The sequence below is a fragment of the Sturnira hondurensis genome, unplaced genomic scaffold (assembly GCF_014824575.4).
Source record: "Sturnira hondurensis isolate 20B ecotype Veracruz unplaced genomic scaffold, ASM1482457v3 Scaffold0016284, whole genome shotgun sequence".
Classification (NCBI taxonomy): domain Eukaryota; kingdom Metazoa; phylum Chordata; class Mammalia; order Chiroptera; family Phyllostomidae; genus Sturnira; species Sturnira hondurensis.
This window is the reverse complement of record NW_028088915.1, coordinates 5,117,964-5,406,321: the sequence shown is the minus strand read 5'-3', so window position 1 is coordinate 5,406,321 and position 288,358 is coordinate 5,117,964. Positions and strand designations below refer to the sequence as shown.

Here is a 288,358-nt window from a genome sequence, read left to right as displayed (position 1 = left end):
GCGATGAGTACTATGAAGAAAAATCAAGCAGGATAAGAGAGAAAGAGGGAGAAGATCATTTTAGATGGGAGGAGGGCAGAGTAAGCTCTGAGCAGAGACATGAATGAACCAAAGGGAAAGCCCAGTGTTCATCTAAAATTAAAATAAAATATGCAGTGGCTATGGCAAGTGCAAAGGCTGTGAGGCAAGAATATGCCCAGGCATCTGAGGACTGGGGAAATGGACATAGTGGCCAGAGCCGAGGGGGCTGGTCAAGTCCAAGGCAGATTTTTCTCAGGCAAAATGACAGCATCTGTTGGCAGATCAAAAATAACAAATCAATAAAATGTCAGAGACTCCGTACTAGAGATAGGAAGAAGCGTAGAATGATATTGTTTATGTCCGGTTACAATTCAGAATACAGAAGGAGATAGCTGTACTTTTTAGAGTCCCATCAATATGCGAATGGAGGAATTCTGTTTCTAAAATGCAAACCTATGTAACTGCTCTACTGAGGCTTTCCTGCATTAACAAGACCCATTGACAAGATTTTGTTGTAAGTGGTTAGAAGGGATAACTACATTTATTCAAAGCCTGCATTCTCCCATAGTCAAGTCAGTCCCAGGGAGTGGGCTCTATGCCAGGCTTCAACACCAAACTGGAACAGAAGAATGGGGAGCTTGGAAGACCCCCCATGGGAAGGAGTACATCAGGTGGAAGAGGTGAATGGCAGAATGGAACTGATGGATTGTTTGGAGCTGTGCTTGAATAATTGGCAAGATTATCATTAGGCGTGCACCAGATGTGTTAGAGCATCTGGAAAGAGTTAGTGATAAGTACACTAAAAAAAAAAAACCCAAGCAAATGGAAAAATGAGACAATAATTCCAAAAATAACAAAAAAGTAGTGTAAGATAGAAATGTAATCAAATCATGCTGCTTGAGTCATTAGTGAAAACCCTTACATTTAATTTGATATGATTTAATGTGTTATTTAATAGATTGACATAGCCAAAATTTGACATACACCACTAATGAGAAGATAGAGAAAAAGGAAGGAAAGTGGGGCTGGTAATGGTTACTAGCTAAATCCTCAAGTATTAAAAAAGTCAATAGATGTTGTCTAAAATTATAAATTAATAAATAGGGGTATAGGTGTGTAACTTAGAAATATAGAGGCATATAGCAGAAACACTGAAACATGGAAAGTGGCTTCCCCTGGAGGGGAAATGAGGTAAGGAAGATGAGGGAAGGATAGAGCTGTGTCGCAGATGACTTCAGTGCCCACCCATCATCCCCTTGACCTTCACCTTTCCTGCACACGCTGGCGGCTTGCTTTTGCAAGTTCCTGCAAACTCATCTCCCGAGAGCTCCCTCCAGTTAGAAGGCAAGAGGGCGCCCCTCTTCCCCTGAACCTCAGAAAAACGATCGGTGGGAATTGGAACACAAATATTTCAACTCCTTTGTCCTTCGGGAGGGTCAACTCTGAGGTGCGCCCTACATCATCCCCCAGGGCTGCCTGGTAAGATTAAACCCCACTCAGTTGCAATATTATCCCACTCATTAATGCTGCCTCAGCTCACTCCCTTCCTTTCCCTTTCTTTTCCTGGAATCACCTCCCAGTGAAACCACTTGCACTCCACTCTGTATTTTAGGCTCTGCTGCTTGTGCAGCCTAACACAAGCTATTTTTCAACATGAGCCTTTCAGAACTGTAAGCGTGTGGTTCCTGCAACAGTGTACATGTATTACCTAGGGAAAAAATGGAATTTAGTGTAAGCACAGATTGTCTTCTGCAATCTTGCCAAGTTGTGTCTCCTATAATATTAGTAACTAATTAATTTATAACCCAAGTCAATTTGCAATAGATCTATTATACCATTAACAGGTTCAGTTAATAAGTCAAGTATGAGAATCTACTACTGGAATTAAGAATAATCCCAAATGCACATGCCTTGGCAGTGCTGCCTTCTGAACAAGTATCTGGGAGGCACAGGCATCAGGCCGGTGTTCCCTTGCAGTCTCCAGCTGTGTTGAGCAACACATTTCCCATGATTTCTGTGTCCCCACACTTGTTCCTCTGCTAGCACTAGTATTTGTTGATTTGCTTATTTGTTTGTCCTCCATAGCTTTTGGTAAGTGTCAGCTAAATTTGACAGCATATTGATTTCACTGCTTATAGAAGAGTTACTGTTTTGGGAGTTTTACCAGGGGCTGAATGACTATCAGCTGATAAAGATTTATTATCCCCTCTGACTTCCTTCTTTCTACATGGTGGTACTGTAGTCACTTTCTAAAAATCTCTTAAGTTTTATAGTCGGGTATGTTTAAATTTTCACCAACTCACTATCAGAATATCATCATGTATTTAGTTTCCCAATTCTAGAGCTTAGCAGCTCCTGACCCACCTTGCTAATAGTTTAATCACTCAGAATATAATGGAAGTGGTATTAGCTCACACATAACCACTACACAGAGAATACACTACATACATCAAAGTTTAAGAGTAGTGTCCAAGAGGCTGTGGGCCAGGAGAAACTCAGGTTCATGAAAAATGCAAAGAATAAAAAATAAAAAAGCATATTTAAAAAATGAACACTGAGGAATAAAACTGACCAGAAATAATAGGCCCAGTGCTTAGGAAAATTAATACAATGTCAAAAACTGGCAAAGAGAAGGAAGAACTACTCTACTCCTAATTTCTTGGTTTTCACATCAAAAAATGGGCAACCATTGTTATGAAGGAAAGGAAGGGCAGTATGGGAGACGGACATGCTATGTTCTTTCGATGAATTGCAATCACCCAGCTCCTATAGTAAAGAGCTAAAGTTAGTAAATAAGATTTGATTTCAGGAGTCTTGCCATAATTGAAAGGGAATGGGAGAGGACAGAAGACAGCTGGCAGACAAATGTTATCCCAGCATTTCCTGAAGAAGCCAAGTTGAACTTCAGAAAATGGGTCAATTTGATGTGCTCTAGAGAACTTCCAGAACAGAACTTCCGACAAATGATTTGGAATACCACTAATTAATACAAGTTTGTTAGGAATCAGCGCTGTCAGGGAAATGTTAGAAGCCTGAAGTATCTTTATTTTTTTTGAGGCATTCAGGAAGTCTCTTGTTATATCTTTAGTAATGAATGTTGTCTGATAGCAGGATAGATGACCCTGGAGCTGTTGAACAAATGGGTGTGCACAAGGGGCGTGATTAATCAAAGTTAACCTTTCAAGATTCAGTTCATGGTGCAGTAAATAATCATGATGAAGAACTTAGGTTTTGGATGTGGGCCTGCAGTCATGAAAAAAAGAAAAAGGAAAAGGTAGCAATGCTCTTTCCCTAACCTCTTTATTCCCCTACTCTTTAAACCATTAAAGTAAATGGGAAATAGTGAAGCTAAAGAAACACACCTGTATCATCAGAGAAAGGCAAATTAAAACTACAATGAGCTATCATCTCACACCTGTCAGAATGGCTATATATCTCACACCTGTCAGAATGGCTATCATCAATAAATCAAGAAACAAGTGCTGGCAAGGATGTGGAGAAAGGGGAACCCTTTTGCACTGTTGGTAGGAATGTAGACTCATGCAGTCACTGTGGAAAGCAGTATGGAGATACCTCAAGAAATCAAAAATGGATGTGCCTTTAGATCCAGTGATCCTACTGCTGGGACTACAACCCAAAACACTAATTCGAAAGAACATAAGCAACCCTATGTTCATTGCAGTGTTATTTATAATTGCCAAGATGTGGAAGCAGCCCAACTGTCCAAACGGTAGATAAATAAAATAACTATGAGGCATTTGCACAATGGAATTCTACTCAGCTATTAAAAAAAAGAAAGTTTTCACCTTTTGCAACAGTATGGATTGACATAGAGAACATTACGCTAAGTGAAGTGAACCAGTCAGAGAAAAACAAATACCATACGATTTCACTCACATGTGGAATTTAATCAACAAACTGAACTAACACACAAAATAGAGACAGACTCATATAGAGAGAGCAGGATGACAGCTAAGGGGGAGGGAGAATAAGGGATGAGGGATCCAGCAAAAAGGACAAAGGACTCACGGACACAGACAACAGTGTGGTAATTATGGGGAGGGGGATTATAAGGGGATTAAATGGTAATGGAATAAAATGCAATAAAATCTTTTTTTAAAGAAGCACACTAGTTAAAAGAATATTTCCAGCTCCTTCTGGGGAGGACATCTAGGATGCATCTGGCACTATTCACAACGTAGAGACTTCAGGTTTCAGTAAATGTCAGGATTTATCTTCCCTTAAGATAAGCTTGACCTCCTCATTGCCACAGTCAATTTTTACCATGTTTCTCACTTCAATAAATCTTGCTATCCACCCAAATGAGAATTCAGTACCTGCTATGACTAAACGAGCTATAAGGAAAGACAAGTTGGGAAGGAGAGAGCACAGGAACTGAATAACACCACTTTGCCTTTTATAGAAAGAGGGCTGGCTAGCACGCAAATCCAGGACAAACTTGTTCAGTGAGTATGGTTTGTATTGGCCATTGCCCCATCTGCTTTTTCTAGTTCTTGCTTCTTCTAGGGATTGTCCATTTAACTGAATTCCTATCAAAAGAATCATCTCTGCTGTGGACCTCCCCAGGCCCCTGATCACCAATGACTAAGAATCTGCTGGCTTGGTACACTGAAAAGCACTCTGGTTGCTTAATTACAGTTGATGGTTGACTCTTGACATAACTTACTGCCAAACAAGAGCATTTGTAACTGTGGGATTTTGTATAGATGGGCACTTTTCCCAAGGAGCTGTTTTTGAGAATATATAGGCCATACTCCATTCTAAAGGCTGAGCTCCAAAGAGTACCAGGTAGTTCTTACTAAACTCTAGCTCATCCTCTAAATTCTGCTTAAGAGAAAGGAAATTTCTCACTCTTGAATAATTTCACTCTTGAATAATTTCTAAGGATCCTATAGATCCTTAAGATTCTACATGCATCTTCCCTTAGGGTGCTAAGGACACTCCTTCACAGTTGGTCCTCATCTCCCGTGTTCAGAATTACAAAACGAGGACAGAAGAGGTAGACAAAGTAAGGGAAGGACAATGAGCACCACCCCAGAGAACAGTGCGTGGGACATGGAACTTGTTTTTAAGTGCTTGTGAAATGAATAAAATACACAAGCCATTGTGGGCTTAGGCACTAGCTGCACTTTTCTGTATAGATACTGCTGTCATGTTGGTGTAGTGGTCTTCTGCACTGGTCTTCTCCCACTGGGAGGTAGATAGAGTTCTCCCAGCCATACTTGATGGTGCTCCCATCCTGGCTATGAGAATTAATTTATGTCCCAGAAATTTTGCTTGAGAGGTTTTCTAAAATTAGGTTCATTTGAAGTTCGATTTTCAGTCTGTATATTTACACTTGTCTGTCAAGGAAGTCCCTAGACCTCATTTTTTTCCTCTTAATTATTGCTTTCTCTTATATTGACTTCTCTTCCCTAAAACTACATATACATTATGAAAATTTTCCAGAGCTCAGTGACCTGCTAAATTATAGACTGCTGCAGAAAAATCACTATCATGATCCATTCATTTTGGTCATTGTACAGATAAAATTTAAAGCTGACAAGTATGAATGCATTTATGTTCTCCTACCTACACCTTCAGCTGGATAGTAAGGGGTCCGGCAAGTCATAGGATGCTGGAATTTCAGCAGATAACCTGCTAGCGTAACATTCCAAAGTGGCTAATGCAAAAGATAATCGAGTTTTAAATTTGGGGTTTAGTTTGACATTGCCAACTCTCCTAAGCACACACTAAATTTTTCTCTCTCTCTTCACACATTTTCCCTCATCCTTAACTTAAAAATACTTAATTTTTAGAAAAGAGAGTCAAATAAATGATTTTGGAAGGTCAATAGTATTGATCTATGTTGCACTCATTTTATGCCGCCTTAAAAGGAACCATGTAGTTGATCATAAATCTGCCTTAGATGGTGAGTCCTGGGAAGGAAGGAAACACGTCTCTCCGCCCAGTCTCCCAGCATCAGGGCTTGGTGTTGGAAGCTTACATGGTTTAAAGAGCATTTAAAACTATGCTTCAGTAGCCTCAGACACTGTGGGTAAAGGAAATCTGTAACTGAGTTTTGAATCCTATTGTCCATATCTCAAAACACCTCAGAACGACCCAGCGCCTGCAGAGAATGAGAACTGCGTGTTTGTGTTTACTGTCATAAAAGACGAGACATGGCAAATGTGTGTTGTTTCTCCAGTCACCTACCACAATTTAAAGAGGGAGCTAGGAAACAGAGGTGTGCTTTTTTTCTTTTTCTAACCTAAAAAATTACTAAGAAACACAAAGACATTGGCAAAATAGAATAGCTCACTGGCTTTCTTTGAAAACCTGACAAAATGCATTTATCTGACTCATCTTGATGCCTTCAATGGACTCTCACGTTGGAAAACCAACAGGGAGAACATCAATTCATCCTTTTATTTTCAACTGTGCTTTCTTGGTAAACGGCTGTCCATTATGTAAAGCTGAGAAGTAGCTCTTTGATGTGTTCAAATTTGATTAAGAAACTCTGCTTAGCAGACCCAAATACCCCAAACTGTTAATTGCTTTTTAAAGGAGAATTATGACACTTTTAACAAGCCATGTATCTCACCAGGCATTGTTAGGGTAGATGCTCTCATTCAGCTGAACTGTCTTATTTTGAGATTTGGGTCCCTAATTGCTTATAAACCATACTGTTTATTGAGTATTAACTCTGGCATGGCTGTTTATTATGGGGGCTTACTGCTTATGCCTATAAAACACGGCATAAATGAGCCACTCTGTGCCTGTGGTGTGTCCCCTCCCCAAACACGCAGGCATGCGTGCACACACATGCCTGCACACAAGCTCACAGCCACACTTAAGTTCGTCAGCTGAAAGAAGCAGTATTGGCAGAATTATGCAGAGGTAAAGCTTAAGTAGCACGTTGCTTAGTAACCAGAAAACCCTCTGTTGATTCTCTAGGGTGTCGACCATACATTTCCCTGTGCACATTACCTACAATGAAAAGGTCGGTGACCCAATGAAATATCAGATTAAGTCAAACTATTAACTGGACAAATGCATTTAAAGTGCTCTTGTACCCTGGTTCCGTGTGATTAGTATACATTATGTTCTGCCAAGGCAAGCATGAATCATTAATATATTCAGAGTCGGCTGCTCTCTGCAAGGAAACGTAATAACTCAGCGCTGAGTAATGCAGTGCCTGTGTTTATAAGATGTGGAGCCTTCCGTTAGTGTGATCTACAATGTTGTTATTTTGTGGTGAGGACACAAGCTCCTTTTTTTTCTTTAGTAAATAGTATTTGTCATTCCCTTAAAGAGACAGAAAAAAAAAAATCTGTCCCCAGGAAAACTGGTTACTGCATACTGTGCTTGCATGGGGGAAGGGAGAGTAATTCGGCCCATGAAGAGATGCATTGTTTTGCGCTCACTCTGAAATTTTTTCACCTCCTACAGTTTCACCTCCTAAAAGACCATGCTGAGAGAATCTGAATATTTAAAATTGAACAAAGGCAAACAACCTCAAGGCAAAATTCCAGTGATTTAGTTTGAACTCTGACCTCTCCCTGTTCCCCTGTGTTCTGGGGCTGCGCTGCTATGAGAACGTGCAGACCGTGAGTGCGCTCAGCTCTGTTTCCCAGCTCTGTTTCCACCCCGGTGTCTAGAACCGGAGATCCAGGACCCAGGAGCATGGTCGTTTATAATTTGACTTCTCTGAGGTCAGGTTTGGAACAGTTGAGCTCATGAGGCTAACGCGATTTTGTGGAGGAACCGGGGTTGGGATGCTGCCTCTGCCCCTAACCAGCGTATTTAATCTATCTGAAAAGCCCTGTGTGGTAGGAAGAGAAGGCAAAGAGGAGACAGCACAGCACGGTCCCCAGCGGCTCCTCCACCCCAACCACCACCTGGGAATGAGCTGTGCTTCCACCCAGCACTGTTGCTGAACTGAAGTAGATCCAATGTCTGTTCACCAGATGTGCGGTGAACACCTACTGTGTGCCCGGCACAGTGCCGAGATGACAATGACTGCAGCCCTCTCCACTTGCACTTCAAAGTCACAGCAGCCACGGGAACGTGAGGATTCTTTACTTTATTGAGTAGAGCAATCTGGCTAAGACCATGCTTCTATCAATTTCCGAGGAGTGAATTCTACCCATAGTTCTTTTTAAAAATCTATTTTTCTATTGATGTTAGGAAAGTAAAACCCCAACGCCATCAAATGGAACCAAGTCATTTGTACAGAAAGATGCTGGTTAATCCAAGAAAATGTTGGGCAGGTTTCTATAACTCAGAAGCCTGCAGCCCCTGTTCCTCATTTGTTTGTTTGTTCGGTCTTCATTTTTCTTGCTCACCTCTACGCTCTCCCACAGTTTGGGGGACCTCAGAGACTGCCTGCCTCTCAGGGCAGTCACTAGGAAGCTCCCACAACCCAGCTCGCTTCTCCTTTTCTCTGGTGGACAGTACTCAACAGCTGCCAGATGGAGGTACCAGTGAAGAAAGTATATACACAAGATCCCAAATTGCCTAAATTCTAAATTTTATACCATGTACGTCTAATATATTTCCTATGAGCTGGCTAGGAAATTTAAAAATCTAGGTTGAATTCACCTCTGTGAAAGCTACCTTTATTTCTAAGACTATGGCAGCTATAGGTAGTTACTTCACATCTCTAGCAAAGCTTCCCAGACTTTGTAAGCACCAAATCCATTTTTAGGGGCTGAATTGTGTCCCCCTTAAAATTCATATGTTGAAGTCTTACCCCCCTGTACCTCAGAATGTAACTGTTTGGAGGAAGATAATTTAAAAGGTAACTAAGCTAAAATGAAGCAAAGTGGTGGACCCTACCCTAATCTGCTAGGACTGGTGTCCTTACAAAGAGAAGTGATGAGGACACAGATGTGAAGAGGGCCAAGGAGAAAGGCTTCAGAAAAAATTAACCCTGCCGACACCTTCATTTAGCCTCCAGAAGCATAAGACAAGCCACTCAGTCCGGGGCGTTTTGTTTTGGCAGCCAAGCCAATACATGCATGTAATAAAACAATATCAGATTGCAGAGAAAGCAAAATCTAAATATTAAATTAGGTGTTAGCCTAAACCTCACTGTGCTTCAGGGTAAGTCTCACCTATGGACAAGTTTCTGTGCTGATAGATATGATTACTGTCCAGACTAAGCTACCGGTTTTTAGTTTTCATCTTGACTACAAATGATGTAAATAAGGGACCTTGCTTTGCCATTTTGTCTTATTCCCTTACGTTGACATGAAGGACACCCATTTGGAAGAGAATGTTGACTTGCCAGTTCGGGGCATAAACACATGAACATGGGACTGATTCTGAGCATAAAAGGAAATTGAGAGTGCCAAAGAAAGGGATTTGGGCTGAGAAAAAGAGAAAGTACTGGCTTTAATCTACCTAAAAGACCTACACAATGATAGGGGAGTGTGATCTTCAGCAAGTCCATAATCGGGATCATAATAACTCTCTTCTTATATTAACACTCAGAAAGAGAGGTCCTAAAACAATGCAGCATATTTATTAGGGAAAAAGATGGAAGGCAGGTGGATAAATGTACTGGGGAAGAACCATTAGCAAAGTGATGAATTGAAGTTCTGTTTGCATTTCCATGGTGATGGATCATTACTTGTTAGCTTAAGAAATCCCCATGCTTTGATACAGCAATCAGCATATGAAAATATCCTCTGAACCTCAAAGGTGTAGATCTAAATTTGTTTATAGAAACTCAAGCACATTGTCAGTCACCGAAGTACTGGGGACTCCAAAAGAATGAAGAAGACAGTTTAAATGAATAATCAGAGTTCTCAAGAAAGATAAAAATTTATGAATAGGTCTCTTTCCATGCTCTACTCATATAGATCTGCTTGTCTCCTTCAAGTTTATAAAATAAAATAGCATTTTAAAATGGCGAGCTTCCCTCTACCAGTTTTAAAAATCTAGAAAGAAGTACAGAGAGTTGAGTTAAGCATAAATGATGACAATGATGCTGACCGTAATAACCACCACAGGTCTGTGTGATGGTTAACCCTAGAATCATCTGGACTGGCTACAGGATGCCCAGATATAACATACAACATTATGCTGGGTGTGCCTGCCAGGGTGTTCATGGATGAGATTAGCATTTGAATCGTTGGACTCTCAGTAGAGCACTCTCACCAATGTGGGTGGGCCTCATCCAATCAGTTGAGGGCCTGACTAAAAGGAAAAACAGAGAGAGGAGGAATTTGTTCATTTTTTTTCTACTTCACCACTTGAGCTGGGACAGCTCATCTCATCTTGTCTGGCTCTGGCCATTGGATCTTTTGAACTCAGACTGAACGCACCACCTGCTCTCCTAGGTCTCCATTTGCAGGCATTGGGACTTCTCAGTCTCCATAGTTATAATAAATCTCCTGTTAGCAGCCCAAAATGGTGGGCAAGGCTGGGTCCTGCAGACATGAGCAAGCTGCTGATCCAAACTGAGAACTTCCTGCGTGGAATTCATGTCATGTTAGAAAATCAGTATCCTCATCGTTAAGGCCATTTTAGAACGTTTTTCTTTACTTACATTAGAAAAGATCCTAACACACATATATAAGATGGATGTGGCTTTTGTAAAACTCAGGATTTAGATCGGAGCAAATTGTGTGACAGTTTTTCTAACTAGAGTTGGATATCATAGAATCACTAGAGCATGAACGTTTAGAGCTGAATGGACCTTAGAACTCATTTTATACTTGAGAAAGCCAAGGATGCGAGGATAAATGACTTATTAATTCTAGTTTTTGCATTTTGTCTCACTGACCCAGGTGGTGGAAGCTCACACTTCAGGCTGTCAGGGCTATTCCGGGGAGACTGCAAATGCTGAAACGAAACAGGCTGGACAGTTTCACAATTTGCTAAATGTCATTGAGCAAACTTCCCTAGTTCCGTGATGCTCTTTCCTCCCTCTTTTTCGCCCCTCAACAAGTGTGTACACAAACACATTTTCTAGAAATATCCACATCTGTAATATCTGTAATTCAGGTCATTCTTCAAGCTCTTGGAGGAGGTGGGGAAATAAGAATAACAGCAATTATCCTTTTTACTGGCCTACAAATGTACATATGGACAGTTATTTGGCCTAATTCTCTGCTACATGAACTAAAAGGAGTCATGGGCTAGAAACTGCAGGAATAACTATAGTAATCACACATTGATGAGATATTTATAAGTTACAAATTATATAAAAATTTTTAATTTTTTAATGTTTCCCCTCAGAATTACCTTGTAAAGCAAGCAAAAAATATTACCTCGCTAATTTAGACATTTGAAAAGAAACAAGGCTCAAACTGCTGAGAACTCAGGTGATCTGACACCAAGCCTAGTTTTCCAGTTTGCATAGTGGCTGCCTCTTCCCTCCCTAACAAGAGGATAACTACTTTTATTTTAGAAAAAGCTTAACAACACGCTTTAGCTGGAACCAAAAAGTGTTGGAAGCAATTTCCTCTTTATCCCTGGAAGCCAAGAGAAACTCAAGTCCCTTCCCATGCCCGAAAGGCGATGTTGTGTAGGCTCTGTCCATCAAGAGTGGGCAATAAGGCTGTGCAGGAGTCAGTATAATTTGTCTCCCTTTAACCTAAGTGCTCTCATAAACAATACAAATTAATGTCCTACTCCATAAGCCAGATGCCTGTGAAGGGGCTTGTTATCATGGAAATGCGTCATGCGTTACAATCAGCAACAATCAGCAACATGAAAACTCGAATGATGAGGCTCCGGAGAAGGGATCTTGGGTACAGGAAGAAGATGGAATGGATTCTTTAGGAAAGGAATGTTGTTATTAGTTTGAGTTTAATTTTGTTTTTAGGCAAGTACATTTAAAGCACAAGAGACGTGTTTATTGCCAGTAACAATAATAAAGGTCACATATTGTATTATTACACTCACATTAAGTGTCTCGAATAGACAAATCCAAAGAGATAGAAAGTAGATCAGTGGTTGCCAGGGCTTGGGAGAAGGCAAGAACTGGACATGACTGCTAATTGGCGTGACACCCTGGCAGGCACACCCAGCATAATGTTGCATGTTATATCTGGGCATCCTGTAGTCAGTCCAGATGATTCTAGGGTTAACCATCACACAGACCTGTGGTGGTTATCACGGTCATCATCATTGTCATCATTTATGCTTAACTCAACTCTCTGTACTTCTTTCTAGACTTTTAAAACTGGTAGAGGGAAGCTTGCCATTTTAAAATACTGCTAATTCCCTAATGGGTACGGGGCTTCTTTTTCGAAGATGGAAATTTTCTGGAATTAGATAGCAGTGATGATTGTGCAACATGATAAACGCACATGATAAAAACACTTTAGTGTACACTTACAAGTGTGAAAAGTTTAAAAACTACTTTATGATAGTGAATTTTATACTATGTAATTTCATGTCAATAAAGAGGATGGGAAAAAAATGAAGGATCTGCCTCATTATCACCAAATCCTCTTCATATCCATCTCAGCTAAGCCACAAAGGGACTCAGCCTTAAGGAGATAGCTATTCAAATACTTCTGGCGTTAGCCTCTTGTCTTTCTGGAATAAGAATTGCCCAGCAGGGGTCCAGACCCTTCTCATTTATTTACTTTGTCATTTCTGCAATGCTGCCCCATGCATTGCTATGGGTAAAATGATACTATCACCTTGGTCCCATTTTTTCCTGAGTATAATTCTTATATTAAAAGCCTTGAAGAGAGCACTTTGAATGGGTATTCAATAAATGTCACCTATCAGGAATAAATGTCACCAGTCAAGAATAACTGTGAAGAAAAAACAAGAGAACAGAAACCTTGGCTTGTCTCTGGACAAGAAAGGAGAAAACAGATGTTTGCTTCTTTTTATTATGTGTTGATATCTTTTAAATGTGCAAAATTTCTTTGCAAGGATGCAAACAAACCATCACCTGTTTGTTAAGGGTCTTGTATTCATGCTCAAAACTGTCCTCAAGAGTTGTCTAATGGGTGTAGATGGTCAGTTTTACAAGATGAAAAGGTTGTTAAGATGGATGGTGGTTTGGTTCCACAACATTCAAACTTTTTTATACCACTAAACTCTACGATTAAAATGGTTGGGGTGCTATATTTTATACTATGTGTATTTTGCCACAAAAAATTGAGAAGAAAAACTGCTATCCAGAGTTTCAGTTACACGAGACAAATAAGCTCTAGAGATCTGATACCCAACAATGTACTATGCAGTTGAAATCTGTCAAGAGAGTAGACCCTAAGTGTTCTCATCACATACACACACAAACAGTAACTGTGTGAGGTGATGGGTACATTAATTAACTTGACAGTGGTAGATGTTTTATCATGTGTACTTGTATCAAAACATCACTCAGTATACCTTAAATATGCACAATTTTTAATTGTCAACTAAAGCTCAATTGGGTTGGAAAATACCAATAATTTTGTAAAAAAATATTACCTTAGACCAAAGCTGATGCTGAGACAGTGTCATTGCCTCCTCATCCTGCAGTTCCTGACGGCAAACAGTCCCTCTTTGGTCGTGGCCATTGTCCTGCGAGTGGACCTGAAGAGTGTGAGGGTCGGATCAGTCAGGAAAGGAGCTTGGGGTCCCTGCTCCTAAAGAGAGCTGCGGCATAAGGTGCTTGGTCTGCTGCCCAGGAGTTCAGAAGACAGAGTTATGCAGCCCACTGTTTAACTCAGACTGGCTCTGTCTGTCATCTCTGAAAAAGGAGGAAATACAAGGTTCTGGGTGGCATATTTCTGCCACTCCCTGCTCCCAACACTCCATTCCTGCCACAGGAAACTCTGTCTCTATTTCCCACCCATGCAACATGATTCTTCTGGCATCTGCATATTCACATGGCCTAAAAGAAATCATTTTAAATTTCTTAACCTCAGGTTCTTCTAAGGGAGCATATCCATACTATCTCAGAAGGCCACGTATCAGATAAATTACATACAGTCTCCTATGCACTGCCTGCAAAAGGCAGTGTCTTTCTGAAAAATAAACACAGCTCCTAGTCCAAAGCTGAGTTGAAGATGTGAGTCTAACATGAAGCAGGGCTTGTGGAGTATTTAAGCTTGCTCCCATGCAATATGCACCTTAAGAGTACGCTTTCTCTCCTTAGCATTCAAGAAGTTGGTAAATATTTACTTAATGTTCATATTCCCCAGTGGACTGTAAAATTCATTTGGTGCCATAGTATTCCTTGTCACTGCACCATTCCTGGGGCCTAGCATAGGTAGAAGGTGTTCAATAAGTATTTCCTAGTTGATGGGCAATTCATGAAATCTAGTACATTTCCATAGTTCTCAGTGGGCTCCTGTATAGACTCAATCAGCACTTCGTATAGAAACTACTAAAGAGGAAGTCAGACCATCCAAGTTCCACTTCTCTGGGAAGCTGAATTATCTTCCCAGTCTCAGTTTCCTAATTTGTAAAATAAAGGAGTTAAATTGAGACACCTCTTTCAGTTCTGCCATTGAAAGCCAATGGCTTTGCTGGCTTCTGCAATTGTTTCAAAACTGCTCATTTCTCCTCAATTAACCCGTAGCAATTTCATAGGCTGTACGTACCCAACTGCAGGTAAGCCCCAGAACAACAGAGCAGAGTTACAGTAAAGAGAGGATGATTCAGATGTTCCCATGAAAAACCAAACCAAGCTAGCAAATTTACTGGAATTGTCTGTTGGCAGAAAGGGGAGAAATCAAGGTCATTCCCCATCTTCCAAAAAAAAGAGATGAGGGAATGTGGAAATCTGTTGAAGGTGTCTCAAAGAATCTATCTTCTTAAAGAGGCATTCCTCACACTATCCTTTCAGACACTAACAGAGACAGTACAATTTGGCCAGTTGACCCAGATGCCCTCCTCGTTTGGTACTCAGAAATTTCCCACCAAGCTGTAGAGACAGAAATCTACACTCTTCACCATCTTTTCTCAATTAAGACACACGCATGTGTGCATGCAAACTGATGTTGTATGTAGACTTGCCAAATGTACTTTTGGCTTTTCAAGGGACAGTAAGTTATGAACTTACTCGCTGCTTGCACTCAACACCTAATTCCATCACAGGGCTTCTTTCCCCAGTGCCACCAGGGTCATATTTACAATGGACCGAGGATAGGTGCTAGGCCCCATTAAGAAGAAACTCTTTTCTTCATCTCAGCCTCGTCAAGCCCCAAGGTAACAAAGGAGGTACGTACTCAGTAAGTTGCCAATAGAAATATCTTAGCTCACATCAGCTTTGTTAAACCTCTGTGCATATATAAAATGGTAGCCATCATAAAATCTTCACAAGAATGTGTGGAATGTTTCAAAATCACTAAAGTTGAAGCTGAACAATCGTAAATTCCAAGCTAAACACAAAAAGCAAAGGTTTTAAGAGGAAAACACACAAAAAGAAGTTAGAACAAAATGGCATCTAGGTTAGAGACTTAGCATGAGCAAAAATGTAAAATGGTCACATTTTATTTCAGTCTTTCACTGTCCTTTTAAGTGCCATCTCTCCCTCTCCCTGCCTCCCCATTTGTTCCTCTCCAGTGTTTCAGGGCTACCCATGGCGCTTTCCCACGACTCCAGGCAGGGGCTGGCCCTTCCTACCTTCTAATGTCTTTCTCCAACTTCTTGCTAGGTGACTTGCATGCACCCTGGCTCAAGAGATCAACTACCAGTATATTCTACCCAGTCAATGAGCTGGCCATAAGTCTGTCACAGTGGTGCATGGAGGGCAGAGACCATACTGGTCCCTGTCACCACCGAATTATCAGTAAGCACTCAATATATATTTCTATTGAAAGTTATTTGAAAGTTATTTCAATTTTATGAGTGTTTTTGATATACACCATTGCATACTTGTCTATTTTTACTTAGGGTTAAATTCCTCCAACATTTCTATATTCCTGGGTCAAGGGTTTGCAAGTTTTACATTTTGAAGCATATTGCTCATAGGTCTGCAAACCAATGCACACTCCCACCCACAGCATATCAACTGATTCACCTTTTGCTTAGCAGCCCTGGGTGGAATGTGGCTAAGAAGGAAATGTAGAACAAAACGGAAGTCTGACCTTTGTCCAGCTCACACTTTTAGAATCTCCTTGACAAAGAGAAAACAAAACAAAAACGAATATTCCAGAGTTTTGAACTCTACTGAAGTCTTTAGAAATTACAAATCACGGCAATAATTAAGGCTGTCGTTCTCGCATAGAAGCCTCTTTGCTCCCGAGAGGAGATGCAGAAACACTCAACATAATAAGATCTTTTAGTTGTTGCGCCTTGGGACACTCTAAAGCACCCTCACATCTAATCAGTGGCAGCCCCGTGTCGAGCCACCCGTTTCTTCTATGGCTTGCTGGGTGATCGGTCGTCCTCATAACCTACCCATAGCTGCCACGGAGGTACCCAGGGGAGTAGCACACTAATATTATTATTTGTTCCCGCAATTCTCTAAACTGAACAGTAAATCCTCATCATTTAAAATGCAAGAGATTGAGAACAAGATGAAAGTAACCGAGTTCATACTAATCAGAGGTTGTATCAAAAACCACAAGGCACTCAGTTGACTGGGCAAAGACAGCAGCTTTGGACGATAAGTACAATGATGTTTGATGGTATTTGCATTTTTGAGGTATTTTTAGTCACTTATGTTGATAATGATGATGGTTAAAATAACATCCTGTAGCTCATAAGGAAAAGCATGCAGAAAAAAATTTGTTATTGTGAAGGGACACGCAGACAACCTTGGCTGAAGGCTGCTGTTCAACAGGAGCTAGATAAAGTGATTTATCTAGCACCAGACACACTGCCTGATCTTAGGCAGGTACTCTACAAGCATACAGAGCAGCTGCGCAAGAGAAAAAGGCAAATTATTAGTGCTTGGGTTTGCTATCAGCTACTGCCGTCTGGACCTTGCCAAATGTCTGAAGGGCAAATTGAACCAGGGCAGCACTTCACAGGTAGTTCAGTCTTTCAATCTGGAGACAGTAATTGTTTCAGCCTGAAAGTAACCACTGCCCTTAAATCGTGTCCCTTTAGCCTCAAAGGGACCTTTTCACTACCAGCCCCTAAGTTCCAACTGTACCTTTATCTCTCCTAGAGAACCTAGGAACTCTGTTAACAGTTGGTGAATGGGTCACTGGTGGTCTGTGGTGGTATGTCTGTGAAATGTTCTGCCCTTCAAGTTCTTTTGTTTCCCTTTGAAAGCACCTGGGTGGGTTTTTTTCCTAGGGTACAAGTGAGCAGATCTTGGCTGTTACTCTCTGGACAAAGAAGGCTGGGCTCATGGGGCATATGTTCCCAGTCAAAGGTCACAGAATCATTTGGCATAACTTTAAAATGACTGCTGAGTTTCTGGAAGAGTCTCTTTACTAATCCAGCAATAAAGCAATGAGAAATATTGTGTATGGTTGATGTGGTATCTTCTGTTAAATATGGAAAGGTATCTCAGTGGAGAAAGAATAAATTTTTGGAGGTTGAAAAGTCAAAACAATGTCAAAAGTCAAAGTCAAACAAAGTCAAAACAAAAGTCAAAACAACCTGACGGTCCACCACCATGGATTGGAGTGGTGGAAGGCAGCTTTGAGCTCAATGCGAGCATTATGGACCATCAGGTTTCTCTAGAGAAACAGAACCATTAGGAGACATACATATATATTATAATAGGAATTGGCTCACATGGTTATGGAGGCTGAGAAGTCCCACCATCTACATTCTGGAGAACCAAGAAAGCCAGTGGTTTAATTCAGTCCCCGTCTGAAGGCCTCAGAACCGGGGGCTGACTGTGTCACTCCCAGAGCCTGAGGGCTTAAGAACAAGGCACTCCAATGTTCAAGTGCAGGACCCGATGGATGTCTCAGCTCTAAAAGAAAAGGGGAATATGCCCTCAAGGAATTGCCTGAGGTCCACCCACACTGATGAGGGTGGATTTCTCTATTCAGTCTACTGATTCAAATGTTAATCTCTTCTGGAAAAGTCCTCAAAGGCACACCCAGAAATAGTGTCTTACCAGCTATATATATGGCAGTCAAGCTGACATATAAAATTGTTACAGATTGTATATTTGTGTCTTCCCATGGGGCCTGTAGGAGGTGATCAGGCTATGAGGGTGAAGCCTTCACGGTGGGGTTAGTGCCCTTATAAGAAAAGTCTGAACAAAGCTGGCTTCTTGCTCTGCTCTCTACCATACGAGGACATGAAGATAGCCATTTGCAAATGAGGAAGAAAGCCTTCACTAAGAACCTGAGACCACTGGCACTTTGGTCTCAGACTTCTCAGCCTCTAGAACCGTAAGAAATACGTGTTCTTTAAGCCAGCCAGTCTCTAGTACTTGTTACAGCACCTGGCTTGACTAAGACAGTAAGTTTTTCATAACAATTAGAGTTGGAACAGTAAACTGGAGAGTAATCAAACAGAGCAATTAATAAAGTTAAGATAATGCTATTGCTTCAACAAATAACCCCCTACATTTCAATGGCTTGGCACAAAGGAAGTTTGTTGCTGACCTCACAGCCTGATACCGGCGTGGCTCGTCAGCTAGTCCTTTCTTCTGCATGGTGACTTGGGACGCCAGGCTTCTGCATCTTGTTGCACCATCCTCTAGAGCTCTGGTCCTCTGCTTCCATCCAATGGAGAGGAAAGAAAAAGTGGAGAAAATGCAAATGCTTTTTAAAGACCCTGGCCCATATTAGTTCTGTGTTCATTGGCTCACTAGAGCTAATGACATGCTACCTATGCCTGGATGTACAAGAGGCCCAAAAATGTGTGAAGCACAGTCCTGGCTGGGACACCTCCTGCCAAAGGCAACTCCATAAGGTGGAGAAGAACATCTCACTGTCTCCGCCTCCTCAGAGATGCTACAGGGGTCACTTCCACATGGAGTAGGAAGCTGAGCTACACGAATGCTATGTTCCCTTCCAACGCTGAGATTTAATTTCACTAATTCACAGATAGATGTTCAGTATCAAATGCAAACACTGTTTTTCTCTACCCACAGAACACTTCTGACAACAAATGTCACACGAGCCAGTTCGCCAGCTCTCCAGACACCAACTGGCTGTCTACCATTCCATTAGGACACTAACTACCCAGCATTAGTACAGCCCCCCAGGGTAAGGGCTCAGTCCCACAAGACTACCCTCCTCTTCAGGTGCCAATTATAAATCTTGGCCTCTCATACTTAGGATCAAATAAGTTGGAGGTTCCCTTAACTCCTTTCTTGTGCTTGATAATTTGATAGAAGGGCTCACAGAGCTCAGGGAAACACTAATGTCTTCTGGTTTATTATGAAAGATACAACTCAGGACAAGCCAAATGGAAGAGAGGCTTAGGGCAAAGTATGAGGGGAGGGGCGTGGGCTTTCCATGCCATCTCAGGAGTGCCAGCACCTCCGTGTGTTCACCAGCCTGGAAGCTCTGTGGGCTCATCATCCATCGATTTTTATGGAGGCTCCACCCCATAGGCACGATGGATTACTAACTCAGTCTGCAGCCCCTTTACCCTCCTGGAGGATAGGAGTGGGTCTGAACTGTCCAGCCTTCTAGCCTTTCTGGTGACCTGTGCCTGTTCTATACTGTCCAGGAGCCCATCCAGAGTCTTCTCATTAAAATAAAAGGCACTCCTATTACCTAGAAAATTCCAAGGGATATGAGAGCTCTCTGTCAGAAACCAGGGCCAAAGGCCAAATATGTATTTCTTACTATGTCACAAGTACTTTATCTATGACTCCTGTGTCAAGAAATATATATATATATATAATCTATTATAATAACAATATATGTATTATTATTACCTGGAAGCTTATGTTCTAGAAGGAAAAGCAAGACAAACACAAACAATGATATTACACAGCACAGTGTGATATGACAGGTATAAAATGCAATGGGAATTCTGGGAAGAATGAGGTCATTTGAAAAGTTTTCACTGGAGCAAATGGCCTTGAAAGAAGGGTGATATCTCAACAGATAGAGATGAGGGGCAGGTCTTCATGGCAAAATAACCAGCAAACATAAGACACCAAAGATTATTGGAATCCCATTTGGTGTTACTTTGTTTTTCATAATAGTATATTTGTTTAGTTTGAAGGGATAAAATGCCTTAATCAATATTATCATAGAAAACAGCAAATGGTAGTTACTAGTAGCTATAGGTGTAGAAGTATTTAAAACAAAAGGTGTTGTGTGTCCACTTGTTCATTTTCCAATGTAATTGTAGTCGGGGGCCCTCAACCTCCCTTAAATTCCCTTGATATTCAGGGAGACCACATTCAAAGAACTGCCACCAGCTCATAGTTTTGGTTTGTTAATAGGAAAAGGAGAAAGTAAAATAGCAAATTATATATATTTAAATAATAACAACATAAATAGAGCCCTTGGGTAACCTGAATTACTGCCCAACCACCTCAGTTCTAGGGCTAGTTTTGTTACTGAGGCCTGGACAGCAATGTCTCAGGACAAGTCACTCGGCCTCCATATACCTCATTCAGCCCCTTGATAAATGTAAATAATATCCAACGTTGCCCATGACAGAGTGAGATAATGTCTGGAGAGTATACTGCACTCCATGCCAAAGCCAGCCCAGACCCAGCCCCAGACGATTACAAATATTTCAATCCTGCCCAAGTTCATTGGTATAGGTTATATCTGAAAGGAGCTTCTCAGAGATTTTCTCACTGAATTTGCCTGGTGTGAAGCCAAAGTTTCCACCTGAGTTTTATAAATAGATTCATTCTATAGAGTGGTAGAAAGTCCTGAGTCCTTGGTCCGTAATTAGCTCATTTTGGTCTTCCATAACAGCTCAGGGAATTTAAGTCATTAACTGATCTTGACAAGTAATGATGAGCAACAAATTTCAAAATGTCAGAAAATCTACTCCAAAAGATGCCACTAGGAATTACAATTAATGTTCATTTTCAGGTGAGACCAAGATATTCAGTGTCACCCAAAGAATTGACAAGAAATCAATCAGAAAGAATTGAAACACAATATTTGCAAAGGAATTTTAATGTGATGATGTTGGGTGGATACTTGCGAATTAAATTGGAAACTGAAAGGTTCAGTGTTCCTCCAATTTCTAGGAAAAAATATGAAACATAGGCTCTTACTTTCTGTTTCAATCCATGATTATTTGAAATACAGAATGAATTAAAAAGATATGAGGTCTAAACAGTAAAGGAGAAAAGGAAGTAGAAACAGACTCTATTTCATAATTAAGTAGAAAAAAGGTAAACAAGCTGTTGGACCCAAGGTCAAAATTAGGAGACCGAGGTACTCTCTGAAGAATTAGTGAAAGAGAATGTGTAATCACAAGACCTGCTCCACAGGTCTGTCTGTGACGATCGCAGGAGAGCCCGTGTGTGAAGCTCTAAGCACAGTACAGAGTTAGCCCTCAGTCAGTGGCAGGCTTTTTGAAACTGCCAACACCCAGGGAAAAGTGCTGACTCTTACTTTTCCATCTGCCCATGAAACCTCACATGTGGGTGATGTGAGAAAGGTGAGGGAGTAGGGAGGGGCATATTGGAAAAATAAATTAATTACATATGTACATATACACAACTATGTATGTACATACACATCCATATCCATGTGTGTGTGTTTAAAAGGAAAATAACTGCACCACAAGAGGCATGTGAAGCCTCCTTTAGTGACCGGTGTAGAGAAATAGTGCATGCCCCGCATCAGATCTCTTCTATCCAGGCTAATGCACAATCGCAGCTCATTCCACTCCCCTGAACTTCCTTTGGACTTCCAACTGTGTGGAATGATCTTTCATCCCTAGTCCCCCAAACTGCCCGTGATGCTGCCCAGCTGCTTACTTCTAAATCAGGTCTGGGGTCACGTTACTTGGTACAGAGTGTCATTGGTCCCAGTGACCCTGTGAGACTAACAACTGGTCCATAAACGGGTCTTTTCTAGCAATTTCATTCAAGGCCAGGGGGAGTTTGGGGAGAGTTCCTCAAGCTCTAAATGAGGAGCAGAGAGAAGAGTTCATTCATCTGTGTACTGATTTGTCATACATATGGGCCTCTGTGGTTAGAATAAGACAGTAAATGCAGATTGTTAGTGGAAACCCCAGGAAGCAGTACAGATAAGTCCACACAGCTTCCACTTGGTGGACCCAGGGGTCCTCCCTGCTCATGTCTCCATTAGAAAGGCCTCTACCTGAGCACCAGTACGCTAACTTACATTCCCAGGGATTGGAAACCCTCGTTCTAAGGAGGGAAATAAAAGGCTCAGCCTCTGGAGGCCTGGCCTCTTTCACGCCACTATGATCTTCTCACCAGCCATCTTTCCAGGTTACCGTGGGCAGCCTGAGAGGTCCAGCAACGCTTCAGCCAGTTGCTCACCTCCAACGTGTAGGTAGAATAAGACAATGTGTGCACTGGCAAGAGACGGACTGACCAAAATAAATGAATGAAGTAAATAAAAACATCTTTCCAACCATCTGCCTTCTTGGGAGGGTACGGCTAGGACACAGTGCCCAGATATTTGGTCAACCATTATTTTGGATATTTCTGTGTGTTTTAAATACTTAGCAAATTTCAACTATGCAATACAGTGTTATCAGCTATGGAAGACTTTGTTTTAAATGCTAGTGGATTAAAATATTAAAATATTAATCATTGTTTTCAATAAAACTTAAAAATAAAAACTTTGTTGTGATTCTGTTTGAGGGAGTAAAGAAGCTCTGGTTTAGACATTGGCTTCTGTCATAAGAGTAGTTAATTCTTTCCTACTAAGAAATTAGGAAGGATTCTCCTTTCCTTTGTGCAGGGGTGTCAAACTTGTTTTCACTGGGGGCCACATCAGCCTCACGGTTGCCTTCAAAGGGCCAAATGTCATTTTAGGACTGTGTATAAATGTAATTAGTCCTTAACAGTTAAGCGAGAGCTCAGCACTACCTCTGGGTAGAAACAAGGTGCTGGGCGGGATAAAACAAGGTGGAGAGCTGGACTCAGCCTGCGGGCCTTGTGTTTGCCACCTGTGCCTTAGTGGATGCCTTAAGATACCTTTAGATGAGAGACAACCCCTGCTTCCTTTTCCAGGTTCATTCTTGGCTCCTTCTGTCCACACCCCACACTTTTTCCTACATAAGGGTGTCCAACCTGCAGCCCTGAGCCTCATGCAGCTTGGGATGGGTATGAAGGCAGCCCAACACAAAACTGTAAATCTACTTCAAACAATATGAGATTTTTTTTGTAATTATGTGTCTCAGTGTATTTAATGTGGGGCCCAAGACAAGTCTTCTTCCAGTGTGGCTCAGAGATGCCAAAAGTTTGGACACCGCTCTCACAGTGTTACGTGCCATTTTCTCTCCACCTTTCTGGCCATCTTGCAGGCTGTTTCTCTCCTCTGGAACAAACTTCACACCCATCCTTGTCCCCATCTTGTTAAGGAACATTCGTCATACACATCTCAGCTGTCCCCTTTTCCATGGAGACCGCTGTGACCACCCAAGACTCGGTCAGGTCTTCCATTTACGTACACCCATGGCATCCTCTGGTTGGTTCCAAAGAGCTTCTTAACCCTCTGGAGGCCATGAATCCTGCTCCTTATGGGTCCCCAATGCTTAGCACCTGCCCAGCACAGAGAAGCCCCCCAATGCATTTTGTTGCGTAATTAAAGAATGTCATTTTAGAGTAGATTATGGCTAGTCTTTTTAGAAGGTAAATAGGGCCTGAAATATAATAGCAGAGATGATGGTCAGGGATCGATTTGAAAGATGTTTAGGATATAGAATTGTCAATGTTTAGTGGCAGAAAATATATACTGATGGACTGGGATTAGCATGTGGATAATAAAATTGAATGAATGAATGAATGAATTCTCATAGTAAGGCTTAGTTCTGTGGTGGGGGGAGGATGGTAGAAAGGTTGCTACTGGCCTACAGTTAGAATATCTAGGTTCTAGACCTCTCTCTGATATAGACAATGCATTTCCTAGCCATGCACAACTCAATTATGAGATCTAGGCTCAATTCCTTTATATGGAAAAGATAGGGGTTAGATGAGTTGCTATTCCTTTGAGCTCCATCGTTTTTATCTCCCTCTCGTCCATGCAGAATGATTTGGGTTCTCACTTAACAACAGTACAATGGGAACAGCTCTTCTTTAAGGGTACTTGGGAGCTTTTCAGGATACAAGCATTCTCAAACATAGTTTGGGTGTCCCATAAATGCAGGAGGTCACCTCCATTCTTGCAAAAAGATACTTAGAGGAAACTGCCTCTGAAGGCAAAGGTGCATTAAAACCCCTTACCCATCAACCTTAAAGGGAGAAGAGCCTATAATGAACGACACCATGTACAGATTTCACACCTGCTCTTCCTAATGGACCCTCTGGCATGTGGACTCAGAGGATGGCACCCCCCACCTAGCCAGCAGGACTCCTTCTCAGCAGCAGCACAGTGGGGGAGAAAAGTCCACAAAGGCTTCTCCATGAAATTCTTTTTCTGAGTACATTCCCAGAGAAAATTCCTAAGATCTACCAGTGGAGCGTATTGGTCCAAAGTTCACCACCTCTTAATTCTTTCTGAGGGTTGAGTGAAGACCTGCATGGTGAGGCCAGGTTGGGGCTGAATTACTCTTTGAGCACAAATCTGCCACCTTAAGTGCTTTACTCTCTGCATGTGTCAAGCCCAGAGTGGGAAGGTGTCCTCTAGATGAATGAAAATGGGGCAAAACGTGGAGACACAAAGTAACAGGCAAGAGGTTCAAGTAGGCATTGATGGTGTTGCCATGTTAACAAGACAGTAGTTTCTAGAAAGAGAAAGATGTGATTTGCAAGGGAGAGGAAGAAAAGAATCTCTTAAATGCAGGAACTGAAAACACTTAAAGAGATGTTAAACTACCCAAGTTCCTATAGAAATGAAGTTTGGTGCAGTGGTTAACATTCAGGGCTCTGAAGTTCATCTCACTGTTTAGCTACCTGGCCTTGGGTGAGAAACTTACCATCTCCAGGCTGCATTTTCTTATCTGTAAAGCAAGGGAAATAATGGTGCCAATCTCATAGGAATGTCCCAAAGATCAAATGAGATAAAGATGGTCAAAGAGTTTAGCACAATTACTGACCCTCATAAATCCTTAATCAATGTAAGGGATTATATTTTATATAAATCAGTCAAGGGGTATAGTACAGAACCATTGTTTCTTTGTGTGGGAAACTGTATATACTTTCTTGGTTATTGACCGTGATTACTGAATTTTCAGAACCCAGTACATGACAACTGGCTTGTGAAGTTTGGAGTGCTTTGGGGACAATGGAACAGAGTGTTTAAATTAACACTACTCAAAAAATCAGAACATATGGCACCATAATGTTTATTCTTATTGAACTCTCCCTGTAAAGAACATTGAGCACTAAGGATTTGGCAGCAAATGAATTATTTTCAATCACATGAAAATATATAGACTGAGAACTGTCTTGCATTGAACACCATTAAAGCCTTAAATTTAACCAGCAGGGTCAACCTCTTTTGACCAGACAGATTTGCGTTTTATTTGTGTTACCTGCTCAGTACAGGGCAAGGATCCCAGGGCTGTAATTTCAGCCAGGAGTTTATTGTGATGCAAGCAATAATGAAAATTGCTTGCATAATTGCTCCAGAATGGGTGGACCATGACAAGGCAATTCCCAGAATTCCAGGCCACAGCAGAAGTTGGAGAGGTGGCAGACCCCTGCTGTACCTTGCCCATGACCTCTGATGACGATGGCTCTGACCCTCACACACTCAAATTATGTGGGGACAGTCTGTTAAGAGGAAAATAACCACCCAGAGCACATAAGTGTATAGACAAAGTTTCCATTGGGATTTAATGTTATTCTAATAATATTCTAAGTTTTCAAAAATGTATGTTTGAGGGATTTCTTTGCAATGACATGTAGGGAGACTGAGCTCCTTGCCCATATACAGGAAAAGTACATTTTGCAGATTTCTGAATGCAATAATTGAGTGTCAAGGCTAAGTAAATATTGAAACTAATCACGACACAGGGAAATCTACTTGCAATAAGTAACCAGGATGGAAAAGGGAGTGAAAGGGCCCCATTTCTCAATGTCAGCACAATGCGTACAAATCCTCAGGCTTACCATACGGATCTGTGTGGACCTCGTGGCTTGCTTGTTAACATTGTGACGACAGAAAAAGCTATCTCCAAAGAACAGGTACAGCTTCTGTAGCCTAAATCAAGTGGAATAAAATCTGAATAAAAGCAAATAATAGCAAAGACTAGCCACTGAAGCCTACTTAATGGAGAACCAAGTGGTAGATAGGAAGAACATTTTATCATGTTTAATCCTATAAATTGAGTTCCAGTCATGAGCTGTGGAATTTGATTCAAAATTAAAGTACGTCAGAAACCTGTTACTAGAACACAGGAACCTCAGAGTTGTAGAGGTCTGTGCTTGGGTGTCCTCCTCTGGGAGATGAGAACGCTCATTAGCACCTACCTCAGAGGTAACCTGTTGGAGTCAAGCGAGCTGATCTCTGTGCCACACTCAGAACAGCACCACACACTCAATGAGTGCCCTCGGCGTTGTAGCTGGTGTTTGTTTATCACCGTGTGGCCTCCATCCTCACTGCTGCTCTCTACCCCTCCAGACCTGGGTGTACAGAAAGCTTGTGAGATCACAGCCAGAGAGGTTCCCAAACTTTAGGATTTCACTGAGGAGTAAAAGCTTACATTTGGAATATTGTCATAGGGTGACCACTTCATATTCTGGTCAAAGGAAGACATCAAAAACAAAACCTCTCTATCTAACAGAACAGGAGAACTTAATCTGGGTATAAAGATCAATGCCTCAGATTGAATGAATTTAGGTTTATAGAATACTCATATTTCCTTTTCTCATTTTGCTACAGACCAGCAAAATTTTTTTGTAAACTGACAGAGACTCACAGTCCAATGCTTTGGAACCATGGTCCTATAGACTAGAATCCAACACCAATGAGCTCTGAGAAGGCACAGATGAGGCAGGTTTGAAAACACGCATAGATTAAGCCTAATGTTGCCTATTTGTGTTTCATATTATAAAGAGATGCTGTATTCTAGGATTATTAACTTCAGAATTTTTGCTATTTGATAAGGCTGAGAAGTAGGCTCAAAGTAATCCAGAAAGATAAGAAGAGATAGGAACAAGGAATGAACCTGCAGCACATAATCTAAGCAATCTGCAGTTTCCATCTTTCCCATAACTGCACATTTAAGATTATTTTGTTGTTTTTCTTCCATGAGTAAAGTTGTGTAGGGCTTCAGAGGACATTCCCGGGCCACCTCATCAGTGCAGCTGCCAGTCCCTCTGGCCAATGTAAGGCCTGTGCAGCCCATGAGGTGCCTGTGCCCACAGCCAAGCCACCACAATTACGACGAAGGAAAATATGCACAGGGCAAAAAAGAAAAAAAAAGGTTGGGGGGAGGAAACAGAAGGAAATGCTGCTGATACATGCCAGGACTGGGAGTAATCTTTCTTCTCCTTAAAACAAACGAACTCCAAAATTGTCTCTAAGGGCACAGGGCATTCAGCGCACGCACACACACATGACAGCGTTTGCGTTCTGCGGTCAGGCAGATTGGGTTCGTCCCTTCTGGCTGCCCAGCCTTGCAGAGGGAATTCAGCCTTTCTGAGTCTCAGACTCCTTATGTGAAATATTGAGAAGAATAATGGCTGCATTGCCAAGTATGTATGTAAAGTGTTTAGACCAGCCTCTAGCACCTAGTGTCTATTTAACAAATTATACCTCTCATAGAACACACAATTTCATTTTGTATAATAGCCAGGGCTCTTTTTATTTCTTCAAGGCCAACTTGATGTAGACTGTACTGGCGCATTTAAGTAAATTAAAAACCACATTGACAAATTAGGGGTAGCGTGGTCATAAATTACAAGGTGGCACAGGAGTGCCTCATACGAACTGTCTCCCTGACAGGATACGTGCCACGCACACAGGCTGATGAAGACGCCCTGCTTTTATCAGGGAGGCACGACGTTTTCGTGAGGATTTCCCAGCAATTTAGCTGGACTCTGGTCTTGGTAGCCTCTCCAAAATAGCTTTGACATTCCCCTTGTTTTACTCTTGGGGTCTGCAGTGTGAAAATTACTGCTTTGCACCATTATTGTAATACCTGGATTGTCAGATCCTATCTTTTCTGAAATGAGCCTACATTTATCTCAGTTGAGTTTGAAATTTTTCCGGGTTGGAACCTTATCATAGTTGTCACCACTATCCTGTATTGCCTTCAAGCAAGGTGTAGGCTGAAAGGGTGGGGTGTGTCACCAAGGGTTCCTAGCGTGCAGTGTTGGAGGAGAATGGCCAGGAGTCCTGCTCCATTCTCCATTCTTCATTCTCATCACACACATTCTTCATTGCAAGAAATCGGCCGTTGAAATGTTACAATAACTCATGGCTCACCTCAGTAGCCTCATTCAGACTTAGAGATAAACTTTCACAAAGTGCTGGAAGGAATTCTGAATTCTTCTCTGGCTGCACCTACTTCTTGTTCATATACTCCACAAATCTTTTCCAACTGTGGGTTTGTATCTGTAGTGGAGCAAAAGGTGCCTTTGTCCATCAAGTTTCCATAGGCAAATAGGGCCTATACAGCCTTGCCACAGAGATCTAGGAAAAGGCAGCAGAAATGGTATCATTGGAAGCAACACTTCCAGAACCAACACCGTCCAGCTGCCTCTCCTCGAGAACACCATTGAGGCCATGAGCCAAACAAGAATTCTTTCTCTCTGGTCACTGCAACTGCTAGGGTAGAAGACCCTGACGTGTGTATACTCCCTTGAAAACACTTCAGAGTTTGTGCAGTTAAGGAGCCCACTTTTTAAATTTGTAAGGTATCTGCCCCCAGCTAAACCACTTCCTCTCACAATATTTTTATGGTTTCACATAACCTTCCCCTGTTGCAAAGGAATTGCTGGAATTTCAGCACAGGGACCAGTGGGTATAAAGTGCACAAAACGGGTTACCAATATCCCTTCCCACTCTAGGCGTCCCGCCTCGAGAAAAGAGCTCATTAGCCAGAAGAGAGGAAAATCCAATTTCCAACTTGCAGTCTTTCTGCCACGAATGTTGATAGCAATTTCAGTCATTAGCTGCTTCCATACATGCTAAAATCATTATGGTAACAAAACGGCCACGGGGCCCTCCACCCCAAGCTCATTCTGAGCTCCTAAAGCTGCTACATGAGTATTGACCTTTGAAAGTAGCTGCAGGAGCAGCCACGTTGGCCATGAGAGGAGATGGTGTCTAATAAACAGTCTTTACTCTGTACCAGTGGAGAGTCTAGTTTTTGTTATTTTTTTTCTGTTAAGGCAAAGGAATGTGGCTTTTTATTGTTTCTGTAACATAAAACCCCCTTTCATTTTTAGGAGAATTATTTGTTCACAAAGAGAAAGAACAGGTTGGAAGTAAACAATTTTTTTTTTCATTTTCGGTTGACAGTATCTTTCTAGGGGGTTTGCAAGCATAAGGAGCATGCAACAGCTGATACAGCGTGGTGGTGAAGGCAGGGGTTTTATGGAACCAGTCAGCCCTAGATTTGAATGAAGACTCCACCTCAATAGTTGCATCTCCCAGGGCAAATGATTGGACTATGCAGTACCTCCCTTTTCAGAACCGTAAAATTTGTGTGCAGTAGAATCTGGTTCATTAAGTTGTTGTGAAGAGTCAATGAGTTATATTCAGCACCTGATATGGGACAAATGCTTAATAAATAGTAGCTTTTATTACTGTTATATTTAAAATACCTTCCGTTTTTCATGATGCGACAATGGCTTCTTGCAGAAATCTGTGGCTCCTCTGAGCTCTGTGGTGGGTCTTCTCATCCCACACCTCTAAGAGAACAGTGACCTGCAGTGCCCTGTGGGGCTTCCTAATAGGAGCTGCAAGTTGAGAGTGGTCTTAAGGCAGCACTTTTGGGGAAATTTGGGGGGGGACTTGTGATTTGTTTTATTTGAGATACCTAAAGAAACAGATCTTTGTGACACAATTAATGCGAAATAGTTGGGATTCCAACAAACAATGTAGCATTAACAATAATGATAATTGTTAGTAATTGAAGTCCTTCTCTACAAAGTGTTCTTCCCTACAGCAGGTATTGTACCAATGCTATCACTAGTCCCCACGATAACCTTGCAAAGTTGATATGCTAATCCTCATTTTACAAGTGTGGAAAATTTTTCAGAGGTTAAATGATTTTTTTATAAGAGCATTATGGATCCCAACAAGATTTGAATGCAGGTGTGTCTGATTTGAAAGTCGTGTTCTTTCTGTTCCATCACATCGGTGGGAGTCCGTCAATCATCTCTTGTTACATCGCACTGCAGTAACAAACAACCTTCACATCTCAGTGGCTTGCGATTGATCACAAAGGCTCATTCCTCACTCTGGTTAAGTGTCAGCTGTGGGTTGGCTGTGGCTCTGCTCTGTGTTCTCTCCATGCCAGGACCCTGTTGGAAAGGTAGTTACTGTCTGAAACACGCCACTCTCATGGCAGAGAGAAAAATACCATCCGGGAAATCCCATATTGGCTTTTAAAGCTCCCGTTCTGTCATGCTCATAGATTATTAGCCAAAGCAAGTCACACGGACAACCTGATGTCAATGGATGAGAGACATATCACGGAAGGACTTGCAGGGATGGGCCTAGAAGAGAGAGCAGTGAGGATTTTTAACAAATAATATCATCTACCATGAAGGGTCTTCAGGAGGCAATATCTGTGTACACAACTTCAGGATGGTGCAGAGAGTTTCAGGAACCTAATCAACAAAGCAAACCAGTAAGCAAAATATAACCAGAAGCATTGAAGTAAAGAACAAGAGGGGAGAAGGAAGGAGATTAACGGGGGAAAGAAGGGGAAAGGTCATCAAGGAACATGCAGGAAAGACATGTGGACAAAGCCAAGCTGGGACAAGGACTGGGCGGGGGGTGGGGGGTGGTGGGGCGGAACTGGTGGCAGCAAAATGGAGACAACTATACTTGAAAATTTTTTTAACTTTTTAAGTTTACTGTTGGAGACAACAGTAAAAAAAGTTTTTTAAGGTTTCAGGAACAATGAGAAGCCCAATCTAATGTTTAAAATATGCATGCTAGAGTTAGATAAAGTTTGAAACTTTGTGCGGAACTCCTGTTGTAAAGAGCTCTCAATGCTAAGCCATGGAGAGTATACTTTATTCAACAGGCAGTGAGAAACAGCTAAGTAGTGATTCAAAATAAAGGTAATTTCAGATAGCAAGGGCACAGCAAGGACACAGTGTGACATATTTCAAGGAACTATGTTTCATTAGAGCAGGTTGCAAACACAAGGCCCACGGCTGAATCCGTCCCTCCACCTTGCCTTATCTGGCCTGGCACTTTGTTTCTACCTGGCGGCAGGACCAAGCTCCTTGCCCCTAGTTAAGGAGTAGTTATATTTATACAGTCCTAAAATTACATTTGGCCTTTTGAAGGCAACCGTGAGGCCGACGTGGCCTCCAGTGAGACTAAGTTTGACATCCCTGACTTAAAGGAAATACAAGTGTAGGTGTTAGGCACAATAGCAATAAAACACATATTTGAACCCATTCACAGGCTACCTATTTGATCCTCCCACACACGAGTAGAGTTCTGTGATAGATTAGATTATTTTCAGTTCCTCACTTCCTCCCTGTTAAATGTATGTGGCCCTTTTCCTGTCACTCTATAGCAACTACCATTGCAGGAGGTGTGAATTTCCCTCCTTTGATGTTGGCCTTGGCTCTGAGACTTGCTTCGACCAATGGACTGTGGGCATAAAGGGTCATGTGCCATTTCCAGGCGGAGGCCATAAGAAGCAGTACATATTTCCTCTGCTCTCTTATAGTCCTGTTACCCATCAGGAGGAATACATGCCAAATAGCTCCTGCTACTCAACCACAGCCCCAGTGGGAGACACATGTGAAAGCTCTGGACTCAACATGCAGCCAAGGCCCAGGCCCGGCTGAGATTTGCCCAACCCCAGCCCACCCACAACCATGAGGGAGAAAAATATTTGTGTGGGTTGTTTGCTACGGAGCATTGTCGCACCAGTAGGGATCTGATAGAGGTCTGTTTCACAAGTGAAGATGAGCGATACAGAGAACAACAGACCTGTGTGCCTAAGCGTAACAAAGCTCAGCATCCAAACCAAGGTTTCCTTTTCTCGAGGCTGTGTTTTTCTTAATAGACCAGTGTATTCTCAGATAGGTAGGTGGAAAGAGAGTTGAAGATAGGAGGTACGTTATTCATGTAGAATGAGAGGCCCAAAGACTAAAGAAGAAATGAAGTAGGCCTGGGAAGAAGTGGGGTTAATCTGGATCAGATGAACAAGAGCCACAAACACGATGATGGAGGAGGTGTCATCATGGAGCCGTAATGATTAAGAACAGACATTTGAAGGTCAGGGGGTAAGCTGTTTCCAACATCTTTGTGCTCTAAATTATCTGTTCACTGAATCTAAATTGTATCTTTCCTTTACCCTTGTGTTCAGCCTCCTTAGAAAAAGTTTCACTTGGTCAAGTCACATTTATCCTTTCTTCATTCATTCAGTTATTCTTTTTAACAAGTATTTATGAAGCAATTGTGTGTACTAGTCAAGCCCCTTCTCTCATATAACTTAGAGTCCAGTGCAAATATTCAATCAAGGCACAATTACAAATGAAGCATTTTAAAAGAAAGTAACACTGAACCATGAGACGGCACCACAGAGGAATCTGCTCGAGTCTTGGTGGGCTGGGAAGCGGCCTGGAGGAAGGCCTCTCTGGGGAAGGCCCTGTGAGCCAAGGTCTGAAGGATGCATAGAGACTGACTATAGCAAAGAGCTGAAAGTAAATGTTCCACATGGAGAGAATAGCATGTGCAAAGATCCTGTGGCAGCCAGAGCTTGGTGCCTTCCGGGGAGTGAAAATAGAGGCAGCATGACTGGAGTGAGACAAATAGCATGGGAAATGGGGCTGGGGTGACCTTATTGGCTTTCATTCACTGGAAGCCTTTGAAAATGTTTAAGTAGGGCAAGAAGTTACTTGCCAATAATTTATTTTCCACATGGAAGAAAGTTTTAAAGTCTAAGTCAGCCAACTTTGCAAGAAATAATGAATTAAAAATGAGCTGTAATGATGATGTCTGATGGAAACATTTGATCAGGTAGTAGTGACACTTGCTCAACATGGCCATCACCACTGTGAGGCAATAAATTGAGGAGGTAAGCCTGCATCCTCCTATAGCTTTGTAAACAAGCAAGGATTCAAAAGATCTTTTTGAATGAGGCCCCAATTCAGATGGCTTCACCAGTTACCTAATGGAACTCCAGTACTTCCTTTTCCCAATCGGGTGGCACAGTGTATAAAAGAGAGCCCCTGTGGGGAGCTGACTTTTGTAATGGAATCTCACACCTGCTGTCCTTTCTAGGCATCCATTTAGTTCCACCCGTGTATAGGAGAAAATCCCCGCTACCAGTTTGATATTGGAAATTCAGTGAAGTCTAATCTAAAATTAGACTTCCAATTCTCCCTCACTCCGAACACTCCCCTGCTCTGATCCGTGATTCCATCTAAAAAAGGTTGGATAGTTACAGAGGAAGATAATCTCATTCTCTCTTCCAAATACTAACAACTGGACCTTTCCAAGAACGTATTTATAGAGTAAGTTAATCCCTTAATCTTCAAAGTAGCTATTCCAGGATGTTAATGGCTCTGTCATTTATATGCCTCAGAATGGCACCGCTTGACGGTAGCATGCATTAATTTTATTTGCTGGGTCAGATTTTATTCCACTTGATACTATGCAGCAGTCTTTACATATGACTATCATGTGTCTGTAATACGTGAGCACCATCAAAAATTCCCTTTAAGAGCATCTGTGTCGTCATTCCCAATGCCATCCCTACCAAACATAGTGTCCTCGGCGTGTAGAGAAGATGAGACTTGACACTAACTTGAAGCCTCTGCTCCCAAGGCTCAGTCTTGCCATGAGTAGAGAAGCAAATGCACACACACACATGATTTTTCAATTAATAAGGAAATGACTAATAATCATGAGGATACTTTTGAGATTAACTTTCTTCCTGCTCAAACCAGCCTGTTTTCACTCAGTTTTGTTAGCTGATGACAGAGCAGTTTTGAGGGGTTATGCTATTGGCTGACAGTCCCCCAGACGGACCACACAGTCACGCAAAGTTTACGAATAATCTGGGGGGCCCTCCTCTACGTGGATTTCTCACAACTGTTTCTTTCTTTGGATCTGGGCTGCTTTGAGGGTGGCTGCTCTTAGGCTTGCTCTGGGTTACAATAGTCCGTTCACTCCTGTGAAGTGCCTCACACCTAAACTTCAGTGGGAGGGTGAGGGACAGAGGGGAAACTTGGTTGACTAATAAGTCAAGTTTAGATCTGTGTCAGGGGAACAGGTGCTATCGCCACAGTCAGAACCTCCGCTCTCTGATCACCCGTCTGTGTAAATATACAGAAATTGGTGGCAGACAGTCACGCACAGTTTGCAGGTGGGGAAACTCAAGGAGAAAGTTCAGTAGTTCACTCCTTACTTGTTTAAATTCTCTGAACTTTATTTTTTTATCTCTAATACAAAAGCAGCAACATTGAACCTAATATTTACAAGAACTAATGCTGTGATTCAATTAAGAGACCTGGCACAGTGTCTGGTACCCGGAAAGCAATGAGGAAATGTTAAATCCCGCCCCCCCCCATTAGTGATAGATAACGTTCCATACCATGCATCTCTCAGAACAGGTACACTCTGAAGTGATGTTGTTTGCTCCAATTAAGACTTTGAAAAAGAAGTCAAACTGCCACATTTCAAGAGAGAAACACTTTTAAATAGTCATGATCCAGATTGCGGAGAGGAGGAATAAAGTAGTAACAATGTTTATGTGAGCACCACCTATTTACTTTCAGAAACCCTTGGAGAGGTGTTGGTGGGATTACCCAATCCAAGCAGAAAATAAGAACATGAATGTAATTAAAACACATTTGATTTTGCACCAAGTGTTCCAAATGAATTAAAGGAGAGAGAGGTAGAGATGTGCAATGCTGAATTTTCCGCACAAAGTGTCAGAGCTACAACGCCAAGCATCAGTGGGAAGGCTCCAGGGACTGCACGGTTTCCTGGAATCCGTGTAAAATGTCCTATGCGCATTCATAAATGCATTATCTAGAGACAGGACCCGTATCCATATACTTCTTCAGTTTCTCAGAAGGACAAAGACACCCAGAAGTTCAGACTCACCAGTTTAGACCAATCCTATCCTTCAGCCCTGGTTTCTTCCAATTAGTAACTCACCTATCACTCTCTTTCCAGCTACTAATATGCTCTAGAGCCTGACAAAACTCTGGGGGCCCTACCTTTTTTCTGGTCCATCTAGAATGCTCCTAACATGGAGAATCAAAGGCAGTGGAAAAAATATATGTAAAATGAAGGCATGTCAGCCTGGTGGTACTTTAACATGAAAATCGCTGAGACTGAAGCCATTTGTAGTGATAGCTTGCACACGATTTCATAGCCCTGCTCGGTAACACCCTAGAAGGCGACCCTTGAAGCAAATGTTACTCAAAGAAGCTGATCATCAGCCCTGACTGGTGTGGCTCAGTTGGCTGGAGCATCATCCTCACCGGATGATTGTGGGTTCAATTCCGGTCAGGGCACACGCCTGGGTTTCTTGTTATGTCCTCTGTCGGGGCATGTGAAAGAGGCACCCCTCACATTGGTGCTTTTCTCCCTCTCTCTCTCTCCCTTCCTTCCGCTCTCTCTAAAATTAATAAGCATATCTTCAGGTGAGGATTAAAAAAGTTTTTTTTAGAGAAAATAATCATCAGAAATTGTCAAAATCAATGAGATCTCAAAAGAATTCGAAAGTAGAATTCAGCAGTGACTCTTCCATCGCTCACCTTAAGGGATGGACCAGTTTTATCTCATTCTCTTCCCTCTATTTCCTCTCCTAGAAAGTGAGGTGATGGGCCACGTGGTCTCTGGTGGCAGTACTAACTGCCACCATGAGTTATCGAGGGTCTCTTCGCTATATGCCAGGCAATCAACACACATAATCATATTTCCCCCAGTTCTCAGAGAAACTTTGCAAGAAGGCATTGCTCTTCCACCCTTCACTCTGGAATTCTATTATCTGACTTGCATAAGGTACCATGTCTTAAATGTAGAACTTGGACTAGGATTTGAATCTGACCCCACTATAAATATTTTTTCCTCTATAAGCACTGTATTTAAATGTAAAAAAATGTATTGAACAAGTACTCTGAAAGTGTGTATACATTTTATTTGTACATTACACATGCACACATATAAAAGTAACATGTAAAATATATGTATATACATGCAGCATTATTCTCACATATATACATATGTAGTACCATGCAAATACATGTATTGGCATGTAAATATCTCACATATATTCTAAAATATATACTGATAGAAATTTGAAAGAGACAAACTAAAATTCTAATAATGAGTTCTTTATCAAAGGCAGAAAATTGTGCTCCTACTAAAAGCAATTATTACTAATATCCTAGGGAGCATAACATGATTGAATGGATATCCTCTTTTGGAAAAATTTGATGAAACACTATGGGACTTAGGTCCGCATGTAAGTCCAGCCACTTCCTCGATGTGGCTTTACCACAGCGGTGGCCCTGCCAAGGGAAGTCACTCGCTGGTGTGCCAGAAATGTTCGGTTTTCAGTCCCTTTCTGCAAGCACACAAGTGTTTGCCAAAATTCAGCTAATAAATTCCTCTCATTCCAGATGTTTTCATGTACTAATTGCATTTTTGTATTTTTAACAAATGAATTCAAAATGTCCTGAAATTCTTCTGTTTAACATTTTGAACTCGCTAAAAATTTTTCTAAATTTTTTAAGTAGAAGCTATAAAAGTCTCTATAAGTGATTCATCTAAACCATTTTCCTCAAAAAAGTCACATAATGATAGAAACATTTCCCAAGATCCATTTTCAAAATGCTCTCTCCATGGCATGCGATTCTTTCAAAAAGTCATTATTTTTCTACTTTTAAGTTATATCTAGCACAAAAGGACAGATTAAGTGCATTCATTACTGCTAGGTAGCACACTCTGACAGCTACTTTTCTTCATAGGAAAGGTCAACAATTTGGAGCTCTCGTTATTTTGCCGAAGGAAAAGATGTACATTTCATCTTTCCATTCACAGCTATTTCACGCTTTGCCACCAAATATGCAGCAAATCTCTGCATAGTAGAAAAAATATTCAGGGCCACTCTTTATCTTTTCACGAAGTATGTCAAATATTCCAGTACTTAAAACGATGAAAGGCATTAAAACCACTTACTCGGGCACAAATAAGCTAATTAAATATGGAATACAAGCAAAGGAGGGACTGGGCCCATAGAACTCTGAATTCAGAAGCCGTAACTCAGAAACCATCACATCATGACCGTCTAACTTACAGATCAAGTATACACTTGAACATAAAATATTATTTGAAGGTTAATATATTTCATATCTAGTTAGTATATATTGCATTAGAAACATTTCCTTCCCATGTGCTAACTTCTTACGCACCGGTTCTGCCCACTGCCCTGGGAGCATGCTCCTCTTCACATCTGCCTTCCTGAGACAGTAAGCCGAGACCTGCGGGCAGCTGCTGGCTCACGGATGAAATTTCAGAGGCAAATCTAAGTTAAGGAGCCTAACAAAATGGCACATAATGGCGTCTTTTAGGTGAGGAGCACTGTGGGTACTATGGGTTCCCATTAGCCTGGGCTGCCCACGGGAAAGACAATAGTGTTGCTTGGGTCACTCTCTCCACCTCCGGTCCCTCCTTTACCTGGTCTTCAATGTGGCCGTAAGTTCCCTGCCCCCACCTCAAGCATTCCTCTCAGCAGTGACACCATCCTTTCTCTCGGCATGGCATCTGTACCCTACATTTGGCATTTGATGATAATATTCTTTCCATCACACCCTCTCTGGGATCCAAGGATCACGACCCCTGTGCTTAAAAGCACAGCCAAAGCACCCTGTACAGGGGGCTCACTCGGGCTTGCCGCTTACTCTAATACTGTCCCCCCACGAATAAAGACCCTCTGGGTCCTTCTGTAGGCACTTGCTTGGCATGATGCCATCACCGAAGGTCTCAAGTGTGCAGTGTTTATTTACACCTAATCTCTTTTAAAAATGTATCATAGCAGCACTATTGACAATAGCCAAGAGCTGAAAACAGCCTAAGTGCCCATCAGTAGATGAGTAGATTAAAAAGCTGGTACATTTACACAATGGAAAACAATGTATTACGCAGCAGAAAGAAAGAAGGAATTCCTGCCTTTGGGGGCAGCGTGGATGGAACTGAAGACTATTATACTAAGTGAAATAAGCCAGTCGGTGAAAGGCAAATGCCATATGATCTCTCTTATAAAAGGAATCATCTAATGAACCAAATAAACTGATGAGAAAAATAGAACCAGAGGCATAGAAACATCAGACTGACAGCAGTTAAGAGGGGGTGGGAGGAGGTAGGGACTAGCTGAAAGAAGGCGAAGGTGATTAGTCCAAGAACATATAACAAGGACCCATGGACATGGACAATGGTGTGGGGATTGACTGTGGAAGTGGCGGGCAAGCAGGCAGGGGCAAGCAAAGAGGGGAAAATAGGGACAATTGTAACAGCATAAACAATAATTTAAATTTTTTGAGTAAATAAAAAATGAAAATGTTCAAACTTATATAAAAAATAAAAAGGTATCTACATACTGTAATGAAGACCACTTTATAAATCAAGAAGCAAAAACACAGTAACAGCTTTTCAGAGAATGTCCAATAAAACTTTCGAAATTTCTGTCCCATTTTCAAAAGGTCAGAGAATAACTTACAGGAAGAACAGAAGTGTTCCAATAAAGCACCAGCTGTGTAGAATGAATACCTCTTTCTATATCCACTAAACTGTGATTCATATAAAAGCAAAGGTCTCTTGAGCTAATGAGTCGCTGTAAAAGTTAAAGATCTGTGCAAGAATAATATGTAGGTGCACTTCAGAGGGTTCTGGAATTAAAGCTACACTACCCTGAACTTGGGGCTTGCAAAAAGAGCTTTGAAGACTGATTATCTCTGTTTACCCACAGAACGAAGTTTGTAAAAACTTATTTTCAATCATTCGCTTTTCCCACTAAACTAAAAACCCTCCCAGTACAGCATCCCAGGACCCGCATCGCAGAGCGCTTCTCAGTCCCATACACCAACCACAGTGCAACCAGCCCAGAGGAGGAGGGGTTTGCTGCTTTAGGGCCACAGACCAGACTGCAGGGAAATAAACCCTAACCCTCCCCCAACCTGATTAATTCTCTTTTATAATCAAACACAAGTCCTTTCTATCCATCTGCTCATCTATAAAACACAGGGGTGTGCTGCCCCCACTTCTCCTCTCTCATTCTTTCGATATTGACAGATAAACCTTATTGCTTCTTACTGACTGTTACCACTTTCACCGTGGTTACAAATTTGTCCCAACACATGAAAGACAGCAGAAACACAAGGACTTCACACTGCCCATGTCTTCACCGATTGCCAGGACCACAGAGCCCTGTTTAAGAAAAAAACAAACAAGCCCTGGCTGGTGTAGCTCAGTGGATTGAACACGGGCCTGCGAACCAGAGGATCATGGTTCGATTCCCAGTCAGGGCACATACCTAGGTTGCAGGCCAGTTCCCGGCAGGGGACACACGATACATTGTGTCTCCTCTGCAGGGCCAACCATACATTGATATTTCTCTCCCTCTCTCCTTCCCTTCCCCTCTAAAGATAAATAAATAAAATAAAAATAAAAAACAAACAAACAAAAACCGAGAACCGTTTTGTATAGCAATGGTATTCTGTTTACAGCGTTTGAAAGTAAGTAGGGCGGGCGTGGTTCCAGTTCCCTAAAGACTGCACTTCCTGAAAGTTCCCTAGTGAAGGTTTTGCTCCGGGTGAAGATTTATTCCTTGTGCTAAACCATCGTTTTTAAAGTCACAGAGGATGCAGCACAGTGAGCCCTGGGCATTCCTCCTGTAATGTCCACTCTCCTTCCATTATCTCTTTATTGAACAAATTTCTTGTAAATACACCTAGGGTAGAAATCTCACTTCCTAAAACATAGAGTGAAAAGTTAGTAACTTACTGTTTATCACATGACTGCACTTTTATAATATACAATGGAATTCTTCAGGTAAAAACCAAATGCTCTAACAGTGGCAAGGGCACTAAAATTAGTCACCGTCTTGCAGGATTTTAGAGCTGGAAGTCGTCATCTAGTTTAAACTCCTCATTCTTCAGGTGAGAGAACTGAAGTCCAGAGAGGTAAAGAGTCATTTCCAAGGTCAACCACTAATGGTCTCAAACCTGGGAGGGGTCCAATGTGACTGTGGTGCCCTGCTCCCCTCACTCACAAGCTTTCTGTAGGCTGTAGGCATATGCTTAAGTGATCTGAATTATGTTCCTCAGGTTTTCTTTCTCTAAGGGAATTCGAAAAAATGATGCCAGGACTTTAGAAAAACTATTTTGCTGAACTCCTACACACACACACACACACACACACACACACACACACACACTATAGAGAAGCAAATAGCATGTCCTGCTGTATTATACTCAGGAGTTTACTCTTCTATTTCATGATCCCTCAGAACAATTTCTGGCTCCAGGCACATCTGACATAAATCCTGGAGCATGTAATTGACTCAGTGTGCTACAGGGATCAGAGAACTCACGAGATAATGGACAACCAGCCCACTAGGGGCACGTGACTTGTGCATTTAATCTGCCAGGAGGCCTGTAGCATCACACAGTCTGCCCTGTTAAATGAGGTTTTTTTCCTCCTCTTTCAAAGTCTCTGCTCAGTGACAGTCCTTCCTGGGCAGTGACTTTTCCAACCACATTAGTATTTCACCGTTAGCCATTTCATGTCACAGTAACATACTGGGGAATGGAGATGGGTCTGTCTTAGTCACACCCAGTTTCTCCTTATTTTACCTTCTGGAAGACAGAGTATCTCAGGTCACCATCCCTTAACCTGCTAGTAATATATTTTAAAGTGACTTGCAAGTGTTCTGTCCATGTATGTGGAGGGGTGTCGTGTGAACTGGGGTCAGTTATAAAAGAGTTCCTGTGAGTGGGAACTCTGTTGGTCAGTAAATGTGTGCTGGGTGGTGTGGCCACAGAAACCAAGGCGTCTGTCCTGACTCCAGCATGCTCTCCTCACTGGGAGGGAAGCTGAAAGGGCAGTTTCCGTGTGATCAGGGAGAAAATGGACTACTTGAGAAGCAGAGGGAGTTGGTGAATTTTACCCAGGGAGGTAATGTGGGAGCTATTGTTCAATGCCAGGCAGAGAGGGAATGCCAGGTAACAGCAAGTGCTGAGGCTCCAGGGATGCTCTGAACCTGGTGCCTTACAAGTAGCTCTAATGGTGTCAGAGGCTGTGAGGGCTGGAAGTCTCAGGAAAGAGGCGTGGCAGGTGTAAAGGAGTAAACCCCCCCTTCTCCTCTGTTGTTTCTCGTCCATAGCGCTCTTAGCTCCCATATGCCAGAGATCACCCGCTATGTTCAGTTTGGTCACTAGACATAAATTTCAGAATTTCTAGACATCTGGGCAATTAATTCATCCCCCATTCACATAGGTTTTGGCCTTTCCTAAAGACGGTGGACAATCAGTGGCTGGTTTTCTGAATATGGCTCTCAAGTTCAAAGCTGTGAAATTCTCAAAACACAATCGACTGAGCTTAGAAGGGAACAAGAGAGGCATACTTTTCCCATTAAATGAAGTGCTGTGGGGGTATTATCCACAACGTCTTTTCATGGAAAGTAATTTTCCATATCAAAGAGAAGAAAAAGGAAGAAAAGGTTTATTTTTTAAGATTGTTATTTCTTAAAACAGCTAAGCAAGTTAGCATTATTTATGCGCTCATTTATGTGTTTTGCTTGTGGAATTCTGAAGTCCTCAAAATACAGCATATGTTAAACAGTTCAGTGAGGGAAAAGCTGGAAATGAGTGATCCACAGAATTAAAAGTACATGAATATTTTTCGGAGGCTACTGAAAATTTTGTGTCTTTGGCCAGGTGCTGTCTAAAAGGAACATAAGCATACTGATTTTCTTTCTTTTTCTTTTTCTTGCTTTCTTTCTTTCTTTCTTTCTTTCTTTTCTTTCTTTCTAGCAGTAGGTAAGAGTTTTGTCATACTTTCTAGACAGAAGACTTCAGTTAGACTCAAATGGGTCAGGTCTCTTTGGTTGGATAATACAGGCCATAGAAAGAATGGATAGTAACAGTCATAGGAAGAACAGTGAATTATTTAGATCGGTGCCTTTACAGGACATATGATAAAAATAACCCAACATCTTAAAAGTCTTTTATTTGCTATGTAATTATGCCTCTCTTTCTCTCTCCCACTCTCTTTTTTTCTCCTCTGCTGGTTCCTGCTCAGTGCCTAACTCTTGCTTAAATGTTAGAGGCAGTAATTAAGCCCTAGAAACTCCTGGTGCCAAAGCTGTTCTGCAGCACCATTAGTGTGCTGTAAATCACCATTCCTGCCCCTTGGGGCCCCTTCCCAGAAGCTGTCAGAGGCAGCGATTCCATGTTTATAGCGGAGTCTCGTGACGCTTTATACTCATTGAGATAAAATTAAGTCAAAGAGCATTCAGTTAAAATGGCAGGGTAATTAAATGAGCTGTTCTCTGTTCCTCCATTTAAATTGCATCAAGACTTCAAACTGGAGCCCTGGCTGGTATGGCTCAATTGGTTGGAGCATCATCCCACAACCAAAGAGTTGGGGGTTCAGTTCCCAGACAGGGCATATGCCTGGGTTGAGCTTCCATCCTCAGTACAGGCACGTAAGATCCCAGGTCTGAGGGTGTACAGGAGGCAGCAGATCGATGCTTCTCCCATACATCGATGTTTCTCTCTCTCTTCCTCTGTCTCTAAAAGCAAGGAAATGGTGCCCTTGGGTGAGGATAAAAAATTATTTTAAAAAAACTTCAAACTGGGGTGATGAATATGTGGCATCATGTTCTTGCTAAGCAATCCTCGGGTACTGCAGGCCTGAGTTTTCTAACGAAGTCACGGAAGACTGGAGACTTACCATCTCTTCTGTGTATACTCAAAAAATACACATGTGTTTAGAGATTCCTATGTCAACCCAAAAAGTGGGCAGGCACTGATGCAACACTGTGGGTCCATAGGCAGCTCTGACGCCTGGCTGGAGATGCAGATCACAGAGAGCAGCTGTTCTTCGTGGTCCCTGGGAGTTTATGGATTAATAAGGAAACCAATTCCACAACAAAGGTACACTGAACAAGCGATGCACACAACGGGGATGATGCTGGATACTTGGCGATGGGTGGTATTAATTAGAAAAAATCTGACACGAAAGTTTCGACAGCCAGGAGAGACTGCAGAATCTGTCTAGTCCAGAGGTCTGAGGTGTGTTACTGGGGCTCTGCTGGGGGTTTCCAATCTTGTCTCCAGTCTGAGGTTGTCAGGAGAGGTTAATAAAGCAGGTAGTAGCCAGCCCTCCTCAGATCACACTGGAACTATTTTTCAAAACATATTTAATAATCCATCAGTCCCCCTGGTCAGCCCCAATTCTACCCCAAACATCTCTATATACATCTACGTGGAGATGTCATCAATGTACTTGCCCAGCTGTGTTACTCTGTGCATACATTGTCCTCCATTCATAGTCTTGCTGAAACCTAGCAGGTGGCCTGGCCTCCTTGCTCCTGCACCTGCACTTACTCTGCCTCCGTCTGTTCTCAGCACAAGCCACCCCATCCCTTGCATCCCAACCTTCTGGGTGGAGTCCACATTCTCCAAGCGAACTTCTCTGACCAGCAGCCTCTCAGATGCCCCAAAGTTGGTCACATTCAGCGGTCTACCCTGGGCCAGTTGTTTTGCTTATTCATGGACTTTTGTCATTATAACATGTTGGTTTTTGAAAACTGGTATCTTTTACTTTTTACACACTCAACAATGAAGGAGCATCATGGGATAATAGATGGTTACAGTTAAATTTAAAAAATTAGCCCCTGATAAATTTCTGAATTACATTCTTTAGCATATTTCAGAAGTACATGCTTTACTATATTTTAGTTTGCTCCTTCTGCCCTTTTTTATAACTTTCGTTCTGAATAATCCACCAAGAATTTACTAAAGGCTCCCCTTCTGATTAATTACACATTCATTTTCACACATCTTGCATCCATTTAAGGGCAGATTCCTGTTTTCACGCATTTTAAGCATGGCAAAGATTGAGAAACAAATAGACATCTATGGGCTATCCTGACAGAATCTGCTCTAGTTTTGCTGAGTTTTCCTATAAACCCCCCATCATTCTGCTCTCAGTTGCCCTTTGCTTGGTAAGCTGCTCTGCATTCATCAGAAGGCACATGAAGTCTTCTCGGTTAAGTCCAAGTATTGAGTTCATACTCGGACTCTCCATGATTCCGGTGCCTTTGTCGCTGCTGCCTGCAACTATTTTCGGAACAAGTGTTTGAAGAGCACTGCAGTCCGAAGCATGCGTGCCTTCCCTGGTATGTAGTACTGGCCTGAGCTCTCAGAACTTGCTTGATGAGGACAGGGCCAGTGGGCTTGCCCTGGTCCTTTGTTGCCTTCTCATGCATCACTTCTCAGTCTTGGCATCTTGTTCATCTCCATGCTCTAGAAGCTTCCCTCGGGCTGACATGCCATCTCTGTACAGACTATGGGATTCATTTGCACTAGAAAATGAGTATCCGAAAGAAAAAGTTTCCAGCTTTATATGGGGGAAAATAAGACTTCCACAAATCTTCATAGGAAACAGTCATAAAGATGGAGTTGACAACCACAAGACAAAAATAAATGAAGAAAGCTTGCTCACACCAAATGCCTGATTGTCCTGGGACCTACATGCTTGCATTAAACACAGCCATTCTAGGTTCCTCAGGTGACTGAGACAAGACTCAGATGTTTCCCTACAGATAGATACCTAATCAGATTTCTCACATGCAAATGGATGCGAGTTTTCCCTTCTTTGTGTACTTCCGTGGTGGGAGAAACTGATGAGCAGTGAAATTGATAAGGCAAGGTCTTAGAAGACGGGAAGATGAGTAAGCTTTTTGAATAATTAAGAGTTGGCTAAGGACTTTGATCTTGCACTGAAAGTTGTTTTGTGAGAACGAATGTTAAAAAATTGTGATTTCAACTGTTCTTTAAAGAGCTATAAACTCCCAAAAGGCAGCTCTGTGTGCTGTGCTCTGCTTACCACACCCCTAAAATACTAAGCTCTGGATCTCGTAAGTAGAGAACATTCATTTGCTAAAGTATTGTTGAATAAAGAATGAATTAATATTATCATCACCACCTGTATTGGATCTCTATATCACATTCCACAGACAAGTGCAAGACACGATCTTATTAAGATAACATCAAGATTGTAAAAAATATTTCTGGCAGAGCTACATTTTTCTATTTCTTTAGGACCCATATTACTATGGAGAGTAACAAGCTGAAAACAGATTAGAAAAATTCCTTGACATAAAGAAGTGTTCGTGTTACTGTGAAAACACAGAGTGTTCAGGAAAGTGCAGAGACATTTAAGAAGATTTACGCCACTGGTTGCCAGAGCATTTTTATGGTATTTCCTGATGGTGCTTTATGTAAAAACCGAACTTTAAAGGAATTTTATAATTCACTTTAAACTTAATGTTGTGCATTCGTTATTAACTGAGGGGTACGCAACTGTGATAATGGAGCTTGTGAACAGTAGCGATTGAGGGATTGCTTGTACACCCACTCTCTTGTATCATGCAGTTGTTCTTTCGCATATTTCATTTCCTCGAGGGGAAGATATTATAATTTGTAATTTCCATATTGCCAGATTATCGAGAACTCTCCAATGATTACTCTCTCTATTTGTTTGGAATCTGTCAATTTCTGCACAATTTAATAAGACAATTTGACTACCCAGACACCGGAAGAATCTCGGAGGGCTGTATTTCAATTGAAAATGGAAAAGCATGCATTTCTTTCTCAGGAACACAAGCTCAGCATCACCGTTTGTTAAACTGCCTTCCCATTCCACCCCCCTCCCCTCCTTTGAAGCTCGACTATTTGATTTCATCTTGCCACAATACCATTCCTAAGGATATAATCTTAAATACTATTTTTAAGTTGAAATAAGGATGTCTGAGATGCAGTTATTATAGCTTTGCTATAGATTGCAATTGCATTACAAATACACACAGATTTACATGGAGATGAGATACAGTGACTCTCTTGCAAAGATTCAAAAACAATTTCCACAGCATTTAATAGAGCAACTGTATAAACAGTTTCAAAAATTATCAGGTTGAAGAAATTCTACTTGGCCCTTGCCTATACATTCACCACAGGTAACAGTGTTCTCCTAGCTGCTTCTCAGCCTGAAGCCAAGATGCTCTGATACCACTGTGCTGCTCTTACATCAGCCCACTTAATTGTGCTTTGCTTCCTCTAGTTGTTCCTCCAATAGATTTTCTAATTACTCCATGTTGTGTCAGTCACAGATATCTGCTGATTTAATTCCATCCAGTCAGCAAGTTTTTATTGAATGCCCACTCAGAGTCAAATGATAAAAATACTTTTTTCTTTGCCATATTCTGAGCCACTGGTTTGCTGGCTCCTCTAAAGACTTTTATTTCAGGCTCCTTTTTAAAAATCTCAGTTCTTCAAACCAGAGAGCACAGATTGATGGGGCTTTGGTTAGTTTTATTTTTTGCATCCATTAGGGTTGTCATTGAGTGATTTTTATGTGATCCACACTTTCCTTAGATACTGTGCATATATGTCATATAATAAAAATTATAGTGTACACAAATTTAGAAGCAATCTATTAGATAGAATCTACATACCAATAGCATGATTTACTGACATCTGGTGTTTTAAGAAACAGTAGATGGAGTTCAAATGCAAGAACTTGAGAGTTATACTTAAGTCCTTGATCTGTCATTAGTACTTAATGATTGTCAACTAGTGTATTTAATTCCTTTCTCTGCCTCAGTTTACTCACCTGTAAAATGGAAATAATAACAGAGAATGCCTCAAGGCTGTTGGAGGACTAACTGCTACACACTAGTCATTCTCCTAATCCAGGAAGCTTCCAATGCTACACAGTCACACAGAGCTCTGGGTCCCAAAATTGTAAACATGTAGATCACGTTCAAGGTAGGGATTCCCTGTCTGCTTAAACACTGACTGGCATACACCCTCTATTCATGCCCGATCAAAGGCATGGATTAAGAACTCAGGAGTTGGTGTGAACTCTGATTCCTTGCCTGTAAGCCACACGTTTTGATGATGTTAATAATGATGTGATGATGATGTTCGAATGCTGGGTAGAAATATCTTAGTTCTGAGTTAGGGGATTAAGCTGCCATCTATAAAATGTGTGAAATTCAAACACACTTGGAAAACGTAAGCATATTCAGTTATGCTGGGTGTTGGTGAAAATGAAATTATAAATTGCTTTTAGAAAAACAAATGATCAGTATTGATCTTATCAAGTGAAAATGATACCCTATGTTTTTATTAAAAGTATATTGGACTAGAAATCAGGAGACTATATTCTGGCCTCAGACAATCTATGTGACTTTTCCATTTGAGTGTGAATGCCTTGAGGTCAAGGATTATGCTTTTTAATGTTTTAACCAAGACAGTTCATGATATAATGTAAGCATTTATTATATATTGAATAAATGAGTAAACATATAAGTAGATTTTCCTCAATACAGTTGGCTTTCGTATTCATGGGGTTCACATTTGCAGATTCAACAACTGCAGGTGGAAAACAGTATTTTTTTCATCCCCAAACACAGACTCCCAACGGAGGATCAAAAATACTGTTTTCTATCCACAGGCGTTTGAGTCCCCAGATGTGAAAACTCGCTGTAGAGTCAAAAGCTACACGGAAGTTTAGACTGTGGGGAAGGGGATGCCCCTGGTGCCCGCATTGTTCAGTCACCCACCCTGGGAGCCTACAGTGTGAACATGGGGGAGGGGGACACCCCTCAGCCTGCACATTTTACGGGGCTGTTGTCAGGACTGGAGGCTATGATAAAGACAAAGAACCTGGCGCCTGGTACCTGCTCCATAAATGTTAGTTCAATAACGTCCACCCTCAATTTCACCAGTCCTTGCTGCAAAGCTCTCTACTGGTAGAACATGAAGTAAGCTGTTTTCTTAAGAGATGCTATGTGTTTAAGAACACTGATAAATGTGATTGTTGTAATATTTTAGGATAGAAATAGGTCATGTTGTACTAACTTCACCATACGCCTCCCAACACAGTTGGATCATCCTGAAAATGGGGTGGAAACACCTTGCTACAAAAGGGCCTGTTTATTAATTCTAACATAGGGTCTTGTTCTCCGAGCTCATGGCTCCGGGAGGGGTAAGAACATTCTGGACTTAGAGAGACTCAAGTTCTAATCCTAAAACTCTGACACATAATCTTTCTGACTGCAGGCAAGTTTCTTTTTGAAATCTTATTTTCTACATCTCTAAATAAAGGTAAAGATAGTCCCCACCTCAAAATTTTTGATAATTCAATAATATAATTCATGTAAAGATCTCACCTCATTTATTTATTCAACAAGTACTAATCGAATACCTATTCTGTACCAGATTCTAAAGATATAGCAGAAAAGAACAAGCAACGAAATTACCTACCCTCAGAGAACTTACATTCTAGTGGGAGAGACAGAAAACAAGTACGTACAATATGTAGTATACTAGCCAGTGATAGATAAGAGCTAGGAAGGAAAGCAGGGAAGGAAAAAATGAAAAGTTAGGAAAGGAGTTGAAACCAGACAAGGCGCCTATCAAACAAAGATCTGAGGGGGCAGTGCCTGGCACAGGCATATTTTCGATATTTTATCAGCACACAGTTTTGCCCCACTTCCCTGGAATTGGATGTTGCCGCCAACACACCTTGGAGAAAGCGGACTTTGGATGATGACTTGGAGCAGTCACGCCCTGCTCTCATGGTTTAGATTTAACTGTTTCATGTTGATTAATGAACGTGCTCCTGGCTGTTGCTACTGTCTCTCCCTCTTTCCTTATGAACATCTGAAAATCACACCAGAGGGTTCTTTTCTCAAAAACAAAACAAAGCAAAAGCAAAAACAAAAAAACAAACATTATCCCCTCTGGGGTGACCTTGACACCAGAGGACCAACTAGAGCGTTTGCTTTTGCGTCTTTCATAGGATCTGTCCCCATGAAAGGACTACTTTGTCTTCACAATTGTTTCTCAGCAGATGCTAAGTGATATAAGAGGGTATAATGTTCAAAGTGAAACACAGGAGCCCCTTGCTCAAATGTGATTAGTGTTGCTAATGGGATTCGCACAGCTTGCTCTAAGGAGAGACAGTTATCTTGTCATAGAAGATGACATTCTAAATGACAGATTCCAGGTAGAAATATTCAGCATGAACATATGTGGTGACTGAGTTAACACCACACCACAATCTGAGGAGCTGTGGGCACAGTTGAGTTTGTTGTCCGTAGTGGCTCTGGGGGGAGATAAGAGCAAGGGTTCTCACCCATCTCTCCCAGCCCAACAAAATCCTGGATTCTAATTTAAGATTCTGTATTCTCTTTTTGCATCCTCTTCTTCCTAAAAACAAAGAAACAAAAAACAAACAAACAAACAAACGAAAACTTCCCAAGCTTTTAATCATGTCCCTTCCAGCTTTAGTCAATAACTGCTAAACGCCCGCAGTGTGGTCCTGACATGCCACTGCTGAGGGTGGGGAACTGGGCTGTGCGACCTTGGGTAAGTCCTTCAACATGCTCAGATCCCGGCTGCTTCTCCTGTGAAACGGGAATGAGAACTCCTAACCTGATAAGACGTGGGACTCTGTGTTGGAGGAGGTTATGAGCTGAGGAAAGATTCTTGGTGATGAAAGTGACACCAAGAACGAGTTCTCAAAGGGGCTTCTTATATCACTGGAGAGATGATGCTAACACGTGGGTGAAGAGAAAACATGGCATAACCAGGTGCTAAGGGACGAATAGTTCCAGTAGGGTAGTTTCATATTCTCTGCAATTCAGGGCAAGGTCTTTAACATATCTACTCCCTCTGCCCCACCACTCCATTCTAATTTCCCCATGTTCCTTCCGGTGCACTTCTTTGCACCTCAGCAAGGCAATGTACTGACCTGGCCAGGGGGTTCCTCTGCTCTCTCTAACGCAACCCTAACCTTCAGTGCAGAGCCCATCCAAACGCCTAGAAATCTCCCCAAAATATCTTTGACAATTTGGCTTTTCCTGTCTCACTAACTTCCGCCCCTTCCTGATCATCATATACTGATTTTATGTATTGATTACTTGTTCATCTTTATAATTTTGCCCGTAATTATGCATCTGGAAGGATATATGGTTCAATTTTCATAATTTTTCCTGTTTCTAGATTTTTATAGAAGCAGAACATGAAGTACCTGTTTCATTGTGTATAGCTTCTTTCATTGAATATTATTTTTAAAAATATTCATTCATGCTTTTTGTATACAGATGTAGATGTAATTGATCAACTTTTATTGTTCTTTGGTATCCTATTGTAGGGACATGCCCCAAATGATTTATCTGTTCTACTCATTCATGATGAACTAGTTGGGGCTATTACAAAGTGCTTCTATGAACATTAGTGCATGTGTGTGCTGGGGTCCATTACAAAGCATTTCTGAGGGCATACTCCTAAGAGTGGGTTATCTCATTTACCCTTCACAGCAATCAAATAACCTAGATGCTATCATCCCAAGTTTGCAAATGAAGCAGAGGCACACAGGTGTTTAAGTTGCTTGCTCAAGTTATAGAATAGGGATTCAAATCTCATCAGCCTGACTCCAGGGTACCCACCCATTGCTTATAGCACCCCCCATGTCACATGTCCATCCCCCACTAGACTGAGTCTCAGAAAGAATGGTTGTATGGAAGGAATCTTTTTACTCAGGGCACTAGCATAGAGCCTTGAACAGAGTATCACACATGCATGGATGCTTAACATGATAATTGAATGAGTAAATGCTGTTTCATATAGTTACAAGAAAGTGTATTAAAGGCTATTTTCTTGTCCTTTAGCCTTAAAGAAAACACACATTTTAAGGAGAATAGAAACAATACAGAACTAAATTCCCTGATATTTTCAAACCCAGAACAATAAAAATGCCAGGTTTTTACAACTTACTACCAGATGCTGTGGTTCAAGCTACCTTATCATTAGGAAAAATATAACATGTTAAATCCCAGAAAAACACTTATGAGATAAGAGAATAAACAATGTATGCGGTCACTATCCGACGAACGCTGGAGCCTAAAATGTATATCTGAGTTCTTCAAGGATCTGACCCCAAGTGAAGCTCCCTTAAACTCACCATGTACTCTCAGTTCTTCTAATTGATTGTTAATTCCTTGAACACAAGCAAGGCCCATGTATTACTCCATTATATCTCTCAATACACATAATACATGGTAGATGTTCTATTAACAAGTGAATCCCGTCTCTAGCTCACAAGTGCACTTTTGTGTTGGTACCTTTGTAGAATTTGACAGATAATATCCACTTAGTTTAGAACAGCACTTTAGATTTTGTTCCACACTCAATTTGTGGAACAAATTGTTTTAAATACAAGATCTGTCTTCCAGAAGTGAAATGTCCAATCTCTTTGAGCTTTATTCTTCTCATATATCAAATGGCATCTAATAATGGTTAGTCATAGTGAAACTGGAAGGCTTACAGCAAAGCTTTCATTTAGAATGGAAGGGCAGATAAAGTGCTTCCCAGATTAAGGTCAAGTTAAAGGAGTTCATCGTCACTGAGCCATTATTATATGAAATGTTAAAGGGACTAATCTAAGAAAAAGATTAAAAATATGAACAGTAAAATGACAACAAACTCACAACTACCAACAAATGAACCTAAAAGTAAAGAAAAACAATAAAAACAAAAACTAAGCAAACAACCAGAACAGGAACAGAACCAGAGAAATGAACATCACATGGAGGGATTTCAGTGGGGAGGGGGGAGGGCGGAATAGAGCGGAAAAGGTAGAGGGAAGAAGTAGTGTAATTAGTAGGGTTAAAATAGGTGGGGAGACACAAAAATGGTATAGGAAACAGAGGACTCAAAGAACTTATATGTACAACCATGGACATGAACTCAGGAGGGGTGACACTGCAGGGTTGGGGGGTAGGACAGAGGGGGATAAAGGGAGGAAAACTGGGAAAACTGCAGTAGCACAATCAATAAAAATACTGGAAAAAAAAGGACCCTACTTCCCATCTGGCAGGTGAAGAAATGGGAAAGTGGGGAGGTTAATTTACCTGATGCAATTCTTAAAATTAAGAGCAGACTGAGTCTGAAGATTAGACTTGTATATCCTTATGTCCAGTCCCTTCTCTCCAGGACTGAAATGGTGATACCAACCTGTACCTGTGCCAGGGACCCTTGCCTCAAAACCAAAACACACATGCACATATACATCCTGACATAGTGCAATAATATTGTGAGCACTTTCAATTTGACTTTGAACACTTATGAGTAAGCCTTTGACTGAGTAGGAATTAATTCTGATGTGTATTAACTACTGTCAAATAGATCAAAATTTGACTGCCTTGGAAAAAGTGATCACAAATCCCTTCAGTAAATGTCTCACATTTATGAGTGAATGAATGTATTCCCACGTGGCAGCCTCCCCATTATGGTCTTTGCAGAATGAGCAAGGCAGAGACCCGGAACTTGTAGCATGGAATCTAGCCCTGGCTATTTTCCTTAGCCATCATCATCTTCAAAATGTTTTAATTTCTTGCCAACATTTAATAATTTGGAGATTTTGCATATACATTTACATGTCTGGTTCCCCTTGGAAAATGAGAAGATGAGGCAACCATTGGCCCCCATCTTACTGACAGCCAGCGGGAGGACAAGCCCCTCTGCAGGAAGGTGCACCCTCTCCTGTTGTCCACCATCCCCACCAGCTCACTGCACTCATGTACGTTTCCTGGGTGACCTCCGGAAGCTTTTAAATCTTCAGTCCCACTTTACAGCCAGTAACAAGGGCTGCAGCCTTATTCAGTGCTCTGAAAAGCACAAACATCGCTCCTCTCCTTAGTCACAGTCTGAACCCACATTGTACACACGTCAGCTCCAGTTTTCCTGGACAGTAACTTCAGCGTGTGCTCTCCCTCCCTTCCAGGCGGCTTCTGCCCTTTCAAGCGCAGCTAATACAGTGCTATGTTTTTCCTAATGGACTTAGCATTGTGCATCTACTTAGCAGGTCTGAAACATTTTTGTTAGATGAATTAATGTTGTCTTAGGTTTCTTATAAGAAGAATTAGCTTCACATAAGCTTAAGTGTCTCATAAAATGTTCCCATTTCAGTGCACTCATATGGATTATTGGGAAGGCATAGATTAACCTATTTACATATTAAGGATACCTTTTTTCAAGTGAGTCAGTTGAGAGGTAGCATGCATGTAGCACAAATGTCTGTATTTCGAAGTGTCAGTACTCAATCATCCATGCCAACAGAGGGGAGAGAATGGATCACTCTGCTCAAATTGTGGGAGGGGCGGTGCGAGGATCATTAGTGTACGGTATGGACCAACACAGGCCCAGCCTCACCGCCACACCACTCTAACTCCACACCTCTCAAGCGAGGGATTTATGACAAGAAGTCAGAGGGGACAATATGCAAAGCAGTTTTTTTCAAATCATGAGGTTTTACTAAGAGTTAAACTATGCAGAAGAGACATTTAGAAATGTCAACTAGCTGAGCATTTTGGGAATTGTAACTTAAATGAACCCCATGCCAATATGCATTTTCATATGTGCTAAAAATCTCATTTCTAAATAGCCTGAATAATGCAAAAGTTACCTTCATTTTCAGAGCATGCTCTAATACCACCTGCTGCTTGGAAAAATTTTTTTTTTAGAGGTAGGTATTACCTGAAGACTTTTAGTCAAGATGGCTCTGTAAGTTTAAACCTGGACACATCTCTTCTGTTCTAAACACAGAACAATGACACATAAAAGAAGAAAATCAATGAGGAATGGCTGAACTCGAAAATAAGGTGAACATCTCCAGTGACCAGAAAAAGTACAAAAACACAAACTGGTGAGAAAGGTTAAGGCTGCAGGCTTGCTGGGTTCTGAAACAGGACCCAGACAGCTGTCACTGGGTGCTCTCCTCTAGTGGAGTGAGGTACTCCATGAGAGATGGGGCGGGAGCTAGGTTCAGGGCTTGACGCCAAGGTCTGTGGATGCTTTTTCCGACTGCAAAGCATAACTGATCCTAGTGGACAGACTCGAAAAAGCAGGAGGGTGAAGACAGAGCTTAACCACGGGGAAGTGAAATAGCTGACCATTGGCTCAGTGAGTGGACAAGCAACAGCCACAATGCCACCACGGGCTAGGAGGGCTCCCTCCCCAGTGATATAAGACCTGGCTGTGTTCAGCCCATGGGATGCACAGAACATGCAAAATCATCAATTCGATAAGCAGGAGAGGATAAACAAATAAATACTTCTCCCTCAAAGCAAACTACAACTCAAAAACCATAAAAATCAGTTAATAATAATATAAAAGAGTAAAAAATTCAGGATGGAGACTCCTTTTTGTTGAATTCACTACAGATTCTGGATGGAATATTAATACATAAAAATCAAGAGTTCTCAGTAATAGTGAACAAAACATTATAGAGAAAAAGGTAGCTAAAATATATATAGGAAATACATTTAACAAAATATGTATAAGGCTTCTATGCAGAAAGACATCAAGGCCTTATTGAAGAAGTTATAAAAGACATGACTAGAGAAAGACTTACACCACCTTCTAAACGGAAAGATTCAACAGGATAATAGAATTCATGCTCCTCAAATTTTCCCATAAATTTCATACATTCCAATATCCTAACAGAGTTTTCTGTAGAATTCAACAGCTGTGCCTAAAGTTCACAACAAAGAACAATATGTCAAATATAGCCCAAGCAATTCTGAATAAGAATAACATTGGGAGATTCCCCTTTCCAAGCATCAAGGGTTACTATAAAGCCACAATACTTAGTGTGGTAAAGGCAGAGGAACTGACACACAGACCAGTGAAACAGAATGTAGAGCCTGACACAGACCTACACGTACAGGTATGAGTAAAACATGGCACAGGTGGAATGACAGATGAGCAGGGAAACAAGAGATTCCTGGGTGATCAGAACAGGACAATTTAACTGTCCCACTCCACCCGTTCCCGTACCATTTCCATACCCATCAGATTGGCAGTAATTAGACGCACTGTCAAGTACCAGGGGGGATGTGAAGCAGAGATGACTCTCACATGGCAGGAGTGTAAGACTGGAAATACCAGCCAAGATATATGTATATTCTAGAGAGACTGGGAAAAGTAAAACTTACTTTTAAAAGAAATGTAAGAGATCATAGAGCGAAAGAATTCTCTTCAACAAGAGAATAAAAGTGATAATCATATAGACAGTAATATATTAAAGTAAATTAAAATTAAGACCTTTCTGGCCCTGGCTGGTGTAGCTCAGTGGATTGAGCATGGGCCTGCAAACCAAAGGATCACAGTTCAATTCCCAGTCAGGGCACATGCCTGGGTTGCAGGCTAGTTCCCAGCAGGGGATGCACGAGAGGCAACCATACATTGATGTTTCTTTCCCTCTCTCCTTCGCTTCCCCTCTAAAGATAAATAAAGTCTTTTAAAAAAGACCTTTCTGAATTACAAAGGACAACATAAAGTAACAGAACAAAACCAATGTAGAGAAACAAATTTGCAACACAAGCAGTTGGTATGATAAATGTCAAGTAGGTGAGTGGATAAACAAACTGTGGTACATTTATACAATGGACTACTACACAGCCAGAAAAAGGGAAAGCTCCCCTTTTGAAACAGCATAGATGGACCTGGGGTTTGGAGAACTGGATGAAACAGGTGAAGGGATTAATTTTAAAAACATACATACATAACAGACAATGCAATGAGAGCCAGAGGGAAAGGGGGTGGAGGTAGGGGAGGTGGGCAAAGGGGAGAAAATGAGGATGGAAAGAGATTATGGTTGTGATGACGGGTGCATGATGTAGTGCGCAGATGATTTATCAAGTGGTACACCTGAAACCTGTATGGTTTTGTGAACCACTGTCATGCCCATTAATTCAATTTAAAAAAGGTCCAACAGTAGAGCATGTACAAGTAAATAATAATATATTCCATGGAACTTATGCAGCAGTAAAAATAATGATACAAATATTATTAACATGTGAGAATCTCATAAAAATAATATTGAGCAAAAGAGCAAATTGCAATATGGTGCATGTAGCTAACACTTCACTAATGGGTTAAAGACCCGCAAAGCAGTGGTGCACATTACTATGGTGATGTCACCACTATAAATGAAAAACAGTCAAATCAGAATCATCACTACCCCTGGAATGAGAGGCTGGGAAATAGAATCAGGAGTAAATACAGGGGGTTTCAACTATGTACATTTGTAAGATTTTATAAAACATATAAATCCCAAGTAAGTATGGCAAAACATTATTTTCAGAAACTGGGTGTAACATGTGTTATGCTGAATTATTTTTTAAAATTATGGAAACACTTAAAGCAAAAATATTAGACGTATAAAAACACTAACTCCACCCCAGAGAACATGATTACAATATAACTGTGAGTGCAAAAACTGTACAGTATAAACTGCTTGATTTTAATACTGTGTTATAAACATACATGAAAATATGATAAAGTGGTAGTTGGATATAATGACATAATGAGGCAATTTAATGTCTTTGTTTTCCAAATTTTCTGAAATGAACACACATTACTTCAATAACCAGAAAACATTTTACATTTGAATTTACAACCCATGCCTTACATTCAAAGAGGATTCCTGCCACAAACAGTCCCCACGACACAAGGCTGGTGGGTCTTCCAGGTTCCAGATAACGACTGGATTTCGGTAGAATATTTTGTCATTGTTTGCACATTGCATATGCGACTGTAATAATGGCTGCCTCCTGTCTCGGGTTAGTTCCCCAGAAAACAAGTTTACAAGCTGATTCTTCAGTGGTGGAATCGCAGGCTCAGGGAAGTTCGGCCTGGAAGCAGGGGAACTCAATGCAAATCAGTTCATCACAGAGCTGGCCATGATTTCGCAGACAGCACAGGTCTGTTCAGACTGTGGGATGTCTCTGGGTGGACCATACACACCACCACACGTGGGGAAGCCCATCCAGGGGAGGATGACAGAGGAGTTTATTTGCTGGCTACATCCTTGATCAAAGTTTGCCCATGGGACATGAACTTCCTAGCCCTTCCACGTTCTGTCACCTGAAGCAGCCACATTCCAGTCCAGCGCTTCCTCCGGGTCCAGAATGGTGGGAGGAATTAGAGGTTTGATGGACCGGGCCCAACGGGCTCTGAGTGCCAGGGAGCTTGTGGCTGCCTCCATGGCAGGCGTGGGAGGGTGCAGGAGCCGGCCCTCACCTGAGGGTGGCCGGGACTGCGGGGTGGTGGGAGAGGAGGTGACTGTGCAGTGGCCGGGGCAGTGCATAGCGCTGCAAGGCTGGGAGGCAGTGGATGCCGAGCCAATCTGGGGACCTGCACTCTTTGACTCAACACCACCCATCCCCGTGCTGCTCAGATGCACTCACTCACTTCCTTGTGACCCAACCCTCTGATGCTGAGAACAGGATGCCCTCATTTTTTTTTCCAAGAGGGGAAGCATCAGTTCAATGTGCCGGCAAACTGTGCTCTAAAAGAGAGCGGCTGTTTTACACTTATATCCATACTTCCAGCCTTCTGATTGCTTTCTCAACTGGAGGCAAAGGACATTCTGGAATTTCCATCTCGTTCACTGTAGGCCAACAGCTGGGAACCATCCCAGGCGATCCTCAGACTGGCTCTAAATGGTCCTTACAGGAATATTAAATCCCACGTCACAGGGAAACGCCCGATGTCCTGAATTTCCCATATCCAGTCTTCTGTCCTGTTGGGTCTAACAACCTCATATGCCACCATGTGGGTTCCCCCGCTTTTGCCAGTGGACACTAGTCACATCCTGTAATTCCCTTGGTATGTGGACTGTCCCTCCAAGATTGGGGTTTGTTAATCCTCAGGCTGGGCTGAGACCTGTCTCAATATCATGGAAGCAGTGACGGGTGGGGGCACAGCTGAAGAATAATGTCATTTTGCAAAGCACCTTCACCAGGTGAAGTTGTTCTATGGTGTTCAGGTGAGGAAAGTGCTGGAAAAGCATTCAGTTACTTTATTATACATCCATCCTCTACATTTCTTTGTCATCAAAGATCTTCATTACAAATACAATTGTACTTACTCAGCCATGTAATCCTTGACCAATCTGCTTCTAGTATATTTTGAGAAAGTAATCAGTATGCTTCCCATTTTTTTTGTCTGCTCTCTTGGGCTTTCCTTTTGTTATGAAAGTTTTACTAAGAGAAAATGCTTCCATCATTAAAAATGAAACAAAAATTTCTATATGCAGAACTCATCAGCAGGGCAAAAGTATATTAAGAGGCTTGAGAATGTGATTAGGAGGAACTCGCAGCATTGCTCCACCTCCTTTCCCTAAATGCCTCCCGCCTTCACCTCACTTCCGGCTCCAGGCCAACTTACTGGAGTCTGTGTGGCAGAGGGGAGAGGGGCACGATCTGCCTCTGAGATGCCCCCCACCCCCACCCTGTGAAGGGCAGGGTGGCAAAGGGACCTCTTCCTTTTCCAGCTGAGATACCTAGGACCCATTGGTGGTACTTGGAGGACAATAGTGAGTGCAAATGTGGTCGTTTACTTATTGCTCTTATGGACATAAAGTAGTATTTCTATTAATGCACCAGGTAATCACAGAATAACTAAAGTCATTGAAAATGGGGTAGAGGTAATCATGTGAAGATACAGGGTAATGTTTTAATAAAAAGTAAAAACAAGTTCCTTAAATAAAATGTTCCAGAGGTAACAGGTGACCCTGAAAGGTAACACAGGACTTTGAGAGTCATGGTTATTAAAACTCTGTAACATATGTTTTAGCACATGGCAAGGAAAAAAGAAAAAATCAGTTCTAATGCAAACTCTAAAAATAATTAATAACCTTCAACACAAAGGCAAAAACACCACCATAGAATTTATTTTTACTTTATTAACAATGTGGCTTACAATTTTTCAAGTAAAAAGGGATTTTTCATTTAGAATAAAAATTAAAATATAACTCTGATATAGATTTTCATTTATTTACATGAAAACATATGTACAGAAGACAGTCTTACAACAAATGAATGACATGCCCTCAGTCCCGCACAGCTCAAAAGTAACACCCCCAAATTTTCCCTTTTACACACCAAAACATACACAAGATCTATGAATCAAATTTCAATACAAACTATTCAAATTGGAATGCAAAACAGTAACAGGGCTTTTGACATTCACAACTAGGGACAGTTTACACTTCCAGATATCATGCTAGCTCTCATTATGAACAGATGACATGATTATTTTTTCTGTCATTAAAAAGATTTGTCTCCAATTTCCCATCATAAGGTGATTTTCAGTTTGCTCCAAAACTTTACTTTTTCTTTAATGCCTCCTTCTCCCCGTCTGAAGCACCACTCTGCTTGGTTACACGACAAGACCAACATACTCACTGGTACCAAATCCCGACCATTGGAAACAAAGGCAGTGAGATGGGAAGTCTGCAGCTCAGGACACTGGTCGAGTTATTTATCATCCGAAAGCCAAGGCAGCACCAGGTGTCAGCAATTACAATGTTTAGGTAAATGAACTGGGGTAAAACAGCCCAACTCGATTTTACCATATCATGTTTTGGATACTGGTAAACCAACTCTAGGGATAAAAGCTATGAGAATCAATCAACTTAAAAGTCAGACTGAGTTAAAGGGAGTACAGCGCTTTCTAGAAATCTCTTGAGTAGAAAAGGACAGTGACTAAATAAAAGAATCATTGGACTGTAATAATTGCTATTTACTTATTGCACCAAAGCAACATGGGCAGAATGTTCACTCTCCAACAAGTTCATTCTTAAAAATAACCAATACCTTAATTTACAATTTTTCCCTTCAAATAACTGCACACGCAACCACAGCTTTCTAAAGACAGAACAGAGCACTTGCCTACGTTCACCACCTTAACCAAAGGCAACAGTGATGCTCAGACCACGAGAAAGATTATAGCATGACCGTTTTCATAGTTCTATATACAGAAATACATGTGAATGGGTGTTCTACAAAAGAAGTATGAAATCCAGCAGTGCGTCCACAACGAAGGGAGGAATGCTCTTAGCAAAGGCGACTGGTGTTAAAGGTAAAAGGCAAACCTCAGAACCTGCCTGCTGCCACACTCAGAAGTCCTACGAGAGGAGTTAGGAAACTGAGATCAGTCTTGGAAGCCTGACTGAAGTGGACCGGGCAGAGAGCGCAGTAAGGGTCGGGGTGGTGGCAGTGTTAGTTCTGAATCATTTTAGTTTATCCAGGAACAAATCAAAGCAAACCCAGAAAATCGTCTTTCTGATGTGATCGGACGGGGTGAAGGAGCCTCACAGACGTGCTGCTCAAACACCATGTGCGAGTCAGACGTGGATCAGATGAACCTAATTTTAAAAGTAAGGAATGAGTTCTCCACGCTCCCTAATTCCATGGTACAGGAAACTGGTCTTTGTCTTACTTATTTTTTTTTTTTGAAAAGCACGGAAGTTCTGTCATGCCAGTTGTTCCCTGCCCTTTTTAGTTTCTTCGGCTTCCATTCCTGTGGAGTACTTTCCCAACACGGTGCAAATGAAGTCAAGAAGTCAGGGACTGAAACAAGCTCCATGACTGTCTGAGCAGCATCGAGTGATGGACTTTTATTATCGAAGATGAGGAGGCATTTCTACTTTCAAGTTATACACACTTTCAAGTCCTGAATGTAGGGTGACTGCTCGGCCGGGAGAGGGAAAGCACACTGTGTGGCCGTCCCAGGAGACAATGAGGAGCATGGCGTGTGCAGGGTCCAGAACAGAGAGGACAGGACTCTGGTCCCCGAGTATTATCAGGGAGCCACGGTGTGGGGAGAGGAGGAGGGTGGGGCATTGCCTGCAGGAATATTTTTACCAAGAAACACTTGACTTGGGGACTGTGGTGGTTTGGGGGATGAGGTGGTTACAGGCACAAAATCAGTATTTCCTGCCCTAAGAGGCACAGTAATAACAAAGTAAAATGTTCCTGGGAAATTGGCCCCAGTTCTAACACAGAAACTGGTGGGAGGTGATTCCCACAGAGAAACGAATACCACCTTACAATTCTGCAGCCCAGTTGCTCCTGGTGTAAAGTTATACCCACCATCATGGAAGTTCCCGAAGAACCCAAGTTTGGAAAGATGTCGGCAATACTCAGAGTAAGAGTATCTTCTTGGCCCTAAAACATATCTTGGCTCTCAGAATGGCCGGGAGATGGCAGAAGACAACCTTCATGGTGACCGCCCCCCCCCCCCCGCCCCTCCGCCAGAGCTCGCCACTTTCTGCTTCTGGTGGCAGCCACCTCCCCATGCACACACAGTGCAAGCACAAAGAGAGGCCGAGGAGGAGGCATGTCCCAGGCTTCTGGGCTGAGGGGAGCAGGAAGCTTCACCAGCATTGGTGGCCAGGCCTTGTCTGGGCTGCAGGGCGGGGGCCTCCTTGCTCCTCTGGGAGGCTCTGGAGAACCCCCTGCCCCAGAAGATCTATCTCAGTGTACCATCTCTTTCTCCATGCTATTCTCTGAAAGGGCACAAGAAAGTGACATTCGTTCTGAAAGCTCGATGTTGTGTTGTATCTGCCACATGCCTTCATTCCCATTTCAAATGCAGCAGAAAGAGCTGAGTGTGAAAAGGTCCTGAGTGAAGGACGGTAAATGAATCGGCACTGGGAGAATGCCATGATCTTGAAATGGATACCCTTTCCAACTTTTGGATGGAATTTAACTGCACAAGACTGAGCATTTAAGGCCAAAAGCACATGGCTGAGAAGGTAGGGGTGCGAAACTGAGAGGGGTCAGAACTTTGACTGAGAAGAGAGCATGGACTGTGAGCCAAGCATGAATCGTCACAGATATTCCCTTCCTTCCCATGGTGTCCCCCAGCACAGCTTAGGACAGAGTTCCTTCCATCAGGGGTCTCCAGGCAAATGCATTTGCCAAATGTTTAAAACTGGACTGTAGCAATCAGCTACAGAGAGACAAAAATGTCTCGACTACAAAGTATTTGTTTTCCATTTTCATCTGGACCAGTGACAGAATGTGAGTACGGATTAGCATTAGTAATTACGTTTTTCCAAATCTGACATTCCTGCCTTGAAATGCAGCAGAAGCATGGTAAGCTAATAAGCCCCCACCCCACACAGTTTTACTGGGATTGTTGAGACCAATCACAGTGAGAAGATCAAGATACTTACAGGACAAAAGTAACAGACGGGTGCACAGCCTTCACTCTTCATGTTCACTCCTAAACAATTGGAAGGTCTGGTTTCTTTGCATAAGTTTTAAAAAGGTATTTGGGCCACCCCGGTAACAGAATATAATAGTCCGTTTGGGTTTGAATATATACATATGTTGGGTCACGCACACATGGAGTGCTTGGCACAAAACCCAGCCTGTTCTCCCAGCCGTAGATCTTCCTGCAAATTACTTCACTGATTTGATGACCACCACCCAAGAAGTGTCCTAAGAACCTCGAAGCCAGAGGGAGCTGCGGGAATGATGGAGTTAAAGGCTGCGGTGACACACTTCTTTTTCATTTGCCCTCTTTCCCTCATCTTGGCTGATCCACCTGGGCTCTCCCTTCGCAGGAGCAGGGTGGAGACGGGAATGTGCACACACTGCTCGTGTTCTAAGTGTTCCAACCTGTCACTCTGTAGGAAGGAGGTGCAGAGTGACTCTTGAGTCACCCAAGATCACAGAGTTAGTCATCTGTCGCACAAGGAAAAGACTGGGCTGACTCCAGGCCCGGTGCTCACCCTCCACAGCTGAACCACATGTGAGTGGGGTTCAAAGGGAACCTGAGGGGAAGTTGATGGTTTGTAAAAAGCTTGTCTCAAATCTCTCCCCACTCCTGCTATCTGAAATTAAACGTTTCCTTCAAAGCACAGTATCAACATTTCCCAAGAGACGACAGGAGTCTCTCCCTGATGTGGTCAGGATTGAATTAGAACATTAGAGATACTTGAGATTCCATAAAAGAGCCTGCAAACCCAAGTCCTTTCTAGTCCATTGCTCACGAAAAGCTGTCTCACTGCGGTGGCACGCCACCTCCCTTCGCCCCCATAGTTCCTAAAAGGCACCTCTGACGGGCGGTGCAGGTTAGCCCATCTTTCCAGAACTGCATCCGGAAGCATCGCCTACAGCTGTGTTTGAGAAATGAGTTGCCACCAGGATCAAAACTGCGGTGACAGCCACACAGCCAGAGCCACATGTGTATCGGTATGAAAGGAGCAGGTACAAATGCACCTGAGAATGATTAGGACAAAACCACCAGCCAGGCAACCTCCTTGGTCACACGGAAAAAGACATCAACTGCAACTTAAGGTGTTTTCAAAAAAACATGGGCCTTGGTTTAGAGCCTTGTTCCAAGGAAGCTGCCTGGTGTGGGATGGGAGAAAGGCGAGATGTGGACATACAAAAAAGCTCTTCATATCCCACAGGTCTGACAGAGAACTTTAATTTACACTCCCCAGAGGCCACTGCTGTGGTCCTGGTGTGTGCTTTAAAAACACGGGACTATGAAACAGGCTGGTGGAGGAAGCAGATGCTGCATGCTTCCTGCTTTCCGGTGACTGTGTATGACGCATCTCGTGTACCCAGGAAAAATAAAAGTTCCGTCCCGAAAACCTTCCCAAGATGCTGCATCACCAAAAGGGTAGAGTCAGTTGGCATACTGGGCGTAGAAAGCCACTTTAACTCTCTCAATCTGATGGCATAGTTTGATGGCAGGCCCCAGCTTCAGCTCCATGCATTCCTGCACTGTCGGAAGAGTAAGCAGCAGGAGCGCCTGCCCGTCAATGTCCTGTTGGAAAACAAAATAGGTTAGAGGCCAGGCTGTATGCACCCAGGCGACACACTTGCCCCAGTAGCCTTTGCCTGGGGGCCAAGGGAGTGAGGGCTACTCTCCTTTCCTCCTAAGAGCTTGGACAGAGCAATTGGCTTGAGGGCTGTCTCATTTTTTGGTTAACACATTCTTAGTACTAAAAAGATTTTTAGTTACTCTGAAATGTGCATGCCTGGGCTGGTGGGGATGAAGAGCCGGAACAGGTGAGCTGTTGCAGGAATTCCTTCCCAAGCTCCCTGCCCCCACCCCCACCCCACCAGGCCCAGTCCTTCCTACGCTCTGCTGTGACTTCATTTGAGCACTAGAAAAGGGCTTTTTGGTAAAAGAAAAATCTCACTTCCCGACCAAGGTCTACTACTGCACCATGAGAGTGGGTAAGAAGATGCTAGAAAAACGTGCCAACGACAGTGCAATTTCCACAGAGGAAAGCTCAGGTGTTTAGACACGCACGTGTGCACACACCACATGCAACTGCACCCACATGCTGACCTTAACCAGAAGGAAGTGCTCCCTGTACTTCTGTCTTATTTATCCTTCTCTGTCTGTACATGGGGCCCGCAGTGGCCATACTCATTAAATGGCCGTGAAGTTGCACAGGCTTCATGGGGAAGGGTATAAAAGCTCGCTCCAAAGCTTTAAGGTCACCACTGGATATTTCTACCCCTTCCCGCTCCTGTTCTATAACAGTTGGGTTTATTTCTGTAGATATTGTTTGTCTGGGCCACTGAAACCCCTCTTTCCATTCACCAGGATACTCTTTATATCCCAGAGGGAATAGCTCAGGGAGGCTGCGGGCCCAAGGTCGTGACAAAGGTCAGTGGGGGGATGTGAGCGTCAGTACAACCCAGCCGGCCAGAAGTTGCACTGCCTGGGGAAGTGGTGTGCCCAGAGCAGCCACAAGCTACAGAGACTCAGTGGATTTCATACAGGTACTCATTTTCTTAAATTAGTGTTTTCTTTGGCTGTCTTGAAAATGCCTACAGCAAAAAACCAAAATGTGTATGAATGTTAGTCTTGGGAAGACATATATAACACTATATGTAGGAGGCTGAACCATTAGCTTCAATGATATCAACAGAATAGGACAGAAGTGGCCCGAACTTATTTTAAGGAGATGGAAGCTTTTCTTAAAGATAGAAAGTAATGCCAGAACAGCTAGCTAGTTAGATACAGCACTGGAACTAGAATTACAGTTTTCTGATATTAACTTTGGGAAGGAAAATTGTAGCTTTGCTTTTAAAATCTACACTTAGTCATGATGGCCATTGTTGGACACAGAAAATCAATTGCAATGGAAAATCAGCCCTAAAATATAAATATAACTCTTTCTAGACAATTTCAGTTAAGGTGGCTGCCATATGGGAGCTGTCATTCACTCAACAAGCATTTATTGAGTATCTACTAAGTACCATCACACTCTGATGCTCTCTGAGGATATCATATTGAACAAAACAAAGATTCCTCTCAACCTTCTAGAAGACTCTACACATTTCAAGGGAGGCAGGCAAATAAACCGTCAATTACAATATATAAGGATAAACATATGGTCATAGAGCTACAAGTTCAAATATGATGGTCAACCAAGCTTACAGGAGTCAAGGACAGCTACAGAGACTAGGTCATACCTAAACTGAGGCCTAAGGGAACAGGAATTATTAAGGTAATAAATAACTCCCTCATCAAGAATCACAGAAATGCAAATTAGGCCCAAAATACAATATAATTTATACCTACAAAAATTAAGGTCTGACAATACTGTGTTGACAAAGAAGTGTATTAAAAGGGAACTCCCTACGCTACCAGTAGAAAAGCACACTGATGTAATACCTCGTAAAAATACATAAGAGAAAATCAACCAAGAGCACAGGAAGCATGAAATTCAGAATAGTCTTTATAGTTGGTGAAAATCAAGGGGAATGTGTCTGAAGTTTACAGGAGATCTCTGTTTTGATGGCACAGTTCGGGGAATGGGGAAAAGTCCATACCCTGTGGCCTGAATTTTGAATGTGAGCAATGTGGATGGATAAAGTTCAGCCGGTGCCTTGGAACTTCCCTCATAAGGGCAGGTTAAACGTGTCTCATGGGTCTCCCAGTGCCCACCTGGAGGCCCCTGCACATCTGGGACTAACAGAACTGAGGAGAAACACAGTGGAACTTTGCCTGCAGAGACACTCCTAAAGGCAGGAAGATGAAGAGTACAGGATGGGGGTGGATGAAGGCTACGCTATCTGATTCAAGGCCATGATCCTTCACACCAGCTTTTTATCTGGGCAGCCCAGCAGGGCCGGGCATCTGAGGTGAAGGAGTGGTTAACGTGCATGTTGTCTGTACTGAGCCCCTCAGGGCCTCGGCTGTCCTCTCTGGGTTCTCACCTTGTTCTCCACCTTCCCTGATGAGCCAACACAGAACTCCAGCACGTTCTATTTTGAGAAGGATACACCGCCAAGAATAAAACCAGACCTCTGATTTTGCAGCACCAGTGTGCCACACTGCCTGTTGAAAGGCACAAGATTTAGCGACCTGTCCATCAGATTGTCACTGGGGTGGAAGAGCTACGGTTATGGCTCAGTGAGCTCAGATGTGGTTGACTGACATGTCTGCCCACTGACTATCACTCTCGCTGTGGGGCGCATACCCAAGACTCCCACAGAGGAGTGGGAGGGAGGGATGGGTGAATGGAAGCAAAACTGGGCAAAATCCTAACATGCACGGGGTCCGGGAATGAGGGAGGGATTTCACTCTGCAGTTGCTCTCACATGCAGTTTTTGTTCTGGTTTGAAAGAGGCTATTTTTTCCCCATTGATTTTGGAGTACAGACCTCATAGTTAATTTAATTTTTACAAATATGCTTTCATATAATTCAGAACTGCTGGCAAACCACTTGTCACATTCAACATAGAATTACCATAAATGGACTACTAACTTTTAGTACATGAAATACAATAAAATGTACAACATCAAAGTTATGCTTAACACATGGCAAAATTAAATGTATTCTCTTTGATAGAGAGGTCAGCATTGGACTTGGCAGTTCCTTAAGGGGAACACTCAGGTCTACAGAAGTAGAAGGAGGAGGAAATGGTCTAAATGTGAAGCAAACCTATAAATTATCTTGAAGTTTTTAAATTAAAATAAGTCACTAATCTGGGGACTTAAATAGTCTCTGGTTCATGTCAGGGGAATGGATGGGCAAACTTCACGTGAGGGCTCTGGGTCTGTTTAGTTGTGGATGCCTGGGTGTCATGCGCATGGCGTGAACTCAGAGAGTGCAGATTGGCTTACACAGTTGCCATGATGTTTCAGAATTACAAGGCAGGTATTCCCGTAATGGGAAGTTTATAATTTTTGTAAATACTCCCGGTGATTATGGGAGTCTCTGAATTTACGACATCCAGAAGAGTGAACTCACTGAGCTATTAGCACTCCATGTCCTGGGATTTTTTTCACTCACTGGTAAGTAAAGACCCCGGGCTCCTTCCAGTTCATCTGAAAACTCATGCCGTGCCTGGGCTGACCCACTGGAGACTTCGCCCAGTCACGGCTGTGGCACTTGGGCTCAAAGATGATAGATCAAATTAGTAAAAGTTAGTAATTAAAGGTCTGATTGAACAGAAAGAGACTCAAGTGCCCACGTACTTCAGATAGCACAGCGGGCAACAGCCTTTTATTGAGACAGGTAAAACGGCCTGATGTGAAATTTAAAATTAAACAGGAATAAGGATATCATCGGTCAAAGTCCACCTATGTTTCTCTCTACATGATAAATTATAGGTAAGTGCAACCAAGCTTTTAACTGCTAGGAAAGAACAACTGGAGGGAGGGCCCTGCCATTGCTTGGTGCTAAAAGTGGTAACACGCCGGGAACACTTCACCTCTTGGAAGCCTTAGCTTGGGAAAGCATGAAACTTTCTGAGATGTTGTTATAAACCAGGCTTAGAAGAACTAAACTGAGGAAGACTCAGCATAAGCAGTATTTTAGACTTACCCAAGTAAGCTTTGGGTTTCACTTGTCTGCTTATTACTAGGAACTTGTAAAAGAAACCAACACAGGGGGCTGGGAACCTTCCACAGCACCAAGGGTCCCGAGCTCCCACAGATGACCTGGCACTGGGTAGGAGAGGCTCTGTCCTCGGTTCTATGATTAGCCAACTGAAAAACACTTCTCAGTTAAAAGTGGGCCTTTAGGCCTAAACCAAAACAAAAACAAGACTTCAGACTAGTAACGAAAGCTGCCTTCCCCACGTGCCTTCTGACTGTCAAGGCCCATACAAGCGTGCACACATGCAGATGGGCGGACGCACACATGAAAGGGTGTCCTCAGCGCTTGTCCTGTATTTGAATGCAATGCTCCTGGCAAGATTTCAACGTTCTATTGTATTTTCATTCTCAAGACAGATGTAGCTTATAGCATGCCTCAAATTGTGCAAGTGCTCACATTTCTTATAATTCTCTTTCTTTTCTGTTGGTGTGTTTTAAAAGAGACACGTTAATTACCCAGGTTCCTTATGTCTAATGAAGCTCCTCCCTAATTTTCTGCTTTAAGTGTTGGCCAGAGAAGACAGGCGGTCACAGAGTCCTTCTCACCACCATTAACACATCCTGAGTGCACTTACCAGTTGTCTACCAGAGACTCCAATGGTCACTTACAGTCCTCCAAATGGTAAGAACTACTCTCCCCTGGGAGGAGCTGGGAACCCTATGAATTCGCTCTCCACAATTCACCACTACATTATTCTGAGAAGTTCACTGGGAGCCTGGGAAATCAGAGGCCTTTCCTTTTTCTTCCTGATTTATTGCTTGTATTACCCTTTATCTAGACTATTAGTTTGTATAATCTAAAAAAAGACTGGATAGACATATTTTTAATTTATTATATGGGAAACTTTTTAAAAAAAGTAGTGTCTGGAGAGACAGATAGTTACAACATTGTGACACGATTTGAGAAACTTCAGCAAATTACACGAACGGCAGAGCACGCCTCACGGGCTTAACCTTGAAGTTTTTAGGTGAGACTAGCAAGGCCTGCAAGGTGGCCCGTGTTCAGGGAACAGCAATTTGTTTGCTTGTTGAGTTGAGGGAGAATGTAAATAAAAACCATCCTTTCCTACGGTTCATCATCACATGTCTTACATTTTAGCTGACTATAGTCATTTCTTCTGCTAAATTTAAAATTCCTGTAAGTACAGATTGTATCAACTGTTTCTGTATTTACCCTTCATTAGCACAATACCTACCTAACCCACCAGAGGCTTTAAAATATTTTACAAACTCTGAGGGAGAAAGAAAAATACGGTGATGAAAGCAGCATGAAATAGAACAAAATGTACAGAAAACTTCTTCTGGGAAGACTGAGTCAGCATCCTTTTCCTTGTATCTCCCAGCAAGTATGAGCAAAAGCTGTGAGTGTTATAAATCAAACAAACTTGAGAAGAATTTGAAGGTGGAGAGAAGGCAGACCAGCTGGGACTGTGGGACCCGAGATACCACACAGTGAGTGTTCTGAGCTTTATGTTTGCCTCATATAGGCAAGACATTGCTAAAGAAGCGGGGAGCCCAGAAATGCCAGTGGGCACAGCTGACAGGAGGCCCAATTGTGGCCTGCGCTCTCTAGCCAAAGGACTGGGAAAGGGGCAGCCCAGGGGAGACAAAACCTTTTAGACAAGGACTGCTCCCTGCAGGACAAAGCGGCCTCCCCACCCCTGCCAGCAGAGGTGGAGAGAGGGTCAAGTGGAGGGCTGGGACTTCCATCTCCACTTGGCCACAAAGAATCTCCCAAGAAGGTGTTGGCGGAGACCATGTGTGCACTCCAGACTTCCACTCCCCGCTCATAGATGTGATGAGATGTTTCCCTCCCCTCCCAAAGCTGTGTCGCAGGAAATCAGCTGAAACAGAAGGTTTAAGTAAAACTTCAGAGTCTCATAGTAGAAAGAGCAAGTACACCACAGAACCATCATACCTGTTCCTGAAATATTTTGGCCAAGGGGGCGCAGTCTGTCAGTTTAATGAACCTCACCACGTCAGTCACTGTCCACTCTAATGGGTTGCTCTCCAGTATGAGTCTCTCCTCCTCCTCTTGCTTTACTTCCTGCGGAGATAAGGGAAGCAGGAGGTCATCTTACTACTGCATGGTCGGCAGGACCCTCGCTAAAACTGGGAGGAGGGGATGCCCCCCGAAAGTCTCTCATACCACAGGACAAACCTCAGGGTCTTTGGCCTCTTGGGACTTTTTTTAGCAGCTCATCTGGGTTACAACTTGGCCTGCAATGATTTGTGTGTCTTTAGAGGTAAAATATTTGTTAAAGGCACACCGATAGTAGTTGTTGAATCCCAAGTTCAGGGAATCTTGGGCCTGCTTAATGAAGCATCCCTGAATGATGAGGACAAATGAATGATAAGGGGCATCTGTACATGTACATGAGGAAGTGAGCTGTCCCATTTGTTTTTGTGACAATGGTGCCGGTGACCTTCCAGCTGGTCATCTAGCACCCGTGGGGTTAAGAGAGACCTGACAGGCCAATTTACTCTTTCTCAGCATCATAGAGTAGCCTAGAAAGGGAGCGCAGTGTTCAGTAGGACCTTGAGGACTTCTTCAGTCTCTGCTCCTCAAAGAGTCCTTTGTGGGTTTAAAGCCTCCCACTGAAAGAGGTGCAATCGCTTCCCTCAGAGCTCCATTCTGATGTCCACTGACTCACCCGGTCAATGTGAAATCACCAAGCCTTTGGAACCAGGCTGGAGCAGCTGCTAGAGTCTTTAGCATTTTAAACAGGTATCCCAAAATCTAGCCTGCAAACTATAATGCGTTTTCTCCTTCAACACTCTGTCTAGACAAGCCAGTGCCAGAGCTCGTGGGCTTTACCTGTCCCGAGTCCTTGTCCTGGCTGGCTGCCGGGCCCTTGTCGCCACCCTCAGCACAGGAGGCGGCCTGCACTCTCCGGCCCCGCCTCGCCCTTTCCACAGACAGCCTGCGCTGGGGCTCAGAGCCGCTTCTCAGAGTGACGGCCCTCCGGGGCCTGGCAGAGGGGACCTCAGCCGAAGAGGTGTCTGTCTGGTCATCCCGCAGTTCGGAGCCGGTTTCCTCGCTGCCAGTGTCATCGTCCATGGCATCTGCGTCCTCCTCTTCACTTTCCTATGAAGGAGAGACATGCATGGGATGGAGTTAAGTGAAAGGGGCCTCTATGAACACCAGAGGCTGGCCTCTAACTCTAGGTTTTTCCCTGCCCGGGTGGCCCGGTGAAAACCACTAGGTGATGCCTCTGAGGACTGATCTGAAGATCCTAACCAGGGTCCCAATGGCAGCCTTTCCGTTGTGAGAGCAGCTGACAATGTTAAATCGGTTTTCAACCAATAAGGAGCAGGGTTCCTGGTGTCTCGTGTATACAACCATTAAGCATTACACTTTCACTGCGGCCTTCATCATCACACTGGCTGGCCAGGGCGCTGCGTCCCTGCAGAGTGTCGGAAGGTGCTTCAGTAAAGCATACCTCCCCCGATCCTGCTGCAAAGTCCACAGTGGAAGATCTCCGTTTCTTCTGCACAAAAATGGATTTTCGCCGTTTCCTACGCCTGGCTGGTTTAGAGTGTCCACTTTCAGTGTTGCTTTCCCCAATTGGGGGCTTAATGATCTTCTTTCTCTTTCCGTAATAATAGGCTACAAGGAGAGAGAGAATTAAAAACTTTTTAAAAAAAGGGTTACACACATGTATATACATAGCACAGAGACAAGAGGGAGAGAGGAGGAAGAGATTCCTGCAATTCCTCCATAAGTGACTGTGTGCACAGGTTGAAATGAAAGTACAAATATAAAATAGAAGGATATTCACCCTCTGGATAGTGTTTCAAGTATGTTCAGATTCCTTGGCCAGACACAGAAACTCACAAATCCCTACTGGCTGGGGCCCACAGAACACTGACTGTGCTCGTGGAGCCTGGCGATGCCCTGGTGACTGGCTGGCACACGGGCTGGCAGAGCAAACTTCCAGGTCATTGGGACAGGGGTGCAGGCACCCTTGGATGAGAGATAATGAAGGGGAAACGTAGAAAGAGCAGGGGCTAGTCCTCGGGGCTCACACTCTCCGCAGTGCAGGTGTCTGGGAGAGGCTGATACACAGAGGTAAGACCAGAACAAAGGCAGGACAGGGCCTGGAGAGGCCAAGAAGAAGAAGGGAGGGGTCACCAATGTGATAGAGAGACGGAAGAGGCAGGTGCTGGGGGAGAAAACCTCCTGCCAGAAGAGGTCAAAGCAAAGGCGGTGTGGGTGGTGGTGGCCACTCTGACCGTGGACAAACAGAGACAGTCAAGAGCAACGAAGGTAAACAGCGCTTTGCACTGTCAAATTACTCTAACTTGAGAGAGAGTCTGAGTTAAGTGGTATAAACAGGGAAGAAACTGATTGTGACAAGGAAGTTATCCCATATAGAGAACGGCAATGAGCCCTGGCTGGTGCAGCTCAGTGGACTGAATCCAAAGAGTTGCCAGTTCAATTCCCAGTCAGGGCACATGCCTGGGCTGTGGGCTGGGTTCCCAGTAGGCGGCGTGTGAGAAGCAACCACACATTGATGTTTCTCTCCCTCTATTCCTTTCTGTCTAAAAACAAATAAACGAAATCTTAAAAAAAAGAAGGGTGATGAGAGACTTGTTATAATTCCTCAGCATTGAAAGCCAAGAAGTAATTCTGGTTACTAGTCATTTCCAATAATCCACTTTTTTGTGCTCTTCTTTCAGCCACACAGTGTTCAGAATCAGCCAACCCACTGAACTCATGACAGCACACACGTCCTCAGGCCAACGCCTAGCAGTGATAATTTGTCCTGAGTTTATTCACCCCATCCGTTCTGCGTAGTGAGCTAGAAAACACAGGACTATCTGCCTCAGGAAATCTTACTTCCACACTAATTCCCATGAAACACTACTCCAAAGGTTATTTTTAAAGCCACAAACGGGCCCTGGTTGGTGTAGGTCAGTGGATTGAGCGTGGGCCTGCGAACCAGAGGATCACGGTTCAACTCCCAGTCAGGGCACATGCCTGGGTTGCAGGCCAGTTCCCAGCAGGGGACGCATGAGAGGCAACCATACATTGATATTTCTCTCCCTCTCTCCTTCCCTTCTAAAGATAAATAAATAAAATTTTTTTATAAAGCCACAAACACACAAATACCATCTGCATGATCCTGTAAGTGCAGGCCCTTGGACCAATGTTCTGTTCATTATTAGTACTCACTGTATTTGGTTTTGGTATGAATAGAGCAGTTTTCTGGGCAGTTTTCAGAAACCAGCACAGGACTGAACAGATTTGGACAGCACTCCAGCTTGGCACAAACCCGTCTGCAGAAGTCTGCTACTTGGTCAGAAGTTCGTACAATCTTGGCCACAGCCCTATATGTTTTGCCTCTGTATCTAGGAGGAAGAAAGGAAGGAAAAATGATGTCAGGAGCACAGAATTACTCAGGCCTATTCTGTACACGGTAGCAGGCTTGGCATGAGTTCCATGTCATTTGTTTTTTTATTGTTCTTTATGTTCTCACAAAAATATTTTTCAGAAATGCCACAATATATGTGATGGCAGTACTAATAACAGAATCAGCGCAATAAAGATTTCCATTTAGCGTATTCTCATGGCGGGATACACAATTGAACACCAATTCCAGATGCTCCTGGAATCTAGATATCATCAGTTGTTGCTCATCACTTTTGAGAAAAAGCAAGTTCTCCTGCCCAAGAAAAAACATCTTCAGTGAAGCCACCAACATGACATTGGAACAGAATCTTCTGGAGAAGCAGGTTGGGTTCTGGTTTTAAAAATAAGTCCTGCAGGCCTCATCCAAATATTTATGGCAATAATGACTTAAATAATGCCTGGCTGAAAAGATGAGCATTTGGAAGTAGGTTCGAATCACCTTTCAATATATTTTTTTAAAGTATCATTGGTATAAAATAATGATAAACTTTTGGGTTGGCAACAGATCACAGGTCTTTATTTTCAGTCACGCTCACTAAAGTTAAGAGTCCACTAAAATGAGAAGGCATCAAAACAGCGGGGCCTGTTAAACTATGCCCTTGGCCTGTGCCTTAACTGTCAAACTGGAATCTCGAACCAAAGCTCTTTACCAGCCTGTCGTTCACACATGTGTGCATTCACGTCCCCAACGCCCTGTTACGCAACACAACAGGGACAGCCGGCAATTTGTGGAAACAAGAGCGTTACATGAGGAGATTGTTACTTTTGTATTTTGAGAATAAAACATTTAGTTCAAGACCCAGGTCTGGCTCACTAAAAAAATGCGATGATGGAAATAAATAGAACAATAAACTGCTCCTGAATTTATTCCAACTTAGTTTATTTTCTGTCCTAAAATATTTTCCCCCTAAAAATCATTGTTAAAGTGTCAACCACAAAAACACTAAATTTCAACTTGGAAAAACTGGCTTTCTGTTTATTCACTAGCCTTCCACCTGCCAGTCCCTGTCTTTTCCCTTCTGTCTCTGGAGGCCAAGCTTGACTTTCTGCTTAGTAAGAACTAAAAGGAAACTCTTTGTAGATAAGATCATGTGTTAAGTCCCACAACCTTGAACAACTGTTGACTTTTCGAGGACCTCTATTGACCTGAGATGTGGAAAGGCCCCCTGCCCTTGAGGTGCGGGGCAGGGGGAGCCTGACTCTTTGGGGGTGTTTCTTGTTTACTGTTTCTGTTGTCTTTCACAATAAACACACCGTTTATTGCATACCATTAATGCTGGTGAAAGTGGAGAATAAAAATGAGGTTTTGCTCTACATTTTCCCTTGCTGCTTTTTTCCACCACAATTGGGGCTGAAGAGCTCAATATCAAGGCTCTCAAAGTCCTTTAAAACAGTAAAATAATAGAAGGTAAAAAAGCAAAAGAACCATGAAAATAAGGTCAAAACTCAAACTGTGGAAGTAGGGATCAAAGGAAGATAATTCTGTTCCCAGACTTCCAATTCCCAAGCAGACACCTCCAGAAACACACAAGAGGGAGCCAAGGAGAGGGGAACAAATGCCACGGGAAATAAAAAACCGATGGCCTTTCTTCCCCTTCTTCAGTGGGATGATTCAATTTAAGACAGTGTTTCAGTAAAACCCTTTGCAATCTGGAAAAGCCAATCCACTTTCATACAAATAGAATCCCAGCATGGTCGGAAAGTAAGGGACTCCTGTCCTCTTTCCTGCCCTTTTGGAACAATTCTGTCGAAAAGCCTCGGCAGTGGTGGTAAGGCAGGGGCACTGAGCAAGGCCGTGTGCCAGCCAGGAGGCAGGGGGGACCCGCAGTGCCCTGACTCAGGGTGTGGACCCTGGGAGTGTGGCCAGGACCTCCCCTCCCTGAAGACCTTGCGAGGAGGGCGTCAGTGTGCTGGGGAGAGCCCTGTGTGGGCTGTGTGCCAGGGCCAGGTGCTGAGTGTTGGCCCCCAAGGAGGGGGAGGGAAGAACCAAGTTACAAGAGACTGGTGCCACACCAGGGCCTGACCAAACACACAAACACACCGAAGGCAGAGTGGGTCAGGTTTCCCGTTCACACGGGGACGCTGGGGCATCGGGCCAACAACTTCCTCTCAGATCAGTCTGAGGGAGAAACAGTCCTTTTATTCTGGTCTTGCAATATTTGTACAATTCTTAGAATGTTTCAAAGTACTTAAAAACAACAAAAATAAATTCTGTTATCGTATACATGACTCAAACTACATTAAGCTAATATGTATTTTCCAACAAATGCTTATTTTCTAGCCCTGTTAGTACAGGAATCATTTTCAGTTATCATCACAAAGGTGGAAGAAAAACTGTTTGGAATATCCAATTCCAGCCTGAACCAATAATGTGGCTTGTTTGGGAGCTGGTCAGCAAATTAGGGCAATTGGTCAAATAACTGTTTTTCATGAAGATGTATGAAACACACAGAGATATTGGCCTACTGAGATTCACAGGCAGAAGGCAGCTTTAGGGTTCAGACCAAAGATGGGGCTGAATTAATACTGCCATTTCTATTTTCTTAAGGACTCCGCCCCATGGGATCATCACATAACCTTCTGAGACAGAAGGAATGGCCAGGTGTCAGTGGCCCCCCGACAGACACGCAGGAGTGGGAGGACAGCCGGCATCTTCAGCGGCATTCAAGGCATCTGGGGAGCGGGGGAGCCGTGGTCCTCGTCACCGCACTACTCTTTTTACCACAAAGGAAAAGAAGAATCTGTTCTGTGGCTTTCCCTACCACAAAAGGCTTAAAAGCTGTATTCCAACGACATAATCCTGTAGGCAGGATATGTGAGGAGAAAGTTCAAAAGCATCGGATAATGCCTTTCCCTTTATCCTCTCGTTGCGAACCTGGAGAGAAAAATACCGAGCCATACAATTTATTAAATGGCCCAGCAAAGCTATTGTAAACACAAAGATAAGATTGTTTTTCACAAGTTTTGTGAAAAAAGAGAAAAATGTTGAAAGAGACAAACAGGTTATTACATAGCACAAAACTCCTTGGCATTGTAAGTAATCTCAGAAAGAAGGAAGGAAGCAAGTAGTGAAAGACCCTGAGTTGGAGCACAACGGGAGACGCTGGGGTGACTCCAGTCTTGGACGCACACTTGGAAACCGTTTAGGAAGTCAGAGACCAACAGACAGAGGGGGGATATTCTCCCTGGCTGCCAGTGTGGGGACTCACTCAGAACCCCAGAGTGAATATAAAGATTATTTTAAGATGAAGACATTTGAGCCTCAACAGATGCAGAAAGTAGGTTTTCCGGAGCTTCCATGATCTGATGGAAGCAGAAACTTCTGAGAAATGAAGGCTTCCATACATTCCCTATTTGAGGCAGCTTCTAATCACAGGAGAGAGACACAAGAGTAAATCTACCACAAATCCTCACGAAGGGGAGTTTGATGGCCAAAACAGAAAGAAGGCTTGTACCGCATAAACAAACATTATCACAAACTTTCTTATCACTCACTTGTTCTCCTAAAAAATCAGGTGTCTTTCCTAAAGAAATCCATCTCTTTCTTCCCCTAGAGGCCTTTCCTGCATCCTCCCACCCCGACAACCCCCCCGCTGCTAAGTTCGCTATAACTTCGGTGTAAATTCCAAATTCTAACTGCCCCTCTGAATCACTCATCACGGAGCTCTCCTGCAGGTATAAACACTGCACCTGCAAGTAAACTGCTTTTTTCTCTTGCTAATCTGTCTTCTGGCAGTTTAATTTGCAAACTCCCAGATACTGAACATAAGAGGTAGAGAAAAAGTTTTTCTTCCTTGACATTAATAAGGAAGTGTGAGTGGCCTTCCAATATCTCTTGACCAACCAAAGCAGAGATTTATTTCCACGTGTGAGTACACATGGCAGGATGGAGAAAGACAAATGAAGACAGAGAAGCAAGAGTGCTGGGAAAAGGGGTCTCTCGTCTTTCAGTCAAGAGTTGAGAAAAATCAAAATGGATTTTCAGTCAAAAGAAATTCGGAGTAAAAAGACTGACACTGGCCTATTGGCCCACACATAACCACCGCGGTCCGAGTAGGATGACTTCCTCTTGGCCCAAGGTTCATCATTCATCCTCAAACTGACTCCCATGAGGACCTTTTCACAGATCTTGTGAGTAGTAGTGAGAGGGGTGTGAGAACGGGGAACAGGAAGGTCCCAGGCTGTCAGACGGAATCCACATCCTTGTGTATTACAGGAAGAATTAAAAGGGAAACGGTGATAACCTTGATAACTGCAGGAATAGAGAAGCTTCACAAGTTGTGAGAAAATCAATCTTCTCTTCTGATTTCTTTCAAAATTGCACTGGTCATATCATCTGAACTGGGGTCAATATGTTGGTTTACTCACTGGTTTTCAGTCTTCTGATACTCAACTCCTCAGAAATTTCTCTCTTCTTTCTTGATCCCTGCATTTCAAGTAATGAGAGCTCTGCGCAATCCATGGGATGTGTGTTTATTTTAGGAAGACCGTGCCTAACTCGGAACATCCCAAACTGCTCTGTGTTTGAACCAGAAACACCACGACCCATAATCTGATGAATCTGAGTACACATACAGAAATTCAGTCTTTATTCACATACTGGTTCACCTGCCTGCTTCGTGTAATGCGTACAGTATACATTTTCAGGAAGGCAAACTGCACACATCCGAGCAAGGTAAAAATTAACAAATGAAGAAACAAAATCTTTTTCAGCAAAAAGTCTTTCAGTTTAAGGAATTTTTTTTCACGTAAATCTCCTTAGAGCCAAATATTACATCTTATTCTTCAGAGAATATAGGCATGAATAAAAGGCCCCCAAAAGTAAAATAAATAAAAACACATACAAAATGGGCCAGTGCTTATGAAAAATAAGAGACCAAAACATTTTTTTCCATACAGTTTAGAATGACTCACCTAAAAGTAAAGATCTGACTATGTTCTCACTTCTGCCTAGCTGATAATGAAGCTTTCTAATTCACCTGAAATTATATCAGCATATATCCTCTTTAAATATTATGAATTACTGTAAGAAATGACTGGGGAAATCTATTAAGCCTGCACCTGGCTTTTTAAAAGATGATCACAAAAGCCATTCAAAGACAAGTTCCCCTTCCCCTCTCGAGAAGGTTCTGTGACATGTTGGAAAACATATTTAAATGTCCCTAGATGCACAGAGTTAGAATTTCTTTTCATTCCTACTACGTAGAGCCTAAATTCCTCCTAGTGAAATCCAAAATAACCAGGTCAATTTAGTACACTTTAGTTCATCAGAGAGAAAGAACTTTCTCTGCCTGAACAGCTGAAGGGACTCCAGCACGACCCAGCCCCGCTCTGGCACTGCGGCCACTGTGGTTTTGCCTTTCATACACGTTGAAGGCATCCTATGACAGACTCCTTACATGACGCTCAAATATTACCACAGACCGCGTTAGCACAACACTCTAATTGTTGGGTAAACAGAAAAGAATAAAAACACTGAGGAACAACTGAAGGTGACAGTGTTATTTTTCCTCTACTTACAAGTCACACCTTCTCAATGGTGCCTTCACTCTGTCCAGTAAATGGGTCTTTACTCCTTAGAAGGAAAACCCATCAGAACCTCCAGATGCTCAGTGACAGCATTCACAGAGCCTGGGGGGCGGGGGGCAGATCTTATGCCCTTTCTCCCTGAAAACACTTTGTACTGTTATAAATCCACGACCTCAACTAAGACAGCCGAAGGCCTTAAATGCAGCAGGTCTTCCCTTGCTGAGTTAATTTATTCATGACAGAAACCACATCAGCCTTTAAGTTCAATGGGCAGAAGCGAGCTCTCTCTCCTCCCATTTGCACCAAAGACATAGCAGAGTTGTCAAGATCTAAAAAGTTGTAGTTTTACATCAGGAGGAGAGCGACGACTCAAGACGCAGTAGCAGGGCAGGCACGCTCCTGCTGACTGTAAATCTGTCACCATTAGCAGGTGCTGTGAGAGGCCGCTGTGATCCCGCACACATGAAAGCCAGTTCAGACAGATGTTTTCGCCTGAGTTGCTGTGTAAGACGTTGCTCAGGAGCCCACTGTCACATCTGATATGACAGGCCCTACGCTGCCTTTACAGCACCAGAGGGCAGGGCCGCAGCCCGCCCGTTCTGACCGCACCGGGAACAGGGGAGCGAGTGCAAACTCTGCACAGTGAACGCCCCCTGCGCTTTGGGATCCGGAGCAAGTTTCTGGCTTGCTTAGAAGCATGGGAGATTTTAATGGAATTTAAGTTATGTTTAGCTTCACTATTTCCAAATCCATTAGAAATATTTCAGGGGTACTAAATGATAGAGAACATTTTTTAAATAAGAATTAACAAGGGTTTCTGTATAAATACTTGCGCAGGTTTTCTGCCACCATTACTATGATGTACCGACCTTTACAATAAAAGTGTTTTATTATTGCTGATGATCACTCTCTTAAATAAAGTAGACATATATAGAATATTACATAGAAAAAAAACTTGTTTTGTATTTTTCTGGGCTACATGTGAAGCTCATTTAAATATTTCTTGGGAAAGAAATGAAGGATGAGAAATGGTGCCCTCTTTCATTAGTATATCATTTCTACAAGTGAATATTCTACTTATTTATTTGTGAGGGGGGACCCAAAACAGGATTTATGTATAAACATTGTGCATTTATTCTTACACGTTTAAATTTCACTCACTTCAAAGTACTCTCCATTTGATACAATACACCCATTGAGATGTTTTTCCCACTGCTCAAAACAGTTTCTGAACTCACTGATGTTGGTGCCTTTTAGTGCTTCTGCCATTTTTTCTTGTTTCACCTCTTCCACATGGGCAAAACATTTCCCTTTGAGGACTTTATTTATCCAGGGAAACGAAAAAGGTAGCTTGGGGATAAGATCAGGTGAATAGGAACAGTGGGGCACGAGGATCATGTTGTTTTTGATCAAAAATTACTGAACACTCAGCACGGTATGGGCAGGTGCACTGGTAAATCACCCACCATGAAACGTGTGGAAAGAATCTTCAAAAATAATTCACTGATGTCAAATGCAGGCTCTTACAACACCAGCTGGTACACTGATACAGATGGGTTCCTAGAACACTCACCTAGTCGGGGAAGCCTGTGCTACAAGGAACCTGCTCTCCAGAAGATAATTCTGGATTTGGGGGGCTCCCTTCTCATATATTCCCTTTAACTTTTGTGATTTGGTAGACTATCAATAGACTACAAATGACTTTTACTGAATCTAAAATCATACAGATATTCAAAAAAGACACTAGAGAACACTGGTTGGATAACTGGCAAAAATTTGAAGAAAATTGCAGTATCTCAACAACTATACTCAGTACCAGTGTAAGTGAATTACAGAGTAAGTAATTATCGCTCATACAAATTACTTAACATTCCTCAATTTTCACTATGAATAAGTACTTTCTTTAAAGAACTTTGTAGATACATAGAAAAGTGGTTCACTCTTTCCAATAGCATCATTTCCCAAATGTTAAATCTAAATGATATGTTAGTTCACTTATACAAGAAGCTGACAAGATCTATTCCATTTGAAAAGCCTAACTAAATATTAAAAGCCCTCTTAGAACACCAAAACAATTATTAAACATAAATTTATCTAGAGAAATGGATCTTTTCCTATCTGTTTCCTAAGCAACAGAGTTCAAGCCTACTGACCCAATTGGTACTCTCAGTTTCAGAGTTCAAGAAACTTAAAGCAAAATAAAACCAGCACTTTTCCAATTAGCCCATTTCCAAATAAAGGAACAAATGAGCAACTACATGTTAACCTGCAGCCCATTCACTAAAACCAAACAGAGGTACTGGTTCTTGTTATCTTTTAACAACTATCAACTCTCAGAGTAAAGAGTGTTTGGATCTGGCTTAATTAAACCCTCTATAGTATCAAGTATTAAGTAAGAGCTGCTAATGAATAATGTATAATATAGATAAGTGATATCTTCTTTTTATAACAATGTCCCCTTTTGATAAAATAATCTCTTGGGCCTGAACACAGTGTTCATTCTGAATGTCTAACACTAAGTATTATTTGAGCAACCCTCTAGTTCATGTCAGGAATCCTATAGCTCCAGGCAACTCTGGGGCAAAATGCCAATATTCCCTGTGCAGCACACAGAACTGCAGAATGGCGCCTTTCCTCCTGCTTCCATTTCTCTGTCAAAAGGAGGAACAACAAGTTTCCTTGGAGTTGGCCAACTATCACAAGAACCCTTGTTTCCCAGAATTGAAAACACTTACTTTGCCTTCAGGGTTTCCTCCTGAAAGTTCCAGTGTGGATCTTCCACCAGTTGTAATTCCCTCAATACCCTCCCAGGCTTATAAGCTGCGTTGATTATCATGCTAAGAACCTGTTGGGGAAAAAAGAACCACAATGAATTTGTATCATACCCATTCCTGCTCACACAGGGATGCTTTGAAAACCACCCAGCTGATGTAAGAATCATTTGCCCTACATTCCTTTGGTAAAGGGCTGTGAAGACATTAGGAAGGAGCTGTGCAGGCTGACCATCAATGGGAGAAAGCAGGTGGTACAATCCAATCCCCCTGTTGATGAGTGGGGATGGAGGACTCTCACTAACATTTCTGGTTGTGGAAAACTGAACCATTTCTTCCAGTGTGTGTGTGTGTGCGTGCGTGCGTGTGTGTGTGTGTGTGTGTTACATGTCATTGAGTTGGCTCTGACACCTGGTAACCCTACAAATGAGTGATGTCCACAATGCCCTGTCCTCGACAGCCTGGCTCAGCTCCTGTGGACCCACGCCTATGGCTTCTGAAGAGCCACTGGCCATTCTTCAACAGGGTTACTCTTCAGTAGGACTGGCTATTGAGAATTTCATTTTATTCTTAAAAGTCCATTTTCAAAAGGCGTCAATAAGACAGAGACGACAGGTTCATGGACAGACCTCAGATACGTGTGAGGAGGGCAACAATTACGTGAAAGCCACCTGGTGCTGCCCCAATTTATGGCTATTTAATACCAGGACAATTCTCTCAGAGATGGTAATTTCAAAAGGAAGTATGGAACATCCAACACCATCCTACTTCCTCCAATGACCCCTTCGTCCCCAAATCGCAAATCAGAGAAAATAAGGATGTGGTCTTTGCCGACAGCAACACCCCCAGAAGGACGAGACACTCCTCTCTGAAAGTGCCAACCACGTGCTCTGAGGAGATGGCCTGTCCCTGTCAATCTTGATGTGTTTCTCAGATGAAAAAGGACAAGGAATTTAGGGCCCTCACTTTTCCATGAGCAGATCACCATTCACAGTGAACATTATTAACAAGTTCCAGCATGTTCACGAGTTGCTGTCATTTGGATAGAGAACTGAAAGAACGCGAAGGCGCAGTGCCATGCGCAGAGGAACGCGAGACCCACCATGAAGTGTCCCTTGGTCAGGATCTGCCCCGTGCCAGCCCTGGGAGCATACGCAGAATGCGACTCAGTACCTGCCGCTCCTCAGGTCTCTCCCAGTCCAGAAGGGGAGGAAGCCAGGCACCGAGCTCACATCTCAGGTTTCAGAGCAAAATGCCATTGAAAGAGTGATATGAGTATCTTACTGAGATGGGACGCTGGCATGGTTGCCGAAGCACCTGCTGTTTTTTGGAGACCAGCACAGCATCAGTGGCAAAGGAGATGCAAGTATGTTAGAAGAATCTTCATGTTTCCGATGTGTTCCAGAATGTAACTGGCATAGTTTATACCCTGATTCAATTCTGAAAAATAATACAGCTTTCTCGTACTATAACTGAGGATTTGACCTGAAAACATTTTATACTATGCAGTCAGCGTGGCAGCTGCCTTTTCTTTCCTTGAGTAGCATTTTGCTATGTTCCCAGTTCAGCCAAGGCACTAAAAGGCCAGGATGAGGCAGAACATGCAGTTTTGGTATACTTATGTTTTCTGCATTAGAATAATCATCCGATTTTATTGTTTACTGTCAGGACAATTTACAGAGACCGAGTTTAAAAATAAATCCAATTAGAACTGGCTGAAATAATGTGCAAAGCATTTATCAGCAGACAATAAAGATTCAACTGACTCTTTTCATTGTGTTTCACTGAGAAAACCCCAGAGCAGCTACCTGTTATTTGCTGTATATTGAAATGCATTTTGTGGCTGTGAAAAGAAAATGCCTTCCAGAGTTCAATTCAGTCTGGAAGCAGGCAGCAATTAAATTGTGAAAAAGCATCAATATTGAATAATTTTCCCATGACTTTTCTCAATGTCCCATCATTCATCTCTGAATTCAACAAGCTTCCCATGAAACTTTGGGAGTATAAGCTAATTTTTGTGTACATGGCATCTTAGTGTATTACAGTTATGTCCACGACAATAACTGAGTTGACAGCTGTTATTAATATCCAGAGTTAGACTGAATGACTGCACCTCGTAAAACATCAGAACTCAGTTCATTACGCTCTCAGTCAGAATGTGGAGCATGGGCCCTGCCTCCAATGAACAGGACACACTTCATGTTAGAACCATGACTCACTTGGTTTCTTGGAGTTCACAAGATGTTCGTTGAGACCATACTTCTATACAGAAGCACCCACAGCGTGTTATAGCAGAAAGGCAATAACCTTCGTAATTGTACAGACACCAGATCAAATTCCAGTTCCATCTCACAGAAGCTATGAGTCCTTAGGGAAGATACTTGATTGGATTACCTCCTCTGTATAATGGAGGCATTGCCGTTTATCTGGTTCATAATGAAGGGGATCAGAACATGACACTTCAAAACACGCCACTTTGATGTTGGGTTATTTTGCAACGAAAGCAAGCGAGAGACAGCGACAGAGAAGAACTCTCCGCCCTCCCCCTTTCTGCCTAGAAGCAGGGCATACATTTCCCCCTGTGAAGGTGTCCTTCCGTCCCTTCTCTCCCATCCAGAAAGAGTGCAACCCTTGTCACTGGAGACAGAAAGACGGCACAGAAATGACTCTGCACAAACCTTAGGAAAAGAACCCTTATCTTCCCTTAGTCTTCCCTATATATTTACCTTCCTGCAATACCAGCCCTAGAAGCTCAAACCCCTTTTCCTTTGCTTTATCACCTCTCCGTAATTTATTGCCTTTTGTTAAAATGGTATGTAAAAATCTTTCCCTTCTTTTCTGTGAGGTCTGTGTATATTCAAAATAAACACTTTCCTGTCCATCTGTCTTTTGTCAGTTTAATTTGTAGGCCCCAGCCCCTGAATTTGAGAGAGTAGTGGAAAAGATTTTCCTTTTCTATAATAAGGCAATTATGAGAAATAAGGGAGGTAATAATTTGGCACAACAAAACATTTGAAGGCTGCTCTCTTATTAATATCAATGCAGCCCTCCTCCACCCATTAAACAAACTCTCCTGTGCTGTGGCCTTTCTATGAGTATCGGCACATGTTTGTATCTGTCTTGCACCTTTGCAAAATAACTTTCCTTAGAAGCTCCTTGACTTTCTTATTACTGCTTCCTTTTTAGAACCGAATAGCTCGTGAAAATGATGCATACTTTCAAATTATTCATCTTCATTTCAATTCTCAACACATCCAAATCCAGTTTCCTCTCCAGCTGCCACACAAAGACGCTGTGGGGAAGGGCACCACGGACCTAAGATCAAACCCAGGGAGCACTCATCTTCCCGGCCTCTGAGGGAGCGATCTGAGTGTGCTCCGCTGCGGCATCCGGCGGAGCTCCTCTGCTCTCCCACCTCTGCTCCACCAGGTACAAGAGTTCGTTCAGAAAATGGCGAGGGGAACAGGGTTTGGGGAAGAGGATAGGAACAATCACAGGGAGGAAGAGACAAAGAGGAGAAAAGAATGCAAGTGCTGCTATCGGGGTGAGGAGTACACACTGTAATAGCATACGATGCACAGGAGCTACCCCATGAGTGTCAACACTCGAAGTGTATTGTAAATCAATGGGAATTTTTTTTCTGTTCAGTTCATGAAATCATGTTATTCTATAATTTCCTGCCCTTGTGAAAACTTCTCTTCCCAAAAGTAGTTTAGATAATTTCCAACCTCAACTGCGTCCTAATTTAATGCAAAGTCAATAGATTCCCAACTTTAAAGGTTTATAGTGTGTTGAATTCTAGTGACCAGGGGGAGAGGCCTCTCTGGGCAGACTCTTAGGGACAAACTGGCCCACAAGGATACATGAAGGAGAATATTCATTCTCTTGAAGGGTAAGAAAAAGACTATGGATGAAAAGGAGCCTTCCTGCATGAGTTCACTGTTCCAACAGACCTTGCTTTGCAGTCTGTCCAAGGGCCATGGTTATAATAATTGGCTTTTTACAAAAACCAGGACCATCAAAAGCCCTCGTGGCCTAAAAGATTTCTTCTTTTCAACTTCAAAAACAGATGGTGTGGAGCTAATTTTATGAAGACTTTTTAAAAAAGTAAAATGGTTAAATTTTTTTTTTACTTAGCACTTTATCAATAGGGTTTTGTTCATGAATGAGATCTTATGTGGAAAATTTCAAAAGGAATAAAATGAGGAAAGATTCAGACTTCAGTATCTGGCCTTGTCAGTATGACAGGAGGCCCAGTGAATCTCAGAGCAAGACAAGCCCAGTTTTTAAGTGTTGGAACCAAAGTTCAATGGAGAATGTTCATTAAGACCTCCCTCCTCGGCTGAAGGAGTTTGGGGTTTGGATTCTTTTCCCAGAATTCTATCAGGCCTGGCCTTCTTTTCCCAGAATTCTATCAGGCCTGGTCTCCATACCAGAAGTGTATACTGTGTCAACCATGATCAAGTGTCATCAATAACTGGAAATCGGGAAGATGTGCTTGTATGAGAAGACAGGAACCACGGCAGTGTTCTCTTTAGTACAGACATAACCTTCTAATGAAGCCAGAGAAAAGCAGGAGATGCTTTGAAAAGAAGACAAGGCATGTAACTTTTTCAAGTTATTTACCCTTGAAAGGGGGTGTTTTCATTTTGTTTCCATGGCATCTAATGCACTCAATGAAAGATGATCTATGATAAGCATTCATCTCTCCTTTTGTTATTAGTTGCAAACACTTTAATAAATAAACAGTAATAATCGGGCACTTGACCAGGTGGAGAACTCTATTGCTTTGGCCCAAACTGACCTCTACCTTTATCTAGATTCTTAACACAAGGCTGACCTCCCCTGGGCAATGCCCTGGAGAAAAGGTGCTCCCTCCTCCCACTATGTCCCTGGGAGGGAGGCCCCCTTCTCTCCCCAACACAGGAGGCTATAATTTCCAGGAATTTTCTACCTCCCCATGGAAGACCAATAGGTCTTCCTATCATGAATCTGTATGATAGGATGGAGCATCCCATCATGCTCTGTATCTTCAATCACCTCAGTCACCAGAAACCCAACACTTCTAGAATATTCTGTCTACCCAGAAAACGATTCCCATTTGGCTCTGCATCTTCCCCTAGTCTGATCCAATCTCAAGCCCTTCCCTGCTCCCTAAACCCACCCATTATGCTCTCTGAAGTCATTGTCCATCATCAGTAAAATAGCCATACACTGGAACTCTTTTCAGAACATTCTTTTTTACTTGCAGTTTTCTCTTCCCCACAAATTGAATGGTGCCCCTCATCCCCACCGAATCATGTGTGAGACCACTAACTCCCCATGTGATGGTATTAGGAGATGGGGCCTTTAGGGGATGATTAGGGTTAGATGGGGTCACAGGAGGCAGACTCATGATGGGATTACTTACTCTCAGGAGAAGAGACCAGACAGCTTGCTCTCCCTTGCTCTCTGTATGTGAGGACACGGCAAGGCAGCAGCTGTGTGCGAACCCAGGAAGAGGGCTCGACCCAGAACCCATGCATGCTGAGATGTCAGCCGTCCATCTTACAGAACTAGGACAAGTAAATTCTGCTGCCTGAGCCACCCTGCCTGTGGTATCTCGTCAGCAGCAAGAGCCAGCTGACACCTTTCCTCCCCTGTGCCACCACTTACCATGCTCTCTACTGGACCACTGCTCTTAGTGCACAGACTGTGGTAATGCTGCCTCTCTCAACATACAAAAACAATGACTTTCCCCCTTCATCTCTCATCTTCCTGCAGCCACCTCATTTCTCTTTTACAGTAAAATCCTTAAGAATTGTTCACACCCATCGCCTCCTTGTTCCCTCTTTCAGCTCTCTGGAACCCAATCCAACAAGGCTTCCAAGTCCACAACTTCCCCAAACTGGCCTCCTTAAGATCACCTGTGATGCCAGAAATAAGCAAAGAATGGATAATTTTCAATCCGGTTCTTATTCTACTTTGTCACCAATGGGGTCACATCTACCACTCCCTCCTTTGAGACCTACAGACACTTTTTATCCTCACAGCCACAACTCCAGTCTCTCCTAAGTCTCCTCCATCATGGTGTGCTATCCTGGAATCCTTCTGTGTCCTCAACCTCCAACTTTAAATGACAGTGAGCCTCAGGACTGTTATCTCCCATCTCAATTCATTCCACAGTGCATCTGGCTTTACGCACTACCCACAAACTAGCAGACTTACAGTTAGCAAATCTACACTTCCATCCTAGACCTTTCCTTGAACTCCTATGTCCCTTTCCACTTGGATGTTGACCGGGCAAACCTAGCCTGTCCAAACCAGGCTACAGGCTCCCTCTTCTAACTGTCATGGCCAGACTTTGGCGGCCTCCATTAATTCTGTTACTCTGTGGTTCATATCCAGTTTACCAGGAAACTCTCCCTGTATCTAAAACATATTGGTTTATATGTTCATGGTCCATTTCCATTAGAATACAAGCAACAAGAAATCAGGGACTTAGTTTTATTTGGTGCTATATTCACAGTAGCTGGAACTATACCTGCAATGGCAGGTGCTCAATAAATACATAATTTTTATTTTGTTTAATGAATGTCAATATGGACACTGAAATTAGATCAAATTATTCCATATATCTGAAAATTAATTAGTGGAAGACATCCAAGATGGCAGAGGAATGAGTGAAATCTACATTAACCTCCTCCCAGGACCAATCTGGAATACAACTAAACTGTAGAGAAAGCACCTTGAATAACCAACTGAACACTAGCTGGAAAACAGCCTTAGGACCACAGACAGAAAGAAGAAGACACTTCAGCACAACATGACTGGTAGGGAGTGTGAAGGAGACTTGAGAGAACTGGCTGGGCTTGTATGGGTGGCAGCTGAAGTTCCAGAGGGATATTTCAGCAGCCAGGGGTTTCCCCTGAGAAGTGTGGGGTTTAAACCCCAAGCTGGGCTACCCAGCTTATAGCACAAGAGCAGGAAAGGAACCCAGATAACAATCTTCTGTGAAGAGCAGCAGGGGTTCTATTGCCCAGGAAGAGGAGACTGGAGATTCAGAGAGCTTTTTAAAGGGCCAAAGCACAAAATTTTGTTTGTAGCTACTCACCCTGGGTGCTGGCAAAGGGAGGGCAGAGTGGACTAGAGACCCTTGAGGACAGTCTGAGGTTGGTGGCTCTGGAGACAGAACTGAGGGAAGAGCCACCAATTCCATGTGCTGAGACATTCCCCATACTGCGTGATCCATCTTTCTCAGGCAGAGCACTCCTCTCTGAATGGCCTCACCCTGAGGAGATGCATTAGCCCTACCTTCTGGACCATCCTGTGGTACTTACGCCTGACTGCTGATGATGGATTGCTTAAATTAACAATTGATCTGACTGGTGCTTCATTAGTTTAACATCTAAGGTGGAAAATACAAAGAAGCAGCCAAAATGGCAAGACAAAGAAATAAAACCTAAATGAAAGAACAAGAGAATTTCCCAGAACTAGATGAATGGAAGGAGGCAATTTATCAGACAGAAATTTTAGAGTAATGATTATAACAATACTGAACAGCACGAAAAAGACATAGGAACCATAAAAAAGGATCAGTCACAAATAAAGAATGTAATATCTGATATAAAAAATGCCCTAGAGGGACTAAACAGTAGGTTAGATGAAGCAGAGGACTGAATCAGTGTTTTGGAAGACAAAATAGAAAAAAACAACCAGGCAGAGCAGCAAAAAGAAAAAAAGACTTTTAAAAAATGAGGAGAACTTAAGGAACACCTTGGACAACATGAAGTGTAAGAATAACTGCATTGTGGGAATACCAGAAAAGAGAGTGAGCTAGGGATTGAGGAACTATGTGAAGAAATAATAACTGAAAACTTCCCTAATCTGGAGAAGGAAAAAGTCATACAAGTCCAAGAAGTTCAGAGAGTCCCAAACAAGTTGGACCCAAAGAGGCCTACACCAAGACACATCATCATTAAAATGAAAAGGCTTAAAGATAAGGAGAGAATCCTAACAGCTATAAGAGAAAAGCAGGTAGTTACCTACAAGGCAGCACCAATTAGACTATCATCTGATTTCTCAACAGAAACATTTCAGGCCAGAAGGGAGTGACATGAAATATTTAAGGTAATGAAAAGCAAGGACTTATAGCCAAAACTTCTTTACCCAACAAGGCCATTATTTAAAATCAAAGGAGAAAACAAGGAACTTCCCAGACAAGGAAAGCTAAAGGAGTTTATTTATGATAAAAACTCTCAGCAAAGTGGGTATACAAAAAACATGCCTAAACATAATAAAGGCTGTATATGACAAACGCACTGCCAGCATCATACTCAATGGGCAAAAATGACAAGAGTTCACCTTAAGATTGAGAACAAGACGGGGATGTCCATTTCACCTCTCTTATTCAACATGGTACTGGAAGTCCAAGCCACAGCAATCAGGCAAGAAGAAGAAATAAAGGCATCCAAATTGGGGAAAAAAGAAGTAAAACTGTCTTTATTTGCAGATATGATATTGTACATGGAGAATCCCAAAGACTTCACCAAGAAACTACTAGAACTGATAAATGAATTCAGCAAAGTAGCAGGATGCAAAATCAATATTCATAAATCAGTTGCATTTTATATGCCAATAATGAATTAACAAAAAGGGAAATAAACAAAACAATCCCATTCATAATAGCTTCAAAACGATAAAATACCTAGGAATAAACCTAACCAAAGATGTAAAAGACCTGTACTCAGAAAATTATAGGACACAAAGAAAGAAACTGAAGATACAAATAAGTGGAAGCACATACTATGTTCATAGATAGGACAGATTAACATCATTAAAATATCCATACTATCCAAAGCAATCTGTAGATTCAATGCAATTCCTATCAATCTTCCAATGACTTATTTCACAGAACTAGAACAAATATTTAAAAAATGTATATGGAACCACAGAAAGCCCCACATGGCTACAGTGATCCTGAAAAAGAAGAAAAAAGTTGGAAGACTCATACTACCTAATATCAAACTATACTACAAGGCCGTAGCAATCAAAACAGCCTGGTACTGGCATAAAACCACACATGCAGATCAATGGAACAAAATACAAAGTCCAAAAATAAACCCACTCCTTTATACTCAATTAATATTTGACAGAGGAAGCAAGCACATACAATAGGCTAAAGATAGTTTATTCAATAAATGGTGTTGGGAAAACTCGACATATATGTGCAGAAAAATGAAACTAGACTGCCTTCTTATACCACACACAAAAATAAATTCAAAATGGATCAAAATCTTAAATGTTAGACTCAAAACCATAAAAATCCTAGAAGAAAACATAGGCAGCAAAATCTTGAACACTGCTCATAGAAATTTTTATCAGATATATTTCCCCAGGCAAGGGAAACAAAAAAAATAAATAAACAAATGGGAATTCATCAAACTAAAACGTTTTTGCACAGCAAAGGAAATCATCAACAAGATAAATAAAGACAATCCACAAAATGGGAAAACATATTGGCTAATACATCTGATAAGGTGTTAAGATCCAAAAATTATAAAGTACTTACAAAACCCAATGCCAAAAAAACAAACAAACAAACAAGCCAATTAAATAATGGGCAAAGGACCTAAATATACACTTCCTCCAAAGAGGACATACAGATGGCCAATAGACATATGAAAAGATGCTCAGTGTCTCAAATCACCAGAGAAATGAAAATAAAAAAATAATGAGATACCATCTCACACCTACCAGATGACTATCATCAATAAATCAATAAACAACAAGTGCTGGCGAGGATGTAGAGAAAGGGGAACCCTTTTGCACTGTTGGTGGGAATGCAGACTGGTACAGCCACTATGAAAAGCAGTAGCGAGTTACCTCAAGAAATTAAAAATAGATGTGCCTTTAGATCCAATGATCCCACTTCTGAGAATATATCTGAAGGAACCCAAAACACTAATTCAAAAGAACAAAAGCATCCCAGTATTCACTGCAGCTTTATTTATAATTGTCAAGTTACAGAAGCAGCCCAAGTGTCTACCAATAGATGAGTGGATAAAACAACTATGGGACATTTACACAATGGAATTCTACTTGGCCGTGAAAAAGAACAATTTACCCTTTGCCATACTGTGGATGGACCTGGAGAACATTATGGTAAGTGAAATAAGTCAGTCAGAGAAAGACAAATAGCATATGATTTCACTCACATGTGGAACCTAATGAACAAACTGAACTAACAAGCAAAACAGAGACAGACTCATAGATGGAGAGCAGATGACAGGTAGTGGGAAGGGAGGGATTGAGGGAAAAGGGAAGACTCACGGACACTGACAAAAGTAAGATAATTGTGGGGAGAGGGGGTTATAAGAGGACTAAATGGTAATGGAAAAATATAATAAAGATTATATATTTAAAAAAAGATTTAATCTTAAAAGCATCAAGAGAAAAACAGATAATTACCTACAAAGAAGTTTCCATAAGACTGTCAGCTGATTATTCAAAAGAAACTTTGCAGGCTTGGAGGGATTTGCAAGAAGTATATAAAGTGGTGAAAAGCACGATTACTCTATACAGCAACACCAACATCTAAAGTGGTACTGCAGATAAAGCTTCCCCAGACAAGGTAAAGCTATACAGGAGTTCATCATCACCAAACCATTATTATAGGAAATGTTAATGGGAACTATATAAGAAAAAGAAGCTCAAAACTATGAACATTAAAATGACAACAAATTACACCTATCAACAACTGAATCTAAAAAACAAATTAAGCAAACAAGCAGAACAGGAATAGAATTACAGGCATGGAGAAGGGGGAGAATGGGGAGGAAAGGTGAGTGATTAAGTACAAATTGGTCATTACAAAATAGGTGGGGGATGTTAAGAACCGTATAAGAAACGGACAAACCAAAGAACTTACATGCACAACCCACTGCCATGAACTAAGGAGGCAGGAGTGCTGGGGGGAATGTGGGTGCTGGGTGGAGGGGGCAAAGGGGGGACATTGGGAAAACTGCAACAGCATAATCAATAAAATATATATTTTTAAAACTTTAATTTAGCCCTGGCCGGTGTAGCTCAGTGGATTGAGTGTGGGCTTGCGAACCAAAGGATCGCGGTTCGATTCCCAGTCAGGGCACAGGCCTGGGTTGCAGGCCAGTTCCCGGCAGGGGGTACATGAGAGGCAACCATACTTGATATTTCTCTCGCTCTCTCCTTCCTTTCCCCTCTAAAGATAAATAAAATCTATTAAAAATATTTTTAAAATACTTTAATTTATTCCAACAATTTATTTGATCCCACATAATTAATCTGAATGGAGGCCTAGGAGATAGCATTTGCTATTGACTTTTCCTCTGCTACAAAATCTTACCCTATGGTATGATGAGAAAGTCAACAAAAGTAGCTTATCTTCTTTACAAAGCATAAAGATCTAACAACTGAAAATATTTGCACACTTGCTTTGCCAGCCTCCCCAGACACCGTGTAGTATCCTGTTGGTTTCTGCATCACAGACCACGTGTGTGTGTTCGAGTTTATATCCGTCCATGAGCTGGCACACTGTTCTTAATAGGTTAGTGTTCAGCATCAGCTTAAAACAGCAGCAACAAAAACATCTTCAATTCTGTTGACTGACTTAACTGGGTTTCACCCAGGCAAGACTTTTCCTGCCTCCTTAGTTCATGTCAATGGGTTGTGCATGTAAGTCCATTATTACCTGAAAGTGTAAGTCCTTGCTTTGAGGCAGTATTTCCTGTGGCAATATTTCCACCACCTTCTCTTAATTATACTAATAAACCCATGGATGCTTTGAAAAATGAAAGCTATCCTCAGTTTCAGTATCATTTATATATAGTTAAGGCAGCTTTGGATTTCTAACTTTCTGGGTTCCCACATGAAGGCTTTCTCATTTTTAAAAGCTGTGACAGGTAGCCCAGAACAAACATGGATACATTCAAAAGGTCACGGAGAAATTCAAAAAGTCATCGTAAACTCCCAAACAGGGGACCTAAACACTGTGATCAAAACCAACAAACTGAAGGAAATAGCTTAATGGGTCAACCACGGGGCAGAAATGCGAACTACAGGCAATAACCGAAACCAAATCCCAAACAGCCAGGGGGGTTGGGGAGGTAGTAGTCACTGTCCCTCTCTGGGCCACCACATCACTCTTTGCAGTCTGCTGTCTCTGGCTGAGGGCAGGGGAGGGGAGGGGAGGGGAGGGCAATGACTTCCAAGGGCTCTGAGGCTCAGAAGGCAAACTGGGCTCCAGCCTTGTGGGGCCTTAGGGTTTCTTTGGAACCTCCTGCTGCAACAACCCACCTCACCTGTCAGTAGAACAGAGCAGAGTGGGTGCAGGGCCCTGGACCCCAAGTAATAGCATGTCTGCACACTCGCTTTCTGCTTCAGACTCGATGCTCAGTATTCCAACCTTCTGATACAATGTTTGAAATCATGCCTCACCTGAATGGCTTCTATTTGTCACACTTCATGGAAGAATCCCTAAGTCAGGCATTACCAGATGCTTGTGTTAGGCAGAGTTCCTCCCTTTCTATTGGCCAGTAAAAAAAGGGTTGTGATGCAGGGTCTGGAGCCATACAGAGCACATGAAGCCAGTGAAAGAGGGACTGGAAGTGAGAGCTCTGTAAGAGTCATCTTTCATACTTTCTGCTACTGTCAAAGTGACAAACAGCATGGGGTTCCAGATTTAAAACCCACCGCATCCAGTGCCCCCACTGACCGCAGATAACACAGAACTGGGATGTTACTCTAACACAACCTGCCACGATAATTGCACTTGTGTGGGCTTGTTACGCTGAGGCAGACCCAGAGTCTAAGAAGAGAAGACAAGACAAGACTCCCTCCTGCCTGCAGGGGTTCTGTCAACCCCTAGGGCCCTCGTCTCTCGCTCACCACAACGCCCCCAGCTTCCAGCACAGTGCCCACCTGGCACATGGTTATGACTCATGAACCGTTCAGGGCCCAAAGGAATGAATGGATGGATGACGTCTTATGCACTGCTGTGTACCCAGAGCTAGAAGGGTACGTGAGGTGGCAGATGCTCGGTAAACATATCCTGAATGTTGAATCACCAAACACCCTGGTATTCAAAAGACCCTACAAAGATTGTGAATAGATGAAAATAAGTATACATGGACTACAGTTGCCCCATGCACTCCCCACATCATTACTTCTGCACTTTCTAAAGCCCCAGAAGCAGATTGAAGGGGATAAAAATTTTGTTGGAGGTGAACACTCCAGTCTCCTCTGGTTCACACACACCTTGGTGGCAACCCCAGACTCCATATCCTCAGACCTGTGTGCATGGCTCTAATCATTTCTGCAGTCACTTTCTGCTGAGTTAAACTTATTAGAACCTATTCATTTAATAAAAGAGTACCAAAGTGATTCTTTAAGATATGAAAGATAGCTAGGATAAATGATACAGAGATGATGAATGAATGGATGGTAAAAAGATAGATGACAGGTAGGTAGGTAGGTGGGTGGGGTGCGGTGGGGTGGGGCTGTGTGGGTGCATTTGTATTTTATTTTAACCATCAGTAACAACATTTCTGCCTTGGCAAGCGGGAGTTCTATCTAGTCTTACTTATTTTATCTCATTGCTCTACTGTATCATATGCAGACTGATCCCGAAGTTGGCTTGAGTGCACAGGTCTCAGATCAGTGTCTCGGGCACTCTCAGCTAAGTACACAGAGAGTTCTGTTGGAGGAAAGAGTAAGGCAGAGAAGCTTAGCACTTCAGATAGCTTCCAGAGTGTTCGGGATTCATGTTGCTTTCTCCGAAGGCTTCCATGAAGCATCAGACAGAAGAAAAAAGGGAGCAGAACATTAGTTGCTACGGTTTTACCTTTTCATAGGAAATACACAACTGTCGATTTTCCCTGTATAAAAGTTCATCCCTTAAACAACCGATCCATGATGCCAAACAGCAGCAGGTAAAACACGGGTCATTTCGGCTGCTGAGCCAGCACACTCCACAGCAACTAGCAGCTTCACACACCAAAGGTTGACAGGCACGATGTGGACAAGGACTCTTAGAGACTTCCCCCTGCCCCCGGAAATGACAAGTTTCTCTTTGTTACTTAAAACAGAGGTTACATATTGGCAAATGAACCAAATAATGCTTAAGAAACACCAGGGATGCTCTCCCATCTCTGCAACGCACCAGGTACTTTTAACCTGGTGTGCTGCCTCTACAGCCACGGCCTGTAGCGTCTCAATAAAGCAGGGACGCCACCATTCTTCCTGAGCTCGTGTTTTCATGAGTCATTTCTGCTCATAGGACTTGGTCAGTGTCTCCCATTTCATCATGTGCCTATCAGAAGGTGGACTTTTCATGGCAGCACACAATATTATGAGTACATGTGTCATTAGATACTCCACTCCTTCTTTTTCTATTGTACTCAGGCTGGCTTGTTCATTTAACATCTCTTTCACACAATAAGCACACAACGCCTATCTGCTCTACTTCACTGTATGTAAATAAGTATCACAGATCTGGTGATTAAGGAAACTGTACATAAAGCATAAAGCACAAATTTCCAAGCACCTTTGTGAACAGCCAAGAAGAACGATGCAAACAGTTTCTGAGGTGTGGCAGGCTTGTGATACCAAAACCTCATGCGTTTGCTGAGGGCCCATGGAGATAGGCAGTCTGTACATATTTGGGAGACACTGGCATTCCTGGGAGAGGCCTGTGTGTGGAAGTATTGGGGATAGAAAAGGACAGTCCTGGTTGACAGTGATCACAGTGAGCACATGGGTTTGGGCAACGATAACCACCACCACTTACTGCCTGCACTTACAGGTCCTACCCTCCGTGCAACAGGGTCCCCAGGTCCCAAAACAATGTCCCAGACACCAAGGGAGCATCAGCAGGCTGACAACTCCCGCCCCTCCTTGACCCCAGGCTGCCTGCTCTGAGTTGCCATATGAGGGATGACTGGACTTGACCGGGAGGCCTCCCAGCTCTGGCTCCAGCTCCTCAGAGGTCGCCTGCCTCCCGTGGCTGGAGCCGTGTTGGGACCGAGGCCCGTCACAGCTCTTAGCCCCTCAAAACCTCACTCAAGTCTAATGCTCAGCACGCTCACTGACCAGAAAGCGAATAAGCACACACATTAATAATCACTTTTGCCAAAAAACATAATAATCACTTTTGCCAGAAACTGTTCTCTGGAACACCACTGCCCTCTCGGAGCTCAGGACCCCTCTTCTCAGCCTGCACTAAGCTCCCCACAGGCTGGCTCTGCACCCAAACCCACAGACGTTATCTGTTTCTAGCAGACTGGACGGAGTTTACATTTTCCAAAGACATAAAAACCTGTAACTGCAAACACTCTGTCTTTGCTCCAATTACCTCATTCTCTTGAAGCAAAACGAAATTTAAAACCATACAGAGGTTCTGGTGCTGAAGGGAGAGCATTAGCATAAATATTGGCTTGGCGGAACTTACATTTTTCTTGCACTCTCAGAACTGAAGTGCTTGCTTTTTTTTTTCCTTCCTGCCTCATGCATTTTCTGAACATCAGCAAAAAAACTAGTTTTGTCATCAGAAAATTGCTCTGGTTTGGCTTTTAAATCTGGCTGCGTGCACCTATTGGAGAACTGATCAGGGATAACTACTTTTGACTAAAAAAATCACGTAGTAAAAAACCAACTCTAAAGAGAGTTGGAAACTAAGGTCATCCATCGTGTCTGTTAACAGAGCAGGCAGGTGATATGGGATATGCAATGTAAAAGAGTCTTGCAGGCAGCTTCAAAGAATCTGTCAGTTCACCGTATTTTTATCAGCTTCTATGTTCTGTTCTGATCACTTAACAGCAAAAACAGGCACAAATTCAGGTAGACAACATCACCGTAGCAAAAATGCCCTCAGTCTGAAAGCATTGGAAGACTGAAAAGTCACTCTCAGTCTAGGGGTCTTAATTTATATTGTGACAGAAATTCTTAGAGGTAATCCTGGTTTGAGTTCTTTGATTGAGTTTAACATCTGTAGGGATCTATGTCTGTGGCAGTTTATAGAGACAGAATTAACCACTGGCCCGACCACATCATGGCATCCTTTCAGAGGTATCCCTGATGGATGGGATTTTTTTTCTAAATATAAGTCTTTTATATCTACACATCATCCCCAGTCTAAGGATTCTATTCTCCAGCCATACATGACCAACTTCTCCCAGATACTAGCTTGAACTTCCATTGGTGTGGTCTTATCCATGCTGTGGTTCAAGGTCCTATACTCGTTTTGCCTAAGCCAGAGCAAGTGTCACTTGCCACATATTTGTCACTTCCTCCCCTGAGCTCCCACAGCCTTGTGCTCCTGTGTCTACTGTGTATTCACCCTAATGTACATCAAGCTCAGAATCAAGCCATGTGCCCACCAGGAACACGAAACCCAAACAAGCGGAGTTTTTTAACTACTGCAGCACGCAGTGCCAAGCTCCTCAAAGTTGCCCAACAAACAACTGTGCTATGGATAAAGGAACTGTTGTGCCCAAGGAATCACAACACATTCATCATAGTCCAGTAGCCACAGAAAAGATACATGTGTTGCCTTTTACTTAAGAAAAAGCACTGATGTGTGTGAAAAAAAAAAAACAGTTCAAGAGCGGTTTGGAAATGGTTCCAAAATTCCAACCTGTCTCTCAACACTGTCTGGGGCTAAGCTATAAAAACGTAACAGAGGAAAACCCCCATCGGCATGATTAGAATTCGCCCCTATCTGTAAGTTGTTTCTCAAAGGCAGGAAGACAAATGAGAAATAACAGCATTGAAGCGATGAGCAGCCTAGGCTTTGCCTGGATGCAGCCAAAACACGGACTTGACCCTGGAGACCAGGGGAGCATTCTTCACGCACCTCCTAGGAGCAGGTGCTGTGCCAGACAGTGCTCATCTGGCCGAGAAGGGTCCCTTCTCAACGGCATGCTCAACCATCTCAGGAAGCCCTTTCTTTGACCCTTCCAGGCTTACGTACCTCTTCAGGAAAACCTTCACTCGCCAGCTCTCAACCCTCACTCCACACACAGCTGATCCTTCCTCTGTCTTCCTGAAGCTCTTTGTTCAGGTCCAGTGAAACGCCTCCTCTGACTCAGAGGACTGCACGTACATTCCTCCCACTTGACTGAGGGTCTTTCATGGACACAGACACCATTTCCCAGCTTCCTATGACCATCTTCAGCCCACAGGATTGGGAGACAGGAGGTGCTTGGTAAATGTCACCTGAATTGATTCACACTTCTGTTTTCTCCTTCAGAAATTGCACCTTTACCTTAAATACCCTGTGAGAATAAGCCAGATACGATTCTGGCTGCAGCTTACCTCTTTAAGAACCAGCACACATTTGCCTGGTCCCACGGACTGAGGTAGCTCGGCAATTCTCCCCTTGTTTAGGTAAGGGCCTGAGAAACACCTGTGATTGATGAAGAGCTGAGGACAGCAGTATTTCCCGTTGACAGTACCTGTGGGGAAGAGCCACATAAGCTGATGCTTCAGGAACCGACAAAAAAGCTTCAGTGAAGCTTGCTTCACTCAGATGGCAAAACTACCCAGAGGCACACGGTGTCTTAATAACTTAACATTTTACAGACACAATAATATCTTAGAAATTTTGACTATTTTTCTACCACATAAAATAAATTTTGTATATTGTACAGTATTTAAGACACAAAAAATGCAAAATTTAAGACAGTGATAACTAAGGTATCCACACGGAGCTGAGCCCCTGTGTGTCCAGCCCCAGAAACTCCTCCCAGAGGCAACCACTCCCTGGCTCTGGTGTTTACCATTCTGTAAACGCAGACACATGTATGTGTTTAACAACTAGACAGATAAATGTCTTTTAAATCTCCCTTAAGTGTTTTTTGGCAACATGATATGTTTCTGATCATGATGTGTTGATCAAACTGTTTGATCAACATGAAGGTTCTGAGATCCACCCAAATTGGTAAATGACGATCCCAAACACTGGTTCATTTTTTCACTTCTGTGTATTTTTCCGTTGTAGGAATAAATTACAATGGAGGTTTCCACTCTCTTTTTGATGGACATTAAGTTGCTTCCACCTTTCCAATGTTACTAACAGTGTTTTAATGAATATAACTAAAAATCTACTCCTTTTGATGGACCAGAGGTATACACATACACACACACACACACACACACACTTGGACATATATACATATATACTTGGACACACACACACATATATATATGTATGTATGTATGTATGCCCAAGTATATAACAAGAAGTAAAGATATGCAGCCTTGGGGCCTGTGTATCTTTAGTTTTAGTAGGCGTGGCCTGATTGCTTCCCAATGACTGCCCAAATTGATGCTTCAATAAGCACCGTGTAAGGGTTTCTGGTCTCCCGCTAGGTATTGGGTTTCTTTGTTTTGTTGATCTGCTAGATGTGAAATGTTCCTAACACTGACTTAAATTTGCATTTCCCTCATTATTCTTTCAACTTAGAAAGTGAACAGGGCAGGTTGCTGGTCTAGCTGCAGCTACAGCTGCCACGGGGAAAAGGAGAATAACTAAATGATATCACTCCAAAGCCCCTCAATGCCTAAAAACACAGACTGAGGCTTTATTTCAGCTGAGAGACTCTCTCTCCCCCACTGCTGCTCCAAGCTAAGCTGCACTCGCTGTGGAATTTCTTTATAAAAACTGTTGTAATTACAGTGGCAATTTAACAGTCCAAGAAGTTTGGTTCTCATAGAACCTCAACTAAAAACCAGCAGGTAAGAAAGGAGAAATATCATTTTCTTCATATAAGATGAAAGGAGTAAAATAATTATAGACTCTGACAGAATAGTGGACATGGCTTTCTAAAGGCATTTTGAAGTTTCAATTCTACACAACAGGCAAAAAAATTAAGTCCACAACTGCATTTACATGGAAATTTTTGAAAGGATTACTCTGCCCAGATGTTTAGAAAAAACAATTTTAGTAAACCTACTCATAAAACTGCTCTCTTTACAATGAGAATAACTTCAACTAATAGAATTTTTCCATAGCATATAGTTTTTAACCCCAGAATCCAGAGCAACTTTCATTTTGACTAGAAAATACAATTGTTAATCAAATATACTACTCAATGTACCAACTTGTCTATGATCAGTCTTGTGGTCAAAGGGTAATTCCCTTTCATGTTTTCAAAGATCACTGCAAGATGCAGGATTTTGTATACTAACAAGCATGTTATTCACAACCAGCTATTCAAACACAGAGGGTTTGAAGGAACAATTCTAAAGCCCACAGGGACTTAAGTATTAACCGCTATTGTAAAAATGCAAGTGGAACTAACATAAAATATCAAAAAAGGAATGCCTAAAAATGATTATTTTCAACTCCTTTTTCCACATTATTTTTCACGACACACAGACTTCATTGGGCTCAGAGTTTCTCAGTAGCTCATGGGCCCTTTTCCTGCAGATGAAGAGAACTATCTAGAGCTACAGACCAAGAAGCAGAAAAGAAGAGGCACGAAGAATTTAGCTTAAAAGAAAACCTTTTTAAAAACTGTAGGTATCCACTAATAAGTAGCAACAGAGTAAGAGAGAAGAGACTCAAAGCTGAGATATTCCTCTGTTGACCTAGAATTATGTGCGTATCCCCACTCATGGCAACAAACTGGGAAGTGACAGGGAGCCCTCAACAGCCCATTTACCTGTGGTGTCCAGGGAAGGGAATAAACAGAGGTCATGAGGTATTTTCTCGACAGGCACTGTGGATGGCAATCTGTTGATAAAGAAAATAAAAGTTTCATGGGTCACATACTGTAGGAGAAAGCAGTACATTCCAAAGTTTTTTTATAATGTAAAATGACCACTAGAGAAATCTAAGCCAAGAGTCTAGTAAGACAGGATGTGTGCATTTAGGAGCAACATCTGTAGGAACACATAAAAAGATCATTTAGACGGGGTTGTTCTCAATTCTCGTAATAATAACACAAATACACCTGACCCTTACGTGGTCATCACTGATCAGTGAGGTTCTTGTAGGTCATGGGCTGCTCTCTTGTTATAGAATTATAATAATGTCTTTAGTTGTGTTTTGGGCATGAAGAAACATCAACTTACATTGACTTTAATTATATTCAGCTTTCTCCTCAGCGTCTACATGAAAACCACTTTCTGGGGACCTTTGATTTCCAGAGACTGTGTTTGTGCAGGTCATGGCCACACCAAAAACAAGACCTTCGAAGAAAACCTATGAGCTGATGGTTCTTAAAATGTGAAGTAGGCTTATTCTAGGACAAAAGTCTACATTATAGTTCAGTCAAAGTTGCTGAACAAATATTAAAAAAATATAACCTTAGGAGGGAAGTAAAGTGGGTTTCACAGGGGTATCCAGCTTGGTTTGGTAGAAATCACAATTGAAAAGCTATATAAAGTCAAAGTCAACCAATATGAGAGATATAGTTGGGTCGTCTATGACACTGGTTCTCAAAGTCGCCTGGGAACTTGTTAGACGTGCAGGTACTCAGGCTCCACCCCAGACACGCTGAGTCAGCAGCTCTGGGGACAGGAGCCCAGCAATCTGTGTTTGACGAGTGGTGCAGGGGACTGATCCACAGACTGCAAATTTAGTAGGAGTTGTGAATTCAAATTTGGATTCGATGATGAAACTACTTTATTACTTATTCTTTATTTCAATGTTATCCAGATAAAATTGGACTCAGATTATTAACCTGATACACTGTTTAGAAATGAATGTACAAGAAATAACCATAAAACTGTTACTCACATTCCAATGGCAATGTAGTTACTATTCCATTTCACTTTATTTAAATTTGGGTACATGAAAAAAATGCTGTTTTCAATTTCATTTCCATCAGTGTATTAAGAAAACAGAAAGGCTTGGCAAGGGATATGTATTTTAATATATTTCAGATATTTGCCAATTTATAAAAATACTACCCACAGTTGAAAGTTTTCAAAAACATACTGCTGGCATCTATACACACAGTCTTCATAAAGTTACAACACGGCCGAAACGTGGGATAATCTAATTTATTCAACAATGTAGGGCCTATGAATTTTACACATGGAATCTAATTTAGCTTGCCTAAACACCCCGAGAAACAGGTATTTTACAAATGAGGGCATTGAGATGCAAAACCCTAAGCCAGCTGGCCAAAGTTCTCCCTGCCGGAAGTCTCTGCCCACCAGGCCTGGCCATGACCAATGATGGGAAGCATGCTGGGTGGGCTGCCTGGCCTCTCAGGCAGGGCCACTGTCACAGAGAGCCATTATGGTGCCTGTGTGAGACGGAGTGTCCTTTGGGTGTGCTGACGTAGAATCAAAGTGAGAAGTTACGATCTGGAATAGAAGTCCCTTCAGAAGAAGGCCCCATGTCCTGCACAAAATACGTGCACAATAAATCATAGTAGATACATTTTACTGGCAGCTTCAGTAATGCACCACTCTGTGCGTTAAATCTCTGACAACAGCCACGCTTCCCCTCCTCTGTAAAGACTCTACACGGGTTATTATGTAGTTTTTGAAAACTGAACAACAACAAAAAAAGAAAAGAAAAACTTACTGTTTTTCTGGTTGCACAACTGCAATCTTTCTCTTCTTTTGCGCTGTAAAACAGGCAAAAAAAAAGGAAAAGAAAATCAACATGGCTAGCTAGTTGGGCAGAAGCATTTTTAAAAACAGCTTGTGTAAAACCATCAGTTTTAAGGCAACAATTTAAATATGGAGAGTTATTTCATTCATGCCACAATTTTATCTTAATTTCTTCTAGCATAAAATAGAATTCAACTTATCAGAAATGAGGTCTGAATAGAATTTAGTATTTAATCTTATCACTACACACTGTCTACTTCATTTTAAAATGTGATTTTAATACAAAAGACAAACAGCGCACACATCATACCTCACATGAACACACCTGATAAGATAAAGTGTGGCAAGTACAATTACCCAGATGACTTTTTTCCAAAGAAAGTGTGATAAGTCAAATAACATTACCACAGTGTCTGCTCCCAAATTAGGAGTAGAGGCATGTTTTTAAACGAAAACATTTTGTTATTGAAAGGAGGACTGGTGCCTGGTAAATACGTCTGTCAAATATTAATATAAACCAGTCAATAATAATTTTTGGAAAAGAACATTTCCAGTTCATATTTACAACTGATTAGAACTATGTTAACAAAGACAGACCAGAGCTTTTGGCATCTACTAATTTTGGCACAGATATTCTCGCATCTTCCAACATAAGCATAAATTAATCCCAACAAAACGTCTAAAGCTGTCAAGAGTTTGGTGGGTTTAGAGTTAGAGAATAAATTGAAAAAAGAATGCCTTGAGATTGAAATAACTATCCTGAGGTCAAAATTTTAAAAATGTTTTAAAGTGAGGGAAAGCTACTACTCTCACTGGATCAGACTCATCGAGCAGCATGATACTTGTGAGAGAACAACCCCTAAAGCCCCACCTTTGTCTACGATCAGAGCTACCTTCTTTATTCCACGTAATGTCCCTCCAGCTCTTGAGGAATACTGAATAGGAGGACTCTAGGTTCCCTTCGAAGTCTGCTGACATCAGGGAATTAAAGGTCAACTGTGAGACGGAACTTTTTTATAGCAATGTTCTGAGATTCTACATACGAGTACCATATAGTACATTTAGTATGCACATACTGTACATCCTGGTATACTGCTAGAAAGAAGTAAAGCTAGCATATAAATTACATTAGAAATATGGACAAAACACCAGGTTGTGGATTCAATCCCCATCAAGGCACGTATGAGAGGGCAACCAATCGATGTTTGTCTCACATCGATGATTCTTTCTCCCTCTAAAAAATGTCCTCAGGCAAGGATAAAATATTAAATAATACATGAGAAATATAATCTATTTCATTAAAATGTAAAGACCCTTAAGGACCCAAAATTTTAAATAATATTTTTGATAAACCTATTGTGGGATAATTAATGGCAAGATTTATTAGGTTTGAAGATTTTTAAATGACACCTTTTCAAGATAGTGACCTACAAAACATATGTTAGAACACACTATTGTTTATATTTACATGTGTGGGATATTGGTTTGTTTAACCACGCATATTTTCCCCTTGCTCATATTGTTTTAAGTTGGTATTTTTGTCATCAGAAAGATGTGATATAATGCTCTTCTCAAAGTACAGCTGAAATCTCACTGGTTAGTGTTAAGAGTAAGTGTTTATGTCACTAAATCACTGGGACCAATTCTGACTCTTAGAGTATAAACCTCATGAGAAAAACTAGTCCTTTCTCAGATGTGATAATACAAAAATACAATATTTAGTTTAATTTTTAAATCTACATAATGAATTGTATACAAAAAAGAGTAAAAATTCCACGCATTATCTTTGCCTCTCTATGACATTCGAATGTATCATCATTATTATTTAGTTTTTCAACCTGTGAAATGTTCATCTCATGCAAACAGGTAAAGGATAAATGGGATTTAAAAAATTGGTGCTCTGTGGGAAATCTAAAACCTTTTCCATTTTACAGCTTGACTATACTATCTTTACAAAACTGCACATCTGTCCACCCAACCCCAGAGGTTATCCATCTCGGCTCCAACCTGGGTGATACTTACACACTGCTTTGTGTGGTGTGGTCAAAGGGTAAGCATTCGCTTCACACCAGCCCACTGGGAAGATATCCATGGACTCAACATCAACAATAAACTCTGGAGCGGGAGTCTGCAGACCTGTATTCAATAGCCAAGATGACAGGTACAAATAGGTTTAACCAAAAAAGACAAGGGAAAAAGGAAAATACTGAGCATCCCTGAGACTGAGGAAAACATTCTCCTGGATGTTAAACACAAAACTGAAAAAAGCCTTAGGACAGATATAAACACCTCCAATATGAAACAGCAAGAGTAAAAGGGGTTCAGATAAAGTGGGGGTTTCAAAAAGAGACGTACTTCCCACTGAAAATGGAAGGAGGAAGTAACCTAGGAACCAGTCTCTTCCTTTCCCAAGAAATTAAAGAACTGTGGCTCAGCTTGGGGTCAGGGCCACAGGACACACATTTAAGCCATCAATCAACACTAAGCAACGATCAACCTTTAATGAAAGTGACACACGACTGTTAAAGAGAAATAATAAGATTCCACAACGCCAGTTACAAGCAGTGAACACAGAAGACACCATATCTCCAGGGAACATGTTCCCTTATAAGTTGGATTGGAGTTACTTCTTTTGAACTCAGTTTGTGGCCTGTAGACTTTAGCCACGTCACGCAAAGTCGTTTCTGTAGTATTGACCTTTTACTGGAGCTGCCTACCTCCTGTTTTATAATTACAATAATGCTCTGTGATAAGTCATCATCACAGCCGAGACTCTGGAAAATAAGGGATCTGGATAGAATGCTAGTTAAAGTTTTAAGGACCCCACTACTGACAGAATAAAATTGGAACCCAGAAAACTAGGGAAAGAAGAAAATTCTACTATGAACCAACGGGTCTTCAAGAAAACACTTTGAGAGAAGATACTCTTGAATCACAAGATAAGGGCTCTATCAGTAGAGAGTGACACTGGGCTCTGACCACTGAATCTTGCTTTGCTTTGGTTTCTTCACTGAGAACCGAGATGAAAACAACACAGTAGAGCCCCTCACATACCCACATCATCACAGAACATCTGTGAATTTTTAATCACGTCGCCTCAAAACATGTAACTTCATGAAGCTGAACACCAGCAAACATATAAGGGTTCTAACCATTTTAACTTGCATGTTAGCTACAGCTATATTGGCTCCTCACCTCTTAATTTTCATCCTGAAGTAGATATTGTGGAAACATTATGTTATTTGATAAATGTAAATTCCCAGTTTAGTGGTAAACCAATATATTGGTGTATATTAAGTGCCCTGAACACTCTGAACGCAGATTCTAATATATGCATTGCTAAGGCGAGCACTGAATGCAGATTCTGATATACACATTACCATCACCATTAGTCACTTTGAACTTTTGATTTGTTTTCAAAGAAAGCAATTACTGTGATTATCAATCTTAACATACTGTTTACTTAATTCTCCTATAATTTAAAAGATATAAACTAAATAAATGCAAACATGTTTATAGGGATTATTTTTCAACACGGTTGAATGAACACAAATCATTTCTGTCTCGTAAAATTCAGTTGTGCAAATTAATAAACAAAAACCTCATTTCAATTTTTATTGGCTCTGACCAGTGTGGCTCAGTGGATTGTGCATTATCCCACAAAGCAAAAGGTCACAGGTCTGATTCCCAGTCAGGGCACATGCTTAGGTTGTGGGCTGCTTGGTCCCCAGTTGGGGTGTGTGCGAGAGGCAACCAATAGATATTTCTCTTGCACATCGATGTTTCTTTTCCTCTTTCCCCCTCCCTTTCCCTCTCTTTAAAAATAAATACGATAGCCCTGGCTGGCGTAGCTCAGTGGATTGAGTGCGGGCCTGCGAACCAGACGATCGCGGTTCGATTCCCAGTCAGGGCACATGCCTGGGTTGCAGGCCGGTTCCTTGCAGGCTAACTACCAGCAGGGGATGCACAAAAGGCAACCATACATTGATGTTTCTCTCCCTCTCTCCTTCCCCTCTAAAGATAAATAAATAAATAAATAGTTGCTCAAGTAAAAAAAAATACGATAAATACAATTTTAATTGATTTTAGACAGACAGAGGAAAGGAGGGGGGAGAGAGCAAGAGAGAGAAACATTGATTTGTTGTTCCACTTGTTTATGGATTAAGTGGTTGGCTCTTATACGTGCCCAGACCAAAGATCGGATCCACAACCTTGGTGTATCTGGACAATGCTCTAAACAACTGAGCTGCTCAGCCAGGATAAACAGAAACATGATTTAAAAGGGAGGTTGGGAGAGAGAACTCTCATGTGTGTCACTGTATTTGCACTGCTGACCCCAACAGGAAGAGATTCCAAAAGGAAGAGACGTACCTCGCATCCCTGACAGGAAGTGGTACTACTCTGCTACTCAGAAGAAGATTATTCCTCGCTCCGCAATAGCTCAACCAATGAGAAGTCACTATACTCCAAACTTTTAGTTGCCTCCAATGGAGTCTTCATTTACAACAACCCTTCCTAATTCTATAAAAGACTGTTGCCTTTGTTCATGAGCATCTGTGGTGTGCCTAGACCACATATCCCAAATTGCAATTTTTGTTGTCCTGAATAAACTCATTTAGATGGAGATTTATCTGGTTGCACATTTAAGGTCAACACGATCAACAATTCACTTATTTGTCAAAGAAATCATCAAATAAGTAAGAAGACACCGCAAACAAACAAAAGGTAAAGAAACTTCCCAGGTAGCTTCCAATGTGGAAGTAAGTGATCTGTCTCGCGTGCACACAGTTCTCCAGAGGGTGCGGTGAAGAGAGTCTCGGGCCTGGCTCCCCATACAGAGGGGATGAGATGCTCTCATCTTCAGGCTCACAAGAATAGCGTGTGTTTCTGAGCTACTCAACAATTGTGCTAACAGGCTGAATTCATCTACTAGACATAGTTGTATTTCCAGATTTACATTTAGGTACAACTAACATTTTCAAGGTCAAAGTAGTACTTCAAAAAGCAGCATAAACTGAACTTCATAGCTTATTCCTTCCTGAATTAGGACTTTTGTCTTCCAATGTTCTGCTAGTTCAAACATCACATCATATTAATACTTTAATATATATACTGTGTAACAATGTATACATTAATATAGTTCTAAGATTGTCTTTCCAGTATTTTAAAATTCTTTGATCATGATTTCCATTGAATTAAACACATATTTTATGAGCTACAATGTGTCAGCGACCACGTTCTCAAGAAAGTTATAATCCTGCCTTCCTCCCACCCCAAATCTAGCCCGTTAATGTGTGTATTAAACAAGAACTAATGATAAAGTGGGTTATTTATTACTCAAGAAAGTTTTTCCCAATCCTGTTCTGAATGATGGGTACCATTTTTTATTTCCTTTTATCAACCTTCGTGAATCTGGATACATATGGCTAGACTCAGAATAGTCTTTTAGAACATAACCCCTTATTTTCCAAAATTTGAGGCCTAGTAGCTTATAAAATAATCCAGTAAAATGTATGCCATATTCTTGATTATCCCAGGACTGCCAAAACTAGCTCTGCAAAGGTAAATCTTCCACTAAGGAACACTGTAGCATTTTTATTGTTTCACAGAAAAATCTCTTATATATGATACAAGACCACACATCTCTGACTTTATTTCATCTGCATGAAGTCAGTATGGATTTTCCTTATTCATTCTTACCTAGAACCTTCATCTCAAAAACCATCAGGAAGCCTAAATCTATATCTATGGGGAAAACCTTAAAAAAGTTATTGTATATCCATAAGATAGAATATTCTGCTGCTATAAAAAAGTATAAGAAATCTCTTTATATACTTATATATAAAAACATGTACATATAGTTGAACACACAGTGTTCAGCACAGTGTAGAACACTCTGTATAGACAGCATGCTACCATCTGCTTAAAAAGGGGAAAAGAACATATGTTTATATGTGCATGAAATAAATCTGAAAGGAAAGCAAAATACGAATACAGTGGGTGTCTTCTGGGAAAAGGACTGAGTGGCTGCAGGCTTAGGGGACAGGAGTGGGAGAGAGAATTTGACCAAAGAGACTTTTGTGTATTTTGGGCCTTACTGAATGAATTACTTATTTACAATGACAACCTCACTATCATCACAATAACAACGACACAACACAAAATACTCAGAGAAGAAAGGAGAAGTCTTATACATGAATACAGTCTCCCATAGAGGTCAGAAAAATGAAGGATAAGTTAGTTACCTTAAAAGAAAATAAAGCTAAACCATGAATTATTTCACTGCTAAGAGGAGACTTTCCATACTTGCAAAGCAAAACCACAAGCATATCAATTTGTAAGAATCACTTAGGAACCTTAAAATAATATTGCTATTTGCTCTATCCTGAGACTGTGTCCTCACACCAGCAGATACCATTCATTTCTGGAAAGTTTCACTCACCCTTATTAGAGAGACTGTGTCATGTTCTAATTCAGCAGGTTAACTCTGGGCACTGCAACAGAATGTGACCTGTTCCATTCAGAACATCAGGATGAAAGAATGAGATAGCTTGTCACAACGATGAAATATCTTAGAAACACAACCCTATCACACTCCCCACATTACATAACTGCCTGATTCTCAGTCAGTTATGAAAGGGAACCAGCATGGGCGAGCGCAGGAGCAGGAGATGTGTCTGGGGGGCTGGAGGTGAGAGGGATACGAGGGAAGAGGCTTAGGGCTAGCTGTGAGGAAGGGGACTGATTTTTGTTGAAGCCAGTAAGAGAACTGGAGTGACCCCTCCGACTCAGTTAATAGCTGGGGAGGGAAGAAGGGCAAGAGGTATTTAAGGAAACAAGTTCATCCGGCCAAGATGGAGATGTAGGTAGACACTCTGTGCCTCCTTGCACAACCAAAAGAAGGACAACAGCAAATTTAAAAAGTAAAAATAACCAGAACTGCCAGAAAGTCAAACTGTATGGAAGTCCAACAACCAAGGAGTTAAAAAGAAGAAACAGTAGAAAATACATAAAGGGAGGTTAAGGATAGTATAGAAGCCAAAGAACTTATATGTGTGACCCATGGACATGAACTAAAGGGGGGAATGAGGGTGGAAGGGGATGTGCAAGGCAGAGGGAATAAAGAAGGAAAATAGGACAACTGTACTAGCATAATCAATAAAATATATTTTTTAAAAAAGAAACATTCATCCAGACCAGTAGGAAGGGCAGAGATAGGAAGCTAGATGGAGGTGACGGGAGGCAAGGCAGTGGCTGGTGGATGGGCAGTCCCACATTTGTGTGTGGATAAACCAGGAGGAACAACTATGGAGAGAGACAGACCACACGACCCAGGGTTCCAGTATGAGGAAAAAAGCCTCAAAACCTTTGACTGAAAAAACCTGTGGGGGCTGAGGTGGCGGGATGAAGCCCCAGCCTCACAGGAGAGTTTGTTGGAGAGACGCACAGGGTCCTAGAATGTACACAAACCTACCCACCCGGGAATCAGCATCAGAAGGGCCCAACTTGCTTGTAGGTAGCAGAGGAAGTGACTGAAAGCCTGCCAAGAGCTGAGCAAGTGGCATTGTTCCCTCTCTGTTGCCTCACCCACATACAGCGCCACAACACAGACGTGGGTTGCCCCACCCAGGTGAATACCTAAGGCTCCACCCCTTACTACATCTACATCACAGGCATGCCAAGACAAAAAATATGGCCCAAATAAAAGAACAGTGCAAAGCTCCAGAAAAAATACAACTAAGCAATGAAGAAATGGCCAACCTATCAGATGCAAAGTCAAAAACACTGGTAATCAGAATGCTCACAGAAATGGTTGAGTATGGTCACGAAATAGCAGAAAAAGTGAAGGCTATGAAAGTTTTCTTTTAAGATTAAGTAGAACAAGGGAATACCAATTATGGCCGATTGGCTCTCAGCACCAAGTCCCCTTCCTCTCTGCCTGCGGGGGATGGAAATCTGGAAAATTAAACTCCCAGACTCCCTTCCATGATAGAGTAGCGTTCAAAATAGGTTCCATCACTGGTGTCTACTCTTGTGGGCTTCGAAGGACAGAATGGGGCACAGACCACCTTCCTGCTGTTATTACTACTGGCAAGCAAGGTCATGGAGTGTCAGCAGCTGGACTTGGTACGTCCATTTCCAGTCATAAGCTTCAAGGGTCTCTGAGGCTGCTGGAGCATGGCCAACGTTTCCTCACAGGCTTTGCAGTTGTGAGAGGGACGGGAGCCAATGGCAGGCCGAGGATTGCAGCTTCCTGCCCACGGGGTTCCATGGGGGCCTTAAAATAGAGTCAGTGTCAGCCTGAGGATCTCCGTCTGGGCGCCTCATTTCCTGCTGGAAATATCTATTGTGCTTTCTTGACTGATGCCAGGGCAGGATGGACTATACCTCCAGTTTCTAAGTTCTATGGGTCCTCCAAGCTCATTTCATCATCTTACTATTAAATGCTGAAACTTACAGCCTGGCATTGATCTACTTATCAGAGTAAACTGCATCTTGCTGGCCCTGCATTCCAAGAAAATCTGAGTTCTTGGCCTAGACAGACCTATGGAACTTACTTTTGACCTATTCAAGCATCTAGAACAGTGCTGTTCAAAAGAACTTCTGGCGTAGGCTGTCCAAAATAGCAGCCAGGCGCCTCATGTGACTACTGAGCACTTCACTCGGAGAGTACAACTGAGGAACTGAAATTGTAACTTAATTTTAATTGCTTTAAAATGATGCATAGCAACCTGTGACTAGGAGCCACATGGTGCACCGCACTTGTCGTGCGCACCAAAGTTTGTTCATCTCTCCTGGGAATCTCTCCTGCGGGTGCTGGATCTGGGGCCCATGAATTCCACAGAGATCCAGCCAAGAATTGTTCTGAGAGGGCTCATGAATCATCTGAAATTGCACCAAAAATTGTATACTCATGCAAGTACGTTTTTCTGAGTGTTCCCAGCTTTCACAAGAATCTCAAATGCCTTATAAAAAATTGTTGGGAACCACTCTGCCTGGTTTCAGGAATTGTAACTACCCTCCATGGCTAAGGATGAGCGAATGACCTCCAGAACACGAGTCACAGGAGACAAAGCTTGTCTCTGGTAGCAAACGCTGCCTCGGCTTCCTCCTCCTGCCCCCAAAGCATGGTCTATGTTGACGACAGGTAATACTCCTCATAGCGACGGGCAACCTAAGCCAGACTCAATCACTTGAGAGGCCATCATGGAAGGACTTGGGGGGCTGTGACAAAGAGGAAGCAACGGACCCTTGCCCTGTGGCTATGTGGCATAGTCCCAGTCGCCATGTCCCCTGGGAGAAGTGCTTCCTGGCTCTCATCCATTTAAGCCTGAATACCTGATGGGGAGGAGTGGAGCTCCTTGCCTTGCTAGAGCGTGTCCCAGGGAAAAACCTGGCATCACAAAGACTTCCTGATAGACCTGTGAAATCTGCTCTGCTTGGAGTGCTTTTAATCCTATGATAAGGGTCCAAGCAGGAAATGAGTATGTCTCCCAAAGTTTCTGCAAACCCCCTTTCCTGACAGACACTGACTCAGACTAAGCTCTCAGATTTCTTTGAAATGTTATCTACTGTTTGATCCTTGCCGCCCTGTGTTCCTCCTGTATATTACAACCCAATAAAAGCCGCTGGAGGAAAGGGCTCCTGGCCTTCTTCCTCTGAGAAACTGACCACCTCTCCTCCCCAAGCAGATCATGTCTTGGTAGTGTTTACTTTCATCTGTGGCGGACAGGGGGACTTCAGGGCAAAGTCGCCCCCACAGAAAATGTAGAAAGAAAAAAAAAAGTTCTGAGACTGCAGCCCATGCTAGGAATGCCAGCATTACTCAGCTCCAATAAGATAACCTGGTGCAAAGTACACTTCAATTTCCAGGAATCTACATGGGTACCACCTAGGCCCTCTATCAAAATACTTTTCCATGTCCACCCTGGTTTTGGCCCTCATTCCTATGTCTGAAATGGAATCAATTTTTGCCACAAGGGGCTCAGGCACAAAACTCCATTGACCATACTTAGGGTATTACCTCATTCATTCATTCATCAAATAGTTGAGAGTCAACCAAGTACAGAAGACAAGGAATGCAAGAAACAAGCCACTGACCCTACAAAGCAGTGGCGTCAGGGCAAAGGATGGGGGGCCGAACTTACAAAACCCCGGCTGAAAATCTAAGGAGCAGGGGGACCCCCCAATCCCCTGATGACTCTGCACATCCAGGTCACACCTCCCCTCAGGCTGATGGCTAGAGGTTTGCCTTCTAGAAAAGATGAACCACAGGGACTTAGAGTTGGAAACACCAGGAGACAGCCAAGGACAAGAAAAGACAAGGGATAAAAGAGGATTATGTGAAAGGCCATGCACCAAAGGTAAGAGGACTGAACCTTTCCACATCACTCCTAACAACACAGTTGTAAGCCTAGTTAGGACACTGACAGTTGCAGGTGAAGGGGGCGAGGTCAGCCTGGCCTGGTCAGGGAAGTGTCCTGAAAGGTGCTGTGCAGCATTTCGACCTTAAGCAATGTGAAGAAAAGGGAACCAGCAGAGGATCACATGCCAAGGTATATTTCACCGCAGCCAAGAAGCTAAGAAAAAAATCAGATGCATTAAAAAACTGGCCCTGGACAATTCCAAAGGGCATGCATTTCCTAAGGGGGAAAAAGGAGAGACATATCGGTCCTTGGATTGTCACTGCACCCCATTTCTAAATACCGACACTGAAATTCTACATGAAGCACACAGGCTTGAAGAGTCCCCGTGTTGCTGATGATTCCTGTCTCCTGCAGAAACCAGGGACCCACATTTGAACTGGGCCCTGGATGTTCTGAGCTTGTGGAATGTGAAGTTCATGGCGGGGGGGGGGGNCTGGATGTTCTGAGCTTGTGGAATGTGAAGTTCATGGGGGGGGGGGGGATGCAACTCCTGGACTCTAGGAAGCTACTGTCCAAAGTTATACAGCACAGAGTCATACAGACTGAAGTGGATACATTGTGGTACCCAGGCTGGAACTGAAAGCACCAGGTAACAAGCCCCACAGGACGTCCTTCTCTCCCTACGTTCCAAGTGCAAAAACACTCGCTGGGAATCCCCTCTGTTTTCATTCATAACAGTGATCCCAAGTTGAAAACCAGGTTTTGGTGCTCATGTTCTAAAGCTCTCTACAAACGTTACTGTAGTGGCAACAATGAAAAGAACTACGTAACTTAGCAAAAATGAAGCCTGCCAGTCACCACCTTTAATGACATACTGGACACTTCTGCCTCAGCTGCAAGGAAACAATACTTCATATTCAGGAATGCGGAGCCTATCACATGTCTTCTAAGTGAGAAAATCATATTAATAATAATGAGGGTAAGAGACACCAAGAAGGCAATGCAAAGATGTAAACTCTCTCAGAGAGTTCACACACTTTGAGGGTGAGGGGAACACCCTCACCCTATTTGCCCCTGAAGAAGATAATCTGAAATGCACGTGAAGTGACTTGTTTCGTGAAAATGGGAACTGTGTGGCCGCAATGCTAGAAGCATTAAAACTGCAGGCGATTTATATTACATGGATAATGCTCATAATGTATGGAGATTACCTAGAGGAGAACATTATCATAAGAAAAAACACGACAATGTCCTTCCCAAAACACAAAACTCCATCCTCATAAATCGCCCTTGCTCACTGTCAGCGGCTTGAGAAAGCTCGGGATTCTATCCAAATATGCACCTAAAATAAGGTTACACTGATCTCATGTATTTTATTAATTGCTCCCCTTTCAACATCAGCTCCTTCAGACACTTAAAATACTATTTGACTTCAAGAGCAGTGAAATATTAAATAAAAATCACCATTTTAATGACCTGAAAGTGGCCAATTAGCCACAAGTTGAAAATACTTCAAATCAATTTAATGTACAAATATAACTGATAAATTGTTATGAAGTACTTTATAAATTTAAGTGTCAAATAAATGGTCTATAATCAGAATCACCATCATCATAAAAGTACTCTCACAGCCACAAACTGACCATAGCGAGTCTCGAATAGTTTATCCCTAGGACTGAGGAAAGACAACGCTATAGACACAGAAATGAAAAAACGAGAAGGAAGCGACAATAAACCTGCCATTATGTCAAATGGTAAATGTTCAAGTAAGGGCCAAGAAACAAACAAACAAACCAAAAAAAAAATTTTAAGCCAATTCAAGGACACTGAGTGGAATTTTACTTTATTCAGTGAGACAAATGCATAATTTTGACCAATAATTCCAGGTAGACAATATTCAACAGATTGTTTAATTTTCTTTTCTTCAGCGGTGTAAGGTCTGGAAAAATGGACAATTTACTTTCTGACCTTCTTCCCAATGCTAAACTCCCTGCCATTACTACAGAATGAAAGCATTCTGGAGAATGAGCAGAAGAGCTGGAATGAACTGATATATTTTTTTGCTATAAATCTAGAAATTTATATCCAAGGAAAAACAGCAGTAAGGCCCTGGCTCATATGGCTCAGTGGATTGAGGGCCGACCTGCAAATGAAAGGGTTGCCAGTTCGATTCCCAGTCTAGGACACAGCCTGGTTTGCAGGCCAGGACCCTGGTTGGAGTGGGGAGGTGCGTGTGAGAGGCAACCACACATTGATGTTTCTCTCCCTCTCTTTCTCCTTTCCTTCCCCTCTCTCTAAAAATAAATAAATAAAATCTTAAAGAAAACATCAGTAAGGAGAAAAGACTGACAAAAAATGTTAAATAAACTCTCAAAGTTAATCATCATTCTTTTAGAAACTGGGAAGCTGTGAGGTCTAGTGAATTAAGCAACAAAGATGTCAAGAGCAATGTAATCGAACCCTAGGCACATCTTAAGACTGAAGATGGTTTCTCTATCAATAAAAATCAGGATAATCTTACTACTGTCTGCATTAGGTAATTAACTCCTGGGATGCACTATGGAAGTACAAACTGTTAAATAAATGATGACTACCAAAGAATTTTAACCAGAATGTGCTAAATAATAATGACAACACATGGGTTCTGAACTTTACCATTTTTGTTTTCAAATTAATAATGCAAACAAGACTCCTACCTTATAATTTGGCTTTATAGTACTAGGTGGCAAGTGCAATAAAGGAATTCAAAATCATCCTAGAGCTCCTGTTTCCCCTTGAATGGCTGGCTCGACTTCACATGCAGTGAAGAAAATATGGTCACATTCTATTCCTGTAGCTGCAGAAGCATCACTACTGTGCCTGCATCTCCATTTTGGTCGATTCCAACAAGAGGTCATACTACTTGAAAATCTACTAAGCAATCAACGTTCTGAGAACCACAGTGACATTTTAAACTATTTTCTGGGAATTAACAACACCTATGACGTTCAGCTAAAGTTACTACTCTATACCCTTCCCACCTTCTTGAATGATAATACTGATGAGATGGTGGTTGTAGCCAAAAACTTTCAACAGTTTTGACCAAGATGAAGATATTAGCAGCAATTCTATGACTTTCCAAACTTTCTATTCCAATGGTAGTAAGAACATGTTGTAAGATTGAAAATATAGACCAAGAAAGCTAACATAATCTTATTATTCATAGGTAGTCCATTGTTTTTTCCACATACACTTGAAATAACAACTGAGTGCTATGAAACTGAAAAACAAACAGAAAAAAAGCAAAGTATTTTAAATCACAGATAGGAAAATCTTAGCGATCCAATCCATTTCCATTTTTTTCATTGAAAATATATCATCTAGAAAATATAATCTATCTAAATCCAAAATCTGATCAAGATTTTACTTACAAACACATTGTTCTGTGAATTATCTGTACAACTGTAAATAAAAATGTAGCTATAAAGAAAAGTTTAAACACCATTAAACAAACAAGCCTAAATCTCGATTATACAGGGGTGGGCAAAAATAGGTTTACAGTTCTCAGTGCAACATGGAGTTTATTCTTGTATTACTATTTATTTGTATCACTATTTTAAAACTCCTTTGGCTCGCCCTTGTATATTTGGGGAGAAAAATCATCTCCAGTTACTCTTTTAAGAAAAAATTAAACACCTATGGAAGAAACCAAAGAAGGTATTACTCACATTAAAAAAATACATGGTTCTATCCTCATAATAACCAAGACCTAGAATACTAGATTTAGTGACTCATTAATTTGTGATGTTAGCTTTTATAATCACAGATATAAAAAAAAAACACTGTGTTCAAAACATAATTATTACTCCAGCATCTCATTTCATGAAATTCTTAAATTAAAATGTGAGCCTCCGTACGGATTTGTGTTTGATTAGTTTCACTTATTTAAGAACACTGAATAATTTAAGATCTGTTTAAATAAAAGAAACGCACAAAAGGGGCACTTCCAAGAAGTGCTGGAGATTTCAGCACTCTCCCACTTCTGGAGGGACCCTAAATTCTCCAGAAAGACTATAAACTACACTCACCTTCCAGGTGAAGCCACATCAGCCTCCCCTTCACCCTCACAACGGAGGCCACACAGAGTTCTCTTGGATTCCTGGGGTTTACGGCTTCCAGCTTCATGTTCTTTGTGAAACCCCGACTGAATGAAGTCTGCAAGAGAGAACCGACACTGAGCCACTAGATCCCACAATGAGACAGCGCGCAGCCGCAAGGCCGGCCAGCTGATGCAGCAGAGAGGCACACAGGCCTTATTCTTAAGACAAACAGGTTGTTCGCATGTTTGTCCTTCTTGCCACTTATGAGGAAAGAACCATGCCTTCTTCATCTGGATCCCAGAAATTAGAACTCTGCTTGGCATACAGAAGGTGCCTAATAACATGTGTTGAATGAGAAGATGAACACATTCTCTGTTTCCAGTCCCATATGCATGCCCACTTCTACAAAATCAATGAGATACATGTAATTTCTTCTACTTTTCTGTATTCCTTACCCACATCAGACCTGGGCATATGTGGGGGTGTGAAAAGAGAGAGACTGAGTCTCCGCCTGGGATCATCTTCCTTCAGCCTGAAGAATATTCTTTAGCCTTTCTTTCAGCACAGGTGTCCTGGTGAGGAATTCCCAGAGATCCCTTTCTCTGAAATGATCTTTATTCTATCTTTTTGCTTTTTGCTTATGTGTGTTTACTTTCTAAATTCACATTAAAAAAATTTACATATAGGAAAATTCACTCTTTGGCACACTGGTCCACAAGCATAAGGCTGTTAGATAAATGCCTACAGCCATATGGTCATAACCACAGTCAAGATACAGAGCAGTCCCTTTACCTCCAAAGCACCCTTGCACTGGCCTCTCAGTAATCAATTCTTCCCAGGCTCCCAGTTCCTGGACCACTGATCTGTTTTCTGTGACAGATCAGTACTGTACTCCCACCTTTTCCATATGCCATATAGAAGGAATGATACACTACAGAGCCTCTAAGTTTGGCTTCTTTCCCTAAGCAAACTGCATTTGAGCATCATCCATGCTCGTGCCTGACAAGTCAGTAGTTCATTCTGTCATAATGTTGAGTAGTTTATGTAGATGGACCACAGTTCTGTCCATCTGTTTACCAGTTGAAGGACATTTGAATTGTTTCCAATTTTTGGTGACTCTGAATAAAGCCACCATAAACATTTAAGCACCCGTTTTTGTATGACCATAAACACATTAGTCAGCTCCAGCCGCCAGATTAGGTGGCTTAAACAACAGAAGCATCGCACAGCTCTGGAGGTTGGAAGTCTGAGATGAGAGTGTCTGCAGACCCAGTGTCTTCCGAGGCCTCTCTCCTTGCTTGTACACGGCCATCTTCTCCTTGTGTCTCTACACGTTTTTTTCCTCCATGCATGTGGTGTGCATTTTCATCTCTTCTTCCAGGGACACCAGTCACACTGGACTACGGCCCACCCAGATGACCTCGTTTCACCTTCATTACCTCTTTAAAAACTCTAGCTCCAAATTCAGCCACATTCTGAGGCTCTGGAGTTAGGACCTTAAAGCATGAATTTTGGAGGGACACAATTCAGCCTATGACACTGTTTCATTTCTCTGGGAAGAGAATTGTTGGATCACATGGTAAATGTATGTTTCTAAAACAACCGCCAAATTATTTCCCAATATATCATTTTGCATTCTCACCACAGTGGATAAGGTTCCAATTGCTAAACATCCTCACCGATCGATACTGTCAGGTTTTCAAATTTTAGCCATTCTTATAGGTAAGTGGTTTTAACTTGCATTTTCCCTAGGACTAATGACGTTAAGCAATTTTTCACACTTGCCATTTATATATCTTCTTTGGTGAAGTATCTATTTTTACCTTCATTCTTGCAGTATGTTTTCACTGAATAAAGAATTATAGTTTTTTCCCCTTTCAGCACACTAAAGAAGTTGGCTCACTGTTTTTTGGCCTCCATGATTCTGATGAGAAGTTTGTTGTTATTCAAACTGTTATTCCTCTATCTGAAATGTACCATTTTTTTCTCTGAACATTTTCAGGATTTTTCTCTCTATGTCTGCGTTTCAGTGATTTGACCATGTTGGGTTTCTTTGTATTCATGCTGCCTGGGACTCCCTGAGATTCCTGAACCTGTCCATTTAGATCTTTCAGCTACTTTGTTTAAGCTGGGACCATCACTTCTTCATGTATTTTTTCCTTCCACACACTCTGTGCCCACCTCTCCTGAGTCTCTGACGACACATGAGATTGTCCCTCTGATCCTCAAGATTCTCTTCATCTTCCTCCCAACAGCCTGCCAGTTTTTCTCTGTTCTTCACATACCACAATTTCTATCTTCAATTTTATAAACTCTTTCCTCTCTCATCCCTATTCTGCTATTAAGCCCTTCCAATAAATTTACTTATTTCAGATATTGTATTTGTCAAGTTTAGAATTTCTCTTTTTCTATATTTCTACGTGTGTTCTGGCACTTCCTATCTTTTCATTCACTAGGAGAATCTTTTCCTTCACATCAATGTTTCTACAATTTTAGAGTACATCAAAATCATTTGGAAAGCCTGTTAAAAACATAGACTGCTGGGCTGCATCCCAAAGTTTGTGATTCATTTTATTCAAAGTGAGGCCAAAGAATCAGTATTTCCAACAAGTCCTCAGGTGACGCTGAAAGAGCTTGCCTTAGGGCCACACTTTGGTGACCAGTGCTTTCTACTAGTGAGCTCAGTTATAACAAGGGCTTTAAAATACCTGTCTGCTACCAACATCTGGGTCATCTTTGGTTTGGCCTCTGCTGATTTTCTCTTCCACTGAGGAGGAGTCAGAGTCTCCTATTTCTTCACGTGCTGAGCAACTATGGATTGAAATCTGGATATTTTAAATACTGTATCATAGAAAATCTAGATTGTGTTATATTCCTCCTAACAGTGTTGATTTTTCTGTTTGAGCAAGCAATAAGCTTCATTGGACTCAAACTATACACTCTTATCTCTCGAGAAGCAGTTTAAATCATAGTTCCATTCTTTCCTCCTTAGCTACTAGGTTGCTTGGAGTTTGCCTGTCAAACACATGGTCCAGGGATCAGCCAAAGATTTAAGCAGAGTTTATGCACAGAACTCGTGGTTCCCCCCTCCCCCGGCTCTTCCCTGTCTGTGACTCCCCTCGCTTTCCAGTAGTTGTAGTTGCCTAAATTCAGCTATCAGGTTCATATGCCCAAAAAGATTATAGATTTTATATCAGTGTTTTAGTCACCCCATAAGTTGTCAACTGTGGCTAACGTCAGTCCACTTGTCTAAAAATTTGAGGATGATCCTCCCATGGTCTTCCTTTCTTCTAAACACCTGCTCCCCTCTGGAATCTGCCTGCTTTGTTTCACTCTCCACACCCCTCAGGGAGGTGCTTTTATTCTTCCCACTGTTCGATTGCCATCTGTGCGAGGGTCAGTTCACTATGAGCTTAGCCATTACTCCCTCCTAAATAAATACAATATAAAAATTTCCAAAATTACCCACTACTCTAAATTTTAACCGGACATCACAATACTATATGAATACGTCTATTCTGAAATATATAGACAGAGATAAGTGCCTATAGGTAACAGATTATATCTCTTTGTTACTCACAGAAGGAAACCAAGGTAATTCACACTTACATGTCTTTTTATATACATTAAGTTAAAATGAAAGTCTATCTCTATGTAATAGAACAGAATTATCCAATGTATGCTGAGAAATCAATTTGCTCTGTTCCTTTATGTTTCTTTGGAAATACGAATGAAAGCTACTCCAGGCAGGCCGCTTTCCTGCACGTCATCGAATGTATCCACACATGTCATGTACTGAGCTTCTTTCTGATGATATAGCTCAATAGGCTGCCTGAAAGGCCTCTAAGTTATAATGCATTTCATCCTATTATAATAAGGGAAAGCTACAACCACATGACCTACTTTAGTTTCAACTCACTGCTTAGGGGTAATTTATAAAGGATCAATGGCAACACTGTTACCTGTGAGTTTATTTCACTAAGCATTTGGCTGTGTCAATCTATTTCAGAACTGCCTGTGGTTGTTAAACATCCTCAGGGAAATGTTTTCCATGCATCCACTTCCAAACTACCTCTCCTGTGATACACACAAGATTGGTGATTAAAAGAGAATTCATAATAAGCATTCCTTTAAAGAGCACTGTAGCAAGCTAATAAAATCCAGTAAAGTACCAGTGACGCAAGGCACACGTCAACAGGCAGATAACAATCCTGTCGGTTAAATAAACAAAAAGCCAGAAACAAAGGGGCACATCTGTAACAAGTGCATCCCTAATGAAAACGCCAGCGTTTTTTATCAGAACAGATTTAATCTAGGTAGTTAAATCCTAGAAGCTCAGAGGTCACTTGGGGATGTGGCTACTTACTCCACTATTAAAATAAAATCCATTTTGACAACAGCTGGCTGAATGGGAGCAGCACTCAGTTAAAAAGACGCTTTGCTGGAACTATGCTGTCGCAGAAGAAACGGGCCCTTAAATACAGAACTAGGGGAGATACGAGAGTTTTCTTTCCAAAGTTAAAGAATCAGGGAAAGATTTTTCTTCTCGTCAGGTAGAAAACACAAAGTAAAGGGGCTTGGGGAGGTGATGACGTGTTTCTATGATCCAAAATGAAAGGCCGTAACGCCAGGAGATTCTGTCATAAGTGAATTCAACAGAGTAAAAAGCTTAATAAGACTGCCCTGGACTTCATATGCCTTCAGTGCTAAGCAGCTGCTGTCCCCACAACGGTACAGTCACGCAGCTGCCCCCGTTCACACCCCCTAAACCCCCGCCATACGGGCCTCTCAAAGCGCCAGAAGAGCTGCCTTTGTGCAAAGGCCTTGCCACCCAATGCCATTCAGCAATTGTAAAGCGTTGGTTTCCACTCTGCCTCTGGCTCGTTTCTGCATTTAGGAGTACAAGTTGACCTAGTAATCAACCTACGTAATTCTCCAAAATCCATTTTTAGCTTATGCTCAGTATTGAGTTTCTCTCTATGAAGTCAACCCTTTCCTCCTCTCAGTTCTCCTATTCTGTTACCCTGCAGAACAAATGGTAGGTGGGGTTGCAGTGAATCAGCAGCAATAGTAACCTAAGTCTAGAAAACAAGTCTTTGATTTGAGAGAGCTTTGAATAGTAGTATTAGCAATCCCCAGCTGGAAGACTTTTATTCTAGCATAAAGATTACCTATCAACCTATCGCCACTAAATGCATGTTCAACACGCTAGACTATACATTTATGCCTCATTCTTAAATCAGAGATAATAACCTAGGTCCCTTTTTATAGTTCCTAGGGTTGATGAAGTTTAAATGAATAATTTATGAACTACTCACTTAATACAACCAACTCCTACAACTAAACAAGTACACACACATACACACAAACACACGCATTGCTATTTTATTTGTCACAAAAAATCCTATTACTATGTTAGTAACGTCTATTTGAACACGTTAGGGGCTTAAAACAAGCAAAGCAAAGTACAAAATTGTTGGACTAGCATCCTACTGAAGTAATCCAAGACAAAAAATTACAAATAAATATTTTAAGATGATCCCACAAGTAGAAAGAATCTCTTATTGACAGATTTATCAATATCACACTCTGTAGCAAGCGCATAACCACTGGTGGCCCAGGTGGCTAGCTGTCGGCCCAAGTTTATCCTCCTCCTTCCACAGTATGAAATCATGCTGAGGAACAGGCCAGCCAGGGCACAGCCCAGCCTCACTCACGGCCTGGGGTAGCCGAGTGACTGGTTCTCACCAATGAAAACTGAGCAGAACAGTATGTGTCAATCACTAAGCTATAGCGCTTAGAACTAAGACTGTCTTCTCCTGGATCTCATTCCCTATTTGTTCACCAAAACGTATCTAGCCTAAGGCTCACCACAATGGGAAGAATCACCAGGTAGTCAGAAACATCCTGGACCCTTCCTTCCCTAAGTAAGAAGTAAATTTATAACATGTTCAAGCCATTATACATTCAGTAGTCAATTTACTACATCTCAGAATTACTCTAATATACAAGCTTGAAAAAAGAACTTTTCAAAAACTACAAAAGTTTTAGGATCTTGTAGAACACACTAGCATTCTAATCTTGCTCAATAAATAGAAAACAATTGGCAACATTTATAGTAAGCAACACCTATGATAAAAGGAATAACAAGAAACAAACATCTTACATTTTTGAAGCAGAAAGGAGGGGCTTCTTCTGTTCCATGCTGCTTGTGATAGTCTGCCCAGTCAAAGTCCTGGCCAGAGCACCCTGTGTGGGACAGAACACCGAGGGAGAGCGTGAGTCGAGCTAAACTCAGAGAAACGAACAGCTGTATGGTGTGTTAGTAATGACAATACTAGGGGGTACAAGGATAAGCCCCCCAAAGGTGGAGCCCTTTCTTAAGCCTGACAGCACATCAGATTTTACGAGGGGCAAATAAAATATTTTGAAAAATGTGAAGTACTACATACAAATAAGGTACACCCTATTATCATAACATGGTGCCCCAATCAGGGAAGAAGGTGGAATTTACCGACATCAGTGCATGGCGATGGGCAGATCTGCTTTGGGGAAGAACAGAAGATACTGAGGGAGGGGTTTAAGAAACAACTATTCATATACAAGGTCTCTCTGGGAAAAGTCCAGCCAATGTTAATGTAATGAGAATGGTTTGCATGACATCAATGTAACCTGGCAGCCAAGGAGAATGGACCGGAATGCACATGCATGAACAATGATGGCTTCACTGTCCTAGTCAGTGGGGGTAACAGACGCCACTGAGTGAGCATGTGTACTGTGTGGACATCGCATTCAAGATGACTAAGCAAGTAGAGCAACAAATCTGCATCAAATTTTGTGTTAAGCTCAAACATTCCTCCGTGGAAAATGTTTGGATGCTTCAGAAGGCCACAGCTATGGACAGCTGGTGATTGGCAGCTTCATCACAACAACACGCCCACTCATGCATCAGTCTCCTGCAGAGCTGTTTGGTGAAACATCAAATCACCCAGGTGACTCAGCCCCACTACAGCCTAAATTTGGTGGCCTGTCACTTCTGGCTTTCCCGAAAACTAAAATCACCTTTGAAAGGGAAGAGATTCCAGATCATTGATGAGATTCAGGAAAATACGACAGGGCAGCTGATGGCGACTGGGAGAACTGTGTGCGGTGACAAGGGGCCTACTCGGAGGCAGACTGAGGCATCATTGTCTTAGGTACAATATTTCCTGTATCTGGTAACTTCTTCAGTCAATGTCTCTATTTTTCATATTACATAGCTGGATACCTTCTGGACGGACCTTATATACTAAATTTAATTAAATACAGATCTTACCAAAATGGGTTTTTTCTGTCTTTATTCATTTCATTTGAGAGGGAAGGTGCAATTATACAATACATACCCATCATAACCACCACAAGACATGGGAGAAGGTGAGAGAAGAAAATAGTTCTAAATTATAAGAATGACATAGAGTGTATGGCTTAAGCTAGACAGGAAAATACATTATATGAGTATTTGTGCTCTCTGTGAAAAAAGGATGGTGATGGAAATGAAGAACACAGTAGCTATTAGGATTCACTGAAACTGTACCAAATGTCACTACACTCCTCACTTAGTGCTCTCTCGTTATTGTTTGGTTTATGTAACATACACACAACTGTATGTTAGATGCCAAAGAAACTGGGGAACTTTATTTTCCTCCACAATGTTCATAACCCTGCGCCCTCAAATGCAGTTCCCGTGGGGACTCTAGTCACTGAATCCCACCAGTTGCAGAGTAACTACAGAAATCCTTTATCAAAGAAACTCAAGACACCAGTTGCCTCCTACCTCCATCTGTACTCACAAGCACAAAACAATCTTCCTTTCATTAAGTAAGCTCGATTTAACCAACTTTTCTTACGATGGGGGGATTGTCCAAGAAAGCGGCTGTCCCCTCTGGCCCAGGGACCGAGCCTTGATCCTGCCACCCGTCAGCAGCACAGGTAACCCCTTCTGCGTAAGACACCCGTCTCCTTCTATAAAGACGGACAATCCCTCATTTCTTTCCAAAAAGAAGAGAAGACGTCTCAGAGTTCTGAGATGTTATGTACGCTTTCCAGCCAGTTCTGAAGAGGCCTTGCACGTCTTCCACCTCCTGCCACCACGCCCAACACCACTCTCTCCAGAGCCGTCCCTCTAGCCAGATGATCTTGCATCACAGGTTTCTGGAAGGAACCAACCCACTTTCTCCCAAATAGTCATAAGCAAAACAAAATGTGTTTTAAATGAGGTAATGCAAGTTTCTGTACAATTACTATAACCTGCCACTTTAAGAGTATTAGTCTGTCTGAAACTGTCTGGGACCGAACACTCACATTAATGCATAAGAATAGGAGAATTCACCAAAAGACACCTCAAACTGGTGAGAAGTTATCTGACAGTACAGAGCCTACTGAACCACAAGGTAGGACTGATTCTAGAGCCAGTCCTACTAGGCCCTAGGTGAACCAAGGCAGAAGTCTTCTGTGCAACAGACTCTATCTGCTAATTCACAAAACAAGATCTTTCGAGTCTCCTCTGGCTGCTGCACTCCATGATTCAGAGCAGCCGGCACTAACAGCTTACTGCTGCTGCTTAGGATTCTTCCCTTGCCCCTGTCATTAGTGGCCTTTTCTCCTCCTATGAGAAAAGTGCAGAGGGGTCGACAGAGGTTATGTAACAAGGCATTCCCTAGTGGAGCTCCCCATCGAACAGCTGAAGGCAAGACGGCTCACAGCAACAGGAGGACCCGATTTGGTTAGGGGTGTGGCCAGCCCACAGTTAATCAAGGTCTCCTCCTGGTCCATATCTCTTCCCCGGACTTCTGCTACTTCCTTCGTTACTTTTGTGAGAAAATATCATCCGCATCACAAGGGACGGGGAAAAAAATAAGGGGGAAAAACGACCAATGAATAGTAAACTATGTTCTAATATGAAATTTAGGTTCTTTATGGTCATTGTTTGTTCCGATCAAACTTTTCAACTTAGAAGTCCCCTCTACTTCTACAGACAGCCTTCAGCAGGGTTTTCTATAATCAAGTCCACAATCAGCAACCTCCAAAGGGCTTCAGCCCACTCCATAAAATGTCATGCTCCACAGTTTCTCAGACTAACATTCAATCCTCTCTATCCAGTGTTCAAGACTGTCTATGGGAAGCCATTTTTAATCTGATGATTTCAAGAGAAAACCGAGTCTTGCTGAGCACGTCAGCAACAACTAGTCATTCTGCCCTAGGACTCTCTCCTCCCCCTGAACGTCTGAACAGCCAAGACTTTTCTTCCTCCTCCTTCTCCTAGGGACCTTTATTCACTTAAAATTCGTTTCCTTCATGCTGATAATGAGCTCTCTTTGTAAGGCAGTTTTGTGACAGCTCAGAAAATAACTGCTACATAAAAACAAATTGCTGTGCCTTGTATAATAGAGACAACAGGGGTCACTTATATTCATTAATCAACAAAGACAGAACAAGAAGTTCTAAGGCTTAACTGCAGCCACAAAAACATGTTTTAAACCTGGAAGAGAGGGAAATAGCAGAGGGGAAAAGAAAATTTTAAAAAATCAACCCCCCCTTGGGCTATTAAAATTTGCAACAAGCTGCCATAGGAGACTGTTGAGCCACAACCACTAGACTTATTTCAGCTTTTATTAGTGTTTATTCTGAATAAAGTTCCAACTGTTACAGGTCCAGAAAGGAACAGGTCAATGACCCATATCCATGTGATACAAATTAATTGACATAAAACAGCTCCACTTCCAAACACAGCTCCACTTCCAAACACTGCTATTGGCGGTGTTAGTGGACAAATCTTTTAAAAAGCAATTTGGGAGTTAACATGTTCATGGACTTTGACACAATTTCCTTTCTAGGAATTTATCCCATAAAAACAACCCTGAAGACCAAAAAAAGTATTATGTACTAAGATGCAATGGCATTATTATTGATAATATGGGGGGTCACTGTGTCTCCAAATATAGCAAATTATATAAAACTTATTCAAGCCCATGAAAAGTCATGCGGATATGAAATTGGATATAGTTTTTAAAAATCATGAGAAATGACTGCTTATTATTATTTTCAGGGGTCTCAAAAGGTACAGTCCAAATAAAAAATAAAAACAGCAGAAGAATACCATGCTTGCCATCTCCTTGACTGACAAAACGGAAACCAATGTGACCCCAGTGCTGTAATGACTGCTGGGGGGCAGACACTCCTACGCATGGCTGGTTGTCCCGTACCTGAAAGAACCACTGCAGACGCCAATCTGGCAACATGTGTCAACGTTTTTAAGAGGGTATCTGCTTCTCTAACCCAGCCATTTGTTCATTTAGATGTCCATTTAGAAATATTTAGTAAGTGCATGCTGTATGCTGAGAAGGGTCCTAATACTAGAGATACAGAAATGATGAGCAAAACCGACAAAAATCCTAACTTTCACAGAGCTTACATTTCAGTGAGTGGAGACAGATAATAACACAAATACAAAAAGTCGGAGGATCACAAGTGCCATGAAGAGGAAGCAGATGAGAGACTGGAGGGCTGCACTGAGGACGGCCTTAACGAGACGGTGAACAGCAGGTATTGTGGAAGCAAACTGTGTGCCACCCGGACCGTGGGGGGGAGGGTGTGCCAGAAGAGGGACTGCCAATTGCAAAAGCAGAATTCTAGCAAAAGATCGAAAGTTAGAAAACAGTAATAAGATATCAATTTTTCTAAATTAACCTATAAATCCAATGTCAATTAAAATCCAATGGACCTCATTTAGACCCATACAAACACTGTAACATTCAGGCATGGTAATAACCAAGACAATTTGGAAAGAAAGAAAAAGTGGAGGGATTTACCTAATAGCTATCAAGACTTATTATAAAGTAAAATCATTTTTTAAAAGTGAGGTATTTGTGTAGGGATGGACAAACAGACTGATGAGGCAGAGTGACTACGGACAGGACAAGGTGCACACATGCGAAGGGACTGGACGTGGGCCACTGGTGGATCATAAACCAGAGAAGACACAGTACACTATTCAGCGGATGATACTGAGACAATTGGTGAATCTGAAAATCCAATTCAATTCAAGCAAAAAAGTTAAAATTTTCTGTCCTCAGGACATACAAAAATTCCAAGTATTAAAAACTAAATATGAAAAACAAAACTGCAAGACTTTTAAAGAAAATACAGACGCCCTGGCTGGTGTAGCTCAGTGGATTGAGCGTGGGACTGTGAACCACACGATCACGGTTCGATTCCCAGTCAGGGCACATGCCTGGGTTGCAGGCCAGTTCCGAGCAGGGGACCCACGAGAGGCAACCATACATTGATATTTCTCTTCTTCTCTCCTTCCCTTCCTCTCTAAAGATAAATAAATAAAATCTTTTAAAAAAAGAATACATTAAAAAAATACAGAAGAGCATCCGTGGTAAGGCCATCCAAAGACATGAAAAAAACAATTAAAATTAAAAAAAAGAAGACATGCAAACAACTCATAAAGAAAGATGGAAAACTTATTTGAACTAATAATAAAGAACTTCCCCAATCTGGCAAAGGAAATAGACTTCCAGGAAGTCCAGGAAGCTCAGAGAGTCCCAAAGAAGGTGGACCCAAAGAGGAACACATGAAGGCACATCATAATTACATTACCCAAGATTAAAATGAAAGAGAGAATCCTAGAAACAGCAAGAGATAAGGGAAGAGTCACCTACAAAGGAGTTTCCATCAGGCTGTCAGCTGATTCCTCAAAAGAGACCTTACAGGTGAGAAGGGGCTGGAAAGAAGTATTCCAAGTCATGAAAGGCAAGGGCCTACATCCAAGATTGCTCAATCCAGCAAAGCTTTCATTTAGAATGGAAGGGTAGATAAAGTGCTTCCCTGATAAGGTCAAGTTCAAGGAGTTCATCATCACCAAGCCCTTATTCTATGAAATGTTAAAGGGATTTATCTAAGAAAAAGAAGATAAAAATATTAACAGTAAAAAGACAGCAAACTCAGTTATTAACAACCATACCTAAAATAAAAACAAACTAAGCAAACAACTAGAACAGGAACAGAACCACAGAAATGGAGATCACATGGAGGGTTAGCAACAGGGGAGTGGGAGGAGGAGAAGGTACAGAGAATAAGTAGCGTAGATGGTGGGGAGAAAACAGACAGGGGAGGGCAAGAGTAGTGTGGGAAAGGTAGAAGCTAAAGAACTTACGACACACGGACACGAACTAAAGTGGGGGAATGTGGGTGGGAAGGGGTGCTCAAGGTGGAGGGGAATGAGGGGGGGGGGGAAATGGGACAACTATAATACCATAATCAAAATATATTTAAAAAAAGCCTGGCTGGTGTAGCTCAGTGGATTGAGCGCGGGCCTGCGAACCAGGGGATCGCGGTTCGATTCCCAGTCAGGGCACATGCCTGGGTTGCAGGCCAGTTCCTTGCAGGCCAACTCCCAGCAGGGACGCACAAAAGGCAACCATACATTGATGTTTCTCTCCCTCTCCTTCCCCTCTAAAGATAAATAAATAAATAAAATCTTAAAAAAAATTTAAAAAATATATATATATATTTAAAAAAGGATGGATTCTGACTATATTATAATTTATAATTAAATTAAAACTTAATACTTCAACAGAACATAAAACACCATTAAAAAAGGAAAAAAGACAAGCCACAGACTAGTATTTGTGAAGTGCATTGCTGCGAGACAATTCACATTAGACTACATAAATACCTATATAATTTTAAAAACAACAAAACATGTAACTGCCACTCAAAGGAAATACAAGTTGCTGACAAGCACAGGGTGGCCTGCTCAGCTGCACCAGTAGTCGGGCACCCGAGTGAAACAGCGAGACCCGCTTCACTCCCATCAGAGTGGCAATGTCCAACCAGCGTGACAGTATCGCACAGTAGTAAAGATAATGCAGGCCGGGAACGTTCAGACCCTACTGCTGAAAATATAAACTGGTACAACGTGGTGAGCATTTGGCAACATGTAGGGAGTGCCAGCAGTTCCACATTTAAGTAAATCCCCAAAAGGACCTCACACACTTGGGAACATGTAAAAAGATGTCCATTTGAGTGCTGTCTATGAAAATACCTAAAATGTCTAGCAAGGAGATGTGGATGTCAAAAATTATACTACATTCACAAAGCAAGCAAAATAAACAATCTACATGCACCAACATAAAAAATATGAAGACATGCTAATAAATAAAAGTTAAATAAAGATATATCGCATGATACCATTTATTGTATATATCAAAATAAAACCTACTGTATGGTGATTGTAATAAAAATGAGAGACTGATGCCGAATTAGATTCAGAAACTAAAGTAGCCACACAGTAAAGCACAAGGTCTTTAGGTATCAGATGAGTCTAAAGGGTTAAGGAGAGAGGAAGGAATGGGGACAGAATGGGAGCAAGACTTTAATCCATTCAACACTCAGCGGATGTTTACCAAGAGCCAGGCATTATTCTAGTTACTGGGGAAGAACAGAGAACAAGAGAAACCCCTGCTCTCACAGATCTTTCATTTCAGTGGAGACTGATTTTTTTAAAAGACAAAGCAGTAACATATATATTACTTATTTGCATTTTACATGATACAAAAGTTCAGGAAAGCCAGGTAAGGAAGACGGTAAAATCACTGGGGATGGCGATTTGCGATCGGTGTTAAACAGGACAGCCCAAATAGAGCACCTCAAAATCCCATGCCTGAGTCAGGACAGAGGAAGGGGAAGAGTGTGCCAAGCAGAAGGAACAGTGAAGGCCAATCCCGTAGTACAGAGGGGACATGTGCCACGTTCCAGGAAGGCCAAGGAGGCCGGTGTGATGGAGCTGGCTGGAGGCGTCTTCGAGACAGGCCAGACAGGGAACTGGTGGGTATTGCAGGCTGTCCTTATAACAGGGCCTTGGCCACTGAGCGAGATGTGAGCAGACAGAGAAGGGACGAGTGTGAGTGACATTTTAACAAGATCAGTCTAACTGCTGTATTGGGAGTAAACAGAGGAAAGCAGAAAGCTACTGCAAGGAACCCAAGGGAGATTTAAAGGAGACCTGGACCAGGGTAGTCATGATGAGGCATGGTCAGATCCCGAAAATGTTGACAGGATTCATGGTGGACTAGATATGGGGTCAAGGATGACTCGGCCTTTGATTATATCCATAATACTTTATTTTCTTTTTTAAAAATCTGAATCAAATAGGGCAAAACACTAGCAGCTGGTCTATCAAGGTGGCAGGTCCATGAGTACGTGTTTATTTTCTGCCCCCTTCAGTATGTAGGAAATACAGTAGATTAAAAAAAAATGAACTGAGTTCATCAGGGAGTGTCTAGGAAAAGGGAATACGAATCAGGGTCCACTACGTTGCATCTTGGTAATAATTAAAATACACCCTGACTTCCTAAACTGTGTTCACAGTTTATGTGTCAACCTAGTAGAGACAAAGAACTAAAATAAGCGATTTACTTCAGCCTTCACTCAGATGTCTTACAACAAAAATTATAGGCTACACATTTTCTACAAAGACCCTCCTGAGTGGGATGTTTCTCCGCTATCTCTAGAACTAATCTTGGACGTTACATGCCATGGACGTTAGTGAAATAGTGTCAGAATAGCAGGTCATGGTTGATACCCTATACACTTTTTGCCCAGTTGATTTATCTATCTGTTTGATGGCTTTTGGTGCCTTGCACACTGAACTGCTGTTTACTGGGTTTACACTAATGGGGTAAAGCCCCCGTGGCTCTGGGCCCGGCCTAGCAGAAGAACATCTGCTCACACAAAGACAACACTGGAAAAATCCCTCCCCATTCCAGCTTACACTGCTTGTCCCCAAAGCCTGGGGACAGACTTTTTAAAAAGCAGGAGTCCAAACCATGTAAGTAAGGGTCTATATTTCCGCACATCTCCTAGACTACTTGTTGTCTTTTATTTCATCGTCAGCTGCTTCCCACTGACTAGAGAATGAATGGGTGCCACTCTGCCATTGGGTAACACGTAATTGTAAAGCAGTGTTTATACTTCTAACAGAAATCTAAATAATGTGTTACGCTCATGGAAAACATACACACAAGAAAACATCTAAACACCTCTCAGCATGTATAATAAATCTGACATACTCTCGTTATAAAACTCAAAATTTAAGTTAAGAATAACAAATTTATTTTAAAGACAGTGTATACTTTCATACAGTAATAAAGCAAGGGATGGTGTCTGAAGAAACTCTACAGCATGGTTCCCAGCCCTGGTGTGACACGTAAGACATGTAACAAATTACCTCAAAAGAAAACCATCAAATCACCATTAGGGAAATCACCACCACCTCCTCTAAACTGTAATTCATTTTAATTACAAAAATAAACATATTCCACTCTCACAACATGGTAAGGGAGCTCAATAAATGAAGTCATGACTTTGTTTTATCTGCAAACACTTGGAAAATTATAGCCGAGAATTGAAATTCTCCAAATGCTCTGACATCTAACCATTTCAGTCATGGAAAAGTCATGGTCAACTGACATCAGCTAACCCCCAGCAAGGCCACCAAAGTGCCTCAGAACTCCTGAGAATGGCTTTTGTGAAGACTCCGGTGAGAAACAACAGCAGTAAAGTATGGATTTGGTTATTTTTTAAAAAGCACTAAGTGCTCATCAGTACATGAATGGATCAAAAAATTATGGTACAGCCCTGGCTGGTATAGCTCAGTGGATTGAGCACAGGCCTGTGAACCAAAGGATCGTGGTTTGATTCCCAGTCAGGGCACATGCCTGGGTTGCAGGCCAGTTCCTAGCAGTAACACATGAGAGGCAACCATACACTGATATTTATCTCCCTCTCTCCTTCCCTTCCCCTCTATAGATAAATAAATAAAATCTTTTTAAAAATTATGGTGAATTTACACAATTGAATACTACACAGCAGAAAGAAAGAAAGAACTCCTACCCTTTGTGACAGCATGGATGGAACTGGAGAGCATTATGCTGAATGAAATACACAAGGTAGTGAAAGGCAAATACTGTATGATCTCACCTATAAGTGGAGCCTAATCAACAAAATAAACAAGCAGGTAAAACACAGCCAGAGACATTGAAATGAAGAACAAACTGACTATAACCAAAGGGGACCAAGGAGGGAATACTGGGGGTGAAGGAGGGAAGGGTTTTCAGGAACATGTATAAAGGAAACATGGACAAAACCAAGGGGAGGTAGGATCGAGGGTGGGAGGTGGGGATGGCTGGGGTGGAGACAGGGGTGGGGGGAAAATGGAGAAAACTGTACTTGAACAACAACAACAATAAAACCACTGTACTTGGGATATTAAGATGGGGTTTTAAACCAACCTCTACTTCAGGACTTGAAAACTTCAATACAACTGAGGCTCCAAAATGATTACAGCTGATGAGATAATCTTTAAGATCCCCCTTAGTTATAAAAACCCTCTGCTTTTAATAATAGATGTTTATTTTTAATAGGTAATAAATTAGTTTAAACCAAAGAGAAAAATAAAAATATTTTTAAAATATTCTGTTCAAAGGCTCACTCTATCCTCACTTCCATCTGCCCTGCTTGCCACCGCCATACTCTGAGCCCCCACAGAAAACTCTGTTTTATTAGTTTTTATATAACCTTTCTGAGTTTCTTTACAGAAATGTGATCAAACACTAATACATATTCTCATTTAACTCTTTTCTAACAAAAAGGCATCTCACGATAACCTGCTGATCTTTATCACAGTGTATCTTGAGCACTTCCCGTATCAACACACAGAGACTCCCCATTCTTCTTAACAACTGCGCAGTTTTCATTATACAGGGTCTGAAATCTATTTCACCCACACAGATAGGCACTCGGATTTTTCCCAGTGTTTTGGTATTATACATCCTGCTGCAAAGAACAAACTTTTGGGCATATTATCTGTATAGTGTATCTTTAAGAGAAATTTCCAGAAATAAAACTGCTGAGTCAATGAGTAAAATCCATTTATAATTTTAGTAAAATCTGCCAAAATGCCTTGGATACTGTTTGCTCCTACCTGCATTCTCACCAGCAAATCTGAGAATTCTTGTTTGTCCACATGTTCATCAAAGCATAATTTCTATTCCTGCTCTTTTGAATGTCTACTTCATCTTATAAATACATGCTGTCTCAGTGGGGTTTCAACTTGCATTTCTCTTATTGTGATGAGTTTGCCTAAGAATCCTAGTGTTTACTTTCAACTGTGAACTATCTGTTGATATTTGGAAATCTTTTTCTGTAAGTTGCTGGTCTTTTTCTTACTGGTTTATCAATAAAATCTCTACTATTTCAAGAAAACAACCTGGTGGCCCAAACACAACCCTTACAGATTGCCAGTGGATCCTTGACTAATGATACTGATCAGTTCTTGGATGCTTTGTTAAAGAAAATGGGGGGAGTTATCACTCAGATTTTCTTACTGGAAGGTACTAACCACTATCATCTAATATATAATATTTATGGAGAAATTTTCTTTTTGGTGATTTTGCAACAGATAGGCTTCATTTTCAATAGAAGAAATAGTTTGGAAACCTCATGAACACAGTTTTATTTCATAAAATATCACAAACACTTGAGTGGCAGAGAAGAAAAAGTAAATGCCACTAAATGTTAGGTATGAAAAAGCTTAATATAGTAAAACATTTAATATTCTAAATATATTTGTACAGTCATTTCATTGCACATTTTTAGAGTTCAGTACACTAACATACAACAATTTTCTTAACATCATGGAATGCAATTGTCTAAACAAGCACACGCATGTTCCTAGTAAATATTCAAGCAATGCCAAAAATCTCTTTTCTAAAAAATATTTTTAAGAGTTTCAATTCACGAGTACATTCAAAAATTCTAAAAATGCTGGTGAACATTAAACTTCTACCATAATGAAATAATCAAGCAGCCAAAATGCACATATTAATACTTTTCCTTTTTTTCATTATGTAAGGAAATATCCAACCATTTTTTAAAAAAATTCTTAAATAGATTTTATTACTAACTACAAATTTGCAGACTTCAATTAAGGAACATTTTAGATACTAGAAAAAAACTTCCTTCAATGACATGAAGCCCATCTGCGCAGTCTGGTCATAGCCGTTAAAAAGAAACCGAGGTGGCCCGAGGGGGTTCAAACTCTACTAGTGAGCTAAGGCTAAAATTCACAAGAGTAACAGACTTCTCTTACTACCACCATATAGATTTTATCATGTAAAACCTGTGGAGTCACTTTAAGGGATTATAAAAATACTTAGGCATTTTTTCTTTTTTTAATTAAATGTGTCAGGGTGACATTGGTTACCACGATTACATAGGTTTCAAGTGTACATTCCTAAGATACATGATCTGTATATTGCGTTGGGTGCTCACCACCCAAAGTCAAATCATCTTCTGTCACCATATATTTCATTAGACTTTTGCCAAGTACCTGTGGAATGCCACAGGTATCCCACTTTGACGGCCCTGAAATCTGAAGCACAGGGATTTGGCCAGTCATTTGAGCGCCGAAACGGAGGCAGCAGCCTAAGCATCATACTCGGGAGTCCTCTCACCACCACGGGGAACAGGAGGGCCAGGCCTCCTGCCCCATCACTCTTCATGAGTGGCTCTGGGCCGGTTACATAAACTCTCTGTAACTACATTTCCTCAGAGGGCAGTCCGCGCTTTGAGGATCAAATGAGTTAGGCACTTAAAACAACACAAACAGTGTTACGTAAGTTCGCCGTGTGCTAATTAGACCTCATCCCATTACTGCACAACCTGCACAAGAAGAATCAACGGATGAAACAGAAATACCCAAAAGCACCTCCTCCACGGGGATGAGCACGGAGGAGAAGTGAGGATAAAAGCTTAAGACACCCATGTCAGTGGAGTACAGGCATGCCATGGAGAAGCTGGGAGTAACACAAGCTACAGCTGGCACAGACTACATGACGGCCACGGGGAAAACTGGAACTTATCCTGTGGGTGTCAGTTATCTCCCAGTATGCTTAACAGGACATGCAAACCAGACCCTGGTGAGCTGAAAGGTTATCACAAAACCCCTGTATTATTTGTGGTTATCTGTCAAAATCCCTCTGTGAGTTTACTTTTCTAATCTCTTCTGATTTTCTCTTCCATTATTCCCTTTATTTTCTCCCCATCTTCTCTCCTTTTGCCTCGCTGCTTTCTTCCCTGACTAAACCTTAGACCTAAGGGACAACAAATCATGTTATCAAACTTACAGTGTGGTACATGGTTCTCAATGTAACAATTATTTTAGTGTAACCTGGTTCCCGATTTAATTAATGTATTACAGCATCAAATTATTGAATATCTGGGAGCAACTGGGCTCTCAGGAGATTTTAATTTATTGTAAATACAAATATGAAGAAATGATTTATCAAAACTTTACTGCATTTTTCAAAGCCACTTCATGGACACTCTCAAGGGTTTAACCTCAGTCGCTTAGCAACACTGCACCCGCTATCATCCCCAGCAGCGGCAAAGCCGCAGATCAGTTTGATCACCGAAGGGGACCACACTTTACAGAGGTGGACTGAGAAGCTCAAGATCATGTGACCCACCATGGAAGGGAGCTGTAACTGACTCCTGCAGGAAGCTAACCATGAAACACACTATTTTTCCACTTCTGAATTATTTACAGTATAACTTTCTTTAGAGACAATTTGACACCCTCCCAAATCACCCAAACCCTGCACATTTTCACAGAACACAAACCTTTGGGAGGTGTGAGATTGACTCCATTTTTAAGGCACCACTGTACTGGTAAAATCCCCAAAGAATCCGCATGGCACAGCATTGAGATTTTACTAGGTTCTGGTCTTAGGTCATCAATGGTCACTTGAAAAAAATGATTATTAAAAACCTGAAAGAGAAAACCAACACAGGCAATGGTAAATTCCCTGGAATTACATATCGGGCTAGTAATGAAATACTGGCACAGCTTCCAAACGCAATCAATATATTACATCAAAGTGGTATGACCACAAACTGGCATTCCAATGTGCATTACTACACTGATCCGCTTGCTGCAAGTTAGAGTTGATCACTGTGGTCACATTGATGAAAAGTAAACAAGAATATACTGGAGAGAGAGAGTGACATGTAAACCAACAGTCAGAGCTGAAGGACGAACAAACTGCCGAAGACGGACAAACCTTGGCCGGGGAAAAGCCAGGATGGGCCCTGAAAGGTCTGACTGGTTTCTCCACGTCCACAGCAGCGATGCAAGTTCTCACACCAGGTCGTTCGAGGACCTCCGAGGTCTGGCCCAGAGATTCCTCGTCTCCTCTAGTCTCAGGAATCACTCATCTTGTTACTGCCCCACTGCCCCACCCTCCAGCCCAAGAGGAAATCGTTCCCACCAGACCTGCCCTTAGCTGGAGCTCTCACAGTCTAACAGCCCACTCCACTGTCAGTCTGTCAACTCGCAGTGTCTTATCTAAGGCCCATCCTGAAAGTCACTGCTGCTGGGACATTTTCCCAACCATTCCAAGGGGACACAGGGGCCTTGTTCTGTGCCCCCAAATCACCAGGCTCATATCTCTGAACTGAAAATCCTCCTATCTGCCCCGCTGTGGACTGACACCACAGCTGTCTCCCCCAACAGATCCCGAGGGCTTTGAGGACTGTGGCCTCTTCGTCCCTCATCAAGGTATTCCCACCATGCAGAGAAAATACCTTGTACACAGAAAGTGGATAATCATCCACTGGATATAAGGGGGAAAAGAAGTCCACGAAGCAATAGGAACAAGATGTGCTGGCGGAAAAAGCAGGATACAAAAATCAGGCGAACCCCGCAGTGAAAAGCAGGACAGACTTTAAGAACCAAGTATGTAAAACACATGTGGTGGGGGGGGGGGGCAGAGGGTGAGCAGCACTTTCCCCACCCAATGGAAATCAGCCACTCTTTCTTAGGAAGCCTTAACACTCTTCCTAAGCTCTGATTCCTGGTTCCTTCACTTACAAAGTACTTTCTGAAAGCAATCTAGTTCAGAGATACGCAGAAGAGTCAACTCACTTCAGTTCTGCTTGATGTTAATTCCAGTAAATAGTTAGAATTCTGCTGCCTGAGTTTTGCAAAGGATCACACATCACCCTCCCAGGAAGGCTTCCCCTGACAACCCTATGTAAAATTACACCTTCCCTGATGCCTCTCTCTCCTTTTCGTTTTACATGTAACACACTATATTTATTTACTTATTGCTTCAGAGGAAAGCTAAATGATTCAAAAACATTGGTCCATCTGGAAAACACGCAGGTCTTGAACTACAGTCTGCAGCATTTAACCAACTTGCCCAAGACCTTGCAGCTCAGAGCTAACAGAAACAGAAACAGAACCCAAGACTTCTAATTCCAGTATACTTTATTCTAAACAATGTGATATATTCCACACAGATGATATTTTCATCAGCACCATCATCTGTCAATATGTCATTGTTTTGGAACACCAAAAATATAATTCTACTATATCAGGGCTGGTCATTTAATACTGGATTTGCTACACGCATATCTGTTTTCTTGTCTATTTGCTTTAATGTTATTTATTTCTTCAACAGTTATGCCATCAAGAGAAAAGAAAAGCCCCAAGGAAAATAAAAATGAAAGTTTCATTATGATGAGTAATATCAGCATAGTGCATTATATTCTCAGGCATTTTTCCAGGGTTCAGAGAAACACATTTACTTACAAATACCTTCTACATGGAGATTATTCTGATACTTTGCTACACATAGATGAATGCTGAACCTGGAGAGGTGCTCATCCAAGTTCATGCATTACACAACACACAGCCAATAGGGTAAAGGGGTAATAAAGAATGATTTCAGTATTTTATCTTTGGAACAAAGAGAGAGAAATACAAAAATGAAAATGAATCTTAAAAATCAGAAAAAAATATCCTCCCACCCCTAGCTCCAAGAAAATTTATTTAGGGAGCAAAGTGCTTTATTGTGGAAACCAAACTACTGTAGCCAGTGGAAGTCTCACAACAAGACAAAGACATTCGGGCTCAAACTAATTATAATTAGTAGGTCACATCCTAGTGTTATTTATATCTATATACACATATATATGTATATATGTATATGTATGTATGTATATGTATATATAGATACATAGAAAAGTACTTAAAAGCACAAAATAGGAGAGTCCACCCCTGAAAGGCTAAGCACATCTGCATCTCTGTTTGGCTTTAAAAAACATGAATTCCAAGTGCAAGCTGACACCACAGCCTCTTAGAATGAGGACAAGGTGCAATATATATCCTGATAAATGGGTGGCTGGCATCACTATATCACCTGCTGCTCGAACAAAGGGAAATTCTGGTCGGGTTTCAACGAGATTTCACTCTTTAGTTTTCCACAAATGTGCACCAACCAGAATGCACGATAAAGAAACCTGAGGGCGTTTCAAATAAAGAGGTTTTTAATGGATGGTGTACGAACGTGACAGCCTGCATTTCAACCCTGAGATGATCACTCAAAGCAGAAATCAATATTTTTCTCATATGTAGTTATTCTTTAAATAAATTACTGTAACAGTTGCAGAAATAATTTATGTTCATTAGAGAAAAAATATTTCAGGAAAAAAGACATTTCATTATCATAACCATTTTCCATGTTCTGTAATATATTGTCACTACTATACTTGTCAAATTTTAACAAATCATAAATGTTAAAAGAGTACGATTCGAATAACTTTAAAGCACTCATCACTTCATTAACACATTCAGTCTTTTTAGGAAAGGGGAAATTAAAATGAAATTAACTTTTTAAAATGTCTTCAACTTTATAAAATTTAGAAATCATTCTGTGATACCCAAAAGGATCACATTCCAGGACCACACATCTGGAGATCACACGCTTCACATCATTGGCCTCTGGTTGAAAAGTCCGGCTCCATCTTGCTTCTGGGGTGTCTCAGGCATGTGACAGTTACCGGGGCCACTGAGGACACGTATGCTCACACCCCAACCACAAGTTGAGTCACTCTTCCACGTGAAGTAACATCAAAGAAACATCTTTGCTTTTACTTCCAAGGTCAAATATATTCTTGTGTTAGGGAGAGAAAGAACAAATAGACCCAGCTGATTTCTTTATATTAATTATGTGACTATTTCTTTGGAAAAGTACTTCATTGATCAAGACTCTCAGAAAAAAACAATGCACAAAGTAGTCCTTTCTTTGAGCTGCCTGCGATAATGAAATACAGAAGTCCACAGCAGATACACAATCAAGTTTCTCGAATAATTCCAAATCAAAATACGAATTTCTTATCCCTTCCTTTTGGATCACAGATTTCAAGATAGACCATTTATTTCTCCATAGGATTCAAATACAGTCTTATCAGCACTGGGGGTAAATGTTCCCAAAATAGCAAGGCAAATAAAAGATGACAATAAATGTACAATTAGAGGTATCCTGTTGGATCAGGAAAGCATTCCTTTTAGCTGAAGAATGACTGACATCCCAAATCACTGCAGTCTGCCTTCATCATCCCCTTCACACAATAATATTTGCATTATGCAAGTTGTGTATGCCCAGTAAGCCCATGGAAAACTCAGCACCATGCATGGCTTTAAAGGGAAAATGACACACTTCCTTTCTCTCATTTGTGGGTATGTTGAAAATACACTGTGTTGAACGATTCACTGGACTTTTGATTCCAGTTGGAGAATTGGCCTTTGCTAAAATGGGTGATGTGTACCTTCCATTAACCACCACGGCACTCAGTAAGAAACAAACTTAAAATTCAGTTCTAAAACAATCAGGTATTATGTTTCACCAGCTAACAAGGTAAGACAACTCAATAGTTCCCTTGGACCCCCAGACGCCTGTGGAATGCTTTTTTCCGGGAAGGTAACTGGGACAATTACAGTACTCATAAATGGGGCCACAGGTTTGGGTGAACGTAGTTCACATTTTACTGAGGATCCACGGGTGCCACACAGTGTGCCAGCCACTTCGTACATGATCCCTCACTTCTTTCAATAACATGAAGTGGACAATATAGCACCTACTGGATAGGTATAAAAACTAAGGTTCTTAAAATATAAGTAACTTACTAAGCTAGTAACTAGCAAAACTGGTTGGGATTTATCTGCAAAGTTATTTGTTTAGACTAAAACATTATGCCCCCAAGGAATTAAAGCATTAAACATTACTTTGCTGGGAATCATGAGACTTGGGTTTGAATCCATGGAATTGACTTTTGAGCCATTAACTACATTTCCCATGAAATTCGTCAAAGGCCATTAACTAAAACAGACATTAGTTTAAGAGCTAAGTTTGTCAGTTTCTTCCACCATTTATAACACATACTTAAGGTAAAAACACATACTCCAGACACTACCATAGCTGGCTTCATTGAGATTTCTTTGACAGAGAAGGGAAATTATAATCGTAAAAGCCTATCAGACCATAATAAAAATCACTTCACATGAAAAAGTACTTTCATTTTCAATCTACAAATCTCAGAAGCATGACTTTTTCCTGTAGTCAATAAAAGCAGATGTTTACAAGGAAGGAGGCTGACAGGCAGGCACTGGGAATTTGCTTTTCACTACTTTCAGGTATTTCTGAAATATAAATAGATCATATTAACTACTATCAGGCAGGAGGAACAAGCGCACTGCAAATTCACAGCCATGCAGTCCCTCACGGACACGAGTGTCCACATAGTGTGCTGTTGGAAGACAAGTGAAACTTACCCATCCATCACAAGAGGGAACATCTGATTAGACTCACTCTATGCTACTAGTGACAGAGAGAGCCTCAAATAGCACTGGACGGGGAGAAGGCAATCCACCTTCGGTTTGCTTGGCGGAGCGGCATATCCTTGTGCAAGCATATTTCATCTGGCTGGCTTTGAGAAGAAAGACTGATCTGATCCCCCCTGGAGGCTGAGGCGAGGAGCAAGGGAAGGAAGCTCACCTTGGTCACTGATGCAGGACAGATATGAAAGGGCTCAATCATATTCACTGTTTCTAGCTTCATCCCAACTGTGAAGAAATGGCTTCGTAAATCTGCATGATCCTGCAGGGAAAAGGGTACAAATATTCAATGTGCCGGTATTGTAAATTAACTCAGTGACTGTCTGAATGCTACCCTTGAACATTTAATTGGGCAACCAAAATCAGATTGAAATAATTAACCCTCCCCGTTTCAAATTTCTAATCATTACAAGATACTGTGGATTTAATTATTTTTCTGCAAGCTAAATTGCTTTTCCAAGAGAGAGGAAACAAGCCTTTGTGGTCATGCTTAAATTTACACGAAGCAAAAAAAATTCATGTTGCCCTGCTTTGATCTTGTTCGGCACTGTAAACGGAGCACAGCCAACTAATGGAGGCAATCAGTCATCTGAAACACAGCAGGAGCGTCTTCAGAAGACGTGGCCTCTGGCCACTGGGCTTACTTCACAGGGCTTCAGTGAGTACCTCGTGGGTGACACCGCTTGTCTCTGTGTCCCCTGTGTTAAGAGCACATGGCGTACCAGTCACTGGTGGCGAGTTGATGATCTTGGAGATGTGTGCACACGAGGGTCCAAAACAGCCCTGCAGACAATCAGACCCTCACTCTTGCTCAATAAAGATGAGCGACACCTCCAGCTGAATAGGTGTCTGGCAGTTTTATAACCCACTTCCAGCCACCTTATGTGGCTTTCTTGCTTTTTCAAGAAAACAAATTTCAATACCCACTTCAGCTATACAGCATTAGATGAAGCTGGTTGGACTCTGATACCAGGATTTATCTTGGTGAGATGGAGGTCACCTCATAACTCAGTCTGTACAAACAGTGGTGGCCAAATAAATGAATGTATTGAAGACTGCCCCTGAGGAAATAATAGCTGCAAATAAATCCCTCTCCTTCCAAGTACATCAATTGGGTGAGATGTACCAAAATACCTGGGGATCGCCCACTTTCTTTTATCTGCAAATCTAAAGTGGCTCTTTCATTAATTCAACGATGCATTCTACATCTGATGACTGTAAGAGCCCCGCCAGGCTGTGCCTGCTCCCCTAGCAAAAGCCTGCCAGTGCAGCGGGTGCACCAGAAGACTGGAGAACAGGAATGGCTTACACCGTTCTCCACCACTCCGCTGCCTTACCAAGAAGGTACAGAATGTGACTGCCTACAGACCCACAAGGACCCTCTCATTTCTTCTGTCGCCACAGCAGTCTGCAAGGGCCTCGTAACCAAAAGTGTTGGGTGTGGCTGAAGCAGATAGCACCACATCCAGAATGAGAAGGGATGTGGTCGAAGTGCAATGACTCCTATGACGGAAACTCACTGAAAGAACTGGCCCACTCTCAAACCTTTATCAATTCCTTAAGAACTTACGGTCACCACTATAAAAATTTTACACATAAGGAGAAATACAAGGAAATATTATTCTTAGCTGCAGGAGATGATTTTGATTGAAAACTGGAGCATTTATTTTTAAAGGGGAAGCTGGGTCCAGAAAACAAGTGAAAAAAGAAACAGCATAGAGAGTTTAATGCATATTAATACACATCAACCTCATTGCCAAGGTAAAGCCAGAAATCACCGGTGTTGAAGACCAAATTAGTATATTGAAAATGACCCACTAACTTCTGAATTAAAAAGTTGAAAGTTCACGTTCCTACCAGACATCAGTGCCTCCCAATATCTCACTATCAGTGGAAATTGAAGCACATTTAGTGGATTTTGCAGATATTTTTTCTCTTTTAAGCACAAAACCCCTTTAACCCTCTGAAAAGACAAATTATTATACAATTATAATGTAATAAAACTTTGTCTGAATATACTCAACATGCTTAAGCCGTCATTATACTTTTTCACAATACAGAAATGTCCTCATGTACTAATGATACATTTCTAACTCTAATCAACTGCCCAGATGAATGTAATGTTTTCACAGATGTTCTTCTGTTCCCTTCTCTGCTGCAGCGGAAGTTCCCTCTCACCACTCACAGCTACAAGGCTACACATTCTTGAGATGTGGTTCACCAATAACAGAAAACTTGTACGTGCCTCCATCACCAGAGCTGTCCTTGCAATTTCCGTCTCCTGCCTGTTCTCCTGTTGGCTTCCCCTTTGTGTTTTTGTGTGTCCTGACTGTAGTAGGGTTGACCCCATGACCCCCAGAAACTCTCTACATCTCAGGTTTTCAGTTTGACCTTGACCACTGACTTGAAACCTTTGGCCAAATCTACAACTATCTTAGATCTGTGCTCCAAGCCCTGGAGAAAGGCCTTCCAATCACAGCTCCCAATGCTGTGCTGAAAACTCTGAGGCCCCCAGGAATCCTGCACTAATAGCTGTCTTTTAACTGCCATGTTATTTTATTCTAAGTTGTCTAGTGGGACCAGGTAATAGCTGCCTTCCTTTGAAATAAAGCATAAAGGCTTGGGATAGCAATTTGCTTCTTAGGTAATCTCCTTTCAGGGCTGCAGACTATATTATAAACTCTTGTAATTGACAATTCTGCATCCAACGGTATCTCTGGGCTAGGAGGTATCACTTGTGCAGAAACCGCACGCTCTCTTCCTTCTTTCCTAGAGCATCTGGGCACTCGTTTGGTCAACCCCTGAATGTCCCTCCTTCTCTGCTCATCCATAAAAAACACCTTTCACATCAAAGTAACACATGGCCATAGGTGGGATGAAAATAAAATATTAATGACATTAAAAGTTTTGAACAGTATAGATAGCCCTCGCTGGCGTGGCTCAGTGGATTGAGTGCTGGCCTGCAAACCAAAGGGTAGCCAGTTCAATTCCCAGTCAGGGCACATGCCTGGGGTGCAGGCCAGGTCCCCAGTAAGGGGTGCACAAAAAGCAACCACACATTGATGTTTCTCTTTCTCCCTCCCTTTTCCTCTCTAAAAAAATAAATAAAATCTTAAAAAATAAATAAACAGTATAGATATTGTTGACAATATTTTGTCCTAATGATATTAAAATATTTTAAAACAATTTAAAAATAATGCTAAGTGAGCAAAGATTAGGAAGAAACTTCCCTCTGTCAATCATGGCTCAGATTTCCAAGATCTTAAATTATTTCTACCAAGTTTCCGTTGCAAGCACAGAAACTTCTTCTTTTTTTAAGATTTTATTTATTTATCTTTAGAGGGTAAGGGAAGGAAAAAGGGAGAGAAATGTCAATGTATGGTTGAGTCTCGTGCGTCCCCTGCTGGGAACTGGCCTGCAACCCAGGCATGTGCCCTGCCTGGGAATCGAACCATGATCCTTTGATTCTCAGGCCTGCACTCAATCCACTGAGCTACACCAGTAGAGCAGCACAGAAACATCTTACTTGTGGAAATATATCTGTTTTAGTTCCAAACTATGTGAAGACTCTTTTTTTAAGTATTATTTTTTTAAGACGTATTTATCCTTAGAGGGGAAGGGAAGGAGAGAAGGAGAGAAATATCGATGTATGGTTGCCTCTCGTGAGTCCCCTGCTGGCAACTGGCCTGCAACCCAGGCATCTGCCCTAACTGGGAATCGAACCACGATCCTGTGGTTCGAAGGCCCGCACTCAATCCACTGAGCTACACCAGCCAGGGCCCAAACTATGTGAAAACTCTTAACCCCACTTGTTTAATAAACTGGAAAAAGAAGTCATGTATTTTGAGAGGCAGCTGCATCCAAACACAGGTACTTATATTCTAGCCTCAAATAGCTACACCTAGCTACAATTTCTTATTAAATTTGAATTTCAAATAACAGAAATAATCTTGGAAACTATAAACCACATTCCTGTATCCTTATCCTCAGCACTAACATCCTCTTCCTTAAGGGAACTTTTTAATATGCATTTTTAAAAGACAAAGAAAGAAAAATCCTACTATTTAGAAATCCCACCAGTTACAAAGGTAAGTCAAAATAATGGAATTTTTTTAATTTAGGAGCAAAGACACATAATAATGATGACTATCCTATTTTAATGCTTATGTTATTCATGAACAATGATGTCAGAAACTTTTTACTACAGAGACAACATAATATTTTCTCAAAGGTCTTGCCATTGAATCCTCTGGCCTTTGGAGATCTTTAAAAAGCCTTTGGAGATCTTACAGGGAGTCATGCAGTGTGTGCAAAACTTTCTGGTCAATGCTAAACTCTGTCATTGATATTATGCAGTTTATCCAAGAAAGATCCCAATAAATACTTATGGAGTTAAGTGGAAGAAACTTAAGAACTGGGTGACTGACATCCATTCCAGCTCTACGTTCTATCACTCATACAAGCATTCATTAGAAAACCACTGAGGCACCACACAGTAGGCTGTGAGATGAAGCACAGAACACACACACACACACACAAAAATACTGCATTTATCAAAGAAAGAAGGAAAAGACAAAAAACAGCTTAGAAGAAATTCCAGAGCAAATATTTTTCCTTTTCACATATAAAAATTATCACTCTGATGATGGCAGTCCAAGCATTTACAGGGGTGAATCTTAATTTGAACTATGAAAAACACGTGATTTAGAATGATGAGGATTCTGAGAAGGTGGCAGAGTACATTTTATTAGGGAGGCTGGGTTTTAAATATTGATTGAAGAATTTGCATCTGATCTAAAAGGCAAACAAAGTCATTTAGATACTCCTAAAAATACAGTTTTTGGTGATAAGTAAAGAATTCCACACCAGTGAATTTCCAAATAGGCCAGTACCCAGACCTTCTGAACTGTGTGTGCCTGTACAAATTAGTACATGAGAAAAGGTACAGATATTCTCAGTGAAAAACAAATTTAACCACCTCTAGACCATTTACTATGGGGCTATGAATACAGTCAGAGAATATGCATTCATTTACACAAACACCAGCTCATCATTCTCTACGTTAAGCACAGAAAGTTCCTGGCCCCTGAAGATGATTCACAAAACCAATTATCTACTGAGAGATAATGGAAAATTCACTGCAGTTTGAAAGATACATTCTGGCCTTTGCAAAAGCTCTAGAGAATCATTCACACCTCACAATGACTGGATCAAGAGTGATGTTATTCTTGAAGTCAGGAGGGATCACTAAATCCTCTGTACATTTACAAATATGCCTGTCACATGCAGGAAATACTGCTTATTTAAATATTCTGGAGTCCAATTAAACTGCTATGGAAAAAAAACTCCTTTCGTTTAAGAAATGCTGGCAATGTCGTTCCCATCTACATTCATCACCACACATTTTATTTTTGCCCTAAAGTAGTTTTATACTGATCAGAAGTAAAATACCACTTATTTTATTGGAGGAAGGTCTTAGCAGTTTCCCTTAAAAATCGCTCTTCAGGGAACCTTATTTTTAGTTGAATGACAATGTAAAGGAGTTGACGGGTACATCAACTTCTGTTTTCCACTCAGGTTTAATCAGCTTTATTCTCTCCTGAACCCAAGCAGCTCTCGTGCTCTCCTAAGACCCAGTGACTGCACCGAGAATAACTCGGTGGGTGTACAGAAACAGTAACCGTGGGCACGTTGTAAATACTCGTAAGCTCTGTCCTTGTACTATAGCTTTCTTCTCACAACTGACTGAATATCTTGCAGGAAAGAAGTCGAGACACAGAGAGGAAGAGTTACCTATGCAAGGACACAGAGTTAACAAGAGGAGCCAGGACCCAACCCCCAGTGGTCTCAGTCCATGATCAGCTAGCAGGTTACAGAACATACTGGAAAGCAAAGACCAACAAGGAGCTTTTATTTTTTTTCTTGCTAATTAGTAAACAAACAAATCAAACCCTTAGAACCTACAGGCGCCAAAATTTTATTTCAAAGACAGATATCACCAAGTTAAAAGTGATGACTATTAACATTGATCCTTTACTAAAACCTCCAATTGTTGCCGTTCATTCACAACCCTTTTCAATGGCTGATGAAAAAATGTGTCAAAGATAATTTATTTTGATGCTAAAAATTGCCCCCAAAGTATTTATAGTCAGTCGCAGTCTTCATCAACAATAGATGAATGTTTCACTAATTGCTTTTGTATGCCTTTGAAGCAACAAAGGTTGAGAAATTCATGCAGCATTATGCCTATGGTGCTTTTTTAAGCTGCCCTTTCTCATAACATTATCAGTGTTAACCCAGCCAGGTTAATTGGGTAAATGCAGTTATTCTAGTAAACATTCCTGGCTGCAAAGTCCACACAAATCTCAATCTGTCCACGGTTTTGTAAATACTATTGGTTAAGCACTAATATATGTGATTGAAGAGAAAAGTAAATCACGTGGCTCCTGACATGAAAAGCTTGAAATTTAGAAAACAACTAAGGCGTGATAAATATGAAGTACAATACTGGAAAAGAAATTTGGACAAACTGAAATATATTTGGCTGTTTTGGTTCACATCTCACTTCATTTCGCCTATTAAACAGAGGAGTCAAGTAGATGAGAACCCCTCAGAGCATTCCCTGGACACACACCAGGGACCTACCGTTCTAAACGTGAGCCCCTGATGAGAGGATTACCACGCCTGGAAAAAGGCGCTGGCTGACTCCGGAAGGATCAAACCCAGCGGTTAAAGAAACACTGCCGCACAGAGCTGCCTTAGTACTAGTCATCCACGAGTAAGCACCGGCCCAGACTTCTCCGGCAGAGAGACAAATCTTCAGGGTGAACACTTTACAGAAGAGGCTAGGACTATGAACATTATTAGTCTAAGGAAGGAGGTCAAGAGTATTGGTAATGGAGAAAGAGAAGAAAGGAAGAAAGAAGAACATCCGATCGTTTTATTTAGGTCGCATACTGTCCCACACACCTTGAATGTAATCCCTCTCTACAAGCACTTTTGGGGCTTGGAGAACTAGAGGCTATGCTGTTAGAATCGACTTTGTGGTTATCATGGACTCCCCAAATAGCCAAAGCTTCCTGTCATCCCTGCTTCATTAGATAAAATACACCTCTCATGATGTAAAAATATGAAGAATGTGGCTCAGGGGAAAATGAGTTCAAACTAATTACCACCATACAATCCAAATGCACTTGCTGAGGATTTTAATGTTAAGAAGAGCAATGAATCATTCCCTGTGCAGAAACCAAAGGCTTCACCTGAGTCCCACAATCAACGGCTACAAGGAAATTTCCTTCAGGGGTGGCAGTCGGAGGGTCGACTTGAATTCTCTGCTTCTTCTTTTCTGCTTATGTTGTTACAGGGTAAGATGAACAGAGATACGCAGCTCAAAAGATCCCCCTCCACATCTTTTAAGTACCAGCTCATTCACAGTGTCACACTTACACAAAAATACTGCACAGTATATAATTTTATCTATTCCAGCACACCTGCTTTTGGTCCACAAGGAACTCAAACACTGCATATGCATCTCTTAGGCCTCAATTAATTTGCATAATTTCTAGAATAGGCTTCAGAGAAGTTAAAGGAAGGTTTTAATTAGTATTACATTCAAATTGATATATAATGAACTACGCTTTAATTCATTTACTTATATCAACATGTCACGCTAAAAATAGACCCAGTGCAATTCATCATATTGTTCCTTTCTGTTTTAACAATGATTTAGTGCTTGTGTTCATTAGAAAATTACTCTCATGTTCGTTTCATCTAAAGCTGGACATTAGGATGCCAGCATTTATTAAGTCAATAGCATTATTACATTTCAATTCCACTACACTGAATTAAATTTAGCCAATGAAATATTTATAATGAATGTAATAAAAGCTCTGTAAGCCGAACACTCATAAGCATTTCCTTTTTTTACTCACAGCTGTAAACAGCAGTTTGATCCACTAGTCATGGGTTAAATCAAGTTAAAAAAGAGCAATGAGGAAATGTAGTGTTATATACTGTGACCTGAACCACACAATTTGTAAAAGGTGATTATAGTGGGTCTATTGCACAGGAAGTACAAAAACTGGTACACTAGGTTGTTTTAAAAAATGAGGACAATGGGAATGCTTCTCATTGATTAACATTTAGCACCATAAAAGCATTTGTAAGTGGCAAGAAATTGCACCACTATGAAAAAAACAAGGCTGATTTTGTATGTGTAGGTCATACGGTGATTACTCTGTCTTTTCTCACGCTTAGTTAACTCTCTCCCAATAAGTGAGGGCATCTTGTTATGTTTCCACAGCAACGCTTTAGGCAGTCTGAGAGCTGCTGGCTGAAGAGGAACATGGTGGACACTGTGAGGGTCAGCCTCCCTCCCAGCCTCACACCGCACTGACAGACTGTGGTTGGCAAAATTATCACTAGGCATCCCTTCCACTGAGAGTCCTAAATGCAACTAAACTGTTGTCATGGGAATATGACCAGCCAATGGCCCTACACTGTCTCCACTCAGGTAGATACCACCCTTCAGGGAGAGAAGGCAGAGCCAGGGATGAGCAAACATTCCCAACAAAGCAGACTGCATGCCTTTATCTGTTAGACATAGACAGCAGCTACTGGAACATAGGGAGCTGTCACCCCCAGGATTCCAAACTGGAAAGTGTCCAAATCTAAGGTAAGGGCTCAAGCATCTCCCTCAAATCCTGGCTGCCCTTGCTTCAGCTGGTCTGTTTCCAGGTGAGAGAAGTATTGTCTTCTAGACCAGGGTTTCTCCATCTTGGCACTGTTGGAATGCTGGGATATGACCTGTGCTCTGTGGGATGTTTACCCACATCTCTGACCTCTACCCACTAGATGTCGGTGATATCTACAGCTGTGACCACCAAAATGCGCCTCCAGACATTGCCCATGTGCCCTAATGGGCCAAGTCAACCCCGCTGAGAACCACATGCTCAAAACGCCACCAGAGCCTCTACCAAAGCCAAGTGAACAATGAGTGAGTCACTGAACATCTTCCAGTTCAGGTATGACTCTTGGTGGGCAACACAGGCTCTCGGGATTCATTTTCTGGTTCTCTGTTACATAATACTTGGTTTAAATATTCAAGCTTACTTCTAAAAACTGTACAAACACAGCAAGAAAAAAACCCTTGATCTTGGGGTTCAGACAGATTTGCATTTGGCCCCTGGTTCCACCACAGGCTCTCTTTGAAGTAGGGCAGCAGATAACTCCTCGAAGCCCTGAGTTCTTCAAGTGTATGGTATGACTAATAATACCTAATGTGCAGGTTCTTGTGAGGACCATGAGACTACATATGGACAGGGCCTGCGACAATTTCTCACCCCACTGGTGCTCCAGAATCAGAATCTACCATCAGCACTACTAAAACACAGTCCACTGGAGAATGACGTTGGAGTTCACATGAAGTGAGCTTTTTAACTCTGTGCTCCTGTACATTTCCTTGAAGGGTCTGAAAGGGCAAATATATATCCCAAAAATTCCACAGATATGAAGTTATTACAGGAGAATAAGGACTTTTAACACATCGGCCGTGCCTTGCTCCTGTCCCCTCACTGATGAACCTCCAGTCTCTCAGAATCATTGGAAGCTCAGAAAAAATGGAGGTCTAGTGAGTGGCCTAATTTGTACAAAATCACAAGTGAAGTGACTAAATTTGCCCAATTGTTTTTGCAAACTGGTGGCATGTGCACTGTGTGCGCATACATTCACTTTAAGAGAAATGAAAATGCTAGGGGGAAAAAACTAATCCTATTGGGATCTAGCATCTTGCCAACAACTACAAGAGTGACATCTTTTTAAACATTAATTAGTTTTAAGTCAGGTTTCTACTGTTCTAAACATATTCATTCCTTCTTACAATGTTAAACTCAGAACATTATCTAGCCACGTAAAAGTTTGTATGATTTGTTTATGTCCGTCTTTATGGTTATAAATGGTGCTGGAGAGGAAGCCAGAGGCTGATCTTATTCTTATCCTTAACTTTAATGTCATCAGAATGAGGAAACTCAGAGTGGCTGTCCGGGGACGTGGAGAGAGAGGACACAGGACTGAAGCATTCTCACACTTCGTTTCCATCCACAATGCACACACCCCCTGCCTCAGGCTGCCTTTCTCATGGGAAGAAGAAATGCACAGAAGGTCGGGGTTCAGTAAGAGAAGCATTGGTGTGCTGGGCCCCCCTCACACGTGGTCCTCCTTTTCCACTAGACCCTAAACCTCTGAAGACCTAAAGGACTTAAAGTTCTCCTTCTACTGGTTTCCCTACATGAGATGCTGTGATTTGCAAGTGCCAGTTCACGAAAGGCACCATGGAGACTGGAGTATGACTGAGCCCACAGAGGGCCGGTGCCCGTTCCTGAAGGAAGAAACTGCCTCCAAACAATTTATATTTACCGCCACGTGCTCCACAGCAGAAAGAACTGTAATCAATTTTAATTATTCTCATTCATGGAGAGTAGCATGGAAAATCTGAAAAAAACATTAAAATATGACATGACAACCACTTTGAAATGATTCTGTTTTATAAATCAGAGATTTATGGCCCTTCCCCATATCCTAACACCAATTACTTTAAGTTCATGCTAATATTATCTTGCCTTCCCTGAAACCGCAGGAACCAGCGAGAGCCAGAATAATCAGGGGCAAACAGAAGCCACTGGGGAATGATGACTCACAGAGTAGATAAGCAGAAGTTGACTATATTCTTACATTCTTAATGTTCAGCATTAAAAGCAAGTCACTTATCTAGCAGACTGCAGGCAGCAGTGCTCGGGGCCCTGTGATCCAGTGACTGTTAGGGTGAACTCTACATGCCTGGGGGTTGCGATTTTTATAGTTACATTTATTGTTTGACCAAAGGTGCCCTCTTTATACGTCTCTTATAAGATTTTCTTCAATACTTATAGAAACGAGATGGCCCCCACGGTGCTTTTTGAGTGATGTAATTCATGGGTTTCAATTCAAGAGCCCAGGATACAGGAAAACAGCCATACACAAGCTCTCCCTCGGCTTTCTCTGAATCATGAAGGACGGACATTACATAAACTCAACTTCTCTGTGATTTACCACCCCAGAGAGACTCTGCTGAACAAACCTCTCCAAGTCTTTAAAGAAATGAGGGCGGCGAAGGAGAGGATGCGGCACTAGCCCAGCAGAGCCTGTGCTGTCAGGCCCAGGTGTGGGGAGGCTCCTTGAATAAGGGAGCCTGGTTCCAGCCACAGAAGTCAGGTCAACAACACTGGCAGGTTTCCAGGGGTGAGCCATCGGTCTGGGAACAACATGACCCAATGCCTAAGACAGGCCTTCTCTGAAAGACCATGTGGGTCTAACTCGATGAGAAGGAAATAGCAACCACGTATCTCACAAACATTTCTTTTGCTAAATTATGTGGTATCAGTCATTCTGCCAGGTGGGACAGGGAATGTCAGCTCAAAAAAAAAATCAAGCACTATTCCTACAAATCTGAGAGAATTTAGGTATCCCACCTGAAGGCCAAACTTAGCTGCGAGTTTTTTATTGTTGCTGTATTTAGCTGCTGAACAAGAGAAAAGGAAATCGGTCACCATGGAAACCGCAACATCACAATCTATCCTAACAGAACAGCTCGCATCCTTTCTTACCCCTTTGGCTGTACCAGATGGAAAAAGAAAAGAAAGCTTTTCTCTTTTTGCCACACTTCATAGTGTCTCTCTGGCCTTTCACGGAGGTCTCAGATGCCCACAGTACAGAAAAGATTCCCTTCTAAGGGTTAAATGTACTAACAGGTACACAATTCAAAGATGAAAAGAACTAAGGAAATAACAAGAGGCAGAATCTGCAGCATATTACTAGCACTGACTGAATACTTAACAGCAAAGATATACATGCAAGGAATGGCTTTATTTAAGTTTACTTATAAATAAACAATTCAAGAAAACAACTATGGCCGTGCACAGCACCTTTGAGTTACCAGTTAGCCTTTCCTCAGCTGCCTGGTCCTTCGTTTACTGAAGCACTAAGTTATGGGAGAAGGGACATGTAGTGAACAAAGTATCATGGGCATAGCTCAGGACCAAACCAAACTTATTGTTTTACTCACTGTTTTGACATCACTGAAAGCCCTTTATTTACAGATTTCAAGCATGGCTTTTAACTGGTATCAGGTATGCATTCATAATTCTGGATCATTTAGTAGTTACCTATGTCACAGACACCAGAAATTGAGCTATGGGAGGAGCAGAGAACTGGGTGTTTAATCCAAGTTCTAGACTCAGAACATTTGTAACCCTGAGACCTGATGAAGTTAGAAAGAAAAGAAAGAAAGAAAAGAAAGAAAGAAAGAAAGAAAGAAAGAAAGAAAGAACGAACGAACGAACGAAAGAACTCTCAGCTGACATGACTTCAGCTCCCTTTAACATCCATAATAGCCACCAATGTTGACTGTGAATTGGTCAGGGAGGCAGTTAACAGAATGGATCAAAGCAAACGACCTGGATGTACACATCCCATTGAAAACCACCTCCCTCCTTTGCTTCCAATAAAACAGAAATACAGAAATAACCTGGGTGCCCTGGGTTGTCACCACCCAATCACATCACATCTACTCATAGTTACACATATCTGAGGAACATGGGTGTGATATTAGGAAAAGCAATGCAGTGGAGTGGAAAACCAGACCAACTAGAAGGAGAAACAGTCACTTAGTGCCAGCTCGATGGCTGAACTGAAGTGTTCTCAGTCCTCAAGCTCACTGTATCTCCATTATATATGAGGAAATAACATATAACACCATAGCACCTTAGAATACATTACTGTAAAGACCCAGAGAGATCACAGACAGGGGCCAGCCATGCTGACAACAGTCCCCCACACAGTACGAGCGAGACAATATTCAGTCTACTCTGTGATCATTTTCAGCAAGAAGCAAACAGTGACAGGGCAAGTTCCCAAGCCATGGGATTTCAGAGAACTTGGGTGTTTTTAATGCTGAGATGTTTTCTTCATTTCAGTTCACCCTAATATTCTTCTCAGGGCTCTCAACTACTTCCCCTTCTCAGCCACAAGCTGATCTGGGGCACTTTTAGCTGATCATGAAAATACCAGCTTAGCTGCGAATTCATGGCGCTGTAACAATCTCTTTGCTCTCTCACAATTATCCACCTGTGCAGAGATTTACTTCACTGAGGTTACACTGGTGACTTCTCTAGAGTTTTTATTCTTCTAAGTTGATCTTTTTACTTATCTCTTCACTAATCCATTCAATAACTTTTATTGAGTGCTTACTGTGTGCCAGGCAGTGTCCAAGACACTGGGGATGAGTCAGTCATAAAATAAACAATCTGTACTTAGCTTACATTCCAGCTAGGGGAAACAGATCCGGTGGAAAAAAAGCAAATTAATACAAACTATGCATGTCTGGTGAAAAATGGAGCAGGAGATGACAGGAGGGTGTGGAGAGCACGGATTTTGTCGAGCAGAGACCTGGAGGGATCAGGGAGAGGCACTTCTCAGGCTGACACAGGCCTGAGGAAGACACCTCAGTGTTGGAGGGATAACAGGGAGCCGGGAGAAAGCAAAGCACAGGAGGGCCTGGAGCAGCAGATGGGCTCAGGGAGCAGGCGGCGAGCTGGCAGGACCCCTGCATGGACGAGATACCACTGGAGAGTTACATGTCAAAGAATGACATGATGTGAATTCTGTCTCCGAAGGTGCACCGTGGCTGCTCTCTGAAGAACACACTGTAGGCAGGCAATAATTAGAAGCCAGGGAAAGAAGTTCTAAAACGAATGCAACAGTACAGGAGAGAGAAGGCAGCTTGGACTAGGGTGATCGTGATGGTCAAAGAGAGGAGTGATGAATTTGGGACAGATTTTGAAGGTAGAGCCAACGGGCTTTGTCAATGGATCAAATGCAGGTGTGCACAAAGGGTTAACAAAGCAAGTTTGAGACTACAACCCTTAGAAAAAGCCCACTCACTGTATTACCTAACCCAGCGCCCACCCCCGAGCTGACATCTGAGAATACGGCTGATAAACAGAACCCTACATCTAAGAGTGGCTCACTGTAACGAGAGTGTTTGCACAAACAGCATGGTTTACACTAAACCCCGTAGTTTCCTTCTGGGAATGTGGGTCCACGTCAGGCGGAGGGTGCCTACATGGCCAGACCCCAGTAAACACCCTGGGCACCAAGTCTCCGATGAGCTTCCCTGGCAGACAACAGTGAGCACAAGTTGTCTCAGGAAATTAAGAAAGGAATGCAGAGTCTCCTGTGGGGCATTCCAGGGGAGGGCTCTTAGAAGTGCACACATGGATTCCAGAGATCACCCCAGGGCTTTCCCCTTTGCTGATTTTGCTGTGTATCCTTGTGCTGTGATGAACCATAACTGTGAGTGTAACAACACCTGAACCCCGTGAGTCCCGCTGAGCCACCCAGCCTGTGGTAATAAATCTGGGGACACCAGATGCAGAGGTGCGAGCAAGGCTTCCAGAAGGCCATGGGTTCTGCCCACTAGTCTCGGTCCTGTATACTTCCTTTCACTTTACTACAGATCTCTAAATAGCTTATTTGTAACTTCAAACACACAGAGATTTTTAACCTTTTTAAAATGACAAATAAATGTGCAAACAATAGGTGGGACAGAGGATTTCAAGGGGGTGAAACTGCTCTGTACGATGCAAATGGCGGATACCAGTCCTTGTACGGGTGTCCAAAACCACAGAACAGACAACACCAAGACTGGACCCCGATGTAACTACAGACTCTGGGGGAAAACCATGTCAGTGTAGTGTCATCAGTTCTCGCCAAGGTCCGGCCTCTGCAGGGGAGTGAGGGAGGCTACGTGTGTTGTGGGGCCAGGGTTCAGCAGGGAGTCTCCGCACCTTCCCCTCAATTTTTCTGTGAACCAAAAATTGCTCTAAAAAATAAAGTCTGTGCTTTATATAGTTCAAACAACTTCACTTCTTCAATAAATAAAAAAATGAATAAAGTATTTTAGTGACCTTTCAAATACCGCTCTTTCCTTGAAATTCAAGGTGTGGTCTGGACTGAAGTGAGCTGGAGAACAAGCTTGCCCAGGCTACACATTCTCCTAAAGGGAAAATACGTCATTCCAAGTCTCTGGCAAATTGGAACTGCTGTTTCATATTTGAAGATCTTTTAAATGTACATATGAATTGTCAGTGAAACATCTGTAACTTAACATTTNTGGGGGAAAACCATGTCAGTGTAGCGTCATCAGTTCTCACCAAGGTCCGGCCTCTGCAGGGGAGTGAGGGAGGCTACGTGTGTTGTGGGGCCAGGGTTCAGCGGGGAGTCTCCGCACCTTCCCCTCAATTTTTCTGTGAACCTAAAATTGCTCTAAAAAATAAAGTCTGTGCTTTATATAGTTCAAACAACTTCACTTCTTCAATAAATAAAAAAATGAATAAAGTATTTTAGTGACCTTTCAAATACCGCTCTTTCCTTGAAATTCAAGGTGTGGTCTGGACTGAAGTGAGCTGGAGAACAAGCTTGCCCAGGCTACACATTCCCCTAAAGGGAAAATACATCATTCCAAGTCTCTGGCAAATTGGAACTGCTGTTTCATATTTGAAGATCTTTTAAATGTACATATGAATTGTCAGTGAAACATCTGTAACTTAACATTTGCAAACAAGTGGAGTCACAAATGTAGACTACAATTTGCAAGAGCAGTAGAGAATGAAAAGTAATAGTAATTACAGAAGGCTTATGAAGGTGTGAAACATGAAATATTAGATTAATTATAATTAGTTAGACTCTTAATTTTGAGTCTCCCTTGGCCCTATTTTAAAAACCTCAGTCAATTCTCAAAAGCCCATGTTTTGTATCTTGGTGACTACTTAGTGAATTAGCAACCTGAGCCAGTACAGAAGTTGCTGGCTAAAAAACCGAATTATCCCTGTAATCACTTCATTTTTTAGTGATAGAAACAAACTCTGAGAGAAAACCATCCTAGTAGTTCTTTATAACGACAAAGGTAAAAAAGCTTTTGTGGAAACTAGGGCCTTTCACTTTGACAATGGGGTGTCATAAGTCAATCAAACGATGTCTTGCAAAGCGGACATAATAAGTAAAAAAGATAGCCAGGGAAAAACCAGGCTGACCTGCAGTGCAGTGACCTCTACATACTTGCTATTTTTAAGGGTAAATTAGTATTAATATATGAATTGTTTTAGCAATCTTTTACCTCTCTTAATAATGAAGCTGGCTTTCAGGTAAGAAATTTTTATTTCATTATTTATTTGTCAATAAAATCCGTATTTTATCCTTCAACATAATGTACATTTCAAAGATTATCTGCATTTTCTTAATAGGAGAAGTCAGAATCTCTGATAAAATACATTTTCTGAGAGCTATTCCAACTGTTCTCTCAAGCCACGGGGAAAACCAGTAGAGATACTAATGACCATGAGCTTGCTCTACACCGCCACTGCCTGTGCTCAGGCAGAAGGGGTACTCGGGACACCGGCTCCGTCAGGTTGCATTTACAGACACAGATACACAGGTCCCACGCAGGCAGCTGCACACACCGCACACAATGACGGACACTGCAGCACCATGAGACTGATTCCACCTAAACGCCATTTCATCTAAAGTGTAAAAACAATGAAAAAGAACTGTTCCGAAATACTGCTCATCCCTGTCCATTAAATGTGCTTATTAGCTTTGACTTATGTCTCAAAACAGCTGCACACTCAGGCAATTTTCTCTAACAACATGCATCTAGGAAGATTCTTGGGTGAATTCAAACATACATACCTTTTACCATAATGAAAGCAATAAAAATAAGTTTGCTTGCTGAGATACAGTGATAATCAAACAACGGTAAAGAGAAATACACATGTATTCTAAGTTCTGTTTTTGCATCCTGGATAATACTGCTCACAGAAACTTCCAAAAACTTGAGAGAACCCTTGCCAGTGTGGCTCAGTTGGTTGGACCGTCATCCCCTACGCCAAAAGGCTGGGACTCCATTCCTGGTCAGCGCACATACTTAGGTTGCAGGTTCAATCCCCAGTTGGGATGAATACAGGAAGCAACCAATCAATGTTTCTCTCTCACATCGATGTTTCTTTCTCTCTAGAATCAATAAACATTTTTTTAAAAATAAAAACTTGAGAGAGACAGAAAATTTCTCTAGTTTTTATAAAGTGAAGCAACTGCTAAGATACTTCAAACCTCCTCCCATGACCCCCGTGCAATTTCTTTGGACTTTATTAGCTCTGTGTAAGTACAATACTCAGTAGAGAATATTATGTGATTTCTTAAATTACTGTACATATATGAAATGTGGTTGCACTGGGTTATAAATAGTGTCCCCTGAAAATTCACATCCACCCAGAACCAGTGCGTGTGGCCTGACTTGGTAATGGGTCTTCGCAGACACAGTCAAGTTAAAGTGAGGTCCTCCTGCAATGCCACAGCCCCAAATCAAATGATCAGTGTCAACAAAGTGGAGGGCAACTTGGACAGACACACAGAGGCCACGTGAACATAAAGGCAGAGATTGGAGTATGTGCCACACCCCCAGAGAAACCACGGACTGCTAGACACTGCCGGAAGCTAGGACAAACTCGGGGCTGGGGGCTCCCCCCTCAGCCTTCAGAGGAAGCAGGGCCCACCCGACACCTTCATTTGGACTTCTCACCTCCAAAACTATGACAGAGGAAATTTCCATCATTTTAAGAAACCCAGTTTGTGGCGAATTATGACATCAGCCTTAAGAAATTAATACAATGATTATTCTCATCATTTCAAAATTGAATGTGTAAATATTCTGTTCAGATGAAGCAAGGTTAAGAAACGAAAACTGCCCATTTCTTTTCCATCTAATGAAAATAAGAGAAAACATTTATAAAAGTACCTAAAAAGCTTTAAGAAAACAATTTTCAACTCAACCAATTTTTCGTGACGTGCCTACTCCACATGCCTTTCTGGTGGTAGGTTCTGTGGAAAATAAACACAACACTAAGCAGCTACTCTTAGGGCAACTATCAGTTATGAACAAAATATTGGTTATGATGCTAATGGGCAGATACACCATCAAAATAATGGTCTAAGCTCTAATAAAAAACATTAGAATAAGGAAAGTAACTGTATTTTGGAATATGTAAACAAATTATTAAACCATGGAATCCAGTCCGCAGTCTTTTGTGCAGAGTAGCTGCTCAATGTTTAATGAATAAATACATTGTTAATTAATAATATATTAGGATTATTGATGTTTATGCCTTTTAAGTCTTTGTATTTATAGTTCTAAATAAGTCTACATAGTCAAGTAATTGACATTAGTTCAAAAAAATTTTGTTTTAGAGAGAGGGGAAGGGAGGGAAAGAAACATTAATGTGTGGTTGCCTCTTGAGCATCCCTTACTGGGCATTCTGGCCTGCAACCCAGGTCTGTGCCCTGACTGGGAATCGAACCTGTGACCCACTGGTTCGCAGGCTGGTACCCAATCCACTAAGCCACACCAGCCAGGGCTAACTCAAAATTTTTATTTCAAGGAGTTAAGTACATATGTCCATTCAAGACTTAGTACATTTATTTGACAAATATCTGCTGAGTACTACTACAGCCAAGGAGTTATGTTCGGTTGAATGATTCAACAATGAACAACAAAAAGCCATGATCCTTGCCTTCTCAGAGCTCCAAAGATAGGCAAAAGGAGATGGATGTTACATAGCGGTGACCTGGTGACAAGGCAGAGCTGAAGGCACTCAGTGCGGCCCAGTCTCTTCTTGGATAGGGACTGAAGCCAGAGGGCCAGCAAGGAGCCCTTTCAGAGTATTTATATTTGCAGTTGCTAGATGAGTAGGAATTTGTACTTCCATTAGGAAGTACAAAACAAGTACAAAGGGCATCTGAAGAACAGAGAGAAGGCCAGCGTGTGTGCAGCCTGGCCCCCCAGGAGGATGCGAAACAATCTAACAGCAGCAAACTGCAGAGGGCAGCATGAGCAGTCACACCAGTCTCAGTCTCGACGGCCTTGGGCAGATGTGGGAGCCGTACCCTCTCGCCCAAACTATAAGAGTTTTAAAATGCTAGTGCCAGATTAAGATGGCTGACTAAAACTCCACACTCGTTCAACTTTTCCTAAACTCTAACCAAAATTATAGTAAAGAGATTTAAAAACAAAAAACACAAACCCATTCAACAGCAACAAAGGTAGGGAAGCTAAAGTTCAAATGAACAAGAAGTTAACTAACTTCATATTTGCCATATGGTCAAAACCCAAGCCTTCAGGAGAAGAGCTGAGAATCCACCTAGCAAAGACTACAGAATGCTTGGAAACTTGTAATTCCAAACATGTCTATAACCAGGAGTGAATGGAAGCGCATAAAATAAGAAGTCTGGGGAACCCTTTGGGAAGCAGCTGGGCCCCTGGGTATCCTCCCGTCCCTGACTATGCAAGGCCACGACCTCCCCCTGCCTCCTCTAAAGAGGATGAAACAGACGGTCCTTGGCCATGCACTTGGCACATAAGCACTCAGTGCACAAGCCCAGGGCCCTCTTGTCACCACTCGGAACACTGGCAGCTGGACCCTGAACCCCAGACAAGAAGCTGACCCCCCACCCGTCGTAAAATCAGCTAAAGCAAAATACCACCACACAAAGACATTGCCCTCCCAGGCGACCTCCAGTGACCAGCCCTGCCCACAGTTCTCTTATGCCCCCTCTGACCCAAGAACAGACCGTCAAGCGTTTTCAGGTATCTGAGGAAAGCCTTTAACGAGAACAACAGAAACCCAAGACAAGGTGGAGCACACAAATCATTCAGGGAGAGAAAAACGTCAATCAGTAATTCCAACAACATAAACTCATGTTTCCACGTCATGAGAAGAGGAGGCTACATAAGCAGTTCCTTCAGAGACAAAATGCCAACAAGCATTCATAAAACATGCCAGCGCAAAGAAGTTGGGAAAACTTCTGATGGAGGTGTGAACAGAAAAGGATATTAAAAAAAAGAACTGAGGAAAAAAATTCTAAATCCAGTGTAGGAGTACCATACCCGGAGAGGCACAGATCAAAAAAAGTCAAAGAAAGAGAGGTACAAGATAGCATTTTAAGAAATATATCCCAAAATGAAAGGCACGCATTGTAGATAGCAGAAGTAAACTCCCATTACGGAGGAAATTAGATGCCCACCAAAGCAAGCCATTGTGAAATCTCGGGAGAGTGAGAAAAAGAGAATACAAGATTCCAGAGGAGGGAAGGAAAAAATGAGGGGATTGCCTCCAAATTCAAACCTAGAATTCTGGATCCAAGCAAACCATCAGTGAGGCATAAGGACAGAAAAAGCCATTTTCTTTCCGTGGAAGTGAGAAAAGATATTGTGGGCCAACATCACTAAGGTGTCTTGTCACATTTTATCGACTTTGTAACCTGAGGATCAAATGCCAGACAAAGACTGTTAACATCTGGCCTTTTCTGACCGCAAAGGAAACAAGCTCCCTGTCCCTGCTCTGGGCCCAGCTTCCCGGAGCAGATGAGAACACTCAATCCACTGCACGGAAATGCTGGGCTTGGGTCTATTCCTGAGCTGCAGTGGTCCACACAGGCAGAAAATATGACCCAGCGACTCCTGCCCACACTCTTGCCTAGTAACTGGAGCTCACGCTACGACTTTGGCAGATGACCCGACTACCGTATGTAATTTTCTTAGGATTATCTCATGACCCTACCTACTCAGTTTTCTTGTACATTCTGAGGAAAAGTGAAGCCAGCTGAGACCAGCCTCTCTGAAACAATTAAGATTGTGCTTGTTTCCTCTTTTGTCAAAGGTAAATAACACCACATCCAGGAAACATACACAGCTGTAACACCACCAAGCGAAGCGAGGAACCGGTGACCCTGGCAGGGCCAGGGGAGAGGGTGGGGGCAGAGGCAGCGGAAGGCTGCCAGCAACCAGCGGCCTCCCGTGCCACACTGCGGGGCGGGGCTTCGTGCTTTCATACAGTGCTCTTTAAACTCCTCACATGTGAATGACATACTACAAAATACACTGTATCTCTTCAAGGATGAGGGACAGGATCAGCTTTGTACATTTAAAGTGTTTCTGAGGCCACTGTAAAGAGAACTATGGAGGTCGAGGGGTGAGGAGGAGGGGCTGGACTGAGAAGAGGCAGTGGAGCCAGACAGGTTACAGAAGCGAGAATGGTGTTCTTCTTCATCATCATCATTATTATTGTTATTATTTGCAGGGGGGAGAATATGATCAGAGAAGACACAGAGAAAGAGAAAGGAAAGTGAGAAGGAGAAACATAAGAAGTATTTGGTAGGTTAGTCAAAAAAAAGCCCCAAATAATGTTCATGGTCAGTGATCACTATTGCTAATGACATATTATATTTATACTGTCCCTCTAGTACAGTAGGCGGAAATGCTGTACAGGTCATCATTCAATTAAATTTCAGGAAAAAATTATGTAACTAGTTTCAAAACAGGCCTCAGAAGTTCAATGTCACTGACAACACAAGTGCTTCCCGGAAGGCTCATGATTTGCCACGATGGGTTAAACTTCAGAGGGAGGACCTCAGTATAAACAAAGTTCAGGACGCCACTGCCACAGCCGGGCCTTCAGTCTTGCTGCACGCGGTACCTGAACACCATTCTAATTTCGTTTTCGGCAAGGAACTCCACAGCACCACGGAGATGTGCCCTTTTGGAACGGAAGGCCCGCCTGCGCCAGCCTTCCACAACTGCACTTCGTATTCCATCAGAGAGCCCTGCGGTGCAGCTTTCCCACACATTTAAGTTCCGAATAAGAAGTGCTCGTCTTAGAATTTCCGCTGAGCTAAATAGATCATCCCTGCCCAGAACTTAATATTCTACTTCGTATAAGCTTTAAGCGTGAGTTTAAAAGTGTCGAGAACCTGACAACCCATTTCAGCCACCATATCTTCCTTTCACACTCCGCTAGCACCTTGGAAAGCGCCTGACATCCAACAGGCGGGCATGCGAGTTTCTTGAGGCATCAAGGAAACTGAGCCGCCAAGACAAGAGCCCGTTTTCTATTATTTTCACCAAACAAATGTCTAAAATAGACTTGCTCTATTTTCTTTTCTTGGTAAGGAGTGTGGAAGTGTAAATGAGATTTCTACAATAATACATTATGGAGAAAAACAGCAAACCTGAAAAATTTTAATCCATATTTTGTAATGTGAATCTTTGTGAAGATTACAAAACATAGCAAAATGGACCAGATAACATTTTAAACATTTTAAATGGAAACTGGCCAAGATGGTAGCTGTTTAAGTAATGAGAAGTAATTTGATATAGCAAGCTTTTTTACCCAGTTTATTCTTGACAAGAGCGGACAAATTGCCATGAATCCACATCTTACCTTAAAAACTTCCATTGGAAGAGGAAACTTTGCGGCATCAATTAGGGATTTTTCCAGAGCATATTTCCACTCAGAGGTCATCTTCAAAGGATAAATTTCTGTATCAACAGCAAACCACACAAGAGTTAAAGGACTAAAATGTTCAAATGAGAGGTTTTTCTCTTGAATTTAATCTTCCCAGGATTTCATAATAAGCCGGTACACTCAGCAACCGTACGAATTCACACCCTGCCCGCCATAAAAGGCCACCTGCTAAAGGGATTTTCTGAAGTTAAATGGCAACTTGGGATTCGGCTTTCAGAAATGAAGAATAAACTTAATAGGGCTCTTCTTCAGGGAACATTTGCATGCATTCTGTTGGCATTCTGTAAGTAATTTAATGGTGTAAATCACATTAGCAACATCTTCAGTCATCCACTGCCCCAAATTTCGTATATTACCTGGGAAGCAATATCCAGTGATGAAGAACTTATTATCCGATAAATGGCTAAAGTAGAAACGACTCTTGCCTGGCATTTGCAGTTATTACAGCATATTTTTCACTAAATCTCTAAGCTCTCACATGCTAAAAATAGTCCATGTAAGTCAGAACATTATTAAAAGGTAAATTAAAATTTACCAACCAAGTTTAATATTTACACTTGAAATGTTGCTAACACACCACATGTTGCCCACCGTTTTCCCCAGGCGGTGGCGAGAGAGGGATTTACAAATGGAGGTTTCACTGTCTGAATGCAAAATTAAAAGAAAAAACTGGTTGAGCACTGTTTGTTGTTCACTGGTTGCTGAAACTGCAGGGAAATTTTATGACCTGATCTCAACAGATTTAAGACCTTATCAAAACTGGATTTGCAGAAGCACTCACTTGAAGTAGATATGTTTATACCTTCCCTATATCAACCTTGGCTACCTCAGACAGACAGTTAGGGTATGAATATGAATCTGAGCACAGTGAAAAGGCAACATTAAACCTCTGGGGCTGTATTTTTAATTTCTTGCATGTCTGCTTTTTAGCATGAAGCTATATATTTTGATCCTCACCCTTTCTGAACTCACCTTGAGCCGGAAGCCCCTGTGTTTTAGTCTTTTGTGCAGTCTTTCCAGACTACCATGATTTTGGTAGGCGAGAGATGCTGCCCAAACTGGCCGAGTTATCAAGGCTCTGCCCACTTCATTCACTGTCAGTTACACAAAGGCACAGAAAGGGGTATTGCTGACTAAATAGGTCCCACTGTGTGCCTTGTCTAGAATCCTTTCTAGCATTTCACTTATACTCTTCTACCTCTGAGACTTTTCCCCCCCAATCTGACATTTCTGTGTCAGAAAAAAATAGAATGTGATTCTTCTGAGGAGTATCTAACATATTTGGGGAGAAACTGTGAGGCTCCAATAATACCTCTGCAGAGAATTAATAACTTGTTCCTCCGGCCTCTTAAGTGAGAAGGGAGTGGTGCTATGTGAGAAATCCCTTATCACAGGGTTCCACAAAGGAGAAAGAGGGACGAGGTCACAGAGACCCATCAATAGTCCCATGAGAAGTGGAAGGACCCATTACCGTACCCAGTGGTTCTGCTCAAGGGCATGTCATCAAAATTTTCGTGAAGAGGGTGAGGTGTGCAGAGGACGAAGCGCGGAGGACACCAAGGGCAGCCCTTCGATAGGCCAGCAACAAGCAAGAGCCTGGACCTCCTGGGGGGATGAGAACAGATGCACTTTTCCTGGCATCAGGAAGCAGGCACTAGGGGGCTCCACCTCAGTGTGGTAAGAAAAGGAGACCCGAGTCACAAGAAAGGATGGCAATTTCCAAAGACAAGACCGAGGGAAGGGTGTGCAGACATAAAGGCTGAGAAAAGGGGAAGAAAAGGTCCACTGCGGAGTTGCCCTGAGTCCCTGCGCTCTGTCACTGAAGTCTCTAAGGTAGGGGAGAGACGGAGAAGAGGGTGAAAGGGGGGTGGTGAAAAAATTTCTGTGTCGGAACAATGAAAACCCCAATGTCCAGGGTCAGATCAAACCACGAAAACAGAAGGAAGTGATGAGCAGACTCCAAGTCACCCCAGATGCTCACCGAGTCATCCAGAAAGCGGAGCCCTTGGTCACCAGATGCCACCTCTCTCCCACCAAACCAGAGACGAATGTCAAAAGAAGCCCAGTGCAATGCATGGAATGTCTGCCACCCCCACCCCCCACCAAATCCCTGTGTTGAATGTCATACCCCCCAATGTGATGGTATTCAGAGATGGAGCCTCTGGGAGGTTATCAGCTTGTGCAGATGGAGCCCTCACGAGGCAATCAGACAGAGAGCCCGAACCCCTTCCACCAGGTAAGGACACAGGGAGGGGACAGCCGTCTACAAACCACAGAGAAAAGCGTACCAGACACCCAATCTGCCTGCGCCTTGATCTGGGACTTCGAGCCTCCAGGATTCGGAGAAATGAACGTCTATAGGGCCACCTAATCTGTGGTATTGTTACAGCAGATGGAACGGACCAAGACGCCCAGGTTCGACACAATTTCTGTCTCTGTCCTACAGACTTACACTTTGTCATCTTTCGGTGGATATTAATTCCTAACATGGAATTTAACCCCGCGGTAAGGCACACTTCTCTTAAAAGGTGAACATCAACTTCATTTTGTCAGTATGCTTAACCATCTGCAAAAGCTAAACACCTCGTGGTTTCAATAAGCAAAGAACAGTATTCCGTGTGTGCGTTTCATTAGACAGGAGGCACGTGGTTACGCTGTCAAGTTTACGGACAATAAACAGCACCATTAAGAGAACATAAAACATTTTCTTAAAATGATCCTGTTGCAGGTAATTTAACAGAGTGTATCCTGACAATTTCTGTTTGCGGGGAAGCCATACACAATTAAGATCCCTACTGATTCATCTTGAACTGGAAGCCTCAGTGAAAAGGAGGTGATCTCCCTTTGTCACGCATTTGGCAGGCTGACTGCACTGAGTGATGCAGGATGCCGGAGCACGCAAGATCATCACGTCTCAGCCTTGGAGTAAGGAAGGCCTCCAGGGGCGATTCCTTCCTTTCACACACCCCGAAACCTCCACTCCTTCCTTTTCCACCAGGTTCTGACCAGTCAGGGAAGACTAAGCTAGGGTTGTTAACAGACATTGGGAAATGTTATGGACTGAATGTTTGTGTCTTCTCAAAAACCCTAACTCCCAATGTGATGGTGTTTGGAGATGGGCCTTTGGGAGGTGATGGGGTTGGATGAGGTTATTGTGAGTGTAGCATCCCACAATGGGATTAGGGCCTTTTAAAAGAAAAGACCAGTAGTCTTCTCTCTCTTCTGCACTGCTCCCCCACCCCAACACACACAAAAAAGAAGCCATGTGAAGACAGACCAAGAAGGAGGCCGCCTACAAGCCTGGAAAAGAACCCTCACCAGACCCAACCATGCTGACACCCTAATCTTTGATTTCCATCCTCCAAAACCGGGCAAAAATAATTGGTGTTGCTTCAGCCACCTGTGTAGGTGCAGCCACCAGTCTGTGGCATTTTGTTACGGTCACTGAGCTACCACGGAGAGCAACAGCTCTTGTTGGACTAAGAAAAGGTTCAGACAGGAAGCATTTAAGTTAGATGCAGAAACTTTCTGACTCCAGGATTTATCTAAAGTAAGAAAGAAAAAATTCTTTAAGGCTGACAAAGATTTTGAAGGAAAAAAAATTTAGGAATAGATTAAAAAACTCAAAAAAGTTTCACCTCCTTAGCTTCTATAAGAATATGCATAACACTCTCTTGCTTTCTAAACATTTGGTGGGGCCTCCAAATGACCCAGCCTCAATAACTTAAATTTCTTAGAGAACCAGATATAACCCTAATACCCTGACCACAGATTGAATGCCTAGAAAACACCATCACTTGGGGGTACCTATAACATTCTGCAAGACAGCAAATATATATTTATCCCCATTTTACAGATGAGGACACTGAGGTTCAAAGAAGTAGAATCACTTGCCCGGGGGCCCTGTAGCTAGTGACAGAAGCAAAAGGTGAAGCTAACTTGGATCCTGATTACAAGTTCATGTTCCTTCTACTTTGCCAGGTTTCTCCGGCTTGAGTCACACACGGACTTCTTTAAAAGAGCAAAGACTTTCATAAACCACACAGACCCTATTCCTGTGAATCCCCCATGTCCCAGAGCCACCTTGGCAGCTAAACAAGAGATCCCATCAACAAAGAGCACCACTCCTTGCCCTGACCCTGTTTTCAAAAGCTCCACTAACACACCAGGAGAAAGGAGGACACTTTGGGAATGTCTTCACTCTGGGTCCTCCCCTCCAAACTCCTTTCCCAAGTCCTGACAATTATTTTGGACTAGAAGATGGACTTGGCTGGTTCTTTCCTTCCCTGTAGACATACCTGACATCTTATTCAGTTAATTCCTATTAAACAGGCCAGGTACCTACTACGTGCCCGGCGCTGCGCCAGCTGCTGGGGAGAGGGCAGTGCAGAAGGTACAGACTTGCAGTTAGAATGGGGGGTAGAACCATCTCACGGTCTGAATGAAGTGAAACAGTGGGCCACAGCAACAGCATTCCAAAGAGGGACGTGCTTGTGAGCCCATGGAACTGAGGAGACCAACTGCTGAAAAACAAACGAACGGAGCCTGCTGGGGATAGGAGGCTGGAGAAGCCCTACAGCTTGCCTTCATTCAGCACAGGAGAGAGAGAACTGCCAGGACTGCCAGTCCTCTCTTCATAAAGGCTTCGCTTCGGACCCTGGGAAGCCGCTGCCCCCTTCCACGACTATCTGCCTCTTGCCACCTTCTCTTCCCTGACCACCTCGTTCACTGAGGCTGCATTCAGCGCACTCCATCAGCACCTGCGCGACGCCTTGACAGCCCCGTGTGAGTGCAGTGGGGTGGCTTCTTTGCCCCTTTCTGTCCTCCCCACCCCAAGCTATTTCTTCTGATTTGCAGCAGAGGAAAAAAGGCAGAGTGACTACAGGGTTCTCACTGGTGGACAGAGTAAAAGCCAGCCCCTCTTCCTCGAGTTTTAAAGACTACCTTCCTAGCTACCGTCCACTACCTATTTCTCTTACCTCTATTTGCACGGAGCAGTTGAGAACTACTGTGCCCTTTAAAAAGTAGAAACAAGTAGAACTAAAGGAAGAGCTACGATTACTTTTAGCAATGGTGGTAGTGTTACTGGGGTGCACAGCAAAGACGGCATCAAGAGCAGAGAGGACACACAAGGGCTCGTCTCACAGCATAGCCTCCCCCACTCCTTCCAACTCTGCTCCTCACCACCAGCTAATGGGGAGCACTTTTCATTTGCTTAAGGGTGTGGGGAATTTTTTAAAACATAGCCTCAGATTTTCTATGCAAGCCTGAAATTTTATTCCTACCTCTATTTCAGTTAGGGAAATAGCACTGCCATACAAGTTTTACAGGTCACACCAGGACTTGAAATTAATTTCCACAAACCCAGAGCAGCAGGTTCTGCCCCCCACGTGTGAGACACAGTAGCCGCTACTTCCCAGGGTGCTGCTCTGCTGAACAAGGTAACTGAACCCAGTTTTTATCTTGTAACTCCTACATTTCAGAAACTAAAAGTCACATTCTGAGTGTTTCACCTTTTATTTTCTTCTTCACATACGCAGCCTTTCTTGCTGACAATTTAAACGCTGGGAAAATAACTTCTTATGAAGGAATGCCTCAAAGTTTTTAAAGACACACAGAAATTCTTCAACGAAAAGGACAACTCACATCCAGAAAATTACTAAGACGAGTAAACATAATTTATCCTTATCTTAAAGATATCGAATTACGTGAAAGGGGAGAGGTCTCATATGCAAATACTTCCAGATTTCTACCTCAACACATTTTCCATTCACGCTTGGAGTGCTACATCCATGATTTCACAGGGAAGAAACATTTCAGAGAACCTAAGGAGCTACTAGTAATCCTTTGCTTTGCTATAAATTTTTACACTGGCAAATATATGTTTCCCCTAAAATTTATAAAGCAATTAGATACTAAGCTAAGAGTTATAAACCCAGCTTTCCACACAAAATAAATTTCTCCTGCAGCGTTACAAATCCCAAGGCAAACGTGAGCTTAGATCTCTCCTCAGAAGCCGACAAGCCCTTTGTTTGTCATCAAAGTCCAAAATGACTCAGGGTGTAAATGGATTTCTTGGCTGCTTCTCAAAACGCTGACAACAATAATACCAATAAAGTTCCACGCTACATGTCTAGATGCCTGTCAAATTCAACACAAATGCAAACACATGAGATACAGAACCAGGAAGTTTTTTCAATTAAAGCCCTTGAGTGACAGAAAAAGGAAATACAACTCCTCAGCTTCATTTCATTTACTCAAGACTAACGGTGACAACTAATGCGGGAAGGAAATCTCTGGCAATTTTAATAAAACAAAGAGTCAAGTCCTTGCCTCCAGTAAACCTGCAGAATTCACCAGTGTGAAGATCAGCATTTCTAGAAGAAATGCATGTTTTTTCCTTTGCATCCTTAATTCCATAAGAACCCAACCAACATTTTTGTGCTGAGGCTATCCATCCAAAGTTTGGTGAGGCTAGTAAGGGGCAGCAGAGGGAAGCGAATGGGCAAAGGACCTGGGATTTAATTATAGTGCATCCCCCCCCTTAATAAGCTGGGTCACCCTGGATAAGTAGATTAAACCCAGTCTCAATTTTCTGTGCTGTAAAAGGAAATGTTCACATCAAACATGTAGTACTTTTCTGGAATCAAAGTAAACAACATAGCAGATGTAAAATCACCTGGAACATAGTAAACATTTAAGAATTATTATTTTGTAAACACTAAAATGACTGCCCAGTTAGGTGTGTCAGAAAGCACAGCACTATTCTGCCCAGTTAAGGCTACGGAAAGTCACTTGGCAGCACATTTGAAGCTCATTAAAATCTTTGATCTGTCAGGTGAAAACGCATGGTGGTTTTTCTCTTTTCTATTTCCAGGTCAGAACAGATTATTCAATGATAAGCATTTGGTTTGGATATTCAGAGGGATGAATGGATAGATGGAGGCTGGATGGATGGTGGATGGATGCATGCATGCATGAATGGGTGGACGGATGGAGATTCGGGAACCTTCTTGCAAGACTATCAAAATTCCCAAAGAAAAGGGGAGAATATAACACATTCCAATCCATTGTTTTTCATTTTTGAGCCAGTGATTCCAGAGGAACTAGATCCATTTCACCACAGCCTCCAACACAATTCTCTCCTTTTAGAACACTATTAATTGAAGTCTTGGGTTTTAGTCTCCATAGAACGTATTCCATAGAAAGTATTCTTAAATTAAAACGCTTAATATTCACATATTCAGATGTACAAGATACCACAGAGCTCATAAATTTTTCAGAGACACATACAGAAAAAAACACATCTTTTTCTCAAATAATTCATGACAGCAAAAGCATCAGCCCTTACCTGAAGGTGGGTCCATTCTGTACTTATTCTCTTGACACCAACCAACTGGTCGAAGTCTGTAATCCAAGTAAAACAACCACTGGTCATAGGATTCAGTGTCCTCCAATCCCACATAGCGAAGGCGTAATCTTCCTCCAACATTTTCAATCACACTAACTATCCAGTACTGAAAAGGGTTCTGAGAATCCTGAAGTTCTATTAAGGAATCAACTGTAATGAGGTCTATAGGGCCTTTCCCTCGCAGAGGCTGTTTAAACAGAAGCAAAACTCCTTATTTTAAACTTTATTTTAAGGTTCTCATGGAAACAGATGACAGCAGAAGATAATATTTTTTCACACCATCATCCAAGCTATTGGCAAACAATCTGGTGTTTCCCTCCACCCCCATCCTTCCCACAGACTCGCCCCCTCCCCTTCCCTCTCCGCCCACACACACTTCCATATCCCCAACCCTGTACCCAGCAACAAAAATCACAAGTCAATAAGAAATAACAGTCCACGCTCATTCTCACCAAACAAATCACCCTTCCCAGATAAAATTGCATTTGTTAGACATGAGAATGCCTTTAAGAAGAGGTCTACCCAAATTTGCCTCGAGCTAGAAAGGGTGTAGTAGCTGAACGTCTGCTTTTCAAATAGATATAACAAACACGAAGCCACGAGTTTAAACGCGGGCTCTGCAGACACGTGTCTGCTGCAAGGACCAAGCCCCTCCCTCACACTTGGTCACGTGCGTAGAGCAGGAATATGTGTAGATGGCGTGTTTAATACACATTAATGGCACATGAAATTACGATTACTATGTAGAGTTATTTTGACATTTAACTTGATAGTTGGTTTAGAGAATATACGTAATTACTGCTCTATCTAAGCAAGCTTCTTAGCATGGGTTAGCATATGAAAAGGGTGTTTGTTCAGCCAGGCTTGTAGGCAAATAGGTTTAAAAAAGAAAAACAAAACTAAAAGAGTACAACAAGTTGTCCTTTTAAAAGGGTGAAAAACCATCATTACAATTTGTTAACCAAACAATTACATTAGTAGCCACTAAGATAAACAAATACACTGGGCAAAATCTTCACAACACCAAACCCTGTAACCCCATATATAAGACAGTGGTGTTCCAAAGTATCAACATCTTTTATGAGAGAAGGGAAATTTATGGAAGGCTAAGAGAATAATGACATCATCAAAATCCACACTGTATTCCTAGTTATTCATTGTGTTTCCCCCCTTTTCAGGAGCGTTCTTCAAACAGATTTGTTAATAGTTATTTATAACACAATACATCTCTTCCTGTTCTATAATATACAGAAAAGTAAAATATTTCATCATAAAATTATTTTCAAATTAACCATCAAGATATCAGATTAAACTATTTTTTCAGTATTTTAAGTTACCTTAATCACATTTAAATATGGTTAGCCATTAATTACCTTGTTTTTATAAGAGAAGTTAATTCAATCATTACTTAACACATGTATTTCAATCTTGGGGTTTTGCATCCGGAATGGAATAGTTAATGGTACCATTAATCAATATACTCAGAGACTATACTAGAGTTTATACATGCTTAGTTTCACCTACACAAAACAGTTATTCTACAGAATTTGATTTACATTCATTAATATAAGGTCAAGGCTTAAACAGGATAGTAAGAAGATAGTTTAACATTATTATTTAAAAATGTGTTCACGTCGAAGCAACTTTTCCATTCATTGATTCTACCACAGATAAAAAATTTAAGTGCCATTAGAATCAGTAACCTGAGTAACTTAAAAAAAAAACAGGAAGTTAGGCTCTTTGGACACAGATACCTGTGTGCACACATGTACCTGCAGAAGGATATATGCAAAGGTGCTGTTAGGGTTGCACTCAAGTAACTGTGAAGCTTCAGACATAGAATAGCTGTAAACAATAATACATACACCTTCCAGGAGGTTGGCAGGGGCTGTCCGGGAGCCAGTCAAGTCACGAATGAGAAATTCTGTCCAGTCCGTGTACTTTTCTTTGATTGCTGGTGAGACAAAAGAGAAAAAACATTCTTCAACACCACCCTAGTATCAAACAAACTTAAAAGCACAGCACTTTGTTGCGAACGTGCTATTTCAATCTTTCTCTAATTTTAAACACCATTCTTAAGAACTGAAATCACAACAATAAATCTGTCAACAATGAGTGACTTCATACCTACCAGGTGCCTCGATTTTGCTGGGCAGGAAGGAGATTAAATAAGCGCTACTGAAGCCTTACAACCTATTTAGAAACTTCTGTGAACAACAGTTATTATAAAGTATGTAATTTAGTTGGTTCCAAGAAGAAAGAGATCAATGAGGGCTAGAAGAATCAGAGAAAGTTTCCCAGGTGAGAAAATAAAACCAGGCTCTGAATGATATAAAAGGTATACAAAGGCAGAGAAGAGGAAGAAGAGATTTTCAGACTAAGAAGAACAACAGGTGCCCGTGAGAGTGACGAAGTGAGGGAGGAAAGGGAGAGAGGCAGCAGGGTCCCTGCCGGATCTGGCCGTCTGAGCACAGAACCCTGGGAAACAATGTTAGGTGGTGGAGTATAATTAGGGACAGCCCCAAAATGTCAACGAGATGTTCAGTAAAGAGGAAATCTTTGCATAAAATGAATCTGTCCAATGTTTCAAAAAATGCTTCAATGGAAACAAACTAATGGCAGAAAAACCAAAAGAGAAGCTACTTCAGAAAGAAACTAAGTACAAGTGACAGGGTCCAAAACAGGGGTGACAGCTCAGTGAAAAGGAAGAAATGTATCAAAGACATCTTTTGAAAAAAGAAGTATCAGCCCTGGCTGGTGTGGGTCAGTGGACTGAATGCCAGCCTGTGAACCAAAGGGTTGCTAGTTTGATTCCCAGTCAAGACACATGCCTGGGTTGGGGGCAGGGTCCCCAGTAGAGGGTGAGCAAGAGGCAACCACACGTTGATGTTTATCTCCTTCTCTTTCTCCCTCCCACTCTTCTCCCTCCCTTCCCCTCTCTAAAAAATAAATAAAATGTTTTTAAAAAAGGAATATCAGACCTTCAAGGCCAATATTCTACAAGTGCTTAGAAACCAAGACTTGAGCAAAATGTAATCTCCTGGCTAGTCTCCCAAGCTGCAGATCTCCAAAGCCTTCATCAGGTTACATTCACACCCAGGAAGGGCCTGAGCCTTCCAGGGGCACCACAAAACCAGCAACAGGTGATTAGCACTCCCTGATTCCCATTGCCCCACACACGATCCTGACCTTCACATCCCATGAAGAGCCAGTGGGCCTGGGTACTACCTGGACACTGTCTGGGTACATCCAATACTTAGCATTTCTGAGAGGTTCAAGACTCAAGTGGTGTGTGGATTGTTTAGGTGCTTCGAAGGCATGATTCCTAGGTCAAAACTAAAGGAACAGAGTTGTTATAAAAGAACACCACAGTATTGATATGGGAAAAGTAAAGTCATGGTGTAGGCAGGATCTGGGCAAAGTGGGCTCTGCCATCCTTACGATGATGTTGAGTAACTCATTCAAATTTCTCGTATGCTCTATACTCATCAGAATAATGGTACTTACAACATTTTGTTTATAGAATACAATTGGAATTAAAAAAGACACACATGTCCATAAAATATAACCACATACTTGCCATATATAAACATGGGGGGCAACAAGGGACGGGGCTAGAACCAGGAAGTGTTCTGACTACAGGCATCCTGTTACGTCCTGGGATTTCCAGCCCCACAAGGGAGTCCCACGCTCCTGGCACTCAAAGTCCCAAGCCTTTGAGGGACCCCCCTCAGTAGAAGTCCCCACGACATTTTAGCAGTCACCAAGACTCCCTCAGGTTCCAGGCTGCCAGAAACATTTTGAAATTTCTGTGCTGACCCCTCTTCCATTCCTTCTGGTTGTTGGTTATGTATTTTTTTATTCCTTCACTATCACCCTAAGGGGGTATCTGGAGGAGGAAGAGAGAAATGAGGGTGCTCAGTCCAGGGAGCCTCCCAACGCACCAGAGAACTTGGCTCACGACAAGGTATGAGGCAGCGGCCTTTGACTTTTCAGGAAAGTACTTTTAATACTGACTTTGTTAAAGACAAGAAGCAGAAGCGAATCTTAAATTATAAATGGAAGCACGTACATTTGCTGTTAATAAAAGACTACAGAATTCCTTCCCCTGGAGATTTTTAAAAAAGAATCTACATTCAATTTTCAGAGGGTTCAAATTAAATTGTTCTTACAAACAAAAGGATATATGATAAAAGTATTTGACATGATTGATTAAGTTCCTACTATGTGCAGTGGATCCCATTACATACTACTGGAATTCAAGCACATGGATGTAAGTATTTCTGTCCTTAATCATAAATACAACCCAGGTAAAGATGAAACTTCTGAAGACTGTTATAATATAATATAATATATATATATATATATATATAATATATACATACACACAGATTCCTAAGCACTTGTCATAACTAGATTAGAGGGAGTGTTTCATTTCAGCTTTTTAAGACTCTTTCATTTAGGTTAAAACAAGGTTAACATTAGGTTAAAATAAGAAAATAAGTGTTAAGAACCTCAAAATATTCCCCATAATTAGAACATTTAATAAAGCCTTGGACAGTACTTACACAAACCCTTACAAAGAATGAGCTTTGCTATTTAACGTTCTACACATCATTACAGGGTTGTGTGTGACTCTTAATGGGGACTCCTTCACTGGGCGGTTCTAAGGATTAAATGAGAAAATAGATATAAGCTTCCCAGCTAGAATGTGGGTGTACAGTATCAATCAACCCTTGTAGAAAGTGAAGCATTCTTTGATAATGCAACCAATCATTCCTTCTTTAATGCATTCAACTACTTACATAACACGCTAACTTTCTTTTTCAGAAGAATATATATGAAACATCCAAAATGATGTTGTAATTATAAACTACAACTCTTTGCAACCCGAATTTAGTAATAATGTAATAAACTTGTACATCAGATCATGGATACAAAATGATGGCCATGGATATAAAAAATCACAATTAATATTTTATTAACTTGAAAAACTATAATTAGAATAAAAGTTCCAGTATATTGAGGGCACTTTTAGTCTTCTAATCTCTTATTTTCCCTTCCCTAGTTGCGAATTTTGCCATTATTATGGTATCTTGAAACAGTGGCAAACCCGGACCCCACAAAAAAACCTACCTTATGGAAAATAACCCCTAATGTAAACTGTTAGGGGACTCCAATTCATTTCGAGCTTCTATTCCTGTTTCTTCAGATTATTATAAAATTTACCCCCTATCATTATAGAACAATACAATGCAATCTCTCTGGCTCAACTTAGTAATAATATCTTAACACAATGCACAAAGTGTATTACTCCACAGTCACTTGTTGATGATTTTTATGAGACCCAGATCAATAGGGAAGAGCCAATACACAGTGCTTACATTGATATGAATGTTTACACACACAGCTATTTATACTTAATTTGTAACTGACACTGCAGAGCATACTATAGCTCCTGTAATCTACATTTTCCCCACATCCAAATCACACTCCTGTTCTTAATGTTACACAGAGAAACAAGAAAAACAGCGCTGCTGTGACAGTAACCGTAAAACTCAGAGTTCAAACCAGATTCATCACACTTACACTCCAATTTGGCTTAAGCAGTTGCTTTACAACTTTACTTTTCATCACTAAGCTATTCCTACAATTCACACAAGTCACATCTTACTGACAAATGAATTTATTCTAATAAGCTCTTAGTGTATTTTATTATGCTTGTTTAAATAAGGCAAATACCTCAGTAAATATCTGTTTGCAGTAATGTACTGTTGAGAGGATTTATAGAAATTACATACTATTTTGTTTGTCAGCTCCTCCAAATGGCATCCAGTGCCATCTAGGGGAGGGCGTGGCACGCGGCAAGGCGTGTCCCCATCAGGGACACACAAGAGGTGAAGGGGCACTTGCCCGGAGGTGCTGCTCCTGCCTCCACGACTGTTCTTCTCCTTAAAAACCACCCCGTCCCAACCTCACTGCCGGGCCCAGTGACATTACCGTCCTTGTCCCCTGCGCTGCCGCCTTCCCCACTGCTGCCTCACTCAGCCTGCCATCTGGGCCCCTGGGAAACTAGAGCAACTAGTAAGTGCAGCACAAAGAAAAAACCCTGGGCCGAAGCACCACATACATTTTAGAACCACGTTCCCTCTTTAAAAATCTCCCTTGGATACTTTTTTCTAACAAGTTACTACTCTCTCTCTTTGCTCCCCTCCAAAACCAAGCGTAAGCAAAGAACTTCTCTCTTCACACCCCCCATTCAACCCAGTCAACTTCGTACTCCAGAGCCACCAAACCACTGAACTACACTACACTCGGACCTGTACACCAATGTGTACACCAATGTGTCCTCAACCCTCACTTTCATAGTCGACCCAACTGAGCACATCCTCTCTTCACATTGTCCCCTGTGTTCCTCCTCTCCTCAACTTCGGATGACTCAGTGCTGCTTAGAAACCCGTCCGGGCTGCCTCTCCTTTCTTCTCCCTCTGTGGTCTTTCCATGGATAATTTTATCCATTCACATGACCTGAATCACATCCACACCAACAACGGCCAGTTTCCCTCTACACACCAGACCACTCTTCTGAGCCTCAGAATCACAGCTTCAACTGCCTGGTTATCAGTGAGATTTAGAATCATGACATCATGACTATTCACATTTCTTTTCTGGGAACTTACTATTCATGTCCCTTGTTCATTTTTCTATGCACATATCCTTTTTAAAAATGTTGACTTGCAGGAGCTCCTTATATATTAGATATTATTTCTTTGCTAAACATAGGAAAGCTCTTAATGTCATATACAATATTCAGCATGGGCCTTTATTTATTTTTAATTTCATTTACTTTTAGAGAGGGGAAGGGAGGGAGAAAGAAAGGGAGAGAAACATGCATGGATTTATAAATTGTAACTGTTTCACTAATCTTTTGTTGAAATAAAAATTATTGAACTCAGATGAGGAACCCCTGTTACTATAGATACTACATAGCCCTTTCAATAAAATACAATTTAACTCAATAGCACACTACCAGCATGCACAAATGAACTGTCATTTCTTTTTGTTTTTTTCTCTTATTTGCTTTACTTTCTGTATTTGTCTGACATAAGTTATCACTGAAGATTTTAGTTTCTGCATACACAATCTAGAGAGCCAGAGACCTGCCCATTTAATAGAGATGGCATCAAATGTGTTATGTGGTAGGCCAGATAACTAATATTTCTCTGGAGTTCTCCTTCAAAGTCAGTACACAGTATGAGCCCACTAGGCAACACTGATACTGTTCACTTCGGACTAGAGCATCACCCAGAGATTCAAGAAATACAAGGATGGTCCCACACATCCATACCATACCCCTAAAAAACCATCTGCTTTCTCTGAAGCTTCCCAGACCTCTTAGCACTAGAAACACACAAGACTTACAAAACTATTGTAAGGCTACTTACAATAGCCTCTAAAACTATTAGAAGCAATCAAAACCTTATCATTATTCCCTGCTAAGAGATTTTTATCCAATAGAATATGGAATTTCCTTCATTCTTGCAATTCTCTCCAATTCTTTTCTAGCTACTAATATCTTACATTATAGACATTTCTGCTATTGCTTTAAATATTTTCCTGCTTTAAAAAAATGGTGAGTGTGCTATTTTCCTTCTCCACTAGGAGAAACCTTCTACAGGTCTTCTATTAGCTTGCACTGCAGCAAGACTGTCAAGCCTGAACTGACCTATTGCAAAGGTCCAGGGCTCTCTCTAAAGTTCCATGGAATAAGACACTCACTTTTTTGAAAAATTTTATTCTCATAAGTGTCTCTCTCTCACACACACACACACTTGACTTACTTCTTCCTGTAGAGTTACTTTCATTCCCTCTGCAAAATGACTTACATTCAAATTTTTCCCAATGCTTCCCTTAGGTGCAAGTCTTAAAAAGAACGAAACAAGTCTGCACAAAGTTTACACTAACATGCCCTGTGTATATATCCCATTACATGAACTGGCTTCTTTTTCAAGATTTTTCACATAACTGTCTGTGATGGTTTGCGTCTCAGCTCAACTGGGCCACAGCGCCCAATGTTTAGTCCAACACTCCCCTGGGTGTTCGGTGAGGGTGTTTTGGGTGAGATTCACATTTACAGGGTTAGACTGTGCTAAAGCAGACTGCCCTCAGGACCTGGGTGAACCTCACCCAAGGAGTTGAAAGGCACGAGAACAAAAGAGTGACCTTCCCAGAGCAAGAGGTAATTATACCAAAATCAAAAAAGAATTAAGTTAATACAGCAACATTCCACGTTCAAGAATAGAAAGACTCAATATTATCAAGAGTTCATTTCTTCCAGTCTTGATCTACAGATTCGCTGCAATTCCAATCAAAAGCTCAGCAAGTGAGTTGGGGGATATTGACACGCTGATTCTAAAGTTCACACACAGAAGCAAAAGATCCAGGATGGCCAATACAATACTAAGGGAGGAGAATGAAGGGAGAGGACTGATACTACCTGACGTCAAGATTCACTATTCAACTACAGTAATCAAGTCACTGTGGTGTAGGTGAAAGAAGAAACAAACAGATCAGAGGAACGGCATGGAGACCCAAGAAACAGACTACATATATACTGTCAACTGGTCTTTGACGAAGGAACAACGGCAATACAATGAAGCAATGACAGTCTTTTCAACAAATGTTTCTGGGGACTGGATGTCCATAAGAAAAAAAAAAAGAACCTACACATAGATTGTATACAAAAATTACTCTTCTGAAAAAAAAATAATTCAAAATAAACCACAGGCCTAAATGTAAAATGCAAAAATATAAAAACTCCTAGAAGAAAATACAAGAGAAAACCTAGATGACCTTGGGTATGGTGACACCTTTTAAAGTACAAAACCAAAGGCATGATCTATGAAAAAAATAACTGATAAGTTGAACTTCATTAAAATGAAACACTTCTGCTCTGTGAAAGACAATGGAAAAAGAATGAGAAAAATAACTGCAAAAGACATATCTGATAAAGGACTGTATCATATATATATATATCCTCTTAAAACTCAACAAAAAGGAAAAAACAACCTGATTTTAAAAAGGGCCAAACACCTTACCAGACTCCTCCCAGAAGAGACATGCAGACGGCCACAGCACATGGTGCACCAGATGCCATCACGGAAAAGCAGATTAAAACAACAAGGAGATGCCAGTTCACACCTACTAGAATGGCCAAAATCCAGAACACCGTCACCACCGAATCTGGGCAGCGCGGTGAAGCAGTAAGAACTCTCCAGCACGGCTGGTGAGGATGAGACACGGGACGGCCTCTTGGGGAGGCAGTTCGGTAGCTTCTCTACAAAACTAAACATTCTCTCCCCATACGATCAGCAATTGTGCTCCTTGGTATTTACTCAAAGCAGTTGGAAATTTATGCCTACACAAAAGGCTGCACACATTGTTTACATCACAACTTTACTCATAATTGCCAAATCTTGAAGCAACCAAGATGTCCTTAAGTAGAATGGATCAATAAATTGTGGCATATCTGGACCATGAAATATTATTCTTCACTTAAAAAAATGAGGTATCAAGGCACAGAAAGACATAGAAGGGCATTAAATGCATGTTACAAGTAAAAAAAGTCAATCTGAAAAGATCACATGCTGTATAATTACAACTATATGATGTTCTAGAAAATGCCAACGGGTTAGTGGGGAAGGAGGGATGAACAGGGGGAATACACAGTATTTTTAGGGCAGTGAAACTATTCTGTATGATAACATAATGGTGGACACATGTCATTATACATTTGTCCAAGCCCACAGAACGCACAACACCAGGAGTGAGCCCTCGTAAACTAAGGACAATGTGTGATGATGACATGTCAATGCAGGGCCATCAACTACAACAAATGTACCATCTGGTGGAGGGTGTTGATAATGATGGATCTTACCCATGTGGGGGAGGGGTGTGTCCAGGAACTTTCTGTACCTTCCTCTAACTCTTGCTGTGAATCTAAACCTCAGACTGTAAATTCCTTATGGACAATATGCTCTATCTTATCATAATTGTTTATGCTGGTGCCTAGCACAGAGGGTCCCAATAAATGTTCCCACATAGCTTTCAAAAGTGAAGCAATTTATTATCCCCCCCCTAATCCAACAGATTTTAGACACCACAATTCTGGTTAGAAAAAAAAATCTGAGTGCTCAGGATGTACCGACTATTGAGCAGAGCACTTCCACACACAGCATCTCAGTTAGTGTTCACCAAAACCCAATGAACTGTTTACCATCATCTTCATTCAACAAACATAACCCAAAGAGACAGATGGACTTAGCCAGTTTGTAAGAGATATACTAGAGAGTGCATGTGAAAACATATGTATCGTACACTTAAGAAAATAAATCAGACAAAAACCATAAATTATTTCAGAAATCTAGGATATAAACACAATTACTCAACAACACCTTAGACTGTCAGCTTTCTCAAATCTACTTGTTGTCTACTTGTAAAGACTTATATTGCTAGGTGGGCAAATTTTAAAGAACTTAAAAACTCCTGTTTGCCTCAAGAGCTACACATCATGAAATGTTATTTCCCTTAGAATGACACTTTAAGAATACTTTGCAAAAATGCATAACTGAAGGTTACTTTCTTAATAGATACAAATCTGATTAACACGCTCCTTGCAATAATTAAAGGTATCTTTAAATACACTTTGAATTGAAGGGAGTTCATACTGAATATGAACAATAACATGAGAAAAGAAATGGAATGATTCTCAGTAAACATTCCACTTGAGATTGGACATTTATGATATGCAATGAAATTCCTCTTATTAAAGTGAAGTCCGAGAGAACCCAAAACATGTTCTTTAAGACAATCTGTCAGGCTGTATCGGTCCAGCTGTAAGCATCTGTATTACTTGCAGGCATTCTGCAAGTAATGAACAAACTCACTGACCTCACAGTCATGTCTGAACATGACACATGACTCCAAAGGTGGTGGGAGTCTTCACACTGCCATGTTTGTGAATACTAGTGAAACACAAACTCTCTTCTACCAAACAGTCCTATAAAAATGCTACAATTCTGTGTCTGAATTACACAAAAAGGGAACTTCTTGGCAAAATGGAGACCCCAGAGAATAATCTCCTAACTATAGGACTTACTATCCAGTTACTGTAGACTGAAATCTTTTCCAACACTACTTTCCATTACAACATTTTTATTGACCTTTAAATTTTTTAAACATTTTAATGGAAACTTGTTAGTGACCTGTAAGTTTTTTTTTTAAATCAAAGTAGCCTTGGCCAGGTAGCTCAGTTTGTTAGAGCATCATCCTGATATGCTAAGGTTGCAGGTTCAACTCCCAGTCAGAGCACATACAAGAATCAACTAATGGATGCATAAATGAGAAAAACAACAAACTGACATCTCTCTCTCAAAAAAAATCAGTAAAAAGAACCAACACAATTTGGAACGTCTAAGTTACAGCAGTCACTAACAACTCAGAATTACAGGGGTGGAATGATACCTAAATGACAGGCCTGCAAACTGGAGAATAATCCAAACCTATACTCTCACTCCTTCACACACGTCTTCTCTGAGGAAATTTCTGCTCTGAGAACTCTATATGGCAAAATTCACAAATCAATTTCTCTGTCAAATCCAAGGGTGCGACAGGCGCCATGGCACAATTATCTGGAAGCAAGCTGGGCAAGCACTGTGAACCAAGAGGGGCTCGGCCCGCGCAGTGCCAGGTAGAGTGGAAAGATTAAGCAGGTAGTGGGGTGAAATCACCGATGGGTTCCACACTGCCAAATCCCACAGTCAATTCCCAGCTGTACCCTTACTTGGCATAACGACAGCATTCAATATGTCGGATCACTCTCTCCTTCAAATAGATCACTCTCTCCTTGCAACATTAATCACTTAGTGTTATGGATTAAGTGTTTCTCCCCAAAATCCTTATGCTGAAATCCTAATCCATAGTGTGTTGGTATATAGAAGTGGGGCTCTTGGGAGGGACTCGGGTCATGAAGGTGAAGCCCTCAGGACGAGATTAGCACCCTTTTAAGAGAGGCCCCAGAGAGCTGTCTCACGCTTTCCAACCAGGAAGGACACAATGGAAAGCCGGCGGTAGGCAACCCAGGAGAGAGCCTTCACCAGAACCCAGCCATGCTGGGTCCCTGGTCTGAAACTCCAGCCTCCAGGTGCCCCTCTGATACACCAAGCCTGCTCCTGCCTGGGGACATTTGCACTGATTGATTGTTTCCTCTGCTCAGGACACTCTTCCCCCAGTTACAACCAAGGCTTGGCTCTTCCCTTCACTCTCCCCTCTGCTCACATGCCGCTTAGGGGACTAGCCCCTACCTTCCCACACACGCCGTGTAAAATCACATCTCTTGTGCAGACGACCAGCACCACACCCGAGACAATTTGCCTCTCCTTCTCTTTTTCACAGCACTTATTTCCATGACCAACAGAATACTTACACATTTACTGTCTTCCCCCTCTTCCTTCTACCAGAGCTTCAGGTCCAGAAGAGCCGCTGCGACTCACTTTCCTCCACTGCTATATCCTAAACACCCAGCGTTGCTATATGGTATTTCTGGAACTAGGCTCCTCCCAGAATTAACTATTATCTCAGCGCTGCTCCCCTCTTTCCGATCAGGAATCCTCACTCTGCTTCCTCCTGAGGCTGCCTGAGGAGAGGGGAATATAACTAAGTAGCCCTACAGTATCAAAGGGAAATTTTTACTGGTTTAGAATTATTTTAAAAATCAGGCCAAAAGTAGGGGACTTCAAGAGTTAACCTAGTACAGATATCTGGTCTAGAACCTCCACTGACCACAAGGAACTGAGCAGAGGAGGAGTGAGGGAGCAGAAAAGATTTTCACAGGACAGGGTCCCAGGGAGAGAGCTTCAAGTGGGAGAATGCATGATCTACCCAAAAACAAAATAAGACTTCTGGCAAGGTAATCTCGTGCAGCTCTGTGACCTGCTTCCACTTCTCCCCTGGCAGGAAGAACCTTCTTATCTCTAACCCAAATCTTCCTGACTGAAGATTCAGCCTACTTCCCTCTTTTCCAAAGCCCTTGTAACCTCCATCCAGATAAGTTACTTGTCTGCTAATAAGAACTCCAGACACCCTCCCTCTTCTATTCAAGTAGTTGAAATATTTCAGTAATAAACTTGGCTCTTATAGTTTGAATCCATCTTCAAATTTTTAATGTGACCCCGGTCACAATATTCCCATCAGTAAGAATGCTGTGGGAATTAATTATGGTTCATTGGTTAACCACGGGCTAAGTAGCTGAGTAGGAGCTCACAGCTCGAAACTGACCTGGACATTGAACCCTGACCCTTGGCATAACCCAGATAAAGTTCCTGAACATGACAAACTGGTGTTTCAATGACTGTACCAAATACTGAGATACACAGGCAATTAGCTGGCTTGATTTTCATTGGTGTGAGAAAATCTAAGGAAAATAATGAGTTATAAGGAATATTCCAAAGTGGTAGAATCATGATTCAAAACCATAACTCAGTTTGTCATTAAAGGAAGACTATTCAGAAAGAGCAAAAATTAGGCATGCCTTTCCCTCCAAGTGCAGGAAAAGCTGAGCCGTCACAGTGCCTCTTTCTCCTGTGATCCTCAGTAACTGAACAGGAAACTTCAAAAAAACTCCCTAAGGTTTTGTCCTCTGTGATTCTTAAAACCAACCAACCAACCAAAAATGCTGCAATAGCGTATCACAAAATCTATCAAGAAAAATTTTGCAAAAGGATCACAATATGTAAAAGAACGTGCTGCTCCTGTAGCTGTCAGTAATTCATTCTGAGTGCTTACTATGAATTCTGCCTGTTTTGTTACAGGAACAGAGTTCATTTGGATGGTTACATGTGGCAGTTCTCTTTTAAGCACTCATCTGTAAACAAAGACTGAACAAATTTCCTGAATTTTCTTCTATCAATTATATGAGACCAAATTATGTTTGGAAAAATGAAACTTTACTAGTAACAATTATTTCTAAGCAATGCAATGGAACAGATATTAACTTATAGTTTTCTTTCTGTTATCACTAAGACCATATTACGTGAGATTTATGGTTGTTTAATAAAACAAAAACTATTATGTCAGCCCTGGAAGCAGCAATTCATCAACTCATGTGAGGTGAACAATTTATGTCAGATAAGTGGAAAGGAATACATTTCCAGCTCATTTTGCAACCATTTACCCTTCCAACAGGGGAATATAGGGTAATCTGAGATTTTAAAATAGAGGAGTATATAATAAAACAGTAACTTATTTAGACATTACCTCTCACCACAACCTGGAATTGACTTGTCAAAAAATCACAAGCTCTTGGTGATTTTTGTCACCTTATCTAATATTTCAATAACCCCAATACAATAAAATGCTGAGATTTACAAGCAGACCTGAATAGGATTAATTTGGAAACATGTCTCTTTTTTTATAACCATTCTGAGTTAACAATTCCTTCTTTAAGAATATTTCTGTATGAATTAAAAAGGGAAAAGAAGCCCTTGCTGGTGTAGCTCAGTAGATCGAGCATGGACTGCAAACCAAAGGGTCGCTGGTTCAATTCCCAGCCGGGGCATGTGCCTGGGTTGCAGGCCAGGTCCCCAGTGGGGGCCACATGAGAGGCAACCACACACTGATCTTTCTCTAACTCTCTTTCTCCTTCCCCTCTTTCTAAAAATAAATAAAATCTTTTTTAAAAAATGTAAAAGGACTTCCAGTGCCATTATCTCAAGGTGATTTTATAAACTGTTAAAAAATATAGAGCATCAGAAATAGCTGAACAGGAACCTATCTTGTCTGCCTTCAGTCAGAGGAGTAAGATTACATGAGAACACAGAAGAGCAAAATTAGTACATTCTCCTCTGATCTCATGCTCCTGTCTGCATGCTACCGGGGGTCCTGCCGCACCCAACAGGGAGTGCTGGGACACTGCAGCGAGGTCACGCTCAGTCCTACCTTCTCTCCCCGGAGGAATGGGGGCTCCAGGGACCACTCTTCCACTGCTGGGGGGCCAATGCACAGGAAGAGCCCAGACGAATCCTTCATTAAAATCCCCAGCTTACAAGCTGGGCTTGTTCTGAAGGCCCATTAATAAATGCCATTTCAGAATTCCCCAACACATTCTGAGAAACAGCCAGGTAACTGTGAGGAATGGCTTGCCGGGCCATGAGTCTACATGTACATTATATACTGAAGAGTTATTTAACTGGGGCTAAATATCATGCAAGTGCCATTCATTGCTAAGGATATTTTAATTCCATGATTCATGCCAAAATGAATTCAAAAGAGGAAACTGTGGAGAAGCTAAAGGGAACAATCACTAAGGCTGCCCAATTATTGAAACACATAATTCTAACTAGAGTTTGAAAGAGATTTGCCTTCAGCATTATATATACATTTGATATACTTCATGTATTTACTAAGTGATAAGTATAATAGACCAACTTAAAATTGACTCATTTCCAAGCTGAATTAGAAAGCCTATGTAAATTGATTAGAAACTGGTATCTTCATAAAGGTCACTGGAATTTCTATTAAAACATACCTATATTGTAATGTCACGAAGATGCAAATTAGAATCAACTTGGGGTCAACAAGAAGCCACTAAAAACATGAGTCCCTGATAATTCCAAGGACAAAGTCCAGTGTTACAGGGATGTACAAGATGCTAGGGAGAGGCTGGGCCACCTAGGGCCCACAGGCCAAACCCTTCCCCCGTGCTTTCACCACCCACATTTTCACTGCCCACAAACCAAGAATGAATTTTATACTTTGAAATGCTTGAAAAGTCAATAGTTAAGGACATATGAAAATTACAAGAAACTCAAATATTAGTGTCCATCAGTGACTTTTACTGGAACACAACCACCCTTATTCTTCAGGCATCACCTGTGGCAGCTCTTGGTGGTACAGCAATGACCTACTGCGCAGCTGCAACAGAGGCCAGGAGGCCCTGTCTGCTTAGTGACTGCCTGGCCTTGGTGACTGCCTTAGTGCCTGCCTGCTGCAGAGCACCAGGAGAAGCAGGTATTCGAGGGCTGGGAAGGGGGGGGGGGGGCGCAGCGCGTCAGAAAAGGCTTATGATGCATTCAATTCAGGAATGCTTTAAAATAAGTGTTATTGTAGCCCTCTACTAACTCATGTCAATAGTAGTGACAAACACACACAAAATAGAAGTTCTAGAAAGTGAACCACCCAAAACAGGAGAAAGGAATGACAAAGAAGGAAAAGAGAAAACACTGCGACTACTTTAGGACATACCGTGCGATGCTCTCAACTGCTAGACTGTCGAGAGGTGTTTCCCTGGTTAAAGTAAAAGTGCAATATACAATTGTTACTGGGGAAGGGGTGGGGGGAATAACTGAAATGGCCGGCCCTAGCGCCTCACTCTAGAGTACCTCCAATGAATGATGAGTAGTAAAGACAGCACACCCTCCGGCAACATTTCCTTACAGCTTACAATTTATATTAAAAGTATTCATGGAAACCTCACTTTCTACTTCACTACACACCCATATAAAAATAATGATTCATATTATTTACTCTCCTTCAAAACTCCAGAGGGATGTGCAGTGACTTGGGCATCTCTTGGAGCATGACTACTCCCCAACTTCGTCCTGTCAGAGAATTCAGCAACTTAAGAGTTGGCTGCTCCCCTTTAAAGATTCATTTGCACACTCAAAAAGTAGTTACAAACATGTGTTAACAGAGCTTTGGAAAAGATACCCTGGTGTGCTAAAAACAGCTAAAGATTCTAGTCACTAATATCATATGGATGAGTTAAATGTATACCAATGAGCTGACAAAAAGAGTACTCAGAATGAAAAAACTCACTGCCACCACAAATGTAGGTGGGCACAGGTCAGGGCAGAAGCCACCACTCCCCACAGGGTGCTGGTCCCACGCACTGGAACTGGGCCTGGGGGGACAGCAGTGAGGCATCACAAGGAAGGGGAGAAGGACCAAGGCCCAGACGTGGTGCAGAGTCTAGGGGAAGACTCTCCAAAGACACATACTTCCAAGGCTACATCCTAAGTGGAAGGGAGAACAAGAGGGAACCAACTCATCCCAGGGCCTGCAAGAAAGCCATTGTTAGCAAAACCTTGGCCCTGACTGTGATGGAATGTGTGAGTGGGTGGGTAAGGAAGCATCCTGATAACTCTTAACCACAAACCAGCACATATGTCAAAACCCCTTCAAGGTGAAAAATTTTGAAATTTTTTTTTCAATTATAGTTGGCATTCAATGCTATTTTATATTCGTTTCAGATGTACAGTATAGACATTGAAAGTTTAATTAAATTGAGTTATCTGCCCACGGGTAACACAAATCTTTTCTGGAAGATTCTATCTTCAACCCAGCATCTGAAGAAATCTCACAGAATAAAGTTCACAAAAAACCACTCACTATCAATAACCACAAAATAAAGATCACTGTTATTATTTTTATTATTACAAAAGGTAACACTTATGAAGAGCTTACTATGAACCAGTCACCATTCAAAGTGTATGACATGAACTCACCTGGTTAACCCTCACAATATTAAAGGCAGCACCAATATTGCTTCTACGGATTGATCAGGAAAGAGGCAAAATATACAAGAAAGGCACAAGATATGCAAGGAACAATAGGAAAAGACAGAATAAACAAACAGAAAAAAAGTCAGACCTTACAGATTTCAGACATCAGTATAAAATGTACTTAATATGTTTATGGAAATAGAAAAAATTTAAATTGTGTGAGGAACAACAGTAACAACAAAATGATCAAGAAAAGTATAAAAAATAGAAATTGTAAGTTTAAAGCAATGATTTTATTTAAAATCCAATGCCAAGTTAACGGCACACTGTGTAGAGAAATGTGCACTAGAAAATGGACCCAGAAAATTATACAAAGTGCAGCACAGATAGAAGTTGAAAATAGAAAGGAAAATTAAGAAACAGAGTGGATAAGGTCTACAGTAAGTCTCTGAAATTCTAAGAAAAGACGAAAGAACACAGAAGAGCTGATATTAGCCGATATGATAACAAAAATTTTCAGAACTGCTCATAGTCAATAACACACAAACAATAAATCCAAAAGACCACAATCAGAGTAAATAAATACAAACTTATGTTTAGAAATATTATAGTGAACCTACAGAACACCCAAAACAAAAGAATCTTATAAACAGCCAGATGGAAACAGACTGGTCTTTCAAAGGAATGTCAATTAGTCTGACAAGCGATTTTTTAGCAACAGTGAAAGCCAAAGAGGATGGGATTGTGCTGTCAGTGTGCTGCTACGAAATACCTGTCCCCCCAGCATCATGCACACAGCAAAAATACCTTTCAGTCGTATAAAATAAATGAAGACACCTGAGACAAACGAAAAGCGAGCTTAGCCGCAACAGTCCCCCACTACAGGAAGCTCCAAAGGACATACTTTGTACAAAACAAAAGGAACCCCAGAAGGAAAATCTAAGATGAAAGAATGACTTACAAACAAATAAAGCGGTAGGAACATGAAAAATCATAAATGAACACTCGCATGGCCTTCTGAAGCTGACAGAGTTTTTCTGGGGGCAGTGGGGAGAACAACAGTGTTTCATTCCACTTTTCAAAAAGTAGAATCCCATGACACCACTTGTGCAATTACACACAGGATGAAGCTCTTCTTCCCAGTCCATCAACCACCCAAATTACTAAGAACATAATTGTCTTCTTTGCATTTAACTCAATGAATCTTGAGATAACACTTCCAGTGGCGACTTCTTGGTAGTTTATCTTTTATTGTGACACCCAGTTGGGGGCACTCTACTTTGCAAACTAACAGATTCTTCTATTAATGGCAACTCATTCTTCTATTTGTAAATCCACCTGCTAAGAATGTAAAGTGATTTTTAAAAGAGAATTTGGCTAATAAATCCATCACATCCTCCGAGTGACTAACCCACCTAGGTTTATCTTGATGGAGTCACAGCCCTGCCAGCAGTCACTCAGCTACACGGAGCAATAAACCATCTCCCCGAAAGCTGCTATGATTAATCACCACCCTTCAGTTAAAGTCAATATTCCACTCACATCATGTTGACAACAAGAAAAATTTGGTAAGAAGAAATGGCCTTGCTTTATCTAGGCTGAAGATATATAAATTACAATCAGATTATGCAGATAAAATACATGAGCTAAATTTGTCCACAGTAACTACACTTGTCACAGCAGTTTTTAATGCCTCTGAAAAAGGATTTATGTAGGTGCTGGAGGGAGCGGACGGTTGAAGAAAGGCTGTAAAACCACCTTGGAAAGGCTCATTTGTAACCCATTCAAATTACGTCTCTTCACTGCAGAAATCATTAACTAATATCTTTTCATTCCCCTGGCCCAGGGTTTGGTTATTAAAACCACTTAGAGAAGGTGGACTATCCCTCAGGCATAAACCATAAGCGAACTACACCATTTCTTCTGTCCACTGAAGTAGCACCACAAAAACGGGGCCTTGGGGTCCAGAGGAGCCACGGCCACTGTCCAGCCTACTCCCGGAGAAGGGCACAAAGGCACTTGAGGGATCCAGGAGACCATGACTGTGCACATTTTTACAAGATATAAAGGACAATGGAGCAGCAAAGATCATGATGAACAGAACTGTTGAAGTTGGAAGTAAAAAGATTAAAAGGAGGAAAGAATAATGCAGGGACCCCAAAATTGTGTCCCGAGATCCTACACGGTACACAACAAGCCAGAAACAGCCTGGCCTCTCAGACTCTGGGGCTTCAGCTATACAGATGTAAAACCCATGGATAATTAGTAAATGACTGGGACTGCTCCGATGCTCCTGTTCTCAGTGTAATGGTCCACTGGGTTTATAGCTGGTAAGTGTTTCCATAAGAGGCTGTCAACATATCACAATGAGATTTACTGAACCTCACAGAGTAGAAAGTGAGGCTGGGGTTATTTTCCCCCATGGTTAATTATAAGGTAAATGCGCTATATAACACAATTTCAGAAGAAGAGAGACAACATTAACATGAAAGAATGAAAAAGTTCCTAGACTTATGGAAATTTGGGGGATGTTCCTGAGTGTAGCCATGTCCAATGTCTGAAACAGGAGCATGCAGAGCCATGTGCCCACATTTGGGGAACTAAAGGAAATAAAACACTAAATTCTGTTCCCAAACAGACCGGAAGCCTGTCTACCTGAAAGAATTACCCTTATGTGAACCATTGACACCACCTCCCTGCAAAATGCAGAACTGAACAGCTCAGAAGTCATTAAGAAAATAAATTCTGAATGCAGTCTGACACAAGTATTCTCACTGCAACAGCACAGATGATAGAGAAAACCCGAGCAAATACTAAACGGAGGCTAATTAAAGGATGCGAGCCACCTACCCATCTTGCCCGAGGAGCTCAGTCTGGTGTCTAGGGCAGTAAGAAGACCATGATTTGCTCAAGTGCAATATAGTCTCAGGGCCGAGTTTCCTCATTTAAGTTGCTAATTTAAAATATCTTCGTGAGAATATCTTTATAAAATAGATAACATCTAAAAATGTGCATCTTTCAGCAGCTCATTCTGAGAAGTTTGATGTAGAAAAGGAAGGTCGACTTTCCCTTTATATGTTATATACTTATCTACTGTTTTCATTTTTATTACTTTTGTCACTGTTAAAAGTAATGAGAAATTCAGTTGAACCCAACTGAAATTACTACACAGGTTCAAATATACCTGTGTCAGAACCTTTAGTAAAAGCCTAATGTGGAATCAGTCTGTTCATTAAGTTTTGTTGTTAATTCCAAACTAATTAACCTTCAACAGAAAAAAAAAAAAAGGAGACCTTAAATGAAAGGCAGATCACAGGGGACTAATCAAAATATAATAACACTAAGCAGTTTTAGTAGATTCTACTTGCTCAGTTGCAAAATAATTTCATTATCTACTAGCATATTTATTTATGGTGAAAGAAGATTAGTTGCAACAAGGCTTCATTTGCATTATTGTTACTTAATGGCAAACCCACAGTGCTGACCCTTTAGGCAACTATACAAACCACAGAGACTTTTCTTTTTTTATTAATTTATTTTTTATAATTTACAGTTGTTCCAATGATGTATCCCTTTGCCCCCATCCACCCAGCCTGGCCCCACTTCCATAGTCAATCCCCACCCCATTATTCATGTCCTTGGTTCCTTCACAGATGTTCCTTGACTCCAATCCCTTTACTTTCTTTCAAACAGCCTTCCCTCCCTCCTCCCCTCTTACCATTGTCAGTCTATTCCATGTTTCCGTGCCTCTGGTTCTATTTTGCTGACTAGTTTATTTTGCTCACTAGATGCCTCTTGTAAGTGAGATCATATGGTATTTATCTTTAGCCACCTAGCTTATTTCACCTAGCATAATGCTCTCCAGTTCATCCATGCTGTCCCAAAAGGTAGGAGCTCCTTCTTTTTCCATTGTGTACACATACCACAGTTTATTGATCCATTCGTTTACAGTTGGGTACTTAGGCTGTTTGCAACTCTTGGCTATTGTAAATAGTGCTGCTATGAACACAGGGATGCATAGGTTCTTTTGAATTGATGTTTTGGGATTCTTAGGGCATAATCCCAGCAGCGGAATCAATGAGTCAAAGTGAGACCCTTTTTAGGAATGAACAAACACTACCTATAATGATTATATCACTTCTGGGATTTATATCTCCAGCACTCTTGGTGTAAGATGTGAGTTTATTATCCCAGCCTTTCTGTGACTAGAGCTCTCTGAAAAGGCAAGGGCCCTTTACCTAGCAGTGTGTATGTAAGAATCAGACCCAATTTGCCACCACAGAAATAAAATGTCATGGTACACTGAGACAGTTCATCCTATGTGCCAGCTGGACTGGGGCCCAGGGTGGCCAGACACTTGTCAAACATTATTCTGGGTGTGTCTGTGTGAAGTTCTAGACTTCGACATAGGAATTTTGAAGAGACACAAATCAGCTCAGAACATAGTATAAAGTACCTTCTAAGGGTGAGTATTGTTTTGTAAAATGTTTGTACCATGTGTGTGCGTGCATGTGTGTGTATGTGTGCGTACTGAGTCACAGTCAAAAAGTCTACAATTCAGTCTACCAGACTGAACAACCTGTTGATGTCCACATTTGATAATCCACCCTCCACTTCCACGATCAGTGTTAACTGAGTAAATACTCCTCTTATCCCTCTTAACCACTAAAGAGTTCTTCCTTACACTGTCCCCAGATCTTACTCCCAACTCCCAGTAACTTCTACCTATCAGTCCAAATTCTAGCCTTTGAAGTCAAACAACTTTTTTCTTTTCCTTTGAAAAGAAAAAAGTTATTATGCCTTGCCCTTATGTTATCCATTCTCCTATAATTAAACATCTGTATTCTGATGTTTATGACCTAGTTATGTGCATTTCTATGGGAGGAGGTATTTGTTAGTTGTTTGGGGTACATTTGAAGATTGGCTATCTGGAAGGGAGTCAGTGTCATACACTATTCTAAAACCCGCCCATCCCTAAAAACTACAACTCCAGAAGCTATCATTCCTAATGCAGTCTTAGAAATATACCATTTTTTATCTTCATCCTACTATATCACCATTTAGCAGAGTGCTGCCGATTCTCATGAATATAGATGTTGCTTCTCTAAAATCAAAAGTTAACCATTTCAAAATCAGAGGAGATGAGAAACCAACCATGCAAAGGAACAGCAGTTACTAGAAGCCTTTTCCCTGAAGAGCAGCTTTGCATTTGGCAAGCCCAGAAAAAGCAGCATTCACTCACCAATAACCTGGAAACACGAAAAATTCCATAGCCTCCTGACGGCCGTGGCGCCGAGCTGCTGAGCTGTGGCCCAGGGAGCCAACCAGTCCCAGCACCAGGCTGCCAGCAGAGTACACGCACATGGAGAGTTTAAACAAACACGAGTGTGCGGGTGCAGTCATGGGCCCTCATCGCTGGACACCAAGACAGACACCTCCACGGTCAAACTGACACTTTCCACAGAGGGGAACACAGAAGATCAGAGTCAGAACCCTGTGGGAATGAACTGTGTAAGAAAAGTACTAACTGGTATATCCAAATCACATCAAATACTGGGTTTCAAATTCTAATAAATTTACAAGGAAAACTATGGAGGCCCCTGGTGAGAAGACAAAATCCAATCCTGGATGAAAAAGACACTTGATTTCAGTACAAATTCCTGAGGCTCAGGGCAGAACACTAACCCAACCATGGGTGGGCCTGCAGCGCCCACCTCAGTAAAGCAATTCCACCCTCAAAAAATTAATTAGTTAATTAATTAATTTCTGGGGCTCAACAACTAAGTCAAAGAATACCGTGATGCGTGGTATTGGCCTAACCACAACTACAAGAAAATACAAGAGATTAGCATAACACTACAAAAATATGCACCATTTTCAGAAAAGAGGTTTTTATAGTATTCATAATGATTATAGAATAGATAAGAATTAGTTTAATGTAAGTGTATACTGGTCATGTTACAGGTAGCTGTGACTATTATTAAATTCTGCCTAACACTGGGCAGGTATACCCACTACAGCAAATTCATGGCAACGTATCAGCATTCTGTCAGAAATATCTGGTCTGTTCTCAATGATTAGTCCACGGTGCCTAGAAAAGAGGTTTTTTTTTAATATTATCATCCCCTGAAAAAGCCATTTTAGACTTTTTTTTCCAAATCACCCCCTTATGGTACTTCAAAACCACAGGTATAGTGTGTATTTGTGTGTGTGTATGTACATTTATGTATTCTTTGTGTATCTGTTCTTTACATATTTAAAAAATAAGTTTTTCCCAGTTTTTCGTAGTTTTTCCCTACGAATTTAGGCACATACGTAGAAATGCCTAAATTCCCAGGACAGCCAATGGCCAGGCAGTCACCATGAATGCTATGGCTTGAATGAGCTCAATAACATTTGCTTTTTATTAGCAGAAGTTTAACACAAAGACTGTTAATATGTCTTTGGCCATTAATACGACATATTGATCCAAGAATGCCTAGTCGACCTTTCCTTCAGTAAATACACAGCCCAGGAGCACAGGGAACTGCAGCAGTCAAAACTGTGAAAGCTCTTGTCTTCATGCTCTGCTTACATTTTAGGTTGGGGGAGACGAACAGTCAATTGGCAAATACATTGAATGTCAGATAACATAAATGCTAAAAGGAGAAATAAATCTGCCAGAGTGGGCCAAATTATACTTAGACACTGGAGGAAGAGCTCATTGAAAAGGTGATGTGTTACAGTGACTTAAAGGAAGTGAGAGTAAATAACGCAATTATCTGGGTGAAAAGTGTTCCAGGCCAAAGGTACAACCTGTACAAAGGCCCTGGAGTGTAAATGAACTTGGCATGTCTTTACAAGGGTGAAGAAGCTGAACCAACTGAATCAGAGTCATGCAGACAAATCTGGGAAGACAAATCGGAGAGATGGGAGGTAGAATACTCATGGTGAATTCCTTAACATTGTGCAGAGAAAAACATTTTCACATTATGTGTCTTGTTGAATCTATGTATAGCTTTGGGTAATATGGACACTTAAAAATACTAATGTTTCCAATCTGTGAACATGGGATATCTTTCTACTTGTTTCTTCTTCGATTTCTTTCACCAAAGTCTAATAGTTTTCATTGCAGCTCTTCTACTTCCTTGGCTAAATTCATTCCTAAGTATTTTATTGTTTTTGATGCTATTATGAATGGGATTATTTTCTTTATTTCTTTTTCAGATGTTTTTCTAGTATATAGAAACACACCTGACTTTTTGTATGTTGACTTTGTATCTTGCAACTTTACTAAATGTGTTGATTAGTTCTAGCAGATTTCTGGTGGAGTCTTTGGACTTTCTCTATACAAGATCATGTACTCTGCAAACAAAGACAATTTAACTTCCTCCTTTCCTACTTAGATGCTTTTTACTTCTTTTTCTTTCCTGACTGCTCTGGCTAGGACTTCCAGTACAGGCTGAATAGGAGCAGTGAGAGTAGGCACCCTTGTCTTGTTCTGGATCTTACAGGAAAAGCTTTCAACTTTTTACCATGGAGTATGATGTTGGCTGTGGGTTTGTAACATGGCCTTTAAGCAGGTTGAGGTAGGTCCCTTCTATATCTGATTTGTTGAGCATTTTTTATCATTAAAGGATGTATTTTGTCAAATGCTTTTCCTGAATCTATTGAGATGATCATGATTTTTGTCTTTAATTCTATTAATGTGGCATATCACATTTGTTGATTTTTCTATGTTGAACCATCCAAGAAACCATGTGCTGCAGAATTTTGAGGGAATGCAATCAATGTGAGTAAAAAACCTAAGTCTGCTTGTAAAGATCTCACTGACCCAAAACGATCAAGCTCACTCACAGTCGTCCTCAGGTGAGAATGCAGAGCTAGGAACTGCACAAATTCTAGCAGCCATCATTTCCTCTGTGTCTATAAAAGCATTTTTTCTCATTCAGGTGAGATAAATCCACGGTATCCTTGTTAACAGAATTGTGTGATAAAATTGAAGACTATCACACAATTCTGTTAACAAGGCCTTGAATAGAACTCAAACCATACAGGAAACAAATCTGTTCTGTAGTTGACCATGACTTGGGAAAAATAAACACTCTTCATGAAGGGTGACTTGTTTCTGGATATCTCAAGAAATCACAGGAGTCATAAGTATCCAGTTACAATACATACCTTGAAGTTTTATTTCTGTTGTTGCTTTATTTTTGTGTAATATATACACTACAGGAATTAAGCTAGGTGCTGAGAGAGAGAGAAAGAGAGAGGGAGAAAGAGAAATCAGAGCTTGACAACGCCAAGTCGGCAAGACGAATTGCCCTCATTACTTTAACGCGCTGTCACACATGCCAGGAGATTTAAATTCACTGAACTTGTTTTCCTTTCCCATCACACTAGTTGCCTCCATGTGCAGCCGCTGACTCTTAACAATTAATTAATGACTCACTTTTTTTTTCATTCTTCCCAAAGGACTTCAAATGGTTTTTGTAAATATTCTGGAGTACCTTGCCCCATGGTGTTAAGCAAAACAAACTGATGGGCCAGAGAGCTGCAGCCACTTGTTCCTCAGGTTGGCCAATCACATACGAGACTCTGTAGAGGCGAACTGCCTGTTACGAAAGTCGGCAACTCCCACCGGCAGCTCAGCAGACCCGCCATGCATGTAGTTCCTCCACTGTTTGTCAACAGCAACAACAAAAAAAAATGAAAGAAATAGCCTAAAAGACATTCTTATTCAAAATTTCATTGAATGTTCTTCTCCATAACCGATTACCCTGAGGACCCAAGCATGTGTTCTTTTTAATTAATAATATGGCAAGTTCTATTACAGAATTACTCACATATAAAACAAATTAACAATCTTTCTGGGAGGGAAGAAAAGGGAAGCTCTCATTCACAAAAGAACATGTGTGTCTCTCCTTCTAAAAGGAGGGGGTTACCCAGTTTCACTAGAGCATTTGTGAACCTCATGATAGTGATCAGTAAAACAGCTGTCAGTGATAAAATGTCCAATCTTAGGGCGAGCGATGGAGGTATCTGCCAAGTCTTTAGGTTACCTGACACATGGGATATGGTCTTTTCTCCCTTTGAGTTCTCCGTTTCACACAAGTATCTGTGTATTTCTTGAGGTAATCACAATATTCTACCTTCAGTATTCTGTGACCTGATCTGTCCATTTCCAAAGATGTGAAGTAACTATTCCAAGGTAGGATTTTATTACTTATGTGGATGTTTGTAACACTTGGAATTGAAAATGGACAATTAAAATAAGAATTGTTACATTCGCAATGCATTTTTTTAAATCCTCACCTGAGGATATATTCATTGATTTTAGAGAAAGACAAAGGAAGAGACAGAGAAACCTTGATGTGAGAGAGAAATATCGGTTGGTTGCCTCCGGCACACGCCCCGACCAGGGGTCAAACCCCAACCAAGGTATGTGTCCTGACCAGGAATCTAACCACAACCTTTTGTTGTTTGGGACGATGCTCCAACCAGCTGGGCGACCTGGCTAGGGTTGCAATGCATTTTTAAATGCAAACTGAATTAAACGCCATAATGATTTCAACTCTGCAATAAATAATAAATTCTATGCAACTCCAAAATTCCAGTATGAAATTTCAGAAAATTCCTCTGTGGCATATCAAAGGATCATGGATAGCTAGTACCAGTACTTCCGAAATGTTTTCCACTGCAGCTCATGTGAAAAATGACCATATCTGTATTCACGTTGTACTACAGGAGGAAGCTTCCAGCTGAAATCCGTCAGCCCTGAACACACCAGCCCCATCTCTCCTCAGCAGAGCCAAGGCCAAGCAGATAATCAGGTGGCCCAGCAAGCCTGTAACCCAGTGTGACACCTCACTAGGAAATGCTGCCTGGGGCAGCTGTGAAGAGGAAAGAGACGGGAGTCTGAGGAAAGCCTGTACATAAAGCAGCAGTACTGAGACATGCGACCAGAGTGAGGAAGAAAGAAAGACCACTGGAACAGAAGGGGCAGCCTAAAGCCTCTCCCTACCCCCTGCCTACAGAAAAACTATTTATGACAGAGAAGAAGCCACATATCATTGGGGAAAAGTGGTTATCATCACAGAAAGGACAGAATAAAGAAGGAGCTCCTACCTTTTGCAACAGCATGGATGGAACTGGAAAGCATTATGCTGAGTGAAATAAGCCAGGTGTTGAAGGACAAATACCATATGATCTCACCTTTAACAGGAAGCTAAACAACAAAACAAACAAGCAAGCAAAATATAACCAAAGACACTCAAATAGAGAACAGGCTGACAGTGACCAGAGGGGAGAGGGGAGGGAATTTCAGGGGAAATAGGGGGGGATTTAGAGGAACATATATAAAAGATACATAGACAACAACTGAGAAGGGTGGAAATGGGAGGGGGGAGCATGGGGAATGGGATGGGAGTAAGAGACAGAAAACTGTACTTGAAAAATAATTAAATAAATTTTAAAAAAAGAAAGGACAGAATAACCTCACACCCTACACAGGCATCAATTCCAGATGAACTGAAGGCCTTTAGTATTAGAAATTCTAAAAGAAATATATGAGCATGCAGACTGGTACAGTCATTGTGGAAAAAAGTATGGAATTGCCTCAAAAAACTAAAAATGGAACTGCTTTTTGATCTCGTAATTCCACTGCTGGGATTATACCTGAAGAATCCTAAAACACCAATTCAAAAGAACCTATGTACCACTATGTTTGCAGTGGCTTTATTTAGAACAGCCAAGCGCTGGAAACAGCCTAAGTGCCCATCAGTAAATGAGTGGATCAAAAAACTGTGGTACATTTACACAATGGAATACTACACAATAGAAGGAAAGGAGCTCCTACCCTTCATGACAGCATAAATGGAACTGGAGAGCATTATGCTGAGTGAAATAAGCCAGGTGGTAAAAGACAATTACCATATGATCTCACCTACAAGTGGAACCTAATCAACAAAACAAACAAGCAAGCAAAATACAACCAGAGACACTGAAATTAATAAGAAACTGAGAGTAACCAGAGGGGGGAAGGGGGCTGATGGGGGAAAGAAAAGGAAGGTCTTCAAGGAAGACGTACAAAGGACCCATGGACAAAGCCAAAGGAAGGTGGGATTGATGGTGGGACATGGGAGTGGGTGGGGGTGGGGGAAAGTGGTGGTGGCAAAATGGGGACAACTGTACTTGAAAAACAATAAAAAAATAAAAAACTTTAAAGAGAAAAAGAAAAAAATAAATAAATAAAAGAACTATATGAGAACAATTTGGAATAAAGATACCAAAAAGCATAAACAGCAAAGGAAAGATCTGATAAACAGACTATATTCAAGTGGTGAAGAGGAAAATGCTCAAAGGAAAGCTTAACAGCCAATGAATAAAGGAAGGGATGCAGAGCCGTATAGCAATCAGGGAAATACAGATAAAAACCACAAAAAGATATCATTTCACATCTAAGGGGCAAAACTGTTGACAAAGGCTTGTGCTACTGTTACAGTGCAACAAACAAAACATTCTTCTCTCAATTCATGGGGTACTTACATTCCTGAAAAATTCAGACTATTTTAAAACTACACAAACTACAAATAACAACTTACAGTTAGAATTAGGTTCTAGACCCCTTTAATTACATACAGATGTCTCACCTTCATGTTTAGAAGGACATTCCAAAATCACCGGACAAGTCTTCATTGTACGGGACTGTCTTGTGTACTACGGGACATGTGGCATCTTTGCTCCTGCCCATGAAGTGCCGGTGGCATTTCCCCAGCGATAACTCACACCAATGGCCAAATGTTCCCAAACTGCCAGCAGGCACCTATCAGAAGCACTGACTGAGAACTCCTGTTCAACAGCTACAGCTCTGAATTCATATCTGCAATCAGCTCAGACAGCCATGGTGTGGAAGACCCAGAACACTTCTGACATCTCATGCAAATATTGTTATTAATATGAATACCAATGATAACCAACTGCACTGTCTCAGAGTAAACATTTCTTCGAATTTCACAGTCTATCCAGGTTGCCCTTTAATTTTCTAAGCAGTGTATGGTAATTGAACTGTATGACACTGATTAGCCTCAATTTTGAACTGTGCAGTTAAATCTCTACCGTGTGCACCAAAAAATAAAAATTTCAAATCTCTGCTTCTTCAGAATCACTTGAAGTCAAGCTTTCCTCTCCTGATCCCACAGTAATCTCCAAGTTTGTCCTTAAAACCAAATGAAGTTCCCTTTTTGTGTATGTGGAGGAAAGAGGTGGGGGCATTCTAATTTCTCCATGCATTTCTTTGGGTAATATTTTAGAAAGTGAATATTTTTAAAAAGCCAGTCTTGGATATGTCACAATGCTCCTGTAACTACCATGAAGAGAAGCGTCACCGCCTACAACGTATCTCACCAGGGGCTTTGCCAACCTGTGCTCTTCTTCACCTCTCTCATCTGTTACAGTGCAGCGGGCTGCCAGGGAGTAACCAGGTTTCCTTGCAAAGAACTGTTCTTATCCCTCTCTTACATCAACAAAGAAGTGATGAGGATTGCTTCCTTAATTTTTTCTTTTATAAAATTGACCTTTTGAAGTAAATAGTTCTATGAATTTTAAGACAGGTATAGATTCCCATTACCACAACTACAAGCAGGATACAGAACACTTACATCATCCCCCAAAAGTTCTCCCTTTACCCCTTTATAGGCACACCCTCCCTCTACCCAGACCCCTAGCATATCCTGACATTCTCCACCACTATAGTTTTGTCTTGTAAATAACTCCACATAAATGCAACCAAATAGTACAAAACCTTTCACACTAGTATTTTCACCAAGCCAAAGGCCTCTGAGGTTCTTCCAGGTAACTGCATGTATCAATCAATAGTCTATTCTTATTGTATCTCTGAGCAACATTCCATTATATGGATGTAGCAGTTTGTTTATCCATTCATGTCTTCAAAGACATCTGGGTTGTTTCCAGTTTGGGGCAACTATGGACTATACACATTTGTACACAGATCTCATGTGAGCGTTAAGTTTTCATTTCTCTGGAGTAAACACTTAGGAGTACAACTAGGAGGTCATATGAGGTACATGTTTAAATGTATAAGAAACTACCACATTGTTTTCCAAAATGCTTCCTCATTTTGCATGCCCGCCAGCAACATATGAGAGTTCCAGTTGCTCCACATTCTCTGTAGCCAACATTTTGTATTGTCAGTAATTTTTTATTTTAGACATTCTAATAGGACCGCAGTGATATCTCACTGTAGTTTTAATCTGCACTTCTCTAATGGTTAATACAATACCAAGTACCTTCTGAGGTGCTTATCTGCCATCTCATGACTGGTGAAATAATTTTCTGACCCATTTTCTAATTGGACTATTTCTTTTTTTCCCTGATGAATTTTGAGAGCCTATTTCATTCTGGATACAAGTCCTCTGGCAGGTATGTAATTTTAAATATTTCTCCAAGTCTATAGCTTGTCTTTTTATTCATTTGGGAGTGTTGTTCACACAAAAAGTTTTTAATTTTGAAATTCACTGTCCGTTTTTAGTCCTATGTATATAAACCCCAGGTCATGAAGAGTTTCTCCTATGTTCTCTTCTAACATTTTTATAGTTGTACTTTTTACATTTAAGCCTTTTGTTTTTAGTTAATTCTTCCATAACTTTTGTGTGTGGTTTATACTAACATTTAAATTTCAATTCTATGTACATAGCTCTCCTATTGGAGGATTCTGAACAAAACAATTTCCATTTGATAAAGTAAAGGCTGAAATCCTAATTGTCCCAGATAAAACCACTTTCCTAGGTTGTCCTTTCTTTTAAGCTTAAAAGACAAAAGCTTTTCTGTGTACAAAAACATTTTATCTCTAAAAAAAACATCTTGTTGATAAGAACAAAGAGACTGCATAGAACTCACACTTGCCACCTTGAAGTTCCTATCACCTTCTCCTAATGAAGAGAAAAAGACTGCCTTCTCTGAGGGTATGAACCTGGGCTTAACTATGTCTACACATTTACCACGAAAAGAGACAAATGATCATGAGCCTTGAAAAGCTTGACAGCTTGCATCATCTCTCATTTCTGCCCAAACTCAGCCTTCTCCTGAATGTACACTAGGCTAAACAGGCATCTAACCTTCACTGTGTTAATCCGGCAGACACAGAGGGCTAGCTCACTTCTGCTCCACAGTAACTGGGACCCTGGCTGGGAGACTCTAAGGCTGAGGCTGACCTCATGGCTGGCTGGGGCTGGGGTAGGTGTCATTTGGAGCTTCATTCAACCCCATGTCCGGTGCCCAGCTAGGACAAATGGAATACTAGGAGTGCAGACCAGAGCACCTAGATGTGGCCTCCCCCTGTGGCCTGGAGTCCTCACAACATGAGAGTCACAACTTCCTCCATGGTGGCTTGGGGTTGGTGTTCCAGCAAATGCAGTGGTAGCTGTATCACCTATGAGCGCTCAGCCTTAGATGTTTTAATCACTCAGTCTTAGAAGTGCCATGTTGTCCCTCTGTCTGTACTTTACTGGTCCAAACAGTCACAAACCCACTTAGATTGCAGGAAAGGGGACACAGACCCCCACTCTCAGGAGAAATGTCCAAGAAGTCTAGAGTCATAGTTAAGAACCATTGGAACTGCCAACTGGCTAAGAGACTGAGGCATGAAAGAGGCATGAAAACATGCCTCTCAGGGTTTCAGGAAAATGGCCAGATTCCCCAAGACCCTCTACAGCACCAGGAACAGCCAGCAACATCTACAAATCTCTTTTTTTTTCTGGCCAAAAATGCTTTGTGAAGAGTTTTTAGCTAATAGAGCTGTCTCTGTTATCCCTCTTATAACTCTGCAGCAGCCTATTTCTCAAGATTTTGCTTTTCAACAACATGAAAGATAAATCAATACCTTCAGTTAACTTTATAACATTTCTCACTACTTTTTTAAAAATAATTAGCACGGCAACTTCCAAGACTGCTATTTTGGGACTGCTTATGAAAAGCCAACTCTCTTTAGAACAATCCCACTGTTAATTTGCATCAAATTATCTGACTTCTTATGATCAAACATTAATTAATCCCTTTTGTCCCACAGGATAGAAGCATGTAAACTGAGTAAATCAGCACCCAGCGGCCTGACGGATGGACGTCACACATCATTTCATCCATTTAGTCATGCAAATACAGCCCAGGGTTACCCCAAGAGATGCCTCACTCTGTAAGTTGAGCCTGTTAATTGATAATCACTACAATTAACTAATCAAGAAAAACTCCAGCCTGAGGGTGGGCACCACACTCGAACAATCTGATAGCAATCAAGAGTAGGAGGGGCCACATAATACATTCAAGGGACACTCCTGGAGCACCTAGCTCAGGTGGTCAAGGAGGCTGTCCTACTGGGTCTCACAGGGCATCTCCTACCTAAGGTCGCCCTGCGAAGACTGGGAGTCATAGCAGATCTACCTAATTCACAGAAACAAACACATAATGAAAGCCAAAATGAAGAGACAAGGACACCTGGCCCAAAGGAAAGAACAGAAGAAACCTAAAAAAAAAAAAAGGTGAAATGGAGGCAAGCAATTTATTCGATATAGATTAAAAAGTAGTTATAAGTATGCTTAAGAAATTTGGTGAGAGCTACAACAGCATGAAGAAAAAGAACATAGCCCTGGCTGGTGTAGCTCAGTGGATGAGCGCAGGCCTGCGAACCAGACAATCACGGTTCGATTCCCAGTCAGGGCACATGCTTGGGTTGCAGGCCAGTTTCCAGCAGGGGTCAGTTCCCTGCAGGGGATGCACCAGAAGCAACCATACATTGATGTTTCCTTCCTCTCTCCTTCCCTTCCCCTCTAAAGATAAATAAATAAAATATTTAAAAAAAAAGAAAAAGAACATAGAAACCATAAAAAAGAATGAGTCAGAAATGAAGAATACAAGTCTGAAATGAAAAATACCCTACAAGGAATAACAGGGTGCACAAAGCAAGTGTTGAATCAGCAGTTTAGAAGAAAGGGTAGCAAAAAACACTCAATCAAAGCAACAGGAAAAAAAGAATTTAAAAAATGATACGTTACTTCAATACAACATAAAGCATAAAAACACCCACATCAGGAACACCAGAAGGAGAAAAAGAGAGAGCAAGGGATCTAAAACCTACTTGAAGAAATAATGATTGAAAACTTCCCTTACCCTAGGGAAGAAAAAAAAAATACAAGTCCAGAAGCACAGTAAATCCCAAGTAAGATGAACCCAAAGAAGCCCACATCAGGACACATCACAATTAAAATGGCAAAAGTTAAAAGACAGAGAGAATCTTAAAAGCAGCAAGAGAGTTTCCTGCAAGGAAGCTCCCATAACATTTTCAACTGGTTTCTTCACAGAACCATTTAAGGGCAGAAGAAATTGGCATAAAATACTCAAAGTGATGAAAGCAAGGACCTAAAATCAGGGGGGGAAAAAACCCAGAAAAATAAAAGAGCTTCTCAGCCAAAAAAGAAAAAAGCTAAAGGACTTTGTTAACACTAAACCAGTATTACAAGAAATGTTAGAGTTGGTTTAAGAAGTAAAAACAGAAAAAGAGAAGAGGAACATAGTTTAAAATAAAATGACAACAAATACACACCTATAAGAATCACTTTAAATGTAAATGCTTATATACTCCAATCAAAAGACACAGAGTAGCTGAAAGGGTAAGAAACAAAGACCCACTGATAAGCACTCTACAAAAGACCTGTGTCAGAATGAAAGATACACACAGACTAACAGTAAAGGTATGGAAAAAATATTTCATGCAAATGGAAATTTTTTAAAAAGCTGGGGTAGTAATCCTTATATCTCATAAAGTCAACTTTAAAAAAAAGGATATATAGTAGACACAAAGAAGGACACCATATAGTGATAAAGGAAACAAGGGGATATGCACCCTGCAACACAGGCACACCTAAAAATATAAAGCAAACCTTGATGGACATTGAGAGACTGACAGTAATACAGTCACAGTGGGGGATTTTAACACCCCATTGACATCAATATACAGGTCTTCCAGACAGAAAATCAAAATGGAAACAGTCACCTTAAATGACACACTTAATCAGATAGATTTTATTGATATGTTCAGAGCACTGCACCCCAAAATACCAGAATATACATTCTTTTCAAGTGCAAACACAAAACTAGTCTCAATAAATCTAAGAAGATTGAAATCATATCAAGCAACTTAAACCACAATGGTATGAAACCAGAAATGAATCACAAGAAAAAAAAATGAAAAACACACCAAGACATGGAGGCTAAATGACATGCTATTAAACAATGAATGAGTTAACAATGAGATCAAGGAGACACCAAAATATACCTTGAAGCAAATGAAAATAAGAACACAACAACCCAAGTCCCTGGCTGGCGTAGCTCAGTGGATTGAGCGTGGGCCTGCGAACCAGAGGATGGAGGTTCGATTCCCAGTCAGGGCACATGCCTGGGTTGCAGGCCGGTTCCCTGCAGGCCAACTCCCAGCAGGGGACGCATGAAAGGCAACCATACATTGATGTTTCTCTCCCTCTCCCCTTCCCCTCTAAAGATAAATGAATAAATAAAATCTTAAAAAAAAAAAAAAAAAGAACACAACAACCCAAATCAATGGGAAATGGCAAAAGCAGTCCTAAAGGGGAAATTCATAGCATTATAGGCCTACATCAAGAAATAAGAAAAAGCTCAAATAAACAATCTAACTTTATACTTAAGTGAACTTGAAAATGAACAACAAACAAAGCCCAGAGTAGGAGAAAGGAAATAATAAAGATCAAAGTGGAAATAAACAAAATAGAGTCTAAAAATATACAGAAGATCAGTGAAACCAAGACCTGGTTCTCTGGAAAGATGAACAAAATTAACAAACTTATCAGGGAAAACAGAGAGCACACCCAAATAAATACAATCAGAAATGCAAGAGGAGAAGTAACAAGTCACACCACAGAAATATGAAGGGCTGTAAGAAAATATTACAAATAACTATATGCCAACAAATTGAACAATCTGGACAAAAATGGACAAATTCCTAGAAATATAAAGTCTTCCAAAACTGAAGCAGGAAGAATCAGAGAATCTGAATAGGCAGATTACAACTGATAAAATTGAAGCAGTAATTTTTAAAAAAGAGGAAACATATCAAACAAAAGCCCTGGACCAAATTGTTTCACAAGTGAATTTTACCAAACATTCAGAGAACTAATACCTCTCCTTATCAAACTATTCCACAAAATTCAAGAGGAGGGAAGACTTCCAAAATCAGTTTATGAAACCAGAATTATCCTATTTCTAAAACCAGATAGACACTACAAAGAAAGAAAATTATAAGCCAATATCTTTGATAAACAAAATCCTCAACAAAATATAAGAAAACTGGATCCAGCAAGACATTAAAAAAATCGTACACCATGATTAAGTGGGATTAATTCAGTAGGTGCAAAGATAATACAATATCCATAAAAATCAATGTGATACACCACATATAAAATGAAAATGAAAATCAAACGTGATATACCACATAGAAAAATGTAAAACAAAAACCACATAATCTTATCTATAGGATGTAGAAAAAGCATTTTATTAAATTCATGATAAAAACTCTAAGCTAAGTGGAAATAAGAGGGAACATGTCTCAACATAGTAAAGGCCATATATGGCAAACCCACAGCCAACATCACACTCAATGGGTAAAAGCTATAAGTGTTTCCTTTAAGGTCAGGAATAAGACAGGAATGTCTGTTTTTACCACTCTTATTTAACATAGTACTAATCACACATGAAGAAGAACTAAAAGGCATCCAAACTGGAAAGGAAGAAGTAAAACTGTCTTTATCTGCATATGACATGATACTGTACATAGATTACCCAAATGATTCCAATAAAACTACTAGAACTGATAAGTGAATTCAGTAAAGTAGCAGAACACAAAATTCATATTCAGAAATGAGTGGCATTTTAATATACCAATAGTGAACTATCAGAAAAGAAAACAATCCCATTTACAATTGCAAGAAAAAATACCTAGGAATAAATATAACCAACAATGTAAAAGACCTTTACTTGGAAAATTATAAAACACTAATGAGAGAGACTGAAGAAAATACAAATAAGTTAAAATATATACTGTGTTCATGGATGGGAAGAATTAACATCATTAAAATGTCTACCTGGCTGGTGTAGCTCAGTGGATTGAGCACGGGCCTACGAACTAGAAGATAGTGAGGTTCAATTCCCAGTCAGGGCACATGCCTGGGTTGCAGGCCAGTTCCCAGCAGGGGACGCATGAGAGGCAACCATACATTGATGTTTCTCTCCCTCTTTCTTTCCCTTCCCCTCTAAAGATAAATAAATATTTTATTTATTTATCTTTGGTCCATACCACCCAAAGCAACCTGTAGATTCAATGCAATTCCTATCAAGATACCAATGACTTATTTCATATAACTAGGATATTCCAAAAATGTATGTGGAACCACAAAAGACCCCAAACAGCCACAACAATCTTGATAAAGAAGAACAAAATTGGAGGAATCACACTACCTGATATCAGAATATACTAAATGCCACAGTAATCAAAACAGCATGGCGCTGGCATGAAAATAGACATGTAGATCAATGGAAAAAAAATGGAGAGCCCAGAAATAAACCCATGCCTTAATTGTCAATTAAGATTTGACAAAGGAAGCAAGAACATACAACAGAGCAAAGTCAATCTATTCGATAAATGGGGTTGGGAAAATTGGAAAGATACATGCAAAAAAGTGAAACTAGACCACTTTCTTACACCAAGAAGGATAGACTCAAATAGATTAAAGACTGAAATGTTAGGCTCAAAACCATAAAAACCCTAGAAGAAAACACAGGCAGTAAAATCTTGGACATTATGCATAGCAGTATTTTTTAATGTATTCCCTTCAGCAAAGAAAATAAAAGAAAAAAACAAGCAAATGGGACTACATCAAACTAAAAAGTTTTCGCACAGCAAAAGAAACCATTAACAAAATAAAAGAAAACCCAATGAATGGTAGAACATATTTGCCCATAATACATACCCAAAATTATTAAAGAACTTATACAACCCAACACCAAAAACGATCCAATTAAAAAAATGAGGAAAGGGCCTGAATTGACACTTCTCCAAAGAGGAGATAGAGATGGCCAATAGACATATGAAAAGATGTTTGATTTTATGAGTCATCAGAGAAATGCAAATTGAAACCACAATGAGATATCACCTCACACCTGTCAGGACAGCTATCACCAATAGATTAACAAAGAAGTCTTGCTGAGGATGTGGACAAAAGGAAACTCTTGTGCACTGTTGGTGAGAATGCAGGTTGGGGAAGCCACTGTGCAAAGCAGAATAGAGTTTCCTCAAAAAATTAAAAATGGAAATGCCTTATGACTCAATGATTATACTTCTGGGAATATATTGGAAAAAACCTAAAACATTAATTCGAAAGAATATTTGCACCTCTATGTTCATTGCAGCATTTACAATAGCCAAGACTTGGAAGCAGCTCAAGTGTCCATCAGCAGATGAGTAGATAAAAAAGCTGTGGTTCATTCACACAATGGGATATTACTCAGCCATAAAAAAAGAAGGAAATCTTACCTTTTGTGACAGCACAGCACGGATGGATCTGGAGAGCATTATACCAAGTGAAATAAGCCAGTCAGAGAAAGAGAAATACCGTATGATCTGAATCTGATACCGTATGATGTTGAATCTAATGAACAAAATAAACTAACAAACAAAATAGAAACAGACTCATTCACACAAAGAACAGACTGACAGCTGTCACAGGGGAGGGGGCTGTGTGAAAAAGGTGAAGAGATTAAACTAAACTAAACTAAACAAAAACCTCAGACAGTCAATAGTACAGTGTGACTGTCAGAGGGAAAGAGAGAGTAAAGGGGGGATAAATGGTGAGGGAAGAAGACAACCTGGATGGTAAACACACGATATAATATACAGATGTATGACAGAATTGTATACCTGAAACCTACATAATTTTATCAACCAATGTCACCCCAGTAAAGTCAATCAAAAATTTAATTAAAAAAAAGAAAAATTCCATCAAGCTCACCCACCTCAGCTAAAGTATGTCTGTGTCCCCCACTCCCCACCTCTCCCTCTTCTCCTCCCTCTGTCTTCACATACGGCACACCTCTTCCCCAGCCAGATGTACTTGTTTCATTTTGGCCCTTCCAGAAAACCAATCTGTGACAGAAACACCTCTTTACCGCTTTAGGAAACAGGAAAAAAGGGTTCTGGTGCCTTCTTCCTGCATCTGATTGATTCAAAGCCCTCTGCTGTAGGGTGACTATCAGCAGTGTGACACCAACCCCTGTTACTGTGCAAACTCCGGTCCAGAGGCCGTGGGGGGAGCAGGACAGCAGTGCCTGCCTCACCACAGCTCTGCCCAGCACAACTTTTTTTCTTCAAGTCCTTGTCAGTTAATACTCCTGTGACTTCTTTTGCTCTCATATTGTGACACAAGTACTCCAGGATATCAAATCTTCATTATAAACCGTGTTACTGTATAGAAATATAAACTGTATTATGAGCTGTACCTAATAAATCCCCTATATGCTAAGGTTTTCTCCCTACCTTCCATCACGCTGTAGCACATGTAATTAATTCTGACAACACTGTCCAACCATGAATCCAGATGTGGGTGTTTTTAAATACGAAAAGAATTCTCACTATCCATTCAGATAGGAGAACCAGGTGAGAAAGGTGACCATTACAGTATCTCGAAAAGCAACCTTTAAATGTGTGTTTCCAAAGTGAGCTATTTTGGGAGATCCCTAGGATTAAAACGTGCGTAGAGGCCTGCTGGATAATGTTGCTCTGAACATCTCTGCCCAGAGTGAACACTGTTTGAGCACCTCACACAGCCCCCTCCACTACCGGAAACTTCTCCACAGTAACTCACATTCCCGTCAGCGCAGTAGGAGAAAAAGATATGCCCTCTCCCCACCTTCCTTCCTTCCCTCCCTCCCTCCTTCCTTCCTTCCTTCCTTTTTCTTTCCCCGTCCCATCTTTCTTTAAGAATGACTGGAAGGAAAGAAATGAGGTATGGAACAAATAATTAAATATAATCTGGGAACAGCACTGATCTACAGGACTCCACACTTCATGGCTTATTTGGGGAAACGCCGCATTTAAAAATATGTTTTGTTTAGTGGTTCAGGCAAAGGGGAAAGTAGAAACTTTTGGTGTCTTATGCTACCATTTTATCGGCAGATCCTGAAAGCATATGGTTTACTTCAGGTAACAATACTTTTAATTGATGTTTATAGGATCAGCATAATGATGTATAATGAGGGGGAAAAAAACACGTGTATTTCACGGCTGGCCCCGCTACTGTCACATACACCTGCAAGGATAAGCAGGATCAGGCATTCACCGAAAGAGCTCAGGGGCCCCACTGCCTCCCACCCTCCACAATAACAAACCACAGCCAGAAACCTGACCCTTAGACACACAATGAGCCTTGCTCTGCACTGCCTCACATTTTCAAAGTAGCTGCATTTTTCATTAGCTCCTTCTCACAGCTAATAAAGCTTCTGTTTGGAATTACGTGCCAGTTTTTACTGTACCACAATGAAATGACAGAGTAATGCAGAAGCACCACTGAAATCCCATAAGCCGGACTAGAACGGCATCTTCCTGAGGGTTCCCAGTCATTCGCAGACCATAAAATTGAGCTGCTAATGAAAAGCATGACCCATAACCAATACTGACTTTAAGTTAAAGCATCATTCTATCAGTAGCAGGATAAAAGGATTTCCACAGCTCTTCATAAATACAATTACACTGATTCAACTTAGCTTAAAAAGTACTGCCCTCTCCTCACCATTTTCTATCGTCTGAAATTGTAATTCAAGTGCTTCTGGGTTGCCTTGCGGAGTTTAGTTGCTTTGTTCACCACCCTCTGTGCCCTGCACCACATCTCAAACTCTCTTTGAAATGTCAGGAATACAAGAAGCAAAACCTAGAACCTGCCATCAGGGGGTTTACCAGGGAAATAAACACAGATAAAAACCTGAACTAGAATAGAAGTGTCCCTCTAACCAGAACAAAGCAATGAAAGAACTGAGGAAGCAACATAATCCACCAAGTTATTTTACTACAAAAGGAGTAAAAAGAGAGAATCTATTCAGGGATTTAGGCAAAGTTTAGAAGAAAGTCATCCTTACCTGGAGTCGCCAAATTCAAAGACAGAAAGTAGACGGCAGCTGCTGGGCTGGGGAGAGTGAGCAGTTGATGTATAACGGGGACAGAACTACAGCACAGAAAAATGAGGAAATGCTGGTGATGGACAGTGGTTGTTAATGCCTACAAACTGTGTATTTAAAAATAATTAAAATGGTAAATTTTACATTCGGTAGATTTTATAATTTTTAAAAAATCAGAAAATAAACCTGACCCAATGTCTTGCAATCCAATGATGTCACACTGCCTAGGAGGCATAAGACAAGCATAGCTCAGGGCTAAAAATCTGTAGGACATCACTGCTGGTGACCCCAACTGCCACCAGCTTTTGCATAAGGCCCCACTTCCTGTTGTGATGAACAATCTGCAGCCCACCACAATTAAAGAAGCAAATACATATCTTCTGTTTCTCAAAACAGTAACCGCCTTGAAAGCATACTCAGGAATATACACATTGCACAGAGCATTTCACACTAACTTGATGAAAAAGAATCATCCAGCTCTGTTATGCAGAAGTTCTGCTTATAAATGAGCTAAAATCCAACACAAATTGCAAAGGACATTTTTTGCATATCATGCAAAAGATGTTACATTCCTTGTACTACAAAGCATTAAAGGGTTAAACCTGAAAGCAACTGGCCAAGGGTTGTATGCCACAACCCTCTAGCCTGATTTTCAGGTTATTCCCTCTGTATTCAAAACATTCTTGGTTTATGATGGCCACTCTGACCTGTGTGAAATGGTATCACGTTGTGGCTTTAATTTGCACTTCTCTGATGGCTAGTGATACTGAGCATCTCTTCATATCTCTTTGGATCCTCTGTATGTCTTCCTTGGAGAAGTGTCTGTTCAAGTCCTTTCACAGGACTTTCCATTTTTTAATTGGGTTGCTTGTCTTCTTAGAGTGAAGTCGTGTGAGTTCTTTGTATATTTTGGAGATCAAACCCTTGTCTGAGGTATCATTGGCAAATATGTTTTCCCATACAGTTAGTTTTCTTTTCATTTTAATGCTGTTTTCTTTAGCCATGCAGAAGCTTTTTATTTTGAAGAGACCCCATTTGTTTATTCTTTCTTTTATGTCCCTTGCTCTAGGGGACATATCGGTGAAAATATTGCTGCATGGAATATCTGAGATTTTCCTATGGTCAGAATGGCCATCATAAACAAAGCAACAAACAACAAATGTTGGAGAGGTTGTGGAGGAAAGGGAACCCTAGTGCACTGTTGGTGGGATTGCAGACTGGTACAACCTATAGGGAAAACAGTATGGAATATCCTCAAAAAACTAAAAATGGAACTTCCTTTCAATCCAGCAATTCCACTGCTAGGATTATATCCTAAGAACACTGAAACACCAATCCAAAAGAACCTATGCACCCCAATGTTCATAGCAGCACAATTTACAATGGCCAAATGCTGGAAGCAACCTAAGTGCCCATCAGTAAATGAACGGATCAAAAAACTATGGTACATTTACACAATGAAATACTACACAATAGAAAGAAATAAGGAGCTTCTACCCTTTGTGACAGCATGGATGGAACTGGAGAGCAGTATGCTAAGTGAAATAAGCCAGACGGTGAAAGACAAATACCATATGATCTCACCATTAACAGGAACCTAATCACCAAGCAAGCAAAGTATAGCCAAATACATTGAAATTGAGAACAGGCTCACAGTGACCAGAGGGGAGAGGGTAGGGGATAATGGGGGAAAAGAGTGAAGAGTTTACAGGAACAATTACAAAGGACATGTAGACAATAACAAGGTGGGGGTGGGTAAAACAGGAAGAAGGTGGAGAAGGATGGGGGGGGAAGGCAGAAAGCTGTACTTAAACAATAAAAAAATTAAAAATAAAAAACATTCTTGGCTATCATGCCTTATGGAGTGATGCAAAGCTTTTCCAATAGACTGAATAACTATTTTTCAGTCATTCACACACACACACACACACAAACCTAAAAGGGAGGACAAAGACTTCTTAAAGTGTCTCATCTGCTAGTATAAAATATCAGGCAAACACATACATACAAATTGAAGTAATAATTCAACTCATCTTAACTCACTCAATTCCAACAACTATAAAATATCCAAAATCATTTACGAATAAAATCTTGCCTCAAAAATCATAAAACAGTGTTAAATACCTTCATGGAGTCATAAAAGCCTATTTTCCTGCATAGTAATTATGTTCTACTTTTCTCCTCACTAATCTCTTTACAATTAGCTAGAATTCTATCTGAATACAATAGCAATTTTTGGCTCATTACAAGAGTTTAACAAATCAGTAAAGCCCAGAGCTGAACACAAGCATGACCAACCAGCCTGGCCAGTATAGAACTTTGCCAGGAAAAAAGAATTAATGCTTGTGGTGATAATGAAAGAGCCATGTCCTCACACTTCAAAGCTACTTTGGAGAACACTATATTTTATTTTGTCTTGTGTTATATTAACAAATTAAAATAGCAGCACCATCAAGCAGGAAGGTGAAGAACAACTGGAAATCAGACATAAAGAACAACCAGGAGACTAAGGATCAGGGAACTAAAAAAGTTAAGATGAAAAAAGGAGGGGGAAACCAAATGACAAACACAACAGATTTCTAAGAAGGTTCACAGAAAAGACCACCGAATTTGGCAATAAGAGGGTTGCTGGTGACCTGTAAGTACAATTTTACCAAATAAAAGTGGGTGAAGAGGATATGGAAACAGAGGGTATTAGATAAGAAAAATTCAGGGAACAAAGAAAGACAAAACTTTTACATCCAACTATTTGCAATATTAATTTCTGGAATCTTTCCTGTATATAAGGTCTGTCCAAAAAAATCAGCCACTGTTAATATAATGAGAATGGTTTGTACATCATTAATGTAACCTGGGAGCTAAGAAGAGGGGACTGGAATGCACACATGTGGACAATGACAACTTCACTGTACTAGTCAGTGGGGGCAATAGATGCCACTGATTGAGTATGTGTACTGTGTGGCTATTGCATTCAAAATGAGCAAGTAGAACAATGAATCTGCATCAAATTTTGTGTTAAGCTTGAACATCCCTCCGCAAAACTATTCACATAATTCAGAAGGCTGAAGCTACAGGCAAGTAGTGATTGGTGGCTTCATTACAATGTACCCACTTATGCATCATGTCTTGTGCAGAGTTTTTTGGTGAAACATCAAATCACCCAGGTGACTCAGCCCACCTACATCCCATATTTGGCACCCTGCCACTTCTGGCTTTTCCCAAAACTGAAATCACCTTTGAAAGGGAAGATATTTCAGACCATTGATGAAATTCAGGAAAATGTGACAGGGCAGCTGATGGTGATTGGGAGAATTATGTGAGGTCCCAAGGTATCTACTTTGAAGGGGACTGAGACATTGCTGTCCTATGTATGTACAATGTTTCTTGTATCTTGTATCTTCTTCAATAAATGTCTCCATTTTTTATATGACATGGCTAGATACCTTCTGGAAAGATCTCAACATAATGAGATTTAACCCAATGAAAAAGATAAAATAGTCCATTTCTTTTGAATGATAACATGCCATTACTGAATAAATACATTGCATGGATGCAATATGTGGATTGATGTAGAAATACAGCTTCCGTATTTCTCATTAAATTTCCAGTTCATAGCAAAGTTTGTAAATATCCAAATAGACATGTTACTCAAGTGTCCTCCCAACTTTACAAGTATCTGTTTATAACTGCTTTTACTAGACTGTTCTCTTTCCTGAGAAAGGGCTTCTTTGCCAGGACATCACTTTATTCTAGTTCAAGGTCCAGCGTCCGGGGTCATCAGATCCGCACTGCCCCTTTCAGCCCTGTGTTGGGTCCCTACGTGTCTCTATCCTGGAAACGCTGGCGGACAAAAGCTGGCAGGTTTCAATCAAGGATCACAATCATTCCTGTTTTCAGTTCATTTCAAGTTCCACCTTGCAACACTTTCTGGAATATAAACCCCTGCCAGCCCAGACCTCCAAACACAGTTCCTTCTCATCTCACAGGTTTAAGACCACAGCAAATTCCAATGTATTGACTCAAGCATTTTCCACTCAAGTTTTTAAGAGTTTCGTGACCACTTATGCACACTAACCTGAGTTCTCCACACATAACAGAGTCCTAAACCAACTTCTTTCATTGCCTCCCACGGTCAGCAAGGACAGCAGCTCACAAACAATGATAGTAATGAAAATAAAATATATCAAAAAATTTAAACCTGGCTTATCCTGCTCAGGGCTCACCAGTGAGGAAATCTACCAAGTAGGTGAAATGAATGCACCTCAAAGATGCCATTTACCCCAAGAAAATCATTGTTGTAACACTTCAAAACTCACTGAGGTGTGCAGAAACTGCACTGGAATTACTTGTTGGTAATATATTAACATCTAGCTTACTGCCCTGTTCAATTCCGATTCCCAACCAACACAGCCTGGCTCCACCCCTCTTACACGTCCTCTTCACCAGTAACTTTGTCCCTCAGTCACACAAGCAACAGGATACGCAAGGTACCGTTTGGTTTATGCTGTTCAAGTTTAGCAACATTTGCATAACTTTAAATTTTCTGTAAAGGCTGAATTGACTGTTTGCTTCATACTCACTCAAATAATTTCCAGGCAAAGGAGTTTGATCCTTTGTTAAATCTCTTCAGGGTAAAGAAAGAAATTTCTATGTTGTTAACCTCAAACAAATTTCTGGAAGTTCAGTAAGACATCTGTTTTCTCCTATTGCAAAGCAACCACGATTTGAGTTTGGGATAAAATTTCTTCAACCCAAATTTAGATTTTGATAGGCACAGAGGGTAGGGTTCTTTCTACAGCTCCAAAACCTGCTATAGTTTTGAGTTGTTAGGCTCATTATGCTTATTCCTTATCTCCTACTCTCCACCAATTAGACCAAATTCTCAGGAGTCATCAGAGAGCAGAGATTTCACAGAAATGGATGTCAGTTAGGAAATTTGCTTCCAAGGTACCCAAGTTGCCCTTAAGCAGGAAAACTTCATCGTTCAGAACCAGCGCTGAATAATTCTCTCACATTAATGTAACATGCTTCATGGCAATTCTCAGCCAAAAATAAGCCTTCAGGAATCCTCTGTGCTTGCAGAGTTCTTCTCATAATGCAGCCTGGGTCCACCTCCCCCCTTTCCTGTAACAAGGCCTCAAAGTGAGAGCGCTCAGCACCAACCCAGGGAGGCCAGGTGGTGTGATGAGTGTTGTGCCTAAGGTAAGGCTCCCATCATCAGATGACTTGGATACTGGTGATAATGGCAGTTACACCCTGTAGTTGACCACACATCCAAACAGGACGCGGTGGTTACAAGTTAAAGTCAAGCAGGTTCCTTGCAGAGAAAGGGTAGGTAGGATGAGACACAGTAACTTATTTAAAAATAACGACACTAATATTTTTAGCAAAGTGATTGGGACAGAACTGCAAGGATTCTTAGATGATTGTTCCTAGCAGAAAAACAAAACTCATGCAAATACCTGCAGCCCTCTACATTTCAATGCACCTGAAATCAATGCACCTTCTTAAGGCTAACTTCTGAACACCACGAGGCAACTTCATGCTTTCCATGCCTCCAAGTTCTCGAAAGGAAAAGCAATTCAAACAGTAACCACAAAACTAACCATAATAAATTTGTTCTGGGATTTGGAAGCTCATCCCATGGCAATGAATGGACTTTGGGGCTCACTGGTACCCTAGGTCTCTCCAGCATCAGGGCCAAGATGTTCCCATTGCATGCACTATGGATTAGGGCTTACCTTACTGGACTTCTGAAAATGTGAAACACAGAAAAGCAATGTCTATTCAGTAGCACAAAGCCACTTCCACCATGACAGTTCAACTCAAATCTTCTATTTACATCTATTATTCATTCTGGATTCAACAAGGAAAGAAAAATTCTCAGTTCCTAAATTGTCATTGTTTTGGGGGGCTTGGGAAGAGTGCTGATATTTTAGTTTTTATTCACTGAAATTTGGGGGGAGGTAGAAGATATACTGCATTTTACACAAACAAAAAGTCTTCCCTTAAAATACTACAGCTTCTCAATTATTCTATACAAGCATGTGCAGAATTATCTTTAAAGACACTTAGTGAAATAGTTAAAGATAAAATGATACAATGTCTAGGATTTGATTCCAAACAATACAGGCCAGGGAAATGGGTGAGAGTATTGATTAAACACAGTTGCCCTTGAATTGATCGCAACTGAAGTTAGATAACGAGCATGTGTGGATTCTCTATATGTCCCATCTATTTTTAGATACGATTGAACTTCCCACAACAAAAAGGTCTTAAGAATGGGAGGAGCCTTTTGCCATTCGTTGGGAAAAAGGAAAGCTGCGAACTATAGCAAATTTAATGACTAGATCTCCAGGGTTTACTCAAACATGCCAATGTAGAGGTGAGAAGTTGAAGAGTTTGGGCATTAATTCTTGTTCTTAAATCTGTCTTCTTAAACAGCTCGGCGCCTCATTAAAATGGATCCACCGTGTGTCCATTGTGCAGGGTGCCACAGTCTCCAGAACTCCAAGGGCAAGAACGGCGGCCACGACAAACTGGCACTGACCTAAAGGAACTCCCACGCACACAAGTTGTTACACAAACAGCCTGTGATATGGGGCATTCGGATCGCATGGATCAGCCTCCTACCAGCATGTCAGGCACACACACAGATGCGAGCACCCAAGCAAATTCCACTTGTGTATTAAATGGAGTGGGGAAACCAGAATAGCCTTCTAGAATATTCTGAATGGGAATAAGAGACTACAAGATTACCTTATCATACAAAAATGAATCTTTCAATAAAAAATAAGTTTATTTACATAACTCCATTTTTTTAAAAGTTACCACTAATGTCCCTATTTCTTTTGTTTTACCCTAAACTACCATGAAATGATTGCTTCAGGAACCCAAAACATAATTTACTTTGACATAAATTAAAAATGAAAGCAACATTACTAACAATAAAATGTCATCTGAAGACTGGATTAGCCTTTTGAGTGGGAAAAAGGAGACATGTGTCACAGGAGTAAAAATAAAAAACACCGTGCCAAGAACATTTCTCTACAAGGAAACCAATATTGATGTAGGCAGAACGGGCTCATAAATCCTACTTAGAGACATACCATTAACACCAAGAGGACTTGCAGGTGAAGGGGGTAGAAAACATGACTCTCTATTACCACAACATCCACGAGTTGTTGGCAGGTTTGTTGGGTGATGTGTCCAGAGGTCAGTGAGGTGCAAGAGAAAAGGTGCACCGTCTGTGTTATCATCATCCACTGACCCAAACATCATTCACCAATTCACGAGTATTCCTATGCTTCCAATAAGCAGTTACTGTGTATTTTAATTTAACTAAATTAGTCAAGGGCTCTTTCATGCCTCGTTGGTGTAATCCCCTGTAGTATTTGTGTGTGCACTGATCTGCCTGCCTCATACTAGAGGAGGGAAACTGTTTGGTTTGTGATCTTACCTCCCTAAGACACACATCTTAGAAATTTTTGCATTTTATGGATTAGGAACATGAGTTCAATATGTGAGTGTGTCATCCTGAAAGAGAAGAAAGAACAAAGAAAGTTTTTGTTGCAGTGTTTTATCTATAATTCCTAATTTTTAAGAAGATACGGCACATAAAAGAAGATCTGTAAAAATTGTAAAGTGATGTTGAGCAAAGAGAGGACCCACAGAGAAAGAGAAGGAACATGGCAGAGGCTGGTCAGACAGAGAGGTGGGTCCAGGAGACTGATGGGTGCAGACGCTGACCGCCCAGGTGAGAACCAAAGGCTGAGACTCCACTGCCTGCCCTTGAAGACTGGGTGAACTTTTAAAAGACAAACTGTGGAACTTGTAGATTCAAAAGACCTTCCTTCACGACCACTCTAAATAGATAATCATCTCCTACCCCCCAAAAAGAAAAGTTGAACATAAACCAGAAATTCCAAAAATCTGTTTTCCATCTTTCATTCCATAGCCAAACCTACAGCTACACAATTTGAGTATCAACAAGAAACCGAAGACAGGGAGGCGTCTGGGCTTCCCCATCCTCTCACACACCTGATTTGCCATCTGACATGGGGTTCGATCATTTACATAAATGGAATGCACCCTTCATCCATGTCTCACAGGAACACATCATAACTAGAATGTAAATCTTATGAGTGGAGACTTCATCTGCGTAATTCTACTACACATTCTACTTCTAGCCAAGAAATGGCCCAGACACTGTTAAACACCGAATGAATCTCCACTGCCTACCTGAACACTAAACTCCCACCATGTTTAAGGCCAAACACAGGCGCTGAACACCTGAACTCTGCTGTCTTCATCCCCAACTTCCCTCATCCTGACTGACTTCGAGACTCATGTCCAAAGTGGTACAGCTGCCGGCCTCATTTTGAGCGTAACGTTTGACTCCACACATCACACAAAGCACATCTTCAGTAACTTTGCTTTCATCCCTTTGTGCAAAGTAATTATATCAAAGTATTTTAATCAACAACCTTGTGTGCAGTCTGTTTTTTTCCCCCATTCTAGACACTTGTAGGATCTTCCTGTCCCCAGTATTCTAAAATTGTACAATGCTGTGTCTTGGTGAGGGGCGGTTTTGGTCCCATATATCCATCTTAAACAGTTAAAAACACTTCCCTTCAGAAAGAGGGTATTTTGCAGAGTGTGAGCAAAACACTGCTTATATTTAAAATAAGCAACTTAGAACTATTTGTCTCTTGAAAGTATTGCATTATTATTAACTTATAAACTCATGTTTTTTTAAAGAAAGAATTTTAAAATAAAAAATTAACCTAGGCCTAATATAATATGTTTACATATATAGAACCCAGAAGTAATAGGTGACTTCCTGTACTGTTCCAGGTATCCTACAACTCAAAAAGCACAGTGCAAAGTATGGCTAGAGAATCCCAGCTATTAGAAAAGCAATCACGTTGATGGACATTAATCTCTTTAAAAATTAATACAAGAAAAAGTATATATCCTATTCAATCAATAGCAAATACTAAAAGTTAGAAACCTAAGTTACTCTGTCAAGTACAGAAAATGCAGTTTGACTCCCAAGTGAAGAAAATAAGTCATTTGTTTGGTTTTCTATTTCAAGCATTTTACATTTTCCTTGGTATGTTCCCCAAGATAAAATAGTTAACCTAAAAAGTTTCTTTCTTAGCTAAATGAGTTGCAGTAGACACCGCTGACTGTCCCCAATGCCCTTTTCTCCCCTTCTTTCTCTCAGTAAAAGAAGCCTCCTCACCCTGGGAGTTTGGCTATGAAGAGGGGCCTGCTGCTACAGAGTGCGTTTCCCATCCTCCCTTGCAGCTCAGCTCTGACCCAGGGAAAGTGAGCAGCTGGCCCTGGCTCTCTCTCTCTCTCTCCCTCTTTCTTCCTGGGGATAAAAGGGAAGAAATAAAGGTTCTACCACGCAGATGCAGAAAACAGCCAATGGTGAAGAGCAAAATGGAAAGAACCCAGTATGCCTAAAGGTCCTAATGGAATAGAGGTACGGCCATCCCTGAACCGCAAATCTCTGGCCTGTGGCAGGAATGAGCAATAAACTTCTAATTAAATTGAGCCACAGGCTCTTAGGGTCTTTTTCTAATAGGCTGATGTTGGATGCTAACACATAAACCACACAATCAAGGCCCTTACATGAGCGGTAGGCTACAAAACTTTGGGGAAAAGGATGTTGAAAAAGAAAAATAGAAAGAGGGTCCAGGACAAAAGAAGAAAGGGTACCATGAAATTTAGGGGGGGGGACACAAAAATAACCAAATCTCTTTCTTCTAAAAACCACTTAAAAATCTTTATAATACTTGAGTACACAATATTTCTAGGAAGTCAGAGTAGGTCTACTCTTTGAAATAAAAAAGGTTTTTTGATAGGGGAAAGATGAGTTAAATTGGGAAATTAAGCAGACAAGCATTTTGAAAAAACTTAATTTAATCTAAACATACTGTACTTAAATATTTGTTAAAGGACTGCTGCTTGCTATGTTAATAGAATTTGTAATTGACGTTTATTTGCTGGTTGGTTATTTATGTGAACATCCTCCCGGCATAAATGCTTTGCAGAAATCCAGCCTGCAAGGGCAGATCCATAAATACATACACTTAACTGAAAGAACCATTAACCAGACATATAAATCTAAAGCTCTGTGTACAGTGGGAATCTAAAATTAATTTTGATGGGCTAACAAATTACACATTACATGTACAGATGAAGACTGTAAAGAGTGTTGTTTTCTTCATTTCACAAAACAAATCTGTGATTAAACATTATTCCAAATAACACTAAATATAAGGCGTGCAAATCATCCCTTGATTGCTATAGGACAATAAAACATTGAAACCAGAAATTAAGTCTTAAATAAATTTTATTTTCTTTGGTGATTACTGAGGAGTTTGTTGTGCTTACGTTCAGAGGTGTAGGGTGAGAGCTGGTGGCGGCTGAAAATTGTTTTATGATGGTCTTGAAAGATACTCATCAAATAATTTTCTAAGAAATAAGCTGAATAGATGCTAATGACTTCACATAACTGCCTAGTGTGAAAAAACAATTACAGATTACTTTAATGGCTATAACTTGTTTTCATAATCCACAACAGGCTTTTGAAAGCTATTAGTCACCATTGTATAAATACGTCATTATGGGCTGTTAAAAAATTTTGCATTGTTTAATCAAGTATGCGTAACATCTCTGTCAATTATTAGGAGATAATCAGAACAATAATTACAAAAACCCTGAAAATTGTATTTCTGTAATACCTCCTTCTGATTAAACCTCTTTAGAAATACAAAATTTTTAGAAGTTGGCGACCAAGTTCTCACAGCATAGTCTAAGAACATTTAAAAATAAAAACAGTTGGGCCTCATTTTGTGTAACCATTCTATCCTCAAAACTTTTGTAAATAGATTTGTGCTAATTTTTGGAAAGCAGGCAAATTTTTAAAAAACACTTGACATGAATTTTTTTTTTGAAGGAAAGGCAACTTGTACAATCCACAGGCTGTCCCAGGCCCATTCTGTGTGTGAGCTCCCAGGTACATTCAAAGCGCTCACACACGGCAGTACAACAGAGGAGGTTATTTCTCCAGCGTCTGGACCTCAGGGTCGTTATGTCTGTGAAGTGATATTCATGATGATAAAGATGAGACACCCACAAAGATGACTGTGAAGTGAAGTGAAGTGAAACAAAACAAAAGAAAGCACTGGACAGTCACAAAAAGACATGCAGGAGACTTAAGTGCATATTACTACATTACAGGAGCCAGTCTGAAAAGGCTACAGACTGTATGGGTCCAACTATGTGACACTCTGGAAAAAGGCAAACTCTGTAGACAGTGAACAGACCAGTAGTCACCAGGAGTTAGCAGGAAGGGAGAGATGAATAGGTGGAACACAGAAGATTCAGGAGGCAGTGAAATGACTATGTATAATACCATAATGACGGATATGTGTTATTGTACCTTTGTTAAACCCACTGAACGTACACCACTACGTTTTTGCTTTGAACTTAAAACTGCTCTAAAAATGTCACTCTGGAAGGTGGATCAGTAGAGTACCGATCGTCCTGTACACCAAAAGGTTGTGGTTACAGGAACCTAGGTGGCAGTTAGGAGAAACAGCGATCTATGTTTCTTTCTCACATCAATGTTTCTGTCTCTCTTTCTCTTTCTCTCTCTCTCTTCCCCCCACCCACTCCCTCTCTATATAAAATCAATAAAAATATACTCCAGTGGGGATTTGAAAATAAAATGAAAATGTAGTCTACTAAAAACCAACACTGGATACTAGAGATCCCTGGTCCAGGGGTGGTCACTCATCTCTTCCCCACTTTTCTGATTCACAGCTTTGCCTCTGACCCTAAAGTATTAAGAATCTATATGTATGGCCCTCTCCCTCCATCCCTCAATCCCCTCCATGAAGTCACAACAACCAACAGAATCGCAGACCTCTTCCCTAACAGGTCATTCAAGGGAAAACCTTCTAAAACAAGGTGACACTAAATCAATAAACCCTACTGCTGCTCCACTTCCAAATATGATGTGGTGACAAGTGTGATGGAGACCTCACTTTAAGGGATCGTATGACCCTGTAACCCCCAGAGTTAAATCCCAGAAACAGCCCCAGGTTTGGTCCCAGGACCATCACCCAGGGTCCAAAGCAGACAGAACAACTCACTGGCCCCAGAGATCGCTGCTGAGAATCTCATTATTTTCGGTCACCGTCTCTTCACTCACCTTCTGCTTTCCCCAGACCCCCAAGCTGAGTCCACTGATTTCTACTTTCTGCCAACCATCAATCCGGGACACCTGTGTTTTAAGGACTGCTGCCACCAAGCAGAAATCACCCAGTTCCTAAGATGCCTCTCGGAGGCAGTCACTTCTCAAAGAGGTAATTAGACCATATCACCAGCTCAGAAGCCACTCAGCCCCAGGATGCAGGGAGCCCAAGGGTAATGCCTGGGACACACGCACCTGCCCCTGTCCAAACTCGTTTCATCCAGGTCATCGGTTCAAGGCTCCAGAAGCAGAGTCGTGGCCCCATTTCACAGTTTCCTCTTCCTGCCCCAGTCTACCCTGTTGGGGAGATCACGTCATACCCTGATCCTTCCTGTGCTTTCCCAGCCCAGTGCCCAGCCCAGTGCCCAACCCTGCCATATGGCCCATCCCACCAACGGGATCTTGCTTTGTTCTGGTCAGTCCTGTACGTTCCCCAGCCCTGGAACACGGGACCTAGATTTGCCATCTGGACACACCCTCCACTTGACAGGACCTTAATACATCTCTCACAGAAAACTGATTTTAACAGACAGCTAGACAATCAGAGTTTTCCTCCACTTTGGACCTGCCCAGCTACAGCTTCTCAGCCATGGCCGTTACCCCAGCATGGGTCCCCACCACAGAGTCCACCTCAGCACTGTCCTGCTTCCTCGCCGGCAGCATGCCTACCCCACGTGTCCTTTGGCTGACCAGCATGGCTCAGTACATCTTGAAATACAAAAATCATTCAAATCTATTACTTGGGTACCAAGCCAGTGCTTCAAGGTTGGATGGGCTTAAGGTTCTATCATGTTTAAGAGGCCAGAATGAGAACTGCTTGACACCTGAAGGCTTGGTATAGAAGAGAACTACCATAGATGCAATTGTCAAAGTTCTGGTTCTTTAAAATCTTTATTTCTCCACACCACCTCCCTCTGAGCTTAACCTTTTCTGCTGCCACCTACTTAGCAGATACAAAATAAATGTAAAACCTTTTTGAGGACTGAGAATGGTATATATCAATTGTCCGGCTTTCTCATATAATAGCTGACACCTCACTGTGTGATGATCCCACACCCTGCAGACCTAGTGACAAGATTATGTGCCCCTCCAGTAAATGGCATGAGATTGCTCTTATGCTGCTACCCACTTCTCCCAGTTTCTCTATCTCCTCCTTTGCAGTTGGGCTGTCGGTCATCATTTATCTGTGAAACAAGTGTGTGTGACTAAGAACTCTCTTCCCCTGCTCCTAACCACTGCTTCCAACATACCCAGGCTTCAAAACCCAAGTGTGGCCAGAATGAATGAGTGTGGTCAGATTTTAAAGGCTCTTGAGTAAAACTACACATACACTACTACCCATCAGTCTTTGCTGTTGTTAGTTTTTTTAATTAGCTCAAAGCTTCATTCTCAACCACTCAACAACTACTGAGCTTTAACTAAATGCAAGGTTTAAAAAATAAAAGGGTATTATGATTACAACTACATAAGATTCTGAAAAAAAAAAGCAAAACTATGGAAACAGCAAACAGATCAGTGGTTGCCAAGGGGTAGGGGAAAGGAAAGGAGTGAAAGTAAAGCTTAGAATTTTTAGGGGACGAAAACTACACTGTATGACACTACAGTGGTGGGTGCATGTCCAAACCCACAGGACTGGGTTTACACTGGTCCAGACCCACAGCATGCAGGACACCAAGAGTGAGCCCTAATGTAAACCACGGGCCCGAGGTGACGACGTGTCAGTGTAGGTTCCTGAGCTGTAACAAATGCACAGTCTAAGGAGGAGGCTGACAGCCAGGAGGCTGTGCAAGTGTGGGGGCTTCAGGGTTATGGGAAATCTCTGCACCTTCCCCTCAATTTTGCTGTGAGCCCAAAACTGCTCTAAAAAATAGTCTTTGAAATAATTAATAAGTAAGTGAAATTTAAAAGTATGTAAAAACCATTCTTAGAAAAATGAATAAACAGCATTTCTTCATTTCCCCCTAATACATTTTAAAATTGGTCTGAGGAGTTAATACACAAAACACCCCTATAAGGCAGCTGTCATTATCCCCAGGTTGCAGATGGAAATACTGAAGGTGACAAAGTTTAAAAATGAGGTACCTAGTCTAAGTTCACACATGTGATGGCACCAGGATCCAAATTACTTATTTCTGATTATATAGGCTCACAAAGCTTTACTTTTTTAATAAAATGGGTGTGATTATGTACCCGTAAACAATTATAACACAGGGCAAAAATAACTGCAAAAAGGTATAACCAAAATTCTCTGATCACAGGGGGTAAAAAAGCAATCATTAAGTGCTGGGCACGGAACACAGTGGGGCGAGGGGCTGCGGGCTAGGTGAGCCTCTGCTCATCCTTTGGAGCTGCATTTCTAGGCTCCCATCCCAGATGCAAGCACTTCCTCTCTCACACCTCCCCAGCCCGGCCTACGGAGCGGAGGGAGGACCAGAAGGGCCTCTCACAGTTACAGAGAAGAAGGAAAAATGTGATAGTGAGCATTCTCCCCACTTTGCAGCACCCTACAGGTTACAGAGAGCTTTTGCACCTGCCATCAAAGTTGGCACTGACAATACCACTGAGAGAGAGCAAGGTCAGGTATTAATGAGCCATTTTAAAGATGAGGAGAGTGTGAAATGCAAAGAGGTTAAGTGACTTTTTTCCAAGGTTCCATTAATGGAGAGGCACAGATGAGCCACTAACCAGGCCACCTGACTCAGGTCAATGCCCTCCAGTCCTTTGTTGGGGCCTGAAGAGCATTTTCACTGTGCAGCATTCGGTCCCAGACACTCCAATTCATTTTATCTAAACACCAGCAGAACACAGACCGGAGGGACCATTCCATTTAGCCGCCAGCAGACCCCACAGAAGTGTTGGGATCAGGCTGCCATTACCAGTCAGGTTAGCCTCCAGCTCTTGTAAACTTCCACTACAGGGTTTACTCAACCGAGAGAAATGTTTAGCATAAAAAAGACAAATTTCAAAAATTCAAAAGAAGTGCTGTCTCAGAGAAGTTCCCACCAGGACAAAAAGAGAGATATCACCCAGTTTCCAGAGTTTAGAATTTCAAATTAGCTTCTAATACTTCTTAGCAAGACAGGAGTAAAATCTCCAGGGGTAAACAGCCGAAGCAGAAATGACCGACAAATAGATAAGTACACTGGCAGTTTCCATATAAAACATCCATTTCCAAACATAAGTTCTCCTTCTGAGTGCATGCGAAGGGCCAAGAGCTGACTGCAGTATAAATGTGCTTCATATAAATACTCAGTATTAACCATCCCATATAATCCCACCAGAAAACAACTGGGGTCATAGTAAAATCTCAATAAACAATCCTTCATAGATTGACATAAACATTTTTCCATCTCTATGGCAACAGTAGTGTCCTTTACGGACCAAACCAGTTGCTGGTACCCATGAGCAGGCTCTTCCCCGTCATCCCAAGAGCTCCCTTCTACCAGCTCTAAGTTTCCCATCAGCAGAGAAGCTGGAGGAAGACTTGCTCATATATTACCAAAGGAATCCAATAACTTAAAGAGAAACTCTGTGAAAGTCCAATTATGATAAATCCTTTCAAAGCCCTGAGAATTTCTCAATACTGAAATTGCATGAAAAACTGTCTTAATGAAGGAACAACAGGGGCTGTAGGAAAAGCACCATCTTTAAAAATCCAGAGTCAGGGAGCGCAAGGGACCAGAGATGGGTATATGGCAAGTCACAGCTCATGCCACGTAGGATGGACGCAGGGGCTTATTCAAAATACTTACACATCGCAGGCTCAGGTAACGACTGCTCTGGGCAAATGTACACCTTCCAGCTTCTTGTCACGGCCAAGTATTTGCCCAGGTAAAAAGGATTAATCAGCTTTTTGGAATGGCTTTTCATCTAACATGGCTGTCTATATCACTATTCTTTAAATTTTTTGGCTCACATACTCCCTTCCAATAATTTTGAAAAACTAATGTTCCCCCTCATGTTTTCAATCTGGCATTATAAAAGTTTGTATTCATTTAAATAGTTGCAAAGAATGTCACTTCCTGTGTACTATACATAGGACATTTTGAGTAAAATGACTACATTGCTCCCATAAATACGTTTAGGACAATGGTCTGCATCCTTCCACCATGCATTTTCATATAGACATGAATAATAAGCATGACTCCGTCATTGGTATAATGTTCCTTTTTCTCCTTAAAATCATAGAGCCATTCCACACCCCTCAGACTCGTACCCTACGGTAGTATCTTTTTATTCCCATCAGTCTTTCATTGCTCATCCCATCTTACTCTGTAGCAGTAAGTTTGCACAGTGACAAATGATTACTACACACAGTGTGGGGACCACAGTGTAAGTGTATAAGTAACAAATAACTGTATTGTACACCTGGAACTAATATATATTGTACCCCAACTACATGTAAATAAATAATGTAATATATAGTTAATTTTTTTAAATGTCTCAAATAAAAATGTTTTTTGCTTAGATTATTAAAATTATTTTAGTCCTTATGAAAACAACTACAATAACAATATAAAGTTTGCTGATTAAACATAGAAGGTACAGTAACCCCCTATCCAAGGGGCCTGTGTTTGAAGACCCCCAGTGAGTGCCTGCAACCGGAAGTAGCACCAAACTCTATGGATACTATGGGTTTTCCTATAAACACATTCCTGTGGCAAAGTTTAACTTATGAGTTAGGCACAGTAAGAGACGACCAATCATGGCTAACAATAAAACAGCATGACTCTAACAGTACTGTAACAAAAGTCAGGTGAAATGCCGTCTTTCTGGTAGCCAGCCGATCTGATCACTGGAGACAACCACTGAGTGACTGACGAGCAGGGCGTGTCCACAGCCAGGTGATTCCTGTCCCAGGTGAGGGAGAGCTGGAAGGGGCAAGACTTCAGCCCATTACTCAAAACAGTGCACAATGTAAAAATCAGGCATGTTTTTATCTCTGAGACTTTCTGTTTCTCATTTTCCAAGCAGGGCTGATTGTGGGTAATGGAAACTGTGGACAGTGAGGCAGTGGGGAAGGGAGGACTAGTGTGATTCGTTTTGCAACACTATGGTTGGAAGGATGGTAGAGGCCTGAGTAAATGAAGCTTCACTTAAAGCACCGATATTTTGTGTTCAGTGTGGCAAAGGCAAGGCATCACAGTGACATTCTTCTCTCAAGTGGACAGGAAAGGACACCAATGGCCCATTTCAGGGAAGAGACAGAATGTGAGGGATCTGGAAACTGAGCCCCTAAGTAGACAGGCCACTGTCCTGAGGAAAGACACGCAGTCCACGGAGGACATGAGAAATCCACTGTGAAAACCTCAAACAGGCCCTCCCACGGCAGCTACAGGACCCGGGCAAGAGTATAAAAGCAGGTCCACACACCGTATGTGGAAACATTTTCAAGTCACTCATCAAGCTAACAGGTTCTGGAGCAAAGTACGTCCTATCCTCCCATACTGACAAATACAGCTTCATAATGACAGAATCAAAAAGTGCGTGACATGCCATAATTTACATATGACTGTAAGTTGGCAAAATGCCAGAGATCACTAACTTTAATTATGACCTAAGTGTAGGTGTTCTGCTGATGGGCTGGCAATGTCTGGATGAGTAACGAAATAAAGATTTGCATAATTCATAATTTTTTACATATTTATCTCATAAAATTTCTTTCCTTGCTTTCATTTCAGAGAAATCATTAACTATCTAGTTTTAAGAAATCCAAGATTTTCCCATAATCTATATTCTATTCACAGAAATCAGAAATTAAAACAAATATAATTATAGCCAGTCTATATAATTTTGAAAATTTTAATCAAAAATATAAATGCAAAAATTAAAATTTTAAATTTTTATGTCTTAAAAGGTTACTTTCTCTCTATACATCCTAAATTAGCTACTAAAATTAATATTAAAATTAGAAATTATAACTAGTGAATATCAAATCTTTTATCTAAAATATTTAAATAAAAATAAATACACTTTTTTTGAGATTTTCATCTTTTTTAAAATCCTCCCCTGAGTATATGGATATTGATTTTAGAGAGAGAGGAAGGGAGGGTGGGGGAGAGAGAGAGAGAAAAACGCTGACATGAGAGAAACAGTGAATGGTCGCCTCCACAGGTGCCCCAACCAGGGATCATACCCAAAATCTAGGCCTGTGCCCTGACCGGTAATCAAACCTGCAGACTTTTGGTACTTGGGATGACATTCCAACCAACAGAACCACCCATCTAGGGCTTGAGATTTTTATCTTATTAAACGTGTTTACAGCAATAAAACTATCCACAGTTCTGGCATTCAGTATCTATCCAGTTGCCAATGTGATAAGTTAATGTCACACTTCATATGTCATGTCTAAAATTATATGTGTGAGAGCATGAATTTATATTGTACAATATTGTCTAATTTTGTGAAATGAAAATAAATTTGTTTAATATTGTAATATGTTTCTCAGCCCTGTGTATAACTGTTGAAAATTCTGCATAGAACAGAAGCATTGTCCTAGAAGGTCCGTAGACTGTAGAAAGAAGGCTCGCCCCTGCACAGTCAGCACGGCCTTGAAAGGAAGGCACGGCCCTGGAACAGAGGCAAGCCTTGAAGGCAAGCATGGCCCTGGAAACTGAAGCGTGCCTCTGGAATGAAAGCACGACCCTGACTGAAGGCACAGCCCCGAGAGGTCGGCATGGCCCTGGAATGAAGGCACACCCCTAGATTGAAGATATGGTCCTAGAATAAAGGCAGAGCCTGGCAAGTCAGCACAGCCCTGAAACCAGGAGCCGTGTGGAAGACAGTAAGACACAGCAGAAAATCAAGGCTTACTCAAGAGCCCAGAGCAAGAAGAGATGTGGGGGAAACTTAGCAGCCCAACAGGCTAGAGGACAGTCAGAGACACGATGGAGAGTGGACAGAGGGCACTAACGGCTCCTGACTCAGGGTAGGAAAACGGGAGGTCAATGAGGCAGGGTCAGGGCTGGAAACAGCGGAGGTCCGAGAAGGCAAACTGTGCCAAGAAGACATGCCTGTGCAAAAGTGACCCCAGGCTGCTCTTATAGGCTCTACACCACTCATCCACTTGGGGTGTTAAAGTGTCCAACTAGCTCTGGCCGGGTGGGCTCAGGAGGTTGGACTGTTGCTCTGTGCACCAAAAGTTGGGGGTTCAATCCCCAGCCAGGGCACATGCAGGAGGTAACCGATAAATCAATCAAGGTTTCTCTCTCACATCAATGTTTCTCTCTCTCTCTCTCTCTCTCTGACTCTCTCTCACAATAAACACATCTTCCAGTGAGAATTTTAAAAAGGGGGGGGAGCAAAGGGGGGAAAATTGTGACAATTGTAATAGCATAAACAATTTTTTTAAACTTGAAAAAACGGGTCCATGACCCAGGACAAGAACTGGGGCTGATGCAAGCTGAGCCCCCGTGAACACAAGGCCATCATCATTTGAGCTGAGTGGGAGGCGGGGGGCAGGGGGGGCAGACAGATGAGAAGGGGCTCTGACCCTTGAGGAGAGGAAGGATTAACAACGTGGAAAAGAGACGAGAGACCAAGAATCCACAGAACCAATCCCCTCCCACATTTCACACAGAATTGAACACATGCTTGATTTTAAGTACACATGCTGCTGGATTAAGAAGAGAAAATAAATTCGTTTATGACTAACACCAAAAAGGAAAATCTTATAGTACTGCTTTGTGCTTACAGTTTTCATGTAGTGCAGAAAAACCCAAATAGCATCTGATTCAATTTACATAACTTTACATAATCTCATGATTACCATTTGTCAAGGAAGCTGCAGACCTAATCTCTTCCATTTATTTGCCTCCAAAACTAACAAAATGGAAAACATTCTGGACAAGTAACTTTCCGCCCTCTTCTTAAAAATCACAAGGAGCCAAATTCTACAACTTTTTGTAGTAATATGTTTCCAATATTTCAAGTCTGAACATTCTAAAGTCTTATTGACACATGAAGTCAATAAACAAATATTGACTGACCCCTGCTATTTTCAAAGCGCTGATTTCAAAACTGGGGAGAAATTTGTGCCCTTAGCTTAAAATCTACTTCAAGCTTACTGACTTGGAGACAAGTTCCAACACACATTTTTTTCAAATGTAAAACAAGAATATTACCAGACAGTTTCCAAGGTTGTTCTGAGGTACAGGGTATGCACACAGTAACATTATTTGGTGGGTGAGATAAACTGTTTTTAACTGGAGAGCCATGGTACAAACATGCTAAAATTCATAATTCATTTATACACTGGGCAAGTAAATGATAAAGGAATATGTAGTATACAGGGAGTGTCAAAAGACAAATACAAATACCAAACAAGGATCTATAAGAGAAAAAGACTATAATTTTTTTCCTCCTAAACAAATACTTGTACCTCACCACCTGTACAAAGGTTTTTGATTTACAGAGGGCCAGTTAGTCTGCCTTCACTTTTTTGGTCTTTGTTTGGTTTTTCCTTCCACAGACTTAAACAAAAACACATTTTCTTAGAGTTCTGTTCATAAAGTGCATTATACAGAGCTCTTTCTAAGTCTCATTCATCGCTCTTTGGATTCTTTAATTCAGAACATTTTTGAGCTGAAGGAAAACTTAACAATATCTGGTCAACTGGTATGGTCAGACAGAGCCTCAGAAACTCCAGGTCACACACTCAGAGGGCTCCACGCCCCCCATTCGAGGTACTGGCGAGATGCGCACACAGCCCACGCAGATAAGAAAGCCCAGGCAGGGACTAGAAGGTCTGCAGAGCATGCACATGGCCATCTGAAGAGGCAGATGCTCCATTAAGGGCTGTCCTGGGGAATGCAGGCCCAACGTGTCTGCATCATCGAGGTTTTCAAGAGATGAGGATAACTCAGACTTTTAAATGAAGTGATTTGTAAACGGCAAATACCAAAATTATTTCAAAATACTGGTTAGATCAAGCCATACACATAGAGTCCATGTACACATACAAACACATGCTCATCCACACATGCAAATTCACACACATGTTCAGATTCAAACGCACATACACATGCTCACAAATACACACCCATGTGTGTGTGCAAGCACATACATGCTCACGTTTGTGCACACATACGCAGATCTATGCTCATCACACAGACACACACACACACATACACATCTGCAAACCAAGTCTACTCTGGTCTACACCGTGATGAATCTGTACACAGGCCTCCCACCTGATCAGACAAGACTCATAACCACCTATACTGTTTTAAAAGGGCCATTAAGTACCTAGAGAAAAAGGACCACTCTATTTCCTAACGGAATATTCCTTCTTTCACACACCATTACCAAAAATGGCTTTTTGACAATAAATACTAACTCAGTTTTTTTAAAGATGTATCTATCACTTCCAGTTTATCTGCTGTCATACTTATGAAATGTTGGGTTGGCCAAAGAGTTCATTTGTTTTTTCCGTAAGATGGCTCTAGTATCACTTAGTTATCTTTTACTTCATTTGAAAGAATTTCGTTAGATTGTATTCTGACAGCTGTCATATCAGTGTGCATTTAAAAAAACTTACCAAAACTGATGAATTTTTGCATGGCCGTTTTAATATTGAAGATGAAAGAAAATAAGCAATGTTTTTAGCATGTTATGCTTTTTTATTTCAAGAGAGGTATAAACACAACTGAAACACAAACAAAGATTTGTACAGCGTACGCAGAAGGTCCTGTGACTGATGGAATATGTCAAAAGTGGTTTGCAAAGTCTCATGCTGGAGATTTCTCACTGGACAATGAATGCGTCATGGCTGTGTAAACCAGTTGAAGTTGATAGTGACCAAATTGAGACACTGATTGAGAACAATCAGCATTATACCACATGGAAGATAGCCAACATACTCAAAATATCCAAATCAATTAAGTTATCGGTGACAATGAAGAATCTGTCTCTTACTTTACAGAAAAAACTACACAAACTTTTTGGCCAACACAACACATCCCACCCCCTCCTACAGCAGTGTGCTCTTTCTGCGTTCAATTATCTGCCGACCAGTGGCTTTATCCCTGTGCTTCTCTCAACTCCACTTTGGATTAATTTTGCTCTTTGAGTTTTTAGCATACACACTTAGTTTTCTTATTAATACCCAAATGAAAACAATGCAATTGTGTAGGTTTCATCAGAATTACTAAAATGTCACATTAAATAATTAAAAATGAATTGTAAACACTGAGAGTCTCATGTAGCACAATCAGAGTCTACGGCTCAGAGTCTGCAGTTAAACGATGGTAATGGACGAGTAAGGCTGCCATCCAATCACTTTCCAGTGCTGTGCACCACCTGCCAGCATCGCTGACTTCACCATCAGCGACAGTAAAAACAGCAGTCCCCAAAACAGTCCCAGCACCAGGCTTCAGAACCTGGCAAGATCTACTCCCATAACATAAGGCCATATTCACACTTTTTCCTAACGCTTCATGAATAAACATCCCTTTATTCAAATAAGTTATATAATAACTAACTCCAGTAATTTTGATTCAACTTTGAATGGTAAATAGAGTCATTCTGGCAAGACTGCACAGTTTGCAATTCAAATTACAGAATTTTCATAATGGGGAAAATAAAAATTAGTGACATGATTCCTAAGGCACCTAATTCCAACACTTTTACTGCAACAGCAGAAAGCACACATCACTACTTCTCAGTGTGTAAGCCAAGTCGTTCTGCAGACAGGCATCGCGGTGCTCATTCACCTGCAGGCCAACAGCACTCCTTGCAGGGCCCAGCAGACACCTGCCCGAACGCCAGAGCTCCCTAACCCCAGACATCAACAGGCACTGCTGCTCCTTCTCAACAAATGGCAGCACAATGACACTGTATTAAATGACTTTCTTACATTATCACCATAAACAAAGATTATTTGTCAGCTGCCCTTTGCAAACTTGGCATGTGCTTATGAATAGATCAAGCCTTATCGATTTACTAAGCCAAAACAGTTTACATTTTGCAACTCTAATAGGAGCTAATCCTCCACTGCACTTGGTGGTGCTTTAATGTAGTATGTTTCTTAATACTTTTAATATGAAAAATTAACGCCAATTAGCTCAGGAGCAGGAACGCTGCTCTTGGAAGGACGAGCTGGCCAATAAACTCAGGTCTCTCTAAACGTGTCCTTGTTAGTGGCATTCTGTCTGCTGCCATGCCGTTTCCTTCTCGTAACATTTAAAGTAACAATGATGGTTTGTATTAATTCAAAGATTAAGTTCATTTAAAAGAGCAAGGAAGGAAAAGAAGGGACTGCAAAGAATGTTACAGACTCAGTAAAACTATCATTGGAAATAATGAAATGAGTCTCTTTCAGTGTGATGATTTCAGAAGACATAAGACCACCCTGGACCATCCTCAGGTCCTAAAAGACCCTGAGCACTGCAACCTTAGTCTGACCACACAGAGCAATGCTCTCCCCTCTGCCCAAACTTCCCAAAGCTCCCATCAACTCGCTTGGCCCAACCGTATTTTGAAGCTGTCAGGTCCATAACAAATGACTCAACTGCAGCTGCACTGATCTTTCTCACTCAGCTGAGGTTACTGCTGGTTCTCCAGGTTCCACAGGGAAACCAGAGTCCACAACCCTTAGCGAGCTAAATTATACCCACTGCCAGTAATGATGGACCCTTCCCCACTCTTTCAACAGGTCATCATCCCCAATAGTAACCTAGGAGTTCTGCCTCTGAGCTCTGCACAGATGTCTGGACTAGGTTTCCATAGACCCGAATTCCAAAACAAATTCCAATGCTAGTGCATTCAGTAGCAAAGGAGCACCTTCTTCCTCCTCCTTTCCTTGATAAGGATCACAAACCAGGGCATGTCAGATTGGAAAGCTCTCAAGAGATTATAGTACACTATAACCTCCTCGTTTCCAAGATGTGAAACTTGAGGGAGCTTCACCCATGCAGCTAAATTAATGGCAGAGGCAAGATAAGAACCCCATGCCCTGGCTCCAACTGCAAGGCTCCTCCCTTTACACACACCCCCCCCCCAACTCTGAGTCCTGGGATCAGTAAGAAATCTCTCTACCACCACGAAACAAGCAAAAGCATTAAGTGTCATGGATTAGTTTAACTTGTGTGCATATTCCACGATGCCTTTCAAGTTTAACCAGCAGAAAGATCAAGCAGGTACATTTGTGGAACTTACAATCATACGAGCTCTCTAAAACAGAAAACCACAGAAACAAGAATCCTTGTTCAAAAATAGATTCTACAGTTCCCAGTGGAACAAGTGCTGTCTGGCTACAAAGCAATAATTAGCCTGGACTACAGCAATCAATAAAACCTTTTGCTCCATGAACCTGCTATTTCCTGACTTTGTTCTCCGCACTGAAGAATTCTAAATCATATTGACTACCTACTAATTTTTTTAAAGTTCTTTAAAATGAACAATAAAGACATTCTCAAAATTAGTACAGCTTGTTACCATGTGAAGAGCCTTCCAGCCTTGCAGTCGCATTAGCGGTTTCCCTCTACATAGGGTTTTCCCAGTCTTCACTTTGACTTTGTCATTTTAAGCCTGTGTCTTGCCTCAGAGCATGGAGTCAGCAGGAAGCAAATTTGACAGTGTTTCTGAAACTGTGACTGTGGCCACATTTTTCATCCAAGTGAGAAAGACTTACTGAACAAACTATACCTTCTGTCTCAAGCCACAACACGGATTTCTGTAAAGTAAACCAAGTGGCTCTTAACAGTGCTGGAATTTGGTGCCCTGGGACTTCTCTCTAAAACCATTCACTAGATAATCTACAAAGCAAAGCTCTCTTACATCCTTCCCAAGGGGGTTCAGCTACTAGTGTCAGACTTTAAGAGTGAGTCACCCATGAACGACGTAAGCAAGGAGAGCGGAAGGCAAGGCCGCAGCCAGGAGCGGGGACCTACCTGTAGGTCTCCTGCTGTGTCCCCCTTTTGCAGTGCCCCCAGGTGCGCATCCGCTCCCTAGAATCACTGCACGTAAGTCTGCCTGTACCCTCTCGGGTAACTGTGGGCCTATCTATGTGACCTTTGCGTGTAGAGCTGGGCAAGTGGGACTTCCTGTAACTTTCTAACTGAAACTGTTCTTTTCACAACAGCCCATCAGTACAACTCATCCATCAAGACTGGTTTACTCTATGACAGATCAGAAATCATAGGTGAATTGAATAATTGTATGTTACATCGTCTCACCGCAGTGGCTGTTTTAAATCAAAGTCCAATGGAATATTATTCAGCCTTTAAAAAGAAGGGAATCCTGTCACATGCTACCCCATGGATGAACCTTCAGGGCATTTTGTTAAGTGAAATAAACTAGTTACAAGAGGACAAACGCTGCACAATTCCTTATCTGAGGCATCTGCAGCCGTCAAACTCATTTTAGCAGAGAGCAGAGTGGTGATGACCACGGGGAGTTATTGTTCTGTTGGTACAAAGTTTCAGCTACGCAGGACGAAAAGGTTCTAGAGACCTGTTGTAGAGCACTGTACTTACCAAGAAGGCACCATACACTTAAAATTTTGTAAAAAGGGTAAATATTAATAAATTAAAATGTCACTTAAGGCACAACTTAGGCTGGGCCTTGGACTAAGAGACGTGAGCATTACCACAGGCATTAGGGCATCGCATTCACCCAACTACTGGCTCTTGCAGAACTAGAACAAGAGTTAAAAATAAAGCCTCACAAGCTGGCCGGTGCGGCTCAGCGGGTTGAAGCGTCATCCTGTAGAGCACAAGGCTGTGGGGTTTCATCCCCTCCCGACCAGGGCACGTATCCAGGTTGCGTATCCAGTCGGGGTGTGTGTGAGAAGGCAACCAATCGGTGTTCCTCTCTCACACAGATGCCATCAATGTCTCTGTCTGTCTGTCTGTCTCTCTCTCTCTGTCTCTCTAAAGGTAATTTTTTAAAAAATCTCCTCAGGTGAGGATAAATAAATAAATAAATAAATAAAGCCTAACATAATAACAACCATTCTCCAGCACTCACCTGAAAAGCGCCCCTCAACAGAGGTTAGAAATAAAGACTCACACTCCTACGAAGACAAACCGATATCGGAAGTGGGGGTGAGGGGAAAAGTCCTCTACACAACATTCAAAGAACCGCACGATTCAAAGTACAGCTGCACCCAGATGTGCATCCGCGGACAAAGGGACAGACCAAACGTGACCTATCTACACGATGGAACACGACCCAGCTGTAAAAAGGAATAAAGTCCTGATACATGCTACAACATGGGTGTCTGTGAATAAAATATGCTGAGTAAAAGAAGCCAAACACAAAAAGCCACATACTCTGTGATTCCATGTATGAGAAACATCCAGAATAAACAAGTCTATAGAAACAGAAAGTAGCTTAGTGCTTGCTGCCAGAGCCTGGGGGGAGGGGAGAATGGAGAGTGACTGTGAATGGGTACAGGGTTTATTTATGGGGTGATGGAAACGCTCTGATATTAGGCAGTGATAGCAGCGGCACAACCGAGTGAACTGGGGGCACAGCTGCAAACATGATCAACATTGAGGGCACACAAGACCCTGTGAGCAAAGACAGGGCTTGACCTTAGTTGCCTGAGGAAGCGATCGAATGAGCTGCCAGCTGGAGGAGGAAGAGGCGGGAAGGGCTTCTAAGCAGAGGAGGGAGCCAGTGCAAAGACCCAGAGCAAGCAGCAAAGAAAGAAGGGCCTTTCTCTCTTCTGACAAATTAAGGGTCAAGATGTTAGCTAAGGCCACGGCAACAAATTCAGTCCTTACACATGTCCCATAAATACAACTCAAACTCCATGCATGTATTATGCCCCCACTACTTAGCAGACTCTCAATTATTTATAAAAAGGGTGGTAAAAAACTATGGACTACTCCCAACTGTCAGAGAAAAACATATATCAGAACTTAAAAAAGATAAAGTTCAATTGTTCTGAAAGGCAAAAGCAACTGTGAATATGGTGGACACACTGACCCTTGGATTTCAGCTCTAAAACTGTATGTGTCTCTTCTAAATACAAATACCCACGCAAAGCTAAAAGTGGCAGCCAGATGCTGAGAGGACATTACACGCGTGAGAATTAGCATCAAAAGTCTTCAAGTGTAACCGCTGCCATCACCATGTAATGAAACACAGAGGACAGGGCGTTGAGGGTGAAACTGAGTGTTCTCACTCACGGGATCAGACGAGCTCCTTTAACGCATTTGTAATCGGCTGCCCCATTCTTTCACAGCAGGATTTCTCAACTATGACAGCTTGAGCCTAATAATTCTTCGTTGGGGGCATTGTCCTCTGCGTTGTGGGATGTTTAGCAGCATCCTGGCCCCCTCCCACCAGATGCCAGGAGCTTCCCCCCCGCCCCCTCTCACAGTCAAAAATCTTTCAGATGTTACCGTATGTGCCCTGGGAAGTAACATGCCCATGGTTTTCCAGCCGCTGAATGGATTTTATCTATACGAGCTTTGACAATTCCCTTAAGAGTAATGTCATGTCTCCTCATCTGTCTGGTTTTCTACATGCATCACACCTTGACAGTCCCCCAACAATAAGAGAGATTAAAACTAAAGAGATCCATTTCTGAAGCCCTGTGACACTACACAAAATGTCAAGTCTCCAAAGCAAAAGAAAAGCAACATAATCAATCAGTAACGGAAAATAAGACCTCAGTCTCAGCCTCCCTTCAGCCTCCTTTGCTACCTCCCAAATCAGGCTCCAGAGCTCTTCTTTCATAAAGGCCATGCTTGGTTCAGTTGTCAGGATAAGTTTGGACATCCCAAAATGCACCCACGTTCCCTCTCACTCCGGCACCACTAAGCTAATGCACCTCAGGAAGCAATTTTTAAGGTGCTAGACCTTCCCACTAAATCGGTTACAGCATCTCTGCAAGGTTTTCCCCGCAAGCATCATGAATAAGGATGGCCTATAAACCCAAAGTCTCCTAAATGTGGGCCAGCAGGGAGCTTACCATCCGGGGGCATCAGGGCCTTGTTGTTCTGAGTGCACCACCCCACGGGGTGCAGATCGGCTATCACCACATCACACCAGAAGTCGGCCCTGCGGTCCTCCCCGTAACCGCAGTAGCGCAGAAGCAGCAGCTGCCCGCAAGTAGTGATGACAGTGGCCACCCAGTACGTGTCCGGGTTGTTCTTATTGGCCACTTCCAGTTTCATCCCGGGCTGGAAGTTGCTCTGAATGCTGATTTCAACCTTAAGGAACCAGAAACACAGGAAACCCATTATTGTACTAGACATACACGTCCAGAAAATTACCAGAATTGTTTAAAAACACAGCACATAAAAACAGAATTTCTGTTGCTCTAAAACAGCACTAAGAGAAATACAGTGACAGCCACAAATGTGGCGCTGAATTTCCCAGTAGCCATATTAAATAGATAAAACAGATAAAATTAACTTTAATATCTTCTCTAACTCAAATATCCCAAATGTCATCATTTCAAGATACGATCGACATGAAATACATTAGTGAGATCTTTTACACCGTCCTTTTCCGATCCGAAGCCGGGGGTGCGCTCTACACTACAGCACACCCCAACACGGCCGACAGGCTCACCACGTGCCCCAAAGCTCCAGGTGGCCGATGGCAGCTGGTGAGCAGTACAGCCTTGGATGGGTTTTCTTTTTATTAATGAAGGATTGGAGTCTGTTAGTATTTCCCAGCCCTCCTCCCCAAAAGAAAGGTTTCCAGCCCAGCAGACATTCCAGTGCTAAAGCATCTGATGTCCAGGAACAGCAGCTGCTCAAGGAGACGATGGAATTACACATGGCTCGTTCCCAGGGCCAACGATGCTTTCCCTCGACAATGTGCACACAGGCCTGGGGACCCTCTGCTTCCTGTGCCATTGTGATGAAAAGGAAGGTGGGAAAACTGACTGAATTCAAGAGAACTAGGGTTACTCCATATGGAGAGGTATAGATACTTTTATCGGTAAAAGAGAAAAGGAAAAAGTTGTCCCTCAGTATCTTTTTCCTAAACTGCCTAAAGGGATATAAACAAGCCACCTAAGAATCGTAAGAAGCTTTCCAGGACCACACCCTCACTCTTCGCCAGGCGAGCTACAGTTCTGTTATGTTTTAATATTTACCTCTCGGCTTCACTAAATGGCCAAAACCACATTCATAATAAACAAGTGATTAGAGTATTACAAACATCAGTATAAAAAGAGAATTGGGAATGTGATTGACTTTTACAAGGTCGTGCAAATTTAATAAGGCCTTAAATTTCTTTTCAAAAGAACACTTCATCTCCCAAAACAATAAAATGTAGCATTAAAAATAAAGAATCAAAGTTCTGGCTCACTAATTCAGCCAGAGAGCCAAAAACAAGAACAGGTTGAGAAAATGCCCCGATTTGTTAATGACACTCAGGCTGAATGTTTGCCCTGGGTAGCCCAGGGCAAAAAAGAATGTTTCTCAGAATTACATTTTTCTGTCCAGCAAAGCAATAGTAATGCCAAAAACCTTAGATCCTGGAAACTTAGTCTTTTTCTTGTTAACAATATACATTGCCAAAATCTCAAATAGAAGCAAAAACCTGAAAAAAAAAAAAAAGCTCAACTTTTAATTTCCTGGGACTCTCACTCTACTGGGCAAGCTCTTTGCATTATTCAAAGAAATTATTGTTAAGAATGATTTTTTTGGCTCAATCCAAATGTTTTCTGAATATTTATAGTATTTCCTCTAATTTGACTCATCTACCCACAAAAGACTGTAAAATTTTTATATGTCCTTTCAAAATGAAAACATCAATCCATAATAAAAATATACAGCCATTACACCTCGTAAGAGGACATTACACACCACACCTACTTGCCTAGCTGGCTGGGCCTTACTTGTTCTAATCAATCTTACCTGTCTCAAGCCGTGAGCAAGGGCCACATCTGTCAAACTGGGCATTTTTGAGGTGCAGACAAGGTGAAAACTCCACACCGTTTCCCACCCACTGAGTGCCCACCCCCGGCCCAGCCCCGTGTTCGGTGATCTGAGTGGTAAGGGCCAAGTCCACCTTACCGGCAGCTATCCGTGAAAGGCAAACAAATTTCCCCGTCTCTTCCTTATTTCTAAGAAATCTTGGCTCTATTCCCAACTGCAGACCAGAAAGAGAAGGAAGGTTACGTACGTGTTTGAACGACGTGTGAGGAGCTGCACTGGTGCCCGTTTCTTCCAGGTACTCCCCCCAGTTAAAGCCGATTTCCTCCACGCTTGAACCCTCTTCTGTTGAAAGACCAAGCCAAGGAAACAAAAAACACAAGAACATCAATACTAGAGTGAAGAATGGAATGGTACAGGCCTCCAGTGAAAACCAGAATATCCTTAATTCAAGAGATAAATGAATTCAGTGGTTTTGGAGGACACTGTCAAATTTGTTTCACAGCTTTGGTTTCCTGGTTTTTGTAGACAGGAAACTGAAGAAAGGAAACACTAAAGGAATTCTGCTGGGGTACCCTAAAAAACCAAGGATACTACTGAGTGCTCTTAGGCAAATGAAGTGAGACACTCCATTCTTTGGGGAGACTGGAGGACAAGGTGAAAAAAATCAGAAATCAAGTAATTCCCCAAACATTCATGACTGTATATGTAAGATATAATCTGTGTAACTGAAAAACACCAAATGACACTTTTTAAAATTACAGTACAGATGACATAAATGTTACATCATGACTTCAAATGGAAAGAACTAACTGATCAGATGTAAACATTACTTTAGCTGATTTGTAAGACCACTGTAAGTAAGAACACAACAGTAAGGGCTGTCCAAACATGAAGGTCAGTAATGGCTTCAAAAGTTTCGATTCTCTTTTCTTGCGGTAATGGCCAACCGTGTATCTTCTGAGAGCAAGAGGCTATCTCACCAGCCAACAACAAATACTGGTGGATGGACCAGGGGGATTTACGATGGGAGGGTCTAAGAAAGAAAGCCTAGTTCTTGGAGGCTATCACTACTTGCTCCTACTAAAGATTTTTAAATTAGAAGTTAGAAAAGTAATTTTCTTGTGATGTGCTGCATAATCTCAGAAAATGATAGGAGAAACTAATTTTTGGAAAGTAGGAAGACACTAAATTGAAAGGCAGTCATCTTCAATTTTGTCTTCTAAATCAAAGTTGCTTAACACCATCTCCTTAAATTCTACTCCCATCAAGCGGTTTACAATCAAATGTCCAAGACTATAAAAAACTACCCACAGATCCTGCACCAGGTCACCTGGACAAATAAACTGCACTGCTGTGATGTCTCTGGCTAATGGATCAAAGAACAAATGTGGCAGCTGATGTCCGGTGCTGTCTGGGGCAACAGATTGGCGGACAGAGCTGGGGGTCAACACCCAGACAAGCTTTCCAGAAGGTGACTGCTTTCTCTTTGTGTCTGCCTTACTGTGTCTTCGTGGCTGGAAACTCCCTGGCATCCTTGTTAGCAGGAGGCTGCAGGAGCCGCTGGCTCTTTTCAGGGAAACCTTTCTGATAAGGGGCATTGAGTCCCTGGGTGAAGCAGAATGCTGGGAGAGGCACAAAAGGAGGGCTCCCGGAGCAGTGGTGAGCATAGGAACACAGCCTCACTTCCTCAGCTGAAACTGAGACCATGCCTTGCAGCTCTGTACTATTCATAAAAGTCTAACCCAGGCCATTAGCATTTACCCAAAATGTTTGTTTGCACCAAACTATAATCCATGACAAGCTAGCTTTCCATTCTCTTCCCCCAATATAACAGGTAACAGAGGTTCACTCAGATATTCATTCATTTATTCATTCAAGTTACTCAAGGAAGAAAAAGGTACCATTGTGACTCCCGAGGGTGTGTCACTAAGTATAGTGCGAAAGAAAGCTGTTACTCTCTGCTTACTAAAAAAAAAATACTTTAATGACACCCCAAAGCCAGACCTAGAATCCTGTTAAAATATTTAAAAACCTTCATGCCCAGCAGCTGGTGACTTGAGGTGTGCAGATCTAATGATAAAACCTGATACAAAACGTAGGGTTCCTCACAATACAGCCTTTTCCGATCTGTAATTTATTAACACGTCCCCCACAGCATGTGCCCTAAGCAGCTGATTCTCTAAAGACATTTCAATGAGCAACAGATAAACACACATGATGTTTATGAGTAGAGGTCTCATAAACCCAGAGCAAATATTTACTGCTGATTCATAAACCTCTTAAGCCCATAAACATTTTATCAAGGAAACTCTGACAATCTCCCTCCACGGCAAACGAACCAGTCGGAGGCATTGCCCCATGATGTAATGAAAACAGACTATGAAAAGCTACTAGAAAACTTCACAATTTAAAAGAAAACAGGCTTGTTCACTAGCAGCACTCTACTTTTAGAAAACAGAAAGCTATTCATGTGACCAGAATATTTCATGGTGAGTAAAAAAAAATACCTTACAAAAGTTGGAGTGCAAGCTACTCAACAGTGAAAAATATAACAAACATATGACTCATACATCTTTTTTTAAGTCGTCAAATCTTGGGTTGTACACTTTCACAACATGAAATAAGGCTACCTTTGCAAAGCTGAATATCCCAGAATCACTACCCAACTATAAGAACATGGAGAATTGGAATGAACAAAATCTTACAGAGCCACTTCCTGCATGCTAGAAATTTTTTAATGTGGAAAGAAAAATATAAACCTTTGTTATTTTCGCTGCTGATAGTCCATTCACACTATCACAGGGTGCAGAAAAAAGCTGCACTGTGCGGATGTTAACCAGACACCCCGCTGGATGGAAGTCAGACAGGACTGGCCAGCGCCGACCCCGGATCGGAGTTCGTGGCTGTAGGACCCCACCAGGGAGGAGGAACGGTCACCAGAGCACAGGGGTCCTCGCGGCTACCTCAGCTGCCCAGACTTCCAGAGAGTCTTTCCAGGAAGAAAGAAAATGACCCAGTCCCCTAGCTAGGAGAGGCAACGACTATCTAAAAGAGGGGATTTTTTAGAAAGGGACTAGAACAGAGTCACAGAAAACTAGTTCCTTCCCAGCATGAACAGTCAGAGATCCCTACTTCTCTAAGAAGAATGTTGATTCATTTCCTTCCTCGATGCAAAAGCCTGTGGCACTCCAGTTGATACATGCTAATACCACCGCACCAAAAACGTCCAGAGTAATTCTTTTTACTCAGGATTGCCCACTGCAAATATGCAACAATGCTTCATCGACACATTTCTTCAGGAAATTACATTCGACCACCCTGGAAAAATTGTGCCCAGGAATCTACCCATCACTGTGTCAACATAATGTTTTGCTTGCTTGTATCAGGGCAACTGGGGACGCCCAGAATTGCAGAAATCCAGCTCTGGTCCACGTCCTTCTCCGTGTCCCCATTTCATCTGCTGGAAAGGCCTTCAGTTCCTCTGTCCCTGCTCATCCCAGTGGCGCCCTGGGAGGAGGAGTCCTTTCACGTTGTGCCTATTTCAGAGGGAAGCTTTCATTTCAGAGGGATGGATCATCAGTGCCAGGATCGAAGCAGCTGAACATGGGGACGGAGGAACCAAAGACACGGGAATCAAGCATGGGAAGCAACCAGGTTGAACTTCCATCCTCTGGCCCCACCATTTGATCCAAGAAGAACTGTAGGCACTTCCGTGAGGTCAGTTGTCAAGGAGGTGCAGTCATGTGTCTTATAACACACGAGCAGAGGGGATGGGAGACAAGTGGAGGAGAGGACCAGAAAGAATCTGATTGGCACTGTATCTCAGAGTGAGCAGGTGTGGGGTGTGTGTGCGTGTGTTTGTGCACTTACATATCCTGGTTACCTTCTCTCTATGCTGCAGGGCAGGCACAGCTCAGTGTTTCCCAGCACAAGGTCCCAAGCCCTCCAGATGCCTGAGATGAAATCCTGGCTTAAATACAAGAGCCGAGTGACTCCACCTTCTTGTCTAATTTCACCTGCTGTTTCACTGGGTTGTGGAAGAAGTAAACAACTCAGCACACAAAAGTACTTAAGAGTGCCTGCCGTGAGCACAGGGTCATTGCCTACTGTCCCTCATTTGAGACTTAGTACACTACTAAGTGACGAAAGCTCAGTTTGCCTTCTCCTGCTCATCTGACATGGAAATCTCATCTGAACGCTTCCAGGAAAAGGTCTAAGGCACCATCCACCTCTAAGCACGTCACAGCTGGTCCCAGAACCAAATCCACACACAACTGATGGTAAACAAAATATTTTGTGTATTAACAGGTGAAATGGGAACTACCTGGGAAAACAAACTACTTGACAACTCCTACCTGGGTGTGTTCATAACAGTCTAAATGTTCAAAACTAGACCTGAATTACTAGCAGTCAGCCCCTGCCCTCTATAAGGGTGCAGATCCTGCTTTAAACTGGTTTTTTTTTAGGAAAGCCTGTCTTTGTGGCTCTATCTAAAAGTTCCCTGAACACACAGGTATAAACGGAAATGCCAATGAGAAAGAACAGATTGGCCATATAGAAAAAAAGGCATAAGGACCAATATCTGAAAAATGTTAAGATACTTTAAAGCTATTTAGAACTATTAATTCTACTAAAGGCCTTCACCTCTCAGATGATTCAGGCCTCCCACCACACAAGAGCAAGGCCTAACCCAGAGGTGAGCACGTCCGTGGGCACTGCCCAGCCAGGGACAGGATGCTGCACTCACCCCTCCCCATTCCTGGGGTCAACCGCAAGGAAACACAACACGAATAATGTTCCTGATACCGTATTATTACTTAGTTTCAGAATCTGCTTCAGCTAAAGAGATATACTGTAGCTGCCTGAGAATGAAAAGTCAACAACACGGCTGCCATTTTGAAAACATACCATGGAAAATAATGCAGTCACCGATGTCAGATGTGTGTAGGACAAAAATATGGTGAAAATCCGGGACTCCAAAGTGAAAACATGACCTCATTCAGCAAACAAAACAAAGACTTTTTAAAGGCATATTTGTATTTAAGTAAAAGTAGAGTAACCAGACTGAGCTTTCAGCCTATGAGAGTGTACTCTCTCAGAAACAGAGTTTTCATATTTCTACTGGGGGAAAAAAGAGTCAACTCTGCTTTTAGAACTTTTCTCTCTTTTACTTTATATAGAAAAATAGCTGACAGGGGGAGAATGAGCTGATCTTGAAAGAGATACTATCGTCTTTCAGGCAATTATTTCAGAAGTTTCCACATTTTTTTCAGGTAAAGATATAATGTAAGAAACCTAATCTGGTAAATTCAATGACATCAAGCAACCTGTAATTCCGTCGCTGACTAGTCTCACCAAAATGTGAAAACACCCCCACACCTCCTTCGGGTGACTGTCCAACCTGAATTCATCACAGCGTGTTTATGTTTCTGTGAGTTAAACTGTCCTCATCTGATCTGCTGCTAGGCAATAGTGCAACCCTCTAAAAAAACTTTTTAAAATAAACTTTTTCTTGTGAAAGTATTCAGAAAAAGACACATTCACAAATTTATTGTTTAAATATCAAAATTCAAAGACTGGTTTGATTTTGTTCATTCTGTGATTTCTTAAAGGTAGAAGGACTTTACCACAAATTCACATGACCTAAGTGTCTTTCGCATTATGCGGCTTTCTGAAAGTCGTGCTGCAGGTTTCAGACAGAGCCTTGGAACATGGTGGCATCCAGCACTTGGGCCTATTTTGCCATCCTCGCTTTCTGGGTACAGGCCAGAGAATCCCGTTTCCGTGACTCCCTAGGCTTGTTCAGGTCAAGAGGGTCTGAGCGTCGGGGTAGGGAGTGTGGTGTGAGAGGGAGCTGGGTGAGAGGTGAAGGAATTAAGGACTACAAATTGGTCGTTTACAGGATAGTCACAGGAATATACGGTACAGCATAGGACATACAGTAAAAAGTATTCAACTATGTAAGGTGCCAGCTGGGTATTTAAAAGTATTGCGGGGGGAAGACTTTGTAAAGTACACAACTGTCTACTCTCTGTGCTGTACACCTGAAACTAATACAAAATAATACTAAATGCAAATTTTGGTTTAAAAATAAATTTTAAAAAATGAAGTTCTAAGCAAAAAAGCTACCTGCCTCTTCTGAACAAGACCATTTATTTCCTGATTCAGGACCCTGCAGCTCTCCTCCCCGGCGCGGCACAGGGCGGCGCTGTGGAGGGAGCAGCGGAAGGAGCGCCCACCGACTCCGTCTGAACTACACACTGAGAATAACCATAAACATGTATGTGGTAAGCCACTGCGATTTTGAAGTGATCTGTCACCTAGCTATCACCTAGCCCGCTCTGTGTAGTATATAGGTAATATTAATTTGGAACCAAATTTTGCCCAAATTTCAAGCTGCTATATATACTTACAAATATGACAGCAAATCCTAGGGAGAGGCGGCACTTGGGACCTAGAAACAATGCCCATTGTTTCCTGAACATTTTCAGAAAGATTCTGTGTGGTCAACACACCAAAAGGTCAGATGGATCTAGAAAGCAAAACCGTACCTGAATCAAGATCTGCATTGCCATTTGCTGAGCTCAGGTGCTTCTCCAGGGGAGACGGCGAGGGGTCTGGCATGTTGGTGACGGACAAACTGCTCTCCATTCCTAAAGAACAAGGGTCTTCCCTTAATTCATCCTGCAGGAACAATTACCTAAAGGAGACCAACCAAGAAAAAAGGATCAGACTTATTCTAATTTTAAACTCTCCAAAAATAACAACATCCTCTCGGGGCTGCTACTATTTCATTATAACACTCGGGATGCAATGTAATAATAACCGAAAACACCAAGAATCAAGACCAAAGAGTACATATCTACACAAGGTCAACAACAAAGGTCACAGCTGAGCCAAGCCATCAATTTTCTACAAGTTATGATCAACACTAAAATGGACGTATTTTTAAAGTCTATGTTTCAATACCTAATCTTCCCTGATAATGTTGGCAAGACACTCCGCCCTCCCCAACTGTTTCCTCCTCTCTCGCCCGATACCACGAAGCACCAAGCCTGCCTCAGCCTCGGAATCCCCACACACAGGTACGATGTACGGTGTCTCCCAGGCAATGGTCACTGAAACCAGGTAAGGTACCAACATTGGCAAACATGAGGCTTTGTGACCAATCAGACTTTTGCTATACTAGCATGACTATTCCACACTTGCATTCTGACATGACTGATGGTAAAACGAGGAAAATTATGCTCAGTGTTCACAGAACCCTATAATCTAGTTCAGTATGTCACATCCCACAAGACACCCAGGCGCAGTCATTACTGAGGGTCAGCCATTTACAGCATTGGGAAGGTAGACACAGTCACACGTGGGGTGTTCTCATCTTTCATTTATTCAATGTTCACTTTTATTTCACATGTAGATAAAAGTTACAATCAGGAAAAGGACAAAGATATATGAAGGAAAAGAATTAGCTACATCAGTAGCTACATAAACGGAATATTTTGTCACTGACATACTGGTAAAGTATCTTTTAAGAATATTGTGCCCTTCTTAACACACACACACACACACACACACACCCCTCTCATTTTGGTGCTCTTTATATTATTTCCCTGAAAAATATTTTGAGGTTTTGTCAAAATTAAAGGAATGATTTAAGCCTAAACAGAAACCAGGGTTTTTTTTAATAATTCAAAAGTTATCTCCTATCACTAGTGAATGACTTGATAACCTTAATTTCTGAAAGCTTTGATGGAAACAAGAACAAATACAGGAACCCATTTAATGGACAAATGGGTTCTAAAGTTATTAAAAATGGATGATACCGGCACACCCGGCATCAGAATGTTGAGGCCGGCTAACTTCACCCCACGGACATCAGTCTGCCAAGTACCCCCAGGATAAGAGGCAGCACTGCATACTCCTAAGAGAATTTCTTCGCCATTCCGATTCCAATACAGACACACGAATCTGCAGAAAGCTTTGCTTTTGGAGATTTCCCCCCGTGGGGCTGCACACAGCAGTGGGAGAGACCCCCGGCCGGACGACAAAGCTCATGACCCACCGCCAGGACTTCACAGCGGAAAGCAGCACTCACCGCTTTATGTCAACTGCCGACTGCCGCTGGTACCTCGGGAGCAATGGCTGGTGCAATCTGCAGGGAACCCCACCTGACGACGAGCAAGGGGCCATCCAACCACACACCCAGCAACCAACAAGCGTCCACTGAGAGGCTACTCAGGGGGACAGCACAGAAGTCAAACCCACCTCACAACAAGAAGCGTGACTGCGAATCTATGGATCACTCTATCACTGAGGCAGGGCAACAACACCTGCTGACCCCCGGGGCCACAAGATGGCCCGGACGAAGAAAGAGGAAGAAGGCGAATGCTCTGGAAAACTCTGCCTTGCACCGCCCTCCTCGGGGAAACCCAGGAGTTGCCGAGAACTTGAAGGGGAGAAGGACAGGCAGGTGAAGAAAACGGATCAAAGGTGAAACACTTGGCACAAACGAAATACCACAGACTGCCCTGACAGAGAGTGCATCCTAGCTGAGAAAGCACCAATGGGTCTGCAAATTGGTAAATTATATAATACGTTAGAGGGCAGTGAGTGCTGTAGGAAAAACTAAAGATGGAGAGAAGATGCAGGTGGGCAAGGCAGAGGCTATGGTCATTCAGATGGGGGCCAGGTAAGTCCTGAGAAAGTGATATTTGCACAAAGACTTGAGGGAGGACAAAGCCTACAAATAGGGAGGTAGGCAGAACCCGGGAAGGAATAGTTTGGGACCTGACCCAAATTTCACTCTGCAGGCTTTTATTCCATGAAGTGAAATGATCAGAATCATTCCAGAAAAATCACTCCAGCAGCTGCATGCCAGAAAGGTGACAGATAGAAGCAAGACCGAATAAAAACAGAGACTAAAAACAATATGCAGTGAAGATCTAGATTTAAATAGCAAAAGAGGAAAGAAGGAAACAGGCCGTCATGTATTTGGGAGGGACAATCCACAGAACACAGTGGGAACAACCCAACAGTCTCCCAATATTAACAAAATGCAATCTTTTCAAAGCAGGTGCTCAGTTCCTAGAATAAATTACTTCGCTTGCCGTAGCTAGCTCTCCACAACTAACAGAACCCATGCAGTGACTATGGAAATACGTAATTCTGGGAGAAAGTATATTAAATATAAGCATGACCATCCACTTCACAGAAATCGGCTTTCAATGGAATTGTGGGGGAGGCAAATCTTACCAGTTACGAGTGACCACCCATAAGCTTTGCAAATAAAAACAGGATTTTAAAAAGCAAATCCTTTTCCTCAGTACAGTATGCACCCTAAGCCAACCCCCCCAAAGGCTATTTTTAAAAGGAAGTAAATTTCCTTTTGATTCTTAAAAATACATGTAATTTCAAGACTGAAGGTGAAAGTGTCTGCTCATGAAAGCTGCATGTTTTTTCCCAAAGACATGAAAAGAAGGCTTAGAAGACTGAATTTTTAAAGGGCCACTTCCTGTTTTGTACAATACACTTTGTGGCTCTGTGTCAAGTTAATTCACTATAAGTGGGTCCTCCTGTCTCTAAAGTTGTTGGACAACAGAATTCCAGTACCGGACTCTTTAAAAAGTGGTCTCAGCCCAGTGACCAGAACAGTGAAAACTTGGAGAATAGGGAGTAACAAGGCCGCCAGCTGTGTGACGTAGGCAAACTANTTAAATATAAGCATGACCATCCACTTCACAGAAATCGGCTTTCAATGGAATTGTGGGGGAGGCAAATCTTACTGGTTACGAGTGACCACCCATAAGCTTTGCAAATAAAAACAGGATTTTAAAAAGCAAATCCTTTTCCTCAGTACAGTATGCACCCTAAGCCAACCCCCCCAAAGGCTATTTTTAAAAGGAAGTAAATTTCCTTTTAATTCTTAAAAATACATGTAATTTCAAGACTGAAGGTGAAAGTGTCTGCTCATGAAAGCTGCATGTTTTTTCCCAAAGACATAAAAAGAAGGCTTAGAAGACTGAATTTTTAAAGGGCCACTTCCTGTTTTGTACAATACACTTTGTGGCTCTGTGTCAAGTTAATTCACTATAAGTGGGTCCTCCTGTCTCTAAAGTTGTTGGACAACAGAATTCCAGTACCGGGCCCTTTAAAAAGTGGTCTCAGCCCAGTGACCAGAACAGTGAAAACTTGGAGAATAGGGAGTAACAAGGCCGCCAGCTGTGTGACTTAGGCAAACTACCTAAACTCTCTGTTCCTCAAACCTCTCATTAGTTCAATGAGAAGGTTTAATTATATCCAATCAATGGCCCTTTTCAAATCTAAAGTTCTATGAATCTACCACGGCTTTTTAGTATTACGTGCATTCAGACTATCTGTTTATCTCAACTAAGTAAAGTAAGCACCTGCTCCCTACCATTTCAGCAGTATTCAAAGAAGAAAACTGTTTTAGCACAGGCTAGCCAAGTTCCTTGTTAAGAAGGAACTGTGTGAGAAAGAACACTCATGAGATAACTCTAAAACAAATAAAAAATTATTGGGGGCTTATTATCTCTTTTGAATTATCTTTAGGCCAGCAAGGTCCAATAGAACTTTCTATCCCTGCACAGTCCAATTAGGTAACCACTAGCCACTCATGGCTACTGAGCCCTTGGTATGTAGACCGTGTGAATGGGAATCTGTTCTAATTTTAGTTAACTTAAATTCAGAAGGCCTTATGGACAGCGGTCACCTGCTGGACAGCAGAGCTAGACCACTGCACAGGTAAGCCAGAGTTTACTGTATCTGAATTTGGAGCCTGTCCTAAACAACCATCAATTCTTGGCTCTCTTAAAAGTTGTAGTTCAATAATAGCAAACTAGTTAAAAAGAATACAGGAATTTTTAAACCTAAGAAACTTCACAGTTTCCCAAGAATACTCTACAAATCTTTCACAGCAAACTTCCTAAAGTAGTAGGTTTGTATTGAACATGCCGCCTTTTTGGAGCAACACAATGTCAAAGAAGCAACCTCAGAAGCTAAATTATGTGCATCATATTCACATGATTTTCTTTTTTCATTCAACAATAAAGTCAAGAAAATCATTACACCTCAAACGTAACCAGTCAAAATATCTTTCTGTAATGGAAAAAAATTCCATGAATGTTATTAATGTCAAGTGCCAATGGCTTATCTGACTATTAAAGGGGGGCAAAGTTTGCTAAAATTTTTAGGACTCTTCAGTGATTCAACTCTCTCCCTTTGTCACTAACTGGAGAGGCATCGCAGCCGGGGACTGTACAATAAGACATCGATTTAAGTGAACCAAATCAATCGTTTTAAAGAGAACTCAAAGGTACCAACATAAAAAAACAAAAAGAAAGCCACCTGAATGAGTGGCAGAGTGAAGCCCCACATTTTTCAGTACGAGGACAAGTGATGAGGTATTGTCCCAGGTGGCTGTACAGTTTATTTTGACAACTAACACATAACACCTTCCCTTTTTCAACACCATGCACTTCTTTCCTTTCCATAAAAGGTATATACGCTCTCTGTAGAACTCTTAAGGAATAAAATACAAAGGAACAAATACAAATCACTAGTAATTCTGACATCCAGGGGAAGCCACTTCCGTGGTTTATGGGAACTCCTCCTTCTAGCTTCTCTGCAGAGTTTTCTGAGTTCATACAGAATTTAGAGTTTTAATTCATTTTTCATTTCACATTACATGAAAAGCATTTCCCCGCATCGTTAAAATTCTTTGAAAACATGACTTGACATGGTTGGGTGATTTTTATTACAATATGAATAAGGTAATTTATTTACCATTCCGCTACTGCTGACCATTAAGTTTGTTTCCCTTCACCATCATAAATAGTGCTATCGTGATAATCCTCAGCCATAAATTCTATTATACACCAGGGATGTTTCCTTTGTATAGAATCCCAGAAGTTAGACGTAAGGGGCCAAATGCAGGAGTTGAAGCCTCATGATACATGTTGCTAAAATGCCATGCAGCCTGCTGTCCTCACTCACCGAGTGACCAGCAGTGAATGACACGATCCGTCTGAACCCAATCTCCTCCTCGGCCATAAATAATGCTTTGTCACCTTTTTCAACTTGATATTCAAAAAAATAGTATCCTGCTATTGCAAAACAGGATCTTCATGTGATAACACCACCTCTGTTCACATCCATCCCACATCTTACCTCTGCTGGTATTTTGTATAATTTTTCAAGAGCTCTTCATATTTTACCTTTCAAAACTACTGAAAGATATTTTCCCAAATTTGCACTTCAGTGGTTCCTTTTAATAAACAGAATGCTGGTTATTTTGTTTTTTAACTCAGTCCAACCTGTCAATTTCCTTTATTTCTTCTAAACACTATATTCCTAAAATATTCTCCCCCATCCAAGGACAGGTTTCAAGTTTTACATGTAACACAGAGGAAATTTATGCAACTCTGACCTGATCACCCCCTTCCCCCCCCACACGGTTAATAACACAGTCCTACTCCATCAGGGTTACACCCTGTCTTTACCCTGTATCGAATTCTCACATGTACAACACTATGTTTCAGGGCACCAAACCTTAACTGTGAGAAGAAAATGAAATGGAAACTAGGACTACTGTTCACATATCCCGTACTCAGTTTGGCAATCATTAACCTTGCGGTCACTTAAGGTAGGTCTATGAAGGGATGACAGTGATTTTGCCTGGCTTGGTAGCCCAGTCTGTTAGGACAGGACCCTCACAAGGCGTTCCGCTGTGGGCAGAATGTATCTGAAAGTGAACACAGGCAGCAATTACTGTGCATCTGAAACCAGCAAATATCCCTCTCCCAAGCCCAGCAACCTGTTTCTCCTTTGTCTACCATGAGGAGTAACTGGTTAACCAAAACAAACAGTGCTCGGCTATCCTTGTAAGTTTGATGTGGCTGCACCACTATGTTCTGTACAGTGGGAAGTTTGCAGAACAAATGTGTTCAACCACAAGGCTGCAGCCTTTAGCGGAAAGGGCATGCCCTTGCATTTACCCCCAGAACCACCAGGGATTACATGGGATCACGTAAGCTCCATGAACACTGAAACAAAAGAGAAGGGAGCTTGGTTCTGCTGTCAGCTCAGACTACAACACTTGAGAGACATTGGCTTGTTCTATCTTGTTTATACCACCCACTTGGGGTCCCTGATACACACTCAATCCCAAATCTCCACAAATACACCCTAGAAGGACTATGCTCCTTTTTAATAAGCATGTAATTATAATGCTTAGATTGTTAATGCTTGACTCAGTTTCTATGCAAAAGACTATCTTTTACTCTAAGTTTTATCAAAAGACCATCAAGAATGCCAAATGCTGTCTTTGGTCTGTTTCAAATCACAGTGCACATTACAGCAGACCCAGGTGCTTATTCCTAGAGAATGAGGCCCATGGGGAAGTGAAAGAGGTCTTCCTTAGTGTGGGAAGTCCGGACTAAGCCCAGCCCCTAAAGAAGTGAGGTCACCATTGCCTATAACGTCATCAACCATTTCAGCAGTTCTACACTTTAAAGTACAGCAGAACTACCATCTGCAGGACTTGTCAAAACTCAGCCTGCTGGGCTCCACCCCCGAGTTTCTGACTCAGCAGATGCGGGTGGTACCTAATCACCTGTACTTCTAACAAGGTCCCAGGTGATGTTGATGCTTGCTGATCTCCGGGCTGCACTCTGAGAGCAATTACTTTATGCCAAACACATTTTTGTGTGGCTTGCTTAGAAAGATAAAATTTGTTCTTCATCGAAAGGTATCTCGTAGGTGTACTAGAAAACACAGTACTTCTTCTGCAAAGTCCTTTAAGTGTGGAGAGGGGAAGGCTGGTTTTTCTAGAAATAGCTTTCTATTCAATAGCACTCATTCAATAGTTTTCCGTGTCCCCGGCCTGCCCCGATCTTGTTTTCTTCCTCCTTTTGAGGGAGCACATTCTCCAACTGAGGTGGAAAATGTGGGAGACCTTGCCTGGTTGAAAATGTCTGTAACCCACTCTCACGTTCTAACCAACAGTTAGGTAGGTTCAAAAAATACCCTAAGTTGGAAAAACATCCTCTCTCAGAATTTTGACGGTTTCCTTCCCCTGTTTTCTGACTTCCATGGTTGAGAGCTATGACGCCACCACTAACTACTGGGTGTTCTGATATTGCGAGATGCCACTGTGCTTTGCCTAGTGGCAATCTGCTTGTGGCTTCGGGGCCCTGAGTGACTTCTTTCAAGATTAAAATTCTTCCAATATTGAAAACCATTCTTCAGTTCTAGGGTATGTTCTTCTTCTACTTCTTTTTAATTTATTCATTTTCAGAGAGGGAGAGAGAGAGAGGAGGGGTAAGAGAGAAACATTGGTTTGTTGTCCTGTTTATTTATGCATTCGTTGGTTGATTTTTATATGTGCCCTGACCAGGGATCAAACTCACGACCTTGAGTATTGGGAGGACGCTCTAACCAACTGAGCTACCGGCCAGGGCTAGGATATTTTCTTGAATTACTGCTAATTTCCTCATCTCTGTTTTCTCTGTTGTTTTATTCTAATAGTCACTCAAATGTTAGATCTCCTTAATTCCCTTAATATTCCCTCTTACTTTCTTCCATTTATTTTTTTAAATCTACCTCCTAAGATATTTCCTCAACTTCTTCTAACTCTTTTATAGTCTTAAAACTTAATTTCAAAAGTCTCTTTCTAAGGACTTCCAGTCAAAAGGCAGACTAGGTAAGCACTGTGCTCACTTCCTCCCACAACCACATCAAAATTACAACTAAGTTACAGAACAACCATCCCTGAGAACTGCCTGAAATCTAGCTGAACAGCAGCCCTATAATGAAGGAAATGCAGAAGCCACCACATAGAGACAGGCAGGACAGACAGAGACAAGGACTGAGGTGGTCCCACACTCCCCTGTGGTGGTGAAGAACTGGGGGATGTATCTTGGCTCCAGAGGGGTCCCCCATGAAGAACGAACGGCCCCAGCCCCACACAAGGCTCCCCAACCTGGAGCACCAGAGCTAAGAAGAGTCCCCTCATACCTCCCTCCAAAAAAAACAGGTGGCTGTGAAAATCAGCAGGGACTCAGTCCCCATGGGAACGAGGGCTTCTGCACCCTCTTAAAGAGCTAGCACAGACTCGTTCACTGGCAAACACTTGCCCTAAGCTCCAGAGAAAAATCAACAGCTTAAAAAGGGTCAACAGCTTATGTTCCTGACAGGGACATAATGGCAGGAATGGAATTGTCTGGCTTCAGGGCGAAGGCTAGAGGGACAGCTCTGTCCCAGATAGCATGGCGAAATTGTTCCTTTTTTGAGCCCACCCCCACTACAGCCAGGAAGTGCCACTGCTCCTTTGCTGAGCCCTCCTCCCTCTCAAGTCTCTACCACAGCTCAGCCCACCCTAGACACCGCCCCACTCAACTCACGGCCCAGTCTGATCTTCTTTCAGCAGCAATTCCACAGAAGCTAGCCTCTGCCTGCACTACAGACTTTCCTAAAAGGTCCACAAACACCAAACCAACAACGTCTGGTCTTGACATGCCCTGGCCCCAAGCCGGGCACAAGTGCAAACCAGCCTCAGTTAGCAGCACAGCCTCTCCCAGGTGCCTCCACTCCCAGCCAGGCAGCTACCAACTGCAGACGACTTTGTGGCTCCTACCAGGAGGCCCTGGGACACAAAGAGGCAGCAGCTGACCTAGGTCTGCCCCAGCGTTCCCCCACGCCCACCAAGAGACTCCAGCACCAACACACCCGGCACATCAGAGCACCACCCAATCAGCTCCACAAACAACACACCCAAAGGGTGAACCTATAGAGCCCAGCTAAAGCAAATCCCACTCAGTGGGGTCAGCCCCCAAACAACAACCTGTCTAATGTGGTCATAGCCGGTTCTCACCTCAGTCAGCCTGAGGGTCAATCCCACCCAATAACGTGCCGGCAACAATCAAGGCTCAACTGCAACAGGAGGGCACACACAACCCAGGGACACCCTGGAGCACCCAGCTCAGGTGACGAGCGCGAATGCACCCCTGGGTCCCACAGGACACTTAATGTAGAAGGTATTTAGGCAGAGATGGGTAGAGCAAGGATGACAGGGCAGGTATGGAAGGGTATAGGGCAGAAAGTTCTGGGTGCCTACCAATGAGCAAAACCAGAAAAACAAGGACTTCACCACCAGCGTAACATTTCCTCCCCTAGCACATCGCTGATCAAGTGGTTTAGACCCCCTAACCTTTCCTCCCCTGGCTTGTTGCTAGTCATGCTGGTTAGACCCAAAGGGCTCAGAAAATAGCCCTGAAACATTAAGCCCCAGGACAATAAGTTTCTGATCACATCAAACACACACAGGCCTCAGTTGTGCCTCAGCTCCAGGCCCAGAACCAGACAAGTGATGCCATGGCTGACATCAGGACCAGGTGTGCTAATGACCCCTGGTGCCAACCAATCAGTGGAGACCACAACCCTGAAAAGATACAGCTGGAAAGCACATTCTATTGAGATCCTCCCCTGCGAACTTCCCCTAAAATCCCCACCCTTAAAAGCCCTTAGGTCAGAGACCCCCAACAGCTCTTTCTGGAGAGCACGCCCTTGTCTTTCCCCATCTCTTTCCCCCAAACACGTTTTCCTAGCCTCTCCTTTCTTCCTAAGCTCCAAGGACCCTTCTTTTGCTTCTGTAACTTTTTCCTGAGCCCTTTTCTTCTTCAGTTCACTTCTACCTCTGTGACTTTCTAAGTAAACTTTCTCTTATAGTTTGAGTCTTGGCTCTGAATTCCTTCTTAGTCAGAACTCAAGAACCAAGGTTGCTGAACCAAGGTCCAGTCTGACTTAGCACCAACACTACCACACAAGGCTGCCCTGCCAAGACTGCACTGCACAACTACCTAATGTACAGCAACAAACACAGGAGGCAGCCAAAATGAGGAGACAACACTGTCCCAAATAAAGAACAGGACAAAACTCCACGAAAAGAACTAAACAAAAGGGAGGAAGCAAGTTACCAATACGCAGTTCAAGACACTGGTGATAAGGATGCTCAATAAACTTAAAGTAAGAACAAACCAAATCAGTGAGAACTTACCCAAAAAGATAAAGCCACAAAAAAAGAACCAGTCAGAAATAAGAATATAATTGAAGGAAGAATATACTAGATGAAATCAAAATCAGAGTTGATGAAGCAGAGGATCAAGTCTGTGATCAGGAAGACAAGGTAACAAAAACCAACAAAAAGGAAAAAAAAATTAATGAGGATAGTCTAAGGGACCTCTGGGACAACACCAAGTGCAACATTTGCATCACAGGGGAACCAGAAGCAAAAAAGGGACAGAGCAAGGTATTGAAAACCTATTTGAAGAAATAATGACAGAACACTTTGTTAACCTGGTGAAAGAAAGACATACAAAACCAGGAAGCAAGAGGCCCTCACCAAGACACACAATTAAAAAGCCAAAGGTTAAAGACAAAGAGAGAATCTTAAAAGCAACAAGAGAAAAGGAGTTAGTTACTAACAAGGCAGCTCTCAGTAGAGTGATAGCTGATTTCTCAACAGAAACTTTGCAGGCCAGAAGGGATTGACACAAAATACTCAAAGTGATGGAAAATGGAATCTTGGTTGTAACCAAGATTTCTCTACCCAGCATGGCTATCATTTAGAACTGAAGGAGAGATAAAGAGCTTCCCCCAAAAGAAAAAGGTAAAGGAGTTCATCATTACTAAACCAGTATTATAAGAAATGTTAGAGACTTTTAAAATAAAATTTAAAAGGGTAAAAAATATGAATAAAATGGCAATAACTGCATACCTAACTGTAATTAATTTAAATGTAAATGGATTAACTTCCCCAGTCAAAAAACACAGAATAACTAAGTGGGCAAGAAAACAAGACCCACATATATGTTTTCAGATAAAAAAAAGACTGAAAGTAAAGGGATAGAAAAAGATATTTCATGTGAATGGAAACAAAAAATAAGCTGGGGTAGCAATACTTATATTGGGCAAAGCAGACTTTAAGACAAATGCTCTAATGCAAGTCAAAAGTGGACATTTCACCACGAGAAGGATCAATCCAGCAACAGGATATAACCCTTGTAAACATCTACACACTCAACATAAGCACACCTAAATATATAAAGCAAACATTGACAGCACTATTTTTTAAAATATCTTTTATTTATTTATCTTTAGAGGGGAAGGGAAGGAGAGAAGGAGAGAAATATCAATGTATGGTTGCCTCTCGTGAGTCCCCTGCTGGGAACTGGCCTGCAACCCAGGCATGTGCCCTGACTGGGAATCGAATCGCAATCGTGTGATTCGCAGGCCCGCGCTCAGTCCACTGAGCTACACCAGCCAGGGCTTGACAGCACTATTTAAAATAGCTGAGATGCAGAAATAACTTAAGCATCCATCAGTGGATGACTGGATAAAGAACATGCGATACAGATGTACAATGGAATATACTCAGCCATAAAAGAAGAATGAAATTTTACCATCTGTTATAACATGGATGGACCTAGAGGCTATAGTGCTAAGGAAAATAAGTCAGACAGAGAAAGACAAATACTACCTGGTTTCACTTGCATGTGGAATCTAAAGAACAACATAAAGGAACAAACAAAACAGAAATGGACTCACAGATACAGAGAACAGACTGAGGNGGTTCTCAGGCCCGTGCTCAGTCCACTGAGCTACACCAGCCAGGGCTTGACAGCACTATTTAAAATAGCCGAGATGCAGAAATAACTTAAGCATCCATCAGTGGATGACTGGATAAAGAACACATGGTACAGATGTACAATGGAATATACTCAGCCATAAAAGAAGAATGAAATTTTACCATCTGTTATAACATGGATGGACCTAGAGGCTATAGTGCTAAGGAAAATAAGTCAGACAGAGAAAGACAAATACTACCTGGTTTCACTTGCATGTGGAATCTAAAGAACAACATAAAGGAACAAACAAAACAGAAATGGACTCACAGATACAGAGAACAGACTGAGGGTTGCCAGATGGGAGGGGGGTTCCGAGCTTGGGTGAGAAAGGTGAAGGGAGTATGAAATACAAATGGGCAGTCAGAAAATAGTCACAGGCATGTAGATACAGCACTGGGAATATTTTCGATAACAGTGTAATAACTCTGCATGGTGCCAGGTGGGTATCTGAAGTATCAGGGAAATCACCTAGTACATTATTTAAATGTTTAACCACTGTGCTGTACACCTGAAATTAATATACCGAGTGTCCAATGTAAATGAAAATGTTTTCATTTTTAAAAATTCTTTTTAAAAAGCTCTTTCTAATTCTCATAATATCCCCTTTCTGTCCTACCCTATTCTTGTTACATGCATGCGAAACCTTCTATTATATCCTGGAGACAGTTGACCCCTTTTTTAAGATTTTTCCTCTCCTTTATAAGAAAAGTTATTTTTCCCTCTTCATAACTTTGGTCTCTACTTTTTATATTAGCAGCCATCCTCAGTACTCTGATTTCTTACATGTAAGAGCCGGGGACTCCAGCTGGCATCTCTGAGCCCAAGGGTGGAGGCTGCTGACGGTGGAGATCACTGTGGGAAGAAGACCTGCTGGGTCATGGAGAGGAAGTCCCAGCGTAACTGTCTCTAAGTCTGTGCTCTCAGGTTGCTCAAATTACACAGGAAAGAATTTTCCCGTGTTCCAACATAGAAAGGTAGGAGGTATCTGCCCGCTATCACGGGTTTGGAATAGAGCAGCCAAAGCAGACACAGTCACCTTCTTCCCTGGGTTTAGGCCAAGTGTAGACCCTAAGACAGATCTCCCTCTTCTATGCAAAGCAATAGAGATGCGTCCAGCCCCGACTTCACATTTCCAGTTATGAGTTAATTATGTCCTTCCTTATGCCAGTGCTGATTCACCACGTTTTCATCTCAATTTTGTTTTACTAAACATGATAAAAGTTAAACTCTCATCGTGTACCAGAGTTGGAAACAAATTATCCAAACTCAGGAGAAAAAGCAAAACTTCATACTCTAATAACAAAGCTACCTTAACATTAGAAATCATTCTTATCTCCCTTTATTAAAATGCACACTCCCAAATGTTCACTACTTAGAAGGGCACACTCTAGTAAGCCTTACATAATAGTGGTAAAAGAAATCCTGAATTTATTTTAAAGTTACCCAATTACCTAGACCTTTCAAATCGCTCTGCCTTAAAGGAGCTCAGAAAACTAGCAATTTTAGTAATAACACATGCATCACTTCAAGCTCGCTGTTCTAACACAGGAAAAGGGTTGCCGTTGCGTGCTGTTGTTTTTAACACGACTCAAAAAAGGGAACATTCTCCAACAGAAGACAAAATGTGATGGCCCAAAACTGAAAGCTTATGAAATTCCAGACATGCTCTAGCTGCCCTTGGAAATCCAGCTTGTCTAAATCACAGAGAAAACTGCCTCATTTCACACTCCAGGAATTTCAAAATAAGCATAGGACACCTAATCTATGCTAAAACCTTTCGAAATACTCCACTGAAAATGGAAAACCTCAGAGCACCCTGAAGGACGCACAGCTAAATTTTTTACCAACACCTGATCTCTGACAAATCACTTCTCCCCATCTTCCAAAAAGGCAACACGCCGACAGCAGCCTCGGATCACAAGAGTATCTGCAAGAACCATATTTGTAAATGGCTTTGAAGATGAAAAGCAGTGTCAAGTGCCAAGTGCCATTATCAAGGAGAGCTTCCTTCTCTTTCTATTCACCCTGTCAGCCCGATCACTCTGCTAACAACGCCTGACTAAGCCCATCCCCACCCCACTCCTACCAGCCAACTCGCAGACTGTCTTAAGAGACAGCCCCTGCCTGATTCCCTCACCAAGGAGAGGAACTGATTCTTTGGGGCAGCAAGCTCATGGAAATTCGCCAGCCCCCACATGTCCGAGCTTGATTTACCTTGATTAGGACGGCAATTGACCAGCCATTTTTTCGGCCAGGCTTCATTCGTTTTCACTCTAAATAGATAGAAATCTGACACAAATTGCTGCCCCGGCATAAGAAATGCTAATTTTTTACAATCAGGTCCATACCTCAGTACTGGGAAATACGATATGTTGGGGATAACAGGCAGTCAAGGAGTAAATTCCAGTACTGGCAGCAGCCTCCTGTTCCCACAAAAACGTTTGCGTCTTCTGATTTGTGGTTTTGACTGTCACCCCCTGACTCCCCAATCAAAGGGCATGTATTACTGCAGAGTAGAGGAGCTAAATCAGTCGTTCAACACGGGCATGAGAAAAATAAGAGCTTTCCATGTTTGGTCCTCAAAAGAAAGCCCGCCCTGGTCAGTGCGGCTCAGTCGGTCGCAGCGTTGCTCCATAAACCAAAAGGGCACAGATTCAGTTCCCTGTCAGGACAAGTACCCAGGCTGTGGGTTGGATCCCCAGCTGGAGAAGGCAACCAGTCAATGTTTCCCTCCCACGGTGACTTTTCTCTGTTCTCTGTTCTTCTCTCCCCCCTTCCTTTTCTCCCTTCCCCCCTTCCTCCCTCCCTCCTTTCCTTCCTCTCTAAAAGCAATGAAAAAATGGTCTCAAGTAAACATTTTTAAAAAGTAAATAAAAAGAAAAAACCCAATCCAAGTGCAGACTAGCTGTGTACCACCTTGGAAGTTCATTTATGTATTTACTATTTACCTACAAATTATTTATGTATTTATTAAATACTTGTTTACAATAAAGAAGGATGAGGTCCCCAAATACCCAACTAAATCCTTTCAGGTGTTTAAGCCATAGGTATACCCATAAAATTGGGCATAAATCAAATTTTACAAATCGCATCATTTAACTGCATAAAAGAAGTCTACTCCATTGGAGTCCAAGCACCAATCATGCAAAGTCAGTAAAACACCCTACTTTACCCCGGTTAGTGGAACATACGACATGTAACCGACCCAGCAGGGGATGGCAGAAGACCAGCGTTTATACAACATTACAGCATAGCTACTGCCTGCAGAATCTGCTCTTGGCCTTCTCACCACCCCAAGCAGCACTGGTCTCATCCGAAAACCACAGTGACTGCTGCTCCGCAAGCCTCGCGAAGTTGCACCTCCCACGCAAACATTGCTGGGACTTGGGTTTGCGCTGACCTTCCTTGTTAAAACTAAGCGTGTACTGCCGGGGAGAATAATACAGCACCCACTCACGTGGAAGAGACTTGAAAAAGAAAATGTTCACATGGTCTGAGCTGCATCCTAAAAGCTTTCACGAAAGAGGTGAGTTAGGCCCCAAATGTTTTCCTGGCTACTCAAAGACTTACAAATGAACTACATAGCACCACTCTAGTTCGGGGCAGCAGAGGCGGAAAGGGGGAAGACAGCACCCTGTACTTTACAGCTAGCTGGGAGGAAGAAAGGACATTTAAGTTAGTTTTCAAGACGAGTGGCGAGGGCCAGGACTCCAGACTCTGAATACTCTGTTACTCCCCCTGGGGCCCTTCTCCTGCCGCAACACAGACCTGCAGCTGCAGAACCACCTGATTCCAGAGCTGGCTGGTTTTCCGGAACAGTGCTATAGAGAACGGACCAGGGGAGAGGCACGCAGAGAAACGCTCAAGTTGCTCCATGTCCATCAGCTTCTATTTAAACATTGCCATTCGACTGTCGACATCTCCTTACCTAAAATCAGAGAGGCACACTTGGTAGGGATTGGTTACACCAGTTGTGAGGCCCTGAAACATCTCAGAAAAGTCAGCTTCACTAAGAACCATCACCAGCTGCTTTCTGCCCCCTTTTTTTCTATTGAGTGAGTACACGGATGCTAATGCTTCTCGAAACACTGTGGGCCTGACTTACAGCCTCCTCCCTGCCTTCTGCTCAGCTAGGAAAGCTCCTGGCCACGGAAATGCATGAAAAAAAGACCAATTCCTGCAGAATCTCACCTGCCATCAAATAAGTAGGTGAAAAATCACCCACAAAGACAAAAAAAAATTAAAACCTGGGAGAGAAGCCTCTCAAACATGTATTTTTACATACTTGGAACTTTAAAGACCTCTTCATTGGACCAAGTGAGCAATGAAGGCTATGGACTGCAAAGAAGATGGACCAGGATCACACACGCAGGATGAGCACTGCAGGGTCCAAGGACTGCAATCAGGTTGCAGGTCGGCAGAAATCTTAGCAAATCGACCTCAGCCCCAGTGAGCAAAGTGGGTGCATCCGTAGCCTTCACCATACAGCTGGAATAAAGACTACACCTGCTGCTTGTTCATTGACAAAAGACTATAGACAGAAGAATGAATATGACCAAAAGCAGATGAAGTTTAACTGAACAAGTTAGTATCAACAACGACATTAACTCTTAAAACAAGTAAGAATTGGGGTAAAGTAAAAGTACTAGAAAAGTAAAAGTTTGCCCTCAGGATTTGTCATTGTCCTCATGACCTCTGTCCTCCTGTTCCCACGTGTGCAGGCAAACTATTCTCTCCAGATAAACTCTCCTCCTCCCCCCCTCCATCTCCATTCCCAAGTGCCCCTTGCCCATTTCTCTGCCCTCAGAAGAGCAAATCCAGCTTCCTCCCCGGAGAAGTGGATGTGGACCCTTCAGTACTCCAGCCTGAGTTTCGGCAGTAGGCTGTTCCCCTTGGTGTTTCCTGTCCCTCTCTCCACTCACTTCATGGAACACTCTCCAGTCTCTCTGCGACGCTTGAGAAGCAATGCATCTCTGGCAGAGCACACACTGGAAAGCTGTTTAGGACAGTCTTGTATGAATCTCTGTCTTTTCTAATTGAAAAACTCCGAGCTACGCCACGCACCAAGAAGCATCCATTTAGATCAAATGACAGATCACCTTTTCTGAAGCCTGTCCGGTGAGTGTTTTTGCTTCGTACATAGACAAAGTGACTATTACTGAGTACATAACATTAAAAATAAAATAAAACAAAACACCCAGAGGGAAACATCCTTTCCAATGTGGAGATGGGAAAAAAGAAAAATGACTACAAACACAAGTGCTTCTTCTGCACCTGGTAAGCAATCACTTATACACGTGAGAGACAGTAAACATGTCTTTTACCTTGTAAAGCAGATTTTCAAGATACATTTGTACCCAGCAACGATTCTATCCTGCCATTCATCGGAGGAAAGATCGAGAGCAGGGGGCGGATGACTGAAGGAAAATGACTCAGCCAAGGCCCCTTGAAACACTCTGCACCACGGGTTCACTCTAACCAATGACTAGAGCTCATGGACCCCGCACTCAGTGCACTTTCTAAAATAATGCAAAAGCCAATGTCTATAAAAAGTCAGCTACTTCGATTTGGCAAAACTTTTTTCTCCTGTGCTTTAAAGAAAGTGAGATTAATTTCTGTTCATATGGAGGAAAAAAGATCTGACTTGCCAGCTTCAAGCTTCACCAGAGGAGCCTGCAACCAGTTCATGAACCCAAAATGGGCACCAGAAAGAGACAGTGCTTAGTTAGGTGTCCCACAACGGGCAGCTTTTGGGGCGGGGGAGAGGGGGGTCTGTGTTTTTCTACAACAGAAGAAAATAATGTAATAAAAGACCAAAATCTTAAAGTAAATCTAAAAGACTATGACTTTAGTGGCCAAAATTATCTAGAAGGGAAACTCTTAGCTCTCCTCCCCAGCTTGCCACAGTGTCTTTTAGATTCTCACTCTCCACTTCTGTCCACAACTTGAGAATATTTATTTTCATTTAAATTGTACTTTATTGTTTATGCTATTACAGTTGTAGCAATTTCCCCTCTTTGTCCACCTCCCCTCAGCACCCCCAATTATTCTTTAATCAAGCTGAAATTTCATAAATTCGGCACTTGCCCACTCTTTAATGGTCAATTTACATGACAGTGAACAACTTTCCAGCCCAACCCTGGCACACCAAGCAGTTTCACTTCCACACTTAGTGATTTAAGCTGCCTTTAAAAGCTCTCTTGTCCCATGGCCATCTGAACGGAATGCGAAAATACTCTAGTCTGATCTCAAAGCAAACGCAAAGAAAACCCCTACACGTCTGATCCAGTGTAACCTCCCCAAAGGCCCCACCCCCTTTTCAACAAAATAAAGACAACTGTACTCACCCACAGAGATTCAGTGAAAGAACGTGCTTTCCAGCGGCCAGCACAGCACAGCACACACAGGGAACTACCACTACATTGCGGTGACTGCAGTTTTAACAAAATATGACCAAGGGGGGTGGTGGAAGCAAGGGGGGCAGGGCTGGGGTTGGGGGAGTGGAGGGGGAAATGCAGACAACTGTAAATGAACAACAAATGTTTTTTTTAGAATTCTGCAAACAAAAAAAAGATAATAAAAGACTAGACATTACACCGGGCTTTCTGAAGTCTCATTCTCCTCATCTGTAAAGTGGGGGTGATAACACTCTTATCACATAAGTGAAATACGAAACAAGAAGAACGACTGGCAAACAGTAAATGTTTAAATAAGTAATTACTTTTAATTTTAACATTATTCACAGTAAACAGGTAATTCCAAATCCAACTAATTCCACAATCCTTTCACCGTTAACCCCTAGACCTATTCATCCAAGGGTCCAGTTTTTAAATGAGCATCTCTTTCAATTACATTGAAAATGAAACTTTGTGGAAACTTGCACTTGGAATTTCAGACTCTTGTATTATCCCTTAAAGTGCTGCTGTTCATACCTCAGTTTCGACTAAAATGGAAAGCAACAGCAGCAGCCGAATTTAGAAGAAAGTAGAGAAGGTATACCTGAATAAGTCTTTGTGAGACCTTTTCTTGGCCAATAATAAACTTCAGGGCGGGGGAAATCACAGGATAAAAATCTGTTTCATCTTCCCATCTCCCACCAGTTCCAAATCCCTCTTCCGTAGTCACACTGGGGACATCACTTGCCCTACTCCACACAATTCAACAAATGCTTTAACAAGCACTATATCTACCAAAATGTGTCATTCCTGTTTTCAGTAAAATCAAAAAGAATGAAACCAAAAAGCACAATGGATTCTTTAATCAGTATCAAAGACATCTATCTTATCACAAGAATGGAAAACTAAGGGACAAGAAAGTAAAACTTTTTGATTAGTGAACATCATCAGTGACACGAAGGACCCTAACTCTCAACGTACGGTGAACTATCACCACTGTGACACTGACCGCTGCAACCAGATGGGGAGTGTGACGGCAGCATCTTCTCATCAGAACACTGCTGAACTGGTATTCAAAGCCAATCCTTAGGAATTTTATTTGGTAACTTCACAGAAATCATGCAACATCCTTTGTTATACTGCAAGCTCTAAATCGACTATCTTTCTGTATTTCCATTACACAGCCCTGTCCATAAACATCTTGTTTACACTAACTGCAACACAGCCAACACCTGTTTTAGCCAAAAAGATCATTTTTTTTCTTATGAATTGTCCCAGGAAATTTTTAGTCTTACAAAGAGAGGAAATACTGCTGAGTGGCCCAACATAAAGGGGGGTGGAAAACGGAAGATCAGATCTGATTCTTTCACTCCCTGCATTACCGGGAGGCTGCAGTCATCCGGCCACACATACGAGTGGATGAGGTCCACTCACTTACCCTGTCGGGGATAGTACAGACAGCTATTTGGAATAGGCCTTCCCAGGAAGTATTAGAGCAAACTCAGTCAGGTGTCCTTTATGGTCTGTATTCAAAGATATGTTGCCCATGCCATGACTGGGGTGTTTGTGAAGGTCACGTGTGTGTATACCTCAATCTTCTCCATGCCTCCCCTTTTCCAGAGCAGGAATGAATACATGACCCTGTGTGGAGCTTAAGTCATTTAACGATAACAGCACTTCTGCACAGTGAACTACAACCCACTATTGCACAAATATCATCTCAACCCAGTGTTAACGGAGGCAAGTAGTGTTTTCACTATACTTTGTAGACATGAGTCCAAAAGATGAATCACTTGGCCATGCCTGCACAGATGTGTTAAATCACCGATTTTTCCCCCAACAGAAGCACGGAGATCTTTGAGTAAGATTCCAATCCAATGCATTTCTCTTGTAGATAAGGAAGATGAGGCACAGAAAGCTAACATAATTGGTCCAACATCACACAGCTTGACAGAAACAATCTCTGAAACCAGAAGAAGCCATGCCTGCTGATTCTGTATTGTCTCCTCCTCCGTCAGGAATTTTCCTTTCAAAATAGAGTTGTTAAATCCTGGATCACCACACTGAATGCATAGGCTGACCTTCTGTTTGTTCCAACAAATTCCCCTAATTTTCTTTTTATTTGTAAAATGGGAACAGTAAGTTGTGCGGACCCTGAAAAAGAAGATTATCTACTAAGAAGGGCTCCTGGTGGCTAGCTGGGCTCAAACTTTAAAAAACAGATCCCAGCCCTGACTGGTGTGGCTCAGATGGTTGGGCACTGTCCTGAAAAGCAAAGGGTCACTGGTCACTGGTTTATTCCCAACTGGGATGAGTATAAGAGACAACAGACTGGTGTTTCTCTTATATCATGTTATCTCCTCTTTCACCTCTCTAAATATATATATATATATATATATATATATATATATATATATATTAAGAGTCCAGCAGCCATTTCTACACAGGAGCCTCACTTAAACTGCACTTCAGGGAGAAGCCTGCGCGGAAATACCTGCCTCTGCACTGTACTCCTTCCATCTAAGCCAGCCCTTATAAAGGAGTTCCAGGAATTTTATTTCAACCAGTAGGTATTCATGCAGTTCTATCTTCATCAGCTCCTTTACCAACCAATCAGAGCAGCTTTGTTCTGACCAACCAGGACAAAGCCTTTTATACCAATCAAGATATTGAGGATTTGGAGTCCCTGTTTGCATTAGAATGGACCAATCAAGGACCAGCCGCAGAGACTTCTGTCTATATAAGTCAGCCATCCCCTTGATCTGCAAGCACACTTCCCTTCCCACCTACAACTAGTTTAGGCTGAGCTGAAGCATCAAAGATGTCTTGCTGACTGGGAGTAAAGCAGACTAGACCAGCGGGGTGCAGAGCAGAGATGTCTAGCCAGAGAAGGGTCTGGCTCCAGGGTTGCCTCACAGCTGGCTGTCAACTGTTCCACAGACAGCCTTACTGTGTCACCACTGAGCTGTCTTGCTATGAGTAGTTTCCTTCTTCACTGCCACACAAATTGGGGATTCCTGTCCATGTCAACAGTTGCTACCAGGGTGATACGGATGTAGAACGGTTAGAAAAAACACAAAATGTGCATTAAGTTTCAGATTCTAATTTCATTTTGGCACAAGAACCTCTTACAGGTTCTTCATGATCGCTACACCATTAAGTGAAATCCAAATATTCCAGATAGTGAAATACTAAGAGAGAAGTGTCCAAACTCAGAATATGAGAACTGGAGATAATTCAAATCCCACAACAGACCATATTTGTTCAAATTATTGACAAAAAAATGCTTTTAATTTAATATCCTGCCAAAAACTTTTAGGCTTAAGTGTAGGCCCTGATGAATCTGCATTTTCATGCACAAGCTTCTTAAATCCCAAAAGCACGGCACCAATGAAATGGAACCTTCATCCACCTACTGCTCTGAGCAATGTTCCCATCACCCAGCATATTTTCTCAGGTTGGACAAGTCTGTGGGGACACTGATATGTAGAGAAAGGTGGAAAATGCCACCTCTGCTAGAGTGGCAGAAATGGGGCTTGATCAAATGGTTTAATACTCCCAGGGCAACAATGGAAGGTCTGGGACAAAAGAGAATAGACAGGAGAGACCAATCCTGAGATTACTGAGGCTTTTCACTTTCTTGGGGAACTTATGCAAGATTCTTTCCATTAACTCAAAAATCACGAAACTGGTTATTTATAACTAACATTTTTTTTAATTTAGTCCATAATTTCAGCAAGAAAACATAAAGAGGAAAAAGCTCTATCACAAATGACTCCCATCACTATTCAAGCTTGAAATTTGTGTCCCAGAAAGATAGCCTGCCTGAGGTTCAAGGTGCCAGTATTCTAATGGGAAACTGGTTCTCAGCTCAGCAGGTCTCAGCTGTCACTTCTAGAGCAACAGGCTTCAAAACAGGGTGGTGATGGCGCTCCTCTCTGGAGTAGGGGCCGCTGAAACTCCCTACCACAGGGCAGTGGTTTACACTGGCCCGGGAAGGGATTTTGCGCACAGAACAAACTTTGGTAGGGGAGGAGAGTGTGCATCCTTGTCTCCCCCAACCCTTTTTGAAGCAGGCAGCTTAGTCCCAGCAATGAGCTAAGTTAAATATCTGAGATAGTATTTATTTCCGAGAGAGAGGAAGTAGAGTGTGTGCAAATTTAATGCTTGGCAGGGAGATCTCCGATCTCAAAGGAAAGCCTGGCCAACAACTCCTTCTGACCATCAAGGCCTCTTCCCTCCCCCACTTAACCTGCTCAATCTCTCTCCCCACCCCCTACCGCCTCCCCAGGAAAAGAGGCAGAAATTAAGTCTATTTTTGCGTTTCCTATGACCTGGAAAAACATGAATCCATTTGCTTAGTTATAGACACGCCAATCGCTCTTCTAGGTCCCTAGGCTCTGATGCAGGGGGGGGAGGGGAAACAGAAAGCGCAGGGCAGTGGCGATGGATTCGGATTTAGGTAAGGTCTGCCCTAGTCGAAATCGGTTTCCCACCAGTAGGTTTGGATCCACCTCGGCAGCGCCGCTGGAGCGGACAAACGACAAAACACAGTGCAGAGTCTATGGTCTCCAGAGCCGGGGCCACGCTCGAGGCCGGGAGCCCGAGACTCTCGAACGCACCCGCAGGGTCCAACGAGGCAAAGCAGAGGATGCCCGGGTAGGTGAGAAGTCTGACTACCGCACCGAAAGGGGAACGAGACTATGCATGGCCAGCCCTTGGCACCCTGCCCTTCCCGGAATCCCACCCAATTCTAGAAATCCACAGATCCCGAAAATTCCGAAAGCGAAACTGCAAGCAGGTCTCCAGAAGTTTGAGAACCGCCGTCTCCCAGGCTTCCCGGCATCGTCTCCGCACCACAAATGCCTTCAAAGAACAGGCTCCCCTTGGCAAACGCTCCCGCACAGCTCCCCTCCACGTCCCAAGGGCACTTCTCTCCGTTTTTTTACCGTAAAGGTCCCCAGCCCCGGACCGCCGGAGTGCCCCGAGTCTTCCCGTCCCAGAAAACAGAGCGGTGGTCGGCTGGGTTCCTCCTGCTCCTCCCCACAATAAAGGGAAACTTGGGCCCGACGAAAATCCTGTGCAATGTCCTTTGTAATCTGTCGTACGTTCACTTCCACGGCAAAGCTCGGTACAAAATCTCGGGGTCCGAGGCGCTGGAGAATTGTACGCTTGTCAAGGGCTACGTCAGGCGGAGGAGGGGAGGGGTTCCCGGCTGCAACTGCAGTTCACAAGCACAGAGCCATTTTAGCCTGGTTTCCACTTCAGCGAAGCCCACGAGAGAGACGTCCCCAAGAGGACATACCGGGAGCGCAGACTGGAAGCTCCGTGGACGCGCCGCGCGCTCCGCCCTGGGAGGAGGAAGGAGTCTTAGCTGAAGTGTCGCCTCTTGCTCATCCTCGCCGTGAGAAGGAAAATCTACCGCAGGGTCTCTAATTCCAGAGATGCTTACCCCCCACCCCCACCCACGGAACACCGCGAGAGACAGGCTTCTCAGACAGCACAGCGTCTAAGTGGGGAGGACAGGACGATCCTATCGATCCTCACCCCTGCCCTCCCCAGGGCCCCGCAAATGCCCAAAGACCATGTCACTGCATTAACTACAACCTAACCGTGTCGGTGCACTTGGCAGATGTACCATCAGGTTCACCAGCCCAGAGAAGGTCCCCTGGACAAGCGATCCCAGTCCCCCGGAACCGTGCGTGCCCGCCGCATGTCCCCGGTCTCCCGGGTCCCTCTCACAGCAGTCGCGAAACCTCCGCTCGGCCGCAGCATCCTGGCCACTGGCGACCCCTGTTGGAGACCCCTGTCCACAACTAATGGAGCTCGTGTTTGCCGGCTTTCCCCCGGGCTCCCCTTTCAGGCTCCGAGTTTGCCCCCAGACTACAGTCCCAGACTCTCCCGGACCCCGGATCCAGCCTTCCCAACCCCACCCCCCACCCCGCACCTTGCCACCCACTCAAACCACAAGGCGACAGCCCCACCCATTAGCTAGGAGGACGCCAGTCTCCAATCCAGCCCTCTAGGAGCAGGAGACACTTTCTTCCCAGAACGCTTTCCCCATCCCCCACCTTCCTTACAGCGCAACTCCAAAGCCAACTCCTGGTCTCGACCCTACACGCTTTTTGGAGGAGGTCCGAGTATCCTCTCTTTTCTGCGGTTCCACTGTCACGCTCCCCACGCTTCGGCCGCGGGCCCCCCATCTCCCACCCCACCACCGCGCGAGGGGTAGTAGGAGCCACCGCTAAGTGCAGCGAGCCCCCATACATGCACACACAAAACCCCACAGGCGCCTGCAGCCCGCTGGCACCCAATACCCTGGATCTTTTCATAAGTCCTTCTAAATAACACCTCCTCGCTTCACCCACTCCGGGCTTTATCGCACGGGATCCAGCATACAGAGAGAGAAAGCTAGCGCGAGAACTCCTCACATAAAAATACGAAATAAATCATTCTTTCTGCCCTCATGTATTTTGCACCACGTGTCAGCAGTTTGTCACGTCAAATCATGGCTGGGTCTGGTTCCAAGATGCACTCGTACACACACTGGGTCCGATATCTTTGACACCCACGCTGCCCCCTCAACTGCACACACAGGTATGTACCCTGATCCAAAAGCACGCAGACGTCGTGCTTGGATGCCCCAGTCCGGGCCGGCAGCGCCCCTTTCCCCTCCAGCAATGGACACGCAGACTTTAACCACGGAAAAAACAAGGGCACTTCATTTCCTCTCCTCTCTCCCACTTAATTCGCTAAAGCAGCTCCTGGAGTAGGCAAAGAAAGTCGAAAGTAAAGGATGGCAACTCCAGCGGGGTTTTTTCCCACTTCAAAACGTTTATTTTCAGTTTTTAAAAGCCACCTTAGCCCGCCATATTGGAACTGGCACGGTTTCTAAATACTCCTTCCCCACAGTTGTAGAGCTTCCAAGAAAACACAAGTATCGACCGGGCTCTGGACATGTGTCCGGCCACCGCGGATCAACCACTTCCCACTCCACTCCCAAGGCTCCCCCTTTCCCGTCTTAATCCTCTCTGCCACCCCGGGTCAAAACCCGTAAGTATATCTAGCAGTTTCTACAGTTGGGTGTTTTTTTTAGCAGATTTTTTACACACACACACACACACACACATATTAAAAAATAACTCCAAAGCCAGATTAGATTAGTAATTCTGGAAGAAGGTCATATGAGAGTAGACAACAGGAAAGGCCCAAGTGACAGTATATTACTTAAAAATAAAAAAGAAGAACAAAAAGATCATCCCTGCCGGAGCACGCTCCGAAACTACTACTGACAATTTCATTTCAGCTGCACAGGCAAATGTTTCCAAGGGGGCGATTCCGAATGTATCTGTGCACGGATTTTTCACCCCCTGGATGGTTGGTCTCCATTCCTCACCCCACCATCTCCCCTCCCCAAAATACACACACACCAAAAAAGAAAGACCCCCGCGAGGAGACCGGAGCGCCGGGTAGCTTGAGCGAGTGCGTCGCTAAAAGGAGCGCAAACCAGGAAGGTGGGCGGCGGGAGGGGGACAGCTTGCACCCGGGGAGGAGGGCACTTCGCAACTCCGCACGGACTCCAGGAAGGCCGGGCTTTTCAAAGCAGAGGGACGAGGGGGAAGGGGACAGAGGAAGCAAAAATGACAACCCGGGGCGCAGAACGTAGTTTGGGGTTCTGTTCAAGTGCTGTCGTTTTCTTCTCCTGCCTTTCTCTTTCGCTCCTCTCCCTCAGTATCCCCTCCTCCAGTCCCCTACCCCCGGCCGTCTTCCCTTTTTTTCCTAAGCTGAAAAAATAAAAAGAAAGAAAGAAAACTGACCGGCGCACTGAACCTGCGGGTCGGAGGTCTGCTGGCGGAACGGTCTGGGCGTGGGGACAGTGGACGGCGCGGTGCCCTACCTGGTGAAGTTCGTCCTCCCCTCCGCGTGGACCAGGGCCCCGGGCGCCACCCGCGAGAACGTCAGCCTCGCTCGCAGGCTCTGCCTGGCTCCCGCTCGCTCTGCCTCTCTTGCTCCCCGCCCGCCGCCTCCCTCGCGCGCCCGCTCGGGTCCTCCGACTCCCACTACAGCCTCATTCCAATATGGCATCCTCTCTGTGCGCATGCCCGGCACTCTTTTTTAAGATTATTATTTTGCTTGCGTGCAGCGAACTCCTTCAACGACCTTTTCCAGCGCTTGCAGAATGTCTTAAACCAATTAGCCTGCGGGATGTTCTCGACTCCTTCCAGGGCCCCCGAGCCTCAGCGCGCACACACACACACACACACACACGCACGCACATTTCACGCTCACACGGCCCCCTCCCCGGCCCACTCCCCTTCCTCCTTCCCCTGAGCTCTCTCCATACACAACCTACAGAAAGTTCACATCACAGGCTTTTCCGCAAACCCATCTGCAGGAAAATCTGGGCACACTCCGCACCTCACTGGACACTTTCTTTTCTCGATTTGCAAGTCCTCGGTCGACCAAGGGCACAAACTTGCGCTTTATCCGCCGGCGGCTTTTTTGAACCAGGGAGAAAATCAATACTCTGAGCCACCTTTGCTCCGCCCCCTGCGCCCCACCCTGCACTCAAATTGAGTCTTTTCTATTGATATTAAAATATTTCCTGCCCCGGTAGGGATGGCAAGAGGGTGCCAGGGAGAGATTTTCCAGTGAAACGTGTCCCAAGGGGAAGAAAATTAAGTTGGGCTGCTCGGGCGAGCTTGCTGCTACGATCTGCCAGGGCTGAGCAGGACGCAGTTTACAAGGGTGGCCACGGCGTCTCCTGGGGCAATGGCCAGGCCTGGGTGCGCAAAGAGGTCAGCTGTTGTAGGGAAGGAAAAGAACCCTGCCTGAGTTATCCTGGTCCTCAGCAACTGTTAGAATGAAAGGCAGCGCAGCCGGGAGCCCGACAGGGTGACTGCGGGCCTGTGCGGGTCCGCGGGCTTCTTGCCCCGGACGTGGGAGGAGGACAAAGAGGAACTCCCCGGACCTAAAGCGCAATGGCTGAGCAGAGACTGAACGAAATATCCCCAATTCGGAAAAGCTGGTGTGTTCAAGTGGGCAAAAATGAGAACTTCCGAAGGTAGGCTTCGCTGTACTGAAGATCGAGAAGATGCTGGGGGCTTTAATTCATTTCTCTGGGAAAGAGAAAACGGATACGTTTCTTCGGGGTTTTTGCTCTATTGCCACAGGGGATGCAATTCCTCAGCGTTTCCCAATTCTGTATCAATCTCTTTTCTACGAAACCCTCACGTGGTACGCCGAGTTTCACTCGGACTGCGCGGCCCCCTGCGTCCGCGTGCGTCCACAGCTCCCACCCTCCCGCGCCCCGCCACCCCGACACGTCCTCGCCGACCCTGGAGCTCCGGACCCGCAAGTGAGATCCAAGGAGGAGAGGAGGACGCTGGAAAGCGCTGCGAAAAGGGCAGAGACCCAGGGATGGAATCAGCAAGGCAGTCTGACCACGCACAGGACCGGTGGGAGTCCTGCCACGTGGATTCTTTTCCCGACGTAGGGCCCGGAGCTGATCTGAAAGAGCTCCGAGGGACGTGCCGGGAAACGGCTCTCGCCCAGCCACGATGTCGGGGGATTGATCCTCTGCGTGAATGGCGAAGCTCGGAGATCCTCGGTGGGCGTCCGAGGCGGTGAGACCCCGCGCACTGGGGAAATCGTATTTCCTCGTGTCTTGGAAAGCGCCTTACGATGTATAAAACGCCGTCCTGTCGGTGCCACCCGAGGTGCCACCTGGAAACCCAGAAAGGTCAAGCAACTCACACAGTTCAAACTGGAGCCCAAGAAGGCTTCCCCTCCAGCTTCCCTGTCCCCTCCTCTTGGAAATACCGTGCCAGTGTTCCGAGCCCTTTAATTTGAAGGCCACCGAAGGCAGAGACTTCTTAAATCAACTCCGCTTCTGCATATTAACCCTCTCACCCGCAGCCCCGAGCTGCCGCCGTCTGTGTCCTGGGAGTGAGGCTCCAAAGTGAGTACGATGGATGAAGTGCATCTCGGAGGAATCCAAAATGTGGACTCCAAGGGACCCCGTGGCTCTACCTACCCCTGGATCTCACACGCCCAAGTCACCTCTTCTCTCTTGTTCAAAACGCAGTGTGGCTGGAAGGAGGGAGAGGGACTTAGAGCGCGGGAGACCCAACCCTCGCACGGTTCCCCCCGACGGGGTCACCAGCTCTAACTCTGCGGAAGCTCCGAGAGTGCGGCAGCCCAAAGGCTCTGAGTGCGGATCCTCCTCTAGCCAGTCCCGCTCCGAGCCCACGCTGCTCCCTCGGCGGTGGCGGGGGCGGTGGCGGTGACCCTGCTGGAGGACACGCCGTCTTCACCCTCCCAGCGGAGGGTAACCACCGGATCAGAGTGACCCAGAACTCGCAGCTCCTCTTGACCTCTGAAGGCACAGAGGGTCTCTCTTCGTACCCACTACCCCGTAGAACTTCCGGGCGATTCCCATTTAAAGAACTCGTATTCCCTCTCCACAAGCTGTGGCTACACGTAGGCAGCCAGCCATTGCGCCGTCTCAGGCTCGTTTGCAGGTTGTAAGTCATTATTATGCACGGAATGCTGTTTCATCAAAATAAAAAATAAATGCAAAGGAACACTCACCCTTAACCTGATGACGATGTATACATTATGTTCTTATTCCTCCAAAGTAATTGAATCTCTTTATGTTTTGGGGACACAGATCTGTATATATCTTTGTCCGTGTGTCTAAAAAAAGTGTGGAGGAGTTGCATTTTTGGTACTTACTAAGATAAAGAAATAAAATCAGGAAGCCAGAGTACACACAGTTGTTATTACAAAGAATCTCAGTGTTGTCGATGGTGAAACTTCTCAAAGTTCGTCCAACTTCTGCGTTTGTATTGCTTCTTCTACATGACTTCTTAGAAGTTTCTTAGCTTTCTTATTTGTATTCTCCCTCCATTCTCCTTTATCCAAGGACACCAATGAGGCAAATGAAAATTGGTTAGAAGACTCCCTAGGGCAATTAAAGTGGCCCCTTCATCCCACTCCAATACCTTCCAACTTTCGTTTTTATTTCAAATCCAGACACTTTAGGGATATGGGAATTCAGATGCAGAATCCACCCTAAATCAATTAAAGATAAAGAAAAAAATCAGGAATTTTAGTTAGGAATAAAGACCTGGTAAAAACCAAATGTTTCAAAGAAAAAGAAGCATTTTTCAAAGAAAAATAACAATTTCAGAGAAATTCAACCATGTAAATATCATGACTGACACACAAGATTTCTCCATACATGTTTGATATTTACTTAAGATCTTGGTAAAAATAAGCTTTTGATCATACCAACTAACTGTAACTGTTATGTCATTTCTAAACAATGGTTAAACCATGAGTCCCATCACTTGTAAAATGAGCCTGTGCATCTAAGTTATGCCTTCAATGGGACTTTAGAATTCTTTCATATAACTGAGGCTAAATTATATAAAATATTAAAATTATATTTCTTAGTTGAAAAATATTTAGATGCTATTTCTATTTGCCTGATGATACAGAACAAATTAGAAATAACAAATAACTTGAGAAGTTTCTCTCTTGTCTTATGTGTGTGCCTATCACTTTACAAAAATTATTTTAGAAGAGTCAAAATTATGTGCATATTACTTATTGTACTTATGTTAAAGATACCTGGTTATTTAAATCTTGATGCAATGATCTTCATGCCAAGAGAAATGTTGCTCAACTTTCTCATTGTTACTCCATATTTAACCTATTATTTCCCACTGAGGAAAGGAAATGCCCTAATGAAGATGAACCATTGTTTTCTCCATAGAGGAAATCTCTAATGAGATATTAGACATAACTGCCTAACACAAAAACAGAAGGGGGAAAATGTTCCCCAAACACCCTGAAATAACCAAATATTTGAAGAATGTGTGCAATCTTTTTTTTTTACTAAAGCAGTGATTTTCAACTGGTGTGCTGCAAGAATTTTTAAAACATGCAATACTTGACTATTTAGTCAGGAGTACTGGCCTCTTTTCCCTCAGATGATCAGATTTAAAAAATGACAACATCCAACACAACAATGGCCGTCTGGTGTAAATGCCCTGTCTTGACCCATTAACATAGATGTCATATAATAGACTTGTATGTTATTGGACATGTGGTTTAATAACATTGCATCTGACTGGTTAATTCTTGGTACCAGAAATGCTTATATATAAGTATAGGTACCAGAATTGACTTTTTAAAAGTCACTTTGGAGCAAAAAAGTAGGTGATTACTATTATTATTTTTTTTGTAAATCAGCCAAAATTATACCTATTCTTGTCTGTTGGCAAAAAAATGCATCTTTGTTCTGCCGCAGAATTTCAGTAATTAATTTATGTGTGCCATGAGATGAAGAAGGTTGAAAATGTTGTACCAGCAGCTTGAAACCTGAAGGTGCTGTCTCTTAAGTGTTTTCTGTCACCTTTGTGAGGTCACTATAAGTGAAATATTAAGACCCTACTTTATTTTTTCCACCTTTCTCCCTATTCCCAGTTCAAGCACTGGCTGGTATATTGGCAGTCAAGTGACCTCATCATTGCCTCATCACTAATTTCTGTGTGACCTGGGGAAATCAAGTGACCTCTCTAAGCCACTCTTTTCTCATGGATAAAATGAGATTAGACTGGATATTCTGTAGGGTTCTTTCAAAAGCTAAAGAGTGCTTATCAATCTACCCAGCCCCTAAGCGACAAATTGCTTTCCATAGCATTCTAACGCATCTCTGCCATTTTAAAACAGCAAGAGCACAAACTTCGGGGTCACAAAGAGGGGGAAAATGGAGCAAACAGTCCTGAAGGGGAAGAGCAGAAGGACCTTCTCTGCCCTACTGTCCTGCAGGAAGCTACTGTTCAAGTTGTATTTCTGCCTCATTCAGAGGACGGCTGTGTTTTTTTGTATTTACGGTATGGGTTTGAGTTGCCCATAAAAGTGGCTGGGGCTGAAGCGAGAGTATCTCTGACAGTCAATCTGAGAAGAACCTGGGGTAATCGAGATCACCGTTTAAACGTGTCAAGAGTACTAAATGACTGTGGTGATGAGTAGTAGTCCGAAAAGATGTCACCTATCAGAGCACTTCCTCCTACATTACTAGACATTTCAGGAACCCACTGTTGCTTCTTCACAACTTGAAGGAGTTCCAGGCTTCCTTGACAACAGGAGGGAAAAAAATGACAGTGCCCGGGGCATGTAAAGAAGTGTAAAAAGTCTGGACTCCATGACATTTCTTTAAAGAGCAGATATGGGTAACTTGTGGAAGTGCCAGTTTTGACTGATGGCCTCTTTCTCTACCAGCCCGAGGGTGCCTAGTATCACTTATGTTACTTGAGAATCTTAGTTCGTATTAGGTGGAATATTTTAGATATTGCAGTCTCACTTCCAGCCCTTTTGAGAGGCAAGGAAGCTGGAGTCCGGGAAGTGAAATGACAGAGGTCTCATGCGTAGATGCAGGGCAGGGCCTGGCTCTCTGTGATCCAGACCTTATTCCACCACTCAAATAGAGGCAAGAAAGGGGAGGGAAGGTCTGTTTAGTACCTTTTTTGTGCCAGACACTCTTCTAGGTGTTTTGACACACACAATAGCGATTAAATACACTCTAGTCTATAGAATGCGCACTGTGTCTTTGAAATGGTTTTAAAATATGTTTTAAACATACATTCGTTTTTACGAAGCTGGATCCAGACCCACTGTCACTACGCATGTGGCATGGTTTCTTTTGTTTTTGTTTTTGTTTTTTCCGTCATGAGCTGAAGTTGTCTGGAATCATTTACATTCTTATGACCAGGGGTGTTTATTGACCAGCAACCACACACACACACACACACACACACCAGCACAAGTCAGGGGTGTGGTCCATGACTCTGGAACAGTTTTGCCTCTGTGCATTAACTGGCCTCAGTGAATGGATCTGGGGCTGTGCGTTGGCATAGAGAGTCCCATTGGACTTATAATATAAAACAGACTAAACAAATGAAAACTGGCAACTCAAATTCCCAAGAAAAATGGGTTTCATGTATGAGCATGCAAACAATTTTTTGCTATACACACCTGCTCCCTCCATAAATACCCAACTGTGACGAGTAAAGAAGAAATATCAGTGCTGGGATGCTGTCCAATCCAGCTGTGTTACAGCTTCAAAAATCCCCAGCCTTTTTGTTTCCACTGTATACGTCTGTGTAGATAATATCACTGCAGAATAAATAACTATTATTGTGATCAAAGAATAGTTAGCCTTATAAAGACTTGATTTGCAGTGCCATCTACTGGAAACGAATATTGACTTGCTTTCATATTTTGTATGTAAGTGCGCATGTTTGTGTGTATATATGCATTTATGTATTTAGAGAGCGTTGGGAATACTGATATCAGAGGTAAGGAAAGAATTAGGTCCTTACTTTATTTGATTACAGATAATGACTTGGAAGCTCTAGTTTTAAATAATCTAAAATACATGCATATCAAATCATTCACCCTTTGAATAACACATAGAGTACTTGCATGTTTCTTTGAAAAATTAAATCTCTTCTATTTTCTAAAATGGTCATTACAATTAGGTTTTTAATGGGGCACTATGATTTTTTTCTTGTACCTTTAAATACTGACTTTTACATTCATAACTTGTCTCTGAAATACAGTTGATGAGTTTTTGGAGGATTTCAGTTTAATTTCATACTTATGGGTAAGAGACTCAAGGATTTTTCCAGGTTTCCCAAATCAAGTTCTTGAAGAGGTAAATGCTTTGAGAGTTAGATATAGAAAATAAATTAACTAATGATAAATAGAAACAACACTCTGCTTACATTTATTCATTCAACAAATATTCATTGAGTATTTACTATGTGCTCTGTTCAAGAATCTGAAAATACAGTGCACCAGACAGACAGAGCTTTGCTCTCTGGTATCTCTTTTCATCAAGGAGAGCTCACCAACAAACACATGAAGATGTTACATGTCATGTGGAAGTTAGTACACTGGAAAAGAACACAGCAGGGAGAGGTACACAAAGGAACAAGCAAGTTAAAGAGGGGGGTGACATTTTATATGGGAGGGTCAAGGAAGAGCTCTCTGATAAGGTGACATTTGAGCACAGTCTTGCATAAAGGCCCTGAGGTTGTCTTGGCTCCATTTCAAAGAACAAATTATGCAAAAGTTTGATGATATTTAACAGCATACACATAAGCTATTAACGTGTAGTCTCTGAATTAAGGAGTACTGGTATTTCCAGATGAGAAACCCTCTTCCTCGCTACCTTCTATTATCTTTACTCTTGCTCCATTACTCAATAATTTCATATTCCTGAAAATATGAATGGCATATTTCAAAACAGGATTGTGGCTAGCAACTGATTCATATGACAGTAAAATAATTTAATTATAGTTTTCTCATTGGAAATAAAGCCTTCATGTATACCAATGCTATATTACTTTCGTGAAACTTTTTCAACTGCTAAATGTCTAACAAATATTAACGCCCAATTTGAAAACCAGACAGTAGACTGATGATAGCCCGTTTGTAGACAAATCATTTTAAATTCGCATGACAAAGGCAGTCATGGAATAACTGCAGAACAAAGTAGTGAAATGAGAAGGTACAAGAAACAAAGAGACTGGGATTTTAATCCCTTACAAGATTCTTTATGAGTCAGTGAATTTACCTGGGCCTCAGATTCCCAGCTGTGAAAGGGACATCATAATTTCTTACCTCCTAGCATGGAGAGAATTTAGGGAGGCACAGTATAGCTGGTGGCTGGTACAGAGCTTTTACTTGGTTGCTAAAAAACACGTCCTTCAATCATTTTTTCTTTTCTTTTCTTTTTTGCTTTGTAATAAACGAAATTTTCTAGCTCAAACCATGAATCAGAGGAAACCATAGAAGCAGGCATGTTGTAAGGCTATAATCCAAGTCATTGTGAGTTATTTTCTGTTTAATGCCATGCCTTGTGGTAGGCACTATTTGCCTTCATATTATGCACGCTTGTTTCACAATGCTTTGCATTCTTATAAAGGACAGAGGTACAAAAATTGTACGTATGGCCAGTATTTCTTGGAAGTCTCTTGTTCGTGGGCCTTTAGCTGCTAAAAAGAAAGAAAAGAAATCTGTAAAACCAGGAAACTCTTCAAGACAGAAATATGTCCACCTTTTTTCTCTTGATTCTCAGTAGCATAAATCATGTTGAAAGAGCCAATATCTTTCTAGTTTAAAAAAATACCAGCTTTTGCCCTGGCTGGCGTAGCTCAGTGGATTGAGCACAGGCCTGCGAACCAGAGGATCGCGGTTCGATTCCCAGTCAGGGCACATGCCTGGGTTGCAGGCCAGTTCCCTGCAGGCCAACTCCCAGCAGGGGACGCACAAAAGGCAACCATACATTGATGTTTCTCTCTCTCTCTCCTTCCCCTCTAAAGGTAAATAAATAAATAAAATCTTTAAAAAAAATACCAGGTTTTTGTCTTCATTCCACTTGTCAACTAAAAGACAACTTCTCACAAAATTTTAGTAGTGAAAAAAAAGTATGTTTAAAGATCAAAGACCGAATCTGACAATTTATACACAGAAGGAGCTCAGCAAATGTCTGTGGAATTTGGTCTTGGCTTTGGACTGACCTGAATGTACTATGCAGTGAGGGGCCTCCCCTCTTTAAAATAAATGCGATATCATCATACATACACTTTTGGAAAGATCGAAAGTCATTTCTAGTGTTTTAGCCTCTCAGAAGAAAAGGGACAATAAGAATTTTGGTTTGTTGAAAGCAAAGACTGTTTACATAGATTTTGAGGGACTACTGTGCTCCTCAGACCCACTCTTTGGGTTTATTTTCTTTGTGCTTTGTCATTCTGGAATGGGAGGACACATTGTGCTAGGTAGAAGCCCCAGAAATGGGCTGCTGATGCTTTTAATAAAAAGCTATTTTTCCAAACTGAATGTTAGTGATATAACAACTTGGGGGTGCTAGGGCCTGCTGTGTGGACTGTACTTTTTAAAAGCTCTTGATAATATGACTCAAACTAGAGAACCCTAGAACTTTGACTAAAGATCTTAACATCTTAATCATAAGCAAGCTGCTGAAGCACTTCACCAGTTTCAAAGAGAGATCCAAAAAAGTTTTAAGGATTTTATTTATTTACTTTTAGGGAGGGAAAGAGGGAGGGAGGAGAGGGAGAGAAGCATCAGTGTGTGAGAGAAACATGGAGTGGTTGCCTCTCACACGCCCCCAACTGGGAGCACGGCCCACAACCCAGGCATGTGCCCCCATGGGGGGATGGGGAATTGAACCAGTGAACTCGTGGTTTACAGGTCAATGCCCAACCCACTGAGCCACGGGGGTCAGGGCAGAATGATGTAAATTTGAGCCATCAGTAATGTTAGTGTTATTCTGTCTTGAGCCTCAGTCCTGGGCTCTCGGGAGAGGACTTTCTAGTGTACGGGTTTCTTTCATCTCAGCGCCACCTTGACTGGCGTTCTTCACAGCAAGTAGTTCAGAGACATGGACTTTCCTACCCACCAAAAACATAGAATGGGTTTCTGTGTTTTTCCTAAAGGAGGCAGTGAGAGGTAGACTTTCATCTACTGGTGTATGTTTTTTATGGTGGCATTCTTTAACTTTCGCCTGACATTCAGTGCCATGGCCCTAGGCCAGGACATTTTAAAGGTAAAAAAGTCACATGCAGTCATGGTGGAGAGAAGGAAGAGAGTTAAGTTTCACAGTTCGTCATGGGAGAAGTACAATACTCATTTATTCACTTAGAAAAGAAACATATTGTTAGACCACCAGCTTAGGGGTGCAATCAGGGGGTAAATAAATGGCACCGGCACTGTTACCCCTGTACCCCTCAACTTCTCTCTTTTGCAAAAGTGTGAGTGTATGGAGGTTGAGGATGGGGGCTGTGATGGTTAATTTTAGGTGTCAGCTTGTCGTGGCCATGGTGCCCAGAGAGTCGATAGAACATTATTCTGGATGTTTCTGTGAATGGGTGTTTTCAATCTGATTAACATTTAAATTAGTGGGTATTAAGTAAAATTATCCTCCATAATGTGAATGTGTCTCATCTAATCAGTTGTGGGCCTTAACAGGCCAAAAGTTCAGCCTTCCCCAAGTAAGGGGGAATTCTGCAAGGGAAGGTCTTTGTACCTCAACCTCCACAACTGCATGAGCTGATTGCTTCATACACGCACACACCCTGCCAATTCTATTTCTCTGGAGAACCCTGACTTATAACCAGTGGTTATAAGAAATGCTTTATGATGTCACTTTCCTCTAGTTCTTTTGAGGCTATAAGCATGGTACACCACCACCCCCCCGTTTCTTTGCTCCGGATCTAGGCTCACACTCTGCTCTGCGTTTGGCCTCCTTTACCGCAGCAGGCGTACCAGGAACCAGGCAGCTGTCAGTCACCTTTGGTGACATGATATGAACCCACCTTCGGTGTCACAGGCCTGGAGGAGGTGCCATTGCCATGACTGGCCATTCCTTGACCCATCTGCTTCCAATTTTCTGCTCTATTTATTCATAGCATTTTATTACACCATATTGTTTTATTATTCATCACTAAAAATAGATGGATTTTTTAAAAAACCAATCAGCGTATTGATAAACAGTCACATCACTGACAACTACAGTTTAGTAACAGTTTCTGACACTTTCATATTTTGCTGAGTACATTTTACTTTTATTTCAGTAAACATATGGCAAATGCTTTGGCCCCACCTTCAAAATACATTCTGTATTTGACCATCTCCTCCCTTCCCGGCTTCCGCCGCTGGGTTCACCTGGCTTCCAGGTGAGCTCTTAAAGAGTAAATCAAGTCGCCTATTCCCTGCTTGCGACTTGCCGGTGGTATCACATCTGAAGTTCTCACACAGTCCTTTTGCCTCCCGCTCCCACCTCCCTTTCTGGTTTGTCCACTTGGTTCATCCTCCCTTGCTTCGTGTGGGGCTCCATCAGGTATTCCTTGGACAGACGGAGAGCACATGCTTTGGTGCTGGAGGTAAACAGTCTCTACCTCTTCCGGCCTGGGAAAGCAATAGGATTCCCTCCCTTTTGCTCCTGCATATAAACCAGAATACGCCTCTCTCCCATGGAGCCGGGGTGGGGGGCGAGGGGGGGGGTGTACTGGGGAGAAATGGATCATTTCTATATTCATGCTCAGTTTCCTTCAAATCTCAATTTTACATGCAGATCTTTTGTCCAGCAATTGTAGTTCCAAAGGTAAATTCTAAGGAAAAAAGATGATTACAAAAATATAATGTACAAAAATGTCCATCACAAAATTATTGAAAATACTGCTCCACAGAGGGTGATTATACATTCAGCATGTAAGGTTTACACGTACAGTAAAACGTAACACAGACACTAAAAGTTATGTTGTGGGTTTATAGTTATTGGCATAATAAGTATTTTAAAAATATTTTAAAATATCATATATTCCATGATCTCATTTTTATTTTAAAAATACATGCATGTATGCTATGCCTGAAGGAATCTGGAAACAGAGATATCAAAATGTTAAGTTCATGGTGGCATTATGACTAATTTTATTTTTTGTTTTATAACTTTATACATTATATAATGTATATTTCAATGTGCATCGATTAACTTAGAAAAAAAAACATTTTTAAAAGATAATATTTGCACATGATACAAAATTTAAAGTGTACAAAAGAGTAAGCAACAAAAATTAAGGCTCCCTCCCTCTCATGTCCTCTCCCAGATGACAGCTACTGTCACCTCGTTTTCCCAAGGGTTTGTGCTTTTCCACAGACTGTTTTTATGATCAGAGAAGCACTACCTGTTCTATCTTGA

The 288,358-nt window shown here is 41.9% G+C and overlaps 1 protein-coding gene and 1 long non-coding RNA gene across 10 annotated transcripts; one reads left to right on the top strand and one right to left on the bottom strand.

The window, feature by feature from the left end:
• Positions 1–63,387: 63,387 nt before the first annotated feature.
• SFMBT2 (Scm like with four mbt domains 2) lies at positions 63,388–277,074 on the bottom strand. 9 transcript variants are annotated; one of them, XM_037065974.1, is made up of 21 exons: positions 276,982–277,074; positions 250,016–250,164; positions 243,712–243,806; positions 241,541–241,781; positions 174,408–174,496; positions 172,483–172,729; positions 165,048–165,145; positions 142,847–142,948; positions 137,631–137,778; positions 124,069–124,151; positions 117,891–118,017; positions 105,479–105,592; positions 103,428–103,470; positions 101,551–101,621; positions 99,200–99,339; positions 81,836–81,945; positions 73,335–73,510; positions 71,599–71,765; positions 70,974–71,243; positions 70,074–70,202; positions 63,388–64,075 (listed from the first exon to the last, which is right to left on the bottom strand). In XM_037065974.1, exons 2-21 carry the CDS (start codon positions 250,113–250,115, stop codon positions 63,935–63,937), a joined length of 2,691 nt encoding a protein of 896 aa, XP_036921869.1. In that variant the 5' UTR covers positions 250,116–250,164; positions 276,982–277,074; the 3' UTR covers positions 63,388–63,934. The 9 variants fall into 9 exon arrangements, with proteins under 9 accessions (XP_036921869.1, XP_036921872.1, XP_036921868.1 ...); XM_037065977.1 differs by lacking the exon at positions 276,982–277,074 and adding an exon at positions 276,461–276,588 and having other exon boundaries at positions 250,016–250,117; XM_037065973.1 differs by lacking the exon at positions 276,982–277,074 and adding an exon at positions 276,461–276,587.
• On the top strand, positions 220,860–227,485 carry LOC119000833 (uncharacterized). The gene is made up of 3 exons (XR_005069416.1): positions 220,860–220,871; positions 224,410–224,414; positions 227,420–227,485. It is a non-coding gene; the product is annotated as an uncharacterized LOC119000833 (long non-coding RNA).
• Positions 277,075–288,358: the final 11,284 nt, after the last annotated feature.

Bases quoted from the DNA above. Each gene is read 5' to 3' on its own strand.
- SFMBT2 (XM_037065974.1), bottom strand. From the start codon at position 250,115: ATGGAGAGCAGTTTGTCCGTCACCAACATGCCAGACCCCTCGCCGTCT. The intron at 243,807-250,015 runs GTACGGTTTTGC...GTCTTTCAACAG, and splicing joins CAATGCAGATCTTGATTCAG to AAGAGGGTTCAAGCGTGGAG. The intron at 99,340-101,550 runs GTAAATGGGCTG...TCTTCCCCACAG, and splicing joins CCCTTCCCTGGACACCACAG to GTACTGTCAACGGGAAATAC.